At 35.0% G+C, this 256,661-nt stretch overlaps 19 protein-coding genes and 2 non-coding genes across 33 annotated transcripts; 6 read left to right on the top strand and 15 right to left on the bottom strand.

Annotated features, from left to right (window-relative positions):
- Nucleotides 1-15,139: 15,139 nt before the first annotated feature.
- Nucleotides 15,140-16,291, top strand: LOC127798950 (protein SENSITIVE TO PROTON RHIZOTOXICITY 1-like). Its single transcript, XM_052332608.1, has one exon. The coding sequence runs from the start codon at nucleotides 15,174-15,176 to the stop codon at nucleotides 16,137-16,139; it is 966 nt and encodes a 321-aa protein (XP_052188568.1). The 5' UTR covers nucleotides 15,140-15,173; the 3' UTR covers nucleotides 16,140-16,291.
- Nucleotides 16,292-19,803: 3,512 nt separating this feature from the next.
- Nucleotides 19,804-24,906, bottom strand: LOC127798688 (probable mitochondrial adenine nucleotide transporter BTL3). The gene is made up of 4 exons (XM_052332234.1): nucleotides 24,208-24,906; nucleotides 22,718-23,021; nucleotides 21,068-21,535; nucleotides 19,804-20,260 (listed from the first exon to the last, which is right to left on the bottom strand). Exons 1-4 carry the CDS (start codon nucleotides 24,639-24,641, stop codon nucleotides 20,186-20,188), a joined length of 1,281 nt encoding a protein of 426 aa, XP_052188194.1. The 5' UTR covers nucleotides 24,642-24,906; the 3' UTR covers nucleotides 19,804-20,185.
- Nucleotides 24,907-41,147: 16,241 nt separating this feature from the next.
- LOC127800821 (uncharacterized) lies at nucleotides 41,148-44,349 on the top strand. Of its 5 annotated transcripts, none has more exons than XR_008022859.1 (5): nucleotides 41,148-41,335; nucleotides 41,927-42,157; nucleotides 42,284-42,442; nucleotides 43,431-43,539; nucleotides 44,005-44,349. XR_008022859.1 is itself a non-coding variant. In XM_052335655.1 (5 exons), the coding sequence occupies exons 1-4, from the start codon at nucleotides 41,312-41,314 to the stop codon at nucleotides 43,578-43,580; spliced, it is 483 nt and encodes a 160-aa protein (XP_052191615.1). In that variant the 5' UTR covers nucleotides 41,148-41,311; the 3' UTR covers nucleotides 43,581-43,596; nucleotides 44,005-44,349. The 5 variants fall into 5 exon arrangements, 3 of the variants coding, with proteins under 3 accessions (XP_052191615.1, XP_052191616.1, XP_052191613.1); XM_052335655.1 differs by having other exon boundaries at nucleotides 42,346-42,442; nucleotides 43,450-43,596; XR_008022858.1 differs by having other exon boundaries at nucleotides 41,149-41,335; nucleotides 42,346-42,442; nucleotides 43,431-43,596.
- A 700-nt stretch (nucleotides 44,350-45,049) lies between these two features.
- LOC127800820 (ras-related protein RABH1e) lies at nucleotides 45,050-47,935 on the bottom strand. The gene is made up of 6 exons (XM_052335652.1): nucleotides 47,660-47,935; nucleotides 46,802-46,872; nucleotides 46,151-46,239; nucleotides 45,873-45,984; nucleotides 45,683-45,773; nucleotides 45,050-45,575 (listed from the first exon to the last, which is right to left on the bottom strand). The coding sequence occupies exons 1-6, from the start codon at nucleotides 47,774-47,776 to the stop codon at nucleotides 45,432-45,434; spliced, it is 624 nt and encodes a 207-aa protein (XP_052191612.1). The 5' UTR covers nucleotides 47,777-47,935; the 3' UTR covers nucleotides 45,050-45,431.
- A 5,985-nt stretch (nucleotides 47,936-53,920) lies between these two features.
- LOC127799401 (BTB/POZ domain-containing protein DOT3) lies at nucleotides 53,921-57,759 on the top strand. The gene is made up of 6 exons (XM_052333404.1): nucleotides 53,921-54,265; nucleotides 54,400-54,469; nucleotides 54,895-55,790; nucleotides 55,927-56,188; nucleotides 56,271-56,399; nucleotides 57,188-57,759. Exons 1-6 carry the CDS (start codon nucleotides 54,141-54,143, stop codon nucleotides 57,554-57,556), a joined length of 1,851 nt encoding a protein of 616 aa, XP_052189364.1. The 5' UTR covers nucleotides 53,921-54,140; the 3' UTR covers nucleotides 57,557-57,759.
- Nucleotides 57,760-59,887: 2,128 nt separating this feature from the next.
- Nucleotides 59,888-70,230, bottom strand: LOC127799402 (UDP-N-acetylglucosamine transporter ROCK1). 3 transcript variants are annotated; one of them, XM_052333406.1, is made up of 9 exons: nucleotides 70,112-70,230; nucleotides 69,482-69,999; nucleotides 69,114-69,390; nucleotides 62,968-63,016; nucleotides 62,657-62,883; nucleotides 61,523-61,721; nucleotides 61,290-61,433; nucleotides 60,632-60,706; nucleotides 59,888-60,386 (listed from the first exon to the last, which is right to left on the bottom strand). In XM_052333406.1, the coding sequence occupies exons 3-9, from the start codon at nucleotides 69,239-69,241 to the stop codon at nucleotides 60,225-60,227; spliced, it is 984 nt and encodes a 327-aa protein (XP_052189366.1). In that variant the 5' UTR covers nucleotides 69,242-69,390; nucleotides 69,482-69,999; nucleotides 70,112-70,230; the 3' UTR covers nucleotides 59,888-60,224. The 3 variants fall into 3 exon arrangements, with proteins under 3 accessions (XP_052189366.1, XP_052189367.1, XP_052189365.1); XM_052333407.1 differs by lacking the exon at nucleotides 70,112-70,230 and having other exon boundaries at nucleotides 69,482-69,528; nucleotides 69,678-70,105; XM_052333405.1 differs by lacking the exon at nucleotides 70,112-70,230 and having other exon boundaries at nucleotides 69,482-70,105.
- Nucleotides 70,231-74,063: 3,833 nt separating this feature from the next.
- On the bottom strand, nucleotides 74,064-81,011 carry LOC127800545 (uncharacterized). 2 transcript variants are annotated; one of them, XM_052335216.1, is made up of 8 exons: nucleotides 80,579-81,011; nucleotides 79,455-79,987; nucleotides 79,280-79,352; nucleotides 76,489-76,569; nucleotides 76,328-76,391; nucleotides 74,821-74,908; nucleotides 74,587-74,671; nucleotides 74,064-74,418 (listed from the first exon to the last, which is right to left on the bottom strand). In XM_052335216.1, the coding sequence occupies exons 1-8, from the start codon at nucleotides 80,705-80,707 to the stop codon at nucleotides 74,335-74,337; spliced, it is 1,137 nt and encodes a 378-aa protein (XP_052191176.1). In that variant the 5' UTR covers nucleotides 80,708-81,011; the 3' UTR covers nucleotides 74,064-74,334. The 2 variants fall into 2 exon arrangements, with proteins under 2 accessions (XP_052191176.1, XP_052191177.1); XM_052335217.1 differs by having other exon boundaries at nucleotides 79,455-79,828.
- Nucleotides 81,012-81,123: 112 nt separating this feature from the next.
- TRNAR-ACG (transfer RNA arginine (anticodon ACG)) lies at nucleotides 81,124-81,196 on the top strand. Its single transcript has one exon. It is a non-coding gene; the product is annotated as a tRNA-Arg (tRNA).
- Nucleotides 81,197-84,848: 3,652 nt separating this feature from the next.
- Nucleotides 84,849-85,044, bottom strand: LOC127800920 (U2 spliceosomal RNA). Its single transcript, XR_008022906.1, has one exon. It is a non-coding gene; the product is annotated as a U2 spliceosomal RNA (small nuclear RNA).
- Nucleotides 84,849-86,013, bottom strand: LOC127800287 (uncharacterized). Its single transcript, XM_052334814.1, has one exon. It carries the CDS (start codon nucleotides 85,945-85,947, stop codon nucleotides 85,336-85,338), a length of 612 nt encoding a protein of 203 aa, XP_052190774.1. The 5' UTR covers nucleotides 85,948-86,013; the 3' UTR covers nucleotides 84,849-85,335.
- A 7,995-nt stretch (nucleotides 86,014-94,008) lies between these two features.
- LOC127800237 (putative WEB family protein At1g65010, chloroplastic) lies at nucleotides 94,009-97,154 on the bottom strand. 2 transcript variants are annotated; one of them, XM_052334737.1, is made up of 3 exons: nucleotides 96,971-97,154; nucleotides 96,686-96,848; nucleotides 94,009-96,486 (listed from the first exon to the last, which is right to left on the bottom strand). In XM_052334737.1, exons 1-3 carry the CDS (start codon nucleotides 96,988-96,990, stop codon nucleotides 94,633-94,635), a joined length of 2,037 nt encoding a protein of 678 aa, XP_052190697.1. In that variant the 5' UTR covers nucleotides 96,991-97,154; the 3' UTR covers nucleotides 94,009-94,632. The 2 variants fall into 2 exon arrangements, with proteins under 2 accessions (XP_052190697.1, XP_052190698.1); XM_052334738.1 differs by having other exon boundaries at nucleotides 94,009-96,480.
- Nucleotides 97,155-99,105: 1,951 nt separating this feature from the next.
- Nucleotides 99,106-102,865, bottom strand: LOC127798930 (pentatricopeptide repeat-containing protein At4g02750-like). The gene is made up of 2 exons (XM_052332585.1): nucleotides 101,997-102,865; nucleotides 99,106-100,435 (listed from the first exon to the last, which is right to left on the bottom strand). Exons 1-2 carry the CDS (start codon nucleotides 102,829-102,831, stop codon nucleotides 99,468-99,470), a joined length of 1,803 nt encoding a protein of 600 aa, XP_052188545.1. The 5' UTR covers nucleotides 102,832-102,865; the 3' UTR covers nucleotides 99,106-99,467.
- Nucleotides 102,866-103,879: 1,014 nt separating this feature from the next.
- LOC127799311 (histone H3.3) lies at nucleotides 103,880-105,485 on the bottom strand. Its single transcript, XM_052333233.1, has 5 exons — nucleotides 105,354-105,485; nucleotides 104,782-104,853; nucleotides 104,610-104,686; nucleotides 104,404-104,494; nucleotides 103,880-104,305 (listed from the first exon to the last, which is right to left on the bottom strand). The coding sequence occupies exons 2-5, from the start codon at nucleotides 104,851-104,853 to the stop codon at nucleotides 104,135-104,137; spliced, it is 411 nt and encodes a 136-aa protein (XP_052189193.1). The 5' UTR covers nucleotides 105,354-105,485; the 3' UTR covers nucleotides 103,880-104,134.
- Nucleotides 105,486-110,311: 4,826 nt separating this feature from the next.
- LOC127799866 (pentatricopeptide repeat-containing protein At3g46790, chloroplastic-like) lies at nucleotides 110,312-110,962 on the bottom strand. The gene is made up of 2 exons (XM_052334082.1): nucleotides 110,491-110,962; nucleotides 110,312-110,409 (listed from the first exon to the last, which is right to left on the bottom strand). The coding sequence occupies exons 1-2, from the start codon at nucleotides 110,960-110,962 to the stop codon at nucleotides 110,312-110,314; spliced, it is 570 nt and encodes a 189-aa protein (XP_052190042.1).
- A 2,627-nt stretch (nucleotides 110,963-113,589) lies between these two features.
- Nucleotides 113,590-115,248, bottom strand: LOC127799310 (histone H3.3). The gene is made up of 5 exons (XM_052333232.1): nucleotides 115,085-115,248; nucleotides 114,488-114,559; nucleotides 114,316-114,392; nucleotides 114,109-114,199; nucleotides 113,590-114,010 (listed from the first exon to the last, which is right to left on the bottom strand). Exons 2-5 carry the CDS (start codon nucleotides 114,557-114,559, stop codon nucleotides 113,840-113,842), a joined length of 411 nt encoding a protein of 136 aa, XP_052189192.1. The 5' UTR covers nucleotides 115,085-115,248; the 3' UTR covers nucleotides 113,590-113,839.
- A 232-nt stretch (nucleotides 115,249-115,480) lies between these two features.
- Nucleotides 115,481-161,024, top strand: LOC127799309 (uncharacterized). 2 transcript variants are annotated; one of them, XM_052333229.1, is made up of 14 exons: nucleotides 115,481-115,770; nucleotides 128,356-128,432; nucleotides 129,074-129,232; nucleotides 131,331-131,544; nucleotides 132,271-132,357; nucleotides 132,428-132,567; nucleotides 143,467-143,547; nucleotides 149,937-150,001; nucleotides 150,315-150,490; nucleotides 159,034-159,164; nucleotides 159,262-159,346; nucleotides 159,459-159,672; nucleotides 159,949-160,055; nucleotides 160,303-161,024. In XM_052333229.1, exons 1-14 carry the CDS (start codon nucleotides 115,603-115,605, stop codon nucleotides 160,798-160,800), a joined length of 2,202 nt encoding a protein of 733 aa, XP_052189189.1. In that variant the 5' UTR covers nucleotides 115,481-115,602; the 3' UTR covers nucleotides 160,801-161,024. The 2 variants fall into 2 exon arrangements, with proteins under 2 accessions (XP_052189189.1, XP_052189190.1); XM_052333230.1 differs by lacking the exons at nucleotides 115,481-115,770; nucleotides 128,356-128,432; nucleotides 129,074-129,232 and adding an exon at nucleotides 130,151-130,269.
- Nucleotides 161,025-162,071: 1,047 nt separating this feature from the next.
- Nucleotides 162,072-171,017, bottom strand: LOC127800300 (uncharacterized). The gene is made up of 4 exons (XM_052334841.1): nucleotides 170,723-171,017; nucleotides 168,106-168,257; nucleotides 163,268-163,332; nucleotides 162,072-162,268 (listed from the first exon to the last, which is right to left on the bottom strand). Exons 2-4 carry the CDS (start codon nucleotides 168,248-168,250, stop codon nucleotides 162,200-162,202), a joined length of 279 nt encoding a protein of 92 aa, XP_052190801.1. The 5' UTR covers nucleotides 168,251-168,257; nucleotides 170,723-171,017; the 3' UTR covers nucleotides 162,072-162,199.
- A 17,879-nt stretch (nucleotides 171,018-188,896) lies between these two features.
- LOC127800589 (homeobox-leucine zipper protein ATHB-6-like) lies at nucleotides 188,897-190,689 on the bottom strand. 2 transcript variants are annotated; one of them, XM_052335292.1, is made up of 3 exons: nucleotides 190,094-190,689; nucleotides 189,612-189,991; nucleotides 188,897-189,512 (listed from the first exon to the last, which is right to left on the bottom strand). In XM_052335292.1, the coding sequence occupies exons 1-3, from the start codon at nucleotides 190,155-190,157 to the stop codon at nucleotides 189,033-189,035; spliced, it is 924 nt and encodes a 307-aa protein (XP_052191252.1). In that variant the 5' UTR covers nucleotides 190,158-190,689; the 3' UTR covers nucleotides 188,897-189,032. The 2 variants fall into 2 exon arrangements, with proteins under 2 accessions (XP_052191252.1, XP_052191253.1); XM_052335293.1 differs by having other exon boundaries at nucleotides 189,612-189,988.
- A 9,381-nt stretch (nucleotides 190,690-200,070) lies between these two features.
- On the bottom strand, nucleotides 200,071-200,556 carry LOC127799865 (uncharacterized). The gene has a single exon (XM_052334081.1). The coding sequence runs from the start codon at nucleotides 200,554-200,556 to the stop codon at nucleotides 200,071-200,073; it is 486 nt and encodes a 161-aa protein (XP_052190041.1).
- A 5,476-nt stretch (nucleotides 200,557-206,032) lies between these two features.
- Nucleotides 206,033-207,897, top strand: LOC127798850 (E3 ubiquitin-protein ligase RING1-like). Its single transcript, XM_052332482.1, has one exon. The coding sequence runs from the start codon at nucleotides 206,313-206,315 to the stop codon at nucleotides 207,195-207,197; it is 885 nt and encodes a 294-aa protein (XP_052188442.1). The 5' UTR covers nucleotides 206,033-206,312; the 3' UTR covers nucleotides 207,198-207,897.
- Nucleotides 207,898-225,090: 17,193 nt separating this feature from the next.
- Nucleotides 225,091-256,039, bottom strand: LOC127798866 (protein DETOXIFICATION 27-like). 3 transcript variants are annotated; one of them, XM_052332503.1, is made up of 8 exons: nucleotides 255,734-256,039; nucleotides 254,947-255,488; nucleotides 254,765-254,851; nucleotides 228,144-228,200; nucleotides 226,724-226,962; nucleotides 226,186-226,304; nucleotides 225,869-225,958; nucleotides 225,091-225,333 (listed from the first exon to the last, which is right to left on the bottom strand). In XM_052332503.1, exons 1-8 carry the CDS (start codon nucleotides 256,025-256,027, stop codon nucleotides 225,271-225,273), a joined length of 1,491 nt encoding a protein of 496 aa, XP_052188463.1. In that variant the 5' UTR covers nucleotides 256,028-256,039; the 3' UTR covers nucleotides 225,091-225,270. The 3 variants fall into 3 exon arrangements, with proteins under 3 accessions (XP_052188463.1, XP_052188464.1, XP_052188462.1); XM_052332504.1 differs by lacking the exons at nucleotides 254,765-254,851; nucleotides 254,947-255,488 and adding exons at nucleotides 230,177-230,263; nucleotides 230,379-230,920; XM_052332502.1 differs by lacking the exons at nucleotides 254,765-254,851; nucleotides 254,947-255,488; nucleotides 255,734-256,039 and adding exons at nucleotides 230,177-230,263; nucleotides 230,379-230,920; nucleotides 231,166-231,546.
- Between the last annotated feature and the right edge of the window lie 622 nt (nucleotides 256,040-256,661).

Genomic DNA, 256,661 nt, shown 5'->3' with positions numbered 1-256,661 from the left:
TTCTTCTTCTTCTTCTTCTTCTTCTTCTTCTTCTTCTTCGTCGTCGTCGGCGGCTAACAAATGGGGTGGAACCTCCATGTCTAGCCGTTCCCACTCTTCAATCCGCAGGCCATAGCCGAGATAATGAACGCCTGACATTGCCAGAGCTTCAAGTGAAGCTGACATTGTAGCTTTGGCCAAGGCAGATGATTCATAAGACTATGGTTTCTGATGAAAGAATTCTGCTAGCGTGTGGGTGCATAGATAAGATGGTCCATATATATATATATATATATATATATGGAAAAATCAAACCTTCCTGTTCTGGTAATTCATCACGAGTGGCCAAACTGAATGCTTTCACACTGGGAAGAAATTCTCGAGACATATTTATAAATCTACTCTTAATATATCCTTCTCAAAAAGAATATACCATATGGTGTGTGTTACGTGTCTTACTTTACTAGTCAAAATGTGTTACAAAGTCTTGTTAGTTAGGATGTGACGTGTGATCTATCGATTTCTTTGTTGGAAAGGTGCACGCTTTGAAAGACCTATATATTTGGAGTTTGGAAATCTCTATTGGGGGTTGTGGTTGAGAATTCGACTTAATTGTTGTTATATTTGTCCGGGGCAAGCAACCAAATGTTTACTCAATACAGATAAAATGAGAGAGGGTGGGTACGTCCAAACACATGCGAGAACAAATTTGAGATCAAGTAAACACATCTTACCATAAAAACTCTCTACTATTTACGTTCGTTGCCTCTCAACAGAGCCGGTCCAAGGTTTAATGGGGCCTTAGGTCATAATAAATTTTGTGGCCCTCCACATTTATTGTGCGGGACTGTAGCACCACTCTACTTGCACGTCTTGATGAAGGTGGCTGCTGACCCGTATTTTTTGGAGCCCCAACCAACACTTGCTATATTTTTTGGCGGCCCCAAAAAATTGGGGGCCCTAGGCTTAGGCTTCAGTGGCCTATGCCTTGGGCCGACCTTGCCTCTCGAGTACTAATTGATGTGTCATAGACAAAAACTTATTAAAAGATCAAAAAATTCAAAAATTTAAAATAATTTTTTAAAATAAAAATGTATAATTTTTTCCTAATCAAATGAGTGAAGGGTCCTGAACAAAGTACAAATAAGATAATTTCAATGTCTAAAAATTCCTTCAAGAGTTCTATGAAAAGGATAAACATTGTGCATGAAGATTCTAATTTTAACAAATCCCAAAATAGCAAGATAAATGTTATCTATAAAAATTCTAATTTCAATGGATCTTAGAATATTAAAATAAATATTATCTAAAAGAATTCTAATTATAGAGAATTTAGAAAAACTCCATGTTAGGTAGGTCTTTAATATTGGTTGTAATACGATATTTAAGTATTCAATGTCTAATTTTAGTATCGAAATATTTGTGCAAAAATTTTTCTACGCGATTTGATCATTCTCTTTCTTGTAGGGTCTCAACAATTTGTAGTGACATTCCCAATCAATAAATTTATTGATAATTGTGTTTGAAGGGCAATACTAATTTAATTATTAAAAACTATGGAAAGACAAAACCTTGCGTTAGCCCTAGTTTGGAGGTTGACAACATCAGTCAAAGAAAGTGAAAAGAACACAATGTGAAAGCATTATACACAATAATAACATTTCTCGTGATCTTGCATTAAAGATGCCATGCAAAGCAGCTAATCAATTGGTAAACCATATAGACTCTTGAACCAAGACGAGACCGCAGAAGATCATTCATTGCTTCGGTTGACAAAGAAGAACTTTCAAATATGATGTCATCAATTACTACTATATTTGAGAAATTATATAAACACAGATAATTATCACAAATTAATGTAATATATACAAAATTTATAATAATTATTGTTATTACTCGAACATAATAATGAATTTATTGATCGTTGCCAAACTATTTGGATTCCGCCAAAAAGAAAATAATTAGAGGGCATAGGGAACTCTCTACACAAATACTCTGATGGTTAAATCAGACACTGAAAGCTTGAAAATCGTATTGAAACCAATATTAAAGACGTAGCTTTTTTAGAAATGGGAGTTTATTTATTTATAGAGGAATATGGAGGTTTCTTAAATTTTTTATAATTAGGATTTTTTCAGATAATATTTATCCTGATATTTAATTTGAGATCTATTAATATTAAGATTTTTATGAATAACATTTTTCTTGACGTTTTAAAATCTATTATAATTAGAATATTTATGAATAATGTTTATTCTTTTTCTTAGAACTCTCGAAGGAATTTTCAAATATCAGAGTTATTTGCTTTGCGCTTTGTTCGGGACTCCCCCTTCGATTAGGGAAAAATTACACTTTTTTATCTCAAAAAATTATTTTGGGTTTTTAGTCTTTTTTGGTTTTTAATGACCTTTTACCTATAATGCATCAATTATAATTAAAAATAATAATATTTTATAATAATTTATAACATTGAGAAAATCTATTGTTTTGGATCGAATTATTATGAATTTTTTTATCGTAGATTTGTTATCAATTTTGAGTAAAATTATTATAAAATCTATATGTATCACATCAATCAATATGAGAGAGTTATTTGTGTGTATATATTTTTCATTATGTATGGTGCGATTAATTATTAATGTTCAATAAATTACAATTATTTTTGTATTTAAATTGTTTATTTCCTAATAAATTGACTATTGTATTTTCATTTTTGCCAGCACGATTACTAAATTATTAGCCTATTGCACCGGGGCTTTGAGCGGATCTACCCGTTATGGCTCGCAAGCCTCAGGGCGGGAAGCCCATCCAGCTAGCTCAGCACAGCCTTTTGTACACGGGCCGGGTCGGGCCCGGCTGGGCCAGATTAGTAAAACAAAGCCCAAAGGCAGGCAGGCCCATCCTTCTGTCTTTGGGCCTAGCCATTGTCTTTTGTTTGGTCTAATGGTCATTGTAATGGTTTGTTCTTTAGCTTCACTGTATTCTCAGTGTATTGCCCATTTATGAACTATTGATTTCTATAATGATTATTATCTATAAATAAACAAAAAATAGAGATTCCTTACTTTTAATTTAAAATAGCTTAAAATGTCGCTTTAACTATTTTAGGGCTTGTTTACTCTTGAAAAATTAGAATAATTTTTTGAAAAATATCTCTACAAAAATAGAAAATTAAAAATTATAATCGAAACGATTTTTTTTCCCTAAATTGGAGAATGTGAAACAAATTTTTTTGTTTTCTAAAATTGTTCTAAATTTTAAAAAATATTTTAAAGATATTCTCTAAAGAAAACACGTTTTTTTTAATTTGAGTTTTCTTCAAATTTGGTTAATAATTTTTTTCTCTTTTGTTTCTCTTTTTATTAGTATTTCATTTGCACCTAACCACCCACTCACCACACCATCCTCTCATTTTCCCTGTCACCCTCCACCATTGCGATAGCAAACACAAACGATTTCTTTTTTTTGCCATCCCTTTCTCTACCATTACAGCAGTGAACACTTCTTATCACCTTTATCTCTCGGCTAGCACCACCACACCTCCCTACCATTTTGATGGCAACTCACTTTAATTGGAGACGGTGTATTGTTTAATTTTTTTTGTGACCGAATATCACACTATAATTAAATTAACCATATCACGTCCTTATTTATTATTTCCTTATCCTATTTCTCGTTATTTTTTTGGGCACTCTCTCCCCATGACTTTGTCGGGTCAGGTCGGGTCGGGCCAAATAGGCTCTAAAGGGTATAACTTTAAATTCAATGACAAAATAAACAAAGGAAAAATTAAAGTTTTTCCAAACATCTTAATATAAATCAAATTCTCAAATCTACCCAAACCCAAATTGTAAGCACCCCCGCCTGGATATCCCAGCCACCCGGACTACCCGAACGGGAGGGCCTACGGGAGGAGAAAAGAATGAGACACCAGACAAAGACCACCCCGGCATGCATACACAAAAAAATAAGAACAGCAGAAGCAAAGCTCAAGACATGCATGCACTATGGGTACCCCGCTAACACAGCGGTCACAAGATAAATAAATAAACACAAACTCCTGTGCCGACATACACAAGACTCGAGAAAACACCTGGCACAGTACGAAATAATAGAGTAAATTCTACTTAGACATCAGAGTGGATATGGATTGACGAGACTGCCTGTACACCGTACCGACTCGGTCGCTAGACGCTGACTCCCTTGCTCGAACCCACGCTGGCACTACCTGGAATGATGGAAAGCAAAGTGAGTCGAGAGACTCAGCAAGCATAAGGAAGAAAAGGCTGAAGGCTACACAAAACCAGAAATCTCACCCCAGAATAAACCCCCAGGTACACACAAGCCATGAGACGCTACAACACAACAGCTCAATAGCATAACAAAATAAAAGCACATACCGGTCCTTGGGGCCCACATAAGACACTTGGCACCCAAATCCTATACCAACCTGCCGCTGCCCTGAAAGGCAACAAATGTCTCCACAAACCTGCGCGCGCTGTCCCAGGCCGGTACTCCCGTCACCTGTATCCGTCGGTACTCCCGTCCGAGAACTAAATACTACTAGTATCCATGCAATGCACATAGAAATGCAATGGCGTAGTGAGCATCAACGTGATACAAGGCGCCCATACATCCAGGCATCAGGCCATGCTCCGCCCACATAGTAAACCACACGCCGTGCATATGCCGCGCTGGATGCAACCTAACCAAGCTAGAATGTCCGTGTCCAAGCATACTCAATAAATGAATAACCCAACATGCATCCCGTACCCATGTGCATATCAAATCATGAACAGTAATACAAGGTATCTAATCATGCAGTAATTCACATACTGGCAGAGATAGTCAGCAGTGCCCGGCACCGGTCAACGGCCAGTGACTAGGGGTGTCCACCCGACGGTCCACATCAGGGCCGTACCATAGTCTACCCCAACGTCACCAACAACCGACCCCTGCCCCACTGCTCAATAGCTCTAACCGAACCATAAATAAATCTGAGAAAAACCGTAAATAAAACCCGCACGACTAGGAACCTAGTTCCCCAACTGGGTTCAGCATCATTCCGAAATGAATGGGGGCGGTACAAACCCCCTTAGGCTCACAACGAATAAAATTATAGAAGTATCAGATTTAATTTAAATTAAAACAAATGAATAATAGTTCAACCAATAAGGCAATGTGCCAAATTAAAGCAAGGAAGGTGATAAAATACAAGAAATCACGGGGTCTTTCACGGGAATTAAAGAACACGAGAAGAGGGTTAGGAGCTTGCCTTTACACGACCGTTTCTTCTTTTCCTTGCACTCCCGCTGCGAAGTAAAACGTTTAAGAGCGATTAATAAACCCGTAGCTCGCATTAATTAAATCTAACCGTCTAAAATCCCACGTAGGCACACCGTAAATAAAATCCCATTAAATCTCATATTTATTTTAAATTAAATCATTCCTATTACTATTATTACTTATTTAGATACTTATAATCTTTAAGCCACATTTACATAAATATATACATATATATATATAAATATATTTAAGCACTTCCAAGAGCACATGGACGTGCTGCTGCCTCCAATTTATCTTTCAACATTATATGTACATATATATAAATATATCACTTCAATTTCTCCCCTCATGAACACACCTAATGAGCACACCCATTAATTATCTTAAGCTTCCCCAGTGAACATACACACGCACACAGCAACTCACGGCAAAAGGCCACTTAATCTTCCTCACACACATATTCAACACTCACTGTGCACCTGAACATATATATATATATATATATGTGTGTGTAAACTTACGCGCGGAGATATGCACACCCAGAAAACACGCCCAAAAGCCAATTTCTGCATCATAACCCTCAATCACACACACAGTGAACCACCCTCCAATCCAAGGTATACCCAAAACACAATTAAATGGATTAAAACTCAGTGTAAAACAGCCCCTGCGTGCTATAGTTTATATAAATACCTATGTTACATATATATATATATATATATACAGCGTGCTATACTCTGCACTCACACTGTTCATATCCAAGTCATTATTGAGAACAACTAAAAATGAAGAAGAAATCAAAGAGGGAGAGGAGAGGAGCTTGCCTGACTAATTAAACAACGATTAAATGGAGTTTAATCTTCTCTTTTCTCCCAAATTCCCTTCCATTTTCTTCCTCAACGCTGCTTCTTCTTCTTAAATTTTTTTCTCTTCTGATGCACGACCTCCACTGCCCAAACACACACTGAAATTAGCAATTTAAAAGGCAAAAAGAGAGCGGCCCAGCAAGCGCCGCGTGGCAGCCAAATGCTGCCCACCGCCTCACATGAAACGGCGCCGTTTTGGCACTTGAGGCTGATTAAAAAATCAGCTATTTTCCCAAACCGCGCACAGCTCCCCCCCAAGGCTCGAACCCACATCCGCCTCGCTGGTCCTTCGCGTGCGCGGCCAGCTGGGCTGGCTTCCACCTTCAACCATTACGCGACCTTAATTAAATTTAAGGTGAATTACGGTCACTTCTACTATTCACAATTAAACACTCCTAATTTTCTTTAATTGCGCATACACCCATGCCTCCATTTTCTTCTTATTTCACTTACACCCTAAAACTTTTAAAAATTCGCCAAATTAATTTATTTCTCAATTTTCGGGATATTACAATTCTCCCCTCCTTATTAGAATTTTGTCCTCGAAATTCGCGCTCAGTCCATGCCCTCAAGATACGCTCACATCTCTTATGATATTACCCAACATCACCTCCAAGACATTCCATATCATCATTTTCCAGTTCCCACAAGTCTAAGTTTATCACGCAACCGGTTTGACTTAATATACCAGCATATCTTCTCAATCCATCACCTCAATTGGAACACGATATGACCACTAATACCTTAATCGACTTAAGGAACATCATCAACTCAACCGTTCCCCAAAACTATCTCGACCACGTATTAATCTTAATAATAAACTGATTCACAGCACAAAGCTTAAATGCAACTAACTTCAAATGCAATCGGTAATGATAGGAGTGGGGTCACCCTCGAGAAGCTAATATTCGATAACGTGACCTAAACCTGCCACGTATTTACGACGCACTGGAACACGGAAACGATACAACATCCTCACTCACGAATTCAGCAACAATATCATTTAGTCTGACTTTTGCCAACTGATTCTTAACCAGGTACACAACATTTTCTCGGCAGTACTTTCTCCCACAATTTGCTGCGAATGCTCAGGATCCCATTAATAAATATGGGTAGTCAATCAGGATTTTCAAGGAATAAACATTCTTCATTCAATACATCCCGAGATCTAAAATGTCACCAGATGATCTCCCCTCCTTAAAGAATCGATAGGCCCAATTGTGGATCCCTCCTACGGCTCATTCGATAACTACCAACGCTCCACCTTGGCCTCCAAACCTCTGTTCATCAAGCTATGGCGGTTGTTTACAGTTACTCGCTTTGTGACCTCTTTCTGGTCAAACCGAAAGCAAACGATCATCGAACCTACATCCGTTCTCCCTGTCTGCAAACAATTCATCTCATATGGCCCAACTGGCCACACAAATAGCAGACAGATCGATGAAACTGGGACGACCCACGGTGATCCTTTCCCTCACGGTCTGCACCTCAGGAGTCCAATCCCAACCCCGCCGATAGCTAAACTCGTACAACATTAACAAGACCAAAGGTAATTTCTAACCAAAGATACTCAGGATGCTCAACCCATACGGTCCGTAAGTGCCTCCAGTATATTAGCTACCTCAAACATTAACAAATGGACCCTTTTACCCAAAACTAAGTAACAAAGTAATGATGATTTTCCCATTTTATTCACGACTATCCTTGTTCACCTTCAAAACACAAATGCACCCTAAGGAACACCCTTGGTCAAGCTATATCGTTAACGAACCCAAACAACATTCCATTGCTAGTCTCGGTCTCTAGTTTAGAAGATAACCCTTCCCAAACATGCACTTGCGTATGCCCTCATGTTCCGACATACTTTTGCTCAACTAAACCTGATACCTCTAAGTCTCCATTATCAACACAGTCATCATCATCGCAGTTAGGCCTTCCAGGCACGAAACTTCCAATTTATTTGCTTATCATACCTAAGAACAAAACTCCAATGTCCACACATTTACACGACCCATAAACATACCAATGAGTCATTTTTCCTTATTTCACCGACTTTTCCTATCGTCAATTCTTTCCTACCTTGTGGCAACTCATAAAACTTTAAGCACTCTACTACATCCTATCTCATTTACGCAAGTCCTCAAGTACGCAACGAACATATCTAATTTGTAATTTCCTTCCCATTGCTACACATGGCAAATACCGAGCTCCCAGCAAAGAGACCGACAGATAGGAAGAGAACTGGTGTCCGTTGGCCACCGGCCAACAGCTCCCTCACCTACAGTCGACTACTTGCTGTGCCTCGCTACTACCTCACCCATTTTCTTACAATTGCTCTTCAGTACACATGCATACACACCTTCCAATAAAAGTGACTTGGCAAGTCACGATAACATCATACATCACGTCCCCTCACACGTGGTCCTGCACCTTAACCTAAAACCAACCTATACACATAGGATTCCTTATTTAGACTCATATCCGGCCATTAAAGACAAGCTAGACATCTCTCTAACTCTACCCAACAACCTTGGTGTACAGGAACTCGTCCCACAAAATTGACTCAATGACGCTCTGATACCAACATTGTAAGCACCCCCGCCCGGATATCCCAGCCACCCGGACTACCCGAACGGGAGCGCCTACGGGAGGAGAAAAGAATGAGACACCAGACAAAGACCACCCCGGCATGCATACACAAAAAAATAAGAACAGCAGAAGCAAAGCTCAAGACATGCATGCACTATGGGTACCCCGCTAACACAGCGGTCACAAGATAAATAAATAAACACAAACTCCTGTGCCGACATACACAAGACTCGAGAAAACACCTGGCACAGTACGAAATAATAGAGTAAATTCTACTTAGACATCAGAGTGGATATGGATTGACGAGACTGCCTGTACACCGTACCGACTCGGTCGCTAGACGCTGACTCCCTTGCTCGAACCCACGCTGGCACTACCTGGAATGATGGAAAGCAAAGTGAGTCGAGAGACTCAGCAAGCATAAGGAAGAAAAGGCTGAAGGCTACACAAAACCAGAAATCTCACCCCAGAATAAACCCCCAGGTACACACAAGCCATGAGACGCTACAACACAACAGCTCAATAGCATAACAAAATAAAAGCACATACCGGTCCTTGGGGCCCACATAAGACACTTGGCACCCAAGTCCTATACCAACCTGCCGCTGCCCTGAAAGGCAACAAATGTCTCCACAAACCTGCGCGCGCTGTCCCAGGCCGGTACTCCCGTCACCTGTATCCGTCGGTACTCCCGTCCGAGAACTAAATACTACTAGTATCCATGCAATGCACATAGAAATGCAATGGCGTAGTGAGCATCAACGTGATACAAGGCGCCCATACATCCAGGCATCAGGCCATGCTCCGCCCACATAGTAAACCACACGCCGTGCATATGCCGCGCTGGATGCAACCTAACCAAGCTAGAATGTCCGTGTCCAAGCATACTCAATAAATGAATAACCCAACATGCATCCCGTACCCATGTGCATATCAAATCATGAACAGTAATACAAGGTATCTAATCATGCAGTAATTCACATACTGGCAGAGATAGTCAGCAGTGCCCGGCACCGGTCAACGGCCAGTGACTAGGGGTGTCCACCCGACGGTCCACATCAGGGCCGTACCATAGTCTACCCCAACGTCACCAACAACCGACCCCTGCCCCACTGCTCAATAGCTCTAACCGAACCATAAATAAATCTGAGAAAAACCGTAAATAAAACCCGCACGACTAGGAACCTAGTTCCCCAACTGGGTTCAGCATCATTCCGAAATGAATGGGGGCGGTACAAACCCCCTTAGGCTCACAACGAATAAAATTATAGAAGTATCAGATTTAATTTAAATTAAAACAAATGAATAATAGTTCAACCAATAAGGCAATGTGCCAAATTAAAGCAAGGAAGGTGATAAAATACAAGAAATCACGGGGTCTTTCACGGGAATTAAAGAACACGAGAAGAGGGTTAGGAGCTTGCCTTTACACGACCGTTTCTTCTTTTCCTTGCACTCCCGCTGCGAAGTAAAACGTTTAAGAGCGATTAATAAACCCGTAGCTCGCATTAATTAAATCTAACCGTCTAAAATCCCACGTAGGCACACCGTAAATAAAATCCCATTAAATCTCATATTTATTTTAAATTAAATCATTCCTATTACTATTATTACTTATTTAGATACTTATAATCTTTAAGCCACATTTACATAAATATATACATATATATATATAAATATATTTAAGCACTTCCAAGAGCACATGGACGTGCTGCTGCCTCCAATTTATCTTTCAACATTATATGTACATATATATAAATATATCACTTCAATTTCTCCCCTCATGAACACACCTAATGAGCACACCCATTAATTATCTTAAGCTTCCCCAGTGAACATACACATGCACACAGCAACTCACGGCAAAAGGCCACTTAATCTTCCTCACACACATATTCAACACTCACTGTGCACCTGAACATATATATATATATATATATATGTGTGTGTAAACTTACGCGCGGAGATATGCACACCCAGAAAACACGCCCAAAAGCCAATTTCTGCATCATAACCCTCAATCACACACACAGTGAACCACCCTCCAATCCAAGGTATACCCAAAACACAATTAAATGGATTAAAACTCAGTGTAAAACAGCCCCTGCGTGCTATAGTTTATATAAATACCTATGTTACATATATATATATATATATATATACAGCGTGCTATACTCTGCACTCACACTGTTCATATCCAAGTCATTATTGAGAACAACTAAAAATGAAGAAGAAATCAAAGAGGGAGAGGAGAGGAGCTTGCCTGACTAATTAAACAACGATTAAATGGAGTTTAATCTTCTCTTTTCTCCCAAATTCCCTTCCATTTTCTTCCTCAACGCTGCTTCTTCTTCTTAAATTTTTTTCTCTTCTGATGCACGACCTCCACTGCCCAAACACACACTGAAATTAGCAATTTAAAAGGCAAAAAGAGAGCGGCCCAGCAAGCGCCGCGTGGCAGCCAAATGCTGCCCACCGCCTCACATGAAACGGCGCCGTTTTGGCACTTGAGGCTGATTAAAAAATCAGCTATTTTCCCAAACCGCGCACAGCTCCCCCCCAAGGCTCGAACCCACATCCGCCTGGCTGGTCCTTCGCGTGTGCGGCCAGCTGGGCTGGCTTCCACCTTCAACCATTACGCGACCTTAATTAAATTTAAGGTGAATTACGGTCACTTCTACTATTCACAATTAAACACTCCTAATTTTCTTTAATTGCGCATACACCCATGCCTCCATTTTCTTCTTATTTCACTTACACCCTAAAACTTTTAAAAATTCGCCAAATTAATTTATTTCTCAATTTTCGGGATATTACACAAATTCTCGTGCATTTTGGGGGCCCAGTGTCTTAAGTAGAAGCAAAATTTTAGTGCTCTTTGTAATGATTGACAGGACAATGATTGGTGGGGGTGCTGGGTGGTGCTGGAGGCCGGTTTGAAGAGAGCATATTTGTTTTGTTTTTGTAAATTGACCAGCCGTCCGCATTCATGAACACAATTAGGAGTCAGTGTTCGGTTCATTTTGTTATCAAATTGATTGTATTATTTAAATTAAATATATTTAATATTTTTTAAAAATTAAACAAAATCAATAAAATAGTTACTTAAATTGAAAAAGTAAAAAATAATAAAAAAATTAAAAATAATAAGGTACAACCAAATAGAGATAATTTTATTCAAATAAGAATAAGTATTATTATTCAAATAAAAAATATTACTTAATTAAGAATAATTTTTAATTAAGTAAAAATAATATTAATCGATTAAAAAGTTTATGTCTCAAAGATTGAGAAAGACTAAGAAACTATTATGATTTCTTGGAGATGAAAATGGTCTCCGGAGATAGAAAATCAGGAGACTTATATTACGGGACTATTACTATTCTCTCGAAAATAGGAATCTAAAATTTCTTGTAATTGAGGGATTTTGATTAAAGTGCAAATAAGATAATTTTGATATTTGAAAATCTATTTAAAAATTATATGAAAAGGGTAAATATTATTTATAAGAATCCGATGGATATTATTCATATGAATCTTAATTTTAGTAGATCTCAGAATATGAGTGATATTTTTCATAAATCTCTATTTTTCTTTATAAATAAATGAGTCATCATTTAAAAAAAATATATTTCTAATACTGAATTCAATATTATACTTAAGTTTTTAGTGAAGTTTAGTATTTAATTTAAATACTGAAGTGTTTGTGAGAAAATTGTTTTCTAGCATCTAATTATTTTTTTTTATAAAATTTAAATAATTTGACGATGATATTCTAAAAATGAAATCATTATTAATCTTGAGACAACACTTGCTATATCAAACAATAATTGAAATATCTTACTGAATTACCTATAACAATAATAAAGAAAAGTTATACTAGAGGGCCAGACAATCTCACAGAGAGCCTTACATAATAGGGTTGGAAAGACAAAAATACCCTTCACTGCATAGCCAAACCCTCGTCTCTTTCCTCTCTCCTTTCTATCTCTCATGGTTGCGCGTAAAGCCCTCGCTCCTTTCTCTTTGTCTTTTTCGGGCAACTGTCGACCGCCGTGCCTCGCCTAGCTCGTCGCCTTGCCGACCGTTGCTGTTGCAGCAACGGTCGGCGAGGTGTGGTGACGAGAGAGGCAAGGCGCGGCGGTTATTGGTCACTCGGAGAAGACAGAGAGAAGGGAGGCAAGAGCTCTGCAAAATAGTTATGGGAGATATGAGAGAGGTGAAGATGGGTGAGAGTATTTGGATCTTTTTGATCCCTTTTGATAAGTTCGTCGGTACGCCGTCGGCTTTGTAGCATTTTTCAATAAAGAAATAGGTCATGGAGGAGTGGGTCAAAATGTAAATGATGACAATGGGAAAAAAAAGGGAAAAAATAAAAAGAAAGTTGCTTCTTCAGAAGGTTCTGATGGACTGACCAGACGCAATGCACCGCATTTTTCTCAAATGCCGACCATACCAGGGATAAAATGGTAATTTAGTTCGACAAATAATTTTAATATTTTATGTAATATTTAATATTAATAATTATATATTATATAATTAATTTAAGGTCAACTCTTAACACCCACCATTAGACAGATATTGCTTTATTTTAGGTGGCCACCTTCTTTGCTCCTTCGAGGTTCTATAATAACATGACTCCTTTATTTTAATTTAAAAATAAAAATAAAAATTAAATACCTCATAATTTTTATATAAAAAAAATCATCCATGCACTATTTCTCGAGTTTCAAAACGATTAAATAATGATATTATTACGAAAATTTAATAGAATATGTTTTTAGATCTTAACAATATTCTAATATAATTGACTCTATTATGTGATGTCTACTAAGTTATCAATTACAACGGTCTAATCTAATTTAGAAAAAATTCAAAACCAAAGAGTTTGCATTGACAGTTAAGTATGGGTAACATTTTCTTTATCTTTATTTTTATTATATTTTATCTTATCGTATCATTTTCTGCTTAGTTAGGTCAAGAAAGAGCTTTTGAATCTTCAACCGAATCCAACAAAACATAGTATTGTTACTTGGTACATCAGTGCCGGCCCAATAGTGAAGCCAGATATGCGGGGCATAAGACCCTTAAAATTGAAAGGTCCTTAACTTAAAAATTTGTAATATATATTTTTTTATTTTTTTAATAATAAATATTTTACTAAAAATTTAAATACAAAACATAGTAAACATTTTTATCTTCCCCTTTTTATTTTTCAATTTTTTATCGTGTTGTTGTTTCCAATTTCTAATTCTCATAATCCCATAAAATCCACTTTCTCTTTCTAATTTTTTTTTCTTCTTCTCCCTCTCCTCTTTCTTGGGCACACGTGGGCTTCGACAGTCACTACACATAACACATTCACTGCTTGTTTCAATTTCAAGCTTTACTTTAGCATCTGTCATCTGTTATTTGTATTATTATATTGTGATTGTTGGACCGACTCTCAAATATAAGAAAAATTAATACTCTTAAAAAGGTCTTGATAAATTTTTTCGTCTACGATTCTCAAGTTTATTAGGCCAACTCTATGGTACATATCTTACTTATTACTAGATGACTAACTAATTCATTAAAAAAAAAAGCCCTTCAACTACATCTTCTTTCCATAATCCATTACTTACATATGAAAGTACTCAATTTTAAACCTTCGTGATTATTTCTTTCTTATTTATGAGATAATAAGAGTAAAAATCTTTAAATTTTACCTTTGAAATAAAAAAATACAATTTCATAAAACAAACGATTGTGAATCTACTTTATCTATCCGAAATTATAAATAATGTAATTATGAATTTCATGGACAGTTGGGTCAAGTGGTATTAGGAGTGAAGATAAGTTTGAGTTAAAGTAAGTAAGATGTAAACCCTAAACGCGTCAAATGAGACCATTTATGGGGATTGTGACTATTTTTATTTGATAATTGAGTCATGTTACATGTACATTATTTTTGTACATCTTGGGCTACACAAGGTGTATCAATGACAAAAATACCCTGCGCCTCTCCATGTCCCTCACGCGTCTCAGAGGAATATTTTTGTCATTGATACACCTTTGTGTAGCTCAAGGTGTACATAAAGGTATACCAATAATACTTTCCTTTAATAAATTATCAAAAACGTTACATTTCTAAGGGAGGGACTGGTTTTTATCACATAAATTATCAAGGAAAATGCTATTAGTACATCCAGTTATTAAATCCAGTTATTAAAAATGGTTAATTGTTGGACTCCGGACTGATTCGCACGCCTCGTTCGCGCTGTACACGTGCCATCCAGCCACGTCATTGGGGCGATGAGGCCCACGTCATCACATCATTGTCTTAATCGAACGGCCAGGATCGAAGGAATCTCATCCGTCTTCCAGCAAAGCAACACGCCCGTATGTATGTTTGTATTTATATATAAGCCCCTCTCTACAAATCAGCTTAAGCTTCGGAATCTCCTGCCAAAGATGTCAAACTCCTCCCACTTCTATGCCGACGGGCAACCTCTGGAGGCTTCCGGCGACCCTCTGATCAATCTCTCGGCCGTCCGCGACAGGATGGATTCACTGCAGCGATTCCTTGCCGGGACGGTCAACGCCAACACCCTCATCGAACGGCACCAGATGGCGATGGTCTCCGCCGAGATCTCCTCGGCCATCCGCCAGGTCATCGTCAACGGAGCCGCCCTCCTCTCCTCCACCCATCCAATAGATTACCCCACTCCAGCACATCCGAAGGGCCCAGAAAATCCGGGCGGCGATGTTTCGGAGACGGGTGAGGATTGGGAGATCGTGGAGCTCGACGCCGTGGAGTTGCTTGCCGAGCACGTTCACATCTGCGACGTCTGCGGGAAGGGGTTCAAGCGGGACGCCAATCTGAGAATGCACATGCGGGCGCACGGCGACCAGTTCAAGACGCCGGAGGCGCTGGTGAAGCCGGAGAGGTGTCCTCCTAGCGAGAGGAAGAAGAGGTTTTCGTGCCCCTTCGTTGGGTGTAACCGGAACAAGCAGCACAAGAAATTCCGGGCACTGAAGTCGGTGATCTGCGTGAAGAACCACTTCAAGAGAAGCCACTGCCCCAAGATGTACACTTGCCAGCGCTGCAACAAGAAGACGTTCTCCGTGGTGGCGGATTTGAAGTCCCATCTCAAGCACTGTGGCGAGTCCAAGTGGAAGTGCTCGTGCGGGACGAGCTTCTCCCGCAAGGACAAGCTGTTCAGCCACGTCGCCCTCTTCGAGGGCCACATGCCGGCGGTGGACAAGGAAGAAGATAAATCCCACACGCCGCCTCCGCCGGCGGCTGAGGATGGGTTTTCCGACGAACTGTTTGATGGGTTAGGAGCAATGGAGGACTATGACGTGCAGGACTTGATGGAGATGTGGGGGTCCCCTAAGCGCTTAGATTTTACTTACTCGGACGACCTTTTTCTTTAGCATCAGCCCCCACAGTTATAGCTTCCTCCTGATTAATAGTTGGGATTATGAAAAATTTTAAATATCTTTAATAATTCTTTGTTCTCGTGCATTTTTAAAGAACATTTAGTAATAATAAATTACAATCTCTCATTCTTGAGAGACTCTGTTTATTTGTTTGGATCTGGCAATAATAAACAGAGATATTGTGACCCAAAGATTGGCTCTTTGGGATGATCTTTTTTAAGGCCCTTGCCCTTATCTAATGGGCACAAAGGGACGAATTTGGATGTGGATTGATGAGCTTGCACGGCTGCTGGGTCACACCTTTCCCACAAGTGTGCATTTGTTTAATCATCAGCCCCTAATATTCAAACCTTCTCTAGAAGCCGAAAAGACTCGATGTGTTCTTGTCATCTTTGAGTTTATCTTTGTTATTAATGTATAAAAAGAGATTAAAGAAAGGATTATTTTATCAAATTTAATGATTTTATGCTTCTTCACCTCAAAAAGTAAAGATATTGAGAGGTGAGTATTGGGTCAATTTAGTTATCAAACCGATCGAAATACTGAAACTGAATAGATCAAAATTGTGTAGAAAACTAATAGGAATTGACTGAACAAATCAAAAACTTGAACAAATTAAAAAAATAAAAAAAAATCCAAAACACCAAAAAAAATCTTAAAAAACTGAACAAATTGAAAATTCCAAAAAAAAAAGTCAACCAGTTTGATTACTTTATTTTTTTTTCAAAACAAAAATAATTGAAAATTTTAAATTTAATACTCGAATGAACTAACCCTTAACTAAAATTAAACTGAATCGACAATTTCAATCAGTTTAGCTCAGTTATTTCGATTAAATCGAACTTTTGTACACCCCTAATAATATTTAGGTTGACAACTTAAAAAATAACTAATCTACTCATATAAATCTTAACAATAATATGATTTTTGAAACCAATGTTCCTAAAAAATTAAACACAAATATTCCAAATACCACCATTGGCAAGTGTATCATATATTCCTGAGGTGAGACTCATCCCTCATAATAAGAATAAAATGGTGAATTTAAATTTTTTTCACACCTTTACTCGACGTTCAGAATTAGTCAACTGTGATTTTTAGACCCGCAATGAAATATTGAGCACAAATGCAAAGAGGAGGAAACAAGATTAGAACGGATACTGGGAGTTTAACGTGGTTCGATTAAAACGATATCTATTCCACGAGTGTCCTTTAGTTATTCTGATAGAGTAACAGTATGTTATTGTTGTTGTTCTCTTTTTTTTTTACAATGGTATTTTTTACCTCTCTTTATAGTGAAGAGTGTTTACAATTGTATAAAATACAAAAGTGAGTAGATGACATCATGGAGACAAAATGTCCTTATCAATTCCATAAAATCGAGAGTGGACTCCGTATTACCAGGGATCCGGTTTGCCTCACATAAGGTGAGTGGATCCCTTCCTCTGATTGTTCCGCATTCTTGTTGTCATGCGAGCTGAATAATTTAACCGACGAGCTATACGGTTAGGCCAGCGAGATAGAAGCATCGTCGCTAGGAGCTCGTTGGGTATATTGCTGAAAGCTTGCTGAGAGCTCGCTTGATTTCACGATCTGAGTTCGGATTTCAGCGATGTATGACCTTGTTCTGATGAGCTCGACTTGGGCTTACTGGGCTTGAGGCGATTTGGGTCGTCCTGCTGGATCGAGTCTAACCCATAAGGAATAGTCCAAGAAATACCCATAACACCTTCTAATGTAGATATTTTTAATCATTTTTATGTACTAAAAGATAAAGTGACGTTGATAAGTAGAAATTATACAAGTTGTAAGTAAAACTTGTAACCACAAAAATATAATCTTCTATATATGCTACCTTTTGAAGTGATACTTTTAGGTGATAAGGTTATAGATTTGATTGTTAATTACTAGTGGATAGTTATGTGGTGTGACTTTAGGTTGTTAAATTTAACTGAGAGGATTAATATTCAAAAGTATACCCAAATATTGAATTAAATTTAAGTGTAATATCAATTATTGTCTTAATAAATAATACGTTTAATTTAATCAAAATTATTGTCCTAATAAAAATTAAATTTAATTATTGTCTTGATTGAAATTAATTTTTTAAAAAACTTAAATCTAAACAAACGATCGAAAAGGAATTTTTTTTGAATAAACTAAAATTCAATAATTTGATTATATTCAAATTATGCTCACCCTTAGCAACCAACTAAAAAACATCGGAGAGATTGATAGAATAATCTTTTATGACAACATCATTAGTATTTTATCTCTTAAAGTTAACTTTAAAAATTCTTAATGATAAGACTAATTTATAAAAGTCTAAATTCTAGTCGATCTCGAAAAAAATAGTAAGGATGCTTATCATAAATCTCCAAACTCCTTCACATTTGAAAAATATATGGTACTAATAATGATTCGAGAGTTTAGTAAATTCTTCAACATTCTCGATAATTTGGTTTAAGCATAAGACGGTTTGTGCATAAAATACCTTACGCCCCTAATCGTTTTTTTTCTTATAGGATCTTGACGACTTGAAATGATTTCTTGAGATTTAAATATTATTATTATATTTAAACAACAACGAATACAAACAATGAAAGATTGAAAGAAAAAAATTAAAAAAGAACTTACATAAGCAAAACTCAAACCTGAAATATAAAAAGTAAAGACTTTTTACTTTGTCACCCTACAAAACTTAAAGATTTGGATTGAATCAAGTTATTCTTGAATTGAGTTAGGACCCGTAAACTTTTTAACTTAAAGATCAAAGACTGAATTGGTTATCTAGCGAATCAAATCGAGTGAGATCTAAATCAGTCTAATAAATTAAGTAAATTTTAAATATATATATTTAGTTTTCGATCAATTAATTTTTGAACAGAACACCAGGCTATTGTTTTTAATTTGATATAATTTAATTTTTGGGTCTATGTCCAACAAAGCAAAGGGCCGTCTAATCTAAAGTATTCATCAAAGGCTGCTTTCACGGGACAAAATAAATTTAATCTCTACTGGACAGCTTGCTCCCACACACACACGCCTTAAAATTTGAATTATGAGTATACTTTGACGCCTAAGCTATAATGCTTAGAGAAGGTGTTTTCGCTGAATGATCTCAGAATATGATACTAATAAAGATCTCTTCTTAATATTTGTATATTTTGTTTGTTTTTATTGTTAAACAGATTATATATTCCTTTGTTTTTTTTTTTTTTTAGCTGTTTTGATCTTTTTGAATTTTTTGTTGTCAGACTAAAAATATGCTCTAACTTAGAATTGTAGATCACTGTAGTTAATTTTATAAAATTCTTATTTAAAAAAAAAGAAAAGAAATCATCCACCAAATGTTTGAAATCCAGTGCATGTAAGGTCAATTTACCCTTAAAAAATTGCAAAAGGTTGCTTGCGCCTTTAGCAACCGATAAAATAAAAAAAAATCGTCTCCTGACCCTTGACCTTGAGAAGCCCCGGCAGGTCAGCCGCCTTCTTTGAAAAGCTGAAGCTAACAAGAAATCAGTAACATTAACATTCATGAGCACAAGAGGGCCCCTTGAAGGAAATCATTTTATGGGAGTGATGCCTACCTAGTCCAATGCCCAAAGTTTTACTGCTACCCTCCTGCTAGACATTTAGTCTAGCAATGCCCACACAATTATGCAGTCACAAATCATCACACTCAATTGGATATATCGACTGGAGAAATAAGCATTAAACTCAAAGTTGTTTACAGCCACTAACTAAATCGCAGATGACCCAGTTCAGGCCATCATCTCATATTCTTTGCTAAATGTTGAACTTGAAATGGAAAAACCATTTATATCTCAGTTCCAAGGAAAACTACTTGGGATCTTTGAGAGAAGTTGGATGGATGAGTTTGCTCTACACTTGCCTAACCAAAAGGGCAGGTAATCTATAATTGGAAGAGTTAAAAAAAGGGCACAAGAAAAGGTAAAGGAGTCTCCAAGGGGGAAGAATGCAACCCCTTCGAAGGGCATTACCTTCTGCAAGACCAGGTCCCTGTTGAACTACTGGAATTATGGTGACTCCACTTTGAGAACTATTTTCATTGATTCATACACCAAGTAGCTTATGGCAGCTGATGGTAAAACCTGTAAGAGAAAAATAGATCACCAAATGTCAGGATTTAAACCGTATCTTGTGATCAGCGTCATGCATTCAACAAATTTATGGTGGATGGTGCGAAATTGTTTCATCAGCAAACTCGTCTAACGGCCACCAGTGGTCCAATACCCCCGAAACAGTACAAAACAAGTTACAAGATTGTTTTGCTTATTTGATTGTTCTAAGTTGGCAAAATAGCAAGTTCGGCGGTTTCAGGCAAAGCTATTTCAATTCATCATCTCATTTTGTTGGTTTATTAACTTGGCGTGTTCTTATTGATACTATTAGCCCTCAAAAATCATAGTACATACTGGCCATTACTTCCATGCTCAGATGGCTAGTTACATAGACTCATGTACAGGTAGGTGTTGGTGAAGGAATGTGTGCAAATGCTGCGTTTACTGCTTGATTTTATATCTTGTGAAACATTTTTATTTATTAAGGTAGAATGGTCTTTATGTACCAGCATAGAGTTTTTAATTCATAGTTTCGAGAGGGGAAAAAAAAAACTTTTTTATTTACTGTAGTTATCTATGACAGACACGTCCTTCATATCCTATCCTAAGTATTGAGTAAAGAAGCACAGACATTTTGTTTTTTTTCCCAGATAAGTAACACATACTTAGAACAACAAACTACCTCAGTCAAATGCATGTTTATTCCTACAAAACAGTTTGATTTTGCTTATGTAATTATTTTCTCATATCATCCATATGGATTCAGCGAGAGTATGAACCTAAAACCCCTCCTTGTAATAAGTCAAGTTCATTGTAAATAAAGAACCACGTCATTACCTGTAATAAGCTGGGAATTAGTCCTGCATAGAGAGCAGGAATACCACCTTGCTCCACTAGCTTGACACATGTCGCCATTGCACTCATTTTCGTTTCCCGGACTTGCATTTGAAGCTGTCTCCTGACAACTTCAAATGGGTAAGTAGCCGCCTCTGAACAAGCACCAGCAATAGCCCCATACACCAACGTTCTAATAGGACCCAACTCCAGTTGATCCAATGCATTGGCTTCGTCTCCTTGTTCTTTCATATGTTGAATTCTCTTCCTCCCCTCGGGTGAATGAAGATAAGCTGACTTCAATATATCATAAACACCATAGAAAACTGCACCTGAAGGTGCCATGCTTATAATTGATGGCACTAAACCCTTGTAAAGAGAGAAAAATCCTTCAGTATGGATCATGTGGCGAAAAGCACCAATTACACCACCCAAAGCTTCTCCCCCAGGTGCTACCATCTTAGTCCTGATCTGAGACATTAAACATGTGGTGTGAATCAGAAAACCAATGCATGAAAAAAAAAAAAAAAAAAAAATTCCAAACATGTAATGTGGGGAATTACTAACAATGTGAACCACTTGAAGTTTCCTATAACTTGGCTTTAAATTAGAACAGCTTAGTTATTGATGATATCAAATATCTACTTAAAGTCCATTTAGTTAAAAAATTGGAATAAAACCAGTGAAATGGCTAATGTACAATATTATGGCATAAGAGGGTGCACCAGTGAGGCAAACTCCCTACATCTAACTGAATGTGATTGGGCCTCAGTAAGCAGGCTTACGATCACCCACAACTTTTTTTATGCATAAACCAGTCATGTCACCACTTCTGAGAATTGTATAATGAAAATGGGTAACCTAATTAAAATTCCAATAAGAACATAAATGACCGTAAAGATAAAACCAAGGACTCCATACAAATACAAAATAGACATGTATAATTCCAAAACATTTATCCCATGACCATCAAATACTGCCAATTAGATAACTATTAATCATTGGTGAAACATAATACAAATTAGTTTAACTCAGCAACAAATTAATCATAAATAAACCTATCAGTGATTAAGGCCAAAACAGAGCTCTCAGTTACTATTAGATCAGCTACCTATTCTTACACGTTCCCAAACCTTATATCCAAGCTAACAAACAAATAGCATGAACCATGCATGCATCCAAATAGCTTCTTTTCTTGATGATACATTAACCAAACAATTGGTTTTCAGAATGACTATCAGAGACACAAGGAACAGACCAGACCCCAGAAGAAAGAAGTTGTCCAGAGAACAAGTGTTAGAGAAAATAATTCAAACAAGAAAACAAGGCTTTCACTGGCATATGAGTTACGTTTTATTTATTTATTCTGTTTGATTGTTTGAAAGAGGTTCTTTTAGATCATTAGTTACTCTGGATCATGAAGACTCCATGACAGACAGGCAACGGGGGTACACCCTCTGCTTGCACCAGACACGTAGGCCAAGCAGAGGAAGATGTGTCTCTCCTTACTGGTTCTAACCTGCTACTTATATTACAGAACATGGTTGCTGATGAGGACTATGAACTGCAAAATGAGAAAATGAATATAAGATCCTCCCTAGGAAAAAGAAAACACACAGTAACAAATCAAGCAATCAAAAGATTAACACATACAGTGTCCATAGGTATGCAAAGCACAGTAGCAGTAATTCCGGCTGCAGCACCAGCAAGGAATCTTTCAAAATTGGTTGTTTCTTCGTTCCCAGAAATCCTGAGAAGTTGATTCTTATACACATCATAGGCATAGAAGTTGATAGCCTTGAAAGGAGCCGTCCGGAGAATATTGACAAAATTTCCTTTCCAAAAGCCTTTCAGACCTTGAGAAGCTGCAATTGCCTTGATGAGCTCAAAAAGATTTTTCTGTTCACCACGAACTATATATTCCAGCTTTAGTCTCTCAAGAGGAGCGACAAATGTTCTGATACAAAACAATTCATTCACATGAGGATGATATCATGGTATAAAAGAAGATGCTTTCTACCATATACTAATCAGACATGACTGCAGAAATTCAAGATCCATGTTTTGTTGATATATTGATCATCTCAAGATATAGCTGTAGCAAGAACGTACAAATTGCAAAGCATGTGAATGATCAACAAGCGACCTTGACAATACATCTCCGGGAACCTGAGTGCTAGAGCATAAAAGCTAGGCCCATTTCAATTTTCAGATCAAGTCAATTATTATTTCACAGAACATGAATTCTTTCTTTAATCACATCGTCAGTAAGCCAACTCCTATATGGCAAATGGAAAATGTCATATGAATGAATAAGAAATAAAATGGAAATATTAGAGCACATACTCATCTCTTACAGACAACATAACTTTTATGAAACAGTTTTTCCATATAGAAGTTCTATGGTGTTTTTTTTCTTTTGAAAAAAATGTGTAAAATCAAAATTCATGGACCTCCTCGAGAATATTACCTAGGACAAGCAGCAAGAAAACAGGTATGATAAGCATTTTTGTGATTCTTGACATTATCATATCATATCATATTTTCTTCCACACCTGCAGATATGAGTTCCTGACATGACTAGAACATGAAGGTGCAGGGGCAGCATTGATGCTTAAACATTTTGAGACTAAAAATTGTCCCTTTCAACTCTGCAACAAAATTTTAAGTTTCTTATGATTCCTGGAATCACATTTGGTAGGTAATCCACTAATTCTCTTCTATAGGTGCTAGATTAGAAAACAAAAAATGCATTGCATTCATCTACAAGAATTTAGAATTTCCTAATTCCGTAAAAGGAATATTGCAGTGAAAACTATCATCTGGGGAGGCCAGGGGGCAGGCAACTGGTAAAACTAGTCTTTCTGTATATTTAAAAACCATAAAGAAGAAACAAAAATAAGACATTGTATACTTTCAAGATGCACATGTTATCCAAATTGTATGTGGACCGTGCGCTTCAATATGTAGACCCCAAAGGTGCATAGTTGACAAGCCAAACATCAAGATAGCCAAGTCGACGACGACATGAACCAATCTCACTACTGTCCAGAATAAAATTCAAACATGCACGAGAGGAAAGAAGGAAGGTCACATCTTATACTCATATGCATATATCTGTATGCTATGTGTTATAACCGAACCTCGAAACCATAGCTGCGACAGCTCCAGCCCAGAGGTGCTTCGTAGTATTCAATGCACCTCCTCCTCCTCCTCGCAACCAACCCTCCTCTTCTCTTTTCTCTTCTTCAAACGCCACTACCTCCTCCTCCGAACTCTTCTCTCCATTTTGCCCCAAAATTTCACTCGACTCCTGGCCAAACCCTTCCCGGCTTCCCTTGATCGACAAGCTCACCGACAAAAACGCGCCGGCGCGTCCCTTCCGCCGCTGCCGGCGACACGACAAGGAATTCGACCAGCTCTTCGTCGACACAAATGACACGAACGACGCAGGAACGGCGGGCTCGAGGAACAACCCGCCGTTTGAGAAGCAAACCGAATCGGAACCGTTGTAGAACCGGAAATCACGCGGTTGCGATGCGATCAAGTCCTCGAACCAGAGCTCTAATCCGCGCATCGCCGGCCGTCGAACAGGAAACCGAAGTACTCCAATGTACTCGAATCGATCGCTACAGATTGACGGAATGCATGAGGATTAAAAGGAGAGGAGGCGGAGAAGGAGAAGGAGAAGAGGCGGCTTCGATGGGAAGAGAGCGAAGCGAGAGAATCGAATGAAATGAGAATCGATTCCCAGAAAGCGACAATCACCGCGAAGCATTTCCCCGTGCTTCGCTTCCATCGCCGCCGATCTCAACTAAGCGACTTCGTCTCCGTACGATAAATTAGAAAACCATGGCGGTTATTTATTTTTTTTCGCCTTTGCTTTGTCCACACCGTTTTTACTTTTTCAGGTTTTCTTTTTTCTATTTAAACTTTATGTAACAATTGGTAATTGTAATTTAATTTTTATATTTTTAAGTAAAATTTAAATAAAGAGTAAATTTAATATAGTGATAAGTTTAAATATGTTATAAATTAAACCAAATATATAGAGAGAGTATTTTGAAAACTTATGGTATTGATAATACTTTGTAATACCCAAATATAATTTTTTAAACCAACTTAGATTGTAGTCGAATAATTAAAACGGTATCATTTTAATTTATATCTTCTTCTCTACTAGACTACTCTATTTTCCTCTTTCTCTTTTCTTCATCTCTTCTTCTTCTTCTTCTCTTTCCTTTTTTATATATATATAAATTTTCTCTCCTCTTCCCTTTTAAATATATGACGGTGAGGGTAACTGAGGCTGATCAACAATGGGAAGGGAAGGACTGATGGCGAGGTGATTCGTAGATTGCTCGTGGTCGCCTTCCTATCAATCGTTGTCAAATTTGTAAAAAAAAAGTAAAGAAGGAAAGAGAAAAAGGAAAGGAAAAAAAAGAAGAAAAAAAAAAGGGAAAGAGAAGAGACGTAGCTAGAACAATTTATAGAGAAGTAGAGAAGAAGAAGGTATGGATCAAGACGACAACATTTTGATCTGTTTAGACTGTAAATCAAATCGCAATCTAAATTGATTTTAGAAATTTTGATACCAGAGTACTCTATTTGTTTATGTAATACCATAAACTATAGAGGTGAGGAATGTATGTTTAAATCAAAAGAAGATTTATTGGGTAGTGTTTAAGCATTATAGTTTAGTTTAAGATTTTAATTTATTTAAAATTTTATTAAAAATTAAAAAAAATAATTATTACTATCAAACATCACCAAATAAATTTTTATTCTTTTTGCATGTCAGTAGCATTTTGATGTTATTAAATTATGTTAATAAAGTAAATTTCCAAAATACATTTTATTGCTTTTGTTTAAAAAAATAAAAAAAAAACCTAAATCGCAATCATCAATTACTACCTAATAAATCTTTAGTAAAAATATTTTATTTTTTTTATTTACGCATATATAACACAGATCACACTTATAATTATTATATAAGCAAACACTCACTGTTAGTATTGTGAAGACACATTAATAAGTTTAAAATATCATTTATGTATCTTAATTAAAAATTAAAAATAAAACGTTGCTTAATGAAATTCTATTTAATTTTTTTTATACGTGTATAGCACGTACTCGAATAGTTATTATTAAGAAAGAAATAAAACTCATGAAACTTAATGAAATTATAAAAAATATTCTTGCTGCATCTTGCCCAAGAATATTGCTTTGATTCTATTTTTGCCCAATTGATAGAGAAGATTTGGCAACTAGACAAGGAATATAGAACAAGCCCCAATTGATCCTTAAAGTTCTCTCTATAAATTTGAAGCCACTTGGTGTGTCCTAAATGTGGCACTCTAAAGGGGGTCACCCTTGAATAAGGATAGAATGTTTCAAGGTCAGAATATAGAATAAGCCCCAATTGATCCTTAAAAGTTCTCTTTATGAATTTGAAGGCATTTGGTGTGTCCTAAATGTGGCACTCTAGAGGGGCCATAGAATGTTTAAGGTCAAGAGTTATATAATGCGACTTTCATAGTGACCAATTATTATTTTTAAAGTATTATTATTTGTGTTGATTAGAATTATAATAGATTTAACGACAAATAATCTTTAAGAATTATCAAAATCACGAAAATCTACGTACAATAATTTATGGGTATAACTTTTTTAAAGTAATTAGATATATTTTGAGAGAAGGATATGGAGAGAATAGATGAAAAGGCAAATCCATTTGTTTAAAAATCACATCTCTTTCATTTAAATCAAAGAGCACAATATTATGTAACATTTGTCCTTTTTATAAACAATCGCCTCGCTCATTGACTTAAACCAAAAGACATATCTCTTTGTAAATAGTTATAACTTTTCGAAATAGTTATATTGATTTTCAAAAAGTTATATCTCTTGATAACACACATGAGTGGATCAGGAATTTATATTAGGGGAGGTTGAAATTTTAAAAAGTTAATATAATAAAAATTTTATGAAACCAAAAAATCAGTATAACAAATTTTCACTAAACTCGTGATCGAAAAGGTTTTGAAATAAAAAATTCAATTTCTAAAGTTCAAACTTCTAATCTAGGGCAAATTTATGTCGTGATTGAATTCGATTCACTTTCCTATTGCTTGGTTTCTCTCCCAGTGCTGAATTGAATGTAGAAACTATTATTTGACTTTGTTTGAAATTAATGATAAGATTTAGGTGACTTTGGTCTTACCCTTATAATTTTTTATTTATAAATAGGTTATGATCAGGAGTAGAGAGCTACACATCATAGATTTTGAAATGAGTTATAATTTTTTTTTTACATGTAAAAATTAAATTTGGTAATAGATAGCTTGCTAATAGATCCGGCCCTATTAACACAACTAATTATATATATAGTAACATTTTTTTCTTCACTTATTTCATAGTGTAAAATATTCCATCATATTTTATATGAAATTTGAGTTATTATCTCCATAAACTTGAAGTTATTCGGTATGTCCAAATTCTACGGGGGCAAAGCTTGAATAAGAATCACACGTTTTGAGTTCAAAAGTTTTAAAATCTTAAACTCTAAATTCTAAATATATTTTACGTGTAAAATTTTTTTGATGTTAATTTATTTTATTAAAAAAATAACATTTGGCATGAAAGATGAACACAAAGGCTAGTAGGCATCAACTCATGGGTGCATGTCTACTCATAAGTCATCACCAACCCGACAAAGTAGTGGGTATGCATCAAGAAAATGAATGAAATTAATTCATTTTGAATCTCTTTTATCATAGGGGTAGTTAATGGCATGTGATGAATTTTTTCACCTAACTCATTATAGCTTTTGTAAACAAAATTGATATTTGTACAAAATTTATGAATTGGCAATAGGATGAGATGAAATTGCAAATATAGTCTTTGATTAGAGAAGAGTCAGTGGGTTTGCCATATTAATACGTAATTTTTGTTAAAAAGTAAAGGGTATTTTTGTAATTTTAAAAAAGAAAATAGTTAAATAATTAACATAATTGACGTAAAAAATAAGTATATAAGAAAGGCTGAAGGATCACGAAAGGGATCCGATACTTCTATGTTCAATGGGCATATGTTCTCTTCTCTTTATTCCCCAACTGTTCAATTTTATTAAAAATATAATTGATTTAAACATTGAAGAGTGATTTCGGAGTGCTTTAGATAATTTACCTTGTCTTATGATCAGATTATTTCTAGCAATAAAAATTCAAGATTTCAGAGAATTGAAGTGGAAAAACCAAAACCGACAACAATTCAAATTCAACAAATACTATTAGTACAAAATCTTCAATTATTTCAATCTTATACACTCGTCAATAAACTAGCTCAATTTTGTTTTATTAAATAAATTTATATAAGTCGAAATTCAAAAGGTATTGATATAGGTCTACAAATGGGGTAAATTAGACTGATAATTCTTGAATCTTGTATTTTGGAATAAATTAATCATTTTATTTTAATTTTTGTCAATACAACTACTAAATTTTAATTTTAATTTTTTTTATAAAATTCTATTAACAAAAATTGATAAAATATACATTAATGTAAACCCAAAAATCATTTGGTGTTAAAATTAACATAACCCCACAGTCAAATGGTTTTAAGGTTTATATCGATGTATACGGTACTAGATGTTGTTAACAGAATTTGATGAAAAAATAAAAGAGCGACTGACTTAGAATGAAAATCAAAATTTAGTAATTATGGTGATAAAAATTAAGGTACTATGAAATACAAAATTTAAAGACTAACGATATAATTTACTCAATAAAAATTGTATTAGAATTAGAATCAGGCTGGACCTAGACCATTGAGGACTTTTTATTTATGGTTGGGCCTGGGCTGGGCTTTTTGATGTGGGCTTTTTCATTTGGTTAGGACCTTTGGGTTTTGCATCAGTTTTTTTTTTTTTTTTTTCATTTTTGGAAGATTTTTAATAAAACTAAAAGAGTAAAAGTTATTTTCTTTTATTTTTCTTTAAGAAAATAAATAAATCACTTTTCTATTTCTACTTGTGGTAACCAAATGGTGTTGTAGTATTGATTTGTTCAAGAAGTCTTGTTTTTAGAATTAATGGTTCGGGAAGGATTCGTTGTCTATTCATTGTTTGAATTATTTAATAATTGGAGGTTGATATATAAATGTCAATTTTTACGCAAAATAGTGGTTTGAATTATGAGTATATTTTTATATTCTAAACTATCATTTTGGTAAGTAATTAGGAGTTGGCATTACAAATATTAACATTTGAACTCAAAACCAAAATAATGTTTTGAGAAATGAATGAATGGACAATTTCAGGCAAGGCAACGAAGCTTATTGAAGTTTTTCTTGACATTTATATATATATATATATATATATATTCTCTTTGTTAGAAGAAATGTAAATATAAGATGGTAGTTTAGACTCATTTTTTTGCATGTTTTCAATTTTAGTTGTGTTGCTCGGGATATGTACTAGCATAATAAAATTGTAGACGTTTTGAGATTTTTTTCAATGAAATTATTAGTTATGAAAATGTCTTGTTATACCATTTAGGAGTGGCTAAAGTTCATTAAACTTTTTCAAAATTTATAACTTGAAACATTTAATCTTTTTATAGTTTTATTTTTTTACTGAAACCCCTATTTGACATCATTTTTTGATCAAAAACAATAGATTTACATGTGTTATACGCTATTCCAATATCACCCCTTTATGGGTCAGGCTCAGTCCAATGAGTCGGCCCAATCACCCAGATCTCGGAAGATCCCAGCGACCTTATCAAATGAAATCCATATACTACCGAAACCCGTAAAGCGAGCACCTTACAAGCTCCTAATAAAACCCCTGGTGAGCTCTCAACGATCGACTAACGGGCTCGCTATAAAACCCTCAGTTCGCTGTACCACCCAGGTCACTGGCCTAAAACCATCAGTTCGCATAAGTGATAAAGTTGCTGAGAAGTCAGAGGTAGAGACTATTTACTTTACCTGCAACAGCCCATGCCCCTCGTAATGAGGATCCCACTCTCGATTTTGTGTAGACGATAAGGGTTGTTTATCTCTCATTATACACTCATTGTATTTCTTTATATTATCTAAATTATAAAAGCCCCTCAATATAAATAAGAATGATAGATATCATGAGGGGCAGGGACAGAAGGAATAATTAGATACCGTCATTCTGAAGGAATAATCAGAGGGCGGTCGTAGAGTAGGCATCATTTTGGTGGAACCACATAAAAATCCTGGTGTCGATTCACTTCGGGGATCTTTATTTTTCTTCCTCTCGACACTTTGGACTTATTCACCGCGGGCCAAAAAACGAATCAAGGTCGGCTGAAACTGAACGTCGACAACATGTAAAAAAATTACTATAATGCCTAAATTAATGTTAAACAAATAAACCCAATTGATGATTTGAGAAGTTAAAGTAAAGAAAAAAAATGAAAAATATAACCACTAACCCATAAAAGAAACAAGAAAATTTTAACTTTTGAAATTAGAAGTACAAATATAATGTTTGAAAATTTGATTAAAAACTGTATTTATGGAGAAAAAAAAGAAAATTTAAAGAATTGTGTTTAAAAATTTAGTCACAATTCATATTTACTAATAAAAAAGAAAATTAATCAAAAATTTTATTCTTCGAAAATTACTTTGCTTCCACAATTCAAAAATAATTTAGAAACTATTTTTTTTTTTTTTGTGATTCAAAAATGAATTGTTTTTTGTGTTGATTATGGACTAATTAGCTTTTTTGCTTATTTGAAAATGAACGAAAATTTTGTTGAGGTTTATAGACTAATTAAGGTTAGTGATTTAGTCGTCTTCCACCATTATCAATTAAATTTAAGAAATGAAGAGACTTATGTTATTGCTAAAACTTAATAAGGATATTATTGAATTATTTAGATGACATTTAAATATAGTGGGAGCTAGTTTACCTAAATCGATCTCGATTGAACACCTAACTTTATAGGTGGGTAAAGGGTTGTCATTGTTCATTATTGACATAAGTATCCTTCATTTTTAGTCTTATCCTTTATATCTAACAAAAGAAAAAAAAAAAAAAAAACCAATAACTTTTAAGGGTTGTTTGGTAAAGTTTTTAGTTTTATGTCTTTAATTTTATTTTTTTAATTTCCATTTTTAGTTAAAAAAATAGAGAAACACATTGGAGAGAGGAAAGAAATGAAGAAGTGAAATTTGCAAAAATACTTGTTGGTCCCTTGGAGTATGGTCACTCAAGAGGGGTGAATTGAGTGATTAATTTTTTTTTTAATTTTAATAAATATTCTTGATTAATGATTTTATTAAAAAATATATATTTGATAAATATAATAAATTATATTTGAAATTAATAATAAATGTAAATTACAAGATATAACAAAAATAACTACAATAAGGCATAACACAATTTATAATGATTTGGTCTTTCTACACACACTTAATTCACTCTCCCAATGTCTAAACCACCATTGGGGTTCCACTAAATCAAAATCACTAAGGTTTCCACGCTAACTCATCTTAAAAACTAGATATACACCTAAATTATAATGGATTATAGGTAATCATTACACCAAGGTTTTCTCCATAACTTATCTTAAAAACTAGATTCACCTAAATTTTAACGGATCTAGAAAACTTATACAATCCACAATATAGTAATTTAAATGTTACAAATAATTTGTCCATATTTAGACATAAATAAGCAATTAAGAACAAATTATACAAGGCAAAAATATTTAAATAAAGAAATAAATAAATTTGTAATCTCAAATAGATAAATTCGGATTTATTGTAGAAGACTTGAAGAACTTTTCTTCTCTTGTCTTGTGACTCTTTGGTGGATGTGCAATAATATTTTGAAAGTCTCAAATTGCTTGTATGCTTTGCTTGAGAGCGTTTGAGAGCTTTCGAGTACTTTGAATATGCAATAGAAGTATTTGGATGCACAAAAAAATAAGTTTGAGGGGTATTTATAAGTATTTTAGCCACTAAATAAAGGATTAATATAAAGTTTGAAATTCAAAAAATGTTTAGACTTTCTCAAACAATAAGAAAACATGTCTCACATTTAATTCAAAATAAATTTACTTTTTGCATGAGTAAGAGAAAATATTTATATTATAAAAATATTTTTATTAATAATCAAAACTTAATTAATATGAGTAAGTTGGCTCAACAATACCAATATGGTGTTGTTATTTATTAATTTTTTTTAAAATTTTTATTTTTTTGAAAAATAAAGATAAGTGATTAAATATTTTCATTTTTATTTGTAAAATTTTTAGATTAAGACTAAAAACCATTTATACCAATAATAATAGAAAAGGCAAAAAGTTTTATACCAATAAAAAAAAAGTTATGACGCCTCTCTCAGGTTGTCTTAAATAGTCTGTAACTTTTTAGGGTTCTCTACCTTTAGAGTCCTTGTGTTCTTTATTAGTGCCGTTAGTTTTTCCTGTGTGCTGTGTTCTTGCTCGAGACATGCACTAGGATATTTGTGTACAATTTATCTTTTATATTTTATGAATTTTTTACTTACAAAAAAAAAAGTTTCTAAAATAAATAAAAAATACTATTTAAATACTCAAATTAAACACTCTGCATCAATGTCTAACACTTTGTATTATATCAATATAAATATATAAAATATCAATCTAAGTGTCAAAACATAATTATTTAAATTACATTTTCCAATAAAAAAGTACAAGACAAACAATGCATATATTCAAACTTATGTCTTGTACCACATATATGCACCTCAAAATTAGTTACACAAAACGCATAATATTTTGGGTGCAAAAGGTGGAATTTCTTATTTTAAGAGCTCTCACACACTACCTCATGCACGTGGGAGGGGTTAATCACGGTACAGGACAACATACCCAAATAGGAGGCACAGTGCATGGTATCCACAAGGAGCCACCCCCACAGGAAGATGAAACTCTCATACTGCACCTGTCATGACTCGAACCTGCATCATTAGATGCAATCTATTATATGAGAATCAATCGTACTACGTCTGTGGGGGCCAACAAAAAAAAAAAAAAAAACGCGTAATACTTAATATTATGTTTGGTGGTACAAAGTCACTTCTTGCATTAATTTGTGTTTTTATGTTTTTTTTTTTTTACTTTGAGTAAAAAAAATATATATATGTTTTCTTTGTATACTTTATTTTTTAAGATTCATATGCATAAATTATATCACGAATCAAATTAATTTGGATTTCCCGCCCTACCCCAATTAGGGCGAGGTTGGTACCTGTGACCGTGGTCAAAGTCTAGTTTGATTCTTTTTTAATTAAAAATAGTCAAAGTTAATACGAGATGGTATTTAACATTACCGTCTTAACGTTGCTCCGTTGTTTTATATATATGCAATATGTTATGTTAATATATAAATAAATTATTGATTTTATTAATTAAGCAAATAAGTCATTTTAATTTTAAATACAATTGCAAATGAATTGTATGGTTTTTATATTTTAATAAATGTCTAAATTTAAAAAATAATTGCATAAGCATATTTTTAGTAACTTTTTTGAATTTAGTTACTTAAAGTCAGAGGTTGGGTTGAGAAACCATGCCTTGCTCAAGAATGAGATGAAGTATTAAGAGTGGAGGTCGGGAATGGAACATACACCACCTATTACCAATCCTAATCACGAAGATAGAATTAAGCAATTCATTTATAAATAAGTAAATATTTTTTAAAATTAATGAGGGGTCCAAAATTATTAAAATTGATATTTTAAGTGGGATCATGAAGGGTTTATAAAATCGGATCATAAAATCGTAAAATTTTATGAAAAATTAAAAATATCATTTAATTTATGTAAATATATATTTATAATGACATATTCCTTATTATAAATGAAATAGATGTACTTATTTCAAAATTACTTCATCTATCAATTTTAAAAATACTAAATAATACAAAATTTCTAAATATTAAATTCATCACTCATCCATCCATAATCAAAATTTCAAATAAGAAACATTACCATCATCCTTAACAAACATTGTTAAAAATAACTAAAAATACTAAATATTGTTAAATTTTTATATTATGTCATTACACTAATTAAGTTATCAATACCAAAGAGGTATATTTGTTTCTTACTAATCATCAATCTTAATATAAAATTAGACCCACCTATGATCTGATTGTGACATATTTAAGATTAATTATTTGAATTTGTACTTATTTATACGTGTAAACAATAACATCATAAATGAGAATGTACACACACAAGCATAGTTGCACAACATACTCACTCAGCACATCAATTAGACGTAACACAGAGCTCAACACAACGCACATACGACATTTGATTACCGGACTTAGCAAAACATAATGACTCTCACTCACATATCTGGGTTGGGTTTGATTCTTCGAACTTTCAAGGTGAACAAACAAAGAAGAAATGCCAAAACAAGATCGACAACGATTATGGTTTGCAAAAAGACACAACAAGTGAATGCAGCAAGCACACAGACACAACGCCGTTTAGGGTTTGTAGAAGAACCAAAATAGGAGATTGTCAATGATTGTATATATATATATATATATATGTGTTGGTTAGGGACGAAATATTTTTGTTTCTAACCTCAAAATTGTGGGTAAGACTAAACTTGGTAAACTCATAAAATCATAAACTTGGATCAGTAAACTCATAGACTCGGGTTCGATTCTATCAAGCCTGATCCTACAAGCGGGTTGATTCGTTTTATGCCTCTTGACTTATAAACTCGTAAAATCGTATGAGTTGACTTGTGATTTTAACAATAATAGATTTATGGATCCACCTCTAATCCCTTTTTCCAAGAAAGAGTAAATCATTGTGTGACACGTGTCTCACTTATCAAAGAATGCCAGATGTCATGCTTATTCCTTTACGGCCCAAAAAAAATCATTTGCACCCGAGATATCCTATCTTACAACTTGGGAATCTTAGGAGCCAAGAATCTCGAACAACAATCTTGAAGGATGATTATGCCAAGGATCTCGCTTACCTATTAGAGGTTTTAACTAGTATAAATAGTAAAATCTTAACAAAGAGCACACGATACACATTATCTGATTTACATAAATACTCTAGTGTTCATATTGACTTTACTACAGATATTATTTTTAATAATAGTAGTAAATTAGAATAAAAAAAATCCAGGTTCTTCTTGTAAAAGAATTTATAAAATTGAGAATTAGTTTTGGAAAAATGTATATATATATATATATTGTGGGTAGCTTTCCACTCTAAATTATTTGTATTTTTCTAGAAAATCAAAAGACATGTTTTTCAAGGAGAAATTATTTAGTACCTCGAAGCCACCAATAAAATAAGATAAGACCGTGATATCTAAAATAAATAACAAGATGCCATCTAATACAGATTTGTCAAAAAATATATTTCGTAATGAATAACCCTACCTATGATAATTTATTATAAAAGTAAATGTATAATAAATTTTAATTAGATAATTTAATTGTACCATTTGAAGGTTTGAAGGACTAATGTTGAGAAATAGGCCAAAGTGACCATTTAGGATTTAATGACAGTGATGGGGGGTTTTGTAAGATGCTGTCACTTTGCATGCTTTAGGCTGAGATGACTGCTTTATTTCACTTTCCAACGGTCTATTTCCCAAATAGGAACAACTATTATGCATGAACGTGAACGTACCCCAATAATGTAAGCTACACAATCCAAATATTTGTTTAAACACAAACACACACACACACACTCCACGTGGTCACATTAATTTGTTTAGAAAAAAAAAGTCTCCCTTGGAGAGGGGAATGGTGAATGAACTTTTTATTTATAAATCACAATTGTGATTGCTTCGATAACAATGCATGTTTTAAGTGAAAACGTTATAATTGAGTCGTTAACAATTAGAGAGTGTAGGAAAATTTCTGTATAAATATTTTGAAATTTAAGTCGGATATTAAATATTTTAAGATCGTATTGAAATTAGTATGAGAGATATGTATTTTTTAAAATGAAAGCCTATTTATTTATAGAAGAATATAAAATTTTTTGAAATATATTAAGAGCATAAGATTCTTACAAATAATATTTATCCTAATATTCTAAGTCTTATTAGAATTATAATTCTTTATGAATAATATTTATTTCTTTTATAGAATTTCTTGAGAAATTTTTATATATTGAAGTTATCTTATTTATGTTTTGTACAAGACCCTCCTTCTCCCGATTGAGGGGAAATCTACCTAGTAGTTTACTATTTTTAGGGGACAAAAATAGTCCCTTGGTATAGGTCAATAAATCTCTCGACCTTTTATTGTTAGGCAATCTTTAAGCGATTATAGATTTTCTCATCTCTTATAATCGGGATACCTTTATGATTAATTTTTGAGAAACTAGTGTTTAAGTTATGATTTTCTATATTTTGATCTTCAGGAGATTATTTTGGTCTCAGTATTTTATTTAATTGTGATTTTTTTTAATTTCAATTAATTATTTTAAATTTTTACATTTTTTTTAACAACTTTTACTTGGATCACTTTTAAATCACAATTCGTCTTTACTTCATTCCACGTGAAATATCTCTCTGCAACGCTGACGTATAATGAGGTCAAAAATGTAATTATGTTTTACAAAAGATATTCTTCACATTGTCTCAGAGGTGCGTACAATTTGCCCAAAGTATATTTTCTTTTACAAGATAAGAGTAGTTAGTTATTAGTACGACACGTATAGTTAATTATTAGCATTTGAAAATAATTTTAAAATTCAAAATTATCTTTACTATTTTATTATTAGACTATAATACCCTTCCGACATATTTTCTGACAAACACTCTGAAAAATGAGTGCGATTTTGTTCACCTCTTTGACGGGACGACCATCACCCTCACAATTTGTGTGAGGGTGAAAAATAACAGAACGACATGAGGTGAACAAAATTGTCGTTCTATTATTTTTTACCCTCACAAAAATTATGAAGGTGATGGTCACCCAGTTAAAGGAGGTGAACAAAATTACACTCCTAAAAAATTATATGCACTAGAAGTACGGTCCGTGCTATTCATATATAAATAAAAAAATAAAATATTTTAAAATTTTAATTTATTAACATAATTAAAAAAGATTTTGATCAAATAAGGATAATTTTTTTTTTATTTACACGAGATTTTCAAGTTTCATCCACTAATACTTAAGGACGAGTGACGTTTTCTCTGATACACTCTTAGATAAATTCGAATATGGATACAGTTTATATATATGTAAAGTTAGATATTCCATACAATTCATGTAAAATTTATCTTTTATCTTTATTGTTGTTTTTTAATTAAATATTATTTTTTTTAGTAATAATTCAAACCTTGATAATTTATATATAAAAAAATATAATTTTGTTTAAATATTTGAATAGTTGACTGCCCGTGACTCCTGTCTATTACATGGCACAAACTTTTGAATTCACGTGCATTAGCAGCTGTGTGACAACCGGACCAACTTCGTGAATATTCAAAAATGCCCCTCCTCCTTTTATCAAAATGCCTTTTTCTTTTTTATTTTTTTTTTGTTAAAACTTGGCCCTCCATCTTTTTTATAATTTCAAAATTCTCCCCTTTTCAAAATCCCCTCAACTTTTCCAATTCAATTATTCTATTGGGGCTCGTTTGGTTTGTTGGAATTAAGTTATTAATTTTTTTTTTATAACGTGAGAAATTAAGAAGGTCTCTCAATCATAATTAGTCCGACCTTTTTAAGTAAACACAATCATTACATATTTTTACATGAAAACATAATTGAACTCACGATTATGCAATATACCGAAGCTCCCGAATATGTATATTAGGCCATCTGCATTACCTCAAGGAGTTTATTAATTTTATTCTCATGTTTTATATGATCAACATTAGAATGATTATTTTATTTTATTTTATTATTGCGTTTGATATACCAGAATTTGGATGGAAGTAAATAAAAAAACAATTTTATGACAAAAATACACTTGGTCTTAAAAGTAATAAAATATTAATTTTATTTTTTGAGTGTTGATAAAATAAAATTTTAATAAATTTTTTTTATTTTTATCCAAGGAGTATTTTTGTAACTTTCATAAAATACATAGAGTAAAAAAGTGACTGAAACTATTTTTAACAAAATGGAATCAGATCCTGTCCATATTTGGAGGGCATCCTCATCATTTTCAATCATATTTATTTTTTGTAACATATGGTGTGTGGACTTTCAACCCAACTAAGTTCATGCAAATAAATTTGTCACTAAATAAAAATTTATTTTATTTTTTTATTATTAAAATTTAGCTACAAAAACACCTCTCAACCTCTAATTTTAGTAATGGATTATTATTCCGTCGCTAATCTGTTGCTAATTTTACGAAATTCTTTTTTCGTAATTCATCATGATTCAGTCGTTGTTCTATAGCAAAATAACGAAATAAATTTTAGTCACTAAAAATTTGTCGCTAAAATCCGAATTTCTTGTAGTGAGTTAAAGTATCAGAATTGAGTGTTTAAATAGAATTTTCGATCAATATTAATTTCCAACTACAATAGAAATGTTTTGTATTGTAGAACAAGAAATTTCATGTAATAAATACATCGTTCTTGATTCTCAGTGCATCTTATATGACTTTCTAACTTTTATAACTATCATAAAAACATAATATAATTTTACAAAATTATTGATATTTATTTCAAGAGTAACCAAGTGATAAGAAATTCTTAATCTTCTCACACACCAACTCAAAGGTAACACAGGGCCTTCGTTGCGGAGATCCTAGTGTCATTGGGTGCTAAAAGAATATTTCCCGATATGGTTCGAAAATCATGTGTCAAGTACCATTTGGAGCCATATATAGAGGACATATCATAGAGAAGATTTCAACAAAAATTATGCTCGGATTATTTTGAATCAAATTATATAAACATTAACTTTCCCAACTAGAGTAAAAAAGAGGGAGATATGTCTATTTACTATTTTATTCTTTTTTATCTTTTTTAAAATATCAAGTTTTAACTTGACTTTCGGAGCATACATTGGAAAACAAAGGCGTTGTGCTTGCAAAAATCTAGTATGTTGTGTTTTGGATCCCGATTACTAAGCAACATTATTAAGTAAAAACCTTGAAATTTAGGGGGGGCGGAAAGAGAAAGAAACAAAGATTTAAAAAATTAAAGTGAAAATGACATACGATCTTATAAACGTAAAGAATGTATTATTATAATCAAATCGAAACCTTTTCAAGACATAATTTACATTAAAGTGTCTTGAAAATGTTGTTTTAACTAATTACTTTTTTTCGCGAAAGTGTTATTTTAATTAAGGACTTTATCATGACATTTATCTGACTCATTTATATTATTATTTATTAAGACAAAATTAGAGGGTATATTATGTTACTAACTAAAATATGATTTGTGTTAAGAGACAATAGGCACTTCTGTAAGAGAGCAATTAGAAAATTAACATTATCAACTCTAAAAGGAAATATATATAAATAATAACTATTTTTTTAAACAATTTTACTATTACACTAAAACTCATTTTATTTAAAATTTTGACTAAAAAAATAAAATTTAAACAATTATTGTTAAACGACAGTCAATAAATTTTCACTTAATATTTTTTATTTTTTTACACGCACCTAACAAAACCACTTCTCTAATTTCCATTAATGAATTATTCTTAAGATTGTTGTTTTAATTGAATCATTTATATTAATGGTAGTTTAGTGGATGGATCCATTGAACAAAATCTCAATTAGGGGTGATAATCTCAAAATTGAAATTGTTTTCGATTTTGGTTATTGTAAGAGTCGGGGCTAATTTAATTATTATATTTTTAACAGTACTAAGTCACTATAGTTTTAAATTTAGGACAACATTAGTTATTATGGTAAATATATTCTTAATATTGTCCAATAATATTTTAATTTTATTAAAATACTCAACTCTATTCCCAACTAAAATAATTCCACACATTCATAAACACCTAAATCAAACCCCGAATTCATGTCGAAGAATCCCCGTAAATACAATTTGTTTCTTTTTAAAGTTTAATAACCAATTTTACCCTAAATTTTAAAATAAAATAATTTATTTTATTATTTTAAAATATAATGATCAATTTAATTTAAAATTAAAAAAATAACTTATTTGATACTACAACTTAAAAATTTTGAAAATTTTTTAAACTTGAACTCAAAGATTATAATTATATGTATAATTATTTAAAAATTAATTATGTACGGTAACTTTTAATATTTAATTTTGATATATGAATAATTATTTAAAAATTAATAATATTTTATAAATTATTAATTATTTTTAAAAATATTCAACACATTTTAAAAATTAAAAGTGTTTGTTTTTTAAAAATTAAAAAGACCTTTTACACATAAAAAATGTATAATTTTTAAATTAAGTTTTCAAAGTAGTTCATAATTTATAAAAAAATATTTTTAATTATCAACAATTTTTAGAGAGCTATTATTAATTTTTTAAAATTTTAATTTTGTTTGTATTAATATTAAAATTAAGTGTAAAAAAGAACTAACTTATATTTTTCTCTTTCTATTTTCATTCTTTTTTGTGTGGCTATTTAAATTTTTTATTATTTTAATTACATCTTTAGATTTATATTTTTAAATTAATTTAACTTTTATATTTTGACATTTTTTTATATGATAATTTAAATTTTTTTTATTTCGATTATACTCTCGAACAAATATTTTTAAATCAATTTAATTCTAATATTTTGATGTGTAAAAAAAGTAAAGTAAAATAAGTCAATTTGATTAATTTTTTTATGAGTTAAATTATTTAAAAATACATATATAAAGTGTAATTAAAATAATAAAAAATTAAATTTTTATATAAAAAATTTAAAGTATAAAATTAAATTTATTTAAAAATATAAGTATATGGATGGAAGGTAAATAGAGAGGTGCATGCATCATTACTCATAATTATAAATACGAGGGTACTTTCGTCAAAACGAAGGGAACTTTTGTCGTCATCATCAGTGTCGTGACTGATGCTTTACTGGCAAATCGTGCCAATAAGGCATAAATTTACTCCGACCGGCTCCATCCGTTGTTGCATTTCTCTCTCTCTCTCTCTCTCTGTATGTATGTATATGAATCGATGTAGAGCCGACCCGAGAATGCATAAGTCGGTCCAGTGCGCATTCTCTCTGTGGAGCTAGCCCTAGCTCCACCTTGTTGTCTCACTTCGAATGGCGGTGAATTCGTGCGAGGAGGTGAGATTTTCTCGCTTTCTGTCCGTACCGTTTCTCTCTCTCAATTATGGAGGCTCTTTCTAGCTTTGAATTCGTCGACGATTGACTGACTCCTCTCGAGTTTTGCTGTTGGATTCGGTGAATCTGTTTGCATTGAAAAGGCGCTTGTGCCTGCTTGTTGGTTTTAAATGCTCTTTTGTGTCTAGAATTCTGTGTTTCACTTCTGGAAGCGAAATGATTTCGTTGAATTGAACGAGGATCGTGAACTCAAGTTGTGTGTGGTTTTGGGTGAAGTAATGCAGTCAGTTGAAGTTTGGTTGGTTCAAATGTTGAGTCTAATGCATCTTCTTCATGTAGCAAGTCAACGATTACACATATCTACTTTTAGCTCAGTAGTTGTACTCTCTTTCACTCTCACGATATGCCTAATACCTTGATTTACATGTCTGGTACGCTGCAGTTCATAAGATTTGATGATTCGAAAAATGAATTATTTTCTCACTTCTGGGGGGCTAGTTTTCTAGTGATTACGTGCTTTTTTTTTGGTTGTTTTTTCAATTTTTTTCCTTACTCTGAATTAGCATTTTTCTTTTCCATTTTCCGCAAGGCCAGGATGCGTATTACATTTTAGTGGTACCCGATGAAGGTACCGCAGATCCAAACTGTGAATCGCAGTTAAGGCACGCAGAAGTCCCCAACCCACTCGATTGTCAGATGTGCTTGAAGGCCGAATTAAATTCCCAAAACTGCATCAATGTAGATAGGGATATCGACGTAGGAAATTCATTGATGCCTAAAACCAATGATGGAGATGCAAACTTAATGACCGAGGGTCCTTTGACCGTAAGTTCTGTTTAAGCCTACATATGTACAAGAATATAAGTATATAATATTTGATATAATTTCCTTATTTGGGATTCAGAAAAGAGAACAATTTGGCTTGATATAATTTTCTTATTTGAATTGCAGTTTGATGTTTTTCTTTCAGTTTTTTCATCGATGGAAAAATGATGATTAAATAGCATTTGCAGAAAGCCTTCCAGAGACAGATCAGCTTACAGATAGGGGAGAAATTCATGCAGCTTTTAATGAATGACAGCTCGGTCTTGCCCAAGTTCACTTGTAAAGGTATAAACATCTTATCTTTTTTGCCCTTTTTGAATTATTATTGAGCACGAATTGGAACTTATTAATTTTCTACATGTTAAAATGACTAGTTCCTCCCTAATTTGTGTTGTGTTTATGCAGTGGCTTGACTTTTCTCCGTCTGTATATTGAGCTAACCAGGAACCTGTAGAAGAGCACTTTATTTGCCCAAATGGATCCCCTTTAGTTGTCTCAACATTTAGACATGTCCTAGCAAAGATGAATAAATACAAAAAAGGAAAAAAGGGATTTTACAATTTTATTTAGGAATATTTTAGTTTTCCAGTTTGATAAGATTATGTGAGTGTATAAATAACCCACAAATCAATTGTAAGTAATAAGATGATCTTAGGATTTTGACTATTAGATGCTTGATCATCTCTGCTTCTTTGCCTTCTTCCCCTTTCCTCATGTTATCTCTCTCCTACCTCTACTTCTCCATCAATTCAGAAGATATGTCTTTCTTTCCTGGTTCTACATCAATTTCTAATCGGAAGATATAGCTCTCCTTCCCTCTGTGCTGTTCGTCTGTTAAAAAATATTATTGGAGTAACCAGCATCTAGATGAGCCTTGAACCAAGAACTTCGGAAAACCAATTAGACTACCATGCTCCATTGCAACCTCTCTTCCTGATTATTCATGTGAACTTGGTCTAGAAAAGTTATTTCTCCAGCATACGTTTATTAAATTTCCTTTCTGTTTTGTTCAAGAAAGCTTGAATTTTATAAATAGTTATGTGAAATAAAGAAGAAAAAAACAAACAGTTCATCTTACACAACTTTTAGGTTTTTTCTCTTGACAATCAATTTAATTCTTTGTCTTATCAGGAGCTGTGTTATTCTATTGTTTGTTTACGGTCTTGCTTATGTGTCTTCTTAGATACTAATCTTGGGTGCTATAACCATCTATGATCTATATTCTTCGCAACTGTATTATACGTGATAAAACAAGATTCTTTTGATGCTTTAGATAATTCTGCTGCTGATAGGGTTCATGAAGCTCCTAACAACAGAACGAGGAAATACAAGCGCTCCGCTTCATTCAATTCAAGAAAAGTTGCTCTCCTTTTCTCTGTCCTGTAAGCTCAGGACCTATCATCTCATACATTTACATTCCTAAAGTTAAATTTTTTAAGGTACTACATTCTGCAATCCCAACGCATGGTTTGTTTAAGGTCTTAGATCCAAAACTTGGGGGCATTAATGTTTAGCTTTGATGGTCTAAAAGGTTGTACATGAACATTCTGTCATAAAATATTTATGCATACTGTGGTGCTATCTTTTTTTGTGTGTGTGTTTGGGGGTGGGGGGGAATGTGTTCGTTCTTCCTGATCAAAGAAATCATCTCTAATCACTACTGCATGCCCATACTTAATTTTCAGAAATTTTGAGATCCTCTTGGGAGGAAAAATTTGGAGTTGTAATGCCAAAATGGATGACTTCAATTTCCGCTACAGATTCTAGTCATTGTTTTGACTGTAACTACATCTCTTCTATTCGTTTGTTCCTTGTTTTTCAGTTGAATTGTGTATTTCTATTTTCAGGTCAATTATGGGAACGGTGGTGCTGATTTACTTGACATTGAGAGTGAGACAGATCGGTGTTCACGACTGATAAGTTCTGCAAGTACCACCCTTTGTTGCTTGATCTTCCTTTCGTTAAAGTTCTCTCCAAGTTTTCCAGTTTTCTGTTTTCTTCTGTTTTTTTTTATATACAGTTTCGTTTTTCTTTTTACTTTCAGATTTTTAGTTCCAAGTTCATTTTTTTTTTCCCATTGTACATAAGCTGACTTTACATTCATATCAATAGTTCTTGTCATCCAGTATATTCCTATTCCTTCTTATTACAAATCATGATGGTTTAAATAAATTGCTTCAATTTTATGTTGATATTTTTCTGAATAAACAACATACATCTCAGGCTCAATCGAAACTCTCAACATCTGTAGTAAACAACACCCCCCCCCCCCCCGGAAAAAATAACTGTGAAAGGGGCAGATTCTGACATTCGTTGAAAATCTCCATCTAGTCAAGTTCCATTACCCCATGTCTCGGGAGCCCACCATATTAGCAACTAAGGCCTGGTTTATTTCCACCATCCCATTTAGCAACTAAGGCCTGATTAACTTGGTGGCATAAAAAATCGTAGCTTTCTGATTATATCCATTTGGAAACTGGAGACAACTTTAAAATCCGGTTTGCTAGGTTGGGATCTGTGGATTCGACTGGGAAATGGATGTGGAAAGGGAAATCGAATTACTCCTGTGTGTCTGTTTCGAACATCATTTGACCATCCCTTGTTTACTGCCAAAACCTGCTTCAGTTTTGTTTTCCCTTTCTGTTCACTTTTGACAAATCAAAGATCTAAAAATAGGCCTCTACCCTACTATCCTTTTAATCACAATCATCATGGGAGTAGTTAGAATAGGGTTGAACATGTATACCTTCAGAATTCATTCCATATGGCATACTGTTGACACCTGTATGCTTATACCTTTCTGCCCTTAATATGGAAGAATTTATGTTCTGATCCAGCTAGTTGTGCCGCCTTTACCCGGGTGTAATTTAGGAGACAACATGATCACCAGATAATCCACTCCGAATCTCATCGTTGGCAAAGAATTTGAGTAAAATAGCACAAACATGTGGAGATGAACTCTTAAGAAACTCCTTAAAAATAATCTCCTATGGAGAAAAAATTCCTGACTCACTCAGATCAATATCAAATACACGATGATTTAAGAAAAAAGATACAAATAGCTTAAAGGAATTAGTAATGGTAATTTCCGTCAGAAAACACCTCTAGGAGTCAGCTTGTAGCATCTTGGGGCAGACTCCTCTGCACCTTCCTCCGTCGAAAGTTGAAAGGATGTCGATATCTAAGCTCAAAATCGTGGTTCTGTTTCGGCTTCAACATTAGGCTATTTGTGCTTTCATTATCTTATACTTACCCTCTCACCTAAATACATTCTTCAGCATGCACAACCTCCTCCTTGCTGCTCCGAGTTGGAAGCATTCACAGTGGGCTTCAAATTCACATCAACCATATCGTCCTGCTTCGTGGATGTGAGGGTTTCCATTCCTGGCAAGGCCGCAGCTATCTTCCGGAACAGAGGCTGCCATATAGATTTTGAAGGATTAGATTGGCTTTACGTTGAAATATAAATTGCTGAACCATTGCCTCTTTATAAGTAAAGTGCAATGCAGTGACGAAGCTCTCAACCTTGATATTGAATCCTGCTTTTGCACTGGTTTCTATGAACATTACTCCAAACTCGCGAGCCTTGCTATCTCCTTCTTCGATCGACACTTGCCTGTTCAAACACCAGAAGATGACCATCAGAGGAAATTCAAGTGGTCACCAAAAGATGAACTCTGGTTCTTTTATTCATTCATGAATATGCATTGTTCACCTCTTATCAACAAGATCGGTTTTATTGCCGACAAGAACAACAATAACATCACTGCCTCGTTCTGTACGCACTTCCTCAATCCACTTGGAAGTGTTCAGGAAAGACTGTCGATCTGCAAGGTGACAATTTAGCACATGATGATAGAAGCAAAATATAACTAAACACATTGCAAGAAGATTAGTTCACAAGCCATAATAATACTTGAAAAGGCATTCCGCTATATGAATTATGAAATAACTAAAAATGAAAGTGCATGGATATGAAGATGTTTTACTCACTAGCAACGTCATAGGCGATCACTGCAACGGAAGAATCCCTAATGTAGCTTGGAATAAGACTCCTAAATCTCTCCTGTCCAGCAGTGTCCCTGTGAGTTGGGATATTAAATTTTAGAGAAGACAATAAATAGGTCTAAAAGAAGTATCTCACCACCAAATTAACCTTGGTGGTGCCTGTTGAATTTTTATAGAGACAAAGCATAAAAAAGTTCTGAAGAAGGGACAATGAGAACGGGAAATTGAAAAAGTTATCACTACTTCATTCAATACATCTTTCTTAAATACAAAAAAGTTTTAACAAAAAATTACATGACTCCTAATTACTAGACATGATTTTCCTATTAACAAGCCAAGAAACAAACACCACTGACCCATTACTAATTTCCTAAAGATTTGGTAGGACATGACACATTCAGTTTGCAACAGTGCCCATGTCTGCATAATGCAGCTGATGAGGCCTTTTTTGCAACAGTGCCCTTTAGACAAGAGGGAGGAATTGAGGTTTTATCTCTCATTCACATAAATTTTATTTAAATAGGAAGAAGATATTCGACATCTACTGAACAGCATTAAAAGTAGGGGGAGGGGGGAACAGCTATTGTGTCTCTGCTTGGGCTCCCTCGTCACAGAAAGAAAGGCGTCCTGTCTTACCAAAGCTGCAACCGCACCGTACGATCTTCGAGATACATTGTTTTTGAAAGAAAATCGATGCCAATAGTAGCCTGCAATCCAGTTAGCCAAAAAGTCAATCAGTATCTTTCAATCCAAATAGACAGCCACTCTCTCCATCCCTGCTAATACTTTTGAATTTTGTGAGTCTGACTGACTGTACATTTCTCCGTGAAACCATAACTAAGAACTCAACTAAAGGAAACAAAACAAGAAAAAGAAACACGTATCCAATGTTCATAGTTGTAATATGTATTATATCCCGCGCATTTCTAGCATGGTACGGTTAGAAAGGGATGCTTAGAGATTCATGATAAAGTATTATTTGGAAGATTTTGTCACAATTTCTATTATAATTTACAATCACGAGGATTAAATCACGGTGTTCTGACACAGAACTGTTTGTAACAGAGCAAAATCCTTCACGGTGATCTGGTTTGTACATGAAGGTAGGTACATGTCAGTGTCTCAACCCTTTAAACACCAATTATCTACAACACATATTACGTGCAAACGTTAACGTGTACCAGATCAATTGCATCTTCAAAAACACAACACATGCAAACGAAAGCCTGCACCTCTCTGCGTATCAACGAAGGCATCGATCCACGTGAATTTTATTCATAACGACGCCGGGATTAGTAATTACTGGATCGAGATAAACGAAAATCAAACCGAACTATTTGAATATCCAATCAAGGCGATCAATGACGCAGCAAATCGCAAGAGAGAATCAAGTTTAGTTCAATTTGCATTGATCCAAACACGGATAAATGCAGAAAATGTGAAGGTTTGAATTGCAACTGCCCGAAAGAAAGAAGGAATTAGCATCGAAAATACCTGATAGGTGGTGTCGAATTTGTCGTACATGAAGCGAGTGATGATGCTGGTCTTGCCGACGGATTGATCTCCGAGGAAAACCAGCTTGTATTTCGCCAGGGGTGACACCACCGCCATATTGATTCACTCGTAAATTAATAATCTCTCTCTAGAATAATGGATCTGAATGAATGTAATACGAAATCTTTCACAGAGAGAGAGAGAGAGATGAAGAAATGGAGGCGGCTCGATCGCTTTGATCTGAAACAATTCGCTTTGGGAGAAGAAACAAACCGCCAAAGCACGACGAAGACGGCATAGTCAACATCTTCTCAATGTAAAAATATAAATATAAATAAGTTTCCTGCTTATGCCCACTAAGTATAGGCTTAATACATATTTTAGTTCTTGAACTAATCAAAAAAATAACTTTAAGGATATCAACTAAATTGTGTTCACTATTTATTTTCAGACAAAATAATTTTAGACACTTTTAGTCCATGACTTAACCGATGTTAATTGAGACATTATCGTTAGACTGTCACGTCACTCCTCAGGATTGTCGCGTTACCATGGCTTAATACATTTTTTAGTCCTTGAACTAATAAAAAAAATGGTTTTAAGGATATCAACTAAATTGTGTTTACTATTCATCCGTGCACAAAATAATTTTATACACTTTTAATATCTGGCTTCACCGACGTTAACTTTGCCTTGTCACGTTGCCACGTCACTCATAATATCCACGTATATTGTTCTTATTTTTATAAAAAAAAAAAAAAAAAAAACGTCTCAACAGTTGGGCCATGGCCATGGGGAGGCTGGGTTCCTCGACCCAACTGTGGCTGGGACCAGGAACCTAGTGGTCGGGCGGCTAGCTGTCGGCTATTGGGGGTCGGGGAACCTCAGAACCTTGGTCCCCGACCTCCAACCATTCCGAAGCGACCGACAATGGCTGAATCAACAACGGGTGTAGAGGCAAGAACGGTCCAGAATGATGAGAGAGAGAGAAGGGGGAAAAAGGGCTCCCCATGGCCGCTGGAAGCCATGGCTGGGTGTGTGTAGACTTTTTTTTTATAAAATTATGGACAGCATATGTGGATATTATGAGTGATGTGGCAACGTGACGAGGCAAAGTTAACGTCTCAGTTAACGTCGGTTAAGACAGAGACTAAAAGCGTATAAAATTATTTTGTTCAGGGATGAATAGTAATCACAATTTAGTTGATCTTCTTAAAGCTATTTTTTTTATTAGTTTAGAGACTAAAAAATGTATTAAGCCGTGGTGACGTGATAATGTCGAGGAGTGACGTGGTAGCGTGACGAGACAAAGTTAACGTCTCAGTTAATGTTAGTTAAGGCAAGGACTAAAAGTGTATAAAATTATTTTGTTAAGTGATAATAGTGAACGCAATTTAGTTGATATCATTAAAGTTATTTTTTTTATTAGTCCAAAGACTAAAATATGTATTAAACCATAATTGTAGGTACATTTGATCATTTATACATATTTATCGACTTGATAAAAAAATATAAATATAAATAAGTTTTAATGTCTATTTTATTTAAAATGAAAATAAGTTTCAAATATTTATATTTAAAAAATATTTTAAATATAAGATGTATTTTAAATATTTATTAAATAAATATATAAAGGATGTATTGTCATTCTCTAATGGCCTTTTTAACATGAAAAAACTAAACATTTTCACTTTTTTATGATTTTATTTAAAATTTTTAATTTTGACAATAAAGACTCAATTTGAGAAATTAGGTGCAATTTTATCCTGCGATTAAAATTGATTGGAGAGACGTGTGGCTTTGCTTAGGTGGCACGCCATCGGACAATTTGAGTGGGTCCCACATTGATGGTTGTTAAAAAAAATAAAAAAAATCAAATAAAGGAAAATCTATAGTAGCCCAATCGTCTCTCTTTACTCGTACTCTACTTCTCCTCTGCCGACCTCCCCCATTTTCCTACATCCTTCATTGTCAGCGACCACATGAAACCGATAATGATGGCTTGATGATATCGATGGCCAAGTCAAAGAAACATCAAACCAAATCGACATCTTTCATGGTGAACCAAAGAGGCCAACCAATTGAGAAGACGAAGGGTTGCGGATCTAGGAGAAGATCAGAAGCCATGGCGACGACAAACACCATCGGCGACGAGAAGACAACCACGACAAGCCAGGGCCCAAGGCGAGATGCAGATTGTCGGCCATGGTAGACATCATCCATGACCACAACCGTGGTGAATCGTCGAGGCGAAGGCAGTCATGGCAACCCATCACCATGGTCATAGCCATGGCGCATTCACGACGGCGAGCCACAACCCATGAGGAGTCGGCCATCGTTGTCGATGGTCACTGTGTGTTTGGATCAATCGATCGTCGACCATGGTGAAGAATATTGATGTAAAAATGACCATGGGGAAGACGAAAGGTCGCAACCATGATGAAAGATGTAGGAGAAAGGGGCGACTCATGGTGGAGAAAGAAGATGGTAGTTCGGCAGAGGTAAGACAAACCGATGAAAGAAGAGAAGATGGGTCTTGACCCAATTAATTTGACTTTTATTTTTTTTCAACAACAGTCAACTTTAGCTCGCTTAGATTGCTAGGTGGTGTGTCACTTGAGCAAAATCACATGCCTCTTTAATTAATTTTGATTGGGGGATAAAATTGCACCTAATTTTTTAAATTGGGTTCTTATTACTAAAATTAAACATTTTGAATAAAATTACAAAAACACAAAAAAAATCCATCTTTTCAATGCTAAAAGGCCTTCTTTAATTTAACATCTATTTCAAGGCGACATGGAACATGAGATGCCTTCCAACCAGCCTCTTTTCATCCCATATTTTATTAAAATTTCAGCTAACTTTATTTACGTCGACGTTCAGATTTAGCCAACCGTGATTCGTAGGCTCGCAGTGAATAAGTAAGCCCAAATGTAAGGAGGAGGAACGGAATAAAACGTACGCATGAGGTTTTTATATGGTTCGACTAGAATGATGCCTATTCCATAACTGTCATCTGGATATTCTAGCAGAGTAACAATATGTAATTATTGTTGTCCTCTTTTACAATGGTGTTTCGACCCCTATTTATAGTGAGGGGTGTTTACAATTGTATAAAACACAAAAGTGTAGAGATGATATCATGGGGGACAAGATGTCCTTATCATCTCCTTAAAATTGGGAGTGAGACTCCATATTACTAGGGATCCGATTTGCATTAGATAAAATAGGTGGATTCTTACCTCCGATTATTCAACAGTAATATTGTTGTGAGAACTAAATAGTTTGACCAGCGAGCTGATTGGTTAGGCCAACGAGCTTGAAGCGTTGTTGGCAGCTCGTTAGGTGTATCGCTGAGAGCTCGTTGGGAGTTTGCTAGGAGTTCGCTTGGTTCCGCGATTTGAGCTCGGATTTCAGTGATGTATGAACTTGCCCTGACGAGCTCAGCTAGGACTATTAGGCTTTAGGTGATTGGGCTGGCCTATTGGACTGAATCTAGCCCATAAAGAGTGGTGCGAGAAATACCCGTAACAATTTATCTCTTATAAAGCTTATAAATCTACCAACATTTTAGTTAAATCAAAATAATTGAATTGAGTAAGTTAAAATTGTCGATTTGATTCTATTTAAGTTATAGGTTATTTCAGTAGTTATAGGTTAGTTCAGTTCGATTTTTAAATTTGACAATTTCAGTTATTTTAATTCAATTTAATCTCTATATTGAAAAAACTAAAATAATTGAACTATCTAAAATGTTGTTTTTGGGCATTTTAGCATGTGCGTGTTGCACGCTCTCATTGAGATGTACAATTGACTAAAAAATGTATAGTTTAAGGATGTAATCAAAATAAAAAATTTAAGTTGTCAAATAAAAAATAATGTAAAAATACAAAGGTGTAAATATATACTAGTGTTAAACCATGCAATGCACAAAATGTGTAATTAAAATAGATTTATAAATTTAAAAGTAAGAAATTAAACTCGTTATTTTAAATAACTGCAAAATCGATAATTACATTTTTTTTCTTTTAATATTTAGTCTTTTATCAAAATTTAAATTTTATTAATTATCCGTTATTCAATATGCTAATAGAGAACACCTTTAATTCAATGTACCGCCATAATTTAATGTGCTAAAAAATAATTAACATTTATAAGAGAAAAAAAAATATGTTCATTCATGAAAATCATCTCAATGGCAATACTATAAATTTCTAACTTATTTTCAAAGCATGGAATCTCCCAAAGCCTCACGATTCAAACATTTAATGTCCATATTTTGAAAAGTTACTTTAAAAAGATTTTGATTAAATTGCACAACATTAAATAAAATAAAAAATATTCACATGAACTTTCTATTTATTTATACACAAAAACTATTACATTGAACAACAAATCATTAAATATTTACATTAAATTAAATGTAGTGATTAATTGATTATTAATGTAAAATCATTTATTATATTATATATTTATTTATAAATTATAAATATAAATTAAAACAGTATGAGTTTTTCAATGCTAATTAAAATTCTCTTAAAAAATTCATGCAAAATTTAAAGGCGACTTTTGGCGAGAAACTGTGCGCGGGAACTTTGCTACTTTAATATATATTAAGATAGTAAGATAAGATGTAAAGAAAAGAAAAGATTTTATATAAATAGATGATTTTTTTATGACTTAATTACTAGTTTAAGTTGTTCATTCATATTTCTTAAAAATAATATTTATTTTTGATTGATTGAGGGATTAATTGATGAGAAAATATGATAAAAAATATTTATTTTTAATTAATTAACAATATTAAAAAATTCATACACATTTTAGAGATAACTTTTTGAGGAAAAATCATACACAAAATTTTTATTATTTTAATATATATTAAGATTTGGCCGTTCCTTAACATGGGGCCTATATCATACATACATATAAAGTAAGTTGTTACTTTTGCCTCCGTGTGTGTGAAAATGGAATACTACTAACTAACCCACCATATTGTTTGCATTTTGAAGTTAAAAAACCAGAGGGGATCAGCTGCTGGTCATGGCTGGCTGATCAGTCAGTTTAGAACAGAACAGGTGTAATCCATGGCCCACGTTCTGTTCTCTATCTGGCTGGGCTTTCCACCTGATCTTTGCTTGGTGTCTAGATTTTAAGAAGCCAAAGTTATCCACCCACCAACCCTCTTTCCAGCCACAACTCACCTCTCACCCATTTACTCAAGCCATGCCCCCACTCCCTCCCATCTTGTCTCACCCTAAAGGGTACCCTCCACCACCCTACCACAATGACTCTGCACCAAAGTGATCACTCCCAATTGCTAGACCATGCACCCTGGAAGTGATTATGATGGTGAGACACCCTATGTTTTGTGAGGATTAAGACAGAATTTTCGGAGCTCGAACTTCTGACATTTAGATTGGAGCTTGAACTCATGACATTTAGATCATAAAGAAAATAGAGCGTCTTGACAACATTTGTGGCCCTAGGCAAGCTTTAATTTAGTGACCTTTTAATAATATAAATAAATATTAAAAATTATTTAATTTTTATTTTATTTATTTTTTGAGATGCAAAATTACTAATTAAATTTTTTTATTCAAATTAAAAAAATATTTTTTAATTGATAATATAAACAAAAAAAAAAAGATATGAAAACGTAAAAATTGAATAAGCAAAAAAATGTGAGGAATTTATAGACAGGTCTTGCAAATTAAAAATTTATTAATTTATTTTTACTTTTTTTAATGACCAGATCCATGCAGATTCTCCAGACAAAATTTTCGTCATTCAAAAAATTATTTTATCAAATTATTCTTATCCTTTTTTTTTTTATTACGTTACTATTTTAAATCTCATTATTTATTGCCTAACATTGAAAAAATCATCCGTAAACTTAAAAAGTTGGAGGCCTCCTCATTTAAATGATATCTCACTATACATTATCTAATATTAAAAAATAATCTATAGATTTGAAGAGTTGGGAGCCTTCGCCTTTAAATAAAATAATAAAATAAAAAGAATATAAAATCAAAGAAAATTATCGTAAAATAAAATTAATAATTTTTGTATTTTAAAATATTTAAAAATTAATTAATTATCAATTTTAGGCCCCACTTTCTTGGAGGCCCTAGGCATAGGCCTTAGTGGCCTATGCCCTTGAGCCGGGCCTGAAAGGAATAAGCTTACCGTTGCTTACCTTCGTTTAAGCCACACAATGGCCTCCTGGTCATGATGGAGTTTACGTGGATCGAAAGGGGCTGGTCATGGACAAATTCTGTTCCCATCTCCGGAGTATTCCACCTGATTTTTCTCTCTGCCAACACCCAAGCCGGGCACCACCCTCTTACCAGCCACAACTCGCCTCTCCGGCATTTACTCAAACCATGCCCCACTGGCTTCATGGTCTCTTATCAGATGGTGCTGCTGCCTGCTGCAATATCTACACAGCAAGTGACCACTATCGACTCACCTCCCTATGGCTCAACCACAGATCCCTCCAAGTGATTCTAATAGTGCCCACAAAGTTCATAGCCAGAGCATTGTACTTCCTGCCGGCATCATCTCAATAGCAGATGGCTTTGAGAAGAATGAGCATTCATGGTAAACACTCTGATCCTTGCTTCGTCCTGCAGCATATAAAGTAATCAAAATTAAAGAGAGAGCAAAAGCTTTAACTCATGCCTTTCTTTCTCTAATTTGTCTTCTTCTTAATTTGTGATCGTATGCTTGTGCAGGTTTGCCACCTCTCAAATACCAACAGATCTATCAATCCAAGTTCAAGATATCACCTTCAATGTTCACAAGGTAACAACAGAGACATGAAATGAACAACTGTTTCAAGTATTTGCTTTCCGAATCCAGAAGGAGAAGGAACCCTAAAGCTTAAAACCCACAAATAAGTTAGAATGATATATTGATCTGCTTTGTTAACCGACAGTCAGTTTTGATTTAATCTGTCTTTCAGAATGAAACTAAGATGTCAAGAACAATTACCATCTCTAGCTAGCTATCTTCTATGGACTCTCAAGAGATGAGAGCTCTGGTAGACTTGTGGGTTAGAATAGTTCTTTTTGCATTTCCTCTTTTTCTATGCTGATTTATTGTTCAACTGAAGATTTATCTGAGAAGATTCATTAGACTTTTTGAGTGGATGAATTCATCAATACCATGTCCTGTTGAGGAATTGAGTTACTCATTGTTGTCTTTATCTCTAACTATTCCGGAAACAGTATCCATTGGTATCAAGATGTGGCTACCTAGCTGAAGTCGAACTACAGCCTTCAAACTCAAATTTAGGATACGATCTGAAGCTTGAGAATTTCCCAGGTGGATCAGAAACATTTGAGATTATTCTCAAATTCTGTTATGGTCTCCCTGTAAGCCTAAATCCTGACAACGTTGCTGCACTGAGATGTGCATCAGAGTTTCTACAGATGACTGAAGTACTCGAAGATGGAAACCTTATCTCTAAGACAGAATCATTCCTCTCATTTATAATCCTTTCTTCATGGAGAGACTTGATTACCGTTCTCAAATCTTGTGAGACTCTATCTCCATGGGCAGAGAATCTCCAAATTGTTCGAAGATGCTGTGACTCAATTGCTTGGAAAGCTTCCCAAGAAAACCTAAGTAGTGGAGAAGCGATTAACGATGAGGGCTGGTGGTTTGAAGATGCGGTAACACTCCACATTGATCATTTTTCACGGATTATAAGAGCTTTAAAGGCCAAAGGAATGAAACCCGAAACTATTGGTTCATGTATCATTTGCTACGCGAAAAAATGGTTGCCAGGCATGGATGTACAATTGGAAGGGCTAAGAAGATTCAATTATAGCAAAAAAGAACTGCATTTAAATATAGTAAGCAGCAGGAGACAGGAAGGGAATGTCGGAAATAATGGGCAAAGAATGATCGTAGAGACCTTAGTGAGCCTACTGCCTCCTGAGAGAGAAGCTGTCCCATGCAAGTTCTTATTGGGGTTGCTAAAGATAGCCTTGGTACATTCTGCATCACAAGCTTTGATTTCAGAAATCGAGAAAAGGATCGGGATGGTGTTGGAAAAAGCAGATGTAGATGATCTTCTGGTTCCTAATTGTATAATTGCAGATCAAGGAAAGACAATGAAGTGAGTATTCCTTCTTAACCATCATAGCATGAACAATCTAGTATCCTATGTAATCTTTACTATGAAAGGTAGAACAGATTTCATTGACACTTATTGGGTTAACATTCCTCTCAATATACATTAATTGCTAGCTCAGCCCCCCGGATGAATCCACAATGCACAACATAGATGTGGTGCTAAGGATTGTAGAATATTTCCTGATGCATGAACAGCGGCAAGAGAACCAGGAACAGAAGTCCGGAAAGTTGATTAGCAAACTGTTGGACAGTTATCTAGCTGAGATCGCAGGAGACCCAAATCTCTCCATCACCAAATTTCAAGTTCTGACTGAAGTATTGCCTGACAATGCTCGAATGTGCCATGATGGTATCTATAGAGCCATCGATACCTACCTCAAGGTTTGCATCACATTCCATCACCATTTTTCTTTCTTTCTTCTAAGAAATATTTTGAAACCTAATTTCCAGAGCTTTCCTATAGTCTCATCCTTCTTTATCAGAGCACGAGCGCAGAAGACTATGCAAAATAATGGACTGCCGGAAGCTGTCACTTGATGCATGCATGCATGCTGCGCAGAATGATCGGTTGCCTTTGAGAACCATAATACAGGTAAAATTCATAAATGATTGTGGTCATAGGCTTCTTGCATTCCAGTATCAATGTGTTACACAAAAGCTCCAATTAAGCTCTGAACAGCGTAAACTTCATTAAACTCTTCAAAAATAAGTTCACTAGATAGAAGCCACAAGCTTATTGTCATATATCTTCTCCCCCCCGCCCCCCCAAAAAAGGAAGTCACTAGCAAGCCCTTTTGTCCTCCTTGTTTTGGGCCGAAGCTGTTCTGACTGCCATATATTTGTGAACTGAATACCTTCCCCTGTCATCTCTGGTCTATCTCTTTCATCTTTTAATCTACTTAACTATGGAAAGCTTTAAGTCTATAGGGAGTGTTTGTGGTGATAACCCCTGCAGTTTCGTCCAGTGTCAGTCACCCAACTAAGTGATAATACTCAACCTAGCCACTATAGCAACACCCCCTACTCTAGCTGAGAAACACCCTCTGTCCAATTCTCCTCTTCAGAATTCCTATAAAACCTGGTTTACGGTCCTATTTTGGATTACCTCAACCGATCTTATGAGAACCAAGCTCACGAGTCCATGCTTCAGATTATGAAGCTGAAATTAAAGAACTTTGCTTGATTAGAAATCAAGTATCATGGAATGGCATATTACCAGGGAAGGATCATTCTATGAAGTCTTAAACTTGTGAGCATAAATTTCAGTATATTGTTAAGAATGCCTTGAAGAGAGAGATGTATAGAATCATATAACCGCCAATCCATTTACTCGTATTCCACATTTGTCATATTAAAAAGCTAACCTAGAGAGCTCCACAGGTGTTGTTCTCGGAGCAAGTAAAGATGAGGGCAGCAGTGCAAGGAAAGGAGCAACCAACAATCTGCGGCAATTCAGATCAGGAAGAAAGCTTGTCCACAAAGGAGATCAGGATCCTCAAAGCAGAGCTTGAGAAGGTGAAAGAGGAAATGCAAGAGCTGAAGAGAGACTACACTGAGTTGCAAAGAGAATATATAAGGCTAAACAAGCAGCCAAGCAATCCATCAGGCTGGCCCTTTGGCTGGAGGAAGATCCGATCCTCTGGTTTTTTCGGTAGAAAAGTGGACGGGACTGATGCTAGAGAGGGACAGCACAAATCCAACTCCATGGACCACAGAGTGAACCTCCGTGAAAGGATGTCTGTGTCTTAACAACTCTGAAAGCAAGCAATCCAAGCTAGAGCATAGGATCTTTGTCCCCATATTAGTTGGTTTTAGGCATAAGATATGAGGCAAAATAGATACTGGTTATCTCAGTCTATTATTATCAATTAAAAGGTCATAACCAGTTCACATGAGTCCTCCTGTAATGAAAATCAAATTCATAGAAAAAATCCAATAATTGATTCTGTCTATTAGTGAAAGCAAGATGTGCATCCAGTGCACAGAGCTCCTGCTTATAGTAGGGTCCTGAGAAGCTTTATATACGCAACCTTACCATTGCTTTCTAGGAGAGGCTGGCTCTTGTGAGGTGTCTAAAATACCAAGATGCAATCTGGCATTCTACAAGGTGGGGTCACCTTAGATGGGTAATCCAATGAACTCCTGTACAATGAAGACCCAATCTTTGGTTAGTACTATCATTTTGCCTGAATTCTCTCTTATCCTAATCATTTTTGCGTCCTGTGGTGTCCTAGAAACCCTTTACATTTAGGCAAGTGTCACGACCCCTAGGCTTCCCAAGAATATAATAGTGCTTACGAATTATATATATATTTTTTAGTTATATTTTGCTGTTGTACCTTTCAGTTGTATAGGATAAAATAGCCTATAAATAGGTTATTAGATTAATTAGGGAATGTCATAGTTGAATGATAATTAATTTTCAGATTTCTTTCTCAAGTTTGGTTTCTCTCTTGCTGCCTGATTCTATCTCTTGGTTTTGTTCTGTCTGCATTAACTCACAATTACATTGAATATGTCTCTGTTCTTCTGATTCTCTCTCCATTTTTGTTCTAAATCTTTTGATTCTTTCTAGATTTCTTATTCAAACCCTAGAATCCTGATAGCAAGATCCTTTAAACTTTGAATTATGTTAGGAACTTAAGATTGGATCACAAACATCACACACAACTCTAGTCATTCACGATCAAAGGGAAAAAATGGTAGATTTGAAAACTACGCCAGAGTGAAATAACTGCATGTTGTTGAGACACTTTTAGAGGACGTTTGGCTAACCCTTTTTGCTAGCTTATAAGCTCTCTAATAGTTTATATGTTTTTTTATCTGTTTGACTAACTTGAAAAAGCTTTCTAGAAGTTGGTACTCCTAAATTTTGTTTAGATAGTTTATAAATTGTCTTAGAAAAGTTACTATAATAGTTGACTAAGTAAAAGATTAAAATAACTTCTTTATGATATGTCACAATTGATTTAATATAACATTAGTAACTCACAATTATTCAAATCAGCTAAAACTCCATAGATGTTAACAAATTTTGATGAAGAATAATGATTAGTATTTTTTTAATTAAAAAATTTAAATATTTGAGGCAAATTAATCTTCCAGCCCCCTTGAAAAGTTGATTTTCGTAATTAAATGTATGAATAATTAAGAGTAACTTAAAAACAAATATCATTTATTTAGTCTGTTAAGAGTACAATATATTTTAGAATCTGGATATATCTATAAATAGGGATTTCTCTCATTATTTTGAAATAATTTTGAAAAATATTTCAGTTTAATATCTTTTGATATTAACTTCTATTCTCTCGGATTATTTATATGACTTTTTCATATTTTTGTCCAAAGAGATGAACTCTTCCCACGCATCCAACCTCTTACTAATTTTTCTCGGAACTGCTTCAAATTTGCTCCTCCTTTTACTGTGACATGGACCTTTGCCTATTCGTTTTTATCATTCTAAAAAGAATATGTTTGTTGGGATTTATTCTTTATAAAATAATAATATCTAAAAAAGAATTCTGAAAATACTAACAAAAGGACCGAAGCTAACAGTTTTGTGCTGGCTTAAAAAATTCAAAATAATTTGCAAATGAGTTCTTCTGCAAATGCTCAAATGATAAGACTGTTGGAGTGCAATTTATCTTTAAATAAATATAAATTATTCAAAAGTTTCAATGACAATTGGCAAGTACTTGCATTAATATTTACATCTTGTTTATTTATTTTGTATGGATTAAAACATTAATATTGAAAGCACTTTCAATAATTTTTAGTATTTAGGTGCATATAAAATCATAGTAATCAAATTTGTTGTAGAAAAATTTGTGGTTAAAGCCATAGCCATTGTCGAGAAATGAACCCCCTTACCCTAACCCTACTAACGTGCAAAGTGACAGCCTACAGTCCGCACTATAGTCAAGTCTAATTCTCGCAAACAGATTTCGTGTATAAAAAAAATTAATCCCCTAGCCTAAGGAAAGAAGGGAAATCTTCTTACCGCTGGGCTCGCACATAGGCGGCGTAATCAAATTCATTCTAGGAGTATAATTTTTTACAATTCAAAGCTCCAAACAGACATGAGATGAACAACATTTGGGATTTCTCTTAGTTCATCATACATGTACTGCAACAATGATGGGGCCATTGGACCAAAGCCCAAACAATAACACTACCAATTCAAGTGGTATTTTAGTTCTGCATAAGAAAGCACAGATGATGATGATGATGATGATGATGATGATGATGATGGTGATGATTGCCTTCTCAATTCCCTAAGCTAGTGGTCATTACACCTCTAGAAACAATTTCAGAAACTCTCTCTACAGAAAACCAGAGCAACTTGGAACTAAAAGAAACACTTCTATTATTGAGGCAAATGTAGGTCTACCCCTAATATTGCGACACTTTTTAAGGTCTAAGAGACCTTCTTCTTCGCTTGGTATGGGTACTTCTGGTATATTGAGATGCTAGTAATCACGAGAGGAAGTGCCAGAAGGCAGTATAACGAAGGCGGTTTACCATCAAAAATAAATTGCAGCAGGGCTGTGACAAGAAGCGCAGAAACAATGACGAAACCCTGCAACCATTTGGAAAAATGAAGAAATAAATGGTGAGTGGAGCCCCATGGCAAATCTTTTTATGTCCAAATTGCTACGAAAACAGCCAAACCATGTCTTTGGACAAACATGTTGCCCTTCAAATTGCCAGTTTCCACTCAGTACATGCGTGCTATTCAACAGCATGCTTGAATGGCTTTTAGTTTTTTCTGATAGATGGAAGACTTCAATCCATGAGATGCAACAAAACGAGCACCAGACTTACCTTTCGAACGCCACCAGCATGAGATGTAACCAGCCCAACAAGAATTCCACCAAGAGCATTGGATATAACAGGGATCTGAATAGGATAAAGCCAACAAGTTTGAATGAGTAAACTAGTGTTGTGTTCAAAACTGAGCAAAATAGGCTACAACTTAAAGAGTCCTAACCTCACTCCTGCTCCCCTTTTCAACACACACACATGCTAAGAAAAATTAAAAATGAAAAAATGCACCAGAGGTGGTGCGGGGAAGAAAATATGCATTGCTAACATATACAAGCAGCACGCATCAGGTATGCACTTAAATCAGATATAGAGTGACCAGAATCTGGAATTTGACAAGATGAAAACTCGACACAAGGTTGTATCTCAGACCAAGGTGCTGTTACTGTTTGATCAAAACATAGAAGCACCAGGTTATCAGAATAAAGTAACTGCTTACCTATGGGAGAATCTAATTACACTTCCAAGATCACATGATCGGATCAGTCAAATTTTCTGCTTCAGACTGAAATTCTAGGAACAAATCAGAGAGATAGTTCCAAGATCTCCATGTTAACACTCTACTTACTGTCTATCATAGTTCTTAGTCATGTAGATACAACTACCTAATGAACAATTTATAACCGTCAAAACCATCAATTATTGTTTAGATCATTACCAGAGTTAAAGGGGTCCAGCCATAGAAAAATCCATGCTGTCTGATGGCTTCTCCATCTGGAGACTTGTATGTGCTAGCCAGCAAGCAAAGGCTTCCTACTATAGACATTTCCACAGTCATCAAGTATGATGAGTGTTTCTTAACCTGTGCAAGGGAAGGAAAAACCCGAAGGCAATAAATTTTCAAGCAGCTGGTTTTACTCAGAATCCATGTCATGGACAACTTGTGCTAACCTGAGACGCCCATTGACAAAGAGATGAGGCCAGGCCAGACAGTATAGATGCCACCATGACAGGAACTATTCCGTAGAACAAAACTAGATCAGGATCACTATTACTTGAACCTTTGCTAGAGCCTTCACCAACACTAAGAAGAACAGCTGCCATTATCAACAAAAAGAGGGCCCCAATTTGTTGAATTGACTGCTTGTGCCTATAGATTAAACACAGAAAAAAAGGTAAAGATTTCATAAACCTCTGAAATCAATTTCTCAAAACAATTATCAATTAATACAAGGAATTTAACGTAAGTGATGGTTTGGGTAGAACAAGCACGAAGTCCTTTTCCTTTCCCATAACAAAACCTGATCTAGTAGGTCTTATTTAAGCACGAACCCATTACGCAGTCAGACATTTGGAAACAAACAGTTTCAACTGGGATCATACTTAAAAGATCAAAAAATGTGGACATCAAAAGGAACAGAACATTACTTCAAAAGGGAGAAAAATTTCACTGAAATAATGGAAACAAATAAACAAGAAAGGATTTCTCTAGACAGATGACAGCATAAATGAAATTCCAGTTGACCTAATAATTTATTTATTTATTTATTTTTGTGTGGCTCATAGACAAAATGCTGCTTTCTAATTGAATGCTAAAATGAATATTTCTCCCTACTCATATGCTATATGAATGGTACTAAAATGATAGGCTCAATCAAAATCCAGCTTTTGTTCTTAAAATTTGTGAAAAATGTTGACTAATCTATAGACGGACAAGTTACAGTAATTTATTCCTCCAAATCATAAACAAAGACAAGGATAATAGAAACGAGAGACTTATCATTTTCTCTTGTTTTAATCAGATACATAAATCAGTTAATAAAATAATTGAAAAACTTTTATCATATTGCTGAAGTTAAATAGGGGCCCCTTTACATTGTCAATGGATATACTATAAGTGCTCAACGAGGTACAAATCTTACAACAACTCATAGTCTGAACCCTAAGTGTATTTTGGTTTCCAAAATGATGGGTCATGTATGAATAGAACTATTATGAACAAGAAGAATTATTCACTAGGCAGCAAGTATTTCAGCCAGGAAACTGACCTACTTGCATCTAAGTTGCAGGTCTACAAGAACATACCCCAAAATTATATATGTAAAAAGAGCAGTGAAAAATAGTTTTGTCTGGTTCAGCATTGAGAATGTGAGAGAATCAAGGTTTCTATATGAAATCTGAAGTAGGCTATTTTGTAGTGCATAAATGGCTGCTGGCAATCCAGATGCAGTCAACGAACCAACTAAAGTCCACTCCTTGAATAGTCTTCGCAGACCACCTTCTCTTGCAGTGAGTATAATAGCAAAAACAACCTGTAAACAAACGTAAATCATATGCCCTTCAATCTATATTAGACCAACAACAAAGATGCAGGAGAAAAGAATGAAGAAGCAAACCTTTGCCATCTCACATGCCAGAACAGATGAGGTCACAATAACTTCCCGGCTGCATAATCATAATGATGACATATTAGAAACATAAAGAACAATAAATATAATTAAATGCAAGAAAGAAGCTCTTGTCCGAATTTCCCGCTGCACAAGGTGCTCAGTAACAAGAAAAACAGCATGTTTAGTCAAATAGATTGAACCATACAGGTCCACCAAATAGACACAAAGGGTAAAAAAAAAAACAGATAACAAGACTTGAATGATAGACCTGGAACAAAGCTTATATACCATGTAAAATCTTCAGTTTGACCTGAAAGGATAGCTTATAAAATGGTCCAAAAAGCTTGCACGCTATAAATGCTGAGAGACTTGACTAATTATTCCCCTATTTTGTTTTGATTTGTTATATTTGTTTCTTTTCCCTCCTTGGGGCTGGGGAAAATGGGAAGAAGTTTCTCAAACAGAAGGAAGTGAACAAGGTAATAGAAAGTCAATAATTCTGCTGATCATATAATTAATGAAGCAACTGTCATGACCCAAGGAGCATTAAAGGGGTAATATAATAATAGGCCTATTAGGAGATATTTTAGCAATTAGTTAGAAGCATGAGGGTGGTTATGAAATCTGATATGCCTATATAAAGGGCTATTGTAATCAGATGGGATGTGCTTGAATTGAAATTGAATGAATTCTGAATTCTCTCTACATCTTTCTCCATTCTCCTCCTTGTTTCTCTCTACTACTCTCCCTCATTTCTCTCAATTCCTCCCCAATTACTTCTTAAACCTGTTATGAACCCTAAGTTCATGACAAATGGTATCAGAGCGGTTAATCCTTGGTTATGGTTCTGATTCATTTGAAGATTGGTGGAATCAATTTCAATAATTAAAGCTCAGGCTCCGGTGATTCAATGGATTTGGCGAGTTCAAGCATTCCAGCAAGTTTGGGTGGGTCTCTCGGCTGAGGGTTAATTTTCAGCCATTGATGCTCGAAATTAGATTCCGATGCATGGAGGTGATTGACGGCCGCTATACTTGATTCTCGGAATTTGAAGACGATTACGGTTGGTAGTAGCAGGTGAGTTCAGGCGATAATCAGTGTTAAGCATCGGGAACTATTTGTGCAGAGGCGATCTGCAATTAAGAGATCGAGTAATGAGTTGTTTGCATTCTAGATCTGAATCTGAAGGGAACAAGGAGTGAGCAAAACCGAGAGGGGGCAAGCGGATCTTGGCTCGAACTTGTAGGTGGAGTCCATTGTGAGAGGTGGATTCCTCCAATTCCTTTGCTCGTTGATTTCTGAACCTTAGGAGGCAAAAATCGATCAATTGTTGGGCAATCCTTAGCGGCAACGAAATTAATTGAACTTTTAGGAGGCGATTCCAGAAATAGCAGAGAGTTGACGAAACTTGGATCCAACTTTGTTATTGATCTTTGACGGTGATTGACATTGGTGATTAGGTGAACCAATTCCGGTGGCCCAAGCAAGTACATGTTGGTTGTTAGGCGAAGCAAATCCCATAGCAGATTCAGAATTGAGGACAAGCAAGCCAGCCGGATCCAACTAAATTCTGATAAAATTTTGTAGTTGTGACGAGCACCAATCCACGATAGGTGTCAACACTGACCACGATGCAGTGGGTTGGACTCTGGAGTGTCTCGATACAGTGGGTGTTGAGATTTGGACTTGGGAGTGGGTGTAGCAGTTGAACTAGCAGTGAGTTTTGGTGATTATGGAATCAGAAACGATCACAAATTGGGCTGGGAGCCTTGGACGATGATTGGGCAGTAGCTGTTATTTGGCTGCAATTTTGATTTGAGTTGAAGACAAGGAAATCAGTTTCCGTAGTTAAGGTCCAAGGTGAGAAGGATTGAAGGCGACTTGGCTAGGAGGTATTTCTAGTGACTACGAACATAGGGAAGTGTGGGAATTAGGATGGAAGGAGCTACGATTTCTTGGCCTATTGCTTTTCTAGCCCATGAGATTTCGTCCAGGAGAAGTAGTGCATGAATGAGACCAATGGAGTCTCAATTGCAGCAGGAGGATGTTGCATTTTCAGTAGGGTGCCCTGCTCGTGAAGCCAAGGGAGGCAGTGCACCCATGAGGCAATTAGACCCTCAATGGCAGTAGGAGAAGGCTGCATATTCAGTTAGCAACAACAGGAGTCATGAACATTTCAACCAAAGGAATCAAGCAAGGGAAAGGCTGAATACTGAGTCTAGCTGAATTGACAAAAAACCCAACAGTGGGATACATGGAGAGTGCAAGGAATTCAGACGTATGTTACACAAAAAGTTGCAGGAGTTTGCAATGATACTTACTAAGAAGTATCATTACAGCTTTTCCATTGAATTCTTCAAGGGTTATCGCAAAAGTTTTAAGTTACAAAGAGGAATTTCTCAAAATGGACCAGCCAAAGGAGAAGTCAAGATGGCAGGAGGGGGATTTATTGCTTACCTCCAATGGGGAGTGGAAGAAGGATACTGGTTTCGACAGAATTGACAAGGACGGTGGTTGTCAGGACAATGCTGGCAGTAACAACAGAAAGTTCGAGGGCTTGGTTCAGGGTGTTTGGACAAAAGAAGAATTAAATGAGCACTCTGATTCTTTTGGAAAGGAGGTTGTTGATGAGGATGATCTAGATGATAATCTCGAAAGTCCAAAACAAGAGATGCTTGAGACATTCAATCAGTTGACAGGAATGACAAGAGACACCAAGGAATTTCTAGAATTGGAGAGGGATTCAGCTGTAGTGATTGAGGAGTTAGAAGAAGAAGTAATAACTCAGGAAGCACCTACTGAAAGGCTGGAAGAGGAAAGTGAGGAAGTATTTGATGGAGTGACAAAGGAAGTCAAGGCCAACACATTACCCCTGATGGTTAGTACATGGGCTGGAGGACTGGGGGGTATCTTGGATCAGAATTTGGCTATAAATCATGTGGGGGGTGAGGATCTTGATGGAGGCCATGCTGCAGCCAGTGGAGAATCTGTGGAACGCTCTCATCCCTTCCAATGCAATCAATATGTCCGGACATGAGGAACAATTGCAGGGATGGACACGATAACAACATTGGAGGAGAAAATTGTGGAAGATCAATATGAGGTGTATGGCAATGATCAGGAAACAGCTCTGGGGAAGGAGTTTCCTGCTATTGTAATCGTTCAAAATCCAGTTGGTGAGTTGCAATATCAGGGCTACTTTTGGTTGACAAGGAAGATTGAGTCACTTACTATCACTAGAAATGGCATGATTGGGCATGTATCCCCGGCGGAAACATCGTCTAATGTTGCAAAGATGTGTGGATTGGGTAACGAATTTCAGGGACAGCTAATAATTGGTGGGAAGCTGGGAGAGATAACTAAAGAAGTCAAAGGTTTGGTAGTAAGGAACAAAACTATAGTTGCTCTAGTGGTTCTTGCTCTAGCAGGAAAATTCAAGTTTCTATCTATTGTATTGACAGAAGAACCGACTGCTGGAATTGGGGTCGTGGCAGCACCTAGTTTTGAAGCTCAAAAGCAACCCTTGTCTAAGTATCCAAGGCAAGTTGTCAGTTTGCCATTGTTGCATTTCTAGGATGTTGCTGGTAATTTTGCAATAGAACATGGCAGTGGGCTGGATGGAAATGCAATAATTGCAGCTAGGGATACTTGCTTAACTTACTTGAATGGGACGGGGATGAACTATCAAAGGAAGTCATGGATATAGTTAATTCTTCCTTTAGACTCCAAGTTCCAACTACTAACCATATCGGGCCAGGTGTGGCTGATCATGTTTTTCAATGGAAGACTGAAATTGATTAGACAACTATAGGAGGAGGTGGTTGTATTGGGCTTGTATTTGATAAAGTTTCTCCTATGGAAGTGGGACAACTTAGCCCTAGAGTTGATCTTGGACACTTAAGAACGAGGAAGAAGAAGAGGCCTAAAAGGAGAAAGAAGGAAAGAAAGATAGATCAGATAGAAAAGGCGGGAATTGGATGAAGCAATGGCTACTTGCTGTAAGTTCTTGGGGATAGGAACTCTCTCAAGGAGGGGGGAATTGTCATGACCCAAAGAACATTAAAGGGGTAATATAATAATAGGCTTATTAGGAGATCTTTTAGCAATTAGTTAGAAGCATGAGGGTGGTTATGCAATCTGGTATGCCTATATAAAGGGCTATTGTAATCAGATGGGATATGCTTGAATTGAAATTGAATGAATTCTGAATTCTCTCTACATCTTTCTCCATTCTCCTTGTTTCCCTCTACTACTCTCTCATTTCTCTCAATTCCTCCCCAATTACTTCTTAAACCTGTTATGAGCCCTAGGTTCGTGACAGCAACTCGCCCTAAAAATGGAGGCAACAAGTGGCACCATTATGTCAGGAAGGCATTGATGCTAACAAGATAATTGGAGTAAGAATACACGTAATAGCTATGTTAGGTGGATGATTCGCTCAACCAACATTAAAGCTCCATTGCACAGAAAATAAAGATACACAATAATATCCAATACATGGAATGTCAAACAAACTGGGATAATGAAGAAATAGATAAATTAGAAGAACACATCATAATACTGCTGCATGAAAGCACTTGACATGGTACATAAATATGAGTTTCTTCAAAGTGAACATTAAAGTTACCAGTATAGGCGGTCCACTGGTTAAAGGGTTGAACATGGATTTCTATGGAAGAAAAAATTCTTCGAGACCTTGTATTTGATTCTCAAAAGGCTGAAAACAGCTGAGTTTAATCAATACAAGTGGTCTACAGGTGATTTCTTTCATAAGTTAGAAGTTTATCTATCTTGTACTAGATAAACTTTTATGGCCAAAGCTTTTATCCCACTATGTGGGGTTGGCTACGTCAAAATTCTAACTCTCGAATCATTTCTATTTATGGCCAAAAGTGACACTACGAGTCCTCACCCAAAAGTGCTATCTGGACGTAGACCTCCCCAGTAGACTACCAATGTAAAATTGGGTCGTGACACCAAAACAACATAATCATTAAGAATAGACAAAACAGGTGTGTTTGAACGGTCTAAAACTAATCTCGGCACAAAGAGTGAACGCATCCCTTCATGAGGTGCTAATCAAGGAAAAAGTAATGTTAGTTTATTTCAATTCCCACTTTCCTAAATTCAGAAACTAATTTTGTCAACTAAAACTAGTCTTTGGAAAATCTTGAATAAGATGTGATTCATGAACTTAGTTCTGTTGTCAGATACAAGTGTCAGACTCATCCAATTTTCATGACCAAATCAGCGAGGGCACGATTAAATTTCATTTACTTAGGGTAAAGTGGTGTTTACAAATTAAGTTAAGAGTATTATGTGCATAGAATTGGGGACTCATATATAGCAGCATAGTACAGTCCTTTAATAAAAAACATTTTTGTTGACATTCATGCAATTAAAATCATGTGAAGAAAGCAAAGACTGGTTTAGTTGGTGAGATTTTGAGATGCATCTATAACAACATACAGCAATTGTATTTAACAATTTTGTGGTAGTGTTTTGATTACTTGATTCATCCAAAACATCCATATCTCATTGGTAATACAATTCTTAACTCCTAAAACTAAATGAATCATGCTAAATGTACATTATTTTTGTATATCTTGAGCTACACAAAAGGGTATTATGACTAAAATATCCCTCGCCTCCATGCGCCTCATGAGGGACATTTTTGTTATTGGAACACCTTTGTGTAGCCCAAGGTGAACACAAAGGTATACCAATAGCATTATTCAAACTAAATTACCTTTTTTAAGCTCTCTTTCATAACATAAATCAGATGGTCAAGGAGAAAGAAAAGATTCTCATGCCATTCTTTTTCTTGAACCAAATTCAACTTAGAAGATGTGTATTACATCAAATAACAACCAAGTGAGGGAAACTTGAATTCATCTTGTAAACCAGTTGTCCAACTTTTCATACCCAAACTGCATTCATGCTGAATTTAGGCCGATCGTGTGAGAAAAAAGAATGAAAACAATACCGAATGAGCTAAAACCTCATTAATTAACTGAACTACTCAACTCACAAAATTACAAGACAAATGAACAAAGATTAAATGCAATACTTTACGTGTCATTTCCATAAAATCACGACGATCCCAGCGTTGACATAATGCCAGTAGGAGAACCAAAACAAATGCAATTCACCTGATGCATCGCTTGGTGGTCAGTGGCTGAGCACCGTACTGGACGGTGAGCAACAGCGAATAGAGCCAAACTCTGGAGCTTGAGCCCCGTGAGCTCGGCATCGAGCCCTTGGATTTGGTCGCCGGCATTGATTTCGACGTCAGCGACGATTCTAGGGCTCGTTTCGTTCTTAACTTAGTTCCGTGCAGCCGATTTTGTTCTTCCTTTCTCGAATGCGATTGCCTGCTACGAGCAGTTTCTTGGAGCAGTACACACGTACATATATACTAGCGGCGGTCTGCACACTCGATGCGTGTGAAAATTCCGCAAAAGAAAATCATCCTTATGGAAGCACAAACAAATATTCGAAAAATTTAAGGGAAACTCACACCGATCACCGCTAGCTTTCTCCATGAAAACACCGATCCAAGCCGCTCTTCGATCCAAAATTGACACCACAAATCACGGGTCAATCAGTCACACAAACAAACACCGCATCCAATTCACATCACGTCTCCCTTACCAAAAACACACACACACACACAAAAAGAAATTGAAGAATCCAACGGCGAGAATTGCGAAAACCTGACGATTGCTCGAGCCAAGGAAGGAATCGCCGCCGAGCTTCGAAACTCCGAAAAGGCAGAGACTCTCTGCATCAAGGAAAAATCTATATTTATATTAACTGAAAAATCTTTGCAGAAAAGGCAAAAGAATCATTTTATATACGGTGAAAGGATTTCTGTATTATATAACATATATATATATATTGCCTTTCTTTTTCCTGTCAAAGTGAACAGTAAATGGAGACGTGGTGCAAGCAAGCAAAAATTCCGCCGTGGACGACCATGACTGATCAACAGTACTGTTTGCTTGTCAGTAGGTTGCCTCTGTTGCGGAAATAAAGCTGCAGTAACAGAGAGAACTTAGATTTTCAGAGCGAAGGAGAACAAAGCCGATCCAATCCAATCCAACACGTGATCTTTCGAGAATCCAGAAATTCAACTCCCCTTTCCCACCTGTGGTAGACTAAGTGGATGGATGTGCGCGGAGAGTGCTAGGGATCTCGATATTAGAGTCCCGGGCACTCATATCTCTTCCCTGTCACATCTTGCTCTCTCTCATCGTGAGTTTGTCCGAGTTTTAAAGGGGCGAAATTTATATTTTTTTTGTCAGTGTTTTTATTTTTTTATAATTATTTAATTTTTTTATTATTTTAACTATCCTATTAAATTTAATTTTTAAATTAATTTAATTTTATACTTTATTTTTTTATAATAATTAAATTTTTTTATTATTTTAATTACATGTTTAACCTTATATTTTCGATTCAATTTAATACATATGCTTTTATGTATAAAAAATAAATAAATAAAATAAAATAATAAAATATACGTTATACTCCATTTATATTAAAATATAAAAATTATATTAATTCAAAAATATATATTTTTAAATATAATTAAAATAATAAAAAAATTAAATTACTACAAGAAATCAAAAAAATAAGAATTAAATTAATTTAAAAATAAAAATAAAAATATAAGAGTACAATCAAAATATAAAAAATTCAAACAATCACATATTTAAAAATACAAAATAAAAGATAAATTTAACCATTTAAAAGGTGAATGAGTTAATAAATTTATTATCAAAGTTTATTACTATCCACAATAGTTAACTAGTTGTATGGTAATAGATTTTACTAACAATTTATTATAATTATAATAATTTATTATAATTATAATAATTACAATTAAAACAGCTTCAACTGCTTTCTAAGCCTGCCCTATCCCTTAATTCTACTAATGATGACAGGTCACGACTGGCAAGTACTAATTCAAGGCTTAGGTGTTTGTGGGTTTATTTGTACGAGAAATTCTATTCCCAACCATAAAAGGATAATGTTATACGGACGAATGGCTGGACGCACGGCTTGACAAACCCAATAAAATTATTATATTAACTCTTAATTTAAAAGACATTTTCACCCTCACCTCTTACCCTCTCTCAAAACCACCCTTGCACGCCCATTTCTTGGACTCTCACATTTCGGTCTCTCTTTTACTTTCATTATCTCTCTCTGTCTCTCAAACCCACTGTATCTCTCCCCCACCATCTTTCTCTCAAACCTACCCTGTATCTCTCCCTCACTCTTTCTCTCAAACCCACCCCCGCAGGTTGCTGTGTCCGCCCTCCACATCGCTCTCGCATTGCCGTCGCGGTCACCCCTCCACCGCTACTCGCACCGTCGTCGCCCAAGGATGGCGCCACCGTCGTCTCCCGCCGTCTCCCCGCCAACACCGTGAGCACCGCCCACTGTCGGCCCCCTCGCTTGCACAGCCGTCTCCCCCTGCCAACAGCATGAGCACCGCCCACTGTCCTTGAAATTTTTTTCAAACTTTTGTAATTAATTTTATATTGTAGAATTTATGTAATATAATTAATTTTTCATGTTGAGATTGTCCAATTTCAATCCCCCTAACCCAAAGAAATCATTCTAATCCATTACTTACTATCGTGCATAATCATAAAAACAAATCTAACACTTCTCAGCATCTTCTTGCTTTAGTAATGCCTCAACTATAATCAACTTTAGTTGTTTTTCACATTCAGCTCACCTTGAGCCAATGCAAGCAAGCAAAAAATTTTACAACATCTTTATGGACTAAAATACAGGGAGAAGGAAGCTCCACTTTGTGAGAATCAAAAAAAAGGTTTTCCTTACATGTAACTTTTATTTACCATCGTGTTGCAAATAAGCCGTTTAGCCAACTCAAATCTGTTACTAAATTTTTTTAAATAAATTTAGTTTCAAACTTTGTTTCATACCTGAAACTTCATAGTCTATAAATGTGATGAAACACACCAGAAGCTTTGCTTTTATCCCAATAGTCTTAATCAGTTCATTCTTTCATTTGTCTTGACACCCTTGAATTTGATTGTTTATCCACATGCCAATAAAAATCAAGGATTTTGTTGACTTGATCCAGGAATTATTATTTGATTAGTTCGCTGCTGTTTTTAAAAGAAATTTCAACAAAATATAAATCACAACTCTGAAACTCTGCTGCCTCCACAGAAATGGCAAGGATTTATGATGTATGAACTAAGACAACAATTTATGAAGATGTAAACAAAACCATATATAAACACATGTACACTACCAGTTTGTCTTGTAGTGCCAACTTCATACACAAAACAATCTACCCTCCAGAATCTATGAGCCAGAACCTCACACAATCAAATAAAAAAACATATTCTGAATTTTTTATTTTTACAACTAAATCATCATAAGCAACAGCACATCAAAAAAACATCATCCGAGCAGCGATGAGGGGCTGGCGGTGCCCGTTCAAACCGCATTGTGGTGAGTGCGTGCAGGCAGTTACTTGCGGAGGAGAGAGGGGCGACGACAAGTAGGGGCAAGGCAGTGCGACCAGCAGAGTGCGGGGCGACGGAGGACGGTGCTCGCGACGGGGAGGCGACAGCAGACCATGCTTGACTGGATGGGAGGCGACGACGGTGCTCGTCGCTGTGGCGGGGCAAGTGTGGGACGACGGCGGACGCTGCAACCAAGGGGGTGGGGGTTTGAGAGAGATTGAGTTTGAGGGGGGATGGTTTTGAGAGAGAAAGAGTGGGGGAGAGACACGGTGAGAGGATGGTTTTGAAAGAGAAGAGAGAGAGAGAGTAGGTTTGAAATAAGCTTGAAAATGGGCGGGCAACTGTAAAACAACTCAAAATTGAAACCAGGTTATCATGAGATTTTGACACTAAAATCTCGCGATAATTTGGGTTTGTCAATTCGTGCGTCGCCGCGTTCGTCCGTATAGCATTATCCACCATAAAATTACTCTCCATAACTTCTCCCCGCCAAAATTCACTAATATTTTTTAAACTTTTTATTTTACCCCTTGCAACCTCACAGCCACACTTATCTCTCTCTTTCTCTCTCACACCCATCTCCCTCTCTCTCCTTGAATATACACACATATATATACAAATATATACATACAAACACACACACACATATATATATATATACAGACCGCGACCATAGCAATTGTCATCGACCATAGTTGCGGCCATCTTTGGCAGCTGACAACAGTTGCGATGCCGCCATCGTCGTCGGGTGAACCCCCGAGGGGGGTCAGGGGCTTCAAGACACCCCGAACCCTGGGGTTTGGGGACGGCCTTCATGGCCCTTGACTCTTCGTTCCCTCGGTGACGATGGCAACATCGCGATCGCTGTCTGTGTATATATATGTACAGGTGTGTGTTGAGTGTATGTATATATATATAAAGATGTATTTGTGTGTGTATATATGTGTATGTATTCAAGGAGAGAGAGGGAGATGGGTGTGACTGAGAGATGGGTGTGATTGCAATGTTGTTGAGGGTAAAATAGGTAATTTAAAAAATATTAGTGAATTTTGACGAGAAGTGACTGTAGAAAGCAATTTTATGGCTGCGAATAAAATTTCCCTATTTGTATTTGTTCCCATTTTATATTAAAAACAGAGTGAACATTGTATATGATATAAATATTTGGTAAAAATGTTTATTTTTCATTGAACAATCCTGTTTGGTCTTATTTGTTAGTCCTATTACATGAAATGTCTAAAATGTCCTCGACCTGCATTGCAGAGCAAAGCCATATGTTACAAACAGAAAGAACACAAAGTGGAGGCAAGGCCTGCCAAACAGCCCTTTTGATGTTTCCATTTCTGAGCTGAGCTGAGAGTTTTCAAACAAGAAGCTTACAGCTCAGAGAAACCCCCCGCCCCCTCCTTTGTGCATGGCAATGCAGAGAGTAATTCGCAGGAAAATCGATGAATAGATGGTTGGCGAAGATTGCAAAGCCAATCAATAATGATAAATATGAAGCTAGAGTGAAAATGGGGGTGAAACTATGTAAGATGATGATGATGATGAGAAGATGGTAATGCAAGGAGAAGTTTGGAACAATCAGAAAATTAAGTGAAACGTTAGATTTAGCTAGCCAGACAGGGATAACAAACTGCACAAGATCACGGCTTAGGACATACACAAGAACATTCTATATACACAGAACAGGGTATATATGTACAAGGTTACTATGCGTATGTCAAATGTCTCGATTATATGATCCACTGCCAGATGTTACCAGAGTCAGCAATCAACATCGGGAGTTGAGTAGGCAACTGAAGCACCATTTCGATGGATGATTTGGGGCACAGTTCACTTCATGCGAGAAGATCATTCACCATCGACAAATCCCAGGTGCTTCTGTACGCAACATAGAAATTATCTCCTCATACTGAGAAGCATAGACAAAACCCCACAACTGCACCAAACAAAGATATTTCATCATTCTGTTGTATCTTCTAATGAACAGAAAGAAACGAGTACGTGCAGTTCTTGAATTCTAGAGCATGCTGTTGGTGATATGCAAAAGCAATAACATCTAGGAGAGATGCAAGAGAGAAGAAGAGGGCACTAATTGTTAAATAACCTCAATTTCCTTTACTTCAAAATCTTCACTGCATGCCAAGCAAGAATTTCCATATGTTTCCGATGCTGAGCTTGATCCGTTTAATCTTGAGAAGGATAGAAAAGAGTTAGATACCATCACATCTACCTTCACTGGGTTTGATTGACAAACCAAGTTAAGAGTTGAAGTAGGAAGAACTTGACGAAAAACATTTGAAAGAAAAGATACAGCTGGAAGAGGGAAATTAGATCTCACAGATCGCCATCCAAATAAAGTGCGAAGTGTCCTCCCCCTCCCAGGGCTAGGAAGTCAGTGGTGCACAAAGTGAAGTACCGATTAATTCCTGCTTAGAAATAGCTGTCAGTTTATTAAATTGATTCTTAAACACCCATCCAAATGATGACGAAGACCACAATCAATGTTACTTGTTCAGACTGGACACTGGAACTGTTTCAGACTATGCTAACAAAGTATGGCATCTTTTTACATTTAGAAGGATCTGATCTGCCAATTAAGTACCCAATAGTGAATTTTTTTTCTTGATTGAGCTTTTTCTTATCCTTTTGACCGTATGCAAAAAGAGTAGAATCTACCAAGAAATGATGGTGATGTAGTAATAGTCATGGCAACTTTTGTCAATTCTTGATATTATCTAATCCAATTGCTTTATTATTCTTTATTTTTTTAAATGCTTTCTTTATTTCATTTGGACAAATATGCCTATAAAATATGTACTTTCTATCTTCTTCAGATTTACTAAGATGCCCTAATATAACACTTGTTTCTCCACTTCCATTAACTAGCTTCAAGAAATTCCTCCCACCTCTCCTTGATTGCCCCTTCATTACTTAGACCTTTCAATTTTTGTCTTTATGCAATTCCTAGACTCAAATATTTGGTTTTTTTTTTTTCCAGCCAAAATAGACCTCTTCAAATTTTCTTCACACCACGGCATGTATGTAAAGTCTCATAGCAAACTCTCTTGACTTTGAATTTTTCCTTGTAAGTCTTCATTCCACCACAAAAGATTCTTTTTTGTTTGGAGCTTTTACCTTTGACTCTCCTAAAGTCATTCCTGTCATATTTCAAATAGCAGTAGCCATATCACTCCATATTTAGTTACCCTCTCACTGTACAGTTCAACTTCTTCTACCACATACTTATTCTTTGAAAAAATAACTTATTTTTCACCTTTCAAATCCCACCATCTGATTCTTGAGTTTTAGTTTGTATCATTCTTCCTCTTCCATCTTTTGATATGGATGCCGAGGACCATAAAGCCTATGTTGAGTGGTTAGGCATTCTCTTGGTACAACTTTACAATCCTTACAAAATAAGTAATCCTATTATCTCATAAAAAAAGTAGTCTATTTGAGTAGTTAAATATATATCAAGCATAGCCAAAATGGTCTTTTGATTGACACAAGTAAAAATAAAGGAAAAAAGGCATACTCAAACTGTGCAATTTAAAGTGAGGTGAATCCATGTTGGTATAACACATTTAAGTCTTCAATGAAGTTTTAATTGGTAGAAGATACAATTTTCAGTATAAAAATTTACAATAATGCATATTATGAAACAACAAAACATTAATGAGTATTTAAAAAGCAAATATTAAGTACCATACCATTCAAATAAACTGCACAGTATTTAGTTTCTTAATCATATCTTTAGATCAAAGAAGCATTTAAAAAAGTGGGAGAATAACAAAGCATTTTCAAATCACATAGATGTATGAAGGGAAAAAGATGGGCCTTTTTACCTGTGGGCCAAAATATAACTGGATGTCCAGATTTGCTAGTAAAAACAAATGAATTATTCGTTCCCTGCTCAGAAACATGGATCTAGTAAGAAACGTGAAAAAAGAAAAAGTAATAATAATACTTGCTAAGTAGTCTTAGAGAGTATTTTCTTCAGCAGCACCTGATATTTTCTTTTGTTTGTTGGTCTTAAGGGTCCATCAACTAAGCCACCAAATACTGCACCACTGCGGTCTCCAACAACCTTAGAAAAAAGATCCACATATGATAAAAGAAAGGGAATTTATCAATTTAATCAGTATTAAACTTGTTTGCACAGAAATCAGAAGACTGGACAGTGACCCCACTGTAAATTTCAAGAAAGAAACAAATATCCAATTGTATGTTATTATGTAAAGAGTTGCAAAATATCTCAAACAACTGTTACCAGTATACAGTGACATGCTATCCCTCAAGAATGTGCAAGGAGGTCTTATAAGGATGTTGACTTGCTTTCATTAGATACATAGATAACACGAGTTCAGATTCTTTAGAGTTCCCAAATGTTCAAAGCATGATATAGAAAGACAAGAAATATGTTCACCAACTAACAATTAAATGACTTAGAGGGTCTGATGTGTTGCGGATTCATGTAACTCTGACTTCAATAGGGAATACAACATCTTCATCTAACAAAACATGAAGCAAAGCAATTCTTTTGCTTGTCAAGTATAAGTAGATATCTTTTTTTTATTTTTTGACCAAAAGGTGAAATCCCTCACCTTAAGGGCCCCCCAGAGCTCAACCCCAAGATTTCTGCAGGAATGGTTAATTACGGAACCCAGCAGCGAAATTGAAACATGGAACCCCTAACTGGCTATATAGTGGTTAAAGTCCAGGGCTCTTTGGGACCAACTCGTATACGGTCTCAACCGCTAGGCTATGTCCATGGGGGCTAAGTAGATATCTTTTGGCTAATAGATTTCTTGTAGATTATCGCTAGTTTATCTATTTTATAATACTAAAAGCTGAGCCTTCTTTTCAAATGAAATTATACATTGCACAAAATTGAATCAATTTGAACTTTTTGCATACTTCCATCAGTTCTACTCATTTATTCGCTGTCAATGTCTCTTGTATACTCCCATTTCATAAATTTAAAATCAACAGTGATTCACTGGAGACATTTATTATTAAAATAATAAAAAGAAATCAGAAAAAGAAAGCCAAAACAGATCATTTTAAACACTGGAGCTGCAAAAATTGGATTCTTTGGTCTTCATTGTAAAGTAAATACTTTAGTCCATGAGCCTGAAAGGCAGTCTGTAAGCTCAATACATAAACACACACACACATTTTTTAGAATTTCAACTACAAATTGTAACTCTTTCACTTGTCAAAATTTTGAAACAATAAAAATATATGGAGGTGTTATTTAGTATAAATATTTTTGTAGTGTATAATTTGTTACAATTTGTATATTGTAAGTTTTTATATACCTTGTAAGTTTTAATATGTTAACATTTTGAGAAAAAAATAATTTGAGGTACTATTTAGCACTTAGAATTATCTCAATGTATTATTTTAAAATTTGTACATTCGAGATTCTAAATTTGTAATTTTTTATTGTTTAATAAAAATAAAACAAAATGTATAAAAAAAGAAAAAAAAAAAAAACAATAGTCAGTCCATAGGCCAGCCTGCCAAGGCCCACATGACCACTTTGACAAGCTAGGACAAAACGATTCATATGGGGCAGACCCTTGGGCTGTGCTAGACCGGGCCCCCCTCCACTATGGGCACCACAAGACATAACCTAATTCCTTATTGGGTTATGCCAAGCACAACCCGCATAGTGTGAGCTGCCAGAGTAAACCAGCGTGGCAGCCCCTTTGACATGTCTAATTTAAACAATCTATATAGTTATGGGGAAAATCTTAACAGGCTGTTTGATAGAGTGTTTAGTTTCAGTTGTCAATTTTTTACATGTAGTTTTCATTTTTGTTTAAAAAAATGAAAAAAAAAAAGGGGCCATTTGAAAGAATTTTTTTTTGTTTACAATTTTCATTTTCATTTTTTTGTCTTCAGTTTTTGTTTTTGATTAAAAAATGAAAAATTAACATGTTTGATAACTACAGCCTCTTCCCAGTCATCTTTAATTTTTTTCTTTCTTTCTCTACCCTTCCTGTTGCAGGTGATCAAAGTCACTGGTGACTCAGAAGCCATGGCGATTGTAGGCATCTTGACAACTGTCATAATAACTGCCTGCAACTAGCGAAAGGTCACTGGCAGTGGGCGGGTAAGGGAGGGAAAAAATAAAACCGAAATGAAAATTGTGAAAACACCTTTGTTCTTGTTTTCATGATTTTTGACAAGTTTTCAAAAAGTTTCGAAAATATAAACAAGGAAACAAAACACCTGTATCCATTTTCATTTTCGCTTTTCATTTACAAAAGAGGTGAAAAAGAAAACAGGAACCTGAAAACGGAAATTCCTACCAAAAGGACACTAATATGTTGTTCAATACTTTGTTTTGTTTTCTGTTTTGCATTTCATATTCATTTTTTTCTTAATTCTTCTTTCTTCTCCCTTCTCCTCTCCCCTACTGGGGCAGCCACTGGACTAGCAATCAAGGAGTTAGGCAACTCCTCGATGTATCATTGCTCTCCTTCTTTCTGCTGCTGCTTAAATTTAGCATATGAATGTCCCTTCAACAAGTTCAATGATCCACAAATAATTGGATTAAACTTGACACCTTGGACTTTGCCTAATGAACAAATTGAAAAGATTTTGACTCCTTGATCCCAATTCAAATCTATCTCCCACCCCCACTAACGCTTTTGAAAAAAATGGCATCCACATGCACAAAAGAACAAATATTATCTTCCACAAGTATTTGACACATGCGTGCACACACAACATGTCCACATGCACACACATTATCTTTAGATTTCAAGTATTTGACAATAGATTACCAGCAAACTGAGACCAGGGCAGAGCATGGTTCTTCTGTATAATGTAGCAAGTGAAATGCCATGCCTCCATGTGCTGAAGGTTAAGAAAGTGATATCAAATCAGGTGCCAAATTTTTAGATAATACCAAACACATGGTAGCCCATAAAAAGGTACAAACCATAAAATATAATATACCTGTAAAGTAAAACCCATTTCCTTCCCTGAACAAGAGCTGGGAGTGCAAGATAAAGAGTTCTCCGTGTTTTCTCAGACAGAAGCAATGAGGGTTCAGAAATTTCTGGAAGATCCTGTTCTGTACCAGTCTCATTCAAAACTTTCTTACCAATGCAATCTTCTTCAACAACCTTAGAATCATTTGCACCGTCGATTTTCATGTCAGAACTGCCCTTACGTTCTGAGGCCTGATTTCGAAAGCCACCTAATCTCGCAGCATGATGAAAAGCTCTTCCAACAGATTGTTTACCCCTTGAAAATAAACTTTTCTTTCCACTACTGTCTTTCATCATTGACTGAGGTACACGATCATCCATCTCGTCTTGATACTCAATCTGCCCATCATGGTTCGAATCAGTTCCAGCTTCTGATAATGATAACAGGGAATAAAGAAATGCAGTAAATGAAGACGTGTCAGGCCCTTCAGCTAAATCTTCAGAACCCTCTTCTTCAATTGACTCTAGCTGACTTCTTCCTGGTTCAGTCTGATTTTCCTTGACACACAACAAAAATTAAACAATTTTAAGTTGAGCTACAAGAAACTGAAGTTATATCTTAATACAAGTTAAACTACTTCCTATATCCATGTGACTGAGGGCTTAATATGAATACTATTAGAGTGCAATGACCAATTTCAAGTGCAACGACCAATTTCATGATGAGTCCACCAAATGCTTCCAATTGTCCTTGGCCAAAACCTAAAGGGGTAGAGAATACAAAGTATATTTAATTTTCTTTTATTTTTTTAATAAATAAGGGGAAAGTATATGGTATACTTGACCCCAATATGGTTTTCCACCCCGGTCACTATGATCTTTATTGTTCCTTTCAAAGATAAGTTTGCAAATTAACCAACACAGCACGGGTTATGATGGAGCATAAAATTGGAGAAAAAATAACATCTTCTATCAAATTCTCTTTCTAACACGTCTATAAAACAAGCAACACGTAGTCAAGATGCGCCAATGTCAAAACCCCCCAAAATTCAACTCAATAAAAATCGCATAAAAAGCTTCAAAACACGAGCAGAATCGAACTAGTGGCTGGAAAAACAAGAACTGGAGCAAGAAGAGAGAGGAACTTACAGAAGGAGGAGAAGGGGGTTGGTTAGGCTTGGAGGGCTTATCAGAGATGGGGTTGAGGAAGACGGTGAGATCAGATACGAAGTGGGCAGCTTTACTCCTCAAAGAACGGTGGTTCTGGTGCCTCCCCATTTCTGTATTTTCTTCCTATTCTCAGCAAAACTGATAATATTCCCCCACTTTCTTCTTGATTGGCGAATATACCATTACCACACCCAGAAAAGCAAAGTCAAGCCCACAGACACAAAACCCTTTCGTCTCTCTCTCTCTATCATATCTAGTCTAGAAACTACCAAGAGAAGCGCATTAGGTGCGAAGGAATCGAGCGGAGAAGAAGAAGAAGAAGAAGAAGAGTACGGTTGAAGCGAACCGGACTTGGAATTAGCCTTTCTTTCTACTTTTTCTCTACCAAACGGTTCGACCCACTGCCCGTAACATACCGAAAGAGAGACTAGAAGCGCAAGGGAAGAGACGCCTTCTCCTTTATTCCGAACAGCAACGGTTGTTTTCAAAGTATAAATTGGGTTTCCGAGAAGAACAAGCAAAGCGACTCCATGGCCCAATGGATAAGGCGCTGGTCTACGGAACCAGAGATTCTGGGTTCGATCCCCAGTGGAGTCGAATGATTTAATATTTTTGGGGTGCTCCATGGCCCTGTGGATAAAGTCGCTGGTCAAAGTTTCAATTTTGCCAAATCAATATTTTTTTTCATATATTTTTACATTTTTTATATAATTATTCAGACTTTTTTTATTATTTCTATTAGGCACTTATATTTTAGTATTGTTATATTTTTAATGTAATTTTGATGATAAAAAATTTAATAATTTTAGAATTTAAAAATAAAATAGTTTGTATATACTTGAAATTTCTAAATAAAGTTTTCGTGGCTTAAGGATGCTATTTTCTTCAAATACCTTGACAAACCATACAAAATTCTCATTGATAATTATTTTATTTTAAAATATATCTCTTTATCACTTGAAAAATATTTTGTTGATATCTAATAAAATGTGTGTTGAAATTTATCAACCTTATTCTTCAAATCACACATTCTTTTTAAAGGAATAAGGCAAAAATATCGACTTCTTCTTTTCATTTGTCGACCTTTTTTCATGCCTTATGTTTATGAAATTTCATAAGTTCAAAATCAATTGAATTCTTTAATGATATAGTCAACCACTTTTGGTATTTAACCAAAAATAGTTGATAGTTATAAAATATCTTGATAGACAAATTTCATGCTCGTGGTCTAAGTAATTTTAGTTCAAATCAAGTCGACAATGACTGTATAGTGTTTGACTTTTATCTCTACAATGTTGACTTTATGTGTCAAAATGTGGACTTCTTTTGAAACAAATTGATTACTATTTTGAAATGTTGAATGTTTTTAGAATTCAATTTGAAATTTCCAAAAGTCTTGAAAGAAACAGTCAACTTATTCTTATTTCTTACATCTGTCAACGATTTTTATTCTGACATTTTTAAAATGACTAATTTTTAGGCATTTAATGTAGGTAACAGTTATTAATTTGATTCTAAATGCTTTATCCGATTAGAAAGCTATAAATAAAACATGAAGCAACAAGAGAAAAAAAATAAACAAGTGCAAGTGTTCAAGTTAGTGATTATATTAAAGTGTTTTTAAGCTTTCATGTTTTCCATTCAAAGGCAAATTTTTATCTTTGTAATATTAGTTTAGCCTTTAAATTTGTATTTTTGAGATTCATTGTAACTAAGAGAGTTATATCTTAGATTCACTCTTAATTGTAATTTATTATTGTATTGCCTAGTTTGTAAATTAGAGTATCTAAATTTTTTGTACGAGGCTTTGTAAATCCTAATATTAAAACTAGATGGTATATCGATTTTTGATAGGAGATTATAATGGATATAAATCTCCAATAGGTCAGTTGGAGAAGTGAATGTAGATTGGTGCCGAACCACTATACACCGTGAGCCTTCTTTACTTTCCTGTTGTTATTTTATCTTGCATTTTTTATCATTTCAAAAATATCATTATTTTATTGCTTTATACCTTCATTTATACTTTAAATTTTCAAGAATTGAAATTTTTAAACACACCCAATTCATTCCCCTGTTAGGTGTATAGTAATTCAAATATGCTTCAACTTAACATTTAGAGTTAATTTAATCTCTGTATTTTAATATTTTTTTTGTGTAGCAATGCAAACTTTTTATTATTTCTATTACACTCCTAAATCTTAATTCAGTTTGAATAATTACCGAACCAATCGAGTGCTCATTCCTAATTAAAATCCATTTGACTTCCAATAATAGGGACCAAACCTTGATGTAAATATAAAATCCACAAATGCATCGATTCTTAATTCTATTAGGCGAGTAAATTGCCATTAGTCTCTTTGTAATTTAAACCATTTCTATAAACACCACCTACGATTTAAAAATGCCTTTAAAGATTCATATGATGTATCTTCGACATACTTTTTATCAATTTAAAAATGTCTTTGTATAAGCTTTTCAAGCAAAAAAAATTGTCACATGAACTTCCATTCAATTTTTGATTGTCAACTTCTACTCTACCGAAGTATTAGTATAAAATAAAAATATATTTATTAGGGAATTTCCTATTTGTGTTGGCACGGGATAAAGAAAAACAATCAATTTATTTTCAAATAATGTATATTTAATTCTTTATATTTTTAAATTCAAAGCTTTTCTATTAGTTAATAATAAACATATCTTATTTTCACACATATCACTAATTAATAATTGTGTTTTAAATTTAAAAACAAAATATAATAAATAAATTTTGTCTGAAAATAAGATGATTTTTTTCATTATATGTCCTAAAGATACAAATAGGAAAACCTATTTATTAATATAAGCAGGTCACAAGTTCTGTATCTCTCAATTTACTAACATTGGTAGAGAATTTTTTGGGAGTATGAATGAAAAATTGAGAAATGATATTTTTTTAAAAAATAAAAAATATAAATGCAGAGAAACACATAAATAAAAAATATATAAGTCTTTTTATAAATATAATTTTTAATATAAAAAATAATTTTTAATCAAATATAAATATAAATTTCATTATCTATTTAAGTAAATATAAACACAAATTGTTTCTATCTCTACAATGATTGATGGAACAACATGGACGAAATTAATTCTATTTTTAATGAAATTACTTCTTTCCTTTTATAATTATTATTTATTATCATTTTGTTGGGTCATCGTTACTATTGTCTCCCTTAAACCTAGTACTCCCCTATAGGTTGTAGCATCATGGGCCATCGACCACCGTGGGTTTCTATTATAGCCCTTCCGATGGTCTCCATCCAATGGCCTTGTTTGGTTGTAAGCTATTGTGTTGTCACCACCGATTGTCTTTTACTAGCGAATATGTGTTTAATGGGTCCTTTACTAGTGAATGTGTTTAATGATTCTTTATATGTTATATGTTTATTTGTGTGTGTATTTTTATTAATAATTATAGCAAATATTCAGAACCGATTAGGACCCAAAAGAGCCCTAAGCTTAGGTTAGAGTTGTGTTGGCCTGTTGGGTACCCATCAATGATAGAAAAAAAAAAAAAAAAATTGAAGGGTTTTGTTGGGATGCTGTCAAGATGATGAAGAGATGCAGTTTTATGATATACAATAATAATTCATGTGACAAAAGAGAAATATATATATGTGTATTGATAGCGAGAGGGGGAGAGAGAGAGAGAGATTAGGAGAATGATGGCATGGTGGCTACAAGCTAGGTTGGTCGGTTTAGGAGAATGATGTTGGCATTTATGATGTACTAACCAAATTTTCTTTTGTAGGTTTTTAGAGATTAGAAATTCTAGACTTTGTGATAAATATTTATCTATAATTACAAATTTATTATTATCAAATTCACAAGTCAACACATATAAGTTTGGGTTATATAGATTAAAATGAGTCTATATATTTATAAATTCAGATTTTCATAAAATCAAAATTGAATGTGCACAATCATGTAATATTAATTAATTATATTATTTAAAATATTATTTACATACATTATAATTTTAATAATCTCAAAAATACAAAATTTATAGATCATTCTTCAATTTTATTTTAACAATTTTAATTGTATCTATTAAACAACAATATTAATTTATAGAAAAAAATTTAATTAGTACAAGCTAGTAATAGCTAACAAAATTGCGTTAAACGAAATTACAAACGGAATATCACGTTTAATTAAAACTACAATATCATTATTCGTTATTCATAAACCTTCGCACTTGAATTGGGAGGGGTGCGCCAGGCCCAGGCTGCAGTGTAAGGCTTGGGCGACGCGCGAAGACCCAGGCAGCAAGCTACCTTGACGGGCCCTCCCCCACTAAAAATTAATTTAATATCATGTGGGCCGATGGCCCACGTATCAGATATTAAACTGATAAGAACAGATACTACACTTGATCTTAGCCAAAAGGCCGAGAAAGGTATGCTTTACCTCTTGCTCGGCCCTCCTTTTTATACAATTTCTTATTTACTCTCTTCCGCTATTCGTCCGATGTGGGAACTGAAATAGACGACAACCCACTGCGACATGTATTACAAAATTGCAATCCTTATTAGAAACACAAATGCTTAGATTGCGGATTGGATTCATTACTTTCTAATTAAGACTCATATCATCATGTTCGTCACCATATGTACAATTGAAAAGTCCAATTGACACAACAATATATGAAAAAATAAAGGGAACAAAATTAATTAATCTAGGCCACACAGGCCCTAGAAGGCCTCCATGGCTGCAGCTAATGCAAACACATCATAATCTGCACAATTGCACCCAACATCCTTACATCCACACTCATCGTGATCATTATCCCACTTTGCCAATCTCCGGCGCCCCCTGCTCCCAGGCGACACCACCGGAAGTTTAACCTTTATTGACACTTGCAGAGCGGGTGGCTTAACATCTTGATGATGCACGCGTCTTCGATCAGAAACCAAGCTCACCCACTCCTCAATCTCCATCTCCGAGGCCTCAGAGACGGTTTTCCATGGAACCTCAGCTCTGCCCAGGAGATGTGAGCCGCAGATGTTGCCAAGAAATGGAGTGGCGCTTCTTCGACGGAGCTCGAAAACGACGGTTCCATGACGGATGAGAGCTTGGGTGGCCTCCTGGGAGGCTAAACACTCCAAGGAGAAGGAGTGGTTGAAGAACAATAAGTCGGATTTTGAAGAGATCACTTTGCTGTCTAGTCTAATCCTCTTGTCGTTTCCCGCAGAGAGATAACATCTCACAAAGAGCTGTGTGTTGGGCTTAAGCTCAATGTTTTTGGCTCTTCTGATTCTCAGTTCGCAGCCAAGAAAGGAGGGAAGATCTTGAGGAGCCCCCATAATATAATTGAGAGAGAGAGAGAGAGAGAGATTAAGTCTTTGTTGGTGAAGAGAGAAAGTGGGTCGGATGGGTATGTATATATAGAGAGAGAAAGGTGTATTAAGCTCTCTTCGTATCCTTGAAGGGCTAAATGATCTCAAAAATGGCCCTTAGTGATGGGTTGAGTTGCAATCATTTGGTGCTAATCAAACATTGGCTTAATTACACATTGACAGTAATGGCCCCTTGGTAATGGGCGTTGAAGGTGAAATCTGGGCAGGTGGAAATGGCATGTGAGTGTTAATCTGACATGGCGGTGATGTTAATCAGAGAAGGAGAAAGCTCATTGCTCATATCCCTTATTTTACGTTGTAACAGAAAGAAAAAAGTGGAGAATGAAAGAAAGAAATCGTTGAAATCTAATTAAATGAAGCCGACCTCAATAATAAAAACAATGGAGAGGCTAGATTATATACTAGCCTTAACATTATGTCGTGGCACTATAGATTAAGACATTCAAATTTTACTTATCTTCGTAAATTGTTCTCCTCTTTGTTCAAAATTTCAGATTTATATATATTTCAATGTGAAATTTGTCAATATTCTAAGCATGTTTAGATTAATTATCCTAGTCAAATTTATACTCCATTCTATCTGAGTTTTTTTTATCCATAGTGATGTGTGGAGACTTTTTAGAGTCAAAAATATTATCAGGATTTAGTGGTTTATTTCATTTATTAATGATCATATCCGTCTTACTTGAGTCTTTCTCATGAAAGAAAAGTCTGAAGCTAGTCACATTTTTCAGACATTCCATTCCATGGTGTAAATAATTTAATGCTAAAATTCAAATTCTAATAATAGGTAATGCCAAAGATTACTTCAATACAATTCTAGGCACTTATCTATCACAACAAGACATCATTCATTAAAGTTCTTTGTGTAGATACACCTTAACAAAACGAGGTTACATAACGCAAGAATAGATATCTATTGGAAGTGGTCAAAGCCTTATTGTTCTCCGTCTATGTTCCTAAATATTTTTGGGGTGAGACTATTCTTACAACCACCTATCTTATAAATAGAATGCCCTTACGAATCCTCAAACATCACATTCCAAGTCAACTTCTCCTTGCCTATTTTCCCCACACTCAACTTCGTCTCAAGATTTTTGGTTGCATCTATAACATCCCGCATTGAACGATAGGAATGACTAGAACAACTTACCTTGATGGACTTACGCGAACTTTTCAAGGGTCACATATCCTTAAGATTCCCCAATTCAAGCACTCTTAACCCAGGAGTTATTTACTTACATTCAGCCCAAAAGATATCCAACTGGTATTGTTTCATTTCTTACTTATGCTTGATATATACTACCCTTATCTGGGCTCTTAGGGTATTATATTCTCCCCCCTTGAGTACATGACGTCCTCGTCATACGACCTTATAACTGGTCCCAGATCTTCTCCCCTTTAGGGGCTGCCATCTTAGAAGCCTGTCATGAGCCGCTCCTTGTTCAGCCCCTCACATGTTGGGGCCACTCCTCGCCCTCATCGGACCGCCTCTAAGGGCCAGCTCTGATACCACCTATAACATCCCACATCGAGCGACAAGAAGGACTGAAACAACTTACCCTAATGGGCCTACGCAAACTTTCCAGGGGTTATCTATCCTTAAGTTTCCTCAGCTCAACCACGCTCAGCCCAGGAGTTTTTTGTCTACATTTAGCCCAAAATGTATCCAGATGGTGTTGTTTCTTTCCTTACTTATCCTCGATATATACTATCATTCTCTAGGCTCTTGAGGTATTACAACAAGTTTTTTATTCACATTCACCCTCAATTTCGGAGCAAACTTGATCCAAAGTCCATTAAATGTATATTTCTTAGGTACTCTCCCCACCAAAGAGGTTACAAATGTTACTCTCAAAGCCCTAAAAGATTCTTCACCTCAATGGATGTAACCTTTTTTAAATACCAGCCCTATTATCCCAAATCTGATATTCAGGGTGAGAATACACTAAATAATCCTCAAGAATACCAGTTTTGGAAATATCAACAACTTGAAATTCAGCCACCTGCAAACCTTACAAATTTGTATTCTCCTCCCAGCCTACAATCTGAGGAGTCAGAAATAGATTAGTCTTCTTCTAGTTCACCTCCTATTGGTCATAATCCTTCTTATCCATATGAATTTCAAGTTTTTTCTAGAAAAAAAGTTTAAACAAAAAGAAAGTGGGGAATCAACATGTCCTAGGACTGATCAAGAGTCTGATTCGAACCCAAATTTGAAATTGTTACAAAAGGAGAATACCATGTCTGCTGGTGAGAATTCTAAAATTTCAGTTATGGATGAAGATTTACATTGGCTTATAGCATTGAGAAATGGAGTACAATCATGCACTCAACATCCCATTCACAATTACATTTCTTACAAAGGTTTCTCACCTAATTCATAACATTTATATCAAATATTAGTAAGGTGCAGGTTTCTAGAACTATTCTGGAGGCCTTTCAACATCTTAAGTAAAAGAATGCAGTTCTCGAGGAAATGAAGGCCTTGAAAAAGAATGAGACTTGAAAAATTATAGAATTACCCCTGGAAAACATTTTATGGGCTGCAAATGGGTATTTATAGTCAAATACAAAGAAGATGAAAAAATGAACATATTTAAGGCCCGTCAAGTTGCAAAAAGGTTCACTCACTATTATGGTATAGATTATCAAGAAACTTTTGCTCATGTGGCAAAATTGAATTCTATTAGAGTCTTGCTATCCCTAGCTGTAAACTTGGATTGACCACTTTATCAATTAGATGTGAATAATGCTTTTCTAAATGGAGATCTCGAAGAAAAAATATATATGGAAATTCCTCACGGATTTGAAACTAACCCCACAAGAAACAAGGTATGCAAACTAAGGAGATCTCTTTATGGGCTCAAACAGTCTCCTAAAGCCTGGTTTGAGAAATTTACAAAGGCAGTCAAGAAGTATAAATATAACCAATGTTAGGTAGACCATACCTTATTCATCAAGCATTCCTTATAAGGTAAAATATCCATTTTTATTCTATATGTTGATGATATAATTGACGGGAGATAATATTTCTAAAATCAAGGATTTTAAAGAAGTCCTAGCAAGAGAGTTTGAAATCAAAGATCTAGAAAGCCTAAAATACTTCCTAAGCATGGAAGTAACAAGGTCCAAAGAAGAAATTTTAGTTTCTCAATGAAAATATACCCTAGATCTTGTTACTGAAACATATATGTTGGAATGCAAACCAACTGATACACCAATGGAAACCACTTCAAAATTGGATGTTGGCAAAGAAAGTGCTTCAGTGGATAAAGGGAGATATCAAAGATTGGTGGAAAAACTTATATACTTGTCACATACTAGACCAGATATAGGTTTTCCCGTAAGTGTGGTAAGCCAATTCATGAATGATCCTAGAGAAAGACACTTAGAGCTTGTATATTAGATTATGAGATATCTAAAGTTTACTGCAGACAAATGGCTAATGTTAAGGAAAACAACAAACATATGGGTGAAAATCTATAGTGATGCTGATTGGGCAGGTTCAATTTCTGATAGAAGGTCAACCTCGAGATATTGTTCATTTGTTTGGGGAAATTTAGTTACTTAGCACAATAAGAAGCAATCAGTGGTTTTTAGGAGTAGCACAGAAGCTGAGTTTAGAGCTATGACTCATGAGTCTTGTGAGGGGATGTGATTAAAAAGGTTGCTACAAGAGTTATAGGTGACTATGACACAACTAATACTAATATTATGTGACAACCAATCGACTATCAGGATTGCCAAAAATCCTATCCACCATGATCGGACAAAACATGTAGAAATTGACATGCACTTCATGAAAGAGAAATTAAAAGAATGAATTTTTCAACTAAGCCACACTTCTACAAATAGCCAGGTTACAGATATTCTGACTAAGTTTTTACAAAGAAGAGTATTTGATGAGCTAAGTACCAACCTTGACTTGAATAATATATTTAGCCCAATTTGAGGGGGAGTGTAGATCAGAAGTTGTTAGGCCGAGCTACTGAACTGATGGAAGGCTGAGCTGTAGAGTTGATGGCCAAGCTGATAGAGGGCGGAGCTGTCGAGCTCGTATTTGCTGATTTATCCTTCGTGATTTATCTTGATTTATGTTGTTGTTACATCTTATCTTTCTTAGTTATTTTTTATTAGATTTGTTTGTATTTAAGGTTGTTGTAATTTAGTCCTACAAAATATGAATCTAATATCTAAAATCTAAGAGAATTCTTAGGATCCATTGTGTATATATTTGTGACATTGCCAATGGAATATACACAGGGTATTATTCTCTCAAAAAGAGGATTCTGCATAATATATTATTTAATCCTAAAATCCCCAATTAGGGTGACAGATTATAAGCTTGAAAGACAATAAAAGGTTAACAAAGCCATGGATAAGGTTGCATTTGCATGGTTCTCTGTTAGCTGGTGGCTCATAATTCGACCAATTAAGCACAATAATTATATATATATGTTATGAAATTGGATCGACACATTTTTTCAGACTTGACTTGGGGTTTGACTTAATTTGAGATGACGACAATGGCTCAGATGTTCGATCTTTGTTGATTTCAACTTTTACCTAAATATCATAACTCTGGTTACCAAGCTCTACCTAAATATCAGAATTCTAGTGACCTATATGGTTAAATTCTTTTACAGACGAACTATGAAATATAATAATTTCATAAAAAAAAATATATCTTTACTAGTTATAACTTTAGATACTTCTGAATTCCATAACTTATAACCCTTAACACTAGGTTTATAACCAAGGAAGATATACCGTTTAGATCTTAGTTCTAATTTCTCATTATCAACATGAACAAATGCAGGACATCCAAAAATTTTCAAATTAGAATAATTTGCGTGAGTACCTGACCATAACTCTTTTGAAGTTTTTTTTTGTCAATAGAGAACGAAGGAGACCGACTAAGCAGAAAACATGTCATATAAGCAGCTTCAGCCCAAAAAGGATTGAATAAACCGGAATTAGATAGCATATACCGTATATTTTTCATCAATGTTCTGTTCATCTAGTCGACTACACCATTTTGTTATGATATATCTAGAACTGTTAAATGATATATATGATATGTATGTTTATACAACACTTTGTTTCTTCCAATTGACCGAAGAACAAATTCACTCTTAATGATATGTTGTTTCTCTAATCTTCCATCTTTAATTGTCTTGTTCTAGCTAGTTAACCAAAGGGAATAAATTTTTTTCCAAGAAGCATTACTAGCAACTAGCTAGGTAGGTGCTCCTGGATTTGTATCGATTTGGTTTAGGTATTTTAGTTCGAGATTTAGAGTTTTTTTTAAGTATGGTTTCAAATTTAATTTTTTTTTTTAAAAAAGTAAACTAAGTTAGCAGTAGTATTGGCAATAGGGTTAGGCATGGGCAACATCAATATGCCCAGTGCCGAACTCTGAACTTGAACCCTAGTGCCCCACCCCATATCTTGCTTTGTACCTTGACAATACATGGATTTTCACACTATTCCTTTCCCAATGGGGCTTGAGATGTCCCAAATTTGATCCATAAGTTAAAACATGAAAAAAAAGGGGCTAATCATGAATATAATTCAATCCTAATTTATAATTTTATCTATTTTTTTTTTAATTTTGATAAATATGTCTAAAATAATTTAATTTAGTATAATTTTATTCAACATGTAAAATCAATTTAAAGAGGGTGTATTCATACTAAATTAGCATGTCATAATTTATATAATAATAATATTTATGAAATCTAATGTTTGCATAAGTAATATATATATATATATATATATAACCAGTAAAAAAAAAGAAAGAAGTAAACTTGTCCTAATCAAGATTTACCTAATAAAAGGATCTAAAATAGGAATTAATACATAGATGGAGTGGTGGGTGGCCTTATAGGAGGGTAGATGGAGATATAATAATCATCAATTAAGATTTTAAATGCATCTGATTAATTATTATATCCTTCAGTTTACCAATTCTTGCTTCAACTTTATCCCAGCTATTGGCTCTGACATGTTTTAATTCTTTTCTAAAACCCTAGTTGCTAGTTGGCTCAATAGTTATGGCAATTCTACCATAGTGGTCAATAAACATGGTATCATTTCATTTTTTTTAACAAGTAGCAAAAAAACTCAAACTTTTTTGTGAATTTACAAATTTATCTAAATATTTTAATTTTGATAATTGTATCTCAATTGGCATTAATTGGGTGTAATTTTATTTAACACCTAAAATTAATTTGAAAAGTGTGTGATATTATGACATGGCATGTCACATATCATAAAAAAATATATGAGTGAGACTCATATATATACAGATGAAAAAATACAAATAAAATTATACATGTGAGTCCTATTCATGTGTACATGTAGGTTCTATTCATATTTTTTTTTATGACAAGTGTCGTGTCATATCAGTAATGACACATGCCTCCTAAATTAATTTCAAGTATTGGATAAAATTACACCTAATTAAATTAATTGGGATATAGTTATCAAAATTAAAATATTTAAATAAATTTACAAATTCACGATTGCCTTTTTTTTTGTTTATAATATGGTGCATTCAAACATTTGGCTCAACAAATTTTTGTAAGCTTATGCAAATTGTCCCATTTACATGAGTTAGGTGAAACCTCTATCATGTGGTTGGTTGAGCCTCGTAGTTGCCATAAGAGACACAAAGTGCCTCTACACGTAATATGGTGCATGGAGCATTGCATCAACCATAAGGACATGCAAGACTACACAAACTCCACCATATATCATGGCAATCATAACTTCTGAGAATGCACAAGCGGCGTAGTTGGGTCACGATAAGCTGAAATTCACATTAGTAGATCGTGAATTCGATTTCTTACTCTGCGTAGTAAGGCAAAATCTGCATATGCGATTTACTTCTTTTGTTAAAATTGAAAGCACGAGCGGCGGAAGACCATATAAGGGCAATAATCCAAAGCATAACTTCAAAGAATGCAATTGGAAAATGTATTTTTCACACAGACTTGAACCTATGTTGGACAACCCCAAGATAATGACAAAGACTACCTTGAGCTAAAGGTGTGCAGAGGAAACCAAATCATCAAACTGCAATTTTTTGATTTGAGTGGTCGATAATGGTTTGGACTACTGAAAAGACTAACCGTGGTGGTCTATTTCAATTTCTTAGTAAATTGATATGTAAAATCGATCGCTCATATAATTGACATATAATTATTTGTTTTAATTTTAAGTTTTATGTGTTTTGTAGTTTTTGATATTTCATGAGATTATTTTAATTTTGTTAAGTATAATTAATTCTTGACCTTCAATAACTATATTTTTTACATTTTTCAAACCGTCCAAATCACTAGACTATGATTTAAGTGATTTGAGACACATAATAATTTAGTTATGATTTAAAAAGTAATAAAACTAACCTTTGTACACTCTTTAGCTTGAGCAACACAAGGGTTCTCTTGGAATTCTCTCTCACACACAATAAATAAAATTTGCAAAAGATAGAAATTCAAACAGATATTAAGAGAACAAAATTCAAAGGGCAACACAATTTTCTCTCTCTTTTTTCATTAACAAAGACTGTTATATATAGCAGTTGATTGCACTTGACAAGATTTACTTAACACAACAACAAAATATTTATTTATTTAGACAACATTTCTAGATTTAAGGATATACACACATTTATAACTAATACTAGATTTCTTCACCAAATTTTTTGGAATTGAGCTGCGAAAGATCACTTCAGAAAAATCTCACATATTCTAACAAGTTCTTTATTATTCAACAGCGATGATTATTCAAACAACACTAGCTGAGACAAAAACATCATTCATTTGCCATAACAATAGGTGAAGAACAACAACAGAAGAGACTAAAAGAGATATCAGAGAGCTTGCTATACAACAGAACAATGCATATATATGTATATATGTATATCATTATATGTATCACACATCACATGTGAAACCACTAGAAGAAACATTAAACTTTTCGAAAGATAATTTGTATTAGAAACTCCACAAGTTCCCAGCAAAGGGAATGAGCATTACTCTTTGCTATGCAAGAAGAAATTAAATGAATCCCATCGGAAGAGACTTAAGTACATAAACAAACAAGATTTCTGCACCATAAGTAAACATTTTCAGATCAAATCAAACAGTTCCTGTAAATTCTGTATCTCTAGATGACAGGGGCACGTCTCATTATGTCTACAAATGCCATTGCCATCGATCAGAATCCGTCGCCATTTGACTAACCGGGCTCTTAAAATGTTGTTGCATCATCTGTTGATACTGCTACCTAACTAGGTAACTCAGTAAAGGGTGCTTCAGATGGATTTGAAAAACCAGAACCAACAAATCAACAATGATGGTGAACTAATGTGATAGATGAGAAGGGCTTATTCTACCGGCAGTGGCCTCTCTTTGTGGAAACATTTTCTCCTTATAAGGTTTCCAAACCTACGAATCATAGGTCTCCTCTTTCTCTGCAACTTCCTCTCATGTTGTTGCTTCATCTGTTCATACTGCTATCTAACTAGGTAACTCAGTAAAGGGTGGCTTCAGATGGATGCGAAAACCAGAACCAGTAAATCAACAATGATGGTGAACTAATGTGATAGATGAAAAGGGCTTATTCTACCGGCAGTGGTCTCTCTTTGTGGAAGCTTTTCCTCCTTATAAGGTTTCCAAACCTGCGAATCATCGGTCTCCTCTTTCTCTGCAACTTCCTCTTAGTTTCGGCATCATCAAAACCATCTGAGTTTATCACTTCTCCATCATCTGTTAATGAAGAAGACACGACTCTTCTGTGAATGCGACCGTCTGAAGTTGGTGAATCCACAGTATCGAATATTGATCCCTTGAGGGCCTCAGCCTTAACAGGATCCTCATCTAAAGCATTGATCTCGCTGAGATCTTCATGCTCCATTTGAGCTGTCAGCTCGCTGAGATCAAAACTGAAAGCTTTGTTCCGTTTCTTGCTGTCTTTGCGCTCGAGCGAATAAATAGACTTGAACATCCAGTCTTGCTCCTTACTCTCAGTCTTGGGCTCCTTTGAGGATGCTACAGGAAGCAACCGTTTCAGCCCCTTGAGGCTCTCATGAGCTGCAGCTTCATCCATAAGGCGTTCATTTTCGCGGGTAAGCAAGGCCAGAGCTTCGTCCTTTTGGTCGAGCGAATCCTTGAGCTGGGAATTTTCAGCACTAGCAATGGCTGCAGCTTCTTTTGCAGCATTGGCTTCACTCAGTGCCTGCTTAAGTATATCCCTCAAGTTAAAATTCTCCTCTCTTAATGCCTTGCTCGTCTTCTCGACTGTGTTTAGGGATTCAACAAGCCGGGCGTTCTCTTGTTGCAGCTGTGTCCTCTCCTCTTCAGCTCTTTTTATGCAGTTGACAAAGCCTATTTCTTTGTCATTAGATGCCAAGAGCGACTCCTCAGCTTCTGCTCTGAGCCTCTCGATGGTGTTCTTGTGCCGCTCAGTTTCCTTCTTCGATTCATCCAACAGCTTCTTGTACCTATCCTCGTTGCCCCTCGCCATCTCCTTCAATTGCTCTGCTTCCTTTTTGGCATTCTCGAGCTCCACTTGGTTTGATCTGAGTTTCAACTTGACATCATTACCTTCTGCTGCAACTTCGTTCAACGCCAATGCTAGATCATCCATGGCCTTCTTGCTCCTCTCCTCTGCCTCAATAGCCAGCTTTAATTCAGCTCTAACCGAGTTCAACTCCCCGAACAGATTCTTCGCCCTTGACAGGGCAGCTTTCTCTCCCTCTCGGGCACGGGCCAAGTTCTCTTTCGCCATTTGAAGCTCGGCCCTGAGACCTGCATCCTCATCGTCGAGGAAAGCCAGATTCTCGTCATCACTGTCTCCGCTACTGCTGTGTCTAGACAAAGCCTCCAACTTCTCGACCTTCTCAAGGAGACAAGCAATCTCAAACCTCGATTCTTCGAGTTCAACCTTGGTCTGCTCGAACTGTTTGGTTTGGAAAGCCATTGAATTAATCATTTCGGCTTCGGATAGCTTCGCCCTCTCGATTCCATCCTCAAGTTCCTCTATTCTCCGCTTGCTCTCAGACAGCATCTCCGTTGCTCGGCCCTCAGAAGCTCTGGAATTACTCAACTCCTCTTGGAGCCTATTGAACAGTGCATCTCTCTCGGCCAACCTGGCCTCGAATTGCTTGGCCTTGAAAAGCTTGAGCTTCAGGGCCACCACACAGTCATCTTTCATTTTCAATTCCTTCTCCAGATCCGACAGGGACCCCTTCAAACTAGTAAGCTCTGCGTATGCCTCTTCCACCTTCCTAGACGACAACGCCTCGCTCAGCTTCATGTTGGCCTCTTGAGCCACCATTTTCATCCCCCGGAGCTCATCGATGGCCCTATCTCTCTCTTCATTCGCGAAGCCCAGTTGCCCCTTCGTCAGCTTCACCTCCTCCTCCAGCTGACTCACATATTGCTGCATCTTTGAAGCTCTAACAATCTGCTCCTACACCAGATTGCACAGAAACCCATCATCAATCCCAACCCCACAAATCATATCTGTTAGTAGAATTTGAACGAATTATATGACCACATAGAGTTGTAGAGTTGAACTCAAAATATCATTCTAACCTTAGGAAAATCCAACCCAAAATGTGAACATGACGTGGAAAAGACAAAACCCACAAACAATACAAACGCAATACCTCCGATGAATCGGGAACCTCGGAGAGATTTTTCTCAACCGGCTTGAGGGCGTCGCAATCAATCTGTGATATCAGAGGATCGCCTTTGCAGAATATAGAAGCAGAGATGGTCCTGGAAAGAACCGATTTGTGCTTGTTTCGCCCGAAACCGAAGGACCCAGATCTACAAACGGGGGAAATCTCTCAGATTCTTTGCCAAAAACCACTCGTAGAAACGACATTCGACAATGGCTACATAAGTAGAGACTGATACGAGAAGACTTGAACAGAGACAAGTTTGGGTACCTCGATTTAGAACGTAGCATGTTTGAGGAATGGAGCGAATTCTGTGGCTATGGTGAGATTCTCACCGTATTTGGAAATTGATGGCGCAGAATCAGCAGAAACAGATACAAAGATTGATCGGGAGAGATTGTTAACGTTGGGGGCGAAATCCGAGGTTGGCGGGTTCCCGTCCAAAAAGAGGGATTCGGAGAGACGATTTGGCTGGCTAGCTGGAGAGCTTTAAGTTACCGAAGTGGCGGAAGGAAAGCGCATGAAGGTGGGATGAAATTGACCTCGGGAATTGCAATTTATTACGAAATTGGCCCCAACGGAGTCTGACTTTTTGTCCTCTGGCCGGCAAACAAGAATCTTAATTGCTACGAAATCAAAAACCTCGGACGTCGATCCATTTGTCAACGCCTGGTTCGTGGTCTAGGAGTAATTGCCAAAAATACTATTGTTTTTTAAAATTATTTTTCAAAATATTATCACTAAAAAATTATTTTTTAAAATACCTAATAGTTACACTTGTTAATAATAAAGAAAAAAAAGTTCGATTTATCCAAATTAATTGAATTAAATTACTAAACTTGTCGGTTAGGTTCGATTTTTTTTTTTGTATCAATTTAATTCAATTAATTTTTTTCAAAAATTTAATTTTTTGATTGGAATGACCAAATTAATTGAACTTTAAAACGATGTTATTTTGATATTTATAAAACGATATCGTTTTCTTTGTTTTTGTATATTTTTTATCCATTATTTTAGTTTTCTTTAATTATTATGTTTTTCTTTAATTTAATTGATTCAATAGTTTGGATTTGATTTTTTTTATTATCAATCAGTTTAATTTTTCAAGTTAATTGGTGGGCTAGCCGAACTGTTTGCACACCCTACTTGCTACCTAGTTGTGCAGAAATATAAACGAAAATAGAAAAAGGGATATAACACAAAATGAGAATAGAAAAATGACATTTTTACAAAAAGTAGAAAACAAAAATGAGGAAAAAACACATAAATAAAAAAATATATAAAGACATTTTTATAAATATAAAAATTATAAACAAATAATTATTCAATACAAAAATAAACATAAATGTCATAATGCATTCAAATAAATATAAACATAAATTTTATTATTCATGAGTTATAACTTATTAATTAAAAATAAATAATAAGTTAAAAAAATAATCAAAATAATACAAATAATAAATTTAAAAATATATTTATTTTTAAAAATAAATAATAAATTTAAAAAATTTAAGTTAGAGACGAAATTAACCTAGAGATACAAAAAAAAAATTTCCTTTCTAATCTCTTTGTGGATAGAAACATTATTTCAATATTTTTTTAATATTTTAAAATAATTCCGAAACCTTTCTAAAATTACAAAAACAAGTCAGAAATATTTTTATTAACCTTTTTTTTTGTGTAGCTATTTTGAAAATGTCAAAACGACAGCTCAAATGCATTTTTGTGCATCATAACTTGCTATCTCTGGTGTGGACGATAGTTTTACACTTTAAAAAACTTTTTTTTTAAGAAACCATAAAAATATGAGTGTGTAATAGTCAATTTAGGTGATTTAAGAAATGTTTTTCAAACCAAGCTGTCAATGGAAATTTGCCTACATTTTCAATTATGAAAGAATCACTACTTGTTTCAAGTCACTTAAATCATAATTTATCGATTTGATATAAAAAAACACAAATGTTAACGTTTAAAAATTAGGACACCCAACAAAATTAAAATACTCTTATAAAATATCAACAATTACAAAACACATAAATTCAAAATTAAAAGAAAATAACAATAAGTCCAACACACTTCATTTCAATTATTCAAATTAAAACATTGTGCAGGTTTTTTTTTCTATTAAATTGGGCTAGAAGTGAGGAATTCTCATCAGTAATGAATGTCTTTAATTAAAAAATTATTTATTGCATGCCACAAAATGTAGTTAATAAAATACCAATATGTACCAAATATAAGTGAAACGGATACACGAAGATATTATGATGAACGTGCAATTATACCAAAAATGATTAAATTAAAAATAATATTAATCTTAATAAATCATAGTTATTGTTTTTATTAAATATAAGATGCATGAGACAATTAAATAATTTAGTCATGTCCAAACAAGATCAACAAAAACTCCTATTAAAATAAGAAATGATTATGAAATAGTACAAGTCTTTACCAAACAAGATAGATAAAAACAAGAAAAAACTTGACAGAACGACTCTTATATATGAATGAATTCCAATTGCCTAAAAAAATATAATTATATACAGATTCAAGATGACAAACTAAAATTTATATAACTGACTCTATGTAGTGAAATTATAACTTAATTAGGTTAGAATATACATAACCCTTATCCTCTTCAGGCACATCCTTGAGATGTAAGCACATAATCTGTCCTCTTGGCTTCATCTGAAGTTTCCAGAATTTCCTAGTTGTATGGATTGAAACATCTCCTTCATCCACAAGATCAGGATGCATCAGATGCATTTCAATTATAACAGCTCCAAGAAGCAAAAATTTCAGCAATATCACCCACTGCCTTCATTTGTAAACCCATTAGCTTGAGCTCTGAATGAATCTTGTCAACATTTGGATGAGACACATCTCCTCCCAAAAAAAAATGGACCTTATCTGCAATCTCCATCCAACTATATGCCGGTTGCTTCTTAACTCCTTGCTCTTTCATCAGACCTCTCACTCTGGTAACTTCTTTCCACATGCCAGCAGCAGCATATATGTTAGACAAAGTAATATAAGCACTGGCATTCTGAGGATCAAATTCTGCAACTTTTGCAGCAGCTAATTGCCCTAGCTCTGCATTTGAATGGGCGCGACAGCCTGCAAGAAGCGCACCCCAAACACACGAGTCTGCCTCGAATGGCATCTCTTGGATCATCTTGTAAGCCTTCAGCAACTGACCTGCTCGGCTTAATATACTGACCAAACAAGCATAGTGCTCTGACCAGGGAAGAATTCTGTAATTTTCTGTCATCAAGTCAAACCAGTACAAACTCTCGCCCACCATGCCTGAATGACCGCACGCAGACAACAAACTAAGAAATGTCATTCCATCCGGCTCAAAACCGTTCAATCTCATCTCCTCAAAATAAGCAAGAGTCTTTTCATAGAAGCCGTGATGTGAAAAGGCAGAGATTATAGCGTTCCATGAAACAACGTCTGGATTGTTGAGGTGAGTGAAAGCCAACTCAGCGTCAAAGATGCTGCCACATTTGCCATACATGGTAACCACAGCATTACATACAGGGACAGGTGAAGGTGAGTCCAATCCCATTTTAAGAATGATGGCATGAGTTTGCTGTCCTTCTTTTAGTGATGAAAGACTAGAACAAGCTGTAAGAACTGAAACAATGGTGGCGTGATCTGGCTTCATACACCTTCCGAGCATTTGTGTGAATAGCTTCAATGCCTCCCCACCATTTCCATTTTGTGCATAACCTGTGAAATATAGAACATGTGTTTGTACTATTGAAAAGCTGCACATGCTTGGTACACAACATACTAGTCATCAACTGTTTAATTGTTTTTTCAGGGGCTAATGCAGCACAATTCAAATCACTCATTAAATCTTCATTTTTATAATGTCAAAGTCAGAAGTGCCTATGTAGGAAATCATCTAGATTTGAAGAGTTGGAATGTTGCATCAAACAGAGCTTCTGAACATAAGCAGCAAGCAAGAGAAGTAAATACCACACAAGGAAAAAGGGCCTAGGTAGTAATACCACCTGACATGGTTATCGCATTAAAGCAGTTGCCAATGCTCCCAGGTGACGTTTCAGCAAGTCATTCTTTAGATTATCATTCTATTTACTTGTTTATATAACAATTTTATCTGGGGGACTTGTATCACTCCATGTTATCAACCACCATCAGGTTTACTCCATACAACAAATGCTAGTTATACAGGCTCTTCCTCCGAGAATTGAACATTTCTCCAGAGACTTTCCCTGTGAGGACTGAGTGTATCCCCGTGGAATTTCCATTTGAGAATCAAGCATGTCTACACAGGCTCTCCCTCTAGAAGTCAAGCGTATCTCCATGACTATCTCCAACCATGAGCTAGTCTCCTTGAATTGGCCAATGATAAAAGTACACCATGCATTACCAATATACTATAACCTATATATATGGGACTCTGTTCTTATTTTTTCCAAGGAGCTGGCGGCTAGGAGAATATTTTTTGTAATAGGGTATTTGTATAATTTATCTAGTTAAAACCAGATTTGATTGGGTGAATCCAGATCCAACCCAATTATAAATGGGTCTGTCAGATTTGGCCCTTATTAATTATGGTCAGGTCTACATGTAAATGGACCGGATTTTGCTGGTGAAGTCTGGATCAGATCCGACCCATTGATAACCCTAAGCACCGTAACTAAAGGTTAATTATAATATAGAACACCCAAAACTCTAGAAGTACACATAGAGTTCGTTGATCCCTGCAGACAATTGGATGTAATAATCATGACGCAATTCTCAATATAAAAGCACACATGGAATATATTTTCCGGTTTCATTAGCCTAGCTCAGATAAATTGTCCATCATGCACTAAAATTGATACTCTATGTCGTTCTAAGAAGAATAAAGGATAACACTCCTATTATGTGAAATGGGAAGTCCTTAGCCCTACTCCAAGTATGATTGCTGGAGACCAAGTATCATTGCCTGTGCATTCCAGTTTACATTGACAAATGTCAGAACCGAAGGACTGAGTTGAATTATCAACACAAAAGCAATACTGCTGTTACCTAGTGCTTCTGAAAATGTATTTTAACTTCTGCTACATGGAAGAGTGCCCAAACAAGTTTTACTAAAACACTTATAATTCACAACTTATATTTGTATCACAAATGAAATGGAGAATATCTGTTGAAGCAGATAGTTGACACAATCCAACTAAAATTATTTCATAATTAGTCAATGGGAAGGTCTAATCATGAGAGGTGACGCATTATGGTACTTTATGTACATGTTATATTTGCAGTGGACCATATATACCTGTTATCATTACATTATAAGAGACAAGATCCTTGCACTGAATCTCTTCGAACAAAATCCTCGCACTGTCCATCTTCCCCTCCTTACAGTAGCCTATGATCATGGCCGTTGCTGCAAATATGCCCTTTTCTGGCATCCGATCAAACAATTCCTTGGCCTCATGAAACCTCCCATTCTCCACATACGCAGAAATCATAACAGTCCAAGAGACTGCATTTTTATAAGGCATGTTATCAAAAAGAACCCTTGCCCGCTCCATCTCGCCAATTTGAGCATAGCCATCAATCATTGCAGTGTAAGAAATCACATTCCTCCTCGGCATTTCCTCAAAGAGCCCACCAGCTTCCTCAATCCTGCCACACCTTATGAAACCCGATATCATAGCATTCCACGAGGCCGTGTTTCTTTCCGGCATACTGCAGAAGTAGTCGAGAGCCTCTTCCATCCTTCCGTTCTCAACACAACCCGCAATCATGGAATTCCAAGAAACTACATTCCTCACTGGCATAGACTCAAACACCTGCTTGGAGTGGTCCAGGTACCCATTCTGCCAGTACGCAGTGACCATGGCGTTCCACGAGACCACGTCTCGTTTGGGCATTTCGTCAAACAGTTGGCGAGCCGCATCGAGCTTGCCGGCGCGCGAGAGGGCCGCAATCTTGACGTTATAAGCATAAACATCTTGGTCGGAATGGCAACTGGCAGATTGGATAAAAAAATGCGCAGTGGAAGATATGGAAGTGGAGCTTTTTGGGATAACAAGTTGAATTTGGGGCGAGAGAGAGTTACACTTACACAAGCAACAGAGATGGCGAGATAAGCGCAAGATAACCATGAGAGAGATAGAGAGAGAGAGAGAGAGGGAGACGATGGCGCCAGCCGGCTAGAAAGCTTGTTAGGGTGAATCGCAAATAACCACATTAATTCAAAAAATATTTTTTTTACATTTTATTTAAGAAATAATAATAATAATAATAATAATAATAATAATAATAATAATAATTTGTTGTTAAATAAAGATGCAAAATAATTATTTTATTATTTATTTTTTTCTCCCATTTAAAATAAAAAATATTTAAAAATCCACTAAATTTATTTATGACGTCTGCAATAAATTCAAACTCAAATAATTTATCATCAATATCAATCATGAACCCAAATAGATTCGTTGCCAATGAATTCAAAAAATTCATCACTAAGATATATCACAGAAGTAGATTTAGCTTTAAAAATGTAAGGAAAAAAAAAAAGAAAATTCATCTAGGTTCAAATCGTAACATTATCATTTTAATAAATTTATTTTAGTACCAAGTAATACTCAAGCATTAACAAATTATATTTTATTTTTAAATAAAATACATTTATTATATCTTATTTTAATATTTAAAAGCTTTAAATATAAATAATACATACATCTTATTTAAAAAAATATATATTTATTAATTTTAATTATTATCTTAACCACAATAATTAACATTTCTCATTTCCATTAAATCCACTAACAGTGAGATTTTGTTCTGAATGCTACAAAAAGAACTTGAGCAAATCATTTGAAACTTTATGTAATCATCACCTTTCAAATACTGTTCTTAATTAGGGTTCAATTCAACTTCCTATTATCAGTAATCAACATTCTTACATATGGTCATAATTCCTGATGCCACCCAATTCTGTATGTATACAGAAAGAAATAAAATATTCTTTAATATCCCCTAAAATCACCCAATTGCCTGGTCAGGACAGGGCTTCTCACAAGCAAAACCCTGTCACTTAAAAAAACCAAAAGCCCAAATCCAACATCTATTTAAGATCCTGCTATGATTCTCGTAATAATTCATCAAATTCAGATATATATATATAAAACAAATGAATACAGAAGTGAATAAAGCAATAGAAACAACATATGATCAACGTCTTCGAGATGCAAACATTGGAAACAATGTTCGATGGCAGAGAGATAGAGATGCCATGACAACAAAAACACAGTTTAACAAGGAAATTTGCAAGGTGCAACCATTCTCAACCCAGCACAGGTGTAACCAATCCTAGATCACCAATACCAACTACATCAGAACTAATCTAATTAATTACACTGACAGATGTCACAGAGAGAACCAATCAGTCTTGACAGATGTCTCTTAGGCACGCTCGCCTCTAATCCTCCTTGCCAACTGAATATCTTTAGGCATGATGGTCACCCGCTTGGCATGGATGGCACAAAGGTTGGTGTCTTCAAAGAGACCCACAAGGTAAGCCTCAGCAGCCTCCTGCAGTGCCAGGACAGCATGGCTCTGGAAACGCAAATCAGTCTGCAACAAATGCCACCACAAAGCAGGAAAATTAATCCACAAAATTCACGCTAACAGAACAGGCTAGGAACTACATTGATTCTTGGAAATTCTAATACCTTGAAGTCCTGAGCAATCTCACGGACAAGCCTCTGGAATGGAAGTTTCCTGATCAGAAGCTCAGTACTCTTCTGGTACTTACGGATCTCACTGCACAACATTCACAGAACAAATAAATCCTATCTGCCAATGTGCTCATTTAATTAATCAGACTTAACATGATAATGTATGGTCCCTGTTAAATAATATACCAATTCAAACTCACCGAAGAGCAACAGTTCCAGGGCGGTATCTATGAGGCTTCTTGACACCTCCAGTCGTCGGGGCAGACTTACGCGCGGCCTGAATAAACCCCAAATACAATTTCATTATTTTAAACAGGTCAAAGTTGCACCGGTTCGGTGGATAGACAGGTCCCAATTTCATGGGGAACATACCTTGGTAGCGAGTTGCTTCCTGGGAGCTTTCCCTCCAGTGGACTTGCGAGCAGTTTGCTTGGTACGGGCCATCTGATCATAAACCAGATAATTTATGTAAGTAACAATGCATTACGGCAGTAAATTTCATCATATCTACAACAAATAATCCACAACGTCCAAACCAAACGTTTCCCGAAACAACAATCTTTTCTTATAACAACGCAACCAACGAGGAACAAGAGAGGGAAAATGTCTCCGAATTGAAGATCGAATGAACAAACGAACAACGCCTCCACCAATCGGACTCCCGGAGAAACCCTAATTTCGGAAACGCTACCGCCAAATCCCCACAGAACTAATGACAAAAACAACCAAATCCTTCCCAATTAAAAACCTAATGAATCAAGCAAGCACGAGAAGATGAGATAAAATTATACACAGGACAACAAAACAAAGCATAAACGAGCAACGGACAGCCCCCACAAGACAAACCCTAGAAAGCAATGGTCGAAGCACGAACAGAGATCCCCTAAAGAATCAGAAAATAGATAAACCTAGCTAAATCTTGGAAACCACAAATTAAAGCTCACCTCTCAATTCGAAGTTTGGACGAAGGCGCTCCTCGATCGATCGCTCTCTCTCTCCGAGGCGGCGCAGACAAAGTAAACGGAAAAAGGTGATCGAAGTCGAGGTGCTGGGGTATATAAAGAATGATAAAAGTAAATCGGACGGTTATTATTTGTAATCGATGTGCTTTTGGTTGGGTTTACTAAGGTGAAATGGACGGCTCAGATGTGAAGTTGGACTTCAAGTCGGATCGCCACACCTTAAATCTCGATTCCTATTGCTTGATGGGGATTGCCATTTGCACCACCCCCCAAATTTTATTTTTTTTAAAAAATAATTTTAATGTTAATTATACTATTATCATAATTAATTATAATTAACATTATCTAATTATACATGCTATGAGCAGCAAAGAAGCCCCAAAGGGCAGCTCGCTTCCGTTCGCCCAGCCGGTCTCTGCAGGAGCCAGAAACCACAGGGATCGGCGAAGAAGAGAGAAATTGAGGGTTCTCACTGAGAGAGCCATGTGGGTCTTTTACTTGATGTCGTTTCCATTGACTCTAGGCATGGTGATCTTCACATTGAGGTACTTCGCTGGTCCGGATGTGCCTCGCTATGTGCTCTTCACCGTCTGATACGCCTGGTTCTGTCCTCTCTCCGTTATCGTCCTCGTCCCTCCGATATTTGGACGGTACTACGGCCTCCCTGTTCCTGACATATTTCTCATAGATTTACTATTTATTTATTTATTTTTTTAGATTCTACGCTATTACTCCCGTCTCTGCCGAACTTGTCCCAAGATTATTACGAGTGAGATAAATTACGGATGTGCCTGAATAACTAATTTTTTTTTTTTTAAACTACGTCCACTTGCACTTATCAATAATCACTCTCAAAAAGATATAAATTTTTTATTTTTCACAAGAATTAATTCCACACTAATAGTCTCTAACATAACTTTACAGTCTCCTTTTTTACCACGCAGCTATGCCTTGGGCTGCATTGTTTATTCTTGTCTATTGGATTGATGTGGCTCAGAGTACACCAACTATTTGAAGATTGTAATATTCGAGTCTGCTATTGTGACTTCATATTTGTATATATAAAATAGTTGAGTTTAATTTGGGCTATCAGCAAAGTTGTTGGGTTGGATTGGATCGTATTCCTTGCTTGGAGCACTCCCTTCCCGAGCTAGCTTGAAAAATTTGTTTGCAGTTAGCTTGTTAATTGTCTTGTTGGAGTGGGTAACTTTATGAGTGTAAGACAAGAGATCGGTTGATCTTACCCGGCGAGGGTTATACATTATTGCATTCATCATTTATAGGTAACTCTATAACTTGAATTAATCTATTGCCCAACAGAGCCACCGAGGGGGTTACCGAAGGGTGTCAAAAAGATCAAAATACCCTTATCTAAATTATAAATTTGCAAAATTTACCACTGCATTGTCCGCTGCTATCTCTTTTCTTCCATTCTCATGGCCGCTAATGCAACCACCGATCGCTGCTGCCTTCGCCTTGCCTTCTCGGTGAGGAGGCAAGGCGAATGTAGCAGCAGTCGGTGGTTGTGTCGGCGGCATAGTTTTGAAAGGCGCGACGCATAGCGAGGCGCAAAGGGTCGTGAAGCCTAAGGCGCAAGGTGCACGAGACAAGATGGGCTTTTACGAAGCGAGACACACCTTTTAGAAAAAAAAAAACTCAAAATCTTGTAAAATCATAAAAAACTATCAAATTATCAATAATAACACATGCATATCATTAATGATTCACTATCTTTAAATTCTAAACTAACAACATCAAAATTGATTCATTATCGTGCAAATTCTAAACTAGAAACATCATCAAAGTTCAAACTTAAAGTATCAAAATCAAACAAGTACCAATCATCATGCAAAATTCTAAACAAACATATAAACACTATAAGTCCACAATCAAGAAAATGTTTTCATTTTGAAAAATGTTAATTTTTTAAATCTAGAAGATTAGCGTATTATAAGGAGACATATAAGAAAATATTTTCATTTTGAAAAACTATTTTTCGTTATTTTGATAACTAATATTCATTGTTGTTAAAATGATTTTTAATGAATTTTTCAAGAAATAGTAAATATGTATTTTGGGGTGGTAAAATCGCTAAATCCCGAGTTTGTACTAAAATCAAAATTTTATTTTTTTATTATTATGAATTTTAATTTTTTAGATATTTTTATTGAATCCAAATGAGAATATTTTTTTATTTACATTTATGTATTAAAGTAAATGAAAGATAAAATATAAAGTAAATATATTGTAATGTATACATGCTGGAATCGAGAAGAGGGAAGGAATTGGACTGCTTAGGTTTTAATTAAAACTTAAGTTTCACGAGACGCGCCTCTTGCCTCGGCGCCTCACCATGCATGGCGAGGGCTTCGCTAAAATCACTTCGTCTCGACCCAGGTGAGGCGTTGAACTAACACCTTAAGGCGCCTTGTGTCTAGACGCGCCTTTAACAACTATGGTCAACGGCTATAGAAAATGGAGAAAGGAGAGAGCAACGGACAATATAATGACAAATTTTATAAATTTGTAATTTGGGTAAGAGTATTTTGATCTTTTTGACGTCTTCAATTGTTCTGTAGTACCGGCTGTTGGACAAGAGAATGACACTAGGGAGGTTGCCGTAGATGTAGCAGGTATTTTGTGGACCCCTTTCTCGATTACCATTAATCATTTATCTATTGAAGATATGGGGTTGAAAACTTCCTTTTTTTAATTTCTGATGCTAGGAATCACTGTACCATCGTGTCTCGCCATCTTAAGTAGCCCAGATATCATCCCCATGGATGATTACACAACAGATACGAAAGCTAGGAACCCACAGTACCCTTTGCCCGCTGGTGGTGTGTAGAGGGGCAAGGGTGGACTACCATTCCCTTAGGCAGGCACTGGTGATGCTGTGTCTTAGTTTACTTTTGTTTGTTTATGGTCTCCTGATTCTGCACTTCTCTTTTATTTTATTTCTTCCTACATTTCTATTTGTTTAGAACTCATCTCCCCAACTTGACCTGAGACCTCCCCTACCTTACATGGTTGGGGTCTCCCCTTTGCTGCATTTCCCTATCTTACTATGCATCTTGCTGCTTGTCCTCGAGGCTCCTATTCTTATATCACTCGCACTCACTAGCACACGAACCTTAGAATAACTAATTACGTAGCCTCGTATCTTTATATACCAATGTTCAGTGCTCACCTCCCATGGACCACAACACATGGGTATCAAACCACGTGATTTAAGCTCAATGTATATCATGATAAAGCTAATAGAAATCCATATACAGGTCGCAAATTGACTTCCACTGCACGTCCCAATTCACTAGTACATAATGTTCATTAAATAATCCCCATAAGTTAGCAACATCTTGTTTACAGCATGCTTTTATAAGATACATGCATTATTACGTAACCCCCCGAAAGGTAATATGCTTAGTGGACATGCACCCCACAAAGGTGGGTACAGTTATCATGCTCTCCAATCACATCACCTTTGAAGTTAATGAATAAGAAAGTGATTTTTTTGGAATTTGAGGATTCAAATTGTGCTGAGGGATGAAATTGATACGTCACCCCTCGACGCACCATTTCGAACTGCCAATTTTGGAAACTGTATCAGTTTCCTAATGTATACCATGCAATGAGCAATGGGAGCTCAATAAGACCACATGCACATAAGTAATGCAATGTAACAAAATCATTTTCATTAATTGGGTGCTCCCATGGCCATAAGATAGATACCCTGCTCACCCCATCATTTTCATTGTGCAACTGTACCAAGCGCTTGCAATTCCCCTAGTACTCCGTAGACAACCTCTTCCCCTGCGTGCAAGCCTACTCACTCCCCCAACTCCCTCACTCCATCATTAGTCTATGGGTTCAATGCAATTCTGGTGAAATCCCCTCTTTCTAGGGCCATGCACATTTAGTGCGTGTGTACATTTCTCCCTCATTCAATAAGACGTGCCACATTAACCCATGCAACCATGCATTCCACCATTAACATATGGCACCTATCACACACACACACACACACACACACACACACGATTATACAAATGCCCCTACATGTGAAGGGAAGGCAACGTGTCCAAAATACCACTTACACTGTTCCAATTATTTCCCCACACCGTAGGCAAATGCCTCCTAGACTATTGCAATTAATTGCCTTCTTAATTATAATGCTATACCATCATTAACTTTCATTAATTAAGGCCCAAATTGGGGTAACATGGGTTGTTACATGCAGACTCTTTCTACCATACAGGAAAAAATTGAATTGAAAATGGGATGATGCATAATAAGGTTGGAGCACTTCTTATTAAAGATAAGATGTTGGTAGTGTAATAAAGATAGCTTGAACATGCAGGAAGAAGACCAATAGATGCACCAATGACATGAGTGGATGGAATGGAAGAAGTTTGTATAAAAAAAAAAGTCAAAGACCAAATAAAGTTGGTTAGCTAGAATTCATGTGGTCAATCCCACTTAGTAAGCCCGGTACTTCTTGTTGTTGAAGAGAACAATATTAAGGGGATGCTACCTATATATGATGTAGGGGAAAACTAAAATGAAGACCAATCTACTATATCCTTACAGACAAAGATGTAATTGTTTTAATGGAAGAATAAAGTCTAACCAACAACTACTTTGTATAACTTCCCATCCTTACAACACAAGACATGGAAATCGCCATAGAAGCCTAATTCTCACTGTGCTATCAGATTTTGACATATCTACCCCTTAATTCTCATAAGACACTATGGGGCTCTTTAGTTGCATGATTTCCATTTTTTTAATCTCCAATTTTTTGTTTTTTTATAAAATCTTCGATTTTCATTTTCCATAGCAATGTTTTCAAAAGCGCTAAGCACGAAAGGCCTACTGCTTAAGTGTAGAGCGCAAAGCTAAGTGCATGCTTAAGTGAAGTGAAGCTAACATAGGTAAGCTTAAAGAGTAATAGAAGCATTGGCATTCTGAGGATCAAATTCTGCAACTTTTGCAGCAGCTAATTGCCCTAGCTCTGCATTTGAATGGGCGCGACAGCCTGCAAGAAGCGCACCCCAAACACACGAGTCGGCCTCGAATGTCATCTCTTGGATCATCTTGTAAGCCTTCAGCAACTAACCTGCTCGGCTTAATACACTGACCAAACAAGCATAGTGCTCTGACCAGGAAAGAATTCTGTAATTTTTCGTCATCAAGTCAAACCAGTACAAACTCTCGCCCACCATGCCTGAATGACCGCACGCAGACAACAAACTAAGAAATGTCGTTCCATCTGGCTCAAAACCATTCAATCTCATCTCCTCAAAATAAGCAAGAGTTTTTTCATAGAAGCCGTGATGTGAAAAGGCAGAGATTATAGCGTTCCATGAAACAACGTCTGGATTGTTGAGGTGAGTGAAAGCCAACTCAGCGTCAAAGATGCTGCCACATTTGCCATACATGGTAACCACAGCATTACATACAGAGACAGGTGACGGTGAGTCCAATCCATTTTTAAGACTGATGGCATGAGTTTGCTGTCCTCCTTTTAGTGATGAAAGACTAGAACAAGCTGTAAGAACTGAAACAATGGTGGCGTGATCTGGCTTCATACACCTTCTGAGAATTTGTGCGAATAACTTCAATGCCTCCCCACCAATTCCATTTTGTGCATAACCTATAAAATATAGAACATGTGTTTGTACTATTGAAAAGCTGCACATGCTTGGTACACAACACAATAGGGATTAGGATGGAGAAGGCTGTATTGAGTCCGCTTTATTAGGCTATATCTCCAATGCTGCTTCCTATTTTGTTTTTTATTATATTATAAATAATTTACTCCTTATTTTATTTTTTTTTTCAAAATTTGTAATTACTTCAACCACAGTCTATTTTCTTCTCTACTTCACTCTCTATTTCATTTATTTATTAATAAATTTTAATTTTATTTATTTTACTATACACAAAATTAACAATCAAATTAATAATCAAATACACAAAACAATAATTAAATACACAAATTTTTAATACCACTCATCAAATAAGCAAATCAATACAAATTTTTCCAACATTATATACAACACACAAACTCATATATTGGTCGTTGGTTTGCTTGTTGTCGTCGTTGTTGATGGTCTGCTTATTGTTGGTCATTGTTATCATCGATCTGTTTATCATTGCCTATTCTCCTTCCAACGTTGCTACAAATGTTAGTTGTCACTACTACTAATAGTTATCTTTTTTTTGGTCGATTTAGCTTTTTTTGCACTTGACCACAACTAAATTTGATGGTAGTTGATGACCGTTGTGGGGAAAGGGGAGACGATGAGAAGGGCTAATAATGTTTTGGATAGCCAACTATGGCAAGGAATTTCAAGGTTATCAAATTTTTGACGAGCTAATTTGAGTATAGCAAATTTTGTTAGAGTTCAATTTTTGAATTTAGTTTCCTGCACATAGTTTTGGTAAGTAGAATGGCTACTCGTTCTAGATAGCCTTAGGGTGAATTGTAAATAACCACATTAATTAAAAAATTATTTTTAAACATTTTAGAAATAATAATAATAATTTTTTGTTGTTAAATAAATACGTAAAATTATTATTTTATTTTTCCCCATTTAAAATAAAAAAATTAAAATAACAAGAAACCCACTAAATTTTTTAAAACGCTTGCAATAAACACAAACTCAGATAATTTATCGTGGATATCAATCATGAACCCAAATAGATTCCCTTGCCAGTGTACAATGAATTCAAAAACTATTGAGATACATGTCAAACTAAATCCATAGATTTAGGGTTTATTTGATAGGGGTGAAAAATAAAAGTAAAATTTGAATTTTATCTAAATTTTAAGAAATTTTATCAAACAACTTTTTAATTCCATAAAATTCGAATTTCATCTTAGTTTAAAAGGTGAAGATTTTCCTTAAAATCAAGGAATTGAAATTCCATTTTTATTTTTTACATCTATCAAATGTATCCTTAGATTTAAAAATGAAAGAAAAAAATTAATTTAGGTTAAAATTAGGGATGTGCATGATACGACTTAAGAGGAATTTAATATGTCAAATCCCATGCGCAATTTGGCATTAAACCAAATCGCATTACATTTTACGGTGTAATTTTCATGATTTGATGTTTTTTTATTACTTCATTTGATACTTTCTCTATTAACTTATAAATTTTTAATTAAAACATAAAATTCAATACATAAAATCATAATTTTTAAATTTTTATAATATTTTAGAGTTTAAAAGTAAAATAGATTACGATCTAATAAAAAATATAAACTTTAAAGTTTAAAATCTACAATATAATTAGATGTCCATAATATAAAAATAACACAAAAACTCACAATATAATTCATAATTAAGCAACATATATTTTTAATTTATTTTCTAATTATCAAATATTTTTAATTTTTTTATTAATACATTACTTATCAAAATTTAACCAATTCAAAAAATTCACAAACCACAAACCACACCATTTAAAAATTTCTTAAATTATGCCAAACCACACTCCAAAAAAACTGCGCAATTTGGTACAGTGAGGTTTGATGCAAGCCATTTTGGCAGTTTAACAATTTTTTTGCACACCCCTGCTTGAAATCATAACATTATCATTTTAATAAATTTATTTTAGTACCAAATACTAGGCAAGCATTAACAAATTATATTTTATTTCTAAATAAAATATATTTATTATACCCTATTTTTAATATTAAAAATAAAAAAAATAAATACATCATAATCAAAAACAAAATATATGTATTAATTTTAATTATTATCTTAACCACAATAATTAACATTTCTCATTTCTATTATGTCCACTCAAAGTGAAATTTTGTTCTGAATACTACAAAAAGAACTTGGACAAATCATTTGAAACTTTATGTAATCATCATCTTTCACATACTTATCTTAATTAGGATTCAATTCAACTTTCTATTATCAGAAATCTACATTCTTTTTTCTAGGGAGAAGACAATATTAATCAACATTCTTTCATATGGTCATAACTCCTGATGCCACCCAATTCTGTATGTATATGGTAAGAAATAAAATATTCTTTAATATCCCCTAAAACCACCCAATTGCCTGGTCAGGACAGGGTTACAGAAAAACCAAAAGCCCAAATCCAACATCTATTTAAGATCCTGCTACGATTCTCATAATAATTCATCAAATTCAGATATATATAATACAAATGAATACAGAAGTGAATAAAGCAATAGAAACAACATAAGATCAACGTCTTTTAGATGCAAACATTAGAAACAATGTTCGATGGCAGAGAGATAGAGATGCCATGACAACAAAAACACAGTTTAACAAGGAAATTTGCAAGGTGCAACCATTCTCAACCCAGCACAGGTGTAACCAATCCTAGATCACCAATACCAACTACATCAGAACTAATCTAATTAATTAATTACACTGGCAGATGTCACAGAGAGAACCAGTCAGTCTGACAGATGTCTCTTAGGCACGCTCGCCTCTGATCCTCCTTGCCAACTGAATATCTTTAGGCATGATGGTCACCCGCTTGGCATGGATGGCACAAAGGTTGGTGTCTTCAAAGAGACCCACAAGGTAAGCCTCAGCAGCCTCCTGCAGTGCCAGGACGGCATGGCTCTGGAAACGCAAATCAGTCTGCAACAAATGCCACCACAAAGCAGAAAAATTAACCCACAAAATTCACGCTAACAGAACAGGCTAGGAACTATATTGATTCTTGAAAATTCTAATACCTTGAAGTCCTGAGCAATCTCGCGGACAAGCCTCTGGAATGGAAGTTTCCTGATCAGAAGCTCAGTACTCTTCTGGTACTTACGGATCTCACTGCACAACATTCACAGAACAAATAAATCCTATCTGCCAATGTGCTCATTTAATTAATCAGACATAACATGATAATGTATTGTCCCTGTTAAAATAATATACCAATTCAAACTCACCGAAGAGCAACAGTTCCAGGGCGGTATCTATGAGGCTTCTTGACACCTCCAGTCGTCGGGGCAGACTTACGCGCGGCCTGAATAAACCCCAATTACAATTTCATTATTTTAAACAGGTCAAAGTTGCACCGGTTGGGCGGATAGACAGGTCTCAATTTCATGGGGAACATACCTTGGTGGCGAGTTGCTTCCTGGGAGCTTTCCCTCCAGTGGACTTGCGAGCAGTTTGCTTGGTACGAGCCATCTGACCATAAACCAGATAATTTCAGTAATTAACAATGCATTCCATACATTACAAGCTGCACTACGGCAGTAAATTTCACCATATCTACAGCAAATAATCCACAACGTCCAAACCAAAAGTTTCCCGAAATAACAATCTTTTTTTTTTTTAATAACAACGCAACCAACGAGGAACAAGAAAGGGAAAATGTCTCCGAATTGAAGATCAACTGAACAAACGATCAACGCCTCCACCAATCGGACTCCCGGAGAAACCCTAATTTCGGAAACGCTACCCCCAAATCCCCACAGAACTAGTGACAAAAACAACCAAATCGTTCCGAATTAAAAACCTAATGAATCAAGCAAGCGCGAGAAGATGAGATAAAAATATAAACAGGACAAGAAAACAAAGCATAAACGAGCAACGGACAGGCCCCCCAAGACAAACCCTAGAATCCAATGGTCGAAGAACGAACAGAGATCCCCTAAAGAATCAGAAAACGGATAAACCTAGTTAAATCTTGGAAACCACATTGAAACTTACCTCTCAAATTGACAGCCTTGGACGAAGACGCTCCTCGATCGCTCTCTCTCTCTCTCTGTCTCTCTCGAGGCGGCCCAGACAAAGCGAACGGAAGAAGGTAATCGACGCCGAGGTGCAGGAGTATATAAGTACGAGAAAAGTAAATCGGACGGTTATTATTTGTAATCGATGTGCTTTTGGTTGGGTTTACTCAGCTGAAATGGACGGCTCAGATGTGAAGTTGGGCTTCAAGTCGGATCGCCACACCTTAAATCTCGATTCCTATTGGATGATTAAACTTGCAACGGGGATTGCCATTTGCACCGCCCACCAAATTTTATTTTAAAAAAAATAATTTTAGGTAAATTATAATGTTAATTATATTAATTATAATCATAATTATAATTAACACATCTAATTATACATGCTATGAGCAGCAAAGAACCCCCGAAGGGCAGCTCCCGCCGGTCTCTGCAGGAGCCAGAAACCACAGGGATCGGCGAAGAACAGAGAAATTGAGGGTTTTCATTGAGGGAGCGATGTGGGTCTTTTACTTGATGTCGTTTCCATTGACTCTAGGCATGGTGATCTTCACATTGAGGTACTTCGCTGGTCCGGATGTGCCTCGCTATGTGCTCTTCACCGTCGGATACGCCTGGTTCTGTTCCCTCTCCGTTATCATCCTCGTCCCCCCCGATATTTGGACGGTACTACGGCCTCCCTTTTCCTGACATATTTCTCAGAGATTTACTTTGTTTATTCTTGTCTATTGGATTCGTGTGGCTTAGAGCCCGCCAACTGTTTGAAGCTTGTAATATTCGAGTCTCCTATCGCGACTTCATATTTGTATATATAAAAGAGTTGAGTTTAATTAGCGCTATCAGCAAAATGGTTAGTTGGGTTGGATTGGATCGTATTACTAGCTCGGAGCAATCCCCTCCCGAGCTAGCTTGAAAAAATTGTTTGCAGTTAGCTTGTTACTTAATTGTCTTGTTGGAGCTGGTAACTCTATGAGTGTAGGAGTAGGACAAGAGATCGGTTGATCTTACCGGGTGAGGGTTATACATTATTGTATTCATGCTTTATAGGTAACTCTATAGCGAGCTTTTGCTTTTTTCTGTGGTGAACTGTCTTTTGAGGCAACGTGTTGCGTCTTAATAGCTTCGTGCTAGGGGTTTCTTTTTGCTACTCAGAATGTTATGGCACGAGGTATGTGTTTAGTTTTTAGTGTCCTGCCTATTTGACCTTTGGGTGCATTTGTTTGTGCTTCATTTCTACTTTGTAAAGGGAACAACACCAAGGGGATATGATGCAGGGGTGCTCTTGCTCCATCTTTCATTTTTATTCTTGTGAAGAGAATGACACTGGGAAAGGAAAGGAGAGGAGGCAGCAGTGCAGTTTTAGAATGTTTTATTTTTTGGTCTTGATTAGATTAGTTTCTTAAAACAGATTAAGAAACTTTTCTAATCTTTTGTATTATAATCTTTCCTAAATGTGTTGTAATCCTTCCTATTGTAAACTTCCCCATAATTGTATATTCTAACCTTATAACTAGGGCTGCATGTAAATGAATTTATATGCTTTTCCGTTCAAAATCTTCATGGTATCAGAGCCACTTCCGATTGCCCTCTGATTTTTGGTCTCAATTTTTTTCGTGTTTCAATTCCAGCCTACCCATCTGCCTTTAGTGCCATTCTTCGCCCTTCCGCCTTTGATTGGATTTGGCCGTTATTGTCATACTTCTAGTCACTTAAGTTTCAATATCCCTTCCTGTCTTTGCCTTCATTGCAATAGACTTTCTTCCCCTTGATCATGTGAGAAGTATTTGAGGTAGTTCCAGCAGTAGCGACCGATGACGCTAATGTAGTTGATGCTCCAATGGGAGGACTATCTTCTGGTGATCTACTAGGGGTTCACCAATCATATCGATTGGATGGACGCAACTACTTGTAGTGGGCGTAGTTGGTTCAGACATTCCTAAAAGGGAACGGGAAGATACGTCACTTGACAAATTCAAGCCCAAAGGAATCAGATCCAGGGTTTCATGCTTGGGATATAGAGGATTCCATAATCATGCCATGGTTGTGGAATGCCATGCTACCAGAGGTTAGTGAAAACTACATGTTCTTGTCTTTTGCTAAGGACGTATGGGAGACGGTTAGATGTACTTATTCTAAGATTCAAGATGTTTTGGTTATCTATGAGATTAAGATGAAATTACATAATACTAAACAAGGGGCCTCATCAATCACTGAATATTATAACAAAATGAATGGTTTTTGGCTGGAACTTGACCACTACCAAAACATTAAAATGGAATGTGAGAAAGATGCAACCACTCTTCATTTGATTTTTGAAAGGGATAGAGTGGTGGAGTTTTTGGCCGGACTCAACAATGACTATGATCAGGTAAGGGCTCAGATCTTTGTAAGGGAAAAACTTTCATCTCTTAATGAAGTTTTTTCAATTGTTCGAAGTGAAGAAAATAAGAGAATAACAATGCTGGGAGACATGAGTTCTAAAGGATCAGCCATGTTTACAAAGAAAGGAGCAGGGTCAAGGTTTAAATCGCTGCAAGGAAGGGCAGATGGACAGGGTAGGCTGCATGGAAAAGAGGGTGTTTGGTCTGATGGATAGAACAAGATGTATGGAATATAAGGATTGCGGTGCTCACACTGTAAAAAAACGAGGCATATTTGAGAAACATGCTTCAAGTTGCATGGGAAGGAGGTAGTGCTATAGAAAGTAGGAGGATTCAAGAATATAACCTTTAGAAATTAGGCTTATTTTTCAACTAAGCAAGAAGAAATGGTGGAAAGGGTAGAGGCAGTATCTGAATTGGAGCATAATCAACTGAAAACTGATGAAATCAGCAAGCTTGCTGATGAAGTTAACAAACTCAGGATGGATCATGCTCCATTGCCTAGCAAGGTAATCAACTAGGTAATAGTCTTCATTTGAGTTCTTTTACAGCCTCTAAATCCAATAGGAATGATATATGGATTCTAGACTCAGGAGCTACAAATCATATGCCTACAAAATGTTTTTAATACCTATTAGCCCCTTGTGACACCTAAACAAATTGTTATTGTTAATGGGACATCTATTTCAATCAAAGGTCAGGGACAGGTTACTCTTAGCCCTAAACTCACTATTAAAAGAGTCTTGCATGTCCCTAATTTGTCAACCAACTTGATTTTAGTTCATCAACTCACTAAGGATCTAAACTGTCGAGTCATTTTCTCTCCTTATTCTTGTGAGTTTTAGGAAATGACCACGGGGAGGATGATTGAAGCTGCTGAGGAGAAACATAGACTATATGTTTTGAGAAGGAAGACCTTGCAGCCTCATCAAATCTAGCCCAAATTGGCCTATACTTCTCAGTCTTCTCATAGTGATATTTGGCTCCATCACTACCACTTAGGGCACCCACCTTTCCACTTACTTAAAGCTATGTTCCTTGTTTTATTTAAGTAGATCCTAGTGTTTTTCATTGTGATGTATGTGAACTTTCAAAACATCATTGAGTTTTCTATCCTATTAGTAATAAAAGATCCTCTCATGCTTTTGCTCTTATTTATTCAGATGTTTGGGGACCATCTAGGAGTCTCAATTGTTCTGGGGCTAGATGGTTTGTTACGTTTATAGATGATTGTACTAGGATGACTCAGGTTTTTCTTCTAAAAGATAAGGCTATTGTTAGTACTTGTAGAATTAATTGAGAGAAGAGAATGATCCTCGATTTTATTTGATGGTGCTCAATATATACATGATTAGGAGATAGAAGTCCTACCTAATGTACAAGTCTAATCTATCTATAAGTACAAAATCTAATCTATTTAAATTTAGAAATTATCTATTTGCAAAGCAGAAATAACCAGCTAACTAATAGGAGAGATATTCAGCCTTATCTCTAGCTTTGAATGCTCCGAATATTTAGGAGCATTATCTCGGATGTAACTTCTTGATAATGCTACTGTTCCTTACTAAACAGTGTTGGTGCCATGGCTGTAGTGGGCTCCTCCATAGATACTAGGTTGCCCTTACTCCTCTCATGTGCTGGCTTCCAATCTAGGGGTTTGCCCTATATCTCCCAACAAGTATTCTTGGTATGTCCTGCTTTGTGACAGTGATCACACCATGGTCATCCCTTCCTCGGTATGAAATTCTGTGGAGTACTTTGGGTGACTAATGTCGATTGTTCCAGATTAGATGTTGCAGGTTTAAGCATGATCTTTAACTTGCTTTCTTCCCTTCGAACCTCGAAAAAAGCTTCTCAAATACTTGGGAGAGGTTTTGTACCAGAGTATCCTTCCTCTTAACACCATCTAGGCTTTTGTTCAAGCCCATTAGGAATTTATACAACCTCTTTTGTTCCACAATCTTTTTGTACTTTGTAGAATCTTATGTGCACTTCCATTTAATGTTCATCAAACTTATCTAGTTGCAGCTAATATTTGTTCAAGGAATTGAAATATTGAGTCACATAAGATTCACCTTGTTTGAGATCATCAAGCAAGCTTTCAATCTCAAACAATTCGAAGATGTTTTTAACATGTGAATAGGCTTCTCTAGCAGCCTCCCAAATATCTTGATTTGTATCATATAAAAGAAAATTCTCTCCTATATCATTCACCATAGAATTTATAAGCCAGGACATTACCATATTATTCTTAGCTTTCCTACTCCGATATGTAGGATCTTCTTCCTTTGGTTTGGTTCTTGCTCTGGTCAAATAATCGTCCTTCCCCTTCCCACATATGAACATCAAGATCGATTGAGACCAATGTAGGTAGTTCTACCCATTCAATTTATGTCCAATGATAGCGAACATATTATTGTCAATGGCTCCTTGATTGTTGGTGGGTAAAGGGATAATTTTAGATGATTGAGAACTCTTGTCGGCCATGTTGACGAGTATGGAAAAACAAGTGGCTGAAAGGAGAAAAACACTACAGGAGGAAGGGCGAGTAGTGGTTTATCGGAAGAGGAGAGTGAAGCAAAACTCAGCTCTGATACCATGTAGAATTAATTGAGAGAAGAGAATGATCCTCGGTTTCATTTGATAGTGCTCAATATATACATGATTAGGAGATAGAAGTCCTACCTAATGTACAAGTCTAATCTATTTAAATTTATAAATTATCTATCTGCAAAACATAAATAACTAGCTAACTAATAGGATAGACATTTGGCCTTATCTCTAGCTTTGAATGCTTCGAATATTTAGGACCATTATCTCAGATGTAACTCCTTGATAATGCCACAGATTTCATTTTAATTCTCCACAGTACTATGTTACCTCACTTCTATTCCATGATTTTGACTCAATTTGGTTCTCCTATTCAGAAATTTCGCACTGATAATGCAAGGGACTATTTAATCAGCACTTGCATAAGTTCTTCCAAGACAAAGGGATTATTCATGAGTCTTCTTGCATCAACACTCCACAACAAAATGGAGTGGTTGAGCAGAAGATGAGACACCTCCTAAATGTCACTAGAACTCTTCTTCATCATCATAATGTTCCAAAAGGTTTATGGGGAGAGGCTATCTTAACAGTGGCCTACCTAATCAATCGGGTGTCATCTCGGGTTCTTGGGCATAGCAGTCCTTTTAAGTGTCTTTCCACCTTTTCCCCCTCTCTTAGTCTGTATACTTCTCTTTCTCTTAGGGTTTTTGATTGTGTAGCCTTTGTTCATATTCCCCCACATACTCGAGACAAGCTGGACCCTAGGACACTTAGGTGTCTCTTTCTTAGTTATTCTTTCACTCAAAAAGACTATAAATGCTATCATCCCTCGACTTGAAAAATCCTTGTTTCAAAAGATGTGACTTTTGTTGAATCATAACCTTTCTTTGGTCATTCTAATCTTTGTCTTCAAGGGGAGCATCACAGGATTGAAGACCAAGTTGTTGATCCTAATCTTCCTAGCCTAGATCTTAACGCTGACCTTCTTTCCCCAAATTCCTCAACACCAGCAAATTCTAATAATCCTACTCCTAACCCTGTTTTGCCTACTAATTCAGTCTCCTTATCTCCTTGTGATCACTCCTTTGTTGTTCCAAATGATTATTCAAGCCCTAAGCAAGTTAGTTAACCCAGATCATCATCATCTCTAGTAAGGTTCAAGGGCTCCCATTTTGTGTACCACATGAAATAGCAGTTCATGCTTCATTCGTAGCATGAAACAACTTTTGATTCCCAGCAAGATCCTGAGAAGGTTTGTTCCCTTAAGCTTGTCCATATCTTTTCTACTAATTTTGATATTCCTATTACCATTAGAAAAGGTGTTAGGTGATGCACTCAACATCCCCTAGCCAATTACCTCTCTTACCACAAGCTATCCCTAAGACATAGAAGTTTTTTTACTACTCTAGACACCATTGTTATTCCTAATTCAATGGAAGAGGCTTTAAAGGATAAAAAAATGGGAGCTAGCCATGCAGAGGAGATGAGGGCATTAAAGAAAAATAACCCATGGGACTTGGTTCCTAAGCTAAAAAGAGTGGTTCCAGTAGGTTGCAGGTGGGTTTTTAACCTAAAATATAATGTGGATGGTTCATTGGAGAGGTATAAGGCTCGATTGGTGGCCAAAGGTTACACCTAGACATATGGGATTAATTACTTGGAGACTTTTGCTCCAGTGGTCAAGATGACTACGATAAGAATTCTCGTCCTTAGCGGCTCACTATGGATGGCAGCTACACCAACTAGATGTGAAGAATGCATTTCTTCATGTTGATTTAGAAGAAGAGGTCTTCATGGAGCAACCACTAGGATTTAAGGAAAAGGAGATGAGGTGTGTAGAGTTAAAAAGGCCTTATATGGTCTCAAGTAGTCACCACCGAGAGCTTGGTTTGATAGGTTCTCTAAAGCAATGAAGTGTATGGGGTATCAAGTATCAACAGAGTAGAGACCATACTCTCTTTTTCAAGCACTCAGGGGAGGAAAAAGTGACTACATTATTGGTTTATGTGGATGATATCATTGTGACAGAGAATGATATGGATGAACAACAAGATTTAAGAAACAAGTTGGCCTAAAATTTCGAGATCAAAAACTTGGGATTACTTAAATATTTCTTGGGAATAGAGGTAACCTGCTCCACATAAGGTTTATTTCTATCCCAATGTAAGTATGCATCGGACCTTTTGAGGGAGATAGGTTTACTGGGAAGCAAAAGAGTATGCACTCTAGTAGAGTCTTATGTGAAATTGGGAGAAGATATCAGCAGTCCACCAGTGGATAAAGGCAGATATTAGAGGTTAGTAGGGTGTTTGATTTACTTATCACACACTAGGCTGGACATAGCCTATGCAGTGAGCTTAGTAAGTCAAATGCATTGCCCAATTGAGAGTCATATGCAAGCTGTAAGAAGAATATTATGTTACTTGAAAACTACCCCGGGTAAAGGAATCCTATTTAAAGCAAGAGGTTCTTTGGATATACAAAGGTATACAGATGCGGACTATGCTGGATCTATAACTGATAGGAGATCTACTATAGGGAATTGCATGTTTTTGGGAGGAAATTTGGTCTTTTGGCAAAGTAAGAAGTAGAGCATAGTGGCGAGATCAAGTGTTGAAGCCCAGTTTAGAGCTATGGCACTTGGTTTACATGAATTACTATGGATGAGGATTGTGCTAGAAGATTTGAAGATTGATGTCAGAGAACCAATCAGGTTATTTTGTGACAACCAATCGGCCATAAGCATTGCACATAATTCTGTACAGCATGACAGGATCAAACATATTGAGATTGACTAACACTTTATAAAAGAAAAAATTGAAAAAGGTATAATTCAAATTCCCTATGTTCTTTCTGAGCAACATGTGGCAGATTGTTTGACAAAATGATTGATGACTAAGAGATTTGAAGACCTAATATGCAAACTGGGAATGATAGATATTTATTTACCAGCTTGAGGGGGAGTGTTGGCATGAAAGGATTCTCAAGAAAGGAAAGGAGAGGAGGCAACAATGCAGTTTTTAGAATGTTTTATTTTTTTGGTCTTGATTAGATTAGTTTCTTAAAACATATTAAGAAACTTTCCTTTGTATTATAATCTTTCCTAAACATGTTGTAATCCTTCCTATTGTAAACTTCCTATAATTGTATATTCCAACCCTATAACTAGGGCTGCATGTAAATGAATTTATATGCTTTTTTGTTCAAAATCTTCAGAAGGCAACGTGTCCAAAATACCACTTACATTGTTCCAATTATTTCCCCACACTGTAGGCAAATGCCTCCTAGACTATTGCAATTAATTGCCTTCTTAATTATAATGCTATGCCATTGTTAACTTTCATTAATTAAGGCCCAAATTGGGGTAATTAACATGGGTTGTTACAAGCAAACTTGTTCTACCATACAAAAAAAAATAAAAAAAATAATTGAAAATGCAATAATGCATAATAAGGTTGGAGCATATCTTATTAAAGATAAGATGTGGGTAGTGCAATTAAGATAGTTTGCACATGCAGAAAGAAAACAATAGATGCATCAATGTGTCACATTCCAAGGGTATTATTTGGAATTTTTGTTTTCTGTAATTTGTTTATTAATTTCAATTTTTGTTAGGGTTATTTGTCTTAGAGTTTGTTAGGATATTTTTCCCTTTCGTCTTTTTCCCTTTTTGTCTTGTAGTTTAGGCAATTACATTGCCTTGTTTTGTAGCTACAGCTGTGAGCTTATATATTAAGCCACAACCTTTGTTGGAGGATATATGGAATTAATGAAACTTCTATAATTCCCTCTTTATCTTCTTTGATCTCTGTTCTCTCCAAATTCTCATATTTTTCTTGTTTTCTCTCTCTCTCTCTCTCTCTCTTGGTTATCTTCTCCCTCTCGTCTAATTTCTTCCCAAATTTCTCTCTTAATTTCCAAATCCCTTTTCACACCCTAGTTCAACCCTAAGGGTGTGACAATTGGTATCAGAGTTGAACCATCCTCGGTTGTGTTTTTGTTGTGGCTTTGATTTAAAGGCGAATCCGACTGGTGCTTAGCGGTGTGCTGCTCACTTTGATTGGAAGGTGATTCTGACCAGACTGGTGAGACATTCAATCGTGAGCTGTTGTCGCTGGCCACCTTACTCAGAAAGTGAGCACACCAAAGTGTGACGTGGATAGCCAGGAGTTTTGGATTGGAGCGAACGACTAGTGTGGTGAGTTTCGAAGTGAACGCGATTGTTGCAGTGGTTTCTGGCAATTGCGGGATGAGGCGGTGGGTGTAGCAATCATTGTCAAATTACGATCAGTGATTGGGTAGAACTAGTGGACGGAAGCATTGATGCATCACTTGATGGGTTGTCATTGGCAAGAGGTTCGCGACTGGTAGTGATCGCGATTGGAGCGGAACTAGAGGAAGTAGACGAGAGGCTAAGCAAAATTGTTAACTAACGAGTGTGAAGCCACGGGGCAGATCCAAACCTAAGGAACATTGGGATAGAAGGATTTGAGGTAATGTATGGTGGAGGGCACAAAAATGAATCAGTTAGAGACGAGGTTGGATGCCTTGGAATTAGGCCTCTGGCAGAACCATGAGCAGGTAGATGAGAGGCTCAACATGGTCGAGGTAAGAATCCGACACACCCAGGAAAAGGTCAGCCACATTCGAGTGGATGTGGCTATGATGGAGAGGAACCTCCGAGATGAATTCTCGGGGTTAAGCTAGCAGCTAAGTGCTGCCCTCGCCATGTTTTCTTGGTAGCCTAATGCAAGCCTACCGGTGGACTTTCCGCCGCGAGCCACGGCTACGCCCATCTTCGCTAGAATTAGGGGACGATAGGAAATGGATGAACGAACAGAGTATGTTGCTGAAGGCTCTCTTTGAGGATCCTTGGCTAACCAGAATAATCCATCAACTAGAAATTCCGATGTTTGAAGGGGATAAACCCCAATGATGGATCAGATGACGTGAACGTTTCTTTTACCACTATCGAATAGCTGAAGGGAGCAAGGTTAACATGGTAGCTACCTATCTAAATGATGTGGCAGATTCATGGTTTTAAGGGTGAAGTGAGCAGAAAACGAAATGGCGGTGACCTGAATTCATAGAGGAATTTTGCGTTTGTTTTGGGGAGCGAAACCTAATTGATGTGGTGGAAGAATTTAACAAATTGAAGCAGGTAGGAATAGTGGAAGAATATCAGGTAAGCTTTGAGGCTCTTAGGTTTATAATACGACAAGCTCACCCAACTCTAGATGAACATTATTTTGTGTCTTGCTTCCTCAGTGGACTCAATGATGAGCTAAGGCCAGTGGCCAAAATGATGCAACCTACTTCGATAAGACAAGTAGCGAAGAAGGCCTGTTTGCATGAGAGTTATCATTGGAGGCGTTTGTTAAGAAGCGCGGGACTGTAACAGAAAAATGTCCTCGAAGCAGTCAAAAAGTGGGAGGAAATGCTTGGACGGCATCCTTAGGCAGCCAAATCTCCTATTATGGAGTCCAGGGGAAGACTCGGACTACGCTTTAAATGCAGGGACAAATTTAGTCCGATCCACCAATGCAGAAGGCAGTTGCCACAAATGAAGGGTTTAGAGGAAGACAACGAAGTAGGAGAGCCAGCCAAAGTGGGATAAAGGAACAAAGGATCGACGAAAATAAGTTTCTTAGGAATAAAAAACCTTTTAGGGGGGGGGGGGGAATTTTTCACAGTCCAAGGGTATTATTTGTAATTTGTTTTCTAATTTCAATTTCTATTTGGGTTATTTGTCTTAGAGGTTGTTAGGATATTTTTCCCTTTTGTTTTTTTCTCTTTTTGTCTTGTAGCTTAGGCAGTTACAATGTCTTGTCTTGTAACTACAGTTGTGAGCTTATATATTAAGCTACAACCTTTGTTGGAGGATATATGGAATTAATGAAACTTTTGTAATTCCCTCTTTATCTTTCGTTATCTCCTTTCTCTCTTCTATTCTCATCTTCTTGCTGCTGTTCTTTCTTAATATTTCTCTCTCCCTCTCAGTTGTCTTCTCTCCCTCTCATTTCTTCCCAAATTTCTCTCTTAATTTCCAAATCCCCTTTCACACCCTAGTTCAACCCTAAGGGTGTGACAATTGATATGAGTGGATGGAATGGAAGAAGCTCATGGCAAAAAAAAAATAAAAATTCAAAGACCAAACAAAGTTGGGAGCTAGAATTCATGTGGTCAATCCCACGTAGTAAGGCCTGTGCTTTTTGTTGTTGAAGAGAACAATATTATAAGGGGATGCTGCCCATATATGATCTAGGGTAAAACTAAAACAAAGACCTATCTTCTATGCCCTCAACAGACAAAGATATAATTGTTTTAATGGAAGAATAAAGTCTAACCAACAACTACTCTGTATAACTTCCTGTCCTTGCAACACAATACATGGAAATCACCATAGAAGCCTAATTCTCACCGTGCTATCAGATTTTGACATATCTACCCCTTAATTCTCTTAAGACACTATGGGGCTTTTTAGTTGCATGATTTCCAGTTTTTTAATCTCCAATATTTTTTATAAAATCTTCCGTTTTCATTTTCCATAGTAGTGTTTTCAAAAGCGCTAAGCACAGAAGACCTACAGAGCTGAAATGTAAAGCGCAAAGCTAAGTGCATGTTTAAGTGAAGTGAAGCTAACATAAATAAGCTTAAAGAGTATAAAACTTTTATAAGCATAAAAATATGAACTGTTAAAAAGGTAATCATGATGAGATACCATTTTTCATTTATATTTTATATCCATTTACTTGTGTACATTAAATATGTTGAAGTCTTCATTGAGAAGATGAAAAGTTTTCCATTAGAAGTCTTGGCTTTTTTGGGAATCTGCAGTCTTCATTTTTTTAAAATGTATATCTGATTGTATTCAGATCTTTTTAAGATCTAATACAGCTTTTTTTTCAGGTAAGAATTCCATACAAGCAGCCACCCCATAACTGAAATTTAAACAAATCCAACCATCCATATTAAAAGTGTGCTTTATAGAGCTTCACATCTTAGGCAAAAGGGCAACTTAAGCATGCTTCAATCACTCTCAGCTAAAGTTGCTGAGCTTCACACACACAAAGCTCTGAACATGCGGCCCTTTGCCCTTTGCTCTTAGAGCCTGCTTTTTAAAACACTGATAAAAATACACTATTTTTCGTATCTTACTTTTGCTATGCAACACTAATAAAAATATCAACTTTCGATACGAATTTAGTCATTGACGAGAGCCTTTCCTTTCGACGTTCCTGCTTCTTGACTTGAACATATTTGAATATGCAAGGTGAGTGGTGAAGCCCAACAAGGGGTTTGATGAAACATTTATGCATGTAGAGAAAAGGCCATTTCCGTGCTCATATTCTTGAATGCAGCATATATCATGCTATCTCACATGCATGTTCAAACTATACTGATCTCTTGGGAGGGGCTCATCATACACTACATCCATTTTAGGCAAATACCCATGCCAAATTTGGTCCACCTTTGGCAGCATAATTGGAATCCACCATTGGCAAGTTATAAAGCAAGAACAGGCCCCTAGGGCATGTTGGACACAGTGATACATGTCGAAGACACTCACCTAGCTTGTCCGACACTTTTTTTATTGTCTTAAATTGACATGGGAGGGGACGTGTGCCTCCTCTAGGGACACTTCGTCATTCCAACTTCCTTGCAAGAGATTGGGGGTTTAACGATTTGGTTGCTTGGCTCTTCAGTTCTCTCTTTGCATGTCAAAACCCTGTCAGGGAGTGGATGACCATTCACCTTCACTCTTCTCTTCAGTCTTCATGTTGAAGCCTGTTGGCCAGTGGCAACTGGATTCTTCTTGATATAGATTGCTGGAGACAGATTCTTCTTCTAATGCTAAATGCATATTTTATGAGTTTGGAATCTTGGATTACTATTTTATTAGACTTATTGATTTGGATATTGGATTATGAATCTTAAATGCATATTTATGAGTTTGGAATGAAGTTTTGGTACTTTTTTGGAAAATGACATGTCCCGTTTTTCTGTCCATTCTTCATGGACAGTGAGTTGGGTGCTCATGCTATCTCCCCTTACACATGGCCATGGTTTCATGAAATCTCATTTAACTTTTCAAAGCATTAAACACATGAGCATTCCTTCACATAAAAACGTTTTCAAGCATATTCAAAGCAAACATTTCTCATATTAACTTGCACATGTACATAAGGTCTGTGTTTCATACAGCTGGCTGCCTATCCAAACCAATTACGTTCTATTATTTTGACTTGCTACACTCTTCCACTTTATATCATGTTTATCTGTTATATTGACATTTACATTCTTCTTGTTTGTTGTACAGACAATAATTGGCTTACAGAATGGAGGCATTGCTTTCTTTTGGAGCTGGTCATATTGGAGTACATTTTTGCTTACTTGGTTTGTCACACATATCTCTGCAGACTGCTTCTAAGTTTGTGTTGCTTCTTTACTTAGTGCACTGGTTCACTTTGCTGAACATGATCAGAGTTCAAACAAAAATTATTTGCTGGAATCTCTTTGAAGCTTACATATTACACTTCAATGGTGACTTAAGATGCAGATATGAAGTCATTGAAATGCATAACTCATACAAGACATGCCAATATCAATACATATTTGGTTAATCTATATCAATCAGATATCTATATCATATTTTTTCTCCTTTTCTTATATAGAATTGTGATTTTCCAAGATAGCATTTTATGATTTGCACAAGATTTGTTCATTTTTTTTTTGCCTGTATATATTGCCTCTAGGTGTTATGATACATTTAAAGAGATCATTTATTGTTCTAGAATAGATGGGGTAGGGATATCTTATACCAAACTCCATAACAAAGACTAAACATGCGGTGCATAGTAGTTGGGATTTTTTGTGATGGGATAAGGCTACATGCACATACACTATCGTTGGGTATATAGGTTGTTTTTGTTATATGCTCTGACAAGCTCTCTCTCTCGCTCCATATATATGTAAAAACCTATTATTGGTTTCATAGCCCATAGATGGCTTACCCTGATCCATTTGGAACCATACAGGGCTGTGGTGCCCCTTATCCAAGGTTATGAAGATGCTGGAGACTTTACGGTGACAGAGAAATTGAAGACTAGCATACATGCAAACTTGATGTTCTATTTAGTTGTGGGGTTAGTTGGTCTTTTAGGACTTATTCTTCTCACCATGATGGGTAAAAGTTGGTTAGTTTCTCTTCCTCTTAAACTTGTTATTCTTTATTGTAAATCCATTTGCTTCTGTTATGGCATGTCTGTGTGTCTGCATCTTTTTGCATGTGGTAACATTGCTCAGTTTGCGAGCTGCATCTGTTTGTTTTCCAGTTATGTCCGATGAAATGGTATTGAATCACTCTCAACTTACTTTGTGAAATTGGATTTCATTAATGAATGGTATTAGATAGATTGAGGGCTCAACATAGACATGCATAAATTATCACACTATCAGAAACTGTTAGGTTTAACTAGATCTTCCTCTTCATGGGAATTTATTGAGATCCCATTATGCGATAATTTTCTTTATCAAATTTGGCCTCATGGTGTTACAATTTCTAGCAGTTCTTGTTCTTTTCTCTGCAAATGAGCTCCTGTAATATTTAACAGTATGCCTGCAGTTTCTTTGAATTGAGTAATACAAAAATTTATAATGGAAAGATAGGGAGAAGCCCATCCACATCCATGTTTATTTACACAAATGAAAGCAATGTGCAGCACTAGAAGAGAAAATCAAGATTTTCCTTTCCTTCTTGTGGTGCTTTAATTAAGGAGGAATAGAAAGGTGAAAGTAATAGAGAGAGAAGGATATTTGCACATCAGTGGATGGAATTAAAAGAAAGATTCTAATAATGATTAAAAAAGGAGCAAATAGCAAAAAAAACCCAAATATTTTTGCGAATTTGCAAATTTATCTAAACGTTTCAATTTTGACAATTGTATTCCAATTGGGTGCAATTTTATCCAACACCTGAAATCAATTTGGGTGAAAATTGTATATGTGGGTCCCACATTTATTTATTTATTTATTTTTTTGTGACAAGTGGCTTGCCACATTGTCTCATTCATTTTTTTTTTTTTTTTTTATGACAGGTGGTTTGTCACGTTAACAATGACACACATTTCTCAAATTGATTTCAGGTGTTGGATAAAATTGCACCCAATTGAGTCAATTGGGATACAATTGCCAAAATTGAGGTGTTTGGATAAATTTGCAAATTCACAAAAAGGTTTGGGTTTTTTTGCTATTTGCCCATTAAAAAAAAAAAAGAAGAAGAAATAAGATGTGGTCAACTTCACACTGGTCTGTGTGATATCTATCTAGAGTTGAGACATATCTCCAATGTTACTAATGGGTCATATCACGAGGTAGATGGGAGTTCCTGGGTATGGTGCATATGGATTCCCTGACCTGGTAATTTTGTTTGGCTTCTGATGGTGAAGACTATATTTGATGGGCAGGAGCAGTTCTTTTGGATTCTTTAAGGCTCTTTAGCAATGAAAGCACTTTACTGTACACAAATGCTTATCTCACAAAGCTATTGGTATCTGACTAGGGCAGTTTTAGATACCTTGGGGTAAAGACAATTGATCCTGTTCTCTATACCAGCTACAATTTATCATGCTGGGAAGATGTACATTTAATTTCTCATAGTATTTGGTCCAATTTGTTAAAGTTCTCAATTGTTTTCTCCAAGTGTTTAGCTGATCTAGGGATCACTGATATCTTCCTTGAAACTGGGTGACGGGGTGGTTGAATTTGGTCAAGCTGGACATAATTTGTTGTCAAGAGGCATGGGATCCAAAATGATGTAGGTGCATACAAGTAAAATTTATTGTCAGTGGATGCTGATTGAAGTGCTATTTTTTTGTATAGATCTTCACCCTGTTAATCATGATCATCCTCAACTACACATTATCCTAAACAAGTTAGGTTGCACAGCATTCAAAATGTCAATTGACTGCTAAAGATCACATTGACTGTGCAAATCTGTGCAAAAGAACAATGTGGAAAAGTTTTAACTGGATGTCCTTTCTGATGCAACCCTCTAGTGAGGGAATGATGAGATAAAATTCCAATGCCAATTTTATATGTAAAAGCTTTTATGAGATGGTGGTGAATGAAAATAATTGATATGGTTGTATTTCATCACATAGTTAATATTGTGAAACCAATCGATACAACATGAAAACAAGACTAAGATCCTCACCTTGTTGATTGTTTTATTATCAGTGCCCCTCTTCTATCCACTGCTTTTTTATATTTGTTGCTTGATGCCTTTGTCAACAGGAGTAACGGTGTATCAGGTTTAGCCATGGCATACTCAAATACCTTTGGACTTGTTACTGGTGCATTTCTTCTTGGTTTTGGTTTGAGTGAAATTCCAAAGAGCATCTGGAAAAATGCTGATTGGACAACTCGGCAGAAGGTTCTTTCTCATAAAATTTCAAAAATGGCTGCGAAACTTGATGCTGCCCATCAAAAATTATCAGATGCCATTGTAGTAAGTGCTTGTGATTATATCAGTTGGAAACGTCTTTTCATATTTGATTTACAAGAGTTTTCAAGTTTTTTATGGATGCTTTGCTCCATAAACAAACTGAAATCTGAATCAGAGAAGATAGAACATTGATGGCTTCTGGTTCATGGACATTTTTGCATGAGAGATGATAATTTCAGTTTAGACATGACAATGTATTGCCTCAGAAATTGAAAAAAAATAATAATAAATAAAATAAAAATAAACAACTGTGTAAATTTGGATACGTGATTAGCACCTGAGATTTGCAGAAAGGAGTTTATAGTAAAAGTACAGTGCACCTTTTCTGTTCTCTTAAGATAAGGTAGTGGCTCTTGCCAATGTTTTTATGATCAGTGGCATAGAAAACATTGTTTCATAGTCATGTAGCTGTGTGATTACTGGATAACAGAGATTTTCATGCTTTCCTAGGTTCATTAATTCTGAGAAGAGAATACAATGCCCACATGACATGCTGTTTAATCAAAATCTGTTCAGAGAATTTGGTTGGGCAATGACCAATCACCTGCATTTTCATTGACAAAGAATCCTTGTCTTTCTCTAATCTTTCAACCTACTTTCAATTGCTTGGTGTTGGTTGGAGATGAGCTAGATTGGTGAATGTTGCATATGTCAATTGCACAGTTGAATTTATGGTGGAAAATACTGATTGCTTGTCTACTCAGTTTTAGTAATTATTTTGTATGTTAGGTGGCCCAGGCAACTTCCAAGCAGATGTCCAAGCGTGATCCATTGAGACCTTACATGGATGTTATTGATAACATGTTAGTTCAAATGGTACTGCTTCTTGTATATTTTTACAAACATAGCACCAAGCAACATATTAATACTAATATCTACCTACCAGTTTAGGGAAGATCCGTCCTTCAATCCGCAAGGGGGGCGATTAGGGGAAAATGATATGGACCATGATGCAGATGAGAAATCAATGGCAATGCTTAGGCGTCATCTGAGGGGAGCTAGAGAAGAGTATTATCGATACAAAAGGTAAATTGGTCAACTTAAAAATAAACTAAAAGTTCTGTTGCAGTTTCTTGGTATGAAATTTGTACAGCTTATGCTTGCTCTGGCCTGTACTTGTGTTGCATGTTTATATTACCTGCACTGTAGTTCCAACTGCTTTTTTTTTCTTTTTTATTTGACTCAATTTTCAGAACTTTTGACGCCTCTTGATTCAAATGCTAGAGGAGTTAGCATGTAAATTTAATATTAGCTTGAGTAAATATTCAAAGCGTATGATAACACCGAATAGCATACCAACCAAGTCTAACCTCCACGTGTCACCTATTATACTAAGTTACATAGCCTGTACCTAGTGTTTAAAAAAGTGTGCTTTAAGTGCAAAACGTAGCATGCTTAGGGCTTTTTGTGTGTGAAGCTCAACGACTTTAGCTAAGCGCAATTAAAGAGCACTTGTTTAAAGTGCTTTTACGTAAGCTTTGAAGCGCTTAAAAGCACGCTTTAGAAATATGCTCTTTATTTTTATTATAAGGCAATATGAATGGTTAGATTTGTTTAAATTTTTGCAATAGTGTGGCTGCTTGTAGGGAACCTTACCTAAAAAAAGTCGTTTTCCATATCTTAAAAAGATCTGAATAGAGTGATATATACATTAAAAAAGAAAAAAAGGAAGACTCAGAAGTATTTACCAAGCAATAAATATTGAAGAAAGATGTAATTAGGTTTAAATTAGGGATTGCTAAGTTATTCATGATTGCTGTAAATTAGAGATTATTGATTGATTGGCGATTTTTGTAAATTAGGGGTTTGATTGATCCGGAATTGTTGTAAATTAGGGATTTTTTTTTTTCCTCATGTTTTTTTGCTATGATTGTATGAACTTATAAACGAATATAAAATATAAATGAAAAATAATATCTCATCTTTTGTTGTTGAATTTGCAGTCCTTATTCTTATTTAGTTTTTTTTAATAGTTTATATTTTTGATGGTTCTAAAAATTTATATTCTTTATTTCGTTTATGTGCACTTCACTTCACTTAAGCATGACTTCATTTGCGCTTAAGCTCTGTAGTTCTTCTTTGCTTAACTGCACTTGGTGCTTTTGAAAACATTGCCCATACCGTGATCTTGGCAACCATGTTCTAAAAATAGCATTAACCTCCCTTGACTTTACAACCCTTGCTTCACTTTCTCTCCTATCATTAGATAATAGCTGTTAGAATTTTTAAAATGCCAAAAATACCCCCATCTACTATCTTTTCCTCATCTTACTTTCTCTGTCTTCCTTCACTTGGCTCTCTCCTCATCTTCTTTGGCCAATGGCTGTGGTGGCAATGGCGGCAACTTCAACCCCTCTCTCTCTCTCTCTCCTTGGTAATGCCTCACTAGGGGTTATGCAGCGAATCTGCTGCTTATGAACCATTAAAACCCAGTTGGGTTGATGAACAAATGAACTTGGCATTGGTTTCCAACTTTCCACAATTGAACTCTCTCTAGCAATTTTGAGAGTCAGATTGGACTTATTGCCAATTTCCATATCCAAAGAAACAATGAAGCATTGTTGCTTGACACCTCTCTCTCTCTCTCAGCAATTCATCCTAGATGAACCCAGGGACTTGCTGAGGTTCCTCTGAGTTCTTGCTCCAACAAGGGCTGTTGGAGCTTTTTTTTTTGGATACACAAGCAGAAGAAGAAGAACCTGCTACTAGAAAAGTAAAAGAACCTGCAGCTTGTGCAACTGAAACTATGGAAATAGATGCCTGCTTAGTTGTTTGGAACTGGCAAAATTCAGCTAACTCCTCCCCGGCAATAAGCTGAGAAACAGCACCTGACCCTAAAATAACAGGGCGATAAGCTGAGAAACAGCACATGACCCTGAAATAACACCTTGTCTAGCTGAAACTGAGGTAGAAACAGAATCTGCTGTCAGCTGGTCAGTGGTATCCTCCTTTTCCATCATGCTGTGTGTTGCCACTATTTCCGCTTCTCACACTCGCACTCACCAGTCCTCTATACAGTTTTGACAGAATTAAATAGAACAAGAAACTCACACAATCACACCCAATACACCAAGGATTTATCTTGGTTCAGATCTCTTATTAATTAGGAAGGCCCTACGTCCATACTGATGAGGCTTCGGTTATACTATCTTGGAAAAACAAAGAGATAATACAAGCACTGTCCTCACAGCCCTATACACAAGCTGATCTACAGGAGATTAGAAAGCACAACAATTCACTTTTCTCTCACACACAGTGCACAATCTCTCTCAAGATACAGAATGAATTCAGTCATCTAAATGACCCCTCTTGGCCCTCTATTTATAGAACATAGAGGTGGGAGTTATAATAACGGGTAAACCGCCTTATATATAAAGGCCAGTTACCATTACAATCAACCTAACGGCTACTTAACACAAACGACCATTACCTTCCTTCCTTTCTGAATCCTTTCTATCTTCCAAGCCTTAAGACTAATCTTAGGCAAACCTTTTAACGCTGTGGCTGCTTATTTTTGGACTCAGTACCAAATGATTCAACTTGAGAAACCATGAAGACCCCTCAGCTGCTGAATCAGGGCCAGAAAAAGTCTTGAGTGCTACGCAGCAGCCTTGCAAACACTTCTTCCATGTTAGGAATGACAGGTCCACTGAGGATTTGTGTCCTAACACTCCAAATCAGGTCCCAATCCTGACAATGTAAGCATCATGAACAGTTTATCATGTTGGACATGCTGTTCAGCAACATTTTCAGTGATTGGCAGAATGATAATGAAATCTGTCTGATAGATTATTGAAGATAATCCATCTTGGTTCACTGAAAATGGAGAGAATTACAATTGGAAAATTAAGTAAATGAAAAGGAAAATTGACTTTCAAGAGGTCCACTCTCTCCCAATATCTCCACTACTCCAAAAAATTCCCTCTCTATTCTACTATCTTTCCTATTTATATGTTGTTCCAGCTATGCTCCTCTAACCGATTTTGTTGTCCGCACATGCCACTTGCTTTGCTCTACCCATATTGCCCTTTAACCACTTTTGTTGCTTTCTCCCTTCCCCTTGTCACTATTCGGCCTCTATTTATTTCGTCTTTGGTAATGGAATTATATGGGTCTTCTATCAATGCCTCCCCCCATAGAACTCACCTTGTCCTCAAGGTGGAAATCAGGGAATTGTTGTTGGAGCATGTCATAGGGTTCCCAAGTGGCTTCCAAAGGTGGCAGCCCTTTCCACTGAATGAGTACATCCAAGCCTCTTAGGTTCTTACCTGTTCTCGGCCTTGCTCCAATAATTACCTCCGATTCCATTAATATTTCTAGTTCTTCACTAAGCTGGCTAGGTATATCAGTTAGGGCGGTGAGTATACCGTTGGCCTTGCGTAATTGGGACAGATGGAAGATGGGATGAATGTTGCAAGTTGCAGGCAAGGGCAGCTTGTAAGCGACTTGCCCAATCTTCTTCTCCACGGTGAATGGGCCATAAAATTGAGGTGCTAGCTTCTCATGAGGACGTGCAACCAGCGACTTGCGACGATAGGGTCTGATCTTCAAGTAAACCATGTCTCCCACTTCAAACCGAACATCTCGCCTTTTCCCATCTGCCCTTTCCTTCATCTGAGCTTGAGCCCACAGCAATTGAGCCTTTAGTTCGTCCAACATCTAATCCGTTGCAACCAGCTGTTGCTCTACTGCCGATACTGAGGTAGAACCCCTTTCGAACCTCAATAACTCTGGTGGCTCCCGTCCATAAACCACCTGGAAGGGAGTAAGTTTGGAAGCCGTGTGATAAGAAGTGTTATACCACAACTCTGCCCGTGGTAGCCAGTTGAACCAAGCCTTTGGTTTTCTTGACGCAAAGCATCGTAGGTAGGTTTCTAGTGTCTGGTTTAGTACTTTCGTCTGCCCATCCGATTGGGGGTGGTAAGCCATACTTCTGCATAGCTCCATGCCCTGGAGGCAAAATAATTCTTCCCAAAAATGGCTCATGAAGACCTTGTCCTTGTCAGACACAATAGATCGAGGCACCCCGTGTAGGCGTATCACCTCTTTCACAAAAATTGCAGCCACATTGCTAGCAATAAAAGGGTGTTTTGAGTCATATGAAATGTCCATATTTGCTCAATCTATCCACCACAACCAATATCGTGTCCATGTGTGTCCATATTTTCGGATCTAGGCAACCCTTCAATAAAATCCATAGCTATATCTTCCCATACCTAACCCAGAATAGAGAGTGGCTGCAAAAGGCCTCCTGGTGATAAGACTTGGTATTTGTGCTGCTGGCAGATGGCACATTGGTTCACATAGCGATAGATATCCCCCTTCATTCCAACCCAGTACACATTCACTACTATCCTCTTGTATGTCTTCAAGAACCTTGAATGTCCACCCGAACTCCCCCATCGTGCCCCTCTTGGAGCAATATAGGCATCAAAGTCAATCCCTTAGACAAGTATAATTTGCCCTTAAATAAGAGCTGATTATTGGCCCACTGATAGTCAGGCTTGGCTAACGGATCTCGCTGTATTTCTTGGATCAATTTCTACAAATCCACATATGCCTCCACTTCCTTAGACAGCTGTTCAAGTTGAATAACCTTAGGAACTTTTATTGCAAAAAGACCGGTTGAGTGATTGATCCTAGTGAGGGCATCTGCTACCTTGTTCTTCCACCCGGGCCGATATTGGATGTCAAACTAATAGCCCATCAGTTTCAGCAACCATTTTTGGTGTTCGGGACTCACCAATCTTTGCTCCATTAGAAACTTCAAGCTCCTCTGATCGGTGCGTATGATAAACTTTCAGCCCAATAAATAGTGCCTCCATTTTTGGACAGCGAACACAATTTCCATCACCTCTCGCTCATACACCGACATGTTACAGCCGTTAGGATTAAGTGCATGGCTGTAAAAGGCAATGGGGCAATGCTCTTGTATCAAAACAGCCCCTAAACTTGATCTAGACACATCGGTTTCCACCTCAAATTGTTTAGTGAAATCTGGTAATGCCAGCACTGGTAAGGAGGTCATAGCTTACTTCAATTTCTAGAAAGCCTCCTCAGTTATTTCATCCCAATTGAACCCATTCTTTCGTAGTTTTTCCGTGAGAGGCCAAGCCAACTTTTCATAATCTTTCACAAATCGTTTATAGTACCCTGTCAGCCCCAAAAACCCTCGTAATTCCTTTACTGACCCTGGCCTTGGCCATTCAAGCATTGTCTTAACTTTGGACTGGTCAGCAGCCACCCTTTCGTGTGAGATGACATGGCCCAAGTACTCCACTTCCTGTTGTCCAAATTGGCATTTTTTTCTGTTTGCGTAGAGTTGGTTTTCAGCCAACACCTTCAGCACCTCCTTCAAATGCTGCTCATGTGCCCCCAAGTCCTTGCTAAATACCAAAATTTCATAAAAAAATCCAACACGGATCGTCTCAATTGGCCTTTGAAGATCTCATTCTTGAGGGATTGAAATGTTGTCGATGCATTGGTCAACCCGAAGGGCATGACCAGAAACTCGTAATGCCCATTGTGAGTACAAAATGCAGTCTTTGGCACATCTTCTTCCTTAACTCTAATCTGATGGTAATCGGCCTTCAAGTCTAGCTTTGAAAACACCGTGGCCCCATGCAGTTCATCTAACAACTCATCAATCACTGGAATAGGAATTTTATCTGGCACCGTTGCTTTATTCAAGGCTCGGTAATCTACACAAAATCTCCATCCCCTATCCTTTTTAATCAACAAGACAGGGTTGGAAAAGGGACTAATACTAGGTCTAATAATCCCTGTAGGAAGCATCTCTTGTACTAGCCTCTCAATTTCATTTTTTTTAACATGGGGGTAGCAATAGGGCCTTACACTTACCGGGGCAAAACTCGGCTGTAAGTTGATAGCATGATCTCGTGTCCTTCTTGGTGGTAGCCCTTCGGGATTATTAAATACTTCACTAAACTCGGCCAACACCTGCTGGATATCACCCTGTGTGATCGCAATGAACTCCCCACAATTTGTCGAAAGACACCCTAACTCAAGAAGCACACCCTCCCCGCTGTCCTTTAGTGCTTTCATCATGGCCTTAAATGTGACAAGGGTCTTGCTTAAACTTGGATCCCCTTGCAACGTAACCATCATCCCTCTTGCATTGAATCTCATAGTCAGGGACTTCCAATCAACTTGTACCTTGCCCAAGGTTGCCAACCATTTCATTCCTAGGATGACATCTGAGCTGCCCAGCTCCAAGGGAAGAAAGTCCTCGATTATCTCCAAGTTTTGAAGAGAAAGAAGTACCCCCTTATAAATTCTGGTGCCCTGTACAACAATCCCCGTACCCATGATCACTTCGTAGCCTGCTATCTCTGACCTTGGTAGTCTCAGTGTTTGTACTAGCTCAGTTGCAATGAAGTTATGAGTAGCCCCACTGTCTATAAGTACCACGACCTCTTGGCCAACAATCTGCCCTCACACCTTCATGGTTTGGGGTGGGGTAAGCCTCACCACCGAATTCATAGACAATTCTATCACCTCTCCCTTAGCCTCCTGCACCTCCCATTCACCCCCTCCTTCCGTCTCCTCTTCTTCCCCCAGCTCTTCCTTCTCTTCATCATAAATCACCATGACTTGCAACTCCCTGTTTTTGCAACGATGCCCAATAGAATATTTCTCATCACATCTAAAGCACAACCCCTTCTCCCTTTTGGCCTTCAAATCTGCCTCACTAAGTCTCTTGAAAGGCGAATTACTCCCCTTACTGGCAACGGGATTCCGGTGCAGCACAACCGCATTGGTTGTTGCTAACTTTGGCGATGCTGGGGTGGGGCAACCGTGCTCTCCAATCGGTGGTAGTTCAAAAATGGGTTGAAGTAAGTTGTTCCCCTATTCTGACCACTTCCTGAGGAGCCTCCTTTGACAGCCATGATTCTTTCCTCAATTCGTTGGGCCACTTCCATTAGCTAATCCAATCCATTCAGCCTTAGCATTCTCAATTCCGCTCTGATTTCCGGCTTCAACCCATTAATGAATTGGCCCTCCAACAAGGCCTCTGGCATGCCTTTGAGAGGTGAAGCCAATGTCTCGAAGCAAAGGCGATACTCTTTAACTAATCCCCATTGCCTAAGAGCAAGGAATCTCTCCTCCAGGGTCCCCTCATGCGTGGACCCAAATCGACTTCTTAGCATCACTTTCAGTTCTTCCCAACTCCGCACCCGCCTCCGCCTTTGTTCCCATCGAAACCATGCGAACGCTGGCCCATCAAAACAGAGGGCTGCTTATTCCAACTTCTCTAGCTCTATCAACTGGTTGACAATGAAATACCTTTCAGCCTTGAAATCCAACCATCTGGATCCTCTCCCTCGAAGATCAGCATTTCTAGGCGCCTCCCCTTGTAATCGGACCTTCCTGTCCCTTTAACTCCATCATCCCCATCGTCTTTGCCCATTCTCACTTCCGACGTTCCCTCTATGAACGAAGAGGAACCCCACGGCAACTCTGTCCCCTCCCGCTTCCCTTTTCTCCCTTGCTCCTGTTCATCCCATTGCACCATTAGGTGTGCGAACTGATCCATCATCGTGGCCATATTTTTCTCGATTCCACTCACATTCTGCACTTCCAACTTCAGCAAATCTAGCCCATTGTGCAACCCATCTATCCGCCCTTCCAGGTCTCCTACTCAATCACTAAGGTTCACCATGGGGATCGACTTTGCTGCTCTAATACCAAATGATAGATTATTGAAGATAATCTATCTTGGTTCACTGAAAATGGAGAGGATTACAACTGAAAAATTAAGTAAATGAAAAGGAAAATGGACTTTCGAGAGGTCCACACTCTCCCAATATCTCCACTACTACAAAAAATTCCCTCTCTATTCTACTATCTTTCCTATTTATATGTTGTTCCAGCTATGCTCCTCTAACCGATTTTGTTGTCCGCACATGCCACCTGCTTTGCTCTACCCATATTGCCCTTTAACCACTTTTGTTGCTTTCTCCCTTCCCCTTATCACTATTCTGCCCCTGCTTATTCCATCTTTGGTAATGGAATTGTATGGGTCTTCTATCATAGCAGATTGCAGACTACCACAACAAAGAAACAAGCTGCACATCAACTTTATCCCATAATGTCCTATCATTCTCTCACTCAATTTCTTAGTTCAATTATCACTATCCCCCTGGCCTTGAAACCACATTTTAACGTAAGTTGACTAGGGAAAATATTTTTTCCCATTCAGTTTTTCAGTTGTAATCACAGGAGTACCAGATATGCTTAGAGCAACAACAGAAGTATTGGAGATTATCTCTGGACCAGACATGTTGTATAAACCCTAGTTTCAACAAACAACACAAGAAGACAGCACCTGAACACCAGAATACCAGATTGCAGCTTCAGGAACACCAAGACCAGATTGCCAGATCCAGATCAAGAGATTCAATGGATGAAAAAATCCTCAAACCAAGAGGAGACAGATCGCAGCTAGGCCTAGACAAAATTTGATGTTTGATTTTACATCAAATCTGCTCCCATTCTTCAGATTCACCTCTCAATGGTTCTGATACCATGTGAAATGATATACAAAACTGAGAGAAAAGGAAGAGAGGGAAAAGAGAGATTGGAGGGAAAAATTGAATAAATTCTATTGATCTGGGGTTACAAGTACTTATATTAAAATACTGTAACTGCTATGTACAAATTACCTAAGTTTGATACAAGGTACAACTAATATATACAGCACCTGCCCCCATAGGCGCAGCGGTAAAGTACAAGGAAGATAATAGGAGCATCGGAGGTTTGAATCCTTGTGGCGTCTTGGAAGGCATAATTATTGTTGGAAGGTAGCAGTAAGGCTAGAAGTTAAGTCACCCATGTAAAGGTGGGGCTCACGAAAAGGGTAGTTGTTTTCCAAAAGTCCATTCCAGGCCGTGACTGCATCCGGATTTATCCAGAGGGCGAACCAAGGGGAAGGCCGCTTTTCCCAGGATTAGTCGAGCGAAGCTCGAACAGTCAGGTCAACAACAACATATCCAGCCTTTATCCCACTATGTGGGGTCGGCTACATGAATTCTAGACTTCCATGTATTTCTATCTTTTGTCATATCTTTATTGAGATCCATACACTTCATATCAAACTTTAATGTCTCTCTCAAAGTCTTCTTAGATCTGCCTCTACCTCTTTTTTTGATTAATTGTTCCATTTCGTCAACTCTCCTCACATGAGCATCTCTTGGTCTTCTTCTCACATGACCAAACCATCTTAGTCTAGTCTCTCTCATCTTCTCCTCTATTGGCACTACTCCTATCTTATTACGAATAACTTCATTTCTAATTTTATCTTTTCTTGTATGTCCGCACATCTATCTTAACATCCTCATCTCCGCTACACTCGTCTTTTGCTCATGTTGGTATTTGACTGCCCAACATTCTGAGCCGTACAACAAAACTGGTCTTATAGCTGTCCTATAGAATTTTCCTTCAATTTTAATGGGATTTTATCATCACATAACACCCCTGATGCATTTCTCCATTTTAGCCAATCTGCCTTAATTCTATGTGTGACATCCTCGTGAATTTCTCCATCTTTTTTAATCACTGATCCCAAATATCGAAAATAGTCTTTTCTTTGTAAGATTTGGTCTTCCAATTTTATTATAACATCCTCCACTCTTGCATTCTTACTAAATTTACATTCCATATATTCTGTTTTCTTTCTGCTTAATTTAAATCCCTTAAATTCTAAATTGTTTCTCCATAACTCGAACAGTCAGGTCATAAAAAAAAAAAGTACATATATATATATATATATAAAGCATCTAATACAATCAAACTAATATGAATTCTTAACAATTTTCATATAAATATAATATATATAATATTTTCTATATTAAGATATATTTTTAGAAAAATATATATTTAGTTTAGAATTAAATTTTCAATATGTTTTTGTCAAATAATATATATAGTTTGAGAGGGGAGAGGAGAGAACCAGGGTAAAATGCTCAATTTATATTGGCTTTTAGTGGAGGGGTGGTCTCTATCATTTCCAAAATGTTAGGTGTACTTTTCGCATTTACAACAAACCATAAGGGCGATTATTGTAATTTACTCAATTTTAAGTTACGATGACAAGAATCACTAGGCACCCTTGAGTTTTTATGAAAACATGAATGTCTTAACCGCCGCCGCCCCCCCCCCCCCCCCCCCGGCGCCGCCGCTTATCAATTTATGAAAAAGGCACTTTGATAAACCAATAAAATTTGAGCATTCTTTTAGACATTTTTGTCACATTCCTAAGGTTACCTAGGGTTGAGATTGGAATTAGGGGGAAAATCAAAATGAGAGAATTGGAGAGAGATAAATTAGCAGAAAGGGAGGGAGAAATTAAAGAGAACCAAGAGAGGAATAGAGAGCATTAGAGGGGAAAGGATTTCAATATCATTTCACACGTAGCCTTTCATCCTCTTACAAGTAGCCATTTTATAGGCATAAGTAGCTGCTAACTGAATTCCTAACAGCACTCATGTGCTCCTACCAGTTTGCTCCTAGGGTCATGACAATTTCCTCTTATTTTTTTGCTTCCCTTTTCATCTACAATGACAAAAATCACTAGTTTTTAAATTCCTCAGTTTTTTGCTCCATCCTCATTTTCTTCGCATTTTTAGTTGTATATCTTGCTTAGAGAGAATTTAATATTTCAGGGGCAAAATTGTAATTGTAACAAGTTCCTTAACATTCATTTGAGGGAGGGCAAGTTGTATTTCCAAAAGGTTGGGGGTATACACTGTAATTTAGTAAAACCTCAGGGGTCCATTTTATAAGATTTTATCCCCATCATTGGTAACATTAACTTTTTGATTCCATCATTGTCCCAATAGTGAGTTGGTACATTATTCGTTACCCATTTTGTCTATAACTAATTTGTGGTTTTGCACTTTGCAGTGAGTATATGACATGTGTCATGGAGGCCCTTGAACTGGAAGATACAATAAAAAACTATGAATGCCGCAATGAGATTGGATGGTTTGCTTCTAACTGAAATGTTTTTCTTTTCTTTATTTTGTCTTAACCTAATTTTCATTTATCTTACTTAAAATTGCTCATTGCTCATCAATATACTGATCCAGAAATATTCCTTATGGGACCTAGTTGCTGAGGCTGCATTCACATTAGCCCTATAAGTTACCTATCAAATAAAAAATGACTTGACTACAAATTTTTAAACTTTTTATAGCACATTTGCTATAACTGGTGGCATACTGTTTCTGCATGGGACAATTCCATTTTTCTACATAAACAACAACATATCAAGCCATCATCCTACTATGCGGGTCAGCTACAATTCTATTTTGTACATAAATTGAAAAAAAAAAAAAAAAGAAAGAATTGGGATGCTACAATGCTTGATAGATTAGAAATAGATCAAGCTTGGTTATGTGCTGGGAGCTGTTGAAAATAAATTTAATCATTTAATCAAGACAGTTATTTTAAAATGAGTAATCAATGAAGATTTTAACGGTATGTGAATCCTAAATACATCATAGTTGGAATCTTTCTCTAATAACCTGTTCAATCCATGGGCTTAAACTGAAATAAATTTGATTTTTTGTTTGTGTCATGTGGTAGCAACTATGAGGGCGAGATTTGGTAGCAATGGTAAGGTTGCTTCTTTGTGATTGGATTAAGTAGTTCTCAGGCCCTAGGTGCAACAGGAGGGATTGTGTTACGGGACAAGAAGGACAAGATGTAAAAATGCCTCATCGATCCTTCCATTCATTTAGATCTCAGCTTAAATATTAAAGTAAATTCTACAGGTCCAATTACAAAATTGCCATCTAACTAGCAATACAGCGAACATCAACAAAATTACAAAAATGCTAGCAAACTGGCAATACAGCAAACAAAATACAAAGAAAATGAATTGAAAAATACAATCACATATAATACTTCCCCTCAAGATGGACCGTGAACATCAAGCACAGCCATCTTGGCTAACGAAGACTGCAATTGAGAAATTGGTAACGGCTTGGTAAAAAGATCTGTTAGCTGATGAATGGATCGAATAGGTAGCAACTTAAACAGACCTGCCTGCAACTTCTCCCGAACAAAATGACAATCCAATTCAATATGCTTGGTGTGCTCATGGAAAACTAGATTAGAAGTTATATGAATCACAGCCTGATTATCACAAAATAAGAGAGTAGGAGTTATAGTAGAAATCTGGAAATCAGATAAAAGTTGGTGTAACCAAATAATTTCACTAACAGTAGATGCAAGAGCTCGATACTCAGCTTCAGTAGATGATCGAGAGACTGTGGTCTGCTTCTTAGCCTTCCAAGATATCAATGAATCACCAAGAAACACACAAAACCCTATAACAAACCTTCTAGTGTCTAAGCAAGATCCCCAATCTGCATCAGAAAATGCTCGAAGCTGCAGTGAAGGAGTATAAAAAAACAAGCCCTGACCGAGAGAGGCCTTAAGATATTGTAGCAAATGATGGGCTGCATCAAGGTGAGGCTTCCTAGGCTTAGAGACATATTGACTAAGCTTATGAACAGCAAAGGTGATATTTGGTCGAGAAATGGTTAAGTAAAGAAGCCTCCCAATAAGCCTCCTATAAGCAGACACATCTTCAAGTAAATCACCTTTATCAGAACTCAACCTTACATTTGGAACCATTGGAACATCAACAGGTTTACTAGATAAGAAACTTGTGTTTTCAAGAAGCTATAGGGTATAGTGCCTTTGTGAGAAGAAAATACCCTCAGAAGACTATGCAATCTCAAGACCAAGGAAATATCTCAAACGGCCAAGATCCTTAAGCTTGAATCGACTACGAAAAAAGGACTTAAGATAGGCTATGGCTACAACATTTGAACCCGTGATGATTATATCATCAACATAGACAAGTAAAGCCACAAAGGAAGAACCAACACCTTTTGTGAACAAAGAATAGTCAGACTTGGATTGATTGAAACCATACTCAACAATAACAGAAGAGAATTTAGAAAACCATTGTCTAGAAACCTGTTTGAGCCCATAAATGGACTTGTGAAGCCTGCACACCAAACACTCCCCCTTAGGTGGAGCACCAATCTTAGGGGTATAACCAAGAGGAAGATCCATATATACTTCCTCAAAAAGATCCCCATTGAGGAATGCATTATTAACATCTAGTTGAATAAGAGGCCATTTATGAACAGCTAAAGCCAACAATACCTTGACAATGACCAACTTGGCAACAGGGGAAAATGTATCAAAAAAATCTAACCCCTCTTGTTGTGTATATCCCTTTGCCACTAGATGAGCTTTATACCTCTCGATAGAGCCATATGATTTATACTTAATCTTATATACCCATTTGCAGCCAATAGCATGCTTATCATGAGGTAATGGATGGAGTAATTGTCCAAATATGATTCATATGCATAGCTTCCAACTCTATTGTCGTAGCATCCCTCCAGTGCTTATAGTGCACTGTTATTTGATAAAACTGAGGCTCAAGATTAGAAGAAATGTTAAGAAGTAAATGTTTATGAGAAGAAGACAAATTTGAGTAAGAAATAAAGTGGTTAAGAAGATACAAAAATTTGCTAGAGGATAGAGGACTCCGCAATAATAGATTGCAATGGAAATCTTGGAGATAAGGAGGTCTTGAGACCCTAGTAGATTTGTGAGGAGGAATAGGAGGACAAGGAGAGCTTGAGATGGAACCATCAACATCAGGAGTGTTAATCTCAACTAGGAAAGAATCAGCATGATAAGAGGTGATAGTAGGGTCAATAACAGGTTGATGTTGAGGCTAAGGAATAACCAAATCAGGAAAAGGATCCACCATATCATGAGAAGAGTCAATGTTATGAAAAGGAAAAACATTCTCATGAAAGACAACATCCCGAAAAACAAAAAATGTTTAGTAGTGATATTATACAGCCTATAGCCTTTCATGCCAGGAGAATATCCAAGAAAAATACAAGCAACAGCTTTAGGAGAGAATTTGGTTCTATGAGATAATAATGTAGAGGCATAGCAAAGACAACCAAACACTCTAAAGCAACTATAATCCACAGGTAATTGATAAAGAAGTTGATAAGGAGACGGCTGATTCAATACTGGTGTAGGAGTATGATTGATTAAGAAATGGCAGTGAGGATGCACTCACCCCAAAATTGAATAGGAACTCTAGATTGAAACAACAGTGCCCTAACAACACTAAGGAGGTGTTGATGCTTATGTTCCACTATAGAGTTTTGTTCAGGTCTCTCAACACAAGAAAACTGATGTAAGACTCCCTTAGAGGAAAAATAATGTTGAAATTTCAACTCAAGTGCATTGTCAGATCTAAACTTCTTCACCTTAACACTAAAATGAGTTTCCACCATATTAAAGAACTTGGGAAATATGTCTCTAGCTTCAAATTTGTATCTCATTAAAAATACTCAAGTGAATCGTGTGTAATCATCAACCAAAGTCAAGAAATATCTATGACCAGCATGTGTGGGAATATGATATGGACCCCAAGTGTCACAATGAATAAGATCAAAAGCATGCTGAGATAAGTGATTATGAGAAATAAAAGACATCCTCCTTTGTTTAACTAAAGGACATTGAACAATGAGAATCAACGCCATCATTTCCAAACAACAACAAATGTTTTAATTTGTCCAATCTGTCAAAAGAAAGATGTCCAAGTCTATTGTGCCAAGTATTTCTACTTACAACATGTGCCATAGTGACATCATTAAAAGAGTTTGTCAAAGATTTAGCATCAAGCACATAAAGGCTTTCATGAAGCCTACCCATGCCAATCATCTTCGAAAATTGTACATCCTGAACAATACATGAACGAGAAGAAAAACTGAGGCTCATAGCATTCCTTCTTACTAGAGCACTCACTAAAAGTAAATTGAACTTGAATTGTGGCACATATAACACATTTTCTAGCACCAAATGTTGACTAATCCTCACATCCCTTATAAATTGCACAGATATCTGAGAGTGATCAGGTAAAGTAACATATGTGTCACTAATAGGCCTTAAGCAATGAAAAGCTGTCTTGCTAAAGCACACATGACTAGTAGCTCCTGAGTCTATTATCCAATACCTAGGGTTATTTAGCATTGGACTGACTGATATAGAAAAGAAAAACAACTACTTGATGCTTGCTCTTGTGGAGCATCAAGTTCTGTCTTCATCTTTGATACACCAAAAGAACTCAACATACTCAGAAAGTGTTGATACTGAGTAGAATTCAGTGTTTGTACAAAGTCTCCAACCTAACTGCTAGAACAATTTTCAGCATCCCGGCGCACTATAGCAACATTTACTTGATTAGAAGCATTACCAGTATTGTTTTGATTAGGAAACCTATGTTTCACCTTATATCCCGAAGGATAACCATGCAATTTTTAGCACTTCTCTATGGTATGACCATGATATCCACAATGCGTGCATATCGCTCTCTCCTTTTGAGATTTATTATGACTAGATTTGTTCAACTCATACTTGACATTAAAAGAAACAAAATCAGTCACACATCCTACCACGCTTCTCTAGTTCTCTTCTTGTGATATTAAGCAAACACTTTGTTAATTGGGGGAAGAGGATCCATTAATAACAGTTGAGCTCTTACTTGAGAAAAAGACTCATTCAAGCCCATCAAATAAGACATAGCATACTCCATCTGGTAGTGATCTGCCAAAGCCCTAACACCACCACAAGAACAGTTTGCACAACTACAAGTAGGCCTAAAATTACCAAGTTCATCCCATATTGTCTTTATCTTTGTAAAATAAGCACTTACAGACATGGAACCCTGAGATAGATTCACTAATTCACGCCTCAATTGAAAAATTCTTGGCTCGTTGCTTTGTTGATATTGCTCCTTGAGATCAATCCAAATGTCTCGAGCAAATTCAAAGTAAATCACACTAGCCGAGATCTCCTTCGAAGCAGACTTAAGGATCCACGAGATAACCATATTATTATTTCTAACCCAAGCATTGAGTAAAGAAGCATCACCTAGTGTAGGACATGGAATGGTACCGTCTATGAACCCTAACTTGTTTTTCACCAATAGGGCAATTACCATTGCACGACTCCATGAGGCATAGTTATCCCCTGTCAAAGGTTGAGAAACCAAAAGAAGGCTTGGACTATCTAAATGATGTAAGAAAAATGGACTCGAACCATCATCAATGGCAAAATTAAGCCTCGACAAGGAAGAAGATAAATCTGGATTTTCCATCGCCATACAACGAACAAACAATTTATGCAAAAGATATGAAAGTAATCGATCTCCAAACAAAGGAGATTTGTAAGTGATCAGAAAGGAATTGAAAATCTCTGAACAAAAGAGATTTGTACCAATTACCAGTCATCGGAGAAGAAGAACACAGTGCTAAAATCAACGAAAACGATAAATGAATCAAGTGGAAGGAATACCTAGGGCACAATGTCAAAGATTGACAGAGAAGACGACGTCGAAGATCGAAGAACCCTAGGATTTTGGAAATAGCTCTGATACCATGTTACAAGATAAGAAGGACAAGAAGATGTAAAATGCCTCATCGATCCTTCCATTCATTTAGATCTCAGCTTAAATAGTAAAGCAAATTCAACAGGTCCAATTACAAAAATGCCATCTAACTAGCAATACATGTTGTTGGGCAAAAGGATTTTTGACATAGTAGATGAGTTAATGTTCTTAGTGTCTGGTGGGATAAAAGTAGTTGAAGACAGGTTTGCCTGGATTCTCGGATGGATACAGGCTGCAAGGAGATAATGATAGGGTTAACTTTTGGGAAGACTAGTCTTCGTTGAAGGCCTGATGGAGGTGGTCCTGTGCATTGGAGGTAATTTCAATGTTATAAAACTTCCTAATGGAAGATATTGTGGTGGCTTAGTAGAAACATAGTGGGCTTTCTGATTTTATTGTGTTGGAAGAGTTGATGGATTTGCAGCATTTGCCTGTGGAGGATGGCATGTTCACATGGTTTACTTAAGGGGATAGTAGTATTTCCTTGATAGTTTACATAAGGGGAGGAGCACTTTGTTGATGTTAGATAGTCTTGCTTTCCTAGAGTTGTGTAACATTTATGCCAAAATGTTTGATTGGGATTGAGACTCTTACCCCTCAAGCTTGGATGCTTATATATTTATTCATAGGAAGAATCTCAGATAGCCCGCTGTCATGGTTATGTTGGTAGCCTTCTTGTATGCATTTCTTTTTGAGCTTTATATTGTCTGTCTAATAATTTGAAGGCTATGCTTAGATACCATGAAACATTTCCTGGTTCATGCACCATGTTGACCCTGAATTTTCCTTGATTGAATCTCTATTCTGCTTTATTGTTTAATTCTTTTCATGTTTACACTTTATTATAAATATCTAGATTCTATAATCGCAGGAAATTCATTTCAAGTCTCAGACCAGGTCGAACTGGTAAATTGGGGCCTTTTCTTGATACATTGGGTAATTATCATAACCAATAGCTCATTTTTTTATTACTATTTGTTATATTTATGCATTATTTTCTTGACAAGTTCCTTTTCTGATTTATTAGTTGTTATTAATTCGTAAGAGTTTTTTGCTCATTTCATGGGGAACCAATATTGCTTTAATCTTTTCTGAAAAAAAATATTAGTGCTGAAATGATGCTTCATGTGAGCTGTATTGGCTTTCCTTTTTATCCTTTTCATGTATGCATTCTTCGTATCATCTCCATATGTTTATCAGCAGTATTAGCAGAAATATGTACATTTCAACAATTTGGTGCGGTTTGCAGAATTAATCTGGCGATGCATCCTTAGTAAGCAACTTGGAAAGCTACTGGCTACCATTCTTGGTTGCATGTCAGCTGCGATCCTTCTAGCAGAGGCGACACTACTTCCTACTGGAGTTGATTTATCGCTTTTCTCAATTCTCATAAAATCTGTAAGGAAGAAAGAGGTGCTTGTGCAGGTATATTCTGGAAATCTTCAACTATTTCTTTCAATAATGTCAATGTAATGATTCTGATGAAGATAGTTCCTTCAACTTTCAGGTTTTGCCAATTATGTATAATGCCAAGTTGTCATATTTGGATATGAAAGTTTCAGTTTGCTTAGGCACTTGGATGAATTCATCCTTGTGCTATGTTGGGCTGTATTCATCTTTCATTTGGGAGTGTGCCATGGATTGGGCACTTGCCATCCAACCTAAAGCCTGTGTTGTTAGGTGTTGTTTTTTAATCCTTTTTCTCTAATCCAATATGGGTTTGTGACACTTTATGACCGAACTCTGATTGCCTTTGGAGTGGCCCGAGTGGGTAATATGCTTTGCCTATTCCCCCTTGGAGCACTTAGCTTAGAATCAAATCAAGAATAAAGCCACTCTAATACCACTTTGTCTTGGACCAGGTGCTTGCCATCCAACCCAAAGGCTTAAATTGTGAAGTGATGCTGTCTACCCTCTTTATATAACCCAAGATCTCCCATTTCATATGCAATGTTCATGCTGCATGGTATAACAGTCGTTTCGATAGTTGATACTCAAATAATTTCTTCTATTGAAAAGATTATTTCCCCTACCCATTGAACTACACTATTTTATGTTGACATAGGATATAATGGCCTTAGACAAGATAATACCATACCATAGGTGAGTCATAGAGATGATTTGAGAGCTAGAATTATGTAGTTGACTCATCGCTTGTGATGATGACAGAAAAACTTGTGATGCAAAAGATGTCATCACTACTAAAATGATATGCCATTTTTTGAGAGGGAAAAGGGTGTTTCTTGGGTTTTGTTATATGATGACAACAACATATCTAGTCTTTATAACATTATCCTGAGTTTTGTTATATGTTTCAAAAAAATAAAACTGAATGATAGAAATATATAAAAAGAAAGAGAAACAAATCAAGTCTTTTTGTCTTGTCTCAATGAACGACTGAGGTTCCAAGGAAGATAGATTGCAGAAAATTGGCGAAGAGAAGAAAATTAGGAGGGCAGAGAAGAAACCTGGGGAAGAAGAATAAGAAGAGGGAAGGAGAAAATTTAAGAGAGGAAATCTCAACTGTATTCCAAATCAATCACCTCTCTGGTTACGTTTCTAATGCTTATCTACTAGCCTGTGTTTAACTAAAAATAATCACCTCTGATAGTGAAAAATTGGGTACTTCTCTAGTTGTGGCCCTCTGGCCAGCTTTGGCAACCACCTTTCACAACTTCCCCAACTGACAACCACCCTCTCACTTCTCCCCAATTCCAGCAACTCTGCTCTTCTTCTCCAGCATTGGTAACTTGTTCTCTCCTTTTGTACCAGCTAACTTCCTGGATCAATTTTCCTCGGTGATGCATTTGTTGTCCTTTATTGCATGGTACAAAACTATCTTGGTGGTCGTACCATTTTATCTCCTGTTGATCTAACTTCAACAGTAACCCATGTGATTTTAATTGAATAAATATGGTAATTTTCTCTTTGGATTGTTACAAAATTGGATTAACAATAAACCACAATCAAACCAATCAACCACATTGTCATGAACTAGGGTTCATGACGGACTGAAATGGACAATCGGAAGAATCCAATTGAATGAAGGTTAAGGGCAGAATGTATTAGAGGGAAAATTGAAGAAGAATGGGGGAGAAATTAGAGAGAAAATGAGGGAGAGTAGAATAGAGAAATGAGAGGAAGATTATAGAGAAACTTAGAGAGAAAACAGAATATTCATTTATCATTCAAAACATCTCCTCTCCTCTTACAATGGGGCCTTTATATAGGCATAGTAGCTAGTTAACTAATTTCTAACAACCTCCTAACAGCACCCATGTGCTTCTAACAACTTGTAAAAAAATATCCTAACAACCCACTTCAATCCTATTACCATAATACCCTTCTATTATTCCTTGGGTTATGACAATTCCCTCCTCCTTGAAAGAGTTCTTGTCCCCAAGAACTTACAACAATTTAGCCATTGCTCCTCAACCAATACCAACTCTCTCTAGTTTGGTTGTTCTTTCTTTTATCATTCCTTTTCTAGGCCACTTCTTCTTTATTCTTGGATACTCTTCAGCTGTCAATGTGTTCACATCAAATGCCTTCAATGAATTTAGCCGCTCCTTGTCGCAAGTAGCAGCTGAAATCTGCAACCCTACAGCCTTCAAATGTCGATCGTTCCGAAACTCTAACTGACCAGCTACCACATATGTTCCCCTCTTCTTATCATCTCCAAAATTGGCAGCAATATGGTGGCATTGTTTAGGATCACCAAGTCTTCCTTCTGCTGGGGTTGTCTCCCTCTTATCGTTTGATAAAAATCCCTCCACGTTATCTAGTCCTTCAGCCTTCCATTGTTGTTGCTCCTTAACCTCAAAATTTACAGCAACATTGTGGCACATTTTAGGATCAACTCTACACACCTTCACAACATTGGAAGACATTTCAGCTACAAGTAGGCCATCTTCATAGCAGTTCGGCTTCTGGTTCCGCCTTTCCTTCACTTCTGATTCACGCTCCAACTCTTCCATAAAATGATCAATGCTCTTTGCTTCCTTGTTTGCTTTTTCTTTCAGCTTCTCCTCCTGCTACTCCATTCCAAGGAATTCCTCCTTGTTAAAACTTCCATGATAATCATCAAAATATTCCACCGGAAAGTTATACTGATACTTCTTAATAAGTATCATCGCAAATTCTTGCAGCTTCTCGCGGAACATTCGACCGAATTCCTTGCACTCTTCATGAATCCCATTGCTTATTCCTTTGTCCTTGTTGCTGCCAATTGAAAATGCAGCCTCCTTTGGCTGCCATTGAGGCTCCATTCTAGCTGAAAATGAAACTTTCTCCTGGTGCAATTGAGACTCCATTGGACTCCTTCGTGCGCCACTTCCCAAGGCTTCACGAGCAAGACATTCCATTGAAAATGCAGCATCCTTTGGCAGCAATCGAGGCCCCATTTGTGTCACATGTACGCTGCTTCCCATGGTCGACATCTCACGGACATGACACTTGGAAGACCAAAGGATAGGATTGTATACATACTGTTCTTCACTGATTTGCTGCTATTAGTCATTGAACTTCTAATCGCTGAAATTGATTGCCCTTGCCTTCAACTCAGATCTGTGTAATTGTCGAAGCTCACTAGAATCTGCTTTGCACTTCCAAGTTCGGTCTCAGCTATCAGCCCAAGCTCAATCAATTCACCGGAGTTGCTGAAAACACGGTCGGACCAGCCAGGCCAAGTCGCCTTCAAGCCTTCTCAACCTGGACCTTAACTATGGAAACTGATTTCCCTGCCTTCAACTCAAATCAAAATTGCAGCCAAAGAACAGCTACTGCCCAATCACTGTCCAGGGCTCCCTACACAATTTGCAATCGTTTTTTATTCAAAAATCACCACAACTTATTTGCTAGTTCAACAGCTACATCCACTTCCGAGTCCAACCCACTGCATCGCAACAACCCCCAGTCGCTTCACCAACACAAGTCGGAAGGCAACCAAAACCGTAGCACACGGTACCTTCTGATCGAAGCGGCGACACCCCAAAACTCCGGTTGGAATTTCTCGATCAAACCCGCAATACCCAGCCACGCCTACAGGAAGCTTATCAGTCTGGTCGCAACTCTTTGGGTCATCCGCTTCACCTCCGACGAACTCATGCTCGCCTCAACAGTCGCACTTCAGTGGTCGTAGACCACCCTCCCTTCGTTGTCTTCCAACCGAACCAAGAATCACCTCCAAGGATCAGATCTATGATCGTCCAAAATCACTATCGAGGACCACCGTCAACCCAAAGATCCCCGTCAACCCTCTGTTGCCTCTCGAGGTCGAGGATCACCGACTCAGCGACCCAGACCCAGTTGCTCCAGAATCACTGTCAAAATTGCCTAGGTCAATTTCGCCTTCACCCGCCTTCCTCAATCGGTCTCCTCCTCCACTCAATCAATCGATGCTTTCGATCGGGTTGGGTGTTCAATTCGTTCACCTGGAATTCTGTCTTAGGCTGATGACCGCCTAAGTTCCAACCGATTGCTAGGAATCACTACACCTAACCGCTATCAACTATCGTTTGAAATTCGCTTTACTGTGGATCAGCAACAAGGTTTGCACCCAAGTCGATTAACGTGTTCAGTGTGGCAGAACCGATTGAAGAAGGTGCAGAGCTTGATCGATCAAGGAAGGCGATTGTGATGCAACCAGCAGAATTCTCCGAAATTGAGAATGATGGCTGCAGTTTCTCCGAAATCCACCTACAACAGCTCCAAGGATGGGAAGGCCTTGCTCGTCTGTAAGTTCCAATCAACTGGAATCAAATCCACAGCCAAGGATTGACTTCTCTGATACCAATTTGTCATGAACTAGGGTTCATGACAGACTGAAATGGACAATCGGAAGAATCCGATTGAATGAAGGTTAAGGGTAGAATGTATTAGAGGGAAAATTGAAGAAGAATGGGGGAGAAATTAGAAAGAAAATGAGGGAGAGCAGAATAGAGAAATGAGAGGAAGATTGTAGAGAAACTTAGAGAGAAAATAGAATATTCATTTATCATTCAAAACATCTCCTCTCCTCTTACAATGGGGCCTTTATATAGGCATAGTAGCTAGTTAACTAATTTCTAACAACCTCCTAACAGCACCCATGTGCTTCTAACAACTTGTAAAAAATATCCTAACAACCCACTACAATCCTATTACCATAATACTCTTCTATTATTCCTTGGGTCATGACACACACATAAATATAGAATTTTACGTGAAAAACTCAAATCATGAAAAACTACGAGCAGAAAGAATAAAAATATCACTAAGTAAATATTACTGGTACAAAAGTGATTGCCACATCCAAAATATCACTAACTAAATATTGTTACAACAAAAGTGATATAGTTGCAACTAATTTCAAAGCATTAAACACCTATTTACAAACCTAAAATTATCTATAGATGTACACAGAAAACCATATCCTGATCAGAAGATAATTTATGAAGATATTCCTCCAAATGAGATAAATCCCACTTAAAATCGAATTTGACTCACATCCTAATAATAGTCAAATTCGAAGTCATAATCACGGTTCAATTAGGAGTCCTGATCACAAACAAATTTGAATTTCAGGTCACAATTATAGCAAACTCCACCTTGACACAATTCAAATATGGAATTATCTAAAAAAATTTCTTCCAATAAAATCACAGAGAATTAATCTCCTGATAAATATCAATCAAAATTGAATCACAAGAAAAACGACCCAAATTTCCTCACATAGTTTACTATAGTGGATAAGGGAGAGCATTCAGTTATAACCGACCGAACTGTCAACTTTTTTACCAACCGATCATAGCCCACTAACCAAGCTGAACCGAATCGAGAGGATACACTAACTGAAAAATCGAAATCGAAATAACCGATATAACCGAACTTCACTAAAACTTACCAAATGGGCGAGCATGATCGAAGGGAGAGGGATGCAGCTGGGGCAATGTCGACCTCTGCATAGGAAGGAAACGAAACGCCGGAGACAAAGACGAATGGCTAGCCCTTATTCGATTTGGCCCTTCACTCGGCCAGAGGCCCAAATGGCCCTTCATCTTCGACTGTCATGTGGCCATGAGATAGAGAGAGACTGTCATGAGGCGACGGGAGGGAGGCGACGTTCGTGAGGTGGCGAGAGGGAGGTGACAAAGGTGAGGTAGTGAAATCGAGATCGAGAGAGAGAGAAGGGTCTTGAGAACGAGAACCGAGAGGCCGGCGAGCAGGAGGGCGACGATGGACCATTATTGAGGCTAGAGGGAGGGGGCGATGGACCAACTGGCACGCGCACACAAGAGAGAGAGAGAGAGAGAGAGGGGGGACGTTCGATGTCATGAGGCTGAGAGGTTTGGGGTGAGGGAGAGAGAAGTTTGGGAGGGTTTGGGATGGGGGGAACTAGAGAGTGTCAGGATCACGTGGGTGGGTGGGGGGGAGAGTAAACCGTGGGTGGCGTGAGGGAGAGAGAAGTTTGTGTGTGTGGAGGGGGGGAACCGTGGGCAGTAAAAGTAAAACCATGGGTAGTAAGGGAAAAACAATGGGCGGTGGAGGACAAATTCGGTTATTTCGGTTAATTGAAATATCCAAAATTTTTATAAATATAACCAAACCGATTTTTATCTACTTAATTAACCGAACCGACCGGTTCGGTCGGTTCGATTTGGTTGAACCAAAAAAATGCACACCCCTAATAGTGGATATCTTCGGTCACACTTAAAGCGTAGCCAATGAGATTAGCCTCAACATATCTTTACTAATCTTAATGCCTCTGACATTCACCAATGTAAATTCCCCTTGATGACTCCACCTTCATTTAAATCCATCTTTCCAAAATTATTGCACACATCTTGGCCTGTCATAATGAAAATTAAATATTCCAATCCAACAACAAAATATCGTACTTCAAAGTAGTTATCAAATAACCTTGAATAATATCAAACGATTGATAAATAAAGCCCCAATAAAAAACATACCAAAATATCAAAACTAGGCCAAATTTGGGCAAAAAATCAAATTGGATATCTCTGGTGAATCTGTCTTAACGGGTCAACTTTGGGCTGACTAAATCTGAAGCGGGTCTGAAAGGATTTGGGTTTGAAACTTGAAGCTTCTTCAATAGCAAAAGCTTGTAGGCAACGCTAGTGCACAATTGAAGCGATCGGCTACAAGGTGCAAACAGATGACAAGGATGCTGACGATTAGCAATGGCGAAGAAGACCGATTGAGGCGACGGTGAGTGCAATGGCAGAGGCCGACCGTTAGCGGCAAGAGCAAGCTATTGATCTAGCGATCAAAAGTGGGCCCAGCGGTTGACGTCAAAGTTGGCCTGGAAGTGGCCGACGACAATGGAGGCGGTCAGTGGTGGTTGATCTGGGCTATTGTCAGTGCTAAGACATGTGCTTAAGGATAAAGCCTTTGCTGTAACAAGCACCAGATGATGCCTGCAAAATAAACGACGGTGATGAGGACCCAGATCGCAATGGCATACATGGCAATGGTCACTGGCGATGTGGGCAATAGCTGCTAGCGGCTGCAGTGGCGGTGGCAACTAGGAAACCTGTGTTTTGGTTGAAAGATGGCGAAGATGTGCAAATCCAACGATTGAGATTTGCCAAACATTGATGGTTTGATCCAACAACTCTAATGCAACTTGTTGGGAGAAAAACACATCAAATTAACAACTTAATACAAAGATGCCCAAATATTTTGTTATCTTCCTTTTTGTGTGAATCTAATAGGAGTTAAATCAAATAGATATAAAGTAATATGAAATGAGTGCAGTAATCACTCAATCACAAGAACACCAAAATTTTACGTGGAAAACCCCCTCAATGTGAGGAGTAAAAACCACGGAACCAAAGTTCACTCAACTTCTACTAGTCTCCTGTAGTTGTCAATAATTAGAGGCACATAACAATCTCTTTAAGAATAACCACTCTTGAAACCAAACAACTGCAATAAAAAATATGAGAGATCTCACTGAATCTGTTAACAACGAGCTCCAAAACTGATCTCCACCATTCAGATTGTAGAGTCATGTGTTGTGAACAAGCTGACCAAATTTCTACCAAATCGGACCATGGATCAAACCCCAAACAGCCTCTTGATCAAAACTGGACTGCAATGACAACTACTGCAGAACCCTATTAACAGAGAGCTCCAAAACTGATTTCCACCGTCCAGATTGTAGAGCCATGCGTTGTGAACACGCTGACCAAATTTCAGCCAAATCAGACCACGGATTGAATCCCAAACAGTTTCTTGATCAAAACTGGACTGCACCTCTTTTTTCCAATTTCTGTACTTTTCTTCTCTCACTTTTTCTTATGTACGGCAGCCACATTAGAAGGGTTTAAAACCCTTTTATACTTGATATTTTTTAGGACAAAAATACCCCTAGGTCTTCCATATAAGCCTAACTCATATGGGCTTTACTTTACTTAATTAATGATTAAGTAAAAATTAATGGGCCATCTCCACAAAGGAGGATTCCCAGCCCAACATGGACTTCATTTGTTTTCACAAGAAGAAAACTGGACCCTGATAATGTAGGGAATTGCAAAAGTAGAATAAATATTTCTTGGTCTTCCTACCTATAAAAGAATGACGGAAATAGGGTGTTAGTCTGCCTGTTACGTCCCTTGCATGTCATCTGGCAATCTGCATTCCTGATATAAAACTCTTATTCAGATTTATAACAAAGTTTTCCTAAACTTCCTCTGTTCAATTTATTTATACAGTTGTATTGTATTTTCTTATAACCTAGTTTTCCAAATCACCATTCTCTGTGTTGCATCTTTATACTACTGGAGGTTGAATGCAACCATGCAACAATCTTGCTGTTCAGAATTTGTGGTTGTGAGCTTTATTTATTTGTTATGTTCTCACCAGATTGCTACTGATACATGATACATGATTCAATTGGTTGAATGCAATACATGATACATGATTCAATTGGTTGAATGCCATGCTAAGTTTTTGACAACTGTTAGGTGTTCGCTTTTATTCCTCTGATGTATATGTGCATCTGCACATACTTTTCATTGTTCAAAGTTGGTATGCTGATGTTCTATTCATTGACACCAAGACAAACCAGTTCAGTCAATCTGCTTATGATATGCTCGTAAGTGTCTCTTGTATCTTATTCTGATAAACTGACCTTATGTTGTTTTCTTGAACTGAAAGTTGCTCACTATTGGTCCGTTCCAAAATCTTGCTAGGATGGTTGCTCGTTATGCACCGCCAATTTCCTACAATTTTCTCAATTTCATTCATCTTGATGGAAAGAAAACTATTTTTGAGGAGGTAAACTCTGTTTCTTCACATCCTTCAGATGGCAATACCATCATTTGATGTTTGTGAGTTTTTCATCTTTATTTCCCCTGTATGATTTATTAGCAATGCCTTGTGATTGCAGAGAATGGGGAATATTGATGATGCTGTCCCTTTCTTTGGGAGAAGCTTTAACAGGATCTATCCTCTTATTATGGTTGTTTACACTTTGTTGATTGTCAGTAATTTCTTTTACCGGATAATTAATTTTTTTGGGAACTGGAAGATATTTAGATTCCAAACAGATGCTGATGATGCAGATGGTTTTGATCCATCAGGGTTAATTATCTTGCAAAAAGGTAAGAGAATCATGATTCTAATAATATACAAGTGTTGCATATTAATTTCAATACTCTTTATGGTTCATACCAACTCTACAAGAACATAAAGGTACCACAGCAGTGGGGTGATTTTTTATGGTATGGAAGTTAAAAGTCTTCATGTCCATCCTAGCAGCTGGTCTTCTTATAGCGCATATCGTAGGGTTTACCCATTTGTCTTGCCGCCCTGATATGCATGTTCTTCTCATAATGAGAGCGTAAAACACTAAACGTTTTGTACTTTTGTTCTTTTAGAACGGACTTGGTTTGAACAACGCCGCAAAGTCGGTGAGCACGTCATCCCATTAGTGAGGAATTTGAACAGGATGAGCAGTGACATCGAGCCTGGCGGCAACATCAGGGTATGCCAAACTACACTTGAAGGATGACAATACTGAGCTTTCTATTTTTCCTTACTGTTATTGGTGCATAAATTTTTCGATTCAAATGCCCCTGGAATCTTGCTGATAAACAATGCAATGTTGGTAGATAAGGACTTGCTACTTTCTCCTATTCATCGGTTCTTTGATTGGAAGTGCTTATTTCTTTTTGCCCTTGCCTATGAATATCCATTGCTGTTCATCCTGACCTTGGAAGTAAAATGTTCAGAATGGGAACAATGTTGAGATGATGGCAGCAAACAGTTCATCTAAGGCAAACGCGACAGGAGGTACCCTAACTCCTTTCAAGGAAGAAGGTAAAAGATATGGCGAGACCCGAGACGTGATCAGCCAAAAATATGCAGCCATTAGGCAACACAGCAGAGAAGCTTCCAAGATGAAGGCAGACGACAGCATTGCCTCCGCAAAGGTCTCTCTGTTAGAAGCAGGCTACTCCGATGAGTCCAGTCAGGCGGCTGCTGGGCCATCTTCTGGTTTAGCCTCGACATGGGCATCAGTGAAGTCAGGTTTTCGAAGTTTCAAGGTCAATGTTGAGGCCAAAAAGTTCCTTCCATTGCGCAAGCTCCAGGAGACCAAGTTTATATCTGGTGCTGCTTCATCTGCATCTGATTCCCTTGATGACATATTTCATAGATTGGAACGTGGAAACTATAGCGACGAGGACGACGAAGATCAAACAGAAATAAGGAGTTCAGGCCCAAAATGATGACTTGACATGGTTGTTGCAGATATTATAGGGAAGACGAGATGTACAGGTTTGTGAACAGTTGACAGCAAGTTCACTTACACATCGTTTGGGTTGCGGGAAATGACCAATATATTGTAGCTTTTAGGTTCTTCTAATTTGTTCTGTTATGTGCTACGTAGAATTTGTATGATCAAACATTATGAATTTTGGGCTAAGATGGAGAGAACATGCCTAAAGAGCAAGGTTGGATGGAAATGCATATGGAAACTACTAAAACAATACAGAAATGGAAAAATGGTATTTTTTAAAAATTAAAAATAAAAATGTGAGAAAAATGTGTAAAATTAATAAGTATAGAGATTTTTTTCTTGTAAATATAATTTTTAATATAAAAAATATGAAAAAACAATTATTTAATTAAATATAAATATAAATTTTATCATCTATTTAAGTAAATTTTACACATTTTTTCATGCCTAAAGAGCAAGGTTTAATATGTGTGTGTATACGAACAAATGAAAATATTTCCATTTTTTCTCATTTTAAGTTTCCAAATGAAATTTCATTAAACAATTATAAATAATTGATGTTTTGAATGAAACATACATTACCAGCCCGAGCCCGATCCTAATAGGCTCATGTTTTGATGAGCCAAGCTCGATCCTAAAATCTGACTCACAAGTCAAGTTTAACCTCAACTCAACTTCAGTTCAATTGCAACCTTAGATTTATGTGACTTCATACAACAGGGGAGATGGCTTATTAACTGAGATGGTCGACAGACCTGCCTACCAGTGAATTTTTGAACATTACTCTACTAGTGGCATATGTGTCATCTAGTCAGCTGCACGAAACTAACGCTTCGTGAACAAGAAGTTAGGGTGTCTTTGACGGAGGGGTAGATAGTAGGCCAAATTTCAATTTCATAAAATTTCAATTCTAACCCTACCCTCTAACAATTTTAATTCCTTAATTTTAAGAAAAATTTACATTTTTTTGAACAAGATGGAATTCAAATTCTATGAAAAAAATAATTATTTAATAAAATTTCTACAAATTTAGATTAAAAATAAATTTCTACTTTATTTTTTACCCTATCAAACGCACCCTTAAAGGTTCTGATAAAATTTCTTTTTACTTTTTTAATAATAAGTAAAATTATACTACTCAAGACAAGACAGACATAGCGAAAGAGTAACTGAGACTCACGAGACTTGACCTCAAAGCTGGCAAGCGCAAGCAGCTACAACTCTGGTAGTGTGCTTGGATGAAATTTCACAAGTTTGTCCTGAAACGAAATATTCAAATTTCTTGTACTTCTTTTATTCTAAATAACATTTGCATGTCCTTTATGGTTGTAGAGCAAGGAAAAGAAATACCTAAAGACTACAAAAAGGAAAAGAAGCAGTATTTGACTTTATTTGGCAGCTTCGGCAGAATCAGCAGTTGTAACCTCTATTGGGCACTGAGAAACATATGGCTTTAGCTGCACAATTCCAAAAACAATATGATCTCAATAAGAGATAAGATGGGGAAGTTAATTGGTAAACCTAAAATAATGTTTGAATATTAAAAATCAGGTTATGAGAATCTATCACAACTGTATATAGCATGTACCAACATTATCCTAGGCTTGAGCTTGACTTTAGTATTTACTTCTCTGTATAGCATATACAAGAGGTTTTTTTTCTTTTTATTCTTCCAAATGAGAAAATCTGCTTCCTCCACTCTCAGTATGCACTATACAGTTATTTATTTAGCACGTAATTTGTTTCTTTGTTTTGCTTCAATATTTGTACATTCTGTATTGTTTCAGATCTAAATATTTAAGCAGAAAATTGTCAATAATGTTTTATTGGTAGTAGGCTCAGTTCCTATAAAATCAGTTGATCCTGCTGGGGTGTACTAAATGTGTGTGCATTATAAAAGCACATTTCAGAACTTATTCAGCAGTTGTTTATGTTGGCATGTAGTAAATGTGTCTTACAAACGTTGTTGAAGACTTAAGTCATATTTATGCTTTTGAAGTTATCTAGACTACTTGACAGAAAATATGACCATAAAATAGATGAAGTGATTGACGAGTTAGATTTATGTAACTAATAAGGCGTAAGATGTTTTTATCTAGACTAATGTGACTATGATATTATGCTAAGTTATTGTTTATATAAATGAAATGATTCACAACAGTTATGCTTTCAAGTTTCCTTAAAACATATTATACTGCATAGTATGATCTTTTTGATGTTGTAATCAATATTTGTTATAACGGTTATACTTGCATACGAAATTTTATAACAATTACACGTGTTTTTGTAATATATGGTACCAATTTATTTTAACAATATTATCCAAAACAATACTCTGATACCATCCATTACCATATTGTACAAATAAGAACATCAGTACATAAACCAGAAATTGTCCAACATGGTATTAACAGCTATGCTTGCAATAACTAATTTAGGTAAACAGATGAAAGTACCTTGAAGTCGGTTAAGTCAGGAACAACATAGTTTGGTAGTTTTTCATCCAGCACAACATATCCACCTACATCACCATGGTTTTGCAATATAAGCAATCAAATTATAAGGAATAACAGAATAAAATTTGATGAGCTTGTATGGTCCAAAAATTTTCAAGTTCACAATCAAATTTCCTACAAGCTGAGGGTTCTAATGAAACCCAGCTAGCTCCACTGCCACTTATCCTGTCCCAGTTAATTAAAGAAAATGAAATTATAAGGAGAAAGGAAGAGAAGAAGAATATCATTTTAAATATCATATGCTGTATTTTTGGCATTGCTAGGAGCATTTTTCAACAACGTTCTTGATGGCTTTCATTATGATCTGCAAGAAAGTGTAGAAGTTCAAAAAAGTTACCCTGATTATTTGAGTTCTCAAATTCATCATGATCATGAAAGGTCAATTTTTGGCGCAAGAGAGATTGAAGACAATCCACTAGCATTCAATGTTGTGCGATATTCATTTTGAGTTTGGTTTGATTGTTTGATCAAATTAGTTTCGAATATGCTGATTTTGATTTATCAAGTCACCTTGCATTCATTCCCCTCGATCCGTACCCCCTTGGAACCATGAATCAACCATATCATTCAGATAGACTATAGCAAGGGTGATCCTCTAATGTTCAGCTATACTGTAAAATTGAAAAAAACTCTTCACACCTACGGATCCACTATCTCGGTTTTGATCCTTCAAATAGAGGTATCTCCAACCTCGGCATAGGGCCTTGACTAAATCTAGGAGAATTGAATTCTCTTACCTGATCACCGACTTCCTCATAAGGCGAATTCCCCACCTTTGTCACTCCCTGGGGTCGACGGAGGATGCCTTGGCCCACCATACAAAATCAGGAACTGATTTGGGAGGAAATTCCAGTGGTAACCGGAATTGGGGGAGTGAAGATAGCATGTTCAACATGCTATTGATCTGTTGTCTGTACTGCTCCATCGTCTCCCTACGCCTTGTCAATTCCCTCTATACTCCTCTAGAGGCCACCATATCCTCTCGCGGATCGCCATCACTTCTTCTCTGCTTTGAGAGACCGCTTCATGCGTTTGCGACATACCAAACTCCATAGCTTCCATGCAATTCTCCAATTGCTTCAATATGGTTCCCTCCGCCATCCGATCTACCATCTACACCCTCCGATCACAATTCACCTTCCACCGATCTACTCCGCCTAGATCACACCTACCTTACACCGGAATCACAACTGAGGATGATCAACTCTAATACCAAAATGTCAAGTCTCTCGGATGAGACTTGAATTGACAAAGAAATAGAAGAATCAACAGAGAGAGAAAGAGAGTTTTGGGGGGAAAGTTGAGAGAGAATTGAGAGAGAGAAAAGAGGATTAAGGAGGGAAAGAGTTTTCTCATTCAGCATGAAATCCCATCCTCATACATCTTGGCCTTATATAGGCCCTTCCCGCTAGTTCACATCATAACCGTGGGGAACAAATGTAGCAACTAATTACTACAAGTGGACATGTGGGCTACTGTTATTACAAAAATTTCAAAATTACCCTTTGGGTCATAACACAACCTTATATGCTTACGTGATCTCTATTTAGCTTTGCTTATGGAGTGTGAAATTTGCCCCTTATGATTACCCATAAAAAAAAAATAAGCAATGCTTGTAAGTTTGTGACATTAAATTTGGATAACAATGTAATTTTGAAAAGTTAATATGCTTTATAACTTTTGTCCACTTTTAAAAACAATTGGTTTAACTATTCAAGACAACCCCTTATCTTCTTCTTTCACGTGACACAATCAAACCTCGTTTTCCATTTCACAGGCAACACCATACCAAAATATAGAGAGAGAAAAATAAGGAGCAAGGGGGGAAAAAAAAAAGGAGAAGATAGTAGTGGAGAATAAGACAAGAAAAGAAGAAAAATTCAACCTTTTATGTGATTTGTTTTCTACAGTTAAGGTATGCTAATTCTTACTTAACCTTAATTCCAGATTAGGAATTTTTTTGGATTTTTAAATAGTATTAATTAATTGCTTGAGAAACAAGTAGAGATTATGCTCTATATAATTTTTCAATTGAATTGGTATTGTTGGAAGCCTATTACTAATTTTGGATTATTTCAGCTTATCATTAAACGAAAATAGGTTAAAAGGGCATTTGGTACATGGATTAGGGTGAGGAATTACCTCTTGACATGGTAATCCCATGTTTGGGATAACCATGTCAGGTGTTCTTAGCTAAGATATGGCTTAACTTATCCCGCTGAAGTGGGGATTAAATTATCCCACTTGAGTGACATATTGGACCATTTTCCCCCTAGTATAAAAGCCTTTATAAGCCATTTTCAGTGTCCTCTCTTTTCTTTCTCTCATTTCCCTTTCTCTCAACCATTCCACCCTGTTGAAGCTCCCATTTATTCATTGATGACTCCCATCTGCCATGGGAGCTTCAGTTGAAGCCCTAGATCTAAGATTTAGTCACCCATGGCAGTTTGTCCACCACGAAATAAGTTCCTCTCTCTCTCTCTCTCTTTCGGTTTGCAAGAACACCAATGACGGGGTTCCAGCAGCTTTAACCACACTGGCTAGAGCTTTTTCTTTAGTTTGTTTCTTTATATATGAAAATATAGTTATATGAGTATATACTTATTTACATATGAAAATGCAATTATATATAATAACTATACAAATATATAATTATAGGGAAAATGGAAATTTGATCTTTGTTATTTAATACCAAGTAATACCTCATTCACATTTTCACACACCAAACATGGCACAGTTATAACCTCAGATAATACCTTCTTATACCAAACATACAGGAATTATTTAATCCCAATCACTATTTTGTTATATCACAAACAAAGGCCAAAACCAAATGCCCCCATAAACCTTGTCATGTGTTTATATATTCAATTGCCAAATATATGATAGTAGACATGTAATGTAAATATTTAAAACTTAGTTTAACTATCAAAAGTTTCCTTTAATTTTTTTGGCTCAATTAGTTTGTTAATATTTAGTTAAAATTTATTTATGTTTGTTAGATAATGAACAAATTAGTCATAAGGCAACCACCACTTACGCGAGGACAAGAAATTAATCATCATGACAACGCACCAGAACCTTCAAAGCAACCTTTTTGTTGAGTTTATTTAGAAAACCCTTTTGTGGATCCCAAAGTTTGAATTAAAATATCAAACCATCACCTAAATGATAAAGTACAGAAAGCATATTTGCAAAGAGACATTGCCAACCATGTACCCATAATTTTTCCCAAAGATAGATAGGACGCATTATGCTGTTTAATCCTAACTGAATTGATGATTATGGCAATTCATCAGAGCATAATAATGCAAACATTGGATGGTTCACTTTTCAATATTATTAACAGTTTTTTGAATGATGTTGGAGCTTTAGGCAAACAACATGATATTTTTGAAAAAATCAAGCTACTAGAGTTGCTGAAGCATTAAAGGATGGGAACTCACTAGTGGAAGACGTTTGAATCAAGAAGTTGGCCTTAAAAGAGCATTTATACTCAATGAAGTTCAATTATGTTAAGTTGCTTGACTTAATCATCATGTTTGCATATGTCCGCAATATGCTTGAAAATATCTTTGATGGCAGTTTAAACTTCAAGGAAAGAGCTAAAACTCGAATGTTAATGCAATGGGTGGTTCAATCCTTTGATTTTGTGTTTAATTTACACTGAACAAAAATGTTTTACAGGTGAATTCTCAAACACTTTAAAAAGGAATGATCAGGATATCATTCACCCCATGGCGTTAATTAAATATCCAAGCAAAAGCTTCAAATGATGAGAGATGATGGATGGGATGATTGCTATTTGAGGTTTCTTCATTGTATTGCCAACAATAAATCGTGGTTTCCTAGCTTGGATGACATGTATAGGCTTCCTAGAAAATCAAGACACAAAGCTACAAATGTTATAATTTTGCATCATTACTAAGTTGAATTGTTTTATGCCATTTATACATAGGCCATTTAAGAGCTTAAAAATCGTTTTGATGAGATCAATACTTAGTTGCTCCTTTGTGTTGTTACGTATAATGAAATAGATGTATGTAACAGTGTTGGTAATAAAGTGATTATACAACATTTCTAAAAAATGAAAACTCATTATGGACAATCGTAAAAGTACAAGCATATGTTTGAAGGGTTTTTCTAACCTATGCCCCCGGGGCACTCGTTAAGGTGTATTTAATGCACCTTGTTTTTTGCACTAAACACTTCTATTGGTTAGTAATAAATGTATCGTATTTTGAAATATTTTACCAACAAATAGAAGTACTCAAATGCTGAAAACAAGGTGTATTAAATGCACCTTAACAAGTGCCTTGGGGGAATAGGATAGAAAAAACCCATATTTAAAATGTTCTTATAAGCACTAAAATTTGTTGTTACTTTATTTAGTTTGATAGTTATATTTAACTATATGTATGAACATTCATACTGGTTTACTTTCATTTTAACAATATTTTAAACCTTATTAAACTGACTCCACAAACCTGAGCTCCACTACTGTTTTCTTACATATGTTCAAATATTGGGGCAAGAGAATTGTTATGATGAAAATTATGGAAAGATAAAGGGGGGGTTGAGCCCTGAAACAACCAATTGGGATTGGTTTCAACATTAGGAAGAATTTTCTTTTTTTTTTTTTCCTTTTGATAGGCAAATCAATATCGGTAAAGTAAGTAAACCTTAGTATAGAGGTCCTGAAAACAAACGAAAACTTGAATAAATCAAAGAAACCAAAAACAGTAGATTGAAACGAAAGTTGAACTGAAGAGCCAAACCTTTGCGTGTATGGAAACCAGTAGGCTTGCAGTTCTTCCCCTTGTAGTAGTCCCGTGGACCCCGCTTTGAAGAGAGAATGTCAAGCGACGATGTTCGCTTTCTTCTCCACGACCTTCCCAAACCTAAAATTAGCCCCAGCGGCATCTTTTCCCTTAGGATGCAGATCAAAACAAACGAGATTATCTTAGGAAGGCAAAATGCCAATGGAAATCAAAGCCGCAAAGTTCTCATACAACATGACTTGTTTGTATCGGACATTGATTGCAGAAACGCAGGTTACATGCATAGCAAAAGAATTAATTCACTGCAAATACTCGTGTGTGTGTGTGTATATATATATATATATATAGAGAGAGAGAGAGAGAGAGTTACGAAATCGAAGTCCAAAATCACAGCAACAAACGGCAGAGACAAAGAGAGAAGGGTTTAATTAAAGCTGCACAGTGCAAGTAACGAAACTGGAATCAAAACTTGCAGCGTGAGACATAATTTGTATTTTATTCTTTTTCCCCCTTGATTGAACGAAGCCCTAGTCCCAGCTCCAGCAATGGGCTCAATATTGGGCCTAGGCCTGAAATATAACACCCAGCCCAGTAAGCAGATAGTGAAGAGAGCCCAACGGGGGGCGCGCCGCAATGACAAACATGGGCGGCGGCGAATCGGCTGAAGCCGATTTGTAGTCATCCGCCAACTAAGGGTAGGGCTGTAATCAAACCGAGCCGAGCCGAGCTTGGCATAGCTTAGGCTTGGCTTGGTCTATTTGCCTGGAGCTCGAGCTCGAAATCTTGTTCGAGCTCAGGTTCATTTTAAACATCAAAATATATAAATAATAACCAATATTATGGCAAATATATATATATATATATAGGGTGGCGATAACCAACGAGAGAGTGACCTCCCTTTATGTTGGAGATATCTATCTTTTTATAAATCAATAGTTGTAGTTATATTAAAATCGTGTGACATTGAGAGGCAAAACTTTTATACAAATATATATGGCTTAATACATACAACACTCCCTCCATGATTAAAAATATGCCATTTAATTCTTGATATATATAATATCAAGATTCGATATCTCAATTATTAAAAGTTATTACTTTAAATAATTACCGTAACGAAAAGTTAACACGTGTATGAACATGTCCGTTTTCATAAATGACAAGCCACGTTGATGACTAATTGGCAATATTTAAATAAGCCGACTGTTTTGTTATGCCCCCCTTAATAATTGAAAAATATAGCATTCGATTCCTAATGTACAAAAAAGGTCAAGATTATGTATCTCAACTATTAAAAATTAATGATTTAAATCATTACCCTGAAACACAAAAAAGGATATAAACAAGAAAACAATGGAATCGAGTTCAACAACGAAAAATTATGGAGATTAGTTATGTTATATTTTGTGATTGAGAATAGAAGAATGTGACATTTTTTGGGTTTGTGATTCAATGATTTAGATGTTTGGGATTTAAGGATTTTTTTTTTAATTATGAATAATTTGGTATTTCCCCATAAAAGTAAATTTTAACCTATCTGTCTTGCTAACTTGACTTTTTTATGACACGACACTTTATCTTTTCTACGTGTATATTCTATGTGACATAAATAATAACTTTATTTATTCTCAATCAGGGTAAGGATTTAAAGCAATAATTTTTAATAATTGAGATATATAATATTAATTTTTTTGTACATTAAAGATCAAATGTCATATTTTTTAATTGTTGCGGAAGCATAATATAAATCATTCAGCCTATTCAAATACTGTCAACTAGTCATCCACGTAGCATGTCACTCGCAAAAACAGATGTGTTCATACACATTAACGTTTCATCACAATAAGAACTTAAAACAATAATTTTTAATAATTAAAATACCAAATCTTGACATTCTACACATCAGGAACTAAACACCATATCTTTTTAATTATTAAGGGGGTGTTATTATGCCAATATATATACACTTATAAATTTGAAAAAACCAATATTTAATAAAAATAATTGAAAATTATTAAAATAACACTACTATATGATTTTGAGTCCATCTTAAAATGGAGTGTTTCCTTATCTAATAAAATTGAGAATCAATGGATGTATATATGTATAAATTATGAATGTCTATGTATGCGTATGTTTATGTGTGCATGTGTGTATGTATACATGTATATAGTATACATATATACACAAACAAAAGGAAACTGTAACTATAAATCTGCATTAACGTACATCACCATAATAATTTTGAGATTAAAAGGCATTTAAAAATATTTCAATATGTAGTTTAGTGGGGCATTGTAGTTATTAGGGCACTAATAAAAGTGTCACATGTAATTATATTCCAAAAACTTATTGAGACACTTACAAATGCTGTGTAAATCCATCAAGATATCCCTCTTAATTTTACATGTAGTGATATTTATAAACATACGCATGCATATTAGTTGTTTGTGTGGGTATGTTTATTCCTCATGAGCTCGAGCCTCGAGCTCGGCTCGCTTAAAATTCGTTTAGATCCGTCCACGAGCCCAGCTAAAGCTCGGCTCGTTTAAATACAAAATTAGAATCAAAATAAATATATATACAAAACATACGGAGTGGGAAAAAGACTTACCAGTCTCTGCAAAAAAAACTCCAAGGCGACGACGACCCGCGGCAGAGGAGGAGGCGGAGGCGGAGGCGGCGACGACCCGCGGCAGTTCTCGAGGCGGCGACGAGCACCGAAGACGGAGACGGAGGGGCCGACAACGACTGAAGGCGGAGGCCAATCTAGATGCGGCGCTGCGACCGGCAGCAGATCTCGAGGCTGCAACGACGGCCAAGACGGAGGCGGAGGAGGGGCCGACGGCGGGAGTGAGAGAGAGAGAGAGAGAGGGGGGAGTTTAGGGTTTTGGTTTTCAACTTCTTTGGGGCGGGGGGGGGGGGTGATGTCAGATTTTGCATTTTAATTTTTTTAAATATTTAGTTATTTAATAAAAATTAAAATAATTTATAAAAAATAATATTAATAATAATTTAATTGATAAAAATAAAATAAAATAATTTCAGCCAGGCCGCTTCCGTTACTTCTAGATCTGAAATCAGATTCGGGACGACCCAACCCGATTAAGTCTGACCCGATCAAATTAAATCCAACTAAATCTAACCCATGCTTGATTCGTCTAGACAGTACCCAAATTCATGATGCCAAGATCTCAGTTTCGATACGATGCCTGCATTGTTTTGAATACCCAATATACCCCGAAATCAACTCCCATTGCGATGCTCCATTCTTAAATAAATTAATTAATTAAAAAATAAAAAAAGTTAATATATATTTTTTAAAATTTTGTGATGATTAAGAATGTTAATAACTATTATAAATAATTAATTATTATATATTTAACATATATTTTAATTTTTCATAAATTTTTGCCCTCCAACAAAATTCTCATAATATGTTAAAAAAATTAAAATTTTATTACATTTTTATTTATATAATTAAACTATGTAAAAGAATAAACCTTAGTAGACTCATTCCCCCACCATCATCTTTGTCAGTTTTTATGTAACAACAACTTTATAATTAAGAAGATTATAATTTATCAGTGATGCTATGTTGTCTATTGACAGGCAACATGACATTTGCCCGTCAGTTAGAGAAGCACGGGCCCATGCACGTACAGATCCAAAATTATAATTTAACAGTAATGTTATGTTGTCTATTGACGTACAACATAGCATGTATCCGTCAATGAAGGGGTACAAACCTCATATACGTATAACCCCACGTGTATGGAGTCTATATCCCAATAAATGCTATGTTACTCGCGAATGGACAACATACCATTCATGTATAATTTAATTTGATAAACGTTTGGTTGCTTATTTTATTATTATTGATTGAAGAGCCGTCTGAAAATGACAACACCATTCAAAAAGAGGGCAAAATTATTCAACATCAACTGTTACCTCAAGGGTTTTCCTCGATTCATGTGCAGTTTTTTTCCTTGAACTTGTCCTTTGGGTAAACTAATCCGAAATGGTCTGCCACAATAACATTAAAATTATTAATTTAATTTGATCATCTTGACTTGTGCATGACTTTGTTTCAGCACCAAACATTAATGCAAAAGTTCATTAGCCTTTGTTTATGAGTTCATTTGTCGAGCCTGCTCACGAGCCCACAAATGAGCTAACTCACAAGTTAATGAGTCGAATATTGTGTTATTCAAACTCAACTCATTTAACTTATGTACTTTAAATCCAAGTTCAATTTTACCACGTTTATAAATCGATCCGAACACAAACGAGTTTTTTTCGACCCAAACATTAAGCGACTTGACTCATTTACAATCTTAGTCGAGAGATTTGATTGAATGAAGCTAAGTTTATATTTAAATTTACGCTCTATTTTTACTTATTTTTATGATTATTTAAATTTTATATTATTTTAATTACACTCTTATATTTATATTTTTTATTCAATTTAACTTCTATACTTTAATTATTTTTTCACATAAAAATTTAAACTCTTTATTATTTTAATTACACCCTTATACTTACATATTTCAATCAATTTAACTTTTATATTTTAACATATAAAAAGAAATATTAAATTAATTTTTTTTACTTTATCTTTTATCTTTACACATCAAAATATAAGGTTAAATTGATTCAAATATATAAATACAAAAATATAATTAAAATAATAAAAAAAATTGAATTGGTATATAAAAAAAAATAAATTGATTAAAAATATAAGTTGGTTTATATAATTAAAATAATAAAAAAATTTAAATAACTATACTAAAAAAATATTTAAGTATATAAAAAATATGAATCGACCCATTAAAACGACCCGCCCCGCCCGAGATCACAGGAAGACAACAAAAAAGGACACAGAAATCGTGGGTATGAACGGATGGTTCGGATCGAATGGGTTGAATTCATAAGGATCTGAGCTGAGCTGAGCTGCGCTGAGCTGAGAGAGAGAGAGAATATGACCACTTAGTCAAACAATGGTGACAAACGTAGTTAGATGGGTGGGGCCCATTCATCTCACTGTCAGTCAGGCCCGGACCCTTCGCAAAAGCAGAGGCCGGAATATGTGGGCCTTCTTTTGCATGAATGAATATAATAATAATAATGGTATTTACTGTCCTCTGTCCCTTTGCCCCCTCTGCTCTGCTGTGATTAAAAAATATATATTTTTTTATAATAAATGTATTCTTATTTAATGTATACTTTTAAATAATAACAATAATAAATATTTAAAGAGTTTTTGCTAACGACAACCGTCGTTCATGTCTATTTAATGTATTTGTTTTAATATTTAAATATTTTTTAAAAATATCTCCCAATAATCTTATTTTAACTGTGTGACACCTCAACTCAGACTTAGACTTTAATTGTCTAATTTTTTTAAAAAATTTCTTGAGAATCAGACAATCTTATAGTATAAAGGTTAAAAGACTAAAATGTCCTCACTCATATTGTATTACACTTTTTCTAATGCAATGTAAGTGAGAATATTTTAATCTTTTAGCCCCCATTCTATAAGGATTCTGTTAACGTGTTTGGTCATGTAAAATAACTCTATATAATAATTAGACACATTTATATATATAGCATGTAATATGTGCAGTCACACAAATAGAAGGATATCTAATTACTGTAAAATTGGACACTTAAGAAACACAATGAGTCAAATTTTTAGTTGGTTACTGATAAATGTTTTTATATTTTAAAATATTTTACTAATTAATAAAAATATTAGAATACTAAAAATTAAATACATTAAATGTACCTACACAAATGTCTAGTAATTAATAAAATTTATTTAAATTTATGAATATATATTTTAAATATATAAATTATATACACGTATGCCTATATGTCTAGAAAGATATATAAAATAAGGGTGGTTGGGACACATAAATAATTTTTACTTGATTAAAAATATTTTATTTAAGTAAAAATAAGTGTTATTCAATTAAGAATAATTTTTAGTCAATTAACATTTATGAACAGATTTTAATTTAAGAATATTATTCAATTAAAAAATTTTGTTACTATAGTAAAAATAAATATTATTCGAATTAAAATAGTATTACTCGAGTAAAAAGAATATGACTCCATTAAAAATAACTTTTATTCAATTAATCTTTATAAACTTATTTTAGTTGGTTTAATTATTTTAATTTTTTAATAAAAAAATTGAAATAATTAAAAAACTAAAATTTAAAAATCAAACCGAACCGATAAACAAATTAAATCAAATCAAACAGCCAATTTCAACCATTCGATTCAGTTATTTTGATTTAATCAAAATTTTACTTATCCTTAAATACCAGATCGACCATTGATCATATAAATTAGTTTGAATATGCAATCTTAATGAAAGAAATGTTTATTTTGTGAAAAATAAATGTAAGAGTATATTTGATATTTTACATATTAGAATAATAAAAAAAATATGGACCGAAGGACAAGAGAAATGTCACACTATCTAAGGAAGCTCTAACAAGTATAAGGCAAAGACTATTTCATTCAACGTAAAGGGGTACATAATCTATCCTTTGTTGTACATTACCTTATGCGGTATATGTTAAACATAAAAAAAAAAAAAAGTATAAACAAAAGATTGAAAAAGCGATGAAATTGACTTTATGAAAGAAAAATTTATAGAGATTAGTTTTATTATATTTTATGATTGAGGATATAAGAATTTAGTTTTTTTGAGTTAGTAATTCAGATATTTAAATGTTTATGATTTAGGATTTTTTTTTTTAAGCTATGAGTAATTTGATCGTAAATTTTAATTTAATATGTTCGCTCACGTGATTTTTTTATAATATGACATTTTTTCTTTTCTATGTGTATATTTTATATAATTTTATTTACTCTAAATCAAGATAATAAATTAAAATAATAATATTTTATAATTGAAAAATAAAATCTTGATATTTTTATATATTAAGGATTAAATATTATTCTTTTTAATTATTGAATGAATACAACAAATTAGTTAATTTATTTAAATATTAATAATTGGTAATCCATATAATGTGTTATCACGAAAACAAGCCATTCATATATATGTTAATGTTTCGTTACGATAAAAATTTAAAATAATAATTTTTAATAGTTAAAATATCAAATTTTGACATTTTATATATTAAAAAATAAATATTATTTTTTTAATTATTGAGAGAGCGTCGAAGATATTATGCATTTTTATTATGCAACAATATATATGATAATTGTTATTTAAATTTGATATTTATAGTGACATTTGTGTTGATATGTTATATTTTATATCATATATGAATATAAATGTACAAAATATTAGGCCGAGTGTCAAACTTAAAGCATTTTGGAATTTATTATATACTTTAAAAGAATTTATTTATGACGATACAAATGCTATATTAACCTTCTTCAAAAAAAATATAATGATAAATACAAAAGAAAATAATAGTAATACAGAGGGGCAGAAGTGGTAAAATACGATTGCAGATGCAAAAGCTGACACGCGCTGGCGCTCACGTGCGGTGGGGAAGGCCCTGTCAGGAGTCGCTTTCAGTGGGCAGCATTGTCGGTTGGGCTCGTCAAAAGAGGCAGCCTTTCCAATAGGACCCACTTGAAGCCTCTTTTTCTTTGAGATGGGATTCAATGAGCTCTGGCCCAGCCCATAAATCTGCGGATCATATATATATATATATATATATAGGGGTGAGAAAAAGTTTGAATAAATTGAACTAATTGAATCGAATTGACAAGTTTGATTGGTTCAGTTCAATTTTTCGCCTTTAGCGGTTTGATTCGCTTATTTTTTTAAGATTTTTGGTTATTTAGTTTGGTTCGGTTATTAGTTTTGGTTTGGTTCGATTATTTTTTTTAAGAATTTCAGTTATTCGGTTTATTTTTTTTGGTATTATTAATCGAAAAATTGAACTGAACCAACAACTCAACCATCTTTTATTAGGTTCTGTTCGGTTCGATTTTTTTGATAAAAATTTCAATTTGGTTTTCGATTTGATTACAACAGCTCAAAATTCGATTAGTTCGATTTCGATTAGTTTAGATAATTCAGTTAGTTCAATTCAATTATATACCTCGATTTGATTTGGTTTGGTTAATAATTTTCGATCGATTTAATTCAATTATAACCGATTATACACCCATATATATATATATATTTTAACAAAAGAAGTGCTCTAGAAGCATTTCAATCTTTATTGTTTATTTTTAAGTATATAAATTTAAAATAAAAAACATGTTTGATTCGATAATTTTTATGCTAATTGTCATCGCCAATGTGCTAATCTTCTTTTATTTGGGTCTAATCATAAGGAAATTTTTTACAAAAAAAGTGCATGTTTTTTTTGATAAACGAAGTGTGAAAAGACTCAAAGTCACTTTACTAAACTCATCGATTTTTGATCCACTTTCACCATCTTTTATTCAAATCTAATTAAAGATTCATCACTAATAGCATCATTAACCTTTTTTTGAAATAAACCTTAAAATCTTAAATATTATAGCATGGAACTAATGGAGATCATGGGTTGAGCGGTACTTGAAAAATATTTAAACCAATGTGAATAGATCGATTTGGTTTCAATATTTTTACAACCTTATTTAGTTGCTAGGTCTATTTTTTTTTGGACCCAATTGACATCTACTCGAGTATGAGTTATATCACAAATTTTATAAAGTCAATTTAACCCGATTTATATAAATAATATCAAATCTTGGTGATATAAATGATACTAAGACCATCTCGAACCTAACCCCAAATTTGAGATAAAATCCTCTCTAACTCACCCCCAAATCCTATCTCAAATTTGGAGTTGTGAATAGTATTACCCAAAATTTGGGTTTGCATTATTCTTTGACCCCAAATTTGGGGTAATATGTTTATTCTTATTTTGTTCATTCTATTTTAATTATAACAAAATTTAATTCCTTTTGTATCCCACCTTTATATATTTTTACATTTTTATTTACTTATTATTAGTATTAATAATATTTAAATAACATTAATAAATTATAATCAATTAATGAATAATAATTGATAAATGCACTAAATTAGAAATTACTAAAAATAATTGATTAATAATATTTGTACGTTATATGTAATAATATTTGTTTAATTTTGTCGTGTTCAATGTAATGTTTTGTTAATTGAGATAGTAAATATAATGCTTTTACCTTTTAATATTATTGATAATTAAATTTTTTAGTTAATTATGTAATTTTTAGGTAATAATTTAAATTGATATATAATAAACAAGTAAATAATTTATATTATAAAAAAATGTTTAAAATCAAAAATAAAAAAAATAAATAAACTATCCCTTTACCCCAAATTTGGGGCAAAGGGTTAGAGATGCCCTAACAATTCCAAAATATTAATCAAACTAACAATTTAGAGAGATAACAATATACTCATAACTTTAAGATTATCGTTCTTGCGTAGTTCCTTGCCGACCATGCAATATACTCACAACTTTAAATGCGTGGAGTGATCAATGTGCCCTTCGACCACAAAGGGATGGATCACTTTGGGTGATTGATCCATCGCCACTCAAAGTAAAATATTGTTCAAACAAAGCTTGTGATTGGGAATGCAAATTGAATTTTATTTATAATTTATTTTGATAAATTTATAAATAAATATTATACTTATATCTCATTTTTTATATTTATTTTTACTTTAAATAAAATTAATTAAAGACCCATTAAAAACCTATTAACATTAGCCCTAAGCCTAGTCTCTAGATAGAAAAAAAATTTAATTTAAAGATTGAAGACATGACTGATTATTTAGTGGATCGGTTTAAATTTGTTTAGCAAATTAATTTTGTTTATATTTAATATGAATTATATTTCTATACACACACAATAATATATACATACATCCAAATAAAATTAACAAAAATTTAACATTTAATTTGTAATTAAACGAAAGAATTCAATTTCAAATACATATACATATATATATTAAGTAATAAATATATTTATATATATAATAATTTTTTTCTTATAAAAACTTAAAAATTCATAACCCAATAACCCTTTGGGATAGCGTAGATGGTCTATCGCACGCGTTTAAGAATTTAAGATATCACGAGATAGTGATTTTGATTCTGGTTCCGTGCATAACCATGCAATTATTTATGTTTATCTGAGAGGCCAGATCGTGAGATTCGGCTCTCAATGAACATGTCCACACACGTAAATCGGATCTAATTAGATTATAAATTTTAGAAATGATAGAATAATACGGATCTAAAGCTAGCTGTGTACTAAAATCCTCTTGTAATTTTTATGTTATAAAAAAAAAAAAAAAATCATAAGCCAAAACCTAACCCTAACCCTAAGTCCCCAAAATGTGCCAGACAAATATTGTATTCATGTTCTGGAGTCTACACCCATGAGCCTTCAAGGACGTGACTTTATTTCTTTTAAGATTTCATACGTCCAGGTGTCAAAGGAGAGGTAGTGCAATGTCACTTGAATTAATTTCATAATAGAATTTTTAATTGTAGGAATTAAATTCTACAATTAACCAAATTTAAAAAATCAATTTCACAACTTAAATATAAAATTTGTTTGTGGACTAAAATACCTTCCTCTCCCTCCCTCTCCGCTACCCATCTTGGTTTCCATTGCCATCATTTTTGATGCCCTTTGTCACTCTGACATCACTATCTGAACTATAATTCAAGCTATTTTAGGTAAAAATTTATTTTTATTTTTATTTAATTTTATTTAAATTATTATATATAATATATTTAGTTAATTCTTAATTCCAAGATTAATTTTGAAATTTAAGTTGTATAATATTTTAAATAAAATTAAATAATTAACTAAACGTGACTCTTATAATAATAAAGAAGTTTTTTTCTTTTACTAGTTTTATTTCTATAGAGTTTGTTTTCATTTGTGATATTTAACATATGTCTTAATAGATAAGTATAGATGTTTTTGCGGGTTTTTATTTAATGAAATTCTTATTTACAGGAAAAAAGATTAGGGTTTAATTTTTTTCAACTTTTTCAATGTGAACTTTTAATCTTATTTTTATATAAAAAATTAAAAATATGATTTAAAAACTTAAGTTTGATACTTTATATTAATATTTTGTACATTTGTATCGATAACATATATTATAAGACATTAATATAGAGTTTCATCATAGCTATGATCTATGAAAACATTTAAAGGTGTCGTTTTGGCTTTTTCAAAAATATTAACAAATATCAAAAGAATATTTTTAGATCATTTTTGTAAATTTAAAAATATTTTGAGATTATTTTATAATATTAAAAAAATATTATAAACATGATTACGTTTACAAAAAAGTTTGAGATAATTTTTTTTATTTACATGTTTCTTGTATTTTAATTTCTTACCATTTTTAAAAAATATTATTTTTTCATTTTCGCTTTATATTTTATCCGTTTTATGTTTTTGTTTATGTGCTAATTTAAATTATGAGTATTAAATTTAAATGTTTAAATAATTTTTTTAAAAAATAAAATATACCATATTATGCAGTAGTGCGGGGCCCACAAGGGCGGGCCCCACTTTGTTCTGTCAAATAAATCGAGTGGGTAGGGGCATGTGAGGTGGGAAGGGAATCATCATAGTCATCATCGTTCCCATCAAACGGGTCTTAATCACTGAAGAAAAAAATTAAAAAATTACAAAAAATAAATCTGAAAATGATTTTTCACCCACCGCTCTTTCCCCATTCACACTGCTCCGCTGACTAAATTTTTAAATATTATTATTTAGATATTTAAATTTAATATTTAATATAATTTTTTTAAATTTATTTCTAACTTAATAATTCCCCACCATTTGACGTAGACGCCACTACTTCTTTCCAAAGGGTGAGTTAACATTTTGATTAAATTAAAATAATCAAACTAAATCAATCAAAATTACTTGTGTGATTTAATTTAAGTTGTTGGTAGACTCAATTCAATTTTTAAGTTTAAGAATTTTAGTTATTTTAATTTAATTTAATCTTTGTATTAAAAAAATTAAAATAATTGAACCAATTGAAATGTTAAAAATGACATCATTTTTTTATTTTATTAAGGGTAAATTATATGAAACCCCTTACACTTAGAGGCATGTGCAACTTATCCCCTATGCTTTCGATTGCACCAAAAAACTCATTGCACTTTCAAAATGTTGCAATCAGTCATAATTTACTGTTATTTTATATAATTTTGTGCAATGGTTAATTAATGTAAAATTTTATATTTTTTTGATATATTAGAATTATGTATGTAGAATTATGTATTTTGTATATAGATTATTATACAAAATTATATAAAATAACAACAAATTGTGACTGATTATAACATTTTGAAAGTGTAAAGATTTTTTAGTACAATCAAAAGCACAAGGGGCTAAGTTGCACATGACCCTAAATGTAAGGGGATTTCATATAATTTACCCTTTTATTAATTTAAGGATTTGTTAGATTTAAAAATCCATTCAGCCGGCTCACTTCGATTTATGACACAAATTCAACCTATTCGACTTGAGCAATTATTATTGAATTGACCGAATATTCATCCCTACTTCTTTTTATTATTATAAAATTTATTTCAACTATTATGCTATTTTAAATAAGTTTTAAATTTTATTATTAATATTACAAAAAATCATCGACGTGAACGAAGATAAAATATTTATTATAATAAATTTGACGTAATGATATATATTCAAATTGTGAAAATATGATAATTGGTGGTGTTACGTAAATTTAAAAATAAAGATAAAATTTAGGTTGTAATATCACTTTGATGCCATACAAAATTTTAATAAAAATATAAAAGAACTATTGACACAAGATTAAAGGTATCTAATATGTTCATATCCAGATTAAACCGATTATAGATCGAAATGGATCGCATAAGAAAATTAAACATTATAATTGAAAATAGTTATCTTAGAGGACAAATCATCTTCCATTTATAATAATTTAGAGATAATCTTTCACTTGAAATTAGATTTTCTTCTTAGAGAGCACTTATGAATAGTTATCCTAAACAAATTTCTAAGGATAGGATTAGGGTTGACAATTTTGGACATGATTCGATTACACGATATGAAGTTAAGTGGATTAGGGTTGGGGTTAATCAGGTTCGGATCATAAACGGGTCAACCCATTTATGACATGATTATTTTCGTGTTTTAAGCGGGTCAACTCGTCTAACCCGTTTAAACATGTAATGACCTGTTTAATTAAACGTGTTAACGAATTGACCCGAACACGTTAACACGATTATATACTAAATGATACGTTTAATTAAAAAGATTAGTGAGTTGATCTGAATACGTTAACACGATTATGCACGAAATAACACGTTTAACAGGTGACACAACACGACCCGTTTAAATTAAACGGGTTAAACATGTTAACAGGTGACACGACACGACACAACACGTTTAGTTAAACGAGTCGTGTCATGTTACACGTTTAATAAACGTGTTGTATTCGGGTTAATCTAATACGTATTATACGTGTGTCTCAACACGACACGATTATGACCCGTCAACCCATATTACCACCCCAAGATAGGATTGAGATTATCCTCAAAGATTGCTTTCATAAAATTTAAGAAAATGAGTTTATCTCAAGTTTAACTATATTAGAATTAATGTTATTCAATCTTGACTATGATTAATTTGTCTTTGAATTTATAAAAACCCTTTCTTGGGGGTGAGCCAAACTCAAGCAAAATATAAAAATTGAGAGTGATCTGATTAAGCGAATCGAGACCAAATAACATCAATAAGGTAACAATATAACAGGGAACATGCCCCAATGGAAGGTCCACTTATGGGAAAGTGCCCTTTGTCAAAGCCCTAGTACCATAGCTTTCTTGTTGTGAATGGTTGGTGCTCCATGAGTACACATATTTTGTAAAGTTGGTTTGGCATTTGCAAGGGGTTGGCATATAAGGTGGCATGCTCCACTTTGTTAGCTCATACCATGTTTGGCCATTTTATTATTTCCCCCCACACAATGCAAAAAAAGGCACTTCCCCTAGTGTGCCCTCTGTTGCCTTTTCCTTTTGCTTTCTTCTTCTCACTTTTGCTCTTGACCCATACCCATATCATATGCATAACAAATATTATCTCCTCTCTTCTTAGCTATCATTAGTGCTCAAATTAACATTATGGAGTTTAAGCTTATTTCACACTTGCATTTGTTATTTGGGATTGGACTAATTTATTCATTTGAGCCAATTACACATTAAAGTAAAAGATATTTGGGTAAACTTGTTGTTACGTGAGATTGGATTAAGCTAAATCCATATTCACTTGATCCCAGTCTTTAGAATCTTTTGAACTTTATCAATCGTATTATTCTTCTTCCATTTTTTATTTAACTGAAACTTAAACTTAACCGTAACATACTTACAATTATCTATCATGTTAGATGTAGAATTCTCCTCCTTCAATTCCACTCTCAATAATAAATTTAGAAGATGATTCTCTCCTAATATTACCCAAAAGTTCCCCCACATCTTTCCTTTGAACATACTCAACTCTTATTTCTATATTATTATTAGTTTTTATTACTGTCAACATATTATTCGAATGTTAGATCTCTATGAATCTTTATTTATGATTATATTTTCTTAAAATCATTATATGATGCTATTTTAATTTATATATATATATATAATCTCATCTTTTATTTTATTTTTTTTATACAGTTGTGAATTCAGTTAATGGCTCATCATTGTAAATCCATCATTTATCATTTTGATAATTTACTATAAATTTTTTTATTTATTTCAAAAATTTTATTTTTTAAATTTTAAAAAAGAAAAGGGTGAAGTGATGTCATGAACACCCAAAGATATGCTCTCAAAACCTTAGAAATGACCTTTGATGGCCTGACCTTTGTCCATGGTTCTAGCTTAATAGAGCCATGCTAGTTAGGCTAAGTTTCAAATTTCAAGAAAAGAAAAGACATCAGTGTTATTTCGGATGACATGCAAGAAAAGAAATCGATTAGAGATCCGGTGAGATCACCAAAGGATTCTTTTGAGCCCAAAGTTTAAAAGATAAGTAAAATTGTAGTCTATTTATTTTTTATAAGAATAGTCTCATATTTCTAAAGAAAAAAATTGATAGGCGAGAGAGAGCCACGATATTTAGTGAGCATTTAGAGTTCTCTTTTTGATTTGTATGCGAGGATATATCGAAGCATGAGAGTTTTTCAAATAGAAGTGGCTGAGTGACTCATGAATTCCCAAAAAAGTATCTCAAAAGTATTGAAAGAAACTCTAGAGTGAGGTTACTCGAGGTAAGGTTATTCGATCTTTCAGTCACTCATATAGGTCACTCGCAGGCTTCTTGACTAGGGATGGCAATTGCAACCGAAATCGTGGGGAACCGAACCGAAACCGAACTGGTCAACGCAGTTAAAAATCGTTTGACTAGGTAATGGTTTGGTTCGGGAAAAAATCGAACACTGTTTCAATAGGTATGGTTTGGTTATGATTTTCACTAAAATCAAACTAAAACCCGAACCGAAACCGAACTGAATGGTGGGTAACCGAACCGAACCGAATATATATATAATATATTATATATATATAATAATATGTATAATATGTATATATAATATATATTATATACAACCCCGCCCACCTGAGCCCAGCCCACCTTAGGCTAGCCCACCCCAATCCAATTGCCTTGCTTGCAAACCCTTCTCCCATTCTCTTCTCCTTCTTCTCTCAACCTCACACTCACTCTCTCTCACCCTCGCTACCTCTCGCTCGTCCGCTCACCCTCGCCCTTGCTCTCTGCATGTCTCTTGCTCTCGCTCGCCCTCGCTGGATCTCTCTTGCTTTTGCTAGGGCTCGACCCCTGCTCTGGCTTGCCCTTAATCTCTCTCACCTTTTCTGCCTCATTTCTCTTGCTCCTCCGCGCGAGCTCACCAATCACCCTCGCTCTCTGCATCTCTCTTGCTCTCACTCGCCCTCGCTAGATCTCTCTTGCTCTCGCTAGGGCTCGGCCCCTCTTGCTCTCGCTCACCCTCGATCTCTCTCACCCTCGCTGCCTCTCGCTCTCTGCCTCATCTCTCTCCATATTAATTTATTTTTTATATTTATAATTTTGTTAGATGGAGTTGGCTCATTCATTTCAGATAGATATGCATCAATTTACGAAGAATATATTAATGTTGTTGATGAAGGTATTAACTTTCGTAGCTAATTTTTTTTAGCTTAAATTACAATTTAATTATGCATGTATTAATTTATTGATTTTAACAATTGTAGGTTTGGAAATGTGATTTTATATCCAATAAGTTTTCTAACTTTATGCAAGAATAATGTAACTTTATTAGAATTTATCTTTGTTTGTTGTGAAATTATCAAAAAATTTTATGAATACTATTTGTCTTTGTTTGTTGATATGGATTAAACTAAAAAAACAATGGTTAAACCGAAACCAAACCGAAACCGAATGGTTTGGTTATGGTTTTAAATTTTTAAAACTAAATGGGTAATGGTTTGGTTTTGGTTTTAGTAATTTAAATTTAGTTTAATTATAATTTTGACAAAAATTAAAACCAAATCGAACCATTGCCCCTATCCTTGACCAAGTCTCTTACAAACCCTTTGGCTACTCATATAAGTCACTCGTAGGCTCCTTGACCAAGTCTCTTACAAACCCCTTGGCTACTCATATATAAGTCACTCGCAAGCTCCTTGACCAAGTATTTCACACGTCTTTCGGCCAAGTGTCTCACACACCTTTCCATCAGGTCTTGTAATAGCTTTATTACTTGACTAACCTGGTTAGTCTTTTATCTTCTCACCCAAATCTTTAATAAATCTCTTGGTCAAGTTTTACGATGACTTTATTTTTGGCCTTTTTTTCTTAAATTTAAGCTAATTGTGAGCTTACCTTTTTAGACCTAACAATTGTAAACTCACCATTAATCATTTTGATAATTTATTATAAAAAAATAATTTATCTCAATTTTTTTTAAATTAAAAAGCAAAGAAAAGGGTGATGTGATGTCAAGAACACGCAAAGATATGCTCTCAAAAGATATGCTCTCAAAACCTTAGAAGTGACCTTTGATGGCCTGAACTTTGTCCATATTTTTAGCCTACAGAGCCATAGATGCTAGCTAGGCTTAGTTTCAAATTTCAATTGTCTTGTCACGCTCCATAAACAAACAAGCCGAGGTGCCCAGAAAGTTCCTTTTTTAGTTTAATATTGGCATAGTTTATAAAATTGAGATATGTTAATTTAAATATTTATATATTTACATTAATATAATATAAGATATATTTTATATGATCTTCAAGACACAAATTAAATGACTAGGCCATTATAAGTTGAGATTCGTCATGTTTTTTATTATTTATTCTGTGTAGTGAAGTAAAGTCTTCACCTATGATTTATTTTTTTTTTATTAAAATTAAAGATATAAATGATAAAAAAAATAATACAAAAATAATAAGCCCAAGATATATTTTAACTGCAAATACACTCTCACACCTCACAGCAGCCATCTAAATCTTCGTCGTCCTCGCAGGCGTTGACGTCGCCACTGACAGTAGCCCTCCCCCTCTTTATTTAGGACTGCAAGGCAACTCCTTTTGGGTATACTTTTTTATTTGTAAGTATTTTAATTTATATAATTTTTTTGAATATAACATATTTAGTTAATTTTTAATTTCAAAATTAATTTTAAGATTTAATATACATATATGACAGAATATAAAAGTATGTGTATGTATTAAGATATATATATTTTGTCTTTTTATAACAGTTATTTTGTTCTCTACTTTAAGAAGATTCTTATATCAAGGGTATTTTAAGAATTTTGCATAATTTTTATTTGATTTTTAGTTTTTTAATTAAATTTTTCCTCTACATTTATTGTCGCCGGAGATCGGAGTCGATCCGTAGAACCAATGAGTTGTCGGGACGTGAAACAAAATAAAATTATGAAAGTATTATTTAGAAACAAGAATGTTATGTTGTCCATTAGCGGACAACATAATATTTGCTTGCCAGTGAGAGGGGCATGGGCTCCATGCACGTGGGGCCATGTGTAGAAGTGGGCCCCATGTGCATGGGGCCATGCCCTTCCTCGTTGACGGGCAAATGTTATGTTGCCCACTAGTGGGCAACATAGCATCACTGTATTTAGAAATTCAGTTATGACTATAAATATTTGTATATTGATATATTATATTTTATATCATATTAATATAATTGTATAATATATGAATATTGTTAAAAAAATTATAATTGAAAAATTACAAAAACACATGCTATATTACTTTTATTTTTTGTAAGAAATTTTGAAAATAAAAATAAATAAGAATACTTAATTGTCTTGTTTACAATTCACAAAATAATAAAACAAAAATAAATGAGGTACCAAACATGTCCTTAACGTATCAGCCTATGGCTTTGGCTCGTTTTAAATATGAAACTTTTTATATATTTGATGCATTGAAACAGAAATGAAAAATAAAAAATAAATATAATATAAAATAAAAATAAAAAATTATATTTTAAAAAATAAGAAATAGAAATACAGAAAAATATGTAAATAAAAAATATAGAAGTTTTTTTGTAAATATAATTTTTAATATTAAAAATGATAAAAAAAATGGTTATTTAATTTAAAAATAAATATAAATTTATAATGGATTTAAATAAATTTAAAAGGGTCAACAAGTCAACGAGACGGGAATCCAACCGTCAGATTATGGGATCGAGTTGCGTGGAAGGATTAGGAACGTCTGATAGCGACTTTTGAGTTGGCAGATGCAGAAAAGTCGAATACGACGTCGCGGCATAAGAGACAAAATCCAACTGGGCAGAGCTTTTGGTTCTTGCTTGGGCCCACCCGAGGAGCGGATCGCCTGGGATGCCCGTATATTCCGGAGGCGCAACGGTCCAGATTCGTCTGCCATCCGCTCCCACTTTCAAAAATATAATATTTTTTTTTTACCAAAAATGCTATTTAGCCGCTTAAATTTAACAGTTTTACTCACTCTCTATATTGATGTTTTTGTATATTTTATTAATATGATATATAATATAATATATTAAATATATAAGTGTCATAAAAATATTAAATTTAAGTGGTATTTTTATATCTTATATAGTTATATATACGATGAAATTTTAAATAAATTATTATATTTTGATCTCGAACAAATTTATTATTGTATAGAAGAGTGCAAAAATTCAGAATTTAACTGAAATAATTGAATTGAATTAATTAAAATTATCGATTTGATTCGATTTCAGATTTGATAATTTTGATTACTTTAGTTCGATTCGATTTTTGTATTAAAATAATTAAAATTTTTATTTTTTCCCATTTTTTTAATTTGTTTGGTTTATTTTTTTCAGTTTTTTTTTTGGGTTTGGGGTTTTTTTGCTTTTTCCGCTTTGTTTAGTTTTTTTTTAAATTTTTTCAATCGGTTTGATTTTTTTAATTTTGGGTTTGTTTGGTTTTTTAGTTCAATTTTTTACACAATTTCAATCTATTTGCTTTTATCATTTCGGTCAATTCAATACCGAACCGATTGAATGCTTACATTTATTATTGTATTTTAAGAAGGGTCAAATAATTCATTATAATTTCAAATGCATAGCTAATTTAATCGTTATATTTTAAAAAGATACACACTACAACTATTAAGTATAGTGCCGAACATGACCCTAAATTTCATAATACAGTGACCGATTTTGCCCTCAAATTAAAGTAGAGTGATTTATTTAATATTTTACCTGTTTCTATATTATTATTATATAAGTAAATATCATATTTTAATATTAAGAAATTATTTCAATAAAGTATTACAAAAGGAAGCCCGCAAAAAAATACCCATCGAAATGTGAATTGCCAAACTCCAATTAACGAATTTCTCTAAGTACTTGAAAGTTTATGACGCAAATATTTATATTTCTGATGCAACAATCGTTACTCACTTAAAAAAGACTTAAGTAAACATTTATCAAAAATATAACTTGTTAATTTATGAAACCCTTTTAAGCATTAGAATCATACTATTTGTACATCATTTTTGTACATTTTAGATTACATAAAGAGATATTATGATCAAAATATCCCTCATCTCTATGCATAAGGAATTTTTTTATCATTGATATACTTTTGTGTAGTTTAAAGTATATACAAAGATGTACTGATAATATTTTTTTAAGTATTATATTGATTAATTTGCACAAATTAACATTTATGGTGAAGATACAACTCCTCCCCCAAACACTTAAAAAGTGCTAATGACTTATTAATGAGTCAATCATCGTTTTACATACAAATTGGTGTTAGTGTACTAAGTAGCTTGTTGTGTGGTACAATATAAAGAGATTGATAATGTAATTTACCAAAATATATAATCCATTTAAGTGAGTGCATTTAGTAATTAAAAATGATAATTTAATTTTTATAATAAAATATATTTATTATGGCTTATAAACAATAATTAACATTATTCCCGTGGGAGTATTTTGTGTAACATTGCTGGACACTTGGCATCTTTAATAATTTATTAAAGAAAATTAATTTATTTATTTGGCACGGTTGCGGTTTACTTGAAATGGGTAGTTCAATTACGAGCTAATCATTCAGTCACCGCCTCCGTACCTACTCCTTGACGTCACCGCCACCTCCACCGCCCTGCAACCGCCGTAAAGTTCTTCATTTCCGGCCATTTCCTGACCGTTATAAAGCTTTTTGAACAGCTGATCATCGAGCACTAACTTGTACATTAACGATCAAATAATCTACAGTGATCATCATTAACATCCTCCATTTCAGAATATTTATGTTATTAGCTTCTCTTTCTCTCGCTCGCTCGCTCTCATCAGAGTTTTTCTCTCGTCTGCTAGATCTTCCACTGATCATCGGAGTAATACCAATGGAGGGTAGGAGCTTGGTCGTCGCAGAAGAAATTGCAAGCCTCGTCGCCCACGATCAAATTGTGCTCCTCCACCTTCACAAGCGGCCGCTGATCATTATCATCGGAGAACTGGTAATAATTCGCGGCAGAACTGCAGCCGAACTTGAGCAGCATCGGCGAAGACGACGAGCTCGCCGCCGTGAACTTGTGGTGGTTCTGGATGAGAGACACTCCGGTGGAGGACATGGCGGCTGCCGCGTTCGAGCTGTTGTCTTCGTTCAGCACCGCGCTCGAGTCGCTGTTATCGTCCACCACTCCATTAATAATGCTGCTGTTGTTGCCAGAAGGTGAACCGCCGGCCTGTTTGCCGCTTTCCAATTCAGTATTGACTTTCATGTCATCGGAATTGGATGCCGTTAGATCTTCGCTCTTCTCTTCCTTCAACTTCGATTTCAGTTCTCGTACCTGCAACACGTACGTACGTTGTTGATTAGATATATCCATGTATCTTTGCCTTTATACAATCACTTCTTCCAATCCCTTTCTATGTAAATGGGTCTGTACCTGTTTGAGTAGAGCTTCGTTCTGGTGACGGAGAGAGTCGTAGTCGCGCTTGAGAGACTCGTAATTGGCTTTGAGAACGCCGTAGTCGCTCTCCAACTGCTTGGTTTTCCACCGCGCGCGGCGGTTCTGGAACCAAACGGCCACCTGCCGTGGCTGCAACCCAAGTTCTTGGGCCAGCCTCACCTTCCTCTCGGGCTCGAGCTTGTTCTCAACTTCGAAATTCTTCTCCAATGCCTTCACTTGATCCACGCTCAATCGCCTCTTCTTCTCGCCGCCTTGCGCCGACTCTTCCACGCAGCCATGCTCCTGATCAAATCCTTCCAAGATCGACTGGAATTCCCTGCCGTAGCCATGGCTGTTCCCTCCCGAGCTCTGCTCTTCTGAATTTGACCACAAAAAGACTCAAAATAATGAATAATTGTATTCTGCTGGTGACAAATCTATACGAGAGAGAGAGAGAGAGAGAGAGATAAATCTTTAACCTGTGATGGTTGGACGGATGGACATGAAAGCGCCCAAAGAATCTGAGCTGCCAAGTCTCTTCATCACGCTCAGAATATAGTCAATTACTTAAGCTTCTCTCTCTACTGATCTACTCAGATCAAACCACCCTTTTCAGTTCTCTCTGCTTCTGCTTTGTCAAGTTCGAAACACAGAGATGAGAGAGAGAGAGCTCAATTAGAAACAGCCCGCGGAAGAAAGACTGCTGTGTTGTCTGAAAGCAGCCCAAATTGTATAATTATGTATACAAACTGAGTGAACGAGCAGCCATTTCTCTCTCTTGGGTGCCTCATCTTTCTCCTTTCTCAATGCTTCTTCTCCCTCTGAACCCATCAAAAAGAGAAGATTTTTATGCAAATCAATAAAACCACCAACCCACAGAAGCGATCAAAACCACTCTCGAACCCCTCTTTCTTGCTCCCCTCTCTTCGACCTTCTTACATGATTACTTCAATTATCGATTTCAGAGCTCCCCAAGTTTAGAAAACTACTAATTTTGACTGTTCATCCACCAAAGGAGGGGGAGAGAGAGAGAGAGAGAGAGAGGAGAAGTTCACAACCCAGCTGGCCTGGAGACGAGCACATTCCCTTTAAATAAACCCGAGCTGGGTCAGATACTTACCACTGTGGTTAGAGGCAAATGAAATGAACCCAAATTGCGATCCAAATGCAATTTCGGTCAACCGGCTATCGCCGGTTTTGGAACGTTGGGAGGGGGGAGGGGCCGGGATTTTCTTTTCTGGGTCCCAATGGGAATAAGCCGTAGAAAATGCTGATTAAACACAATTTGATATTATATTTAATATTATTATTTATTATAAAATTAAATATATATATTAAATATCACTCAAAATATTAATAAATTAGTGTCAAATGGCTTTCTGTATAAGCAATGACCCTACCCGGGTGTGAACGGGTGAAATGGAGGGTAGGGATCGGCTCGGCTCGGCTCGGCTCATTTGCGGCTGAGCTTGAGCCAAGCTTTTTCAAAATATTTGGGTGGCGTCAGCGACAGCGGATGCGGTTGCTGCTATTCACCGCGATGACGTGGCAACCGACGAAGATTATTTTATTTATTTATTTTATTTTTAATGTGAAGGGGACACATCGCGATTACGTGCCCATTTTTATTTTTTATTTTTATTTTTTTTTGCAGGCTCCGATGGAACCCCACACAAAAGGGGAACATGATGAGTTGTAAGCATGTGGTGGTTAATTGTTTCGAAAATATTATTTAGATATTTAATTATTAATTTTTGTAAATAAAATTTATGTATAAATGTATTATATTTAATATAAATATATAGTATATTAATATATATTAATTCAAATAATATGAGATAGAAGAATTGAGAAATGTTACTTAAAGATACCTGAGTTCATCATGTGATAAAATTTGGTGCTTCGTTAATAAACTTGACTTAACTGACATGACTTGAACCTCTATCAATCATATATTATATAAGAATTTTAATAAAATTCAATCTCGAACTATTTTATGTGTAAGTTATAAAAATTTTGAGTTCTCTAGTGAGAGGTATGCATTTTTTTTTTTTTTTAGTCGTTGCTTAGCTCGACATCTAGTAGTTGAATACTAAATTGATCATCAAAATTTACATTGAAAACTAAAACCCCCCAATTTACATAAAATTGACTAAAATGATATAATAATTTTATTTTTGTAATCTATCAATACATATATATATATATATGTATGTATCGACCCTACATGTGAATGTGGGGTATGGGATATATTGTAATACCCCGAGAGTCCAGAGAAGTTAGTATATATCGAGAATAGTGTAAAAAAGGAAACAACATCAGCTGGATACCTTTTGGACTGAATGTTGGCAAAGAACTCCCAAGTTAAGCGTGCTTGACCTGGGATAATTCAGGGATGGGTGACTCCCCTGAAAAGTTCATGTAGGCTCATCAGGGTAAGTTGTTCTGATTTTTCCTATTGCTCGATGTGGGATGTTACAGGTGGTATCAGAGCCGACCCCCGAGCCTCTGAGCACAGTGGTAGGGCAAACCTCAGCGAGGAGGCTACGTCCCGAGGGGGGTGTGTGTAGGTCCTTATGGGGGGTGCGTGTAGGCACCTTAGGCGAATCCCACATCGGCCATGCAAGGGGGAGATCTGGGACCGATTGTAAGGTCGCATAACGAGGACGTCATGTGCTTAAGGGGGGGAGAATGTAATACCCCGAAAGCCCAGAGAAGTTAGTATATATCAAGGATAGTATAAGAAAGGAAACAACACCAGCTGGATACATTTTGGGCTGAATGTTGGTAAAGAACTCCCAAATTAAGCGTGCTTGACCTGGGGTAATCCAAGGATGGGTGACCCCCTGGGAAGTTCGTGTAGGCCCATCAGGGTAAATTGGTCCGATTCTTCCTATCGCTCGATGCGGGATATTACATATACTAATTAGTGTGGCTGACGCGAAGGAAGTCTCTGCGCAACATTTAGGGCTCTATCGATCCCTATTTTTGTTTTTATGAAGATATATAATAAATGTATAATATACATGAGAAAATTATATGATTTTTTTTTTATATTAGTTTGGTACAATATAAAATAGCATACAATATAATTATACATATATAAGTAGTGTTTGTTAAAATGAATAAGTTGAACTTATGTTAAGATAAAATTAGAATAATTTTCAAATTAAAATATGAAATGATTAAGATAAGGATGAAAAATATTTTAAAATTTGTATCAGAATGTTTGTTAAATTTTTTAAAATTGATTAGGGGACATATGGATTATTTTTTTTTATTTATAATGTTCCAGATAAATTTATATGAAAGATAAGAGATAAATTTATTTGAATAATCTAAAATTAAAAATCAACGTGACTTATTTTTTAAAAATTATCAGATAAATTTAACAAAAATAATAAAAAATATTTTTATATAGAATACTTCTTACACCTTATTTTTTTAATTAATCTATATCTTAATTAACAAATATTATCATTAAAGATATATTATATATAGATGCATCGTAATTCGAGCTATTTACATGAAGATCGTTTATAATTTAAATATATTTTCTCTCACACTTCACTATCATTTTAAAATTGTAATTGAATAAGATCTCAAAACAAAAAAAAATTCAACTTAGAGGACCCTCCATGACAACCTTGAAAGATATTTTAAAATTTTAAAATTATGATGATTTTCTTACAACCACCCCCGAATCATATGAGAGGTGGAAATATGGTGTTTTTTTTGGATGACATAGATTCGAATAATTTTGGAGAGAATTATCTTCTCTCTTGGTCCGTCTTCTAGGTAAATGCAGATACAGTCACAGTCTATATATACATGAAATGGACTTTTAAAAAATGACTACCCTATTTGTAGACTCCACTTTTAAGTCACGTAGACGGAACTCCCGGAAGGACGATAGGGTGCATCATGACCTTTCCTTCACGTGAGTGACTTGCCTTCTAGCAATAATTTTGTATTTCAAAACGTCACAAGGATTCGAACCTCCGATGCTCCTGTTATCCTCCTTGTGTTTTACCGCTACGCCATGCCTATGAAGACAAAAATAGTGTTTTAGTGTTATGATATCATATTATGTTGCACGAAAACACCTCATAAGAGCCGTTTCCTCGTTTCTGAAATGTTTTATATTCCCGTTTTGGACTCTATTTATACATATTTTTTTAGAAGAATGTCCATTTCCACGTTTTTATTTTCTATCGGAAACGTTTCCCGTTTTCATTTCCGTACAACATAGATATCATGTTAACTGATTGTTTTTAATTTTATATATTTTATTTAAAAAATAAAAAAATAACCATATTAGCAAGATTTAAAATTTGTGAATTTTAAAAAATAACTAATTTTTTAAATAATTTTACCACTACACCAAGTGAAATGTTGTTCAATAAATTTTTATTTATTTATTTTATTTATTTACTAATACGTAACAAAATCTGCCTCCTCCTTATTATTATTTATTATTATTATTATTATTATTATTATATAAATAAGCATGATTTTTTAGTATTATAAAACCCTATGAATAAAGTGAGTTTTCCAAATACTATTCATTCACTTCTTTAAGCATTATAAGATATTGAAATTTATCATCACATTAAATCTAATTTCTTTTTTAATTCTTGTTTTTAATATTTATTTAATTTTTTTATTATTTTAATTTAAGCAAAATAACACGAACCAATTAATCCACTAATATATGTATATATATAGAGAGAGAGAGAGAGAGAGAGAGGGGTATGAAAAGTGGGAGAGGGAGGGTGGCGTTGATTTGAGCAATGATTTGTGAATGAAGAAGAGGGGGCACAAAGGGATGCCCAGACACAATGATTGACGTACGTACGTGGCTTTTATCTCTCCATAGCTTTTTTGCAGCAAAGGCATCAAACCCACATGCATGCCGTTGAAACATAGAATCAGAATGAGAATGTGACTAATTTTCAGGGGCAGGCGCAGGCCCTTTTCTTATCTGATGCACCCTTGGATGAAACTAAATGTCCACCTAGTCTATACACAATTAAATTGGATATTCCATGTATTTTATATAAAATTTATTTTTTAATATTATTATTATCTTTCAATTAAATACTCTCTTTTAATTGTAAATCTGTTTTCTAAATTGTCGCACTTGTTTAAATTCTGATATTTCTTATAAAATTTCAAATACTTTATTATTACACCGTACCTATAAGAAATGGTTATTGTTGTAGCATATGAGAAAAGTGAAGTTATTCCAAAAAAAGTATTTCATATTGGGAAAGGTAAGTTCTCCTAGAGAGACCAACAAGGAAGTCCTCTCGGGTGGTCAAGTTCTTCACATACAAACTACACTCCGATTTTGTTATGTTGCCTGATGTAAACAAAATAAGAGACAAGAGAAGTGGGTCCCATGAGAAAGTGTGGGACCCCACCCATCCCTGCATTATGTGTTGGGCGTGGGCAACATAACAAGACCCGACTACACACTGACTTGACTCGGTCAAGGCATTCTCTCAGGGAACAACATGGAGACCTCTCCCTTTGCTTAAAAGTAAGTATTAAGCAACATATATTTTATTTTTAATATTTAAATTATTTTTATTAATTAATTAAATAATTTAAAACACGAAACATAATTACATTTAGGGTAATGGTTATCATTATTGTTGATTTTTTTGATTAATTTTTAGTTATGTAATTATTTGTATTAATTTGTTCTTGGTCCCCTTTTTCATTTTACGATGTTTTGTTTTTTTTAAAAAAATTTAAAACAAAAAATAAAAAAAATGTTTGAAGAGTCGATTATTAGAGATTGAGTTGATAACGAGAATGTGCCGAAAGTTAAACTAATAAAAGGAGTAACTAGGTAGTCGAATTAAGATGAGAGCATCGCTTTAGTGTTTTCAATGTTTTGAAATAAAATTAGGTTCGAAACAATGTTCTTTGTTTTTGTTGTTTTCATAAAAAAATCAAAAATAACAACAAAATCAAACAAATTCTTGATGATAGACTCTCTAATTTATGGGGGAGAGGGAATAGTCCACAATAACCTAAATTTAATTTAAGGTTCGAACTATATGAGGTTTGAAGAATTTAGTTTACACAAAAACTTGACTCAAAGTTACTCAAACAAAGAATACTAAGGAGGGCCTAGGCCCAAACCCAAACCCAAACCCATGCATGTATTTGGCTCGTCCAATTCATTTAGAAGATCAAATTTGATTTTTCACACGGTATCATCTTGACCCATATTAATCGATCCTTCAACTCACTTATATAAAAACCTAGTATTCTAAGAGCCAAGTAATTAATACATTTATTGCATCATTTTCAAGCATAGTAATTGACTTGAAATTAGGAAGATTCACCAAGAGACAAGATTCTATTTTTTTTTTTTGGATTATTAAGACTATCTAAGAATAAAGAAAAATTAAAAAAAAACAACTATATTACAAATTAAATAATAATCGACTCTAAAATCCTCATCATCAAACATATTCATAACGCACTAAGTCCTTCATTTTAAATTTCGCTTTAAACTCCACGTTAGTGATCAAATGATTAAAACCCTAATCTTCTATGTGTAACACCCCATGATAAAGCACTACAAAGTGGCAGGAAATTTTGACATTAGTAAGATAATTATTGATATGCACAATCAATTATATGCTAATTAGAAATGTCACATGAAACAACATGACTTATTAATATTAGTTATTGTGTGACATTGCAATATTATTAATATTTTTCTAATGTATTGCAATATTAGTGATCAACACACTATTTTAATGATTTTTTTAAAATAATTTTATTAGGTAAAGATGATATCTTTCGGTAGAAATGGAAAGTATAAAGACCCCTTTTAGGGGTCACAGATCCCTTACCTTTTGACTCTCAGAGCCAATGCAAAAAGGCCAAACAAACTATGCATGAGTAAGGCATTCATCACATGTTCTATGGTCAGTGATGATATATAAAATTGATTATTAATATATTTATTTGGAGAGAGTGATACTCGGATCAAATCGTGGATGAGTTTTTGAGTTAATGAATATGCAAAATGAGGGTCGTAAAGAAAGACTATTCTAGACCATTTTGAGAAAGACATTTTGATATTTAAATCAGACGCGGAGTATTAAGAATACGTTATCGAGAGAAGAGATTCTCATAAATAATACTTTACTTAAATATTAAGTCTTCTTGTTAGATAATTATTAAGAATAGTTATCCTAAACAAAGTTGAAGAGATTAGATTTATCTCTGAAGACCGTTTTACTAAGATTTATAAGAAGGGATTAAGATAGATCTCTAGGTTTTAAGAAGTAAATCTAAATTATGAGTGGGTTTATTGTTTAATTCTAAGTAAAAATCTCAATCGCATGAGGCAATTTAATATTAAATAGAATTAGTTTGTTGTTGGGTTTACGAAAGACTTCCTTTGGATTAAGATAGATCCAAATAAAATATCGAGACCAAATATAACCCAAATAAGATGTTCATGTATCAACTAAGATAAGTCTAATTATCATTAGTTAGATATATACATATATATATACACACATATATATAACAAAAGAGAAACATAATTGATGAAAAACTTTGAAGTATCTGTGTAATATTTTCGTGTATAAAGGACAAAGAAGTAAAGACAGGTAAGAGAAAATGAAAAGCAACAAATTATTAAGAGGGAAAAGAGTAGAGTTGAGTTGGGTTGGGTTGGGGGGGAAGGTGGCTTTTAATTAAAGAGGGAGTGAGGAGTAGACTCCTTAAATTAATTAATCAATGGTGGGCTGCTTTTTCTTTTCTTTTTCTTTTTTCTTGCCTACTTTTTCTATTTTGTCAGTGCTGTCCAAACCAAAGGCTGTGTTTGGAAAACGTGGAAAGTAGAATCTTACCCTAAACACTTTCTCTTGTTCCTCTTTTAATCATGCAGCATAGGTTTCAAGGTTTCTAGTTTTAAATTAATAACAGCATCGTGATGGGAATTTAATTGTTTTTAAATTTAATTTTATTTTTTTATAGTGCAAGACTCGAGGGGTCATGATCAACGTATAATTTTCAGTTGGAATCACCCCATCCTTTCTTAAACTCACGGTTCAACATGTCCTTAACAGGGTCATTCGTAAGTAGTTTGATGTTCAGCTTGGTAAAATTACATTTAAATTTGTTCGTTAAGATAAACGATCTGAATTTGAGTTTAACTTAAAAACTCGATCTGTAAACGAACCGAACTTGAGCTCAGTACAACTCAATTCATTAAAGCTTGTGAACATGTTTGATTAGAAACTCATGAATACTAGTAGATTCGATTAGATGCTTGTAAATATGCTCAATTAAAAATTCGTAAATAACTTATGAACAAATTCGTTTATAAATACATTAATATATTATTTAGCATAAAGTTATTAAATTTTAAATTATTATAATAATATAATTAAATTAAATATGTTTAAAATTATTATATATACACATTAATTTAAACATTTAACATAACGTAATTTATGTATATATAATAAAGTAAAATAAAAAATCAGATTTAAATAAAATAACAAATTATGGTGAGCCTAAGCTCAAACTCAAATTTAAACTTAAAAATTAGCTCATAAGTTGAGCTTGACCTCAGTGAAGTTCGACTCAACTTGATTGTAACTCCTAGTTGTCGGCCTAAACAGATAGACAAGTGAGTTGCATGTCAAAACTTAGGGTTCTGGTCGTTCAAATAGACGTAGATTATTGATAGCTACACAAAGACAAACTTGATCCCATAACTTTACGGTAATTCAGGCTCTTGAACATGTATGTTGGACCATCTATCCTAGCTCGAAGGGCCTTTCCAAATTTAGTTAAGATGTTAAATTGTGATTGATTTATTAAATATTAAAACGAGTAAGTTTGGGGTAAATAAGTTGAGGGATGGAGAATCTAATAGATTTTGTAAATTTTATCGTTTTTTATATAGCAAGTTTGTGGACAAACAAGCCGAGGGATTGGGTTATTGGGTATCACTTGTTGTGAGGTTTTGTTAAAATTTGAATTTTAAAGGAAGTAATAATTTAATTTTCCAAATTAATAATTTTATTGTTATTTTCATTTGTAAAGCCAAGTTTGAAAAATTACTCTCTCTTTTATAAAAAATTACCCAAACTCCATACGAAGATTTAAGTTTGTAATGTGATGATCTAGCTCGTATTACACAGGATTAGACACAATTAAGGTGTCGTTTAAGTGTTTCAGTGCTATTTCGATAAATTTTTATAATAATATCAGTAGTCTTTTTATTTTTTAAACTGTATAATATGTGAGCGATCATGGAAAATCTAAAAAAAAAAAAAATTTGATGCTCGTCGGACTTGAACTCAAAACTCTAATAAACTAATAGATTGTCAAACTCAAGTTATAAATTCCAAATAATAAGACAACATATATGCTCTAGCATACTAACTAGTGATGATTTGGGCGGATTTTTGGAGGTGATGAGTACACTGAATAGCTAAGTGGGCTGCTGTGGGTAGGAAATGGATGGCCCAAAGAAAATTTAGCCCAAATCAAAATAGGCCCATGGAGAGGATAGGGCCCCAAAAATGTACATTAAATTTCGGACTATTTCTTTGCTCTAAGGCAGTTTTTGTTTCCGTTTTTTAGGTTATGGGTTCAATTCTTATTACGCATATGTTCTTAGAATTTTTTGTTGACCTATTGTTTGATGTACTTGCTTTTGCTTCGTATTCTTATGCTTTGATGACTTATACTTGCAATCCTAATAGTAATAGGTGGCCTTTTGCCACAAATAGTTCTAGGTTCTCATTTAGAGGGAAAAAAAATTACACTTGTCAAATGAAGTTCTATTTATGATTTTTCATGACAATGTCATAAGTTTGGCCTCGAGAGGGTGACGGTATTGCTTTTCTTGTAATTTTTCATACTAAGGGTATGGAATGGGGCTCGATGGGATAAATATATTATCAAATATTTGTTGCAAGCGTAACGTCAGCTCTTAGCTCTTTTATTAAAATGAATAAGAATAAAAATATTATTGATTATATATATATTTTCTTAATTTTAGGAAAACTGTATGTTTTGTTCTGAGGATCAAAATATGTCTTAACTTAAAGTTCTTAGCGTTTTATTGATTATTTTTAATAAATTTTTTATTTTTAAAAATAAATAAATAAATAATCAACAATATTTAGATTGACAATAGTAATTTGATTCATTAATTAAAATTATTTAAAGTTTTGTCACTTCGTCACATGCCCGAGTGACAAATCATTGTGGTCTAGTTAATTAAATCGTTTAAGATCGAAACTATAAAAAAAAATCTGATCATTGTCAACATTAAAATTAGGAAGAAAAATGAAAGTTAGTTTTTTTTTTTTTTTTTATAGATAATTTATCCATTTCTATTTCTATACAAATAAAATTCTTACAGAAATCACCAATAATTATGCATATTGTTGGTGAATCAAAACCAAAGCCTGTAACCGGAAGCAAAACCCAGGCCAGCAATGCCGAAGCAAACCGCCACGGCCACAAACCAATTAAACTCGCCGCCGCCGTCCTCGCCGTCTTCTTCCTCGTTTGGCCGGCCGGAGATTTGGCGCTGCAACCGCGACAGCCGAAGGTCAAGCAGCTTCACCCACCACCGATAAGCCGATAGCAGCCGCGACTCTTTGAGAAAAGCCTCGGCCAGAGAGTCCCTCTCCTTGGCCAGAGCCTCCGCTCTCTTCTCCGCCTCTCTGGCCCGCGTCTGAGAGAGCCGGAGGGCCTTCAAAAGCTCCAGCTTCCCGTTCTCCCGATCGACTTCGTGAACCAAATTAATCCTGTCCTTGGACGAGAGGATCGCCTTTTCGGGGCCGGCAAAAACCTCCGCCGGCGGTGGCAGATCGCAGTTCTGCACGATCTCGTTAGGCTTGAGCGGCTTCTTGGAATTAGACCCCCATGCTGCCATGGTCGCTAATTAAGATCGATCGGCTTAAGCCTTTTGCCAGCGATCGGTCGTGATGAAGAATTAGAGAAGCCGGGATGTTGGCGGTGGCGGTGGCGTTGAAGTAACGGCTGGGATGATGCTTATCGGTGTGACATTGTCAACAATACAGCGCGCAGCTGCATCTCTTAATCAGAAAGCCAAATGCTTTGCTTGCGTCTTCAAGCAACGTAAGAGCCCAATATAATTCCCCCCTCTTGCTGGGGCGGACCTAGATTTTTATTAGGTGACTTTAAAATATTTTTTTTTATTGTGGGTTTCACAAAAAAAAAAAAAAAAAAAAAACAAAAATAAGAGTGTAAGAGCTTTATATGCATATTTAATATAATTTATTAATTTTAAAAATAAATAAAAAATAAAAAATATGAAAAAAGTGTAATATAAATATCTTATAAAACTATTTAAAGTCGCAACTTGCTGTATTATTCTTGGGATGACTCTAATGAGAGACATATAAAAATATATATTAATAAAGTATATGACTAAAATCATTTTAATATATGAGAATATTAATAAATAAGACATACTAAAAGATAATCTTGCCAATATTCCTCACTCGTAACTTCTATATAGCTTATCAAGATAGACTTAACATATCTTTAATTAATATTTTAAATAAGAGTACAAAATATATTAATAAACCTAAAAATATATATTATAAGAGGATATTAAAATTTTGGCATAAATTCAATCATTATCAAAACATCTATAACATAAAAGTCAACAAACTTCACACAACTTGTTTACAAAAATGCATTTGACTACATACAATTTTTAACACAAACTTCCTTCAAGAAATATGGCCAAACACTCTTTAATTTCAAGAAAGACATCATTTTTTTTTTTTGCTTTCATCAATATAGCACAAATGATTATTTAACAAGTTTATCCTTTTCCGTAGAAGTATAAACTTCGTTACTTTGCACGTTCAATATGCTAACATGATTAATGAAGTTGAATAATAATTTTAAAAATATTATTTTAATATAAACATAATGTCACACAACATACTTGAATGCAAGATAATAGATAATCATAGCATCAGGACCGGCTCAAGGGCTCCGGAGGCCTTAAGCCATTATTAATTTATGGGCCCCAATCTTTAATGAAAAATTAAAAATTTATTAATTTTATTTTAATTTATTAAGCTAATAGAGTTGGACCCTAGACAATTGCCTCACCAATCTATCCCATCAACTGGCCCTGCATAACATATGCATGCTTAAAGATGAACAAAAGCCATTTCACCCTAGGCTTTCAAGTCAAGAAGACCCCGGGGAGGGGGTGTGGAGAAAAAGGGTTGGGCTTGGGCTATTGGGGGCTTGGAAAAAAAATATTAATTTTTAGCCCATAAAATCTATTTTTTTAAAAATTTGGATGGGTTGAAGCCCACCCTCTGGTCCTCCCTACTTCATTGAATATTGAATTTTAATATTCTCAAACGTAAACTTTTTTTGATAATAGACCCAAACATATATAGCGAGCATAAGGGCACATGTTTCATGTCTTGGTGCGATTAAGGTGACGAACTCGTCTTCTTGGATAGTATTCATAACTCATTCATCAAGAGTTATTATACTAGTCTTTGTTCATATCCATTTTTGCTATGCCAAAAAAAAAAAAAAAAATGAAATAGTTTGACAAGATGCCCTAATAATACAACACTATAATATTCTTTTTCATGACTAGATTGTGCTTATTGTAATGTTGTCAAATGGGTTGACCTCGGCCTTGGACCCTCAAGAAAAAAAGCAAAGTCTGGCTTGGCCCATGAGCCCCCGCCCAAGGAGAGTCAGCCTGTTGGACTTACAAGCCTGAATTGGCCGAGTTTATCACGATAGCTGTTCGGAACTCCCAAACAATTTCAACTGGCATTTAGAGTGGCTCTATTTTTAAATAGTTTTAAAATTAATTTAAAATATTTATTTATTTATTCATTTAATGAATATGATATAAAAATATTTTTAAAAATACAAACTCCATTTAGAAGTTAGTAGTTAAATGTTTAATAGTTAAAACTTTTCGATTTTAATAGTTTTCACTTTATAGTTTTTAATGATTCAATTACATTTTTAAAATTATTTTAAATTTATAAATATTTTGCATTTGTTTAAAGTGATTATAACTTTTTGTGTATGTCTCTATATAATTATGCATGTAATATAATTATTTTTCTATTTATTGATTATGAGATATAATTTATCAGCTTTCACTTTATAGTTGTTATTAACTTAGTGTTTAAAAATTAATTATATGAATAATATTTATGCACTTTTTATTTATTATCATTGTGTGTTGTGATGTCTTCTTTATAATATATAATTTTTAAAACGATAAATTTATTAAATTATATATCAAAAATTAAAAATCAAAATTATAATATAAAAATTTATAATTTTTTATTTATAAACACATTTAGGTTGATCCGACAAGTTGGATTGGAGGGCCAACAAGCTCAAGTTGAGCCGATGGGAGCTTTTTCTTGATTTGAGTTACAAGACCAATCTTATTACGCCTAACTCGACCTTATTTATCTAGCAAGTGAAGCCAAGCCTAAGTCGTTATAATAATGAGTTGAGTTTGACTCGTTCCACAAATTACTTGACCTATTTATTACGAAATTGAATTTGCAAACCCAATAGATTCACCAACCCACGTCATGGGCACTAAGCCATTATCGGGCATTAGCATAATTAGCCCTAATTATGACTTCTTTTGTTATATTATTACTTTATTCAATTGAAACTAGTGTAGGATTCCGTTAACTTTACTTGGACCCCAAGGTTTAAAAAATTACACAGATACCAACCCAAAGGTTGATATATGGTTGAAAAATTCCTTAATGTCAATCCCAACTCAACTTTTTATTGGTTGGTGATTTGTTGGCCATCTGTCACCAACCAATGTGCATCTGAGAATGGTATTCGATCATATTTGGACTGAATTTAGACTATTTTATTTTCTTATTTATCTTTTTCATTTCTATTTTTTATACTTATTTTTATTTTTCAAGATTGATTATCTTGGGTTAGTAGAGAATCTATCGAATTGGATAGAGATAACACTAGGCTCACTTGATAAGAGTCGAATTCTTCGAAAATGAGTTGAGATATTGGGTGTTAATCTCTAAGATTCTTAAACTCTATTTATTTGTATCGGTGATATGAGCTAAAATTCTCAAAGTAATTTCTTAGATTCTCAGTCTTAGATATCTTAGGGTGACATCGAATCATTTGGGTCGATATTATCTCCAAGACTTTCGATTCTAGTTATATCGAACTATACCAATTGAGGTCAAATTCTTTAAAATTAAAATCCAAGAGTTTGATTTTGTAAGCTTTATTTATTCTTTAGATCTAGACTAGATAAAAACCACATGTCATTTTTTTTATGGCTTGACAATAAAAACACATGGCAAGATAAGATTAGTTTTGCTTCTAAAAGTAAACAATATCACATTTTTAGGGTACCCCATCATTAACCATATGGTTCATGTCTAAATGTCTTATCTCCCTCATTTACAAATACTTTACAAATAAGGTGTAACAAATACATATTTTGAGAAACATAAAATATATTTGTTATTTTCTCTTTTAAGACACGAAATAGAAAAATATATTATTATTTCCTGAGAGAGAAAAAAAAATCATTCATACTTGTAAATATAATATTATATGAAAATATCATGATTTCCAACTGTTGGACTGATCAGGCTAGTACAATTTGGTTGGGCTAACCCCTATTAGGTCGACATTGGCCTAACCTAGCCCACAAGCCTATCATTTTGGTTGATTCAATCGCTAAATTCTTACTATATATTTTAATGAGTGATGCTACCCGAGAGCTAGGACCCGAAACAACATCTTTAAATTTTCTATAAGCTCAAGTCTTTAATCTCTTGAGCACGTTTCAATGGTCAAATTAGTGTTCGATAATAGGAGAACGAGTAAAGAGAAATATATTAACGAGTAGAAAAGTATAAATGTTTATTTATTGTCGAAGAATTTAAGATTTTTATTTATAACTTGCCTAGTGATAGTCTATGCATGGTTTTTGTTAATGGCTTTACTTGGGCCGTGACATCGTATATGGTTAAGGCATGGTGTCAAGATTTCGAGCTATACCGACAAAGCCATATGCATAAATAAGGCACAAGATTGGTCACATGATGAGTTTGAATGTTTTTCAAGCAATCTTTGTTATCAAAATTAAGCAATGTGTCAATTTTTTACTAGTCCATTTGTTTTTTATTATAAAATATTTTTATAATAAAATTACTTTTCAATATAAAACATTTTATGTTAAAACAAATTCATCTAAAGTAATTTATATTTTTCCAAAACAATAATAATGTCATCCTTTCATATTTTATTGCTTATATTTTTCTTTTTCCTTTTTCACGTGATAATTTAACTTTTTATGCATCGTTTGAAAATGCTATCAAAAATTGCCATTTCATTTCATTCTATCATTTTCATCTATGACGGACAAAAACGTTTTGACGACGATGTTTCTACGTTTTTGAAACGCCAAAAAAGGTTCATTTTTAGGTTATTTTTGTAATTTCTAAAATCTTTCAAAACTGTTTCATAATATTAAGAAAATATTAGAAATTTCTTTTCACATTATATCCGTTTTCCATTTTTGTTTTTGTATAATCTAAATTTTCATTCTACTTCATTAATTTCCATTTCTGCTAAGAAACATGAAAAATGAAAACGTTGTTTGATTTTGCTGTGAATCATCAAAAAATTAAAAATAATATTTGATTTTTTGAATTTGTATTTAATATTAAATTCATGTTATAGGTAAAAAAAAATTATTGCTAAATTTATAATTATTCAAACGTTACAATTAATGGTGATTTGGTCGTCGGAGTCGCTTGTCGAAGGTTGACACCATCTATTATTTTAAATAATTATAATATTTTTAAAATATCTAATATTTAAAAAAATTATCTAGGGGACCACTGCCTCCACAACTACCTAAAAAAATTACATTTAAGGTTTCTCTCAAATTATTTAGATCAAATCAAATTCTAATAACTTATATATACAAACCAAGACATACTTCAACACTTAAGTCTAAACCTTAAACACTGAAAACATGTTCTAGTTTCAATATTCTCTTTACTATTTTCAAATTTTTTTTAATTTTTTAGAATAATAAAAACATATTTATTTCATATTTTCAAAAAGACATTTTTAAAAACAAAGAAAATTTTTGAAAAAAAAACCAAAATAACTAAAATTATTTTTATTGTTTTTATAATAAACACGCTCAAAATTTAAAAAATACAGAAAATACTATAGATAAAAAGAACGTATTTTTAATAATTTCAAAACAGATATTAAAAATTAAAAATTAAAAATTAAAAACTAAAAACTGAAGTATAAAAACAGGATCTCTCAATTTTTTTTGCGTGTCCTCAGAAGGAAATTCCCATTGCCATTCGTAGTAGTCTCCAGAGTCAAGAGCCATGCCGTTGCGTTAACGCGTCAACCAAGTCTACCAGTCCTTGACGAGGACGAAGAACAAGACCACCCACCAAATGACTTCCGTTTAAGACTTAAAAGGCCCCAAATGGTGAATCAAATCGATTGACAGATCCTACAAATCAAACCATCAATCGATCCAAACCCTTACTACCTGAACACGCAATGTATGGGCTATAGTGTCTCAAGCTCTTTAGCCCTGTTTCATCTTCCCCTGTTTCTGCCATGGCAATCCATCACAGAAAGCTATTCCTTCCATGCTTCGATTTCCCTGAAACCCATCCTCCTCGACCTCCCCCTCCCCCTCCACCTCCCACGCTCGTCGGCGGCAACCCCCCCGCCCAGACCCACGAAGTCCCGATTCTCATGTTCTCTCTTCTGGGTTTTCTTCTTCTTTTTCTTCTTGGGTTTCTCTTTTACATCAGCAAGTGCCATTCGAGCATGAACAGTTCTTCGGCGAGGAGAAACACTCCCGGATTTGAAGATGATTATTATGGAGGCCAGATTCGTGGCTTGGGACCCGACAACTCCGGGTGGCAGCAGGTCAGCACCGCTGGCCTCGAACACTCGGTGATCGATTCCATTCCTGTTTTCGAGTTCAGATCCGCTGATCGACTGGTTGAAGCAGCAGAGTGCTCCATTTGCCTGAAAGAATTCGAAGAAGACGAGGCTCTCCGGCTCTTGCCCAAGTGCTGCCACGCCTTCCACAGGCCGTGCATCGACACCTGGCTGAGGTCGCATCAGAATTGCCCCCTGTGTCGCGCACCAATTGTTCTCGAAAATACCCCTTTGAACGCAGCAGAGCCGGGCTCGAACGGTCCGGCGGCGAGAGAAGCACTGGAAACGGAGAGCTTAGAGAACAATGGTGGGACGCGAGGCCGCCGAGTCGGAGAAATTGAAGAAGAAAGGAAAGATTTGCAGCGTTCCAGCAAGAGGAAGCGTCAGCTCCGGGTACGGAGCGATCTGGCCGGCAGTCTAACAAAGCCGGAGCAGGAATTACAGCCCGTGAGAAGATCGATTTCCATGGATGCCAGCTCTGCTTCAAGGACTCAACCTACCATGGCTTCCATTCCTCCGGCGGGGCTCGAAGGCTGTTCAAGCAGTCAATGAGTTCATGAAATTATGAAAACAATCTATTTTACGGATCATGCTACCCGTCCGACTTTATTGACAACTCCAAGTGAAATTACATATCAACCCTCAAATTACAAATTAGTGCTCCCGCCAGATCCGCCCTCCACCAGATCGCTCTCTTTCTCTCTCCTACACTCTCACTTTCTCTTTCACTCCCTGTCTGCACCGCTAGATTTGCCCTCCGCCGGCGGTTCACGCTCTCACTCTTTCTCTCTCTGTAACCCACACACTCTCACTCTCTCTTTCACTCTCTGTCTGCGACGCCAAATCGGCCACCACCTCTATCTGTCGGAGCTTAGCCTCACCGACGACAACCAAGTCAACCACCGCCAGATCCGCCCTCCACCGGCGGTTCACACTCTCACTCTCTTTCTCTCTCTCCGTAACCCACACTCTCATTGTCGTAAGATTCATCGTCGCCGATCGAACCTCTGATTTTTCCGACTTCATCTCCCATTGTCGTCGGTTTGCTGCGTTGGTTTCCTGTATTTCTGATCAATTTCTCAAAGTTTCTTTTCTTCTTGTTGATTTATATATCTGTATCTATCTTTGTTTTCCAATACCCATGTCTTTTTTTCCATGTAGCTATCTGCAAAACCCTGTTTTCTTAGTTCTCTATTGTATATATTACATTTCGAGGAATCTGATTCCACAAATAAAATGCACCCTTCGTTTCCTTTTCTTTTGGTTATTTTTCTTTAATCTCTGTTCTATTTGATACTTTATGTTGAAATATCGGAATGCAACCCATAACCTTTACTTTTTTTTTTTTTAAAGAAAAAAAAATGCAAGCAGCTCAAAGAAGCTAGTATCAAATATACATTAGACCCTAGAGTGACTTTATAAGAAGCATGTCATATATCTGATAATTGAGTTCATTTTTGTAATTTAGGTCTCATATGAATACATATATATGCACTGATGAACAAAGTACCAATTCTTTCTTTTTCATTTGTGAGGGATGGATAGAGGTTGGGGACAGAGAATGACTAACCTTGAAAGTGTTGCAAATTCAGAATATTTTATGTACTTGCATTTACGTGTAATAGGAATCTTTGCTTTGCAGGTTATACACTCAACCAGGGAAAATGCAACCCACAATCATGGGTTTGATCCAAATCGCGGCATATCGGGTGGTATAACTGCTTGATCAAGTGTTTGTAGTAGAGGGCAGGAACCTTGTATCAAGTAGAGGCTACTTGTGACTTAAATTAGGCTTGAGTGAAAACTGATACTGAAACCATTTTCAGTTTAGATGTTTTTGATTGAGAGAATAGTTCTACATTTGATGCAGGTTATACACCATGTTTTTTCATTCTATTAGTTTAATTGGCCAGTTAGAACGGTTAATCAACCTAGCTCGGAATAATCTTCCAAGCAAGAAAACTAGATTGATTGTCTTTCTAAATGTTTCTGGCTGCTAACTAATCTTGATGGTTGTGTGTTAGTTAGTGTTAAAATATGAATACAATTTTTGACAATTTGAACAGTACGAGTCAATGAGTCCCGCTATTTGTACAAAAGGCACTTTACATAATGATTTACAGGGATGATAAAATCGTGATATATTGAATAAGAGTTGGAACAGTTTATTGCAAGAAATTAAAACAAGATGAAAGCAGTAGACAGAAGCAGGAGAAACTCGAGCAATTTGTCAATATATTCTTTGCTGTTCTAGCTAATTTCTTCCAATCACTAGTGAAATAGAAGACGGGAGAAGCTTAGCTAAACCATCCTTGGGGAGCTCTCAAATCGATAATTGAAGTAATCATGTAAAAATGTCGAAGAGAGGGGGGGGGGGGGGGGGGGGAAGAGGGTTCGAGAGTGGTTTTGATTGTTTCTGTGGATTGGTGGTTTTATTGGTTTGCATAAAAATCTTCCCTTTTTGATGGGTTCAGAGGGAAAAGAAGCATTGAGAAAGGAGAAAGATGAGGCACCCAAGTGAGAAAGAAATGGCTGCTGTTTCACTCACTTTGTATACATATATATTTATACAATTTGGGTTGCTTTCAGACAACACAACAGTCTTTCTTCCATGGGTTGTTTCTAATTGAGCTCTCTCTCCCTCTTTCTCATCATTGTGTTTCGAACTTGACAAAGCATAAGTAAAGAGACAACTGAAAATGGTGGTTTGATCTGAGTAGATCAGTAAAGAGAGAGAGATAGAGCCAGATGGTGGCCGTGAGAGGGGTGGCCGGCGATTGAGGCAACAGTGTTCGGAGAGGGACAGACGGGTGGTCGGAGGGTTGGGGCCGACAGTCTCTATGAGAGGGAGAGCAAGAGAGAGAGAGACAGAGGGAGATAGATGGTTTTGGGTCTTTGGGGTTTGAATCATTTACTACAGGGGCAAAATGGTCATTTAATTGCCTTACGTAAGCTATTCTGTAAACCACCTTCTATACAAAGGATAATGCTAGACGAACGTAATGGCAGACAGAAAATTAGACAACCCTAACAAAATTACATATCTAACCTTTAATGTAAAAGACAAGTTCACCCTCACCTCTCACTCTCTCTTTCCCTCTGTCAAAACCACCCTCTCTCACTTTCACTCTCTCTCTGTCTCTCACTCTAAAACCCACTTTTATCTCTCCCCCACTCTCTCTCTCAAACCGGGTTGCAGCGTCCGCCCCCACACAGTCGCTCGCATTGCCGTCGCCGCCACCCCTGCTCGCACCATCGTCGCCCGCCGTCTCCCCGCCAAAACCGCTCGCCGTCAACCCCCCCGAGAGTCAATTTGCTTAGTGGAGTCTCTTCGGTTTATTTGGCATTAATTTTAGTATATAAGACAGTAAAGGTTGTTGGCAATACCACTTGTGAAAGTGTTATTTTTTCTGTAGCTAGCAGAGGACTGATGTGCCAGAATTTTGTGAAGCGTAATGATAAACGAAGAGGAAGTATTCGAATTATCATACACAAAATAGGTGGAGACTATGATTTCAACAATCAATAGAATAGCAATTTCACACATTGAATTGAATCCTGAAATATATACGAGGACAATAAATTTAGGGACAGTAATTCTTTTAGTTGAATGGCTTCCTCAATCTCATTTGTTTGAGACATTTCCTTCTAATCTGAACAATTGGAGCAGAATCAGCAGATGCCGTTACCGAAATACTGAATTTTGAATTATAAGGTATGGAACAAACTGGAGATTATTGGGCAGTTGTACAAGATGTGACAGATTTATATTGTTGTTGAAGCGGCTTTGGCAATAGAGATACCTGGTTCAAAATGTTAAGTTTCCTTTAGAAGTGATTGTGTAATTTTTTTTTTTAAATTATTGACAAGGAGATAAATTTGTGATTTGCAACCATTACACAGATGAGGTGAAGTGTTAACTTAGTTATGTGAAATGGATGGAAGTTATGAGTTTCACTCTATGTGCGACAATAGATGTTCATTTCTCTATTCAGTTTGTACCATCTGCCCAATCTGGGTTGCTAGATTTACACTGCTATTTAAACATTTTCATCGGCCAGGGAGCGACCCTGTGAGGGCGGACAACGGCAGCGGGTGGCCATCCGAGCAGCGATGAGGGGCCGGCGGTGGCCGTCCGAGCCGCGGTGTGGTAGGTGCAGGCTGTTGCTCGCGGCGGAGGGAGGGGCGACAGTCGACGAAGCTCGCGGCGGGGGGGTGACGGCTGATGCTGCAACTAGCGAGGGTGGGTTTGAGAGAAAAAAATGGGGGAGAGAGAGAGTGGGTTTGAGAGAGGGTGGTTTTGAGAGAGAGAGAGTGGGGGGGAGAAATGGAGTGGGTTTGAGAAAGGGTGGTCTTGAGAGAGGGAGAGTGAAAGTGAAAGAGTGAGAGATTTGAAAGTGGAGTGGTTTTGTTCTTTGGTGGGTTTGAAAATGGGCGGCGAAAAATTAATTCAAAAGCATTTGGTGGGTATTTTAAAAATACCAATTTATCGCGATATTTTGATATTAAAATATCACGAGAACTTAAGATTGTCTAACTTTCTGTTGGCCTTTACGTTCGTCTAGCATTATCCCTATACAAATAGCTTATTCCATGAGTCAATAGATGTGCTAATTCAGAGACATTTTTAAAAAGCCTGTTTCATAATAAAAACATTAATATTCGAAAAACACCAACAAGTACAGCACACCTGAAAACAAATTGGCTTCTTTTGAAAGCAATTCATTAACAACTACCAGATACATATGCTGATTTCTTTAAAAGCAATTCATTAACAACTATCAGATACGTATCTCTAGTAAATTAAAATCTTTTGAAAATAATTCATTACCAATTGCCAACACTTAAATGAAGTCCATTGGAAAAAAATAAAATAAAAGCTTCTAAAAATATCAAGATAAAATTGCAGATTTAAGTGAAAAAATAACACAATTGATTCATTTGTTTTCAACAAGTTTTTAATATAAACACTTCTGTTCCTTCCTTTAATTGGTTTTTGCATTGGTACTGCAACACAAAATGGAGAGAGGTCAAGTTAGACTACATGTGGATACAAAAGCACTAGAAATAAATTAACTGTAAAAAATAAATAACAGCTTTCTAGAATTCAAGTCAATTTGCATAACATGTCATCATGGGGGCCAAAGAGCTAATTTATAAATACAACTATATGCATTCATACATTATTAGCATAGGCTCAACCAAAATACATTGCTTAAGGTAAAAACAAAAAACAGAAAATTCCCATGGGTAAGACGAAAAACAGGACAAACTGTCAAATTTTTGGGTTGTTCTTGAAGATTTGAAGAAGAATGATTATTATTTAGCCATGTCTGAACATTAAGATTTCTAATTATTTGAAAACTATTTTACATAACCTAATCTTCTTAATCCATCCAAATTGAAAGTGAGTAACTTCTAAAATTTTCATAATTTTTATTTAATTTTGTGCTGGTATCTAGTTGCCATAATATCTCAGATGGCACATTCATACCTCCTGATATCATGAGTGCATCAAAATCCAAAGACTATCAAACCATAGTCAAATGGACGGATTTTTGGACAGGTGGATGGGTTCTTGCTTCAGTGCAGACGGGTGAGGTGAAGGAAGAAGGTCAGATTTTTGGAGAGAGAGAGGGAGAGAGGATTGGGAGAGGAAGAAGTTTGGGGAGACGCTGTGGACAGAGAAAGAAAGAGTATGAGGAAGAAGGTTTTGGGCGAGTATTCAAAATTTGGGTTGTTCATTGGGTTAAAATTATTGCGATATTTTGGTGTCAAAATATGACGCAGCGTGTAACGTGTGTGTGAAAAAAACACACCAAAATAAACTCTTGAAAGAACAAACTTTAATAGCTGAATCTTGACTTTCAAAAGGACGCAAAAACAAGACTTTTTTGCTAAGAAAACTCAAGTATGTTGCTTAAATTTGTATTGAGAAAACTTGATTACAAACTCTATATTTTAGGCATATTTATAGTGTTTGGCTAATGCAAATCCATCTAATATTTATAAATAAAATTCAACAAGAATCCTAATAGAAATAAATCTTAAGTAAAAGTCAACTAGAATCATAATAGAAAAAAATTCTAAGTAAAATTAAATTAAAATCATAATAAAAATAAATCCATAATCAAACATGAAGTAGAATTCTAAATCAAGTAAAAACATGAAGTAGAATCCTAAAACATATGAAGTATTAAAATACTGTTTGCTATTGTTTCAGTGCTACTGTTTCAACGCTATTGTTTTGATTTGGTTGGGTCGACCTTGGGCCGGGTCTTGATTGGTGACCGCATCAAAATACTATGATAATTTGGGGTTGTCAACAAAGTTGTCGCTTGAGTTGTTCGTGTAACATTGTTCTTATTTCACACCCTAAATTTTAAATTCTAAAAATTATTATAATCTCTTACCATGTAATCAATATCTTAATAATGCTATTATAATTCATAGCTTTCATAATAGACACCTATAAGATGATTACACTTTTATTAATATTAATTTGTATGATACTTATTGCAAGTAAAAATTAACTTTCAATATTTTTTTTTTTTTTTTTGTAATATGAGAAACTCAAGGAGGCCCTAATCACAATCAACCTTTGGCTCGGATCATTTTATCTTTTTTAAAATCCAGGTCTGTCTTGACTTGGCCAAAATGTATGGACATGTTTGCCGCGAGCCAAACCCGGGGCCTGGCCCTTAGAATAAGCACATGAGATTGCATAGTCTCATATGGAAGTAGAATCGAATCCACAACCTCGTGGTATTCCATTCTCCCAAATGCATGCAATAGACTATCTGTGCTAACCTCTAAGTGTTAGTTTCAATATTGTTGAGACTTATAAAATTGTCAAACCCCAAAATTCGGAGGCCGTGGTTTAAAAATTTAAAAAAAGACATTTCCAAATTCTCCTTAAGCCCTCTCTTTTTTTATGTATATATACATCAGTAACAAGTTACATATCAAACACATTTATTACATCCACTAGGTCTTAGTTGTCCAAAATACATAGTAGGTGCACTTTAGGTTTACAAAAACATAACATATACATATATACATTAGTAACAAGTTACATATCAAACACATTTATTACATCCACTAGGTCTTAGTTGTCCAAAATACATAGTAGGTGCACTTTAGGTTTACAAAAACATAACATATACATATATACATTAGTAACAAGTTACATATCAAACACATTTATTACATCCATAAGGGCTTAGTTGTCCAAAATACATAGTAAGTGCACTTTAGGTTTACAAAAACATAACATATATTCTTCTGCACCTCAAAAGCAAAACCCCCCCAAAGATTTTTCAGGTCCAGATTGCCTCTGTACACATTACTATCCCAAAAAGATCTATACCACTGGAAATAACCTCGAACTTCTCCTTTCTCCCTAACCTGAAATGATGTTAAAGGAAGGTGAGGCACAAGGCTCAGCAAGTATATAGAAATAATGAAAAATGGATACGGATGGACTTCTCCAAAACATCATGCATATCATGCTATACATTGAAAACACACATCATACCCATTTACATAAACGACACGCAATCCATGCAATGTAATATGCCATATCACACACCATGCAATGTGCTCATATAAAACAATACCAAGCTATAATCATAAATGCATAGATGCACATATATGGTTCTTAGGGCCCACGAAAGATGCACACACTGGCGCCCAAGACCCTGTATACAAACCGGTCAATAGCCAAAGACAAGCTACAAATCAATAACATGAGCCTAAAGCTCTCGTACCACATCCACCAATGTCATATCTATCATCGTCATCCTCACGTGTCAAAACACTCACAATCATATCATGGTCACAAGCTATTGTGGGTCTCAAACCACATAGGCTTACGCATCGCAAGATTCAGTTGTTGTAGGCCTCTACCTACAATCTTACACATTTCAGGATTTAGCTATTGTGGTCCTCCACTCACAGTCTTACGCATTACAATCACAAGCCAATTTTTTCCACCATTACCACCATACAATGCATCACATAAGGAATGCAATCGCTCTTGCAGCATTAACGTGATAGTAAGGCCGTCATAAGCCAAGCATCAGACCATGCTACGTTCACGTAGAAATCCATACACACGAATGCTCTAATGTATATGCTCGCCTAACATACAAAAGTCAGCATTCATAGGACAAGTATGTCATGCCAATGCTCACACTCCCAATACATACAAAGCATGACCCTCTAATGAATGTAACCCATGGCCTAACATCATCATGCAATGCAATATAACAATAGATTGAAGTACAACACGCCCCAAGTACAATCATCTAGATCCTATCCCATTAAGGTTCAATAGCATTCCTGTAATATCCAAAAAATTTGTAAATGAGTGTTTTAATGGAAATATGAAATTTTGTGGAAAATGGATATCAAAATACCCTGAATAGGTGACTGAATCAATTGTAGGGAGTACCTTATAGCTTGGAAATCTAAGGTAAAGGTTATGTGGTCGACGAGTGTCCTGAGACAAGATTTATGACATAGAGAGAGATTTGATCATAGACAGTTTCCAATACAGCTAAATTACAGGATGAAAAATCGAATGGTTATAAAAGACTTCCAAAAAGTATGGCATAAAGAGAGATTTGATCATAGACAGTTTCCAATACAGCTAAGTTACAGCCTGAAAAATTGAATGGTTATAAAAGACTTCCAAAAAGTCAACAAAACCTTTAAGGGGCTCCGATTTTATGTAAGGAACAACCTTGAAATGGTATCGGGATGAAACAAAAGTCCTGTTAGGACACTGGGGCAAAAATGTACCTATAGAGTAGCTTGGAGTTATCAATATTGGATTTTAGGTATATCGATGATTATTAATTCGATATTTGAGAATTGTGCAAAGTCTAAAATGAGATTATAAAGATAATTAAGGTTAATTGTGAGGGTATGACCTTGATTAATTATGGGAAGTAATGAGGTGAGGTATTAGGAATGGGAAAAAGTAAGAGGTATGGTGATGAGTAATGAGGTGAGGTGCTAGAAATGGAAAAAAAGTAAGTTAGTACAAGTAATAATGGCATAAAATTATGGTGTGGTAAGGTGTTAGGAATGGGAAAAAGTGACAGGTATGGTTGCAGATTTGAAAAGTTATTCTATTCTAACTTTGGATCACTTTGGAGTCTAAGCCTATAAATAGGGCTATAGGGTTGTTCTCAAAATCATTCCATTTGAGAGATTGAGGTGAGAGATTTGTGCTTGAGAAAGAGGAGAGAAATCTGCAAAAGAAATGAGAAAGGTCAGAGTAAAATTGAGGGAGAACGAGTCTCGCTGGAGTTTTTAAATTATCGTCGGAGTTTGTGTAAAACAGTCAAAAAAATAACAAGGTAAGTTCATTTTTATAATATTCTATAGAGGGGGAAGATAGGGACTCGTAGGTTGGAACGGGGGTTGAATTGGAGCTAAAACGAGAAAGTTATGACTGAAATACGAAAATTGTGCAAAGTTGTGCGGCGACGTGTGTGATACACGTGCCGAGAAGGGGCTGTGTGGCGACGTGTGTGATACATGCACCGAGAAAGGGCTACGCATGAAGGCGCATGAGCCACCTTCCCAGAGCGCGTGAGGGTGCGTGTGGGGCCCCATTGCCTTGAAATTTTTAAGTTATGCTCCTTATTTAGTGCCCTTCAACACTATATAAAAATATTGGAGGTTTGGTTTATCAAAATTCATGTTTTCTACAGAAACCTAGACCCGTTTGCTGAGAAATAGTAACTTTCAGAGGTAAACCTTCAAGGTGAGAATTCCTAACCAAAGTTTGGTTTTATTGTGAGAGTTTCTACTTCAAATTTGGTTTATCGTGAGTCATTTCTCGAAACTTGATTTTGTTCCATGCAATGGTTTTGGCATATGAATGGTTGATTTCATGTGGATGGTTCATCCAAAATGTTTATTTACCCGTACATTGAAATACGTGCATTGAAATGTTGTTTTATGTAATTCATCATTACATGTTGTAGTTATGGCATTGGCATGTGTGTTGGACATGGATAGTGTGTTTAGGATGTTTTTGAGTGGGAACGTAATCTTTGACGTGATTGTGGTGAGCTGGGTTTCTGCATTGATGTTGACTTTCCTATGTCGGGAGTGGTAACGATTATTTCTGAGGTGTCGGAGAGATGTGTTGATGTTGCCCCTTTTAAGCTAGAATTGTGTTATGCCAATGCGTCGATGTGATTATGTTGCTTTTAGAGATATTACTCTTTTCCCGAGGTATGAGTTAAGTGCTGTATGAGAATCTCTCGGGTTGGGGCATGTCGGGACATGTCGGTTTGTTTTATGGTCATGCATATATTAATGAAAATGTTTTAAACCTTTACTTAGATGATTTAACATCTAATTTGAACTATATTATTGGAATATTCAAACGTTCATGGTGAAAGCAGCAACACCAAGGGAAATGAGGTTATTGAAATGTAGTCGTCATTTACGTTTTCTAAGTTTAGTAGGTTTTTGACCATGTTTTGTGATATTTAGATGTTATGCATTATTTTGATGATGTCATGTTGAATATTGATGCGTTAGTTGGTTATAATGAGGAGTTTACGGTTATTTGAGATTTCGATCTTGCTTTCACATTTGTGATGATTACATGTCTTAGCTTATTCATTTTAAGTTTGATATGATGAGAAGGTAGAATGAGATTGTTGGAAATGATTTAGGTTGAGTGTATGTTGAAAAAAAAAATATTTCTAAAATCTTGGATTAACGCACGCTTGAAAAAAACGGGGTGTTACAATTCTACAAAGAAATGTAGGGAGAAACAAGCCCTACTTGGCTATAGAATACAAAGTGCGACATGACACTTCCCAAAGACAGTCATTTATTTTCCAAGAACATCCATTAATGATCTAGAAGCAATTGTAGAATATTCAAGAAGCAATTGAAACAAGGAGATGAAAGTAGAATAGAGAACAGAATCGGTCGACAACCGGAGTTTAAGCAAAGATTAACCAAACTAATATAGCACAATTCGAATCCAAATAATTCAAGTAATATTTCAAAACAAAGCTTGTCAGTTCTATTTTATGGAGCAAAAGACGAATTCCAATTTGAATATCTTCACAGAAAATTATGTTCCAAAAATCGAAGCATAGTCGGATTAGAAGATAGTAGAATCTCAGATTCAAGCATGCATTTCAAAGAAAACTTACAAATTCAAAAATTGGCCAAATTGTTCAAATTATATACCAAATCGAAGTTTATCGAGTTTAGATTACAATGCAAAAAGCGGATCTCGAATTAGATATAATCTGAAAGTTATAGCTAAAAAAGTACAAGCTGCGCAATTTGATTGAACAGTATAGTTGACTTTTGAGAATGATTAGTCGACTATTCTTGAAAAATAGTCGACTTATGGAAGAAAATAGTTGACTTTATGCAAGTTGACTTAAGAAAGTCAACTCGGCAAAGTGACTGCAAGACTAGGGCTTTGATTAGTCAACTTTAGGTAAAAAATAGTCGACTTTGGGCAAAAATAGTCGACTTAACGAGACCCAAAACGAAACGGGTGAACAAGAAGCCCCCAAAGTCAATCCAAACCTTCCATACTCAAATTTGAAGCAAAAAATACACCATTTTTATGAAAAGATGAGGCAAAATTAAATCTCATTTAGACCATAATCACAATTTATCAAAGTTTCACGAAAATTTACACGAAACGCAATCAACCAAATTATTACAAAAACCCTAACCTTCCACAAAACCCCTTGAAATTTAGAAGGCCAACCTCTAGAAATTTCATGGTCCAAGGACACCCAAAACCCCCCAAGATTCTAATCTACATCCCCCACAGAAACGAAGATAGATTTGCAAAAGCAAAAAAAGAAATGGAACTTGCCTTAACTGGTTGGATGAATCCACCAAAAATTCCCAGCAATTTCAGCTACCTTACACCCTTATAAGCTCCAAGCCAAGAGAAAAGAAGAGATTTAGAAGGAACAAGTAAAAAAGAAGAAGACAGGTGGAATGGAAAAGAAGAAGAGAAAAAAGAAAGAAAGAGTGAAGAAAGAAGAAAATGAAGAGTGGTTCACGCCACCACCCACAGCTCCCTTTTTAAATCCATGCCCAATCTCAATTTTGCCCTTTTTCTTTCAAGCAAATTCCCACCATATCCTCATTTTCATTTTAATTGAATTTTAAATAAACATGTGTACACATATCTCTTCCCTTTTTTTTTTTTCCCCTCTTCTTTGCTTTTCTTCTCCTTTCTTCCTTGACTATTTTTCACACACACCACTCATTTATTATTTCATTCATTTTTCATTTAGATTAACACAATACATTATTTATTTATTTCCAACACTTTGGCCAAATAATACCAAACATAACACACTTGAAGAATAATACCCTAAAATAATCTAGACCCGACGGGCCATTACAAAATTGTAAGGAATTAACAATATCTTTTTTATAAATTATTAATTATTTTTTTAAAAATTATAAACATTTTTATCATACATAAAAATTATTCATAGTTTATATAAAATTAAACACTTTTTATTATGTAAAAATGTATAATTTTCAAAACTTAAAAACATGTTAATTCTTAAAGTGTGTATAATTTTTGAAAAGTAGTTGGTAATTTTATAAGAGGCTACTTAAAAAAATACTTTATAATTTTGTGAATGTTCAACAAAATGTCAAAACACATGTACAATTAGCAGTCCCATCTCATAAGAGCTTGAGGTTGACTATGATATAAAAAAATCTTCAAAATTAAAAGTGTGAGGAGATTAGATTACTCAATTTACAAGCACATTTAAATATAATATACTTATTAATTATGTAAAACCTATACCTCAATAGAAGTAACCATGTAGATGACGTCCTCCTTGGGACCAAACCATATATAAAAGATTTTGCATGTTTACTTGATAAATGTAACTTGTGAACATTGCAAATACACATTTTTAATGCCTTTAATTAATTGTGGTTGGCATGACCAAGATAGTGTTGATCGAGTCGAGATGTTAGTTAGCCTGTGTACTACCCCAAGCTGGCGAGAGGATGATCAAACCAAGCGGGGGTTGGCCTATGCATGTGTTGGGCCCAAACTGCAAAGAAAGGATCAAGCGGAGAGAAGCTCGATCGTATGTTGGGCAAGGTAGGGATCAAACCGATGGGGCTAGCAACATTGGAGAGATAAGGAGGATAAAGTACAAGCCAAGAACGCCTATAGATGTTACACAAGGAGGAAGGGCCGTGTATTAAGCATTGGAAGCCACCTTGGGGGTAAAAAGGTGAGCCATGATCGGTGAAAGGCATGCCAAAGCCTTGAAGAGCTTGCTCGATCGGGTGCATCAGAAGATGCACATATATATTTAAATTACCTGAGAGAACTGGTTGGACACTCTTGGGTTAACTTCTTTTTCTTTTATTAATAAATTAAAAAGTGGGATCCATGCCATTGATGATGATCTCAGTCATGCCGTGCAACATTACTCTTAATTTAATTATTATGTCTTGTGGCTATGAATTGATACTTTCTTGAAAGGATAAAACCTAGTAGGATCCAACCTTAGAAAAAATTGTATATTACTTCTCAGATTTGTGACATTAGGTTTACCAAACTTATTTATAAATATAATATTTCTCTTCACATTAATATTTTATAAATTTATACTAATACGACAACTATTAATTTAAATTATTACAATCACAAATGTTAAACTTAAATATATGATAACGTACCCAGTGGCAGCAAAGAAGACTAGAGGAATCATCATTTCCCACCCGTTGATGTTCATGCTGCATAGAATTAAAAGACAAACAAAAGAGGCCAAATTTAATGAATAAATGAATAACAAATATTCAGTAGATTGGAATCATGAGGCCGAGCGGTAGGGCGCTCGTGATGATGTGTAACTAAAAAAAAATAAAAAAAAGTAACATAGTTAATCATGACAATACAAAGCTAGCTACAGCACGTTCCTTGAAAGCGTGACTTGGACACTCATTTAATATTTTGGGACACTTTATATTATTCATATAATACATACATAATATAATATAAAATATTATTAAAAAATAAAAATAATTCATTTTTAATAGGTAAATAATTGCAGGGAATGCCTTGGAGTGAAATTGTCGAAGAAAAATTATATGGTCTCGATGAGCATATCGAGATAGGATTTATGAACAGTTTTCGGTACAGCTAAAATACAGCTGCTATTTAAACTGTAAAATCGAATCGTTGTAGGAGGCTCCCGAAAAATCAACGGAACCCTCGAGGGGCTCCGGTTTTGCGTAATGAGCAACCCTTCAGTAGTTTCGGGATAAAACAACAGCTTGGTAAGGACACTGGGGCGAAATCATTCTTTTTAACTAGGCTTCAAGTTATTAATTTTGTATTTTCGGTATCATAATGTCAATTAATTCAGTGTTTGAGAATATTATTGTAATTAGATAATTATTCTAATGAATTTAAGATAAAATTTGGGGTTAATGCATAATTTTTATATATTAGATGTAATATATAATAGATATAGTATATATAAATATAAATAGCCGTGCGCGTGTGCGTGTAAGGCTATCTCTTGGCCGAAATTTTGCTGCAATCTGGAAGAAAATGTCAGTGAGATTTAAGGGATTAGAGTAAGATTTGTGATTAAATGAAGTGTGTGGGGGCAAGCTTATAACAGTAATATATATATATATATGTATATAGGTGGAGTGGTGGTCAAGGCAGGGGGTGTATAAATGGGATGCATTTGGCCGAGAGAAAGGCAGAGGAAGCTCGAGCTCGAGAGAGATGGAAGAGGGTTCGAGGAGGCGCAAGAGAGCTTGTGGAGGTTGGCCAGTGAGGCCGAAGGCGGCCAGAATGGTCGTAAGCTCGCGGCGACAGCCATGGCCACGAGCTCGCAGTAGCTGGGTAGCGAACCGGTGGCTGCCGCGAGCAGCAGCTCGCAACAGTGTGTGGTGCGGCGGTCCGGGAGGTTGAGGGGACCGTCAGTGGAGGTGCTGGCAGCAGTGGCGGCCGCAGGCGCTGGGCACTAGAAATTGCAGGTTGCGCGCAGGAAGAAGAAGAAGAAGAAGAAGAAGAAGAAGAAGAAGGGAGAAAAGAAGAAGTTGCAGGCACATGAAGAAGATGAAGGGGCGGGAGAAGGAAGAAGATGAAGGGGCGGGATGAGGAAGAAGATGAAGTGGAGGAAAAAGAAAAAGAAAAAGAAAAAGAGGAAAAAAGAAATAAAATGAAGAAAAAAATAGGAAAATGATGGGAAATATCCTAGAAAATCCAAAAAAAATAGGAAATTCTGTTTCGGTGATATCCCGGATATTTTGGTGAGAAAAACAGTCTGGGCACGCATTTCAATGATAGGGCACACATACCAAGGAAATCCGAGATGCTAAGTTAAGGTAAGTAAAATTTCTTAGAAAATTTCAGAAATTCAAGAATATTATTTTATGAATTGTCGTAAAAGAATATTTGAGAAAATATTTTAGAAATATTTAGTTTGGATTTATTGAGGAAAATTAGGAAGAAATAGAAAGAAAATTAAAGAAAATGCTAGAAATTATGGAAAAATAGATTTTAATATTTATTTAAATAATTATGGTGATTAGGATGTTTTGAGGAATAAGTTGAAGTGACTGGTCAAATTTTGAGGTTGGCACGCAAATCGAGGCGATGCACTAGGCAAGGCACAGATATCAAGGTAGCCCGATAAGCTCTAGAAAGTAAGTGGTACTTCCCAATTAAAGTTAGTTTTATGAAAAATGGTTGGGTTGCAAGTGATTTATGTTCTTCGAAAATATTTTCATCATATTGACATGCTCTGATATATATCCATCACGTAGACTGCATACATGACATGACTATGAAATGCATAAATACACGTTGATATCATTGATTACTCGCATTTGAGGCCTTAGGGAGTACGAACTGGCACCGCTACTTTACCAAGGGTGCACCCATACACCTCGGCTTCGAAAGAGGGGGCCGCAAAAATGGTAGGTAGCATGAGGGGTGCAGTTGACACCTACGAGGTAAGACATTGTATACACACATGATATAACATTATGTACTCTTTCTTAGATGATTCATCATCTAACTTGGGCTTTGCCCCTGGAATATTCAAACGTTCCAAATGGAGATTGTAGCAGATACAAGGATAAATGAGGCATGAAATGGCACTTAGCAGAGTGCGTGAAGAGTGAAATATATGTTATGTAGCCCATGTATTTAAGTTCTGCTACTTTAGATTTTGAAGGTTTTGAGGAATGTTGAAGATGTAAGAATTTATTTATGATAAATGTTAAGATATCAGGTTTAGATATTTGCTTCCGCATTTGATATGTATAGTGATTCTCTTTGAGATTAATGTATGGGAATTCTGGGACCGATGAATGATGTGGTTTAGCTTTAGTGTTTGAAAGAAAAAAATTTTATTGTCCCGGAATTGTCCCAAGTTATAAAACGCGCCCGAAAAAGCGGAGCGTTACAAATGCTCATACCAAGATGTATGCACATAATCTCATAAAATAATGTTGATCATGTTATAATAAATATTAATCATGAAATCTGATCTTCAGTATATTGGAGTACAAGGATTCTATGAATTATGAATTATGGTATGACATGTTTAACTTGTCATATTCTGGCATATGAATTCAATATTGGAAAATATTGAATACATTAATTGAATTAAACTTGAATTATGACTCACTGGAAGGCATATTTAATATTCTGAAAAAACCATCCGGATATGAGGGAAGGTATCCAGATATGAGAGAAGCCATTCGGATATGATTCAAGTCATCCGGACACTTTGGAATCACGAAGAACAACTATTCGAATATACTGGAATGTATTCAGATATAAGCTAGGACATCCGGATAGGATTCTGGACATCCGGATGTCTCACGAGTCATTCGGATATTACTGGAGCTTATTCGAATGCAAAAACTTGAACTTCTGAGAGAGGCATTCGGATATGACTCTGCACACATCCGGATACCTGTATCCAGATATCACTTATAATAGACACATCTAGATATAGCCTAATGTATCCGGATATCACTCACAAGATAAACACTGGCATATCCGGATATGAGAACAAAGCATCCGGATATCATTGAGACCATCCGAATATCACTGAGACCATCCGGATATGAATAAGGACTATCCGGATGTCACTCACATACTCTGAAAAACCTATCTGGATATGAGGAAACCTATCCGGATGTCTGCAAGTTTTAAACCCAGAAACGAACGAACACAGAGACTCCGTTCTTAAACAAATCTTAATAAAACTACACCATTCCAATTTAAAACCTGGGAAAACAAGTCCCAACTGATATGAAACAATTATAGGGATGATTTAATGATGATATTCACTTGAATCGCTGTAAATAAATCATGCATGAACTAATATAAACTCACTGTAAATGCATATATATATATATATACATGTATCTGTATAATCTGAAACTCAAACGAGGAGTTCTTGAATAAATTGAGAATGAATTTGTAATGAAAGGATTTACAGAGAAGATAAAATAACTCTCTGATTGAACCCTTAAATGACCTTGAAGACTCTTGCAAGACTTTGCTATTTGTTCGCCTCTCTGTTCTTCACACGGCGTGAAGAAAATATGGCTAATGAGGCTTTATATATATATACCTATAGGAAGCCCTAATGCCCATCTCCTTCTCCTGCATGGATTCTCCTCAATCCCTTAATCACAATAACTCTAATTAATCAATTAAATTCTAATAACAAATTGCTAAATGACCTTCATGTCTTAGCATTTAATTTTCATAATAAATAACTAGAATTAAATGCTCTTTAAATGCTATTCTCTCAATTAAAAATATTCTAAATTGCCACATTAAAATTAAATTTATAAATTCCTTTAACTCGAGAAATAATTACATACCAAAATAATTTTAAATAAATTCTGGACCTTCTAATGGGTCGTTACAAAAGATGTGTTGATGAGTTGAAAACAAAAGTAGACAAGGTCATGTGGAGAGGGAGGTTTGTGCATTTAACAAGACAAATAGCTCAAGGTATGTTATTGTTAAATCCAAGTTTCCGTTAAAAAAAGAAAAAGAGAGAAGAAGAATGATAGAGAAAGCTCAAAAAGGTTCCAAAGATTAAGACCAGTGATTATTAACCAATTTGAGAGTGCTAACTCTTTGCATATTTTAATATGCATGTATTGGCAAGTTAGCTTTGTTTTTAGAGTTGCTGTTCCGTAGTTTCTCCCCTAGTTTGTTTAGTTTTTTGTGGTTGTTTGAGATATACTTTGCATAAACTATGAACGCTTTGTGGTTTTTTTTAGTTAATATACACTTATAAAAAAAATGATAAGCTAGCTATCATTTTACAATAAGGTTTATTTTTAGTTGAGAGATGATAAATCCCATCAATTCTTATCTCTAGGTGACAATGAATAGTCGATTGAATATTTAGACATTTCATAACAACAAAAAAATCTAACAACTTATTGACTAATTGTCAATTAACTCGATTTGACTTAACTGATCTAGTCTAGTTCATAAATCATTACATCATTTGAATTGGGTAGGGCTAACTTTGCAACAATAGTCTCATAAGTATAATCAAATTTGTACATATCATGCATTGCTCTCATCAACTCTATCTCCCCACTTCTTCAAGCGCAATCTTGCCATCTCTACCTGCAATTTTAACATATCCATAAGTACTACTATTGTTTTCTAATAATTTTGAAAAATAAGTTCAAACAAAGACGAATGAAGATCGAGAATGTGAATTCAAAATAAAGACATTTGAAGACTTCCTTTGATATTTGTATATGAAAATCAGGAGTTCTTTTAACATTTGAAGATCGGGAGTTTTCCCTAACATTAACTATTTATGCTTTATATTTTTTTTAATAAAATTCTTATTTATAGAAAAAATTATATATATCACCGTGAATTTTTTTTTTCAAACATTTTAACATTTGTTTGTTGGAAATTCATAAACTATACGAGGTGACAATAACACAGTCGAGAGAACATATATAGTTTTAATTATTTTTATTTTTAAGCGAAAAATGAGAATAGTATGAAATGGGAGTAACGCTTAATGGGAAAAATAATATTTTTCATTAATTTTGATTTAAAAATTTAAGGAAACTAAGAATTAAATGAAAAGGGCTGATATTAAGAGAGTGTAATGAAATGATATAATTAAGAGAAGCTTAATTACCTCTTTGTCCCAGTCGCATCGAATGGTAATTATTGTCAATATCAAGGTCTGAACTGCAGTCCCTCCAAAAATCATTCCAGCCCATATACCCTATTATTATTATTTAATCCATAGTTAGAGAGTGATTGAATGCCATAAATACAATGATTCTAATCCAATAATTAAAACGGCTCTCCATGACATTGTAGGATATACCCTACGTTTTAAAGCATGTTTCCTATTTTTTTTTAATGTTTATGTAATGGTTAATTGAGCCCAATCTTATTCAAATTTTTTTGAGAAAATTGATAAGAAAAGAGACGTTGAGACGTTCATACCATAACTCCATAGTTGAAGACCCATCCCATTACAAGTCCAAGGGGTACCCCAATCAGATAGTAACATCCCAAGTTGATGTATGCAACAACGGATTGCCACCCGGATCCAACAGCAACCCCTAAGCCAACAACAATCACCCAACAAATTAAAGTAGATTAATCCTAGTTAATGAGCTAATTACTCAATTAAGTCGAAGTTATACATTGACTAAATATATATTTAAATATCTGTATTTGTACGTTTTTTTTATTTGGACACTTGAATTTTTTGTTATTTCAATTATCTCATGAATTATGTAATTTTGAATCAATTGCACACATCGATAAATTTATTGAAAATAATAAATTAAGCATAGTTCAAAACTATAACTGAAATAATAAAAATTTTAGGAGTGTAATTGATTTAAAATTATATAATTTAGGAGTGTAATTGAAATAATAAAAAAATTAAATATTTAAATAAATAAACATGTAAGTACAAAAATTAAAATAGACATTTTAACGGAGGGCTAACTGTACACATTTATGTTTAAATTACCTGAGAGAACTGGTTGGACACTGTTGAGGAGGACAGTGAAAGCTAAGAGCATTGCGAGCTTGCTTACTTCTTTGAGGACAAGTTTGCTAGAGGTGAATATTAGGGCAATTTCATTGTGGAAGATCAGAATCATCAACCAGAAAAAGAGTCCGATTGTTACCGATGTTGTCACCGACACTATCGTTGCGAATTTGGCGCCTTTACCGTTGCCCGCTCCCAACTCGTTAGCAACCCTAACTCTATTGTTATCGTCATGGATACACAATCACGAGATTAAATATATTTATTTTTTTTAAAAAAAAATGATAAAGATACATTCCATACTAGATGTTTGTTATTTTGTCTGTATCGCTATTTTTATTTTTTTATTTTTTTTAATATTTAATTTTTTAAATTTATTTTCTTGCTTGATATGGGCATACAAGGAGGGAAGGGGGTGATGCCCACGCCCCCCCTCCCCTTATCTTATTTTCGTTAAATAAATCTTATATTATTTAACATGAAAAATGTAATAAAATTCTCATTTAAGTTGGGAAAAGCTGCAGGCATTTTTGGGGGTTTACTTTTTTTTTTTCTTAATAAATTAAAAAGTGAGATCAATGCCACATGGACTGATGATGATCATCAGTCATGCAGTGCAGCATTACTCTTAATTTAATTATTATGTCTTGTGGCTATGAATTGATACTTACTTTCTTGAAAGGATAAAACCTAGTGGGTCCAACATTAGAAAATTGTATATTACTTCTCAGATTTGTGACATTAGGGTGACACAAGAGGGAGAAAAATATAAAATAAATAGCCAGTCATGAAAATAATTTAATAATTTTTATAAATTGATAATTTTATTTCATATTTTTAATTTTAACAATTAAATCTAAATTATCTTAATTATTTGTAATTTTATTCATCGATTTAGAAAAAACGTATTTATGCTGATTTGTCATGTCACATGTCATATAACAATAGTATTTGTGGAACTCACATATATATATAAATAAATAAAAAAATAATTTGTTACACATAATTTATTTATTTATTAATTTTTTTTTACTTACGTGTTAATGTGAGTCTTACAAATATTATTATTATATATACGTATTAAGTAAACATGAACACATTCATCTTAAATTAATTTCACATGTTAGATAAAATTATATTGGACCGAGTGAATTTGGACCTAATTGGCAAAATTAAAAAGACTAGTTAATATTACAAAGTTATGAAAAAAATTGGATTATTTTTATGATTAGGTCTAAAATAAGAAGCCACACAATGGGTATAATTATTATAAATTTATAAAAATTGTTTATCAAACTTATTTATAAGTATAATATTTTATAAATTTATACTCATAGGACAACTACTAATTTATGTTATTATGATCACAAATGTTAAACTTAAATATATGAAAATGTACCCGGTGGCAGCAAAGAAGGCTAGAGGAATCATCATTTCCCACCCGTTGATGTTCATGCTGCACAGAATTAAAAGACAAACAAAAGAGGCCAAATCTAATGGATTAATGAATAACAAATATTCAATCGACCGTATATAATATAGTTCAGTCATGACAATACAAAGCTATCTATATTCCTTGAAAGCGTGACTTTTGGACACTTATTTTAATATTTTGGGACAATTTATATTATTGATATAATGCGTAATATAATATAAAATATTATTAAAAATAAAAATATATCATTTTTAATAGATAAATAATATTACTCTATATTATTTTTAATAGGTAAATATAAAATATAATAAATACATATTATCTAAAAAGAAAATGCATTTATTACTACTCAAAACATTCTTCTCGAGACAATGGTTAGCAGTATTTGTATATATATAATAAAATAAACTTGTTTAGGCAAGTGGTGAATAGAGATCTTCTATTTAAGTATTTCTAGGGTTTTTTTTTTTTTTTTTTTAATTTTGTGTTCTAAGAGTAGTTAAAGCGATACTTCTAGGGTGTTTTAGTGGATGGTAGAGGACTATTCATTCCAAACCAAATTCTCTCAATCAAGTCACAATGAGCATATAAAATAAACTCATATTTTTGTTCACTTTAAATTCTAAATTCCAAACTCTAAACTCTTTTGCTACATAAATAAATTATTATAAGAATTATGTTCTATCACACTTAGATGTTAATTGTTTGAATCATTAGAGGTTGGTCAATTAAGGGCTGGGCATGCACCTATCTAATCTTAACAAATGTCTCAAATTATTTGTTAAGATCATTATGACATCATTTTTTTGGATTAATTACAGGTATAGAAATTTAAGATGTGTTTCGACCTTAATATTTAAGTTTATGATTTCATAATAATCTATTTTTGAGATGAACAAAATTGAACAACCTTAATAATATGACTAGAATAATTAACTAGTTGATCAAACTGTACTTGAAACAAAATATCTACACATATATAGCTGGATTGGTCAAACTCCAACAACTCAATTGATTTCAAGGTGTAGTCCACCAACCATTGAACCAAGGATACTTATTTATTTATTTTTTTTTAGCCGCGTAGCACAATTAGTTTTCAAGTAGCAGATTGTACTTAAAGATGTAGGTTCAAGTCATGACAGTCGCAATATAAGAGTTTCACCCTCCTGTGAGAGTGGCTCTTTGTGGGCACCATGCACTGTGTCTCCTACCTGATGTGTTACTGTGTACCGTAATTAACCCTCTCACGTGTGTGATGCAGTGTGTGGGGGCCTTTAAGACGAGAGACTTCACCTTTTGTACCCAAAGATACTTATTTTTAGATATTTCAACACCTATACCTATGATGTGGGAATAATAAATTGGTTAAAAATTAAAATCTCATCGTGCCACGTGTTCATGTCATTAAATGATATATAGGGAGATGATATAACTCCCTTTGACCTAGTTAGAAAAATTAATTATCAAAAAATAACCATTAATTCATCACATTCCCAAGTGCTATTTTTACTTGACTCATCTCTTCTTTGGATAAGAAGGAATGAACACTCATTTATCTTAAACTCGAATTTTTTTTGACATAGTCATCTCCTCTCTGTCTCTATTTGGTATGAGGGATTTTCTAGCAATCTGAAATCATCAAATCTAGGGTTCTCAAAGATGATAATTTCAGTAAACCAAAACAACTTTAACCTCACCTTTTTTCACAAATACTCGGATGGAGACAACTTGTGAGGATTACCTGCTTATGAAAACACATATTGTTCAAGTCCACACTAATAGAGTTGATATTGCCATCTGGGCATGGTTTCATCATTAGGCACACAAAGATTTCCCCCTAATCAACCTTAATAAGTTTTGGAGCTTCAAAACATTAAAACGTACGATCAAATAGAATAAATCTTTTGGTTATCATAGAAATAAACGAACATAATCAATAAAAATGAACAAAAAAAAAAATAATAAAAGGAGAAGATAAGAATGAAGAAGTTTCTGACCATATGGACAGAGCATCCACCGCTATTTCTGCATTCTTCAGGTTTCCGGTCATCAATATCAGTATCTTGTAGTACCAGCTCTCCAAACTGTTCAATTCATCAATTTAAACACAAACAACTCAGTGAGACCAGAACTCACAGATATCGAGATCGAGATCGAGAGAGAGAGAGAGAGAGAGAGAGAGAGAGAGAGAGAGAGGACCAGAGCATGACGCCAGAAGCTGCAGAGAGTTTGACAAACTGCCAAAGACCAGAAAATGCGTCAATGGAGAAGCCGGACCAGGTGAGAGGGCACCCTCCAAACACGGTGTAACCCATTAGCCCAATCACCAGAACCCACCACGAGAAGTTCAAAGTCACGGCCACGCCGACGACTTCAAGCTTGAGGCGGTAAACGAACAGCCAGCTGACGAACACGTGGATCAGGAGAGCCGCCAGCGACACCCAGGCGATCACGCCGGTCTTCAGCTGGCTCTGCAGGAACCGCTGCAGCGGGAACTGGAAAACGAAGCTGAACTGCAGCGGAATCATCCATATGGCCGCCGAGCCGGAGAGTTCCGCCACAGTCCGCGGCTGCCCCAGAAGCTTTAGTATCGGAGAGGCAAATATGTATACCGGCAAAAGCAGGACTCCACAAATGAAGAGAACTATCCAAGAACGCTGCATATATATCCCCAGCATGTGGTATTTCTTGGCTCCATAAGCTTGCCCGCATAGCGTCTCTAAAGCGCTCGCCATCCCCAACTGTTGAATAGTATATATACCATATTAGATCAACAAACAGGAGATTCACCATCCACATCAAATGATAGTCTACTGATACGTGGTAACGTACGCTACTGAATTTGAGGGTCTCGTATTCGGGTCACGTGCACCCCCACAGATCTTTTGCAATCTAGTCTTTGGGTACAGATGAATACCAAATAGTGGTCTTACTAGTGGCCAGAGACTCGACCAGACAGGACTCAAAACAATGAATTTTAACGTACCAAGAGGCCGATGTTGAAGCCGACGACGACATTGCTGGCGATTGAGATGGCGGCGAACTCGTGGTCGCCGAGGTGGCCGGCGAAGGCCTGGGTGATGACAAACATGGAGTAGGAGGTGATGCGGCTGATGATCGCTGGGCCAACTATGTGCCATAGCTTCTTGGATTCAACCAAGACTCTCCGCGTAAGATCGACATCTTCGTCTTCGTCTTCTTGATGTTTGGATCCGACGGCGGGTGATGAATACTCTAACAAGGGCGCTTTGCGTTCATCTATGGCGCCCTCGCTCTTCATCTTTGACACTTGACAGGATTTTGCTACCTATATCTGATGTATCTCTGAATTTCTTTGGGCTCAGAGAGAGAGAGAGAGAGAGAGAGAGAGGGGGGGGGGGGGGGGGGGGGATATGAACATTGCAATCACACCGCCATCATATTATATATGTTTACATTAATTTTAGAGACACTCGTTTTTATGTTGAAAGAAGGCAAAATGTTACTCTCCAAATATAGGTTTAACGATCGGATGAATAATATATCAATGCCAATGTAATAGATTGCGAGTTCGATTCTTATCTTGCATAATAACCAAAAACCTAACATGCGATTTATCTTACATGATGTAATCGGGGGCATACATACCGAGAATCGAGCAAGGACAATCATCGTAATAAAGTAGAAAATTATATCGAGAGAATATGAACTATTAAGTGACCAGCCTAATCTTAATACTTTCGAATATAACTTTACCTACACATCTATTCCACTTAAGTTTTTTCCCTTAACTTTTACTTTTATTTTACCAATATCAAATAAACATTAATCCTTAAATGTTGAGTCATAAAATTATTACATAAGTTTTTGGCCCTTTTTGGCTTATCATTCTTTTTCAACTCTATTGAGTTATACAGCTTATTAATTGAGCGTTGACATTACAAATATATTAATCTTCATATAAAATGATGGTTAACTTATGAGTATGCCTTTAGTACTATGATTATTTGTTTTTGTGGAATAGTCGAGAGTTGATATCACAAATATAAACACCCATGCCAAAGTATCACTCCAATGATTAGAGGAGTTCCTCTTAGTTAGACTCTGCAAGTAAAGATCTCTCGTTGGTGTATTTTTTATTCTTTTAGTTTGAGTCACCTTTCATGTTTCATGGGGGCTTAATACTTAGGGAAAGTGCTTTCATTGGATGATTTCCGAATGTAATATTGATTGAGATTTTCTTCTGATATTTATATATTTTATTCCTTCTTATTATTAGTAAGACTATATAGTTTTTTGTTCTTTACCTATTTTGATTTTTTTAGTTTTTTATTATGATATTTAACATCCTAATTTAAAGATGTAGATAGTTTTTGGTTGATTTATAAAAATTTTATTTATAAAAATATTAGGATACATTCACTTTGCGTTTTCAATTTTTAGTTTTGAGTTTAAATTCATTTTTAATTTTCTGTTTTAATAGTCTGTTTTCAGAAAATTGAAAATATATTCTTATTATCATTTTAAAAAATTATTTTTTAAAACAGAAAATTAGAAAACGCGTTTACTCTAGAATTTTGAAAAAAATTATTTTATGATATTTTATTTAATGAATTTGATTATTAAATGATAAAATTAACTATTTTTAATAAAATATTATTATTAAAATAAAATAACAAATTTGATTAATAAATTATTGATATCTGAGTGATAATTTATATTAAATATTATTGCACATAATATGTGTAATATAATTAATAATATACTATATATTATCCTATATTTTTAATTATAATATAGATATACTATATTTTTAAAATTTTAAATAAATATATAATTTTATTTTTAAAATTGAAGAATATTTTTTTTTCCTTTTCTTTTTTAGAGCCAAAATGCATTGTGTTTTCCATATTTTGGACATAGAGATTATTTTGGCTAAAAACAACAAAAACAATATTTTGTCGTTTTGAATTTCCTTTCCAAATTTTTTTCTTATTTTTGAAAATATATTTTTTAAAAATGACAAAATAATTATATTTTCATTATTTTAAAAAATTAAAAATTAAAAATGACCTGAAAAAAAAAAAAAAAAAAAAAAACACAACCTTATTACTCTATGTACATCGTTTTCACTCTAATCATTGTAACCTTTGCTCACTAACCCATTTTCTAGTAAACAAAGGGGAAAGAAAATTCATGAATACTTACAAAAGTTAGAATTTTAATATCGATTTAGTATAAATTTGGAGGTTTGTGCATTGGTTTTGACACGTGAGGTGGTCTTTTGCCAGTCATCTTTGCAACTTGTGAGGATGTTTTTATTTATTTATTTATTTTTAAATCAAACATATGGAAGATGTCAAACATAAGGCTTAGAAAGGTGACATTAATATTGCCGGTCCATTCTTTTTAATTGACAAAAATGCTATTTTTGTACTAAATTTTGATATTTCACCTGACATTTAATGTTAATTAATAGATAATTATCGGTGATTATCTATTAATTAACATAGTTGTATAGTTTTTTTTTTTTTCTTTGTTTAGAGGAAATTTTTGTTCGCTTATTTATTTTTGTTCTATTATAGTTTTTGTTGTGATACTTGGACTATGTTCTAACATAAATTTGTAATCTCTTTTACTGTATTTTCGTGTAATGAAATTCTTATTTAGAAAAAAAAAACAAAACTTCTTCATATATTTATTAAATTTTGGATTTTTAATTCTAATAATTTTTGAATTTAAAAATTTGTTCAACGGGTCTCTAGATTTTTGAAAATTGGTCAATAGATCTCTTGTAAGGCCAAAGTTTAAGGGTGTCAACGCTAATTTAAAAGGTGTTATGATTGATTTTAAAAAGTTTAAAAAATAATCGAACGAATTTTAAAATTTAGAAAGAATTTAAACCAAAGAACTAAAATTCCAATGGTGTTGATTAATTTATCTTTAACTAAATGCAACTAAATTTGTTTCCACAAACTTTTAAGTTTCAAACTAAATCCCCCCAAAAAATTAAAAAAAAGATTTGAGTTTTTATTTTGATTGATTTTGAGTAAAAGGTGTATATCTTTATCATGATTTCATGAAAAAAACAATCAAATTTTGAGTACACTCTTTTCATAACAATTAAACACTCTTTTTGTGAGAATTTCATTCTCATTTTCATTCTCTTAACCTTTATTTTTTCAATTAAATATTGTTATCATCGAAATATAATAATAAATTTATAATTGTAAGAGAATAGTATTTAGGTTTTCGAGAGACTACAAGACAGATGCAAGACAAAAATTAGGTAGAGGCACGAATTGTCCCTTGATCGTGTGAATCCTTTAATACTTAAGTCAATCTTAGCCAAAAAATTAAAAAAAAAGTATTCAAGTAAATTGTATGCCTAAAGAGTGAAAAATTACCTCTTATTTATAGAGGCTTAAATTGATAAATAAGAGAGTATTCATATCTTTCGAGATCCTTTGTTCTGATTTTCAAGGCATTTGTTTCAGAGGCTAATTAGCATGCTTCAACTGAGACCACATTTGAAATATTTCCAAGAGACTTATCACTCTCCTCAAGAGTTTTCTCTTTATGTTTGAATGAGAGTCACTGAGAGTCTCTGGGAGACTTAGACAAGGGACCCTCTCTCTTGACCTTTTGTGTTTTTTTTTTTCTTTTTAGCTTATTTATTCTTGAGCCTAATATTTTTACAAATGGACTGTGATCTAAGATACATCAAATGAAAAGACTTTTCAATATTTTGATCATGATTTTTTTTAGAAAATAAAATTATTTTTATTTTCTTGTAAGAATCATCGAAGATGAAAGTGATCTTTCTATTTTTTTTAATAATAATACAAATTGCATTAATCTATTATAAATAGATAATTAATTAATACTTCATAATGATTTACCTTATTTTATTAATATCAAGTTTTAGTGTTACAAGATCTTATTAATAATGCATTTTTTAAAATACTCTCATAATAAAGTGTTTTTCTAAAATATTTTTTTATTTTGTTTAAAAATAAAAATTAATTATATTAACAAGATTTGAATTTGATGTAACTAGGAACTAGAACATGAGATATTACCCATTTTTGTCAAACTCGTGTGTCAACTTGTACGAGTTTACGTGTCATATAACTCCAAATGAGTCAACTTGTTTATAAAATCAAAATTTAATAGAATCAAAGTTGACTATATTATAAAATTTGACTTATCGAGTTCAGCTTGCATATATTATTTTGATTTGAAGGTTTCCTTATTTGTGTTCCCCCTTGTTTCCCGATTTGTCAGTATTTAGTGATCAGTGTTATCGTCAATTCACAACTTCGATTGCTCGGTGTCACTGTCGATTCACAAGCACAAACTGCTAGGTCAGTAGTCATCAATGCACAAATACAAATCGACATTTCCCTTGCTCGCCTGCTCGGTATTGCCGTTTGCAACATGAATCGATTTACAACTTTGATTGTTTAGTACTGCCATCAATTCCGCTTAAAGAGGTATGCTTCATCTATTTCTTTTTTTATCCGTTTCTTGGTCTAATTCTTGTTTGTCGTCGATTTTTGTCAGCTTCTTTGTCGATTCACAACTTCATTTGCTCATTTTTCTTCATTGTCTGTTTCTTCTTAGTTTGTATTAGGTTATGACTGACTTATGAAAATTTATATTATAAATGAATTAATATTTGGAATTTTTTTATGGATTGATGAATGAAAATAAATGATGGATTTAATATTTAGAAATTTTTTGTTATTTAGTATTTTTGAAATTGGTAAATGAAATTATTTTGAAATAGGTACATATATTTTATTCATAGGAATAAGGTTGTAATAAATAATTATGTTATTAAATAATATTAATCTAATTTTCATAAAATTATGTCATTATGAACATATATTTACATGTATTAAAAAATATTTTTAATTATCTCTAAAATTTTATGTTTTTATAATTTGAATTTACAATTCGATTTTATAGACTCTCATTCTATCCCATTGAAAAATCTCAAGTTTAACAATCTTGATATCATTTGCTAAACTCTAGCAAGCAAGGGGCTTTTGTCCCCTGAGGTCACCTCTGACCTTTAAGTTACTGCTTTGAATTTAGAGAACAAGCAAAAAGGAAGAGTAACAAAAAAATTAAGATTACATATATTAAGTCCTAGCTCATGATTTGAGTCATGGGCATATATGGCCTCGAGTGGTACATGGCCTTCTCCAATTATCGTTAGCCAGAGAGAAATGGATCATGACACATGACAATTTATTGGAAAGGACACATCATTTAAGACTACATTTAATAATAATCGACTTTCAAATCACATCAAAGCCCAATTTTTTAAAAAATTGCCTAAAAGAAACTTAAAATTTAAACAGTTACTATAAAATGAACTTTGATTTTGAAACTTTTTGTTTCTTTTGAATGGGCCATTTTCAAAAGAAACAAAGTTGTGGAGCAGCATTAATTTGACTATTGGTTAGTTCATTACAACTGATAAAGAGACTTAAAATTAATTCTTCAATCTTCATTAGCTGTGATGAAGAAGACAAGGAACCTAGTCATATAAGCATTGTTTAGTCATCATGTTCTTAAGAAACCTAGTCATATAAGCATTGTTTAGTCATTATGATCTTAAGAAGTTATCTTCTCTTTGCCAGTATTCAAAGAATTTAGCCTAAGAAGGATGAGTCCATCCTAACAGCTGATGCCTCATGCCTTATTATCAACTTTAATTGTCTATTCTGGTTGAGTCTTGACTGTGCTTTGTTATATATATATATATATATAAATATATAGCATTTTTATAATTTAAAAACAATGTGATTTTGGGGATTTTTTTAAATACATAAAAATTTAAATATTTCTTATTGATGATACCAAAGATCTACCACATCTAACACGTGTAAGTTTTATCCAAGTCCCACTCAATTTGAGTCCATTATCCAAGCCATGCTCGATCTTGGACCATCATCAATGCCATCTTCAACCTTGGTATTCTACTTGAGTCTAGCTTGACTTGAGTAAGGGAGTTTTTTAGAAGACCGAGTGCGAATCAATCTTGCTCGTGATAGAAGTAAGTACCAATTTGATTTGGATGTTCTTACAGAATTAAGACATAAACTCGTGATTATGAATTATTTCTTACAATTTAAGAAAACTACTCTCTTCAAAATTGTTTAGGATAACTGTTAAATAAGATCTAAGTAATTGCAATTTTAAGCTTTTCTGTTTTCTCTCCATTACTCTACGTCTGATTTAGACATCGGGATAGCTATGCAGATAAGATATACTTGCAACAAGAACTCAAGAAACTTAACATGCGTGTTTGCTTTTTTTTAATAATATTATTATTCATATACCTAATGTATGGTTTGTGTTTGGTGCTGCATTGTATGGCCATAAATCCATTATTCAAGATGTTAGATTAAATGTCTCATGTGATAGGCATGTGACTTACTTTAATTAGTTTAATAAGTAAATAATTATAAAATAAAGGGTTAACTACAACATGATGGGTGTGACAGTTTAGGGAGTGGTTTCTCAACTAACCACGTAGTAACTGTTTCCCCTATTTTGGCCATTTTCTTTCCATAAAGTCTCTCCTTATCTTTTATCCATCACTAAGGTAAATAGGAGAGAGAATTAAAAGGCAAAAGAAGAGAATATCAAGTTTGGGGTCTTTTCATTTTTCAGTCTCATCATGGATCAAGGTAAGTTTCCAAATTGATATTTTTATGCTGTGAGAATCATGAATTTTAAGATCTTGTCATGGTTTATAGAAATCTATGAATTCAGATTTCAATTACAGTCATGATGATTTTCTGTGGTTGAAGATATTAGAAAATAATGTATTAATACAAGATGCCATCAATCTCTTTCAATATTTAAGGGAGAAAGAGCAGCCACACACACACACACACAGACGTTTGAAATGGATGGCCTATGATGTCCATTCGGTCGGCAATGGTCACAGCATACATCATGGTCCTTGGCTAGGGCCTCCAAATCTAGGACGACCGTTGCTTTCCTTTTCTCTTCTGTAAGAAGTTGTCCCATATGTGTCCATAAATATATATATATATATATATATATACGTACAAAGGTTGATAACACTAAAATAGGATGTTTGTTTATAAAATAAGTGTAAAAATAAGATATATACGTACAAAGCTTATTTGAAATTATTAACATACACATAAATAGGGTTAATCCTGGACTCATTTACTTCCCTATGTCTTCAATTGTTTATCAACACTGTTAACAATTAAGTTTAAGGGATGAATAAACTAAAAACTTTATCATGACCAGAGATCTTGTTAGTGTCGCAAGCGTTCATTTGGTGTCGAGAAACTAGTTAATGCTTTCTATAGATGATCAATGACCCACTAATCTTAACCTCTTTAATTTATTTGTGTGAAATAAAGGATTGAGTTTAATTTATTTGTGTCCCCAAAACTCTTTAATATTTGAGTTATGCATTTCTATTGAGAAAAATCTTAACACTTGGAGCTTTTGAAAGGAAGAAATTATATTTTAAAGAGCTAATTATGAAAATAATTCAATCTTTTTTGTGAATTTATAATTTTATTTAATTCTTTTAATTTTGACTATTAAGTTTAAATTAGTTCAATTCGGTGTAATTTTATCTAACATGTAAAATTCATTTAAAAAGAGTGTGTATATGCTAACTTGATATGTCAGGTGTTATATAATAATAATATTTGTGGAGTCCACATATAAACATAAGTAAAATAAAAATGTAACTTGTTACATATAATCTTTTTATGTGTACATGTGAGTTTTATAAATATTATTATTATTATATGACACTTAATATGTTAAATTAATATAAAAAATACTTTCTCTAAATCTATTTTACATATTGGATAAAATTATACTCTATCGAGCCAATTTAGATATAATTGTCAAAATTAAAAGAATTAAATAAAATTATAAATTTACAAAAAAAAAAGATTAGATTATTTTCATGATTAGCCCTATTTTTAAACCATGATATTAGATTTTATATTACTCTACCCATTTTGACCCATTGTTATAGGAAGAATATATCATTGTCATGCAACGATTTTAGACTAAAAATCTATGAGTAGAGGAGATGATTAGAGTAGAGTTGGTTTGAGTTTTATTAATATAAATATAAATTAATTATTATTGAGTATAGAATTCTAGAATTAGAATTAACTTAATTGCAAAATTATAAGTCGAACTATCCCAACTAAATTAAATTCGAGCTTGATCGAATTAAATCTCAATTCCAAAATCTATACAAACATTTATATAAATTTTTTATAATACAAAACTTTTGACACTTCAAAATACTATGATCTATAAAACTTGTTTTAGCATAAATTTTGAAAAAAGAAAGAGCGAGCACAAGCAAATTAAATAGAGGAGCAAAAACCCACATTAACTGATGAGAGTTTTGAAATCAATCACCACCTGATCCATATGATAGTCGGGTTCTTTTCTAGTTCCTCTTGATTTTGAGATCGTCCCAGCAATTGTTGAGCCCTAATTGGTGTAAACTGGTTTTTCTTGTTAAAGGATGGTGAGGCCTAGTCCTTTAATGGATCCTCTATGTTCAAATTAGTTATTATGCTTGAGAATAATATAGTAATGCCTGAAAATTGTTAATTAAAATAGTCCATTAATTATACATCAGGGCTTGAGCACTTGTAGTTTTGGGCTTGGGTTGAAGTTTAACTTAAAACGGGTAATGGGCTGTTTTGGGCCCATTTGGAGCCCAGGTGAAAATTTAAAGAAGTCTAAGGTTTTTTAAGTCCAAGTTGGAGCAAATTGGGCCTAAGGTGTTCTGAAAGGGTAGTAGATCCAATCTTGAATAAGAGGCCCAATAAAGAATTAATATTTGATTACTTTCAATAAAAAAAATTAAGAAAATTAATTCAAAAGAATCTAAATTGAAATTTCCTAATAGTGTCTTGAATGAGAAACTTATTTTAAGTAGGAAGATTTTAAATTCTAGTGATCATAAAAAGGTGTTCAAAACTTTAGTAATCAATAAACAAATATTAAAAGCTCATCTTTGCACACTTCTCATGATATTAAATATTTTTATCATTGTAAGATAGGCGGCATTGCTTTTTGTTGTACTTTTAAAAGAAAATCACCTAGTGGTCCAAAAATGAAATGGATTTATAAGGGAACTGAAGCATCTAATATTTCTCATACTAAACTCCAAGGATCCAAGTATGTTTTGAATTCTCATTTTAAGAGGAATGTGCGTAAAGATAAAAAGGAAACAAATTTCAAACAAGAATCATTTGCTTCACATCCTAGCTATTGGTATTATTTATAAACAAAGATTTTGTAAGAAACAATAATCCACATAAGTTTAAACAAATTTGAGTTTCTAAAGAGGAGCTCTATGCTAATAATGGCGAATCCAAAGAGGTTTGAGCACTAAAAACTTGTGGATGATTTATTATTTTTGCAGATCTACTTGACATCCAAATGAGATCTCAAATTCAAATTTTTATGGATGTATCAAACATGAAAAGAAGAGGAAGGTGAAGAATAATATCACCCCTCATGTTACCAACCAAGAGAAAGAGATATTCAAATTTCATCATTGGTGATATTTTTCCTAATTAAACTCTCCATATTCATAAGTTTTGATGATTTTGACTTATAATTGTGCCTTTATGATTTTGTTGGACATTTTTATTGATTTCTAAATTAAGGGAGAGTTATAGTGTTTGTATATACGCATTGAGTAAGGGAAAGAATAAAATTTGTTGATATATACAAGAAAATGTTATCTTGATAGATGGTATTAAGCATAACCTAATTAACATAAGTAAATTGTGTGATAAGGACATCGAGTATGCTTTAGTACTAATTCATGTGTAGTATCTTGTCTAAAAATAAATGAAATAAAAATAATAAATAATATGATAGGAAATGTTTATATCACAGACTTAGACTTACCTCCATCTAGCATAGAAAAGTACCTACGTATCAACTATCACTCAAAATACTTGGCTATAGCATAAGAAACCAGGACATGCTAGCATGAATCTCATTAATAAATTATCCGAACATGATATTGTTAGAAGATTGCCTAAGATCAAATATGAAAGAGACCACACTTGTGGCGCATGAATGAAAGACAAACGCATAAGTATATCATTTAAGCCTAAAAATGAAGTATGTTGGCCTCTAACTCCACTTCATTTAGATATTTTTGGTCCTATGAAGACACTAAGCTTAGGTGAAAAACAATGTGCTAGTTATTGTGGATGATTACTCTAAATTCACTTGGATAATTTTTCTTGCATCTAAAAGTGAAACATTTATATCATTTGAAATATTTTTGTAAAATAGTTCAAAAAGATAAAGGTATATGCATTTCAAAAATTTAGAAGTAATCATGGTAGAAAATTTGAAAATGATCAATTCAAATATTTTTATGAAGAAAATGGCATAAATTTTCTAGTGCTAGAACACCTCAACAAAATGGGGTAGTTGGACAAAAAAATAGATTTTTACAAGAAATGGCTAGAATTATACTATGTGACAAAAATCTTTTGGTTTAAGTCATTAACACCTTATGCTACATGTTGAATAGTAATTCCATAAAACCTATCTTAAAGAAAACCCCATGTAAGTTATACAAAGAAAGTAAACCAAATATTTCATATTTTCATGTTTTATCCTTAACAATGGTAAAGTTTCTTTGGGAAAATGTAATTCTAAAAGTGATAAAGGAATTTCTTAAAATATTCTACTCAAAGTAAAGTATACAAAGTATTTAACAAAATAACTCTTGTAGTAGAAGAATAAAATTCAAGTTATAGTTGATGATGTGAGTTTCAAAACTTAAAGAAGATTGTGACAATGAATTAGGGCAAAAATTTGAAAAATTCTCATTAGATCAAAATGAATCAAATTTATCAAATGATAATATGCATGAAGAGAAAAAAAAAATATAGCTCATGAAGAAAGAGAATCATCATTTTCAAGAGAGAAAATATATAGAATATAATAAAATCATAGAAGATCCTTCTAAGGGAATAAGGATTAGACCATCTATTAGAAATGAATGTTAATATGTAACGTTCATTCACTACAAAAAAATCAGCATTTAGCAGCGATTTTTTTTGCATTTTGCGGCGGTTCACGTAATTTAGTGGCGATTTTTAAAACCGCCGTTAAATCAAGCGTCGTAAAGTATTTAGCAGCAGTTTTCAACAACCGCTGGAATAAGTAACATTTTTTGAGGCGATTTTTAGCGACAGTTTCAAAACTGCCGCTAAAATTAAAAAAAATAATTTTTAAATTTTAGCGGGCTCGACCGCGCGTTGGCCCCAGCCCTCCTTGCGCGCCACGTGGCGTTGCTGCTAGAAATTAATTCCAGCCTTTCCCCTCCCCAAGTTTTGATCCCCAGACCTTCCCTGCGCGCATGCATGCACGAACCGCTTCATCTGCGAAACACCCTTGTATTATGTGCGCACATATAATTTATATACTAATACAATCATTATTTTATAGAATTATATTTTATATATTTTAATATAAATTAAAAAACATTAATTAATTCATTATTTTTTAAAATAATAAAGGAATAAATTAAGAATAAATTAATTGAGTTAAATTAAACAAATTAATTCATTAAAAAATAAAAAGAAGATTTTATATATTTTTTAAAAATTATTAAAATTTTGCTAAATTTCTTTTTATTTTTTAAATTAAATTTTTTAATGAATTTTTTGAATTTTTAATTATTTTAATGAATTTTTTAAATAATAATTTATTTTATTATTTAATTATTTTTGAATTTTAGCAGTGATTTTTGAAGATCTCCACGAATATTGATTTAATTTTAATTTTTTTAATTTTATTTTTTTAATTTTAATTATTTTATTATTTAATTATTTTTGAATTTAGCGACGATTTTTAAAAATCATCGTGAGTATTGATTTAATTTTAATTTTAAATTATTTAATTATTTTTAAATTTAGCGACGGTTTCTCAAAAACTGTCGCTAAATTAAAATTTTTAACGAATTTTGTGGCGGTTTTAAAAAATCGCCGTAAAATTTAATTTAATTTTTTAATTATTTTGTTAATTTAGCGACGGTTTTGCAAAATTAAATGTCTTGGTGAATTTTGCGACGGTATTTGGAAATAGCCTTAAAATGTAAAAAAAATCGCCGCAAAAAACGTTTTTTGCGGTGGTTTGCAAACCGCCGCAAAATACGATGTTTTGTGGTCGTTTTCTGAACCGCCGCAAAAAAATCACTGCAAAAAATCATTTTTTTTGTAGTGCTTTATCAAATAGAACTTAAAAATATTAAGGAAGTCCCAAAAGGATGAAAATTGGATCATTGCCATGTGAAAAGAGTTAAATCAATTTGAAAGAAATGAAATATGACAATTAGTTCTAAGACCTAAAGATCATCCAATCATATGAACCAAATGGGTGTTTATGAACAAAATAGATGAAAATGAAATTGTTGTTAGAAATAAAGCTAGATTAGTATTTCAAGAGTATAATCAAGAAAAAGATATAGATCATGATGAAACCTATGCTTCCTGTAGCAAGACTAGAAGTCATAAGAATGTTGTTGGCATTTTCATGTCACAAAAATTTTAAGATATATTAAATGGATGTCAAGAGTCCTTTTTTAAAAGGTTATATAAACGAGGAAGTGTATGTGGAATAACCTTCCAATTTTGAGAATCCTCAATAAGAGAATCATGTCTTCAAATTCACCAAGACACTATATGGTCTAAAACAAGCCCTTAGAGCTTGGTGTGAGAGTCTTAGCAACTTTTTTTATAATGATTTAAGATAGGACAAATAAATACAACATTACTCATGGAAATGATATTTTAATAATTCAAATTTAATGTAAAGGGAATTTGAAATGAATATTGTAACATCCCGCATCGAGCGATAGGAAGGACCGGAACAACTTACCCTGATGAGCCTATGTGAACTTTCCGGGGGGTCACCCATCATTGAGCTTCCCTAGTTCAAGCACGCTTAACTCGGGAGTTCTTTGCCTATATTCAGCCCAAAATATATCTAGCTAGTGTTGTTTCATTCCTTACTTATTCTCGAATATACTACCATTTTCTAGGCTCTTGGGGTATTACATTCTCCCCCCCTTGAGCACATGATGTCCTCATCATGCAATCTTATAACTAGTCGCAGCTCTCCCTTTTGGGGGCTGCCATCCCAGAAGCCTGCCAGGAGCTGCTCCTTGTTCAAGCCCTTGCGCCTTGACGCCACTGCCCGCCCTCATCGGATTGCCTTCACCAAGGGTCGACTCTGATACCACCTATAACATCCCACATCGAGCGATAGAAAAGATCAGAGCAACTTACCTTGATGGGCCTACGCGCGAAGTTCCCAGGGGGTCACTCATTCTTGAGCTTCCCTAACTCAAGCACGCTTAACCCGAGAGTTCTTTACCTACATTCTGCCCAAAAGGTATATAGCTGGTATTGTTTCCTTCTTTACTTATTCTCGAAATATATTACCCTTCTCTGGGCTCTTGGAGTATTACAAGTATGATGAGAGAGTTAGAATATTTTATAGGATTGCAAACTAGACAAGAAGATGAAGAAATTTACATATATCAACAAAAATACATAAAAGATCTTCTTAAAAAAATTCAATATTCAAGAAAGAAAACTTATAGCCACTCTTATGATCAATAGTTCATCATACCTAGAGAAAAATGAGATAAGTCAAGTTATGAATAATAAATTATATAGAAGTTTGATTGGATCATTGCTATATTTTATAGCTAATAGACCAGACATCATATTTAGTGTTTGGCTATGTGCTAGATAATTGAACTAGGGATGATTACATCTTGATATACTATGTGGTTGAAACATTTATTAGGAAGGGTTCTTACATTTGATTTTCTTGATTCTATAGATTTTTCATATATAATTAATCTAGAAAATATTAGTTGAAAGCATTTTCATACACTCCATATAATCGATTATGAAGATTTCATTAGAGCTTTATATTGAAATGCCCCTAACGCCTTTAATCGTTATCTATCTAAACCAAGTTTAGAACCAACATATGTGGTAGCTCGTTTAATATTGACACCCATCTTATTTACACTCAATTTGGCATACCCGAAGACGGTCTTGTTTACAATTATACTAATTTTGTGAAATGATTGGAACATTCACTACTAACAAAAGATGTCTTCTATACGGCATACTCTTTATCTCAATCATAGGTTCCAGAGTAGAAAATCTAGGAAATGTTCGTAGAGTTTCAATCCATCATTCCAAGTTTCTTAATGATTCATCTTTAAATTGTGTGTGATCTGTAAAATCTTACATTGCGGCTGCCACCACTTGCGGCCCCGTGTCCAACCGTTGCTCGCGGCCTAGCTCACTGCGTCGGCCATGGTTGGAGCTCGCGGCCATGGCTGTCGCCGCGAGCTTGCGACCACTCTGGCCGCCTTCGGTCTCCATCGCCATTGCCGGTCGTCGCTCCCACTTCAGCCTAGCTCGCCTCCACCCGCAATAGGCTGTCCCTGCTTGCTGCCCTGCTTCTTCATCTGCCATGGCCAAGCATCGAAGCTTTGCTTCACGGCCATGGCCGCTAGAAATGGCCACTCCTCAGCCGCACACTCTCTCTCTCACGATCTTACTCTCTCTCTCTCTCTTGATCTCACAAGCTCTCTTTATCTCTCTTGGCTGAGCTCTCTTCCTCTCTACTCCTCAATTTCTTGCTTCTTTCTTCTTCAATTATCTTCCTATTTATAGGCAAACTAGCACCCCAAGCCTGCCATATCTTCCTTAAATCCAACTGCTCAAATCCTGCTGCCATTCCTCAAATCTCGCTGGCACAATCTCTCCAATTGCAGCCAAAATCGTGGCCATTAAAGCTTCTCAGAAGCTGGCCATGCGCACATGCATATATATGTTTATATATGTATAATTATGTATAGTACACTAATATTTATAAGAAATTATATCATTAAATTCTAATTTTCATCTTATATCACTTGGGCAACTTCCTTATTACAATCATGCCCTCAAACATTGACTAAATTTGCATTTTAATACCGAAAATCCACAATTAACAATCCAATTCTTAGTTAAAAAGGACGATTTCGCCCCAGTGTCTATACCGGGCTATTGTTTCTTCCCGAAACCACTAAATGGTTGCTTGTTACGCAAAACTGGAGCCCTCCTAGGGTCCCGTTGATTTTTCGGGAGCCTCCTACAACGATTCGGTTTTACAGCCTCAATGGTAGTTGTATTTTAGCTGTACCGAAAATTATTCCCAATCCGATTTCTTTCATCACCATAAATCTTATCTTGGAACGCTCGTCGAGACCATATAATTTTCCTTAGATAATTTTACTCTGAGGCATTCCCTACAGTTGATTCAGCACTTATAACTTCTACCAAATCAATTTTTTCGGTGTTCTAAACTCATCGAAATTACGTGGCAACCTCATACGAACATGGGGTATTACAAAACACCTTTGATTTGAGCTTCAAATTTCTAAAAATCTTGGCCATTTCGAGCTCTATTTATAGGCAAAATTGAACCCCGAAATGACTTTGGCCGCATAACCCATTGCCTTAGATGCCTCAACCTCCCCTGGATCGACCTGGAAGTATCCTTATCCGACCACAAGAGTGAGTTGCAGGCTTCGACAATATGGCTAATTTTCTAGTCAGATTTTTTTGGAAATCTGGCCACCCCGGTGGCCATTGTCAGTCCTACCTTTACACCAAAGCTTCCTCAACCACCCCTCGTGCGATCCCCTTGGCCCAAAACGACGGTCAGTGACCGGTAAAGGCTGGTCGGATTCCCATTGCCCAACTTTAAGTTTTTTGCACTTTTGCCCCAACTGTTTTGTCTTTTTTGCTTTGGCCTTCTTTCACAAAGCCCCTAAACTTTTTATAATTTCCATTGAGTCCCTCAATTAGTAATCCTTTCATTTCTCCCTTGAAACTTTCAAAAAAATGTCATTTTGACCTCTTTAGGCAATTTTAAAAATTACACTTAGGCCTAAATCCTCGTTTTGGCCGTAAACCCATTCATTTCTTCCTAAAATCACTGAAGGGTTGTTCTACTTGATGAATTAAAGCTTCCTGAGGCTTCCGTTATCTTTTTGGGAGTCTCCTACGATAATTCAATTTTTTAGCCCATTCCATAGCTGTATCGAAAATGGTTCCTGGTTCAGTTTCTTTCGGTGTTAAAAATCATGTCTCGAGATGCTCGTTAGAGGCATTCCTATTTCCTCAGACATTTAAGCTTCAGGGTACTCCATGCAGCTGATTCGACAAATTTTTTGGGCTTTTTAGATACCAATCTTTCTCGAATTTCCATTTTTTCATTAAAATAATAACCCAAACTTTTTGGGTATTACACATATGCTCACCTAACATACACAAGTTAGCATTCATAGGCCAAGTATGTCATGCCAATGCTCATGCTCCCAACACATACAAAGCATGACCCTCTAATGAATGCAACCCATGCCCTAACATCATCATGCAATGCAATATAACAATAGATTGAAGTACAACACGCCCCAAGTATAATCATCTGGATCCTATCCCATTAAGGTTCAAAAGCATTCTTGTAATATCCAAAAAAATTGTAAATGAGTGTTTTAATGGAAATATGAAATTTTGTGAAAAATGGATATCAAAATATCTTGAATAGGTGACTGAATCAACTGCAAGGAGTACCTTGTAACTTAGATATCTAAGGTAAAGGTTATGTGGTCGATGAGCATCCTCAGACAAAATTTATGGCATAGAGAGAGATTTGATCATAGACAGTTTCCAATACAGCTAACTTACAGCTTGAAAAATTGAATGGTTGTAAAAGACTTCCAAAAGGTCAACGGAACCTTGAAATGGCTCTAGTTTTATATAAGGAACAACCTTGAAGTGGTATTGGGACGAAACAAAAGTCATGTGAGGACACTTATGCAAAAACGTATCTATCGAGTAACTTGGAGTTATCAATCTTAGATTTTAAGTATTTTGATGATTATTAATTCGATATTTGAGGATTGTGCAAAGTCTAAAATGGGATTATAAAGATAATTAAGGTTAATTGTGAGGGTATAAGCTTGGTTAATTATGAGGAGTAATGAGGTGAGGTGTTAGGAATGAGAAAATGTAAGAGGTATGGTGAGGAGTAATAAGGTGAGGCGCTAGAAATGGAAAAAAAGGAAGTTAGTGCAAGTAATGATGGCATAAAAGTATGGTGAGGTGAGGTGTTAGGAACGAGAAAAACTGATAGGTATGGTTGCGGATTTGAAAAGTTATTCTATTCTAACTTTGGATCACATTGGAGTCTAAGCCTATAAATAAGGCCATAGGGTTGTTCTCAAAATCATTTCATTTGAGATCCACTTGAGAGATTGAGGTGAGGGATTTGTGCTTGAGAAAGAGGAGATAAATCCGCAAAAGAAAGGAGGAAGGTCAGAGCAAAATCAAGAGAGAATGAGCCTCACCATATGGCTGGAGTTCATGTAAAAAAGTCAGAAAAACGACGAGGTAAGTTCTTTTTTGTAATACTCCTGTAGAGGGGGAAATGAGGGACCTGTAGGGTCGAACGGGAGTCGAATTGGAGCTAAAACGAAGGAGTTATGATTGAAATACGAAAACTAGGCAAAGCTATGTGGCGACACGTGTGATACACGCACCGGGAAGGGGCTGTGTGGCGACATGTGTGATACATGCTTCGGGAAAGGGATACGCGTGAAGGCGCATGTGCCACCTTCCTAGAGCGAAAGTGGGGCCCTCTTACGCAAAAAAATTTAAATTATACTCCCCATTTAGTGCCCTTCAACATTATATAAAAATATTGAAGGTTTAGTTTATCAAAACTCATGTTTTCTGCAGAAACCTAGGCTCGTTTGTTGTAAATAGTAACTTTCAGAGGAAAACCTTCAAGGTGAGAGTTTCTAACCAAAGTTTGGTTTTATTGTAAGAGTTTCTACTTCAAATTTGGTTCATCATGAGTTGTTTCTCGAAACTTGATTTTGTTCCATGCAATGGTTTTGGCATATGAATGGTTGATTTCATGTGGGTGGTTCATCCAAAATGTTTATTTATGCATGCATTGAAATGTTGTTTTATGTAATTCATCATTACATGTTGTGGTTATGGCATTGGCATGTGTGTTGGACATGGATAGTGTTCTGGGATGCTTTTGAGTGGGAATGTAATCTCTGACATGATTGTGGGGAGTCGGGTTCCTACGTTGATGTTGATCCTCCCGTATCGGGAGTGGTAACAATTGTTTTTGAGATGTCGCAGAGATGCGTTGATGTTCCCCTCTTAAGCTAGGATTGTGTTGTGCCAATGTGATTATGTTACCTTTAGAGAGATTACTCTTTTCTCGAGATATGGGCTAAGCGCTGTATGGGATTCTCTTGGGTTGAGGCATGTCGGGATATGTCGGTTTGTTTCATGGTCATACATATATTCATGAAAATGTTTTGAACCTTCACTTAGATGATTCAACATCTAATTTGGACTATGTTCTTAGAATATTCAAATGTTCCAGGTGAAAGCAGCGACGCCAAGGGAAATGAGGTTATCGAGATGTAGTCGTCATTTACGTTTTGGAAGTTTAGTAGGTCTTTGACCATGTTTTGTGATATTCAGATGTTATGTATTATTTTGATGATGTCATGTTGAACATCGATGCGTTACTTGGTTATAAATGAGAACTTTACGGTTATTTGAGGTTTCAATCTTGCTTCCGCATTGTGATGATTACATGTCTTAACCTATTCATTTTAAGTTTGATATGATGAGAAGGTAGAACATGATTGTTGGAAATAATTTAGGTTGAGTGTATGTTGAAAAAAATATATATTTCTGAAATCCCAAATTAACGCACGCTTGGGAAAAACGGGGTGTTACAATTCCATACAAAAATGTAGGGAGAAACAAGACCTACTTGGCTATAGAATACAAAATGCGACATGACACTTCCCAAAGATGGTCATTTATTTCCCAAGAACATCCATTAATGATCTAGAAGCAATTGTAGAATATTCAAGAAGCAATTGAAACAAGGAGATGAAAGTATAATAGAGAACAGAATCGGTAGACAACCGGGGTTTAAGCAAAGATTAACCAAACTGATATAACTCAATTTGAATCCAAATAATTCAAGTAATATTTCAAAACAAAACTTGTCAGTTCTAGTTTATGGAGCAAAAGACGAATTCGAATTTGGATATCTCCATAGAAAGTTATGTTCCAAAAATCGAAGCATAGTCGGATTAGAAGGGAGTAGAATCTTAGATTCAAGCATGCATTTCAAGGAAAACTTACAAATTCAAGAATTGGCCAAATTGTTCAAATCATATACCAAATCGAAGCTTATCGAGTCTAGATTACAATGCAAAAGGCGGATCTCGAATAAGATATAACCAAAAAGTTATAATTGAAAAGGTACAACCCGCGCAATCTGACTGAACAGTATAGTCAACTTTTGAGAATGATTAGTGGATTATTCTTAGAAAATAATTGACTTAAGAAAGTCGACTTGACAGAGTGATTGCAAGACTAGGGTTCTAATTAGTCGACTTGGGGCAAAAATAGTCGACCTAACGAGACCAAAAACGAAACGGGCGAACAAGAAGCCCCCAAAGCCAATCCAAACCTTCATTACTCAAATTCAAAGCCAAAAATATATCATTTCTATGAAAAGATGAGGCAAAATAATACCTCATTTAGACCATAATCACAATTTATCAAAGTTTCATGAAAAATTACACGAAACGCAATCAACCAAATTATTACAAAACCCCCTGAAATTTAGAAGGCCAACCTCTAGAAATTTCATGATCCAATGACACCCAAAAACCCCTAAGATTCTAATCAATCTACATCCCCCACAGAAACGGAGATAGATTTGCAAAAGTATGAAGAAAAAAGAAATGGAACTTGCCTTAACTGATTGGATGAATCCACCAAAAATTCCGAGCAATTCCAGCTACCTTACACCCTTATAAGCTCCAAGCCAAGAGAAAAGAAGAGATTTAGAAGGAACAAGTAAAAGAGAAGAAGAAAGGTGGAATGGGAAAGAAGAAGAGAAAAAAGAAAGAAAGAGTGAAGAAAGAAGAGAAGGAAGAGTGGTCGCCCCACCACCCCCGCCTCCCTTTTTAAATCCATGCCCTATCTCAATTTTACCCTTTTTCTTCCAAGTAAATTCCCACCATATCCTCATTTTCATTTTAATTGAATTTTAAATAAACACGTGTACACATATATCTTCCCCCCCCCCCCCCCCCTCCTTTTTTTTTTTTTCTCTTCTTTGCTTTTCTTTCTTTTCTTCCTTGACTAATTTTCACACACACCACTTATTTATTATTTCATTCATTAATTTTTCATTTAGATTAACACAACACATTATTTATTTATTTCCAACACTTTGGCCAAATAACACCAAACATAACACACTCTTGAAGAATAATACCCTAAAATAATCTAGACCCGGGTCATTACAAAAATTGTAAGGAATTAACAATATCTTTTTTATAAAAAATTATTTTTAAAAAAAATTATAAACATTTTTATTATGCATAAAAATTATTCATAGTTTATATAAAATTAAACACTTTTTATTATGTAAAAGTGTATAATTTTCAAAACTTAAAAACATGTTAATTCTTAAAGTGTGTATAATTTTTGAAAAGTAGTCAGTAATTTTATAAGAGGATACTTAAAAAAGTACTTCATAATTTTGTGAATGTTCAACATAATGTCAAAACGCATGTACAAATAGCAGTCCCATCTCATAAGAGCTGTAGGTTGACTATGATATAAAAAAATCTTCAAAATTAAAGGTGTGAGGAGATTAGATTACTCAATTTACAAGCACATTTAAATATAATAGACTTATTAATTATGTAAAACCTGTACCTCAATAGAAGTAACCATGTAGATGACGTCCTCCTTGGGACCAAACCATATATAAAATATTTTCCATGTTTACTTGATAAATGTAACTTGTGAACATTGCAAATACACATTTTTAATGCCTTTAATTGTGGTTGGCATGACCAAGATGGTGTTGATCGAGTCGAGATGTTAGTTAGCCTGTGTACTACCCCAAGCTGGCGAGAGGATGATTACACCAAACTGCAAAGAAAGGATCAAGCGGAGAGAAGCTCGTGTGTTGGGCAAGGTAGGGATCAAACCGATGGGGCTAGCAACCTTGGAGAGATAAAGAGGATCAAGTACAAGCCAAGGACGCCTAGATGTTGCACAAGGAGGATGGCCCGTGTATTAAGCATTTGAAGCCACCTTGGGGTAAAAAGGTGACCCATGATCGGTGCAAGGCATGCCAAAGCCTTGAAGAGCTTGCTGGGGTGCATCAGAAGATGCACATATATGTTTAAATTACATGAGAGAACTGGTTGGACACTGTTGAGGAGGACAGTAAAGGCTAAGATCACTGCGAGCTTGATTACTTCTTTGAGGACAGGTTTGCTAGAGGTGAATATTAGGCCAATTTCATTGTGGAAGATCAGAATCATCAACCAGAAGAAGAGCCTAATTGTTACCGATGTTGTCACCGACACTATCGTCGTAAATTTGGCGCCTTTACCGTTGCCCGCTCCCTGCTCGTTAGCAACCCTCACCCTATTGTTACTATCGTGCATACACAATCACGAGATTAAATGCATTCATTTTTTTATAAAAAATGATAAAGATGCATTACATACGTGGGTGTTCATTATTTTGTATTTGTATCGTTGTTTTTTATTTTTATTTTTTTAATATTTAATATTTTAAATTTGTTCTCTTGCCCAATATGGGCTTACAAGGGGGAGAGAGTGGTAACGCATATTCCTCCTCCTCGTCTTATTTTTGTCGAACAAATATTATGTTGTTAGACATAAAAAATATAACATTCTTATTTAATTAAGTTGGGGAAAGCTGGAGACATTATGTGGATTTAATTATTTTTTATTTATTAATAGATTAAAAAGTGGGATCCATGCCACATGTACTGATGATGCCACAGTAATGCCGTGCAGCACTATTCTTAATTTAATTATTATGTGTTGTGGCTATGAATTGATACTTACTTTCTTGAAAGGATAAAACCTAGTGGGTCCAACATTAGAAAATTGTACATTACTTCTCAGATTTGTGACATTAGGCTATCAAACTTATTTATAAGTATAATATTTCTCTTCACATTAATATTTTATAAATTTATACTAATACGACAACTATTAATTTAAGTTATTATGATCACAAATATTAAACTTAAATATATAATAACGTATCCAGTGACGGTAAAGAAGGTGAGAGGAACCATCATTTCTCACCCGTTGATCTTCATGCTGCATGGAATTAAAAGACAAACAAATGAGGCCAAATCTAATGAATTAATGAATAACAAATATTTAGTCGAGTGTATATAATATAGTTAGTCATGATAATACAAAGCTAGCTACGACGTGTACCTTGAAAGCATGATTTGGACACTTATTTTAATATTTTGGGATACTTTATATTATTGATATATTGCATACATAATATAATATAAAATATTATTAAACAAATAAAAATGTATCATTTTTAATAGGTAAATAATATTACTTTATATTATTTTTAATAGATAAATATAAAATATAATAAATACACATTATCTAAAAAGAAAATGCATTTATTACTACTCAAACATTCTTCTCGAGACAATGGCTAGCAGTATTTGTATATATATAATAAAATAAACTTGTTTAGGCAATAGAGATCTTCTATTTAAGAGTAGTTATTATAACAAAGCGCTACTTCTAGGGGTTTTTAGTGGTAGAGCATGCATAGGGACTATTTATTCCAAACCAAATTCTCCTGATCAAGTCACAATGAGCATATAAAATAAATTCATATTTTTACATAATTTAAATTATAAATTTAATTAAACTCTAAACTCTTTCACTACATAAACAAATTAAAATCTTATCGTGCCATGTGTTCATGTTATTAAATGACAAGAAGATGATACAGCTCTCTCTGACTTAGTTAGAAAAATTAACTATCAAAAAATAATCACTAATTCATTATATTCCCAAGTGAGATTTTTACTTGGCTCATTATCTCTTCTTTGGATAAGAAGGAATGAACACTCATTTATCTTAAAAATTTTGACACAATCATCTCTCTCTATCTTTATTTGGTACGGGGGGATTTTCTCATAATCTGAAATCATCAAATAATCTGAAATCATCAAATCTAGGGATCTCAAAGATAATAATTTTAAATATCTCGATCACCTCTATAAAAGCATAAAACTCCCATAAATAAATCAAGCAACTTTAGGCAGACAAAACTTGTGAGGATTACTCGCTTATGAAAACACATATTGTTCAAGTCCACACTAATAGAGTTGATATTAGTGTGGACATAGATTTCCCCCTAATCAATCTTAATAAGTTTTGGAGCTTCAAAACATTAAAACGTACGATCAAATAGAATAAATCTTTTGGGTATCATCGAAATAAACGAACATAATCAATAAAAATGAACCCAAAAAATAAATAAGTAAAAGGAGAAGATAAGAATGAAGAAGTTTCTCACCATATGGACAGAGCATCCACCGCTATTTCTGCATTCTTCAGGTTTCCTGTCATCAATATCAGTATCTTGTAGTACCAATTCTCCAAACTGTTCAATTCATCAATTTAAACACAAACAACTCAGTGAGATCAGAACTCACAGATATCAAGATCGAGAGAGAGAGAGGGAGAGAGAGAGAGGACCAGAGCATGAGGCCAGAAGCTGCAGAGAGTTTGACAAACTGCCAAAGACCAGAAAAGGCGTCAATGGAGAAGCCGGACCAGGTGAGAGGGCATCCTCCAAACACGGTGTAACCCATTAACCCGATCACCAGAACCCACCACGAGAAGTTCAAAGTCACGGCCACGCCGACGATTTCAAGCTTGAGGCGGTAAACGAACAGCCAGCTGACGAACACGTGGACCAGGAGAGCCGCCCGCGACACCCAGGCGATCACGCCGGTCTTCAGCTGGCTCTGCAGGAACTGTTGCAGCGGGAACTGGAAAACGAAGCCGAACTGCAGCGGAATCATCCATATGGCCACCGAGCCGGAGAGTTCGGCCACAGTCGGCGGCTGCCCCAGCAACTTCAGTATCGGAGAGGCAAATATGTATACCGGCAAAAGCAGGACTCCACAAATGAAGAGAACTATCCAAGAACGCTGCATATATATCCCCAGCATGTGGTATTTCTTGGCTTCATAAGCTTGCCCGCATAGCGTCTCTAAAGCGCTCGCCATCCCCAACTGTTGATTAGTATATATACCATATTAGATCAACAAACAAGAGATTCACCATCCACATCAAATGATAGTCTACTGATACGTGGTCACGTACGCTACTGAATTTAAGGGTCTCATATTCGGGTCACGTGCACCCCCACAGATCTTTTGCAGTCTAGTCATTAGGTACAGATGTATACCAAATAGTGTTCTTACTAGTGGCCAGAGACTCGACCAGACAGGACTCAAAACAATGAATTTTAACGTACCAAGAGGCCGATGTTGAAGCCGACGACGACATTGCTGGCGATTGAGATGGCGGCGAACTCGTGGTCGCCGAGGTGGCCGGCGAAGGCCTGGGTGATGACAAACATGGAGTAGGGGGTGATGCGGCTGATGATCGCTGGGCCAACTATGTGCCATAGCTTCTTGGATTCAACCAAGACTCTCCGCGTAAGATCGACATCTTCGTCTTCGTCTTCTTGATGTTTGGATCCGACGGCGGGTGATGAATACTCTAACAAGGGAGCTTTGCGTTCATCTATGGCGCCCTCGCTCTTCATCTTTGGGCTCAGAGAGAGAGAGAGAGAGAGAGAGAGAGAGACGATATGAATATTGCAATCACACCGCCATCATATTACCCACCCGACTCTACATTTTTAAATATTATATATGTTTATATTAATTATAGAGACTTGTTTGTATAAGAAGGTAGAAAATTATCCCTAAGAGACTGATCAAGTGATTGGACTATAATAAGTTAAGATTCACATAAGTAGATTATGGGTTCGATTCCTTCCCCTGTACAATGAGATAAAAATTTTACTTATGATTTATCTTCTCTGCTAAAATCAAGAACATGAACGGCGAAAGATCGCAAAAGAGCGATAATCTCAATAAGATAGAAAATTATATCAAGAAAATTTGAGTCATTAAAGTGATTGGCCAAATCTTAATATTTCCGAATATAACTTTACCTACACATCTATCCAATTTAAGTTTTTTTCCTTAACTTTTACTTTTATTTTATGATAATTAAATAAACATTAATCCTTAAATATTAAGTCATAAAATTAATACATATGTTTTTGGCCGTTTATGCTGATCATTCTTCTTCAACTCTGCTGAGTTGTACAACTTATTAATTAGGAGTTGCCATTACAAATACATTAATTTTCATGTAAAATGATGATTGAC

Source organism: Diospyros lotus, chromosome 4 (genome assembly GCF_014633365.1).
Source record: "Diospyros lotus cultivar Yz01 chromosome 4, ASM1463336v1, whole genome shotgun sequence".
NCBI lineage: Eukaryota > Viridiplantae > Streptophyta > Magnoliopsida > Ericales > Ebenaceae > Diospyros > Diospyros lotus.
Note: the sequence above shows the minus strand (reverse complement) of the source record. Positions and strands in the feature narration are given on the sequence as shown.

Excerpts from the sequence above, each read along its gene's own strand:
- LOC127800287 (XM_052334814.1), bottom strand. The coding sequence starts at position 85,947 with ATGGGGGCTCCTCAAGATCTTCCCTCCTTTCTTGGCTGCGAACTGAGA.
- LOC127798866 (XM_052332503.1), bottom strand. The coding sequence starts at position 256,027 with ATGAAGAGCGAGGGCGCCATAGATGAACGCAAAGCTCCCTTGTTAGAG. Across the intron at positions 226,963-228,143 it reads GCCTTCTTTGCTGCCACCGG|AGTTAGGGTTGCTAACGAGT; the intron begins GTACATTTTCAT and ends CGATAACAATAG. Across the intron at positions 226,305-226,723 it reads TGTCCAACCAGTTCTCTCAG|GGGTTGCTGTTGGATCCGGG; the intron begins GTAATTTAAACA and ends TTGTTGGCTTAG.
- LOC127799402 (XM_052333406.1), bottom strand. The coding sequence starts at position 69,241 with ATGCCGGCGACCAAATCCAAGGGCTCGATGCCGAGCTCACGGGGCTCA. Across the intron at positions 61,434-61,522 it reads TTTGTCAATGGGCGTCTCAG|GTTAAGAAACACTCATCATA; the intron begins GTTAGCACAAGT and ends TCCCTTGCACAG. Across the intron at positions 60,387-60,631 it reads ATGCTGGTGGCGTTCGAAAG|GGTTTCGTCATTGTTTCTGC; the intron begins GTAAGTCTGGTG and ends AAATGGTTGCAG.
- LOC127800589 (XM_052335292.1), bottom strand. The coding sequence starts at position 190,157 with ATGAAGAGACTTGGCAGCTCAGATTCTTTGGGCGCTTTCATGTCCATC. Across the intron at positions 189,992-190,093 it reads CATCCGTCCAACCATCACAG|AAGAGCAGAGCTCGGGAGGG; the intron begins GTTAAAGATTTA and ends GGTCAAATTCAG. Across the intron at positions 189,513-189,611 it reads ACGAAGCTCTACTCAAACAG|GTACGAGAACTGAAATCGAA; the intron begins GTACAGACCCAT and ends TACGTGTTGCAG.
- LOC127798850 (XM_052332482.1), top strand. The coding sequence starts at position 206,313 with ATGGCAATCCATCACAGAAAGCTATTCCTTCCATGCTTCGATTTCCCT.
- LOC127799311 (XM_052333233.1), bottom strand. The coding sequence starts at position 104,853 with ATGGCCCGTACCAAGCAAACTGCTCGCAAGTCCACTGGAGGGAAAGCT. Across the intron at positions 104,495-104,609 it reads CCTGGAACTGTTGCTCTTCG|TGAGATCCGTAAGTACCAGA; the intron begins GTGAGTTTGAAT and ends AATGTTGTGCAG. Across the intron at positions 104,306-104,403 it reads AGATTGCTCAGGACTTCAAG|ACTGATTTGCGTTTCCAGAG; the intron begins GTATTAGAATTT and ends CATTTGTTGCAG.
- LOC127799865 (XM_052334081.1), bottom strand. The coding sequence starts at position 200,556 with ATGGCAGCATGGGGGTCTAATTCCAAGAAGCCGCTCAAGCCTAACGAG.
- LOC127800237 (XM_052334737.1), bottom strand. The coding sequence starts at position 96,990 with ATGCTACGTTCTAAATCGAG. Across the intron at positions 96,849-96,970 it reads ATGCTACGTTCTAAATCGAG|ATCTGGGTCCTTCGGTTTCG; the intron begins GTACCCAAACTT and ends CCCCGTTTGTAG. Across the intron at positions 96,487-96,685 it reads AGGTTCCCGATTCATCGGAG|GAGCAGATTGTTAGAGCTTC; the intron begins GTATTGCGTTTG and ends AATCTGGTGTAG.
- LOC127798688 (XM_052332234.1), bottom strand. The coding sequence starts at position 24,641 with ATGCGCGGATTAGAGCTCTGGTTCGAGGACTTGATCGCATCGCAACCG. Across the intron at positions 21,536-22,717 it reads TTTGCATACCTATGGACACT|ATCAGGACTAAGATGGTAGC; the intron begins GTATGTGTTAAT and ends TTAATGTCTCAG. Across the intron at positions 20,261-21,067 it reads TAATTCCCAGCTTATTACAG|GTTTTACCATCAGCTGCCAT; the intron begins GTAATGACGTGG and ends TTTCTCTTACAG.
- LOC127800300 (XM_052334841.1), bottom strand. The coding sequence starts at position 168,250 with ATGCCGCTGGGGCTAATTTTAGGTTTGGGAAGGTCGTGGAGAAGAAAG. Across the intron at positions 163,333-168,105 it reads TGGTTTCCATACACGCAAAG|GTGGATATGTTGTGCTGGAT; the intron begins GTTTGGCTCTTC and ends ATGGTGATGTAG. Across the intron at positions 162,269-163,267 it reads CTGACTTAACCGACTTCAAG|CTAAAGCCATATGTTTCTCA; the intron begins GTACTTTCATCT and ends GGAATTGTGCAG.
- LOC127798950 (XM_052332608.1), top strand. The coding sequence starts at position 15,174 with ATGTCAAACTCCTCCCACTTCTATGCCGACGGGCAACCTCTGGAGGCT.
- LOC127799309 (XM_052333229.1), top strand. The coding sequence starts at position 115,603 with ATGTGGGTCTTTTACTTGATGTCGTTTCCATTGACTCTAGGCATGGTG. Across the intron at positions 132,568-143,466 it reads GAGTATTATCGATACAAAAG|TGAGTATATGACATGTGTCA; the intron begins GTAAATTGGTCA and ends TGCACTTTGCAG. Across the intron at positions 160,056-160,302 it reads AGCCTGGCGGCAACATCAGG|AATGGGAACAATGTTGAGAT; the intron begins GTATGCCAAACT and ends TAAAATGTTCAG.
- LOC127800545 (XM_052335216.1), bottom strand. The coding sequence starts at position 80,707 with ATGGGGAGGCACCAGAACCACCGTTCTTTGAGGAGTAAAGCTGCCCAC. Across the intron at positions 76,392-76,488 it reads CAAACAAAAGAAAATATCAG|GGAACGAATAATTCATTTGT; the intron begins GTGCTGCTGAAG and ends GTTTCTGAGCAG. Across the intron at positions 74,672-74,820 it reads CTTTATTTGGATGGCGATCT|ATTAAACGGATCAAGCTCAG; the intron begins GTGAGATCTAAT and ends ATCCTTCTCAAG.
- LOC127799401 (XM_052333404.1), top strand. The coding sequence starts at position 54,141 with ATGGCTCAACCACAGATCCCTCCAAGTGATTCTAATAGTGCCCACAAA. Across the intron at positions 54,266-54,399 it reads GAGAAGAATGAGCATTCATG|GTTTGCCACCTCTCAAATAC; the intron begins GTAAACACTCTG and ends ATGCTTGTGCAG. Across the intron at positions 55,791-55,926 it reads GATCAAGGAAAGACAATGAA|CCCCCCGGATGAATCCACAA; the intron begins GTGAGTATTCCT and ends TTGCTAGCTCAG.
- LOC127799866 (XM_052334082.1), bottom strand. The coding sequence starts at position 110,962 with ATGAAGCCAGATCACGCCACCATTGTTTCAGTTCTTACAGCTTGTTCT. Across the intron at positions 110,410-110,490 it reads CAGTGTATTAAGCCGAGCAG|GCTGTCGCGCCCATTCAAAT; the intron begins GTTAGTTGCTGA and ends CGCTTCTTGCAG.
- LOC127798930 (XM_052332585.1), bottom strand. The coding sequence starts at position 102,831 with ATGGTTATCTTGCGCTTATCTCGCCATCTCTGTTGCTTGTGTAAGTGT. Across the intron at positions 100,436-101,996 it reads TTATAATGTAATGATAACAG|GTTATGCACAAAATGGAAAT; the intron begins GTATATATGGTC and ends TATATTTCACAG.
- LOC127799310 (XM_052333232.1), bottom strand. The coding sequence starts at position 114,559 with ATGGCTCGTACCAAGCAAACTGCTCGCAAGTCCACTGGAGGGAAAGCT. Across the intron at positions 114,393-114,487 it reads GGAAGCAACTCGCCACCAAG|GCCGCGCGTAAGTCTGCCCC; the intron begins GTATGTTCCCCA and ends GGGTTTATTCAG. Across the intron at positions 114,011-114,108 it reads AGATTGCTCAGGACTTCAAG|ACTGATTTGCGTTTCCAGAG; the intron begins GTATTAGAATTT and ends CATTTGTTGCAG.
- LOC127800820 (XM_052335652.1), bottom strand. The coding sequence starts at position 47,776 with ATGGCGGTGGTGTCACCCCTGGCGAAATACAAGCTGGTTTTCCTCGGA. Across the intron at positions 46,240-46,801 it reads ACGGTGCGGTTGCAGCTTTG|GGACACTGCTGGACAGGAGA; the intron begins GTAAGACAGGAC and ends CCCAACTCACAG. Across the intron at positions 45,576-45,682 it reads AAGCAGGATTCAATATCAAG|CCTCTGTTCCGGAAGATAGC; the intron begins GTTGAGAGCTTC and ends TCTATATGGCAG.
- LOC127800821 (XM_052335653.1), top strand. The coding sequence starts at position 41,312 with ATGGCGGTGAATTCGTGCGAGGAG. Across the intron at positions 41,336-41,926 it reads CGGTGAATTCGTGCGAGGAG|GATGCGTATTACATTTTAGT; the intron begins GTGAGATTTTCT and ends CCGCAAGGCCAG. Across the intron at positions 42,443-43,430 it reads GCCCAAGTTCACTTGTAAAG|ATAATTCTGCTGCTGATAGG; the intron begins GTATAAACATCT and ends TTGATGCTTTAG.